Source organism: Ruditapes philippinarum, unplaced genomic scaffold (genome assembly GCF_026571515.1).
Source record: "Ruditapes philippinarum isolate M1 unplaced genomic scaffold, ASM2657151v2 ctg1620_1_1_1_1, whole genome shotgun sequence".
NCBI classification, from domain to species: Eukaryota; Metazoa; Mollusca; class Bivalvia; order Venerida; family Veneridae; genus Ruditapes; species Ruditapes philippinarum.
In genome coordinates, this window is record NW_026858094.1 from 269031 (window position 1) to 557388 (window position 288358).

At 32.8% G+C, this 288358-nt stretch overlaps 11 protein-coding genes and 1 long non-coding RNA gene across 20 annotated transcripts in view; 7 read left to right on the top strand and 5 right to left on the bottom strand.

Annotated features, from left to right (window-relative positions):
* The first annotated feature begins 12253 nt into the window (after positions 1 to 12253).
* On the top strand, positions 12254 to 13604 carry LOC132752081 (uncharacterized). Its single transcript, XR_009628763.1, has 3 exons — positions 12254 to 12438; positions 12755 to 12837; positions 13146 to 13604. It is a non-coding gene; the product is annotated as an uncharacterized LOC132752081 (long non-coding RNA).
* Positions 13605 to 19387: 5783 nt separating this feature from the next.
* LOC132752060 (melatonin receptor type 1B-A-like) lies at positions 19388 to 22339 on the bottom strand. The gene is made up of 2 exons (XM_060742328.1): positions 21847 to 22339; positions 19388 to 20265 (listed from the first exon to the last, which is right to left on the bottom strand). The coding sequence occupies exons 1-2, from the start codon at positions 22130 to 22132 to the stop codon at positions 19388 to 19390; spliced, it is 1164 nt and encodes a 387-aa protein (XP_060598311.1). The 5' UTR covers positions 22133 to 22339.
* Positions 22340 to 83028: 60689 nt separating this feature from the next.
* Positions 83029 to 119336, bottom strand: LOC132752069 (serine/threonine-protein kinase TBK1-like). Of its 6 annotated transcripts, none has more exons than XM_060742341.1 (20): positions 119314 to 119336; positions 112588 to 112734; positions 109384 to 109524; positions 107753 to 107882; positions 106254 to 106344; positions 104332 to 104422; positions 101986 to 102143; positions 99745 to 99855; positions 98781 to 98960; positions 97621 to 97826; positions 97039 to 97192; positions 96053 to 96314; positions 95192 to 95307; positions 94466 to 94582; positions 92538 to 92639; positions 89696 to 89792; positions 88622 to 88756; positions 87856 to 88001; positions 85409 to 85480; positions 83029 to 83951 (listed from the first exon to the last, which is right to left on the bottom strand). In XM_060742341.1, the coding sequence occupies exons 2-20, from the start codon at positions 112732 to 112734 to the stop codon at positions 83870 to 83872; spliced, it is 2538 nt and encodes an 845-aa protein (XP_060598324.1). In that variant the 5' UTR covers positions 119314 to 119336; the 3' UTR covers positions 83029 to 83869. The 6 variants fall into 6 exon arrangements, with proteins under 6 accessions (XP_060598324.1, XP_060598321.1, XP_060598323.1 ...); XM_060742338.1 differs by lacking the exon at positions 119314 to 119336 and adding an exon at positions 115816 to 115944; XM_060742340.1 differs by lacking the exon at positions 119314 to 119336 and adding an exon at positions 115395 to 115544.
* A 553-nt stretch (positions 119337 to 119889) lies between these two features.
* On the top strand, positions 119890 to 146583 carry LOC132752071 (putative Dol-P-Glc:Glc(2)Man(9)GlcNAc(2)-PP-Dol alpha-1,2-glucosyltransferase). The gene is made up of 3 exons (XM_060742345.1): positions 119890 to 120174; positions 138538 to 138735; positions 143671 to 146583. Exons 1-3 carry the CDS (start codon positions 120025 to 120027, stop codon positions 144733 to 144735), a joined length of 1413 nt encoding a protein of 470 aa, XP_060598328.1. The 5' UTR covers positions 119890 to 120024; the 3' UTR covers positions 144736 to 146583.
* Positions 146584 to 171388: 24805 nt separating this feature from the next.
* On the bottom strand, positions 171389 to 196721 carry LOC132752073 (copine-8-like). 2 transcript variants are annotated; one of them, XM_060742349.1, is made up of 20 exons: positions 196627 to 196721; positions 194544 to 194584; positions 192456 to 192502; positions 191610 to 191713; positions 190109 to 190148; positions 189308 to 189381; positions 188063 to 188094; positions 187329 to 187357; positions 186908 to 187011; positions 186288 to 186392; positions 185420 to 185461; positions 183391 to 183466; positions 182616 to 182734; positions 182066 to 182218; positions 176355 to 176430; positions 175599 to 175726; positions 174506 to 174608; positions 173964 to 174021; positions 173024 to 173097; positions 171389 to 172500 (listed from the first exon to the last, which is right to left on the bottom strand). In XM_060742349.1, the coding sequence occupies exons 1-20, from the start codon at positions 196701 to 196703 to the stop codon at positions 172300 to 172302; spliced, it is 1683 nt and encodes a 560-aa protein (XP_060598332.1). In that variant the 5' UTR covers positions 196704 to 196721; the 3' UTR covers positions 171389 to 172299. The 2 variants fall into 2 exon arrangements, with proteins under 2 accessions (XP_060598332.1, XP_060598331.1); XM_060742348.1 differs by lacking the exon at positions 196627 to 196721 and adding an exon at positions 195851 to 196200.
* LOC132752072 (constitutive coactivator of PPAR-gamma-like protein 1) lies at positions 196709 to 225225 on the top strand. Of its 2 annotated transcripts, XM_060742346.1 has the most exons (17): positions 196709 to 197638; positions 198711 to 198799; positions 206547 to 206641; positions 208095 to 208204; positions 208790 to 208836; positions 212608 to 212694; positions 213418 to 213543; positions 213733 to 213889; positions 214272 to 214548; positions 214998 to 215106; positions 215317 to 215523; positions 217599 to 217878; positions 218265 to 218279; positions 218677 to 218836; positions 219507 to 219672; positions 219902 to 220041; positions 220528 to 225225. In XM_060742346.1, the coding sequence occupies exons 1-17, from the start codon at positions 196921 to 196923 to the stop codon at positions 220727 to 220729; spliced, it is 2985 nt and encodes a 994-aa protein (XP_060598329.1). In that variant the 5' UTR covers positions 196709 to 196920; the 3' UTR covers positions 220730 to 225225. The 2 variants fall into 2 exon arrangements, with proteins under 2 accessions (XP_060598329.1, XP_060598330.1); XM_060742347.1 differs by lacking the exon at positions 218265 to 218279 and having other exon boundaries at positions 196725 to 197638.
* A 1857-nt stretch (positions 225226 to 227082) lies between these two features.
* LOC132752074 (EEF1A lysine methyltransferase 2-like) lies at positions 227083 to 235580 on the bottom strand. 2 transcript variants are annotated; one of them, XM_060742350.1, is made up of 6 exons: positions 235394 to 235580; positions 234069 to 234134; positions 233099 to 233216; positions 230981 to 231088; positions 230254 to 230488; positions 227083 to 227221 (listed from the first exon to the last, which is right to left on the bottom strand). In XM_060742350.1, the coding sequence occupies exons 1-6, from the start codon at positions 235459 to 235461 to the stop codon at positions 227124 to 227126; spliced, it is 693 nt and encodes a 230-aa protein (XP_060598333.1). In that variant the 5' UTR covers positions 235462 to 235580; the 3' UTR covers positions 227083 to 227123. The 2 variants fall into 2 exon arrangements, with proteins under 2 accessions (XP_060598333.1, XP_060598334.1); XM_060742351.1 differs by lacking the exons at positions 234069 to 234134; positions 235394 to 235580 and adding an exon at positions 233607 to 233854.
* LOC132752075 (ras-related protein Rab-7a) lies at positions 235570 to 243164 on the top strand. The gene is made up of 5 exons (XM_060742352.1): positions 235570 to 235705; positions 238148 to 238226; positions 238747 to 238873; positions 240972 to 241190; positions 242353 to 243164. The coding sequence occupies exons 2-5, from the start codon at positions 238174 to 238176 to the stop codon at positions 242572 to 242574; spliced, it is 621 nt and encodes a 206-aa protein (XP_060598335.1). The 5' UTR covers positions 235570 to 235705; positions 238148 to 238173; the 3' UTR covers positions 242575 to 243164.
* Positions 243165 to 249890: 6726 nt separating this feature from the next.
* On the top strand, positions 249891 to 252564 carry LOC132752077 (uncharacterized). The gene is made up of 2 exons (XM_060742353.1): positions 249891 to 250049; positions 250759 to 252564. The coding sequence occupies exons 1-2, from the start codon at positions 250011 to 250013 to the stop codon at positions 251413 to 251415; spliced, it is 696 nt and encodes a 231-aa protein (XP_060598336.1). The 5' UTR covers positions 249891 to 250010; the 3' UTR covers positions 251416 to 252564.
* Positions 252565 to 260643: 8079 nt separating this feature from the next.
* LOC132752079 (uncharacterized) lies at positions 260644 to 263239 on the top strand. The gene is made up of 2 exons (XM_060742355.1): positions 260644 to 260777; positions 261373 to 263239. The coding sequence occupies exons 1-2, from the start codon at positions 260739 to 260741 to the stop codon at positions 262027 to 262029; spliced, it is 696 nt and encodes a 231-aa protein (XP_060598338.1). The 5' UTR covers positions 260644 to 260738; the 3' UTR covers positions 262030 to 263239.
* Positions 263240 to 267495: 4256 nt separating this feature from the next.
* Positions 267496 to 270056, top strand: LOC132752078 (uncharacterized). The gene is made up of 2 exons (XM_060742354.1): positions 267496 to 267627; positions 268324 to 270056. Exons 1-2 carry the CDS (start codon positions 267589 to 267591, stop codon positions 268978 to 268980), a joined length of 696 nt encoding a protein of 231 aa, XP_060598337.1. The 5' UTR covers positions 267496 to 267588; the 3' UTR covers positions 268981 to 270056.
* Positions 270057 to 285942: 15886 nt separating this feature from the next.
* The window catches only part of LOC132752080 (D(2) dopamine receptor-like), a 2943-nt gene continuing 527 nt past the window's right edge, over positions 285943 to 288358 (bottom strand). Inside the window, exon 1 of the mRNA XM_060742357.1 lies at positions 285943 to 288358. This exon is cut by the window's right edge and continues 527 nt beyond it. Within this exon, the coding sequence (XP_060598340.1) occupies positions 286410 to 287645 (1236 nt within the window). The 5' untranslated portion in view covers positions 287646 to 288358 and the 3' untranslated portion in view covers positions 285943 to 286409.

The window sequence follows — 288358 nt, forward strand, 5'->3', positions numbered from 1 at the left end:
ATATCCTGATGCATTTGCATCTTAAAATTGCATAAAGTTAGTTTATTGCACAGTTTTCACTAATATTAAGAAGGTTGGTCAATATGAATACAATATGATGATATGATAATGAAGTGTATTTTCTAATTTACCTCGTGATTCTTGTCTTCGTGCATACTATGCTTTGCTTTAACGCGTCTGCTTCCGAATGATATTAACATCATGTGTGTGATCAATATTAAGAATTTTATTCACATTTACAAATATATCTACCTTACACAAGTATGGTTGGTAAACGCTCAGTTAAATACGGGCTCACGTAAAAGCTCGAGCAAAACTAGGGAAGAATCGCTTGAAAACTAGGCAAATAATGTCCAGATGTCCAATCTCAATTTGCTAAAATCTGACAAGAAGGAGAAAGTAGCTAAATAAGCTGAAATAATAATGAAAATGTTTTCCATAATATAACGGTCGCCGTATTTCTAATACTGTGACTGGTAATGAACGCTGTTTTCACTATTTTACGCCAGTTTTCAAGTGTAACAATATGATTTGGTCCACCAAAATGTTCATCGACAACGCATTGCCAAGCGATTGACAAGTGTCCAGGAAATTATTACGTTTTTTTTTATACTCGTGGAACTGATGTCCGAATTTTTATTTCGAGAGGTCATTTTGTCACATCCAAGTATTGCAGTGATGTTGTGTTCTGAAAAATTGAAAAACAACTCACTAAAGTTTGTCCTTCGACTGGTATGAAAGGCATGCATTGTCTGAATGATAACGCTCCTGCACACTGTTATTGATTCGATTTTTTTTCAAGAAAAAAATGACATTCCTAAAACATGCACTGTATTCTTCAGACTTTGCACCCTTTGACTTTTTCTTCCTTCCTTGACAGAAAAAAGGCTTGCAGGTCATCGCTGCAGGAGTACTTGAGTCAGCAATTTTCAGTTATAAAAAAGTATGCATAAGGAAGGCAATGTTGAAGAATATTAAGACTGGAATGAACGTCTGAAACTTTGTATAACTGTAGAGAAAGATTTTTTTTCAAAAAATTGTTAAATAGTTGATCTTTTTAAAATTTATTGACCAAATTGCATTTCACATAGACCCACCCTCATATTCTTAGTGGTGTCCACATTACAAACGAAACAAATCACTAATAAATAAGCCATCATTTTTGTATGTAACAGTAGGCAATATGGTCATACTAAAAGAAATATCAGCAATTAAAATTTTATGAAGAAAAAGTGTGCTTTCATTCTTACTGAGAAATGCCCAAAATGTATCGATTCAATCTGCGACTTTTATTTCATATTGAAATTTAATTTTGATATCTCCATTTATTCATTCTAAAAAAGTTGTTAAGGTAGACCATGGGTAATGCATTACCTCCACTTTGAAGAGTATTCAAATAGGCTAAAATGGCTTGCAAACGACATTGAAATTGAAGGGCGTGGGTTCAAACCCCAGAAGGGGCAACTTTTTTTCTTTCTTTTTCTCTTTTTAACATTATTTATGTATCTCTCAGATCAATTATGGAAGAAAAAAGGGTTTTATTTAAATCGTATAATTATTTTAGGTATTTATTTGCTTAATAATGCCAAAATTTATAGTAAATATGATACCAGATATATTCAAAGTTTAATAAAATAAAAACTACACGGTAAAAGTATTTTATATTTTGCGTGATCAACCAATATAAAAATTTTGGCAAACTTTGAAAACAGCCCCTCATCATAGAAAATTTTAGGAATATTTTGAATAAAGCATTTTAGAAAAGGAATTGGTAAATTTAGTGTGTAAAGTGGGTGGGGTAGGGTAACATTTTTATACATATTAAGAACACATTGTTTAGAAATAAACATTTTGCTTGTGAAATTTGTTACCTAATTGTTATTTTTTGTTTCTTAGCAATTTGCAATAAAAAAAACATTTTTTATAATGATAATATTACAGATTATTTAGAGTTTCCTTATTTATGAAAATAGGCCCTTGTAATGGCAAAGTCTTAGTTTAGTAATATATCCATAACTCATAAACCACACGGTAAATTTTATTTAAATTTTGCATACAGGTGACCTTGAAGACATATAACTGTCCTATGTTGTCAATTTTACAGTTCCTTTTGGTTCCCATTACCCATGGTCTACCTTAACTGACAATTTACCAGTTGGTCTGCGGATGTTTCTACATTCGGGCCATTATATATACTTAGAAGTTGAAGACTGCGTTAAACGATGCTCGAGATGTGGGCGGAATCTTGAATATGACATTTCCGCCAATGTAACATCTTCAATCTCACCGCTTTGGACGATCTTTTGGAAGTCCTTTTTTCTCTATATATGTTTGTGCCACTAAAGTCCGTTTTAATACCGTGTGTGGCTGTTCAAATTGATGTATGTACTTTCTCACTGTTAATATTTGATCGGCGGATGGTTGATTCCATCTGTCGTTCAGTTAATGAATGCTACGAGCATATTTGTTAATACTGTGTATCTAAGATATTATAACAGGCAAATGTACCATAATTGTGCACTGAATGTCAACTTTTGTCGGCAGGTAAACTTAACATTTTATATTGCACTTTTAAATTTTAATTTACGAATTACGAATTATTTTTTTTTGTTCAGGTAACATTGCTGGTAAAGTTTATGAAGTGACATTTCCTTATTATTAAACTAAATTAAACTTTTATAACAACGCTTAAAAAAACGTTTGCTTTTAAACGCTCTCTAATGAAGCCGTCAGCAGTCTTTGATCTACACAAAATCAAAACATTTCTTTGTTTCTTTTCGTTAGCCTAAATTGCAATATAATGTGTTAATAATTATATCAAGGGTTTGAAATGTCAACGTAAGGTCCACAAGCGAGCATCTTTTGTGCCTGTTAACTAAAAAATATATACATAGAATATTAATCTGAGAATGTGCTGCGAAAATATTTTCCATTGCTTCTTGTTGTTTCGTTTATCCAATTTACGCAATGAACAAAATAACCCAGATTAGTGGATACAATAAAATTTCACTACAACATATTTGTTTACGAAATAGCACATGTCAATGGTTGTGGTTAAATAAAATGTCAGAGTAGCGATCTATTTATTGTTCAGATTCTCACATTATTAATTCGGACAATGAAAATCATATAATTTAAAACATTAATTAATTACATATAGAAAATTGATGGATTTGATTATTCCTGTTCATGACAGATAATGAATAATGAATCATAGGCATGAGATATCCTCGTTCTTGAATGTTTTTTTTTACTTCCTTATAATATAATACATGTATATGTTAATATAAAGGGTAATATTTGAAACTTTGTAAACATTAGTTTCGTTTGTTGTGTGACAGGCTGAAAATTAAAAGTTTTTGAAAGTAATTTTATATATTGTATTGTTAGCGCTCATTTGGTCTTTTCAGTTGATTTCGATGGTAAGATACGAGTTTATTTATAGCCGGTCTAAAATCACAAGCAGGTAACAATAAGCCAATTTTTTTATATTAAATTTTCAAAAAATTGACTTATTGTTACCTGCTTGTGATTTTAGACCGGCTATAAATAAACTCTTATCATCTGAATGGAAAGCAAATTGGGACAATGACGTTTTTAATAAACTTCACGATATAAACCCATCCCTTGATGTGTCACCATCTCTATCTCTGACAAACCGCCGTGATCAAACAGTTCTTCTTCGATACCGAATTGGACACACTAAAATAACCCATTCTTATCACCTTACAAATGACAATGCCCCTTTCTGTGTAGGTTGTAATGAAAATTTTACTGTCAAGCATTTTCTTCTTGAAAGTCATGATTTTTCACAGGCCCGTAATAGATTTTATTCTGTAAATTCACTCAAAGAACTTTTTAATACAATTCCATCAAAAAACATAATTGATTATTTGAAAGAGATAAACTTGTATTCTAGGATATAATTGGTTCATTTCTATTGTCATTTACAGAGTTTTACATAACATTTTAAGCCTTTTATAGCATTCGGCATGATATGGCCAGTTATGTGTTGAAAAATCCAAACAAACAAACGATGGTTAGAAAATTTGTTGTCAGAATGAAAAGTCCATCTATTCGTAAAACTTTTAAAAATCACAAGTTACCCACTGTTTTTCTTCATGGTAGTGAAACGAATATATTTTGCAGCGTTATACAGAACATTTTATATCAGAACCCTTAAGATCACAATAAAGAAACATTTATAAGATTACAACTGAATTAACTATGTTTACTAAATCTTACAATAGAATGAAACACCTAAATTATTTTCATTTTTCTTTTTAACTTTCATTCAATCAACATTATTTGTCCGTTTTATACATACATGTAAAATTTGTAGACAAAAGATTCGCATGCAAACAAGTTAAAATATTTTTTACAAAGCAAAGCCTTATATATTAAATAGATGATATTGAATGGGTGTAGTTTAAGAACGAGTTGAATAAAATCATATTATGCGAGCATCTGTCGAGCATTATATTGTTTTATTCAACGAGTTCAATAAATTTAGTATTGTATCTAAACGAATATAATATTTTTTATCATATATATAAAATAAGAACAGTAAACTGTTAAAGTAACTTAATTTTTCAATGCCACGCCTATAGTGTACCGCTTACATTAGCGCGCTTTAATGCTATATATATATATTATATATATATATATATATATATATATATATATATATATATATATATATATATATATATATATATATATATATATATATATATAGCGCAAATGACGTTACGTCAAAGTGTTATAACACTTGTTTATATTATGCTTTTCAGTGAATAACTGTTTATCCGTGGAAATTATATTTGATAATTTCACAGTGAAAATTATCAAAATGTAATTACACACTTTTCAATGACGAAACTACTTTCTTAAGATTTTCCTTTCCTCATGTGGTACCTCAATTTTATTTTTGTCAGGCTGTTCAGAAAAAAGCAAAGCTGAAATTGATAAGTAACAAAAGTAATAAAAATGAATAAAACTAACTTCTATTTATTCAAATTACCAATCACCAAATATCGTCTTTTTCTCTCTCATTTTTACAGTCTGAAAAATACATTTCTTCCACATGCAAAACAGCTCTTGATGACATTTGGGCATATTTAAGTACACTGCGAGCAATAATTGCCATGTGCTTTATTAAAACTTGAAAAGCAATGAGAGCCATCAGCTCAAAGAATAAGAAAAAAAACCCAGCGTTCTTAGCAACTATTCCAAGTTTTTCAATTTCCAAGCCACTTTTTGAATGTTTACACTTCTGTCAACACTTATTTATTGTCTGTTACAATCCTCAAATACTTTTTTTGTAAAAAGGTGTGTGACGAACAAATCAAAATGATATCCCTCAGAATCAAACACCATTAGTTTTCTCCCGTGAAATACACAACATTTAAAAATGGCGGCCGCTTACATTTAACAAAGTCAGGCCTAATATAACAGAAATATGGATGGATGGTTGGACATTTTCTCCTACTAGAATTGTTTGTTTTAATTATAACAACAAGCGATCATTATATTATTATAATAAAATGAATAATTTCACTGCCATTTAACGGTTATTGTTAAACTTATTTTTCAGCCCAAGACTTGTATTTAATGAGAAATTCGACTAAATAAGGCTCTCAATGGGGAAAAAAGATTTTAATATCAACGTTGATATTCAGGAAATTTATTTTTTTATCGTAAAATAAAATGAAAATTTGTTTGTTTTGGTTAGATGTAATTTTATTTCATCTCGTGAATTAAAAAAAAACCAGTATTCTCAAAAGTGGCGTAGTGTTGTATTGCTTTGAAAATTGTTCATCTTATCTGTAATTAATGTTGTACAACTAAATCCTACCGTCTATTGTGATTCAATATTTTATCTCTTGAGTCCAAGTTTATATGCTAACGTAAGGACTATAAGAAACCAATAAGCGACGCATAATACATTATAAGAATCTTACACCGGCTGCCGGTTCAGAACGGAATATCTAACTCGATAGTAACTGTTTACAGCGGTAACGAGGCTCTGCCTAGTTGCCGCTAACAGTTACCCGGGAGCTACATATTCTCGTACTTATAGCCGGTGTTTGATTCTTTTTCTTACATATTGCGTGTCAAATATTTTCGGAACAGAAATTATGAAAATTGATATTCTCATTACGCACTTTTTTCTTACAGTAGCGTATGAAAACACAACTTGATTCATAACGGAAAAAATGACGTCATCCTAAGAACAAATATTATTCATAAAAGGCGCGCGTCAATGACGTCATTTAAAGCACGCGACTTGTCTTACATAGGGTGTATGATAGAGTTTTCTAGCACTAGTGTAAACGGTAGACAAGTAAAAAATTGCTGCGAAATGCAGCAATGTGATTGTCACGGCGAAAAAAAGAAAAAATCCAAAAAAAAAAATATAATGTTAAGGTATCTCCAAATAGCATTGAGTTTAATTGACATGAGGTTTTTAAGTATTGTAATGTAACTTGTTACAAGAGCCATGCATATGTAGTAGAGCAGAATAATTTATCATTCTTGTGTACTGCATACCTCTTGAGTGAGATCTATCCACATATGAAGTTTCATCTTGATATCTCAAAGGCTTTTGTAGTTATGCTCTGGACGAAATTAAGTATGAAAAGTAACGAAGGGCAATACCTGAAAAATAATGCACGGTAGGTGTGTGCCGCACTCCTCCTCAATGACATTTATCCACCTATGAAGTTTCACGTTAATACCTCTTACACTGTTTGAGATAAGCTCCGGACAAAAAGTTTGAAAAATAACAAAGGGCAATAACTCAAAAATTATAAAGGGTATCATTCTTGCGCACAACATTCCTCTTCAATAAGATCAATCAACCAATGAAGTTTCATGTTGACATCTCAAAGACCTTTTGAGTTATGCTCCACTCAGGTGAAAAATTAAGTATGAAAAAGTACAAAGGGCAATTACTCAAAAACTATGAAGGATAGAGTCATCACTCTTTTGCACTGCACACCTCTTGAGTGAGATCTATCTACCTATGAAGTTTCATGTTGATATTTCAATGGCTTTTGTAGTTATAAAGTTGTAACCTCTAACAATTTTTGAAATAAGCTCCGGACAAAAAGTATGAAAAATAACAGAGGGCTATCACTGAAAAATTATAATGGGTAAAGTTATCATTTTTGTGCACAACATTCCTCTTTAATAAGATCTATCCACCTATGAAGTTTCATGTTGACATTTCAAAAGCTTTTTAGAAATATGCTCCACTCAGGTGAAAAATTTAGTATGAAAAATAACAAAGGGCAATAACTCAAAAAAAATATGAAGGGTAGAGTTATCACCTCCTGAGTAAGATCTATCCACCTATGATGGTTCATGTTATATCTCAAAGGCCTTTGAAGTTATACTATGGGACAAAAATTAAGTATGAAAAATAACAAAGGGCAATAACTGAAAAATAATGCAAGGTAGGTTATCATTCTTGCGTGCTGCAATCCTCCTCAATGAGATCTATCCATCTATGAAGTTTCAAGTTATTCCCTCTAACACTTTTGAGATAAGCTCCGGACAAAAAGTCTGAAAAATAACAAATGTCAATAAGTCAAAAATTATAAAGGGTAGAGTTAACATTCTTGTACACAACATTCCTCCTTAATAAGATATATCCACCCATGAAGTTTCATATTGACATTTCAAAAGCCTTTTTAGAGATATGCTCCACTCAGGTGAAAAATTTAGTATGAAAAATAAAAAGGGCAATAACTCAAAAATTATGAAGGGTAGAGTTATCACCCTTATGCACTGAACACCTCCAGAGTGAGCTCTATCTATATATGAAGTTTCATGTTGATATCCCAAAGGCTTTAATTTGTAGTTATACTCTGGACAAAAATTTAGCATGAAAAATAACAAAGGGCAATAACTGAAAAATAATGCACGCTCGGTTATCACTCTTGTGTGCAGCACTCCTCCTCAATGAGGTCTATCCACTTATGAAGTTTCAAGGTGTTACCTCTAACACTTTTTGAGATATGCTCCACTCAGGTGAAAAATTTAGTACGAAAAATAACAAATGTCAATAACTAAAAAATTATAATGGGTACAGTAATCATTCTTTCGCACAACATTCCTCCTCAATAAGATCAATCCACCAATGAAGTTCATGTTGACATCTCAAAGATTTTTTTTAGTTATGCTCCACTTAGGTGAAAAATAAAGTATGCAAAATTACAAAGGGCAATTACTCAAAAACTATGAAGGGGTAGAGTTATCACTTTTTTGCACTGCACACATCCTGAGTGAGATTTATCCATCTTAAAGGCTTTTTGAGTTATGCTCTGGACAAAAATTTAGTTTGAAAAATAACAAAGGGCAATAACTGAAAAATTATGTAGGGTAGAATCATCATTGTTGTGCACTGCAGCAGTGACTTCCCCTAAATATGATTTATCCACCTATGAAGTTTCATGTTGATACCTCAAATACTTTTTAAGATATGGTCCGGACTAAAATGAGGACGGAAGGACAGACTGAAGGAAGGACAGGCGGACGGAGGGAGACTAATTTTATATCCCCAACCGCCTTTTCGGCGGGGGATAATTAATCATTTTCCAGCTTATAGCTAAAGGAAACTCAGAATTTTGCTCACAATAATGAGACATGAATTCTGAATGAAGTTCAGAAGACTTTGTGTAAAAGACTGATTTTCGGACCAAATTAAGTTATTGTACAACCTGGTATGGTAAATGCTTACTGTGAAACCCATATGGAAAAACCAAGTCTCATGTTAGGGAAAAATGTTTTATTGTGCAAGAAAATGAAATTATCCAAAAAAGACAACAAGAAAAGCATTGATGCAAAGCATCAAAGGGCGACGCCAAAAGAATTTGACCTAAATACTTCACAAAAGATTTGTACTTTATAGTTGTACCATTTCATGTGACCTGGAGGCTAGGCCTAGTTTAAGTTGAAACTTAAACCAAAAAGAATATACACTGTCTTGTCAAGATGCAAAGACAATTTATAGTCAATTAACCAATCTAAAGATTTATTTTACCAGATACAAGGATACCTGAGTCATCATCATATAATCACATGCACGAGTATCGAACCTGGGAAGAAAATCTAATCATATTTTTTCTTCCCAGGTCTGATACTTGTACCTGTGCATATAATAAAGCTTATTACTTAGGGTTGCAGACATGTCATTGACATATATTAGACATAAAAGAGGACCTAAAATGAACATCAGGGGGACACCATAGGTACTCAGAGCAGAAGTAGAAGGAGTACCAGCCACATCAACCAGCTGCTATCAGAGATAAAACTTAAACCATGTAAGAATGTCATTACATATGGCAGATGCTTGAAGTTCCATAAAGAAGAAGAAAAAGAACTTCCTTATGTGCAGTATAGTGTGATCAACTGTATCAAATGCTTTTGTAGCTCTAACAGTATCATGCAATACTGCCTTTGTCCATTTCAAATTAAATGCACTTTATTAAATGAATAAAACATGTGCCAGTCCCAAAACCACTTCTAAGCCCTGACTAAAACTGCCTGACCATGACTCGAACACATGACTTTCAGAAGACCAACTGAGCTATCCGGCCGGCTACACATTTTCTCTTAAATAATGAAACAGTTCTAAACCACAACATATTTCTTCACTATATTGATTAATGTCCTTGAATTTCTGATGTTTACAGAGCATAGTGAATTAAACTCATGTGCAGTCACAGGATGAGAAAAACTTTCAGCTTCACCATAACTCAAACCTGTGACCCACAGAATAATTTATGTACCGCGGCTGTAGCGATTGAGCTATCTGGCCACTTACACATTTTCTCCCCTAAATAGTGAACAGTTCTAAACCATGACAGATATTTAGATTTTTTAAATTAACAGATAAATAATTCTTAATTCAAAAATAAGAAAAAAAACTTACATTTTAACTCATATAGTCTAAATCAAGATAACAATTTAATATACCATTGTATAATTATTTTTACTAAAAAGGGCTTAGACAGTTATTGGTTGTGCCATTATTTATAACAGGTCAATTTGAAAGTGAACACAACTGTGCTAATTCATGTACAATATCTATTTTTTGTACAGATAAAAAAACTAATCTTTTTTCTATGATAAGAAATTTTATGAAGACTGATTTGTATTTTGCATTAAGGGCCCCGGGCGAAAACATGAAAATATTATGCAACCATCGAACCACTTCGTGGTAGATTGTATTTTCATGTTTTCATCTGGCGCCTGGTTACTTTTTGTACTTTGTTGGTTTTCATGTGGCACATTAAATCACCCACTATAAAATTTAGAGTACAAATTTATTCAAGGGCAAGTAACAATCTACTCTATGAAAAGTATGTTGTCGGGTTGACTCAGGAGACCTGGAGATTGAGACCGGTGCCCCTCCATTACAAATAGATAAGGCAGAAGCTGTCCATTTCAAACTATGCACATGTTAGAAAAAAAATAGAATGTAACTATTCAGAATATGATTTGTTTTGAGACTTTATCAATTATATTGCTGGATCCAAGATTCAGGACATTTTCAATCAATACATGTATTATCATTTATAACTTTAAATAAAAGTCTCATCCCTTTAATAATAATGACATAACTGTAACTATTAAATTCAGAAATATTATAAATCTCATCATATCAATATACTAAGATATACATGTATGCACTTAACATTAATAATTCCTAGTTTCTATTAAATAAATATGAAATCCTAACATTAACATTGGTACTAATGGATGGAATTCAAAATCTAGTAGAAAGAAAACTATAATATATAAACTCTGTTATAGATACTATTATTAGCCAGCTAACACTGAATTTAATAATCTTTAACCTGTAGACTGATCATGTATTATCATTTATAAATTTAAATGCATGTCTCATCCATCATAACTGTGAGTCTTTAAATACAGAAATACACACTATATCCATATACTATGATACACTTGTATGCACATTACATAAATAATTATCAGGTTCCATTAAAAATAAATATAACATTAAAAATAAATATAACATCCTATTAACATTGGTGTTTGGGTGGAATTCATAATCTTGTAGAAAGAAAACTATAATGTACATGATATTGTATAGTATAAAAGTAAAAAAAAATCTCAATAAAAATCATATAATAAAGATTAAGTTGTGTGAGTTTCTAAACATTAAATGCATATCTCTTACAGTAACAAATACAGTCCCTCATTAGACTTTACTATAAAACTAACTGTATATATAGCAAGTGTTTAAAATGAGCACCCATATGTATAGCTTAAATATTCTACCTTTTAATTTTAACAAAGGTTATTTTATGAGCAATTTACATACAAACACATAGAAAATAATAATTTCACATATTGGTAGAATATTCCTCTAGCAGAATACCTATAGTATATGTGCTAACTGAACAAACTTGAAAAATCTGGTCTAAGGTATATAAAGCCAGTAAAAAATATATATCAATATTCACTCACCATTAAAGCAATTAATTGTTAAATAATTTAAGAATGATATTTTAAATTTTAATTTATGTTTTAAATGCCATATAAAATAGTACATAATCTACTAGCAAGTTTGTTTGGAAATTTGTAGACATACATCTAGATTATTTACACTTTACTCTGCCACTTATTTTATTATGTCACAATAAACACATATACTAGTATATCAATAATTGCCATTAAGTTTATGATTTGTACAATAAACACATATATAATCATTATTGTCCATTATATACATGCACAATTAATGTGTTAAATATAATAACCACTGTGTGCTTGATAATTTCTTACAAGTCAGGATAAATAAATACTACAGACACTAAGGTTAAGATCAGATAAGACTAATGATAAACACTTGTGTTTCCCTCTATCTGATGCATGACTAATCTCCTGATGGGACATTCTGGTATACTGACCAGACTGTTCCATGTGATTATTAAGGTAGTCTGAGCGGTATACATTTCAAAACAATCAGTTAAGAAGGTAATTGACACTTTGATTCTCTTTCAAAAACTTATTATGATTTTCAAATTCTACATTTACTTATCATTTGATATGTTTTTACACTCAATAAATGTAAAAATAAGATGGTGGGACTGTTTTGATATTTTTGGATAACCCCTGTTTCACATAATGATGGACCTGTCCGTCCAGTTAAACTGTTGAACGATTTGAAATCTCAGAAATATGGGTCAGCTGCTAATTGAATGCCACCCACAAAGGATCTTGCAAAATTTTGGAGATTACATCTTGTTTTTGAATGTTGTGTACATATTTTGGAATTTTCAAAGAAAACATTTATCTAAATGTGACAAGATTGTGGAAATGTTTGGTTGTTGTAAATGAACTAAGAGTGAACTGAGGGAGGAAGATTTTATACAAAAGAATCATAGTAAAAAGTTTCAGGTAAACAACTTTTAGATACATTTATGCAAAAAAAGGTTATTATAAACAATCAAAATATATTGTGGCAGTAAGCAAAAATTGTTTCTATAAAATAAGGTTGATAATTGTAAAGTAATGTTGATAAAACTATTATTCATACTTCATTTACATGCTGTGAATAATTATCTCATTATTAAATCTAGATGTATTATCAAAATTATTTGTTTAAAGGTCATGGTCCATAGACTGGCCTCTGAGCTTATGTTTTACAGTGCTAAATTTCTATTAGATCTCACATGTTATAATATACATACAATTTAAATTATGGGAATTGCAGACTGGGCCATTGCAGACTGTGAAAATTTGCCAACTTAGTGTTTATAGTATCAGCAATATTTCACTACCTTGGAGTCTGAAAAGGTAATTACATGTATTTTTTAATATCTGAACAAACCATTCTTAGAGTACAATTGTTTCCCAGATAATGTAAAGATTATCAATTTTGACATCAAAAGTGTAATTACTAAAGTACTCATAATGGGCAATTTTTTTACATCATTTGCTTACTGTGAAATGATGTTGCTATAGTATTTTTGAAACTGCATTTGCTTGAGTACAGTGTTTTAACACCCCAGATGAAATATTATAATGGAACACAATTGTATTTTACCATAGAACAGAATTTGTTTCCATTCTTTTTAAATCAATTGTAATTTTTGTCCTTAAAGGTGAACGCAACCACAAGATGTGCCACTAGGAAACATTTGCACAGGACGTTAGCTGACATTATGAGGAAAAATTGTGGTTTTGATAATCAGTTTGAAAGAAAGTTTTGGTTTGTGACAGACAACATAATAGTTGAAATCAATGTGATCAAAGAAAGCAGCAGTACTTACAAAAGTCATGTACAGATACTATTGCACAATAAAAAAGCTGTTTGTGACACTTGAAGTTTATGTAGGATGTATTCTGTATCTAGACAAAAAGGATATCTTTTATTTGTGAAGAAAAACAAACTGTGATAATTTTTCATATCTTAACTTGGATTATTGAAATACAATTAGATCTGATTAAAATTGTGATTTTAAGAGAATAATCATATAAACATACATGTATTTTTACTCATAAGCTTATAGATAAGTTTACTACATGAATATTGAATTAATTATTACATATAAACTATATTTATATATATCTTTTATTAAGATAGTCTAAATACAATTGTTTAGCCAGTTATTTAATTATCAATGGTCCAAAGTACATGACAAAATGGTCATCATTAATTAAATTAAATATAATAAAAATACAACTGTTTATTGAATTTTGCTCTGATTATTCCATGCCAAAATTCCATGCCAAAATTCCGTGCTAAGATTCCGTGCCCAGATTCCGTGCCAGTTTTCCGCACGGACATTTTTCCTGCTCATTTACATATTTCGTGCCAAATTACGTGCCATTTCCACCCAGAATCCTTGCCAAGAGTTCCGTGCCTAAAATTCCGTTCAAAATTCCGCACGGAATTTTTTCCAGCTCATTTACATATTTCGTGCCAAATTCCGTGCGATTTCCGCCCAGAATCCGCCCGTAAAAGGGACCCTTATCATATACTAAAAATTTTAAAGGAATTTTAACTTTCTGGGCGTAACATTTCGTACAGGTGGCCTCTATGCTTTTGATAACCTTACTTCTGGTAAATTTTATTAAACAAAAATAGTAAGTAATACCTAACTTCAAACCTAAGATGGACAGAAAAGAACAAATAATTTAGTAAACATGAGTTACTTCCCCTTAAAATAGAGAAAACCTGAAACCCAAAAGAACACCCCAGACATCAAAATTAAGAAATGAGGCAGGCTCAGTTTTATTAAGCCATGCAAATTCATAGTTAAAGTATTCATTAAAAAATAGATGCTCATGTGACAGCAGTTTTTGCAGAAAATCGGATAGCTTTTAACATCCGGATACTGGTACACCTTGTAAAAACAACCATTCTGTGCAACAGATGAACGTAATATATGAAATTAATAGGATAATCGTTTATAACAGTCAATTACCTATCCTTATACTAATTGGCAGGTTAACTTTCTTCTTGTAGGGAAATTTTGAAAAAATATAAATGTACGGCATCAATGTAGACCACAACGATATTCGAAATCCGGGTTTTAGTTTTCGAATTTCTCAAGTGTGTCGAAAGGATGTGCGGAATTGTGTAAATGTATCACGCTGATATTTCGCGTGTTGATAAAAATACTGTTTAGATTCTACAAATGTATATGATTTGAAAGGAAAATGTTTCTATGTAACTTTTCACGGACATGGGCTGTACAATGATTGCGTAAAAAGCCAATAAAATGTCGGCTGTAGAAATTGAAAGGAATTTTGTCACGTGACTTTTGCCCATGCTACCGAAAACTACCCATCACAATATCACGGCGTTGAGACGCCATGAAATAATCCTGTCTGATATACAAGAAGTATATTTTCTAGTTCGCAGATCTCGTTCATAAATAATTCATATCTCTTTAAAAGTATCAGAATGTCCTAGATTTCTATCTGTTTTTAAGCAGACTTTATAATCTCAAAGACGTCAGAGCTTTTTACATGTATTTAACAGATTTGTCAGTTTCTTAAGTTTAATGGGAACAACGAATGTAACAAAGATTCGTTTAATTTAATACGGAATATTTTGCGTGAATGACTCGTGCTGTTGGAGTATGTAAATACTGAGAATTTCCTTCTCATGATACACATCAGTTTATTTTAAATTATATGAAAAAACAAAAGTATTGATTTTTAAAGGTCCATTATTCCCCTGAAAAGTTTTTTTTATTTCTAAAAGCTTTGGTGTCCTTTTTTAGTTTCCGACTCATGAATTATATTTTGGTTCTGTAGCTTTCTAGTAATATAACACTTAAAGTGATTTAGTATTCTGTATGAAAATTTGAATAGTACTTTTGTGTTAACAATTTATTTCATATTCGGTGCTTCTTTCATCAAGTAATAAACATCGAACATACTCGAAATTCGTTAATTAAATGTTATCAATCTCATTATTATAATTAAATATATATTCGTAAATGTATAGGCATAATAGACCTTTCTTTATCATATTCAAACTGCAAAATGGGATTGTTTAAGAGAAATACTTTTTTTCTTCTAAAAAGGCGTTAATCACCAAGAATGAACTGTGTTCAGGCATTTAGAAGCTTCTCTGAATTAATTAGACGACAATTTTGTAAACAATATTGTTACATGTCAGATATATTATTGATAACACTTGACATATCTCACAATATAACAATCGTTTATTTATTTCTTTTCGCAAATTATTTCATTTCGTTTTTTTTTCTACGCAAATTCAAATTTCACAAGAATGTGTTCACATTTCGGTAGTATTTCATGTAACGTATTTTAACTGTATTATTAACACAAGTTCAATAAACTTGCGACTAAAAGATCATAATCTCCTATGTCTTAGTTTGTCTCATATATATCTTTATCCTAATTGTCACGGAACGTTGTATGATCAAACAATCTTGTAGCATTAAGGTTTTACAATTTTATTACGTTGAGGCGGCTTACGTGTAACAAAAATCCAATTTGTTTTCATCATACATACATTAAAATGTGAAGTAAACCAATATGGTTCCCAACGTACTGAGACAATCATCATTAAAACTCGCATATCTCCTCGTTCTCTTAAGAACTTCACTTACTGGCAAAATAAAATAATTGACATGATATTTTATTGTTTACTTATTGAGATAATCGGTTCATCAGAGGTTGATTGCGTTGATTGTGTCAGGGAAATATAAAATCAATGAACTAGATGTCATTATGTTTCAATGTATACTGTGCCTTATACCACCTCTACTAAACAGTGTCTCTTTCACATTTTGGTGATCTGTTTAAATGATGCATTTAAATACGAAATACGAAACATCCCAAAATGTCATTGCTAGAACTTTTACAAAATATCAACTTGTGTGTTTTAGTTCACGAGAATACACGTATCGAGTGATATTTCTACCATAAGTTAATATGTATTCACTTAATCGCGCATATAACATTTTTCCAACCTCCTATTTGGCTCAACACAAAAAAAGATCAAATAGCTTTGTTAAAAATAAAATACTATCTTTTATTCAAATGTGATCGAGCCATAACAAGATGCTGGCCTGACACAAGTGATGGAGCCAACACGATCATTCGATAAGGGCCGATATTGTTTAGAATACGAACATGTAGTTTATTTTGATAAATAACCGATGCAATGTTGAATTTAAGTAAGACCCAGAATACTGCATTCGATTCTGACATAACAACTTTCGTATACAAGTATAAGAAATTTACCATCTCTTGTAATAAAATACTCGGTAAAGGTGTATGAAGTTATTAAACCACTAACTCCTAAATTATATCTCGTCAATGCGAATTTAGATTATTTTTTTATCTTTTTCCATATCATAAACGCGATTTCAAGTTATGTCATCCGGTAAACAGTAATTTTGGCATGACTTAGAGCGGTAAGTATGTCAAATGTGATTTGATATTTATAAAAATGTTGCGTGACTTAGTAATTTAATGATTCAAAAGTACATACAAAGGCCCTCTCTTCAGAGTATTAGTAGACGATTTTTTCATCAGTAATTTTAAAAGCAGGATGTTAAATATAAAATTATATTACCCGTGTATAACGTAATATAATGCAATTGGTACTGTTGACCTCCTCTGATTATGTGGATTGTCAAGGTGGTAAACGTGAAACAGATGGACACATTTTTTTAGTTAGTCAACCGGGACTGTTTAGTAGTATGACATTCTTTATCACGATCGTAATTTAGATATTTTTTTTACAAATTTTTACAAATACCTATTTTATCACTGTTTGGAATGAATTGTGTAAAGTGACAAAATAGTGTGGGATGCATTTACCTAGGTTAAAATAAACTGGATAAAAATGTGTGTTATTTAGCTTATCATCTGGGAAATGTTCTTAAGTTCTCAAGATTTTGTAAAGTTTCTTATACATATTGATTTGACTCTTTGGCATCACAGACAAATCAGATAAAAGATTAAATCAGGCAAGTGTCTATTAAATAAAACTAATTTAAAGACCCTGATAAGGCATTTTCACATTTTCTGACCTTTCTAGAATGATAATTAACTTCGGTTTCATATCTTTCATAAATCTCTTTTTTTATAAATGAATATTTCAAGAAAAATGACTTGATAATAGATGTATTTCCCCATTTAAAAAAACATAATGCTTTTCAGGTCTGACTTGGTCTTAAAGATCCCTTTTCCATATTTTTTCCGGCAATCTTGGCCACAAACCTTTTAAGGCATCGTTTGCTTTTTTTGTTAAAAACTATTTAATATATTTTTATAGTATCAACTAACTGAAAATTGACACTTCTGTTCAGGCCGATGATCTTTTGCCCTTTGCAGATTGTTCATGCTCGAGAAAATACTATATCCGGTCAATTTTTCATAGCAGCGGACCGCGTTGTAAAAAGGTCTCTTAAGGGAGGTAAATGATTTTAGATAATGTAGAATTAAGTTCCTTAATTGACAATTTCTTTTATATACATGGGAATATGCGCACTTAATTATTCTATGTGGACAGTATTCGTGAGTGCACGAAGATAAAGACCGTTTTATAATTGGTAATTTATAATATCATTGTCGGAATATAGGATCTGCCTGATGAGAGAAATACAATACGAGGATAATTATAGATAGATATTATAGAATCGATAGGTATACAAAATGAGTCTTGCATTAATGTAAACTGACATATATGACCTGACATAATGGCAGTTCTTAATACAGCTACATTATAAAATTATTGTGCTATTTTTTCACTATTTTTTTACATATTTATTTAATGTAACTTTAAAGTTTATAGATTAGGGTGATCTAGAGGTCATTTTTTGTATGTTTACATTTTGTAAACTGTTCTCAAATACTTTTTGTAAACTCTTTAATAAAACGCTGGATATAAAAAGTTGTATCGATCGATTATATTTAATAATATGTGTTTCGTTCGTACAGCCACCAACTTGTTAGACTTCTTGGACGTTTCAAACAAAAACAATTATGTTAGTTTATGTTACAAAGGACAACGAAACATTGCCAAAGGTAGATTTATTCAAATAACACAGCTTAGTCCATAGATTTGATGTCTCTTTAAAAATGACAAAATTTACAAAAAAAGAAGAAGAAAACAAGAATAAATTCTGACGGAATAGATATTTTTCTTTAAGGCACATTATGTCTCAGAAATACATATGTATTATTTTTTTTGAAATGTCAAACATGATTGTGTTCAATAATGTTTCAATAATTGATTTAGAGCATGCTAGATGTTTTTTAACAGATGAAGAAAGTAGCGTTGTATATGCAGTTATATGCCGTAAAGTTAGCAAAATGTAAACGAAGTCGTATTTCGACTTCCATACAAAATACTCATTCACTATATTAGTTCTAAAAAGAAACAAAGATAAATTATTTATATGGCAAATGAGTATTTTTAGAAACTGAAACAAGATAACAAAAATAAAAAGCTTTTGCGATATAAAAATTGAGAGCATTTCTGAGGGAAAATATTCCTTTAATTAATTTATGATAAATACAAAATGTATGTTTCTGGTAGTTTTTTACTATTTATCTTTTCTTTCACATAATTATTAATCCTTAGTTAAATCAATATTTATGTCTTGAATAAATGAGAATAAAGAAATGCTCTTTAATTGAAATTTCAGTAAAAGGATTGGAACTAAATAGAAAAAATATTTTGAAAAAAACTTTTTTTTATTCTTTTTAAGATTAAAAAAAAATAAACTTATATGGATTTAATTGCAAAGTTGTAGATAAATTGAATGTTATCAGGATTTTTTTAATAGTAAAACAATTAAGTTTTATTTAAAATTTAGCAATTGGATTCCGGTGTGATTTAGACCTATGTTTAAAATCTTCTATTACATCCTTGCTGACGAGCTGATTTGTAATCAAAAAGAAAGGATATTGGAGGATATTTTGAGCAAGTGTCATTTTCGGATGTTTTTCCCCTGAATTTTGCATGGTCACCTTGTTTCACTGTTGATGTTTGTGCAGCTGGAATTTGACTACCATTTTTTTCCACAATATTGAAATAACAAATTCCGCATTGGTTAAGTAAATTTTTGTAGGCATCGGCAAACTTTTTGTTTGAAATAAGGTAAATCAACCAATTTAATGATGGGTGTAGATGAGCAAACATTGTTATATACAAGTGAACTTCATGCGGAAATGTGTCTTTAGAATCAATTACTATCAAAAGAGCATACGGTGCCCAGCATGTTATAAATACAGCATAAATGATAAACAATGTCCTTGCCAGATGAAAATTTCTCTTGAATTGTCTTGTAGTAATAGCATGACTTTGTTCACGAACTCGTTTCTTGTGGCTCCTTACATAAAGAAATATTTTGACGTAGCAAAATCCAGTCACAACTGAAGGAATCCAAACTAAAGTTATTGAGAAAAATATCGTATAAGGGTAAGTTGCCATTCTATCCCAGATGCACTCTAAACTCTTCTTGTCAAATCCGTGATCGCCAATGTCAGCAAAGTTAAGCAACACAAGGATTCCGCCAATAAAATAGAACGATATACAGATACAAACTGTATTCCATTTCTTGAAGATTCGATCATATTTATCATGCAGACATATAAAAACGTAACGGTTAAAGCTCATTGCAGCGATCGTCATCAGTGACGTCACACATGAAATCGTGCAGATACTCGCAACTGTTTGACAAAGTCCAGGAATTCCGTCAAAAAATTCTTCACCTTCAAGTTTTGCTGAAATAAAAAGGATTGTATCCTCATGAATAAATGCTATGTAATTAGGTTAACAAAGATATGACCGATTAAAGAGTAATAACCTACAATAATGTGATAAACTATATGTTACCCGGTTCCAAGCTATATGATACCCGGTTTCAGTGACAACAAATTCAATTTCAAAGAATAAAACACTATTCATTATGATATGTTGATTGAATCAACGTTGTTTATGTTAATGATTAATTGTTATTAATGGTATTAATTTAGTGGATTCTCTTTTTGAAAAAAGTCCATAAAACATTATTATTTAAAAGTTTACACTTATTCTCAATAATCTGTTTTGCATTTTGAAGTTGTTTTACTTCCCTATGACCACTTTGACACACTTTATTTCGTTTACCAGATTTTTTTTATAATAAATTAAATGTAGCTCATGATATTTTCTAAAACATGTTTTTATAAATTTTGTAGTTATAATACGAGAAAGAGCATCGATATATACACGTGGCTATCTGATTTGTTCGAGGGCGACGTAGGACCCGATTACTAATCACATTGCCGAGTGTTTTGATGTTTCCTCTCTTTTGTATCATAGCAAAAGCAAAAAACAACTTTCCCTGTCGTCACAAATGTAACCAATGTATGAACATCTGAATATAATGTTCCCTTTCACTGTCGTTACAATAAGTTAACCCTAAAAACAATGTAGGCAACCATTAGTTGACAACTGACAGACAGTGCGGTTACTAGAGTGGAGTAACTAATACCTGCAATCCAGTTAACGCTATATGCATGTATTGGTGTAACATTTAATTCACACACGCCTTTAATAGACAGGTCTCCAAACTATGATACAAGTAATAGAAAGAGCATCGAAACACGAGGGTAACTGAGTTGTACGAGGGGGTATAGCCCCCCCCCCCCCCCCCCCGAGTATTGATCAGATTGCCGAGTGTTTTGATGTTCTTTCTCTTTTGTATCATAGTCAAACATAAAAACAAGTTCCCTGTTGTCACAATATGAAACCCCAGAAAAAGTAACCAATAAACGAGCATCTGAATACGATATTTTGACGCTTTCCTTTTTTTCTGTCGTCACAATAAGTAAACCCCAGCAAAAATAATCCAATCAGTGTGCATGCTCTGAAGTACGGATAACTAATACCTGCACTCCAGTTAACGCACTGTGCATGTATGTATACGAATTAACTCTGACACATTTTCAACAGAAAGGTCCCCAAACTATGATTCAACTATATTTAACACATGGCATTCACCGTTTTCATTTTAGATTTCAGCTTTTTAATTTGATAGGATATATAAATAAACATTAAGACCCCAATAAAAAATAAAGAAATAAAAATTAAATAAAAATAAAACAATATACTGGAAATAATTAATGACGTTTAGAACAAAAAACAGCTTCTTTATTTTTTATTTATTTATTTTTTTCTTCAAGAAATATAGATACAATTTTAAGAAATTCTCGCATTTCCAGGACGTCCTTTTAAAATTAAAATATAATTTTGAAATCTGTTCAAGCTATATTTTGAAATTCGTTTCGGAGAAATGAAAGCAATAAATATATTTTACATACCTATAATACTCATTGGATCTGCCACCGCCGTTACATATAGGTCTGACATAGCTAAATTAACTATAAATATTCCTTCAACTTTTCTTAAATTCTTACGTGTGAACACACTTAAAAGTATAAGAATGTTTCCGAAGGTCCCTACAAGAGTGGCAATGATAAGTATCACTAAACTGGGTACAGTAACATCCGTGCGTGCACTTGTGAGTTCATCATTCTTGAAATAAAACGAAGAATTCGTCCCATTTGATTTCAGGACGTCATTTGACGATTCATTGATAAAAGACATTGTGCCATGTAATAAAAGTATAATATTCTAAAAATATTTTTAAGATTTTTATTATATGTTTCCTAATTTATGACACCAACGAAATATTGTTGTTGCTTTTTAATCCACGTGTTTTGTACAAATGCATTCTTTTGAAACTAACAACATCATTTTGTACTTTTTAAAACACAATTATTATAGAAGTTAAATGTCACTGATTTAATTATTTCAACCAACATGTTAGATGTTATCCTTTAACGACATCCTATTTTTCGTATAATAATAAACAATATCCGTAGATTATTTAAATGATACCCTTTTCCTACAAAAAGTACACTTGTTTTATAAAACAGATCACATGTTAACTAATAAACAAATTATCCACTTCGTGTAAAATTAATATTAATATAATTATATATATATTTCATTATATATGCATACAATCCCTTTATTGTTATACATTTCAATTCCTAGTTCATGTGTTAATTCCTGACGGGAAACATGTGTTTTAATTATATGAATAACATAAACAATTACATAAATTTAATACATTGTGTAAACTGTTTATTTAACCATTTATTCTATGTGTTGATTTGTATGAAGGTGCTTCTTAAACATGAATACATTTTTCTCGTCGAGTGATGCCGCGCCTTCTGGGATTATTGTTATCAGCATTTTGCTAAATGACGACGTAGAGGAAAGAATCGATAAGTCGTGAACAAATTATAGTCTCCCATGAGATCACATCCCACAGATATATACTTAAAACCTTTGTAATGTATCATATATAAAATGCACGTGTTGTTGTTGGAAAAGTAGTATTATAATACTTAAAAAAGAACTTGAAATCATAACAAAAAAATAATAATGGTAACTGGTTTTGAAAGAATAAATGGAGATGCATTCAAACCTATTAGATTAATTAGAACCTTTCATAGAGGCCCTCCGAAGATTCGATGTTTTTAGAGATATTACCTAACTTTAATGAGCAAAAATTAACATTCTTTTCTTTATATTTAATGAGTTTAAATTGTAATACTATGTATTACTAAGCTCTTATTTTATGAGCAATGAGAAATATATTTAAAACATCTATATTAAGTTTCAAGTTTCGAGTCTATTGCCAAATCGAAATGAACATTGTATCCGGCCATTTACACATATATAATATATGGCAAATACATTTATCATCAATATAACTATAAACAGGTTTACATTTTTAAACGTATACAATGCAACAAATGTACAGAAAAAAAACATCAATTTCACACTTAAGAGATAAACATTTAATTATTCGTTAAGAATCTGTAAGAAAAAACAAATAATTGTTTCTACATTAAATGGACTCATCAATAAATTTCGCTATATTGAAAAGTTTAGTTTTCTTTTTGTTGATATAAGCTGATAAATTTATGTACAGTTGACCATAATATTTCATAAGTTTTTTTTCCAAAACAAAAATATTTACTGCAAAAATTTTCAAAAAAAGGTTTTTTAGATTAAGAAAATTTTTAAAAAATAATTTTCATTTAAAACACTCTTCATCTTCACATAAATCTTTTTTGTTTTTAATTCCCAAAATTATTCGAATAAAGTCTAAAGCGAGAAGAGATTTTCTTGTAGCCACATCGTTTATTACAATTAATAATCATCAAATTAAAAAAAATGTTTAAATTTACAGTAATAGTGTAATTTCGGCAAAGTATTGATTGTATTATTCCAATTTTGATTAAACTTATCTCGAATCCTGCTTTTATAATAATTTTGAATAATTAACACAATAGTCATAATTTAAGCGAATATTTGTAAGACCTACATGATCAATAATTGAACCCAACAATTTGTGTTAACCCTTCGCACTTGTTACACCTAACACACTTACTGTTCTTACCGTTTAATTCACCGCAGTTTCCTTCCAATTGTACATAGACTTTATTATTTCTGATATTTAACGTGTAGGCTCTCCGCTATGAAACAGGAAGCAGTGCTATAAAAAGCCAGGCAACATTGCTGAAATGGGAGTTAAGGCACGCACAAGAGTAATATTTATCTAAAATAAAATCATTTTTTCTCGTTTTTCTTTCATATCTAAGCTAAGCTAAACTTATTTTATTCTACTTCAAATTCGTGTCAAAAGATTCACAACATGAATACTGCATAGATATTTATTTGAAAGCACGTATTCAGTGCATTTAAATAGACAATAAGTTACTGAATTCATTGTATTAAAAGAATAAAAGGTTACGTTTAAATAAAAAAATGTTAATTTATATAAATTTACACGTAAACGATCGTATATGATTCGATTTTGTGTAATGGAATATTTATTGACTGGGTTCTTCTTTCAGTCATTGTTCTATTTTTTTTATCTTTGAAGTTTGTTAATGTTATCAGATTCTTCAATGATCTGCTATTGTCGTTAAATAAAATTAGGTTTACGATCATTATAATTTTATAACAACTACGAATTCATTGTTAACATAAATTTTATGGTAGCAAATTGAAAACCATTGCAATGCATCCACCCTATCCCCGGCTATAGCATGATCAACATTAAACATGCGAAAATGATGTTTGAAATAAGAAAGAAATAAGCGGTTAATGTGTTTATAAGGTTATTATTGAATTTTCACTTGCACACTGTCGTGTCATTCTATAAATACCATGGATTGTCCCGAATTATAATCCAGTGTGCGTCTGTAATGAGGCAACAAAGAGATGGGATTTAGACATGAACATTTTCATGAACCTGTTGTATAAAAATGACATTTATGTGAATAATACATACAAAACATCCAAATAGTGGTTAGTCGGAGCAACGAGAATATTTCATAAATTGACACCGATTAATTTTAACTCGGGGTGTATAACACTTTTTCTCTGTATTTGATGTTTTAATTATTCATAAAACACAGTTGTATAACATGTTTTAAGGTATTATTTCAAAGAGAAATAACATATTTTCTTAACTGTAACAACCCCCCCCCCCAAAAAAAAAAAAAATAAATAAACTACAGCATTTGATGTTTGCATTTTATTATCAATTATTTGTTTCTTGAATTTTCTATAATTTAAGTATTTTGATCTTTATCAAAAGCAGATGCATCTCTCGTAGTTGGTGTGAGGGATGTTCCACGGTTTCATTATCCTTCATGTACAGGCTCAATCAAACCGAGTCTGAAATTATCATGTTATCTGGTTCTGATTATTGCTTCTGAGGATCACTCTTTCTTCATTTTTTTTCAATTACACGCACAGAATCAAAATGTTAAATGAATACACTACAGGAAATAATCATTCATATATAGTTTACGTAGAACATACAAGGCAAAAATACCATTATATATGTACTTCTTCTGATTTACTTGTCGTTTATAAATACTTTGTTAAAAATGTAGCATGAATTGTACTGTGATGTTACTAGACACAAGAAGGTAACCAAAAATTTGGTCAGTAAGGTAACAGAGTAGTATTTTATTGCTTCGTAAATGAAAGTGCTTTTAATACACGAGGAAGCAATAATTATTGATATATCAGCAAACACAAGAGAGCATTATGTACCAATGATAATCTATATTTATGATGATGTCATCTTTTATAAGAAAGATAAAGAGAACTGAAGGCGAAGTTTTAGGATGGTTCTTATGAAAAAAGCCTATGTTTTGAACTTTAAAACAATACATTTTGAAACAAACATTAATTATTTTCATTCATTTTTTTCCAAATATTTCTAAATTATTAGGATACACAAATATACACCTATAAACTAAACAATTTATAATTTGATTCAAAATTCTTGAGATCATTAGCGTAAAAGATGTCTGTTGATTCCTCTTTTGACAGTTTAACAAAACATAATATAAATGAAATGTTTCTTAACAATTGCCCAGTTACAATTCATGCAACTATCGAATGAGTATAGTTTGAGATCCCTATCGTCTGAGCATAATTCCTGAATGAGGGAAAAATGTTATGTTGTTTTCTTAAAGGCGTGTACTACAGTTAATTTTACAACTGTGTTATTTGCATAGTACATCGTTTCTTGTCCGAAAATTGCTGTTAACCCATTAAACTCGGTACACTTCCATTGAGGATTTGAAAACTGTATTGATTTATAGCAGTAGAGTATTTTTCACTTGATTCAGATAGGAAAAAACTATATATTTATGACCCTATGTCCCCTTTGAACCTCCGTTCAATGGGGGCATAGGATCAAGGGGGGCATGGGGTACACATTAAAAATAAAAAAGCAGGTTGAACCAGGTGATGCTCCCCGAACAGAGAAACTACTTCTTGTTGATATCTCTTGTAGTTTCACAGTTTCAGAGCTATGTCCCGTACAAAGTTCACAGTGTGAAAATGAACAAATGTAAATAACTCCAAAATTAGGCAAGACAGAGTTACGTTTCATTGCAAAGCACATCCTATCAATGAGATATATCTACATACAGTTTCTTGTTGATACCTCTTGTTGTTTCAGAGTTATGTCCCGGACAAAGTTCGAAGTGTAAACATAAACAAAGGACAATAATTCCAAAATTAGAAAAGGCAAAGTTACGGCTCTTTTGCACTTCACATAAACCATATGAGATATATATACCTACAAAGTTTCTTGTTGATATCTCTTAAAGTATAAGAGACAAAGATCAGTGTTAAAATGAACAAAGGGCAATAACTCCAAAATAAGGTAAGGCAGAGTTATGGTTCTTTTGCACTGCACATCAACCCAAGGAGATCTATCTACCTATAAAATTTCTTGTTGATATATCTTAGTTTCAGAGTTATATACTGACACAGTTCAAAGTGTTACAATAAACAAAGAGCAATAACTCCAAAATTAGGCAAGGCAGTGTTACGGCTCTTTTGCATCGACTTCTACTCAATGAGATCTTGTTGATACCTCTGATGGTTTCAGAATTTTGTCCCGGACAAAGATCAGAGTGTAAAAATGAACAAAGGGCAATAACTCCAAAATTAGGCAAGGCAGATTTATGGTTATTTTGCACTGTTCATCAACTTAAGGAGATCTATCTACCTATAAAATTTCTTGTTGATATATATCTTTAAGTTGCAGAGTTATGTATCGGACAAAGTTCAAAGTGTTAAAATGAACAAGGGCAGTAACATCAAAATTAGGCAAGAAAGAGTTATGGTTCTTTTGCAACACACTTCTACTCGATGGGAACTTGTTGATACCTCTTATGGTTTCATAGTTATTTCCCGGACAAGAAAAGCGGACATCCGGATGGACAAAGTGGAAACTATATGCGCTCACTTCAGGGAGCATAAAAAGAAAACAGAGATTGATGAAATGAAATTTATTCCTAAATTGTCTATCTAAAATTGAAAGGTACAACCGCTATACGAGTTGTTGCCGCTAAAAAAAAGTCCTTAAATCTCGAGTCTTGACTTTCTGCACAAGTTTTTTTTACAATTCGACTCTTTATAATTTGATGTTTTCAAGTAGTCAATGGTCGTTGATGTTGGTCCTGTTTCATATTTAGGTTTTATACCCGGCACCTTTTGGGGTTAAGTTTAGTGGATACATTTTTCAGAATGGCAGCTAATGCTTTCTGATACTTCCTCAATGCGGCTGTACTTCTGTGACCAGTTAGATTTGATATTTCTTTCTCGGGTTTTTTTACCACTGTGATTTGTATAACGCCCTTCCAAATCTAGCAAACGAACATATGTCTTTCATACTTTTTTTAAAAGTTTGTATTCGCTATAACGTAGTATACTGCCAGACAATAACACCAAGTTACCAAAAGCGTTAATGTATTGTTGGTAATAGTCCATAATGCAGCTACTGACATCATAATGTTTGATGTGTTTTGGATCTATACGCCTATGTTTCAATCCTCCTTTGTATGTTTTGCAAGCAGTACATTTAAACTCTATTTACTTTCCATTCTCATCAGTCCCAATTGAAAGATATGATAAACAAGATCAACAAGGAATGGCGGCGTTCAATGAACGCAACACCCATATGACCCAGCAACAAGAACCAGTGGCAAGGAGCCCAGGCGGACCCCAAACAAAAACAGGACAGGGCACAAGACAGAGCACGGACAGGTTAATCACTAAAATGATAAATAATTTTTAACTGTTAAGGAATTCAAAGAAAACAAATAAATGATTGAATAATAGGAAATAATTTGTAACTGATAAGGAATACAAAGGAAACAGATAAATGATTGAATAATAGACCATAAAGTCAAAGGGCACAGGGGAAGGAGACAGGAGACCCGGGAAAACTGGTTACAATCAAAATCACAGTGCTCATCAACACCCCGTAAACCAAATAACTTACAATCATTAAAGAAATGGTATGTAATAGATCAACTGATGAACTATTTCCAAACACACTATTGGACTAGATTGTTTTTTCGTCTTCCTTACTTACTGACTTAGCTTCCCGACGAAGAATTCCCAACCCATCCCCGGTAAGTTTCTTCATTTGTGCGTCCATTACGTTACAAAACCCGGCAAAGGTAGATTGGTTCCATCCAGAAAGATACGACCATACATTCCAAAGTCTCTCAGTTTTCTCAACAGGCCGCAAGTAATGTTATAAAGTGATCCAAGTGGATAGTAAGAACCATTTCTTCCTCGTTTCAACAACAAATCTAGGTATTTAAGGAAAATTCCACATTATGATTTCAGTTGCATGATGACATAGGAAATATTTGTCTCAACACGGCATATAAAATTAGATCATATTATTTAGATATTGAATAATTAATGATTATCTCCCCTCAACACAAGGGCATGGATTTTACAGCTCGTGCAGAAATAGTGATTAAATGCAAATTTAAACCGATTTATAAATATTTTTTTGGATATATAGATTTATAAAGGTAGTTTCTCTATGCCGGCGAAGAAAAATAAACAAAACAAAGATTCCAAACGGAAAGAGAAGAGAAAAGAAATTTCTCCATTGTTTGAAGATACAATTACACACGAATCGAGCAGTATAAAACACAGTAAAACTGGTTTAACAGGTGTCTCATCACATGGCAATACGAGTACAAGCAACGATAACGGTAACGGTACAAAACGACAAAGAAACCTACAATCGGATTATTTTGTGTTTGATACACCAACTATTTCGGGCATCAGTAATATGAATAATATGAGTTTTTCACAACCATTTCAAGGACAGTACATTCAATCTCCACCGGGACAATTCCAGTTCCCGCAACAAAATCAACCACCGCAATGGGCATTGGACATTATTAGTGATATACAAGTTATTAAACGAAAAGTGGAAAAAATTGATAATACAGTTAATATAATAAATATGAAATTTGCTGACTTGGAAGTAAAAGTGAATGAAATAGACAACAGAGTTAATGAAGTTGAGTCCACTGTTTCGTTTCTCAGTAATGAATACGATATGCAAGCAAAGGATATAAAATGTAGCCAAGATAAGATTAACAACCTAGACCAGGCACGCAAATCGCTAGATAAAACTGTGAACATGATACAAAAACAACAAGCTAAAATACGGGCAAAAACATTAGATAATGAATTTCGTAGTATGCGAGAAAATCTTATCTTTTACGGAATACCTGAGACCCCCGAAACAACACAGCCAAAGCAACCAACTTCTACTTCCGGTTTGTCACAAGATGAACCATCTATACAAACAAAATCATCAGAAAATCAAACGTGTGAAGAACTAGTTAAAGGCTTCATCACTACAAAATTAGATATTGATTCCGAACACATGTTATTTGATCGGGCGCACCGGCTTGGAAATCCCAAAACAGCGAAACTCCCAAGACCTATCATTGTTAAGTTCCATTATTTCAAAGAAAGATAAATAGTTAGGGAAGCCTCGTTTCAGAAAAAGGAAAAGCTTAAAGAGATCAAATGTGGAGTATCAGCTCAGATTCCAAAAGAATGGAGGGAGGCTAGACAGAAATTGTCAACAGTTTATCAAGCAGAGAAATCAAAAGGAAATAAAGTGAAATTTGTCGGTGAAAATTTGTATGTTAACGGTGTTATCTATAAATCTTCCCATATTAGTGCATAGAGGAGTCGAGAGGAGCTAAGTATCTTAAGTTGGAACATTAATGGACTTTCAAGGAAAATTTCGGATTTAGACTTTTTGAATAATATTCAGTCATATGATATCATCATATTATCAGAAACTTGGATCTCAAAAAACACATGTTACAATTTAGACATAAACGGATATAGTGCATTTCATCTATATGGAAGCAAATCTACAAAGGGACGCTATTCAGGTAGCATATCATTGTATTATAAATCAAATTTAAAGGACAAAATTTCTGTCGTCGAAAGTCACCAATGTGGTATTATTTGGACTAAATTATGTAAAACATTATTTCACTTTAATAATGATGTTTTTATTTGTAGTACATATATTCCTCCATATACATCAAATGTTATTAGGCATAATGATGTAAATATTTTTGATTTAATAGAATCAGGTATTGAGAAATACAAATTATTAGGAAAAGTATTTATAAATAGAGATCTTAACTCTAGAACTGCTAACGAGCGCGATTTTATCATTTACGATAGGTTTTTAGATTCAAATTATGACTTAGAAAGTAATGTAAATATACCAGAAAGAAAAAACAAAGATAAAGTTCTTGATATTCATGGAAAACAACTTATAAACCTTTGTAAATCTACAAATATCGTTATAGCAAATGGCAGGTTAAAACATGACAACGGTATTGGGGAATTTACTTTTATTAATAATACTGCAGCAACGGTAATAGATTATGTTCTAGCGAACTACAATGATTTCGAGCATATCTCAAATTTTGAAATTCAGTCACCGAATGAATTTTCTGATCACTGCGCTATACACTTTTGCTTAAATTGTAAATATTCATTCGAAGCACGTGACCAAATATCGACGCAAGGCGAACCAGTCATTTCATGGGATTATTCGCGCGCAAATGAGTTCTATGACAATATGTTGAGTCATTCAACCGAATTAAATCGTATTACTTTGAATTTAAGCGACAATATTGAATCAGTTGAAGAGTCACTACAATTATTTACTTCACTATTATGGGACAATGCGTTTAGTATATTTGGTAAATATAAGTTACCTAAAAACAAACGGAAAGTTAATTCAAATAAAAATAAATGGTTTAATACCGAATGTCTTCAAGCGCGAAGAGAATTTAATAAATCAAGAAATAAATATTTACGAAACAGGAACTCTGAAAATAAATTAGAGTTTTTAGATAAAAAACGGTTATATATACAAATAAAACGTAAACAAAAAATAAATAATAAACGTTTAGAGGGCAATCGTATTGCAGAGCTCGCTAAAAGTAATCCAAAATCTTTTTGGAGAAACATTAATTTGCAGTAAATGTACAGTTTCAAGATTTATTTGAACATTTCAACAAACTATATGGTGAACGACCCGAATCGAATGAAAATAATTTTAATGAAAATGAAAATCAGGAAAACTATATCCAAGATGAAGATTTGGATATTGAATTCGCAGAATCGGAAGTAAGAAACGCAGTTTTTGCACAGAATAATTCTTAAAGTCCAGGAATGGACAACCTTATAGCAGAAATATTTAAAACATCATTCGAACTTATTTCACCTTTTTTATTAAAACTTTACAATAAAATATTCCAACACGGATATTTTCCAGAAAACTGGACTGAAGGGCTACTTATACCCATATTTAAAGGCGGAAGTCAAGAAGTCAAAAATTTTAGGGGCATCACACTTAATAACATTTTGTCGAAAATTTACTCAAAACTCTTAGTAAGTAGGTTAACTAAATGGGCCAAAAAGCATGAAAAATTAATAGACAATCAATACGGGTTTCAACAGAATAAATCCACTATCGATTGTATTTTTGTACTCTATTCACTTATTGTAAAAACTATATCAAATAAAGAAAAATTGTTCGTTGCTTTTCTCGACTGGGAAAAGATGTTTGATAGAATTGACCGTGTACTACTATGGCAAAAACTTTTGAATGCTTATGTAAGTTCTAAATTTATTGTTGCCTTAAGGTCTATGTATACCTCTGTTAAATCTTCCGTTCGTTATAATAATGTCAAGTCAACTCCAATAAATTCATACGTTGGAGTTAAACAGGGAGACCCGTCAAGCAGTTTATTGTGTCTATTTTTCCTTAATGATATTTTGGAAAGTACACGGAATAATTTAGACGGAATAATTAATCTTGGTGATATGCAAATATTTCTATTATTGTTCGCAGATGACGCTGCGATTTTTTCTAAAAACCCTAAAACATTACAATCATTATTAAAAGATATAGAATTATACTGTAATAATTACAATTTGAAACTTAATGTTAATAAAACAAAAATAATGATTTTTGAAAACGGTCGTCACACAAATTATGATTTTTACTTATATAACACAAAAATCGAAGTTGTCAAATCCTTTAAATATCTAGGTGTACATCTATTCAAAAACGGACAATGGATTAGAACGCAGGAACGTATAGCACAACATGCGTCTTTCGCTCTTCATAATTTGTTTGTTATCTTTAATCAAGTAGATTTACCCGTTTCACAGCAAATAAAATTGTTTGATTCTCTCGTATCATCAACTTTAAATTACGCGGCGGAGGTATGGGGATCACACATCGCACCCGCTGTCGAAAGTGTTCATTGTAAATTTTGTAGAAAAATTTTAGGAACTAAATTATCCACAAACCGAGAAGCGTTATATGGCGAACTTGTCGAACACCTATGTATATTCAACGGAAAATAATTATGATTAAATATTGGAAGTTATAATCGCTTCAAGAAAGTACTATCCTTTTTAAAACATATTCTATGTTAAGAATTGATGCTAACAATGAACAATCTTATAATGGTAAAAATTAGGCTTACACTATTAAACAAATATTAGATGAATCTGGATTAATATTTGTATGGGAAAACCAATATAACATACATGTAGATTTTAAAGCGATCAAATTCAGAATTCTTAGTTTGTATTAAGAAAAATGGTATACCTAGATAATTAAATAATTCACCACGTCTTGATACATACAGTTTATTTAAACATACTTTTGATTTAGAAAAATACTTAAGTGTAATTAAAGAACCAAAGTATAGAATAGCCTTATCTAGATTCAGAACATCGTCTCATAATTTAGCTATAGTATATGGAAGATATCGTAATATTCCAAGAAATGAACGTTTTTGTGAAAGTTGCCAATTTAATCAAATAGAGAATGAATGTCATTTTTACTTATTTGCCCTTAGTTCTCCGATTTGGGAAAAAAGTATCTTAAACGGTATTACTAAACATGGCCGACTAAGCAAAAGTTTATCAATTTAATATCTGAATCATCGTTACATGTAACTGTAATTAATGGTTTAAGCAAATTTATATATCATGCTAACACTTTAAGAAATGTGATCTGTATTTTATTCATATGATTGTAAGGCTCTTCTGAAAAAATCCATGTACTTGTGTTGTTTGTGTTTATATATTTTGTACTTGCTATAAACATGTATTTGTTTAATGCAATAAAATTTTGAAGTTGAAGAATAATAGAATAGTTTTCAAATTATCTTCTTTCGTACAAATTGTTTCTTATCTTTAAGTAACGGAAGGATTTACACGGAACTTTACATAGTTATTCTTTACAACGGAGTGCAGTATAAAAGAACTATAATCGTAAATGAATACTTTTCTTCAAATCATCTCCCTTTTTAGAGGATTGAAGTGATGCGAATGAAAATTAGATATTGAAAAATAACAACCACATGCTCGGAACGTCACTTTGTGACGTCATTTCAGTCATGTCCATGAATATCAATATTTGTTTTGTAAATTTCTTGGAAAATATAGGCAGTATAATTACAATAAATAACGGTTCTTTTTCCGAGTGTGCTTTACAGTAAGTAGACTTTTCGGACCACACCGGTAATAATTAAGCAACCAGCGGTTACCAGTACATTGATAAAATATGACTAATTTACCTTCAAGTTGATAAATGAATATTGACGTCTCATTGCTCCAGTGGAGGAATATCCTGTCCATTTTCTCGACAGACATTAATTTTCTCCACGACTCAAACGCAGAATTGGCCCATTTTGTACACCTTTCTGTATTTTTCGATTTTTGATTTTTTACCAGCTTGTCCCGACAAGCATTGTTTATAGCTTTTCCAAAACGATTTCGTTTTTCACAAGTAATATCGTCATGAGCAGCTAAAAGTACACATTTTACATCTGAAGGCATTGCCAGCGAAAATATTCCAAAAGAGTCATCTTCAACAGTGTCATTTAAAAGTCACTGAACTGTGAATCAGTTAACGTTGGAGCAGTTAATAAATCGTTACATTCTAACATATCCAGAGTCTGGAAAAATACTGTCCTCAAAAATTTCAATATCGTCTAAAACTTGTGATAATATCATATCGTCTCAATCATTTAACTTATTTATTAAAGAAGCCATAATTTTTTAATTCCTTTATTTCGCAAAAGCGAAACGGATGCGCTCACTGACTTATTATATATAGCTAGCTGTGAGGTCCCTGAGCCAGCATCAGCTGGTATTGGTTCATTCCCTGCGGTCTGGAGACCGCAGGGTATTGGTACGCGTTTAACTTTTGAGGCATGGAGGAGCACGTGACCTGTTTTCGGTACATGGAGGAGCATGTGATCTGTAAACCGTACATGATTGGTTAATTGACCTTTTTGAAAACCTAGCTAAATACCGTTTGCCGGTACGTTACGGATTTACCTGTAAACACTTTCAGGTCAGGGTATCGCATTGTAACACGGCCAGCGATTGGCTGAAAAAAAGTGCAGGGAAAACCGTATGATTCAGTTTATACATGAGGCGATTGGATGAAAGTGGGGTATTTTTAAGTGTAAAAACTAATTTAAAAAGTAACACTACAATGTTTTCTGAAGAAAATGAAATATTTCATGAGTCTCTGTGATAATTTTGACTTGGATATTTGCATTTATAAAAAGTGTATGTCAGTCCTGTGATCAGCAGAAAATTTCAGTGAAATGGGGGGTAATCCTCTTTGAAGTCATTTTGCAAAAAATTTGGTTGGCTACCCCTACATAACGGGAACATTTTTATGTGTCAGGCATTTCATTCTGCTAGAAAAAATACCTCTTTAGCATGAAAACTGAATTTTAAGTAGGACCGTTAAAGTTGGAAAAAAACTTGAATGATATGTTTGAAAATTATCAATGTTTCTTTAATATCTATCTCAAACTTTACAAACAATAAATTGTTTATACTGAAAATCTACAAAATTAAAATATTCGTAGTGGCATCAGCCATAATAAATAGAGATATTTTCTGCGTGAACTTGTTTATTTACTTTATTTATTTTTTGTTCGGAATTATTCATAAAATGAAGGCCTATACAATCATTTTCTTAAAAAGAAATAATTGTTTTATGCTCTACCTTCTCCGGTCTTCAACGGTCACCAGTTTCCAAAAACCTTCTTCCATAGTGATCGTTTATTCAAGTTTATCCCTGATACAAACGTTTATTTATCCCCCCCCCCCAAATAATGTTGAAATTAGTTAAAAGAAATATCTTTATATATATCATTAAAATGTTCACCGCAGGAAACCAATTTACTTGTTTTATCTGGGGTTTCCATTTAAAACAAAAGGTGAAAGACCACAAGAAAGGGAAAAAATAGAAAAAATAAGAATCCCCAAAGAAAGCCCAACACGGCAAAATTGAAAATGTTGTAGGCTCGGTTTGATTGAGCCTGTTCATGGACGGTACTGTCAAGTGCAAACTACCGTCAACGCCCCCTAGCACTGGCTTAAGCAGAATTCAACATTTAACATGAACTGGTACAATTTTGAGTTTTGAAACATCCGAAGATGACACATAGTTTTTTTTACTGATAACTGTTACAAAAAAAATAATGCAATTGCGATAAAACAGTTATAATATATGAAACTCGTAAGTTACGGTGCTAAAACAGTGTCTGGAGCGACATCTCTGGATGTTTCTGCAAAAACGTCGTCTCGGCCTAACGGGGCAAAATATCTGGAGATGTCGCCCCAGCCACTGTTATACCCCTGTAACTAACTCGTTTCATATACTTCCACTATTACGTTAAGTACGTACGTTAATTAAAAATGTTCCATAGCGGCTGTTTTCAGTTTCAAACACATGTTTAATGAGTAACATAATTATCGACATTTGACAGAATGAAAATGATAAATTTCAATTAGTCGGACGAAGTCCGTCTGAAATTGGTTTGTCTTTCTGTAAAATTTACAGGGAAGAACTGAATATTAGAAAGATTTTCATTGGTCATTTTATGATAAATAATCTAAAGGAGTATCGGAAACAAATTTTACAGTAAAATTTCTCGGATATTTGAAATCTCTGAACTTTCTCCAAATAAATACTTTCACTTTTTCAAAATTTTCGAGCTATAAATGGCATTCTAAAATGACGAGACTAACAGTAACGTTCATGATCCGGGAAAGATGTCGAAAGTAATGTTCTTAGTACTTAATTTCTATAATAATGTATATTTCATGATCAAAGCTTCAAAAATCATCGGATACTCAAATAATTGCTAAAGAGCCTGTACGTTGTTCTATTCCGTTGTGTCCCAATCTAGCCGTTTCTGTGAGTACACTTCGTTGGTATTCAATTAATATTCTTTACAAAATGGTGATGCGAAATTTAAATAAAATGTAAGAATGTGAGGTTAAAGCAATCATGTGTATACAGACAGGACATTACATTGATCTTTTCATTAGAATAATTGCACAGTAATTGACTCACGGATAAGAAGTTTTTACTTATAATTTAAATAAATTATATCAGTGACATGAAACGCCAGCGTTATTTACAATATAAATCTGCATCTTGATATTTTCGTTTATTTAAAAAAAATATCTCTATGAACTATTTATAATTTTATATTGTGAAATTGTTGCTCTGGTGATTATATTTGGTGCCGATTTTAACCTATCATGTTATCCTATTTTATGTGGTATGGATGTTTTCATTATGAACGTTTTATTTCGTTTTATTGTAATAGGTGATCAATATTGCCAAATCTCATGGAATGCGCATTTCCTCTAAAAAGAGCGTAAATAATAATAATAATAATGATAATGATGATGATGATGATGATGGTGGTGGTGGTGGTGGTGATGGTGGTGGTGGTTGTGATGATGATGATGATGTTGATTATCATGATGATGATGATGATGATGATGATGATGATGATGAAAAGAAGACAATTGTCTTCTTTTCAGCAGCTTAACTTTTATGTTTTGTGTTCTTCTGAAGAATGATTGATTGAATGTTTTGCCAATCATTTCTACTTTTTATTCATTTCTTTCCAATGTAACTCCTGTAATTTTTCCCGATATTCTTGTAGAAATTGTGACACGTATTTTCATAACAAAACTGCCGCCTAGAAACAATTTCTGGAAGTATAACGGGAAAGGTAAAAGAGCTACAATTGAAAGTTTTGAACCAATAGAATCGGCAAATATTTACATGAATCATTCCGATTTATTTCTAGTAGAATAACAATTTTTTAGATGACCGTTTTAGATGTTTATATCATTTTAGGCAGTTATTGCAATTGCTGTTTATTTCTATACCTGTCATCACTTTTTCCTTTGGCAGTGTGCTTATATAAATTATCATGTGCCCGCACATTGACGTACTGTTCGAGGATTGTCGACCATTGCAATTTACTGAGAATTGAAACTTTCTGTATGTCTGTTATATACATGTAAAGTGAAATAATAAAAGTGTAATAATCGTTTAAATCATTTTTTTATTGAGAGGAGTTCAATGATTTACCGATGGTTTTATATAAGATCACATGAAGTTTCCATAGAATGTCTTAACTATTTTTAAACAAACCTGCAGATGTAACATGTCTTAATTGTTCTTACTTCATGCTTTGTCCCCCTAGAAGTTCATTCAATAACACATTTTAGCAGATGTATCTGTCAAAGACCAAACTTTTCTAACGCCCAGAATGTATGTTGTCTGGCAGGAGTTTAATGATTTACCGATGGTTGTATGTAAGATCACATGTAGTTTCTATCTTATGCCTTAACTTTTATAAAACAACCCTGCTGATGTAGCATGTCTGTGTGTTTCCTACTTCGAGCTTTTCCCCCTAAAATTTCATTCAATAACACATTTTAGAAGACATATTTATCAAAGATCACACTTTTCTCACGCTCAGAATGTATGTCGTATGTCAATATTTTTTTTCAGTTTTCACGCACACATAGCAGTAGTTCTATTTATTCTTTGTAAATGTAGTCAAAAAATTATTTGTTTATCCATTATCTAATGTTGCAAACTGATGCAAATCATTTCAAAAATAGACAAAAAAGTGGAAATGTAGAGGTAGACAAAAACAAAGACAAACTGGATCAGAGAATTGGTGTGCCCTTGAACTTGAAATGTTAAAATTATTATGGTATAACAGGAACAATGTAGCTTTTCAAGACAGTGAAATGTTTTCACCAAATGTGGAACTACAATTTTTTTTATCAAGAACGAGAGAAGTTTTACGCAAGCGGCGTTAAATGGCTGCGAAGGAATGTTCCACAGCCTAGACAAGAATCGAGTAAAACCTAATTACATACAAAATACACTATTCTTACTTTCTTGCAAATGTTCAAATGACTTTGTACTACCGATGTTAGTGGAAATTTCTGGATGATGTACATAAACAAAAAATAAAAAAAGCAAAAAAAAAACCCATTTACTTTTGAAATGGAAACGGGTAGTCGTCAAATCGTATTCAAAACTTGTTAATTGATTTTACCATCGGATGGACACACTATCACAAGCTTGGAGGTAACAATATAATAACACATTTTATAATATAGTATTTTATTTCAACCATATATTTAAGATATGAAATGAAAATAACATTCAATAAAATAAATCTTACATCATTTTCTCTAACACTAAAGCAATTATATATATTATTAATCGCATGATATAAGATTTTTGCAAACTTTAACTTTTCCAACAACATCACAATCGTCCAAATATAAGAAACATTCTCCAACACATTTATTCTTTTTCAGAAAGAATTCAGGTTTTCTAAACACTTTAAACCTTAAACAATGTAAATGGACATTTTCTATATCAACATTACCAAAAAATATTTCTTGATTGAACATAATACATCTTTTACCTCCTCGTATAGGTTTTGTTTCCTTTCCTTTTCTGTTGTTTCCTTTTTGTTCAAAAGACACATTAACAAACACTTTACCTGCATACTGATCATCAATCATATTCAGAGATTCGATTGTTATTTTTAAACGTTTTGTAATTATTAAATACTGAATGGAAATATTTATCTGTCCGATATCATGGATATCCTCTACCTGCGTTGAAGCTGAAAATATATCTGTTTTTATTTTCATGTAATTGTTCTCAATGATTCCAATTTTTTCATCAGCAACTTGAAACTTTCTCTTCGGATGAGGAGATCCATTAAAGCTTTGTTCGCAGTCAGGTACAATATTGACAGTTTTCTGAGAATCATAATCAAAAGAGTCATTTCCCTGATTGACGTCGGCACATCCAGCACTCTGTAATAAGATATCGAGATTATCTTTACCTATATCCTCCAGTACTTTTAAGATGGCAGATTCAATTTCCTTTTCGTATGAAATTGGATTTGATTTCATGAGATTTGCACAATGGACGTCTTCTTCCAGCCTATCATTTGCATTCATTTGTCCATTGATACGGCTTCTTGTTAAATCCGACGTAGACTTCAAAAACCTCCTACCATTAATGAAGACGTTCGCACGTGCATCTGTATCAGTGTTCAAATTTTCCCTTTGGTAAAAACTCAATTCGAATTTTGACGAAGACTTTGTCATTGATTTTGGAACAGCGTCTTCAGGAATTCGTTGCAGCCAATCAACACATTTATCTTTGCTATTTAATTGCAGCTGGCGGCTGTTGAAATTCGATGTTTTGCATTCTCGTTGTACAGGTATATCAAAACAATCAGCCGAATTACTGATCTCGTGTTTATTCTGTTTAAAGTCTACATTTTCAATAGCCTGTCCGATTTCCTCTTTGCAAATTCCTGATTTGCTGATCTGTGATCGTTTTTGAAAAGATGAACGGTTGTATTTTTTTGACATTGTGATATCTATCAATCACGTTAGCTCAGTCGAAGAGATTTCCACGTTATAATGCAAAAGAACACCGATATATTATTATTATTATTCGGTTTCAAGAAGGAACCAAACTATAATCATCATCGTATGTTGTATTTAAATGAGAATGAATACATAAAATCATGACTTTATATACGAAAGGAAAACCAAACAACCCACTCCTCAATTATCATGTCGATAAAAGAAATTCTCACCTTAGGAAAGTCATTTCTTCCTTAATATCTCCATTTCATGATTTGGACAAATCATATTTCCTGTTGTATGAATACATTCTATGAGTGGCATGGAATACACAGGCCAGAAATATACTTTTTCGAAAATTATATCTGAAATACATTTATTAGCTATTTTTTTCAAATTCAGTTCTTCTTTGATTTATACGAACTAACATCCTTTTTCTTTTTGACAAACAATGAAATAGCACAAACACTTTTTACACAACTTATTGTTACATACACTTTATTCAGACCAAAGTTCTTGCAAACAGCCTGTTATAAATTGTATATTTAATTGTTCACAAGAAATAAAGCGTTGACAAGCCCGTTCAATGATTTCGGATTAATAACTTGAGGTCTGGGGTACAAAATAGTATTTTAATATCATACTGCACTTTACCAGAACTTAATTGGTGTAAGCTCAACTTGGATACAAAATCGACATTTCTTGTAAAATGTACAGAGAAAAAATGACAATCACCTTGAAAAGGATAAAACCTAAATTCTATTGTCCGATAAAAAAGATAAGTGCCAACTCAGTCGTTAACTCTACAATTTTGTTCGACCGCTGACTTCATAATGAATATTGTATTATTCAAAAGTCCAGCTAAAACATTAATATAGTAAAAACAGATAAATTCCGGGTATAATTTTTTTCAGTCCATATTTTTTTCGAATAATATTATAACACATGCCAAATATATCTGGGGAAAAACACCTTTGTAAAAATACACCTTATCTGTAAATGAATCTGAAACACTTAATTCAAACATACAATATTTTAGAAAATGTAACACTAAATTTCAACTGTCAAGATTGTAAATTAAATCGCAAATCATTTCTATCTTTAAACAGAATCTGTTCTTCTGATCTGTTTACATGAAGGAACATCATATTGTGACTTACATCAAAAATTGCAACTTTATTTATCTAGAGTGGTTAGACCAATGCACACCGCAAAATCCTGTTTTGAAAAATAAAACATTATGGATAATGTATATTATGCTTCTGTATATAAGAATGCTATGCACTTATTCCTGGAATAGGAGCCAATAAAACAAGCATGACGTCTACAGTTATTTGTGTTATAAATAGAACGAGTAACATCAATGCTATTAAAGTCTATTATAAACCAATGCCCGGCCAACCGTAGATCACCTGAAATGGACTGTTCTAAACTTGTTTTCTTTTAAGTATTTTAGGTTATCATAAATCATAAAGGTTTTAACTAAATATACAAACAAGAAAATTTATCAACATTTTTTTTAGAAATGGTCAATTAATAAACTAAATTAGCCTATGCCTATTATAAGCTGAAATGCGACTTTTTATCCGCCAAGTGTTATTACGACCACCTTAAAATGTGAATTCAAATTGCTTTAATTATATTGATTGTACTAAATAGACTTAAAACATTTTGTCCACTATTATATTTTTTAAACAGAATGTTATTGAAATATAAAATGTAATATATCCTTTCATGACAAATAAAAGAAGAGCTGTCGGAAGGACAGTACGCTCGACTATTCTTAGTGCTTGATAGTAAATGAATATTGATAATGTAAAATTAAATTAAATTGTTAAAAGTTAAAAAATGGGCCATTTTTTATATTTAAATCCATGTTACAGTTGAAGCGAGTCCTTTAATGTTCTCAAAGAAATATATACAATTTCAACAAAATCCAGATGTCAATGGAATATGAGAATAGCTGAGGTGGTATGCTAACTTTAATGTAAATTTTAAGTAAAAAAAGGGGCAATTATTCTGTCGAAATACTTGATAGAGTTTCCATTTCTTGTAAACAGATTATGGGCATTATGGTAAACAAGTGTGCAAAGTTTCAAAAGCCATATATCAATGAATTGTGATACTATTTAAGGTGTTATTAAACTTTAACGTTAATTATACGTCAAAATTCTGTCAAAATACTTCATAGAGTTACCTCCCCCAGTCTACAGGTTTGGGTCATGATGGTGAACAAGTGTGCAAAGTTTCAAAGCCATATGTCAATTGAATTTTGAAAATATTTGAGGTGTTACAAAAACTTTAACGTAAATTCTAGGTCGAAAAAGGGGCATAATTCTGTTCAAATGCTTGATATAGTTACCTTCTACTGTCTACAGGTTGTGGTCATAAAGGTGAACAGAGAGTGGATGAACAAGTGTGCAAAGTTTCAAAGTCATAATTATATCAATGGACTTTGAAAATATTTGAGGTGTGACAAAAACTTTAACATAAGTGGTTACGCCGATGCCGACGCTCGGGTGACTACAATAGATTCGAATAGTCGAGCTAAAATGATAAATGTTAGCTAAGATCATGGACAATTTTGAATAATTATGTTAATGCGTTAAAAGTGGTGTTTATATATTAACCATTCAATTTGTACAGTCATATTTGAAAGAGATAGATATCATTAAGACTGTGTACAGTGCTAACAATGACAAAAGAGTGATCAGAGGAGAGGTCATCCTCTCCATAGTGTTGAGAATTATTGCTGGCGGCATCCATTTTTGCGTATCAAATTGTAGCTTATGCACCGCATTTATGCCTTAAAACATTAGAGCAAGTCTACAAAAACTGTTATGCGCATGCTCCGCTTCAAAATACGACTTAACTTAAAAGAAAAATTTATATGGAAGTGCACAAATCGGTACAAGGAAAATTCGAAAAAATATCATTTATGTTACTTAACACTACAAGCAATGGTTCATTCCGTTTATAATACTAAATTCCTTTAAACTGTCTTAATCTGAAAAGCTTTTACTATTTCATGTTCCGAAATATAGTAACAGTGAACAACAGTGAACATTATAGCTACACTATCAACATGCACTATTATATGACCGAGTGAACCGTGTTCCGAAAAATTCGCTGCTCCTTAAACTTTTGAACCGGTATGACTAAATTACGCAACGGTGATTTTTTTGGCGCAAATGGCACACATTTTTCTCAAGTTGGATTTTCTTGAAATATTGTACTGGTATATACTGTTTGTTCCAATCAAATAATATATACATTTTTTATGTAAATCTGAGACTAATTGTTTGATTATCATACTTTATGCCCGTTTTGCAGAGGAAATGTTTGAATATACTTTCCAAAACATTAATAAAAAAAAGTTTCAATATGCATGTTTATAATAAATTTTATTTTATTAATTAATTCGAATTTGTAAACATTCATTGTGTCTTTTATGCAAAAATATCTTCAAATATTTCCGAATTAAACAAATCTTCAGCTGCAAAAAAGACCTCTCGTATGCTTCTTTTTAAAGAAGCAAACTTGCAAACGATACTTTAAGATCGTTCAGCACGACATTGTTGTTGTGCTTTTGATAATTTAGTTCTTTCTATTTGGTTAATTTTCTTGTTGGGGAGTTCCAGTATTCCTCACTTGTATACTGTTGAATCATCCTTAGGATATGTGGCATGCTTTTTAAATTTGTCTTTTGGAGTCTTATCTGTTATATACAGGCTTCATAACATCTGATCCCCTTTCAAAATTCCATTTTATTTATGTAGAGACCATCACGACCTCTGTGATTATAAATATGCTAATGATATTTAGACCACGTTTGGCTATTTCCAGTGTCATTTGTTTACTAACCATTGTTTCTTGTTTTCAAACATGAATCTGTTTATAATGCCCCGCCATAAAATGGCTGGGGCATATACTCGTAGTGTTACCCTGTTTCGTCATTCCGTCCTTCTGTCATTCCGTCATCATCAGTTTCCGTTCATTATCTTAGTAACGGTTGCATACATTCAACTCAAATTTGGCATATGGATATATCATGAGAAAATACAGGTCAAGTTCGAATTTGGTCATGGTTAGATGATTTTGGCAGAGTTATGTTCCTTTCACTTTGCAAATAATATGAAATTTTTAGTTTCCGTTCATTATCTCCTTACACATTCAACTCAAATTTGACATATAGATACGTCAAAGAAATGCGCAGGTCAAGTTCGAATTTTGTCATGGTTCGATGATTTTTGAAAAAAAGGAAATTTACAGTTCCCATTCATTATCTCCCCAACAGATGTACATATCCAACTCAAATTAAAAAAGATATATTAAATAATTCTTATTGTTAGGCACTAAAAGACTACTGCCAAGATGTGTTCTTGTATGTTTCATATCACTCCATTTGACGAATCAATGGTTAAGCGTTTCTCGTAGCTTATCAAAAGGCGTTTTTTGAACGTCGTGTCCTTGTTGATCTTGTTTTTTATGCAGGCTTCATCCTTAGGATATGTGGCATGCTTTTTAAACGTGTTTTTTGAGTCTTATCTGTGATATGCAGGCTTCATAACCTATTATCCCCTTTCAAAATTCCATTTAGGTCCGTCCATTGTTTCCTCGTTTAGGGCACATGCATTTGTTACTTGAGAACTTTACGCCGCTTTTCATGGAATGGCACTAACGTGACACATTGAAAGTTTCATGATAACCGTCGTATGAATACATCTGCGGATGTTTAAAATTCTTAGGACATCACAATTACTACAATCATTCTAGATGGTTCTGCCTCTTCTTTAATTGATACAATGTCCACATTTACTATTATTTCAGGTTTTAAAGTTAATTTTGACAAACAGAAGCCGTCTGGATTGGAACAAAACATAGTGCAAATAGTATAAAAATGAAATGAAAATTATCTTGGAATCAGCAAAATGTTGACATGCTTGGATTCAAGTTCCAAGATTTGTCAAAAATGCTAGAATTAAACTACAATACTAAAATATCAATTGCAGAACTTATTTTAAAAATGTGGAAGAGAAGAATTATCAAGCCGTTTGGAAGAATATTTGTCATTAAAACTCTGGAACTGTCAATCTTTAATCATTTGTTTGTCTCTTATCCTTCAAAAATCTTATATTCAACAAATACAAACTTTATTCTTAGATTTTAATTTATATGGCAAGGTTCATGCAAAGTCAAATAAGACGTCTTGATCAAAAAAAAAAAAAAAAAAAAAAAAAAAGATGGAGGACTTGACATGATAGGTTTAAATGTCTTTATATCTGTTAAAAACTACTTGGATTAGACGAATCATTACGAGCAACGTAAAATGGCTAGATATTGTTTCTAAAATAACAGATATAAATAAATTGTGGTTCTCATTACCGAGAAACCATAGCGAAATCCTGTATACACTTATTTTGGAAAGATACTTTAAATGCTTTTGTTCAATTATGTGACAAAAATGCTATAGGTTCTGATAAATGTTTGGAATATCCATTAGTTCATAACCGAAATATATTGATTAGTAAAAAGGTATATTTTTAAAGTCGTGGTTTTATGCTGGTGTTCGGTGTATAGGTGACTTGTTTATCATGAATGGGGATTTATATGAGATCCGTAAATTCAATAAAATTTATAATTTGAGTGCTATTTTTTGCATTTTCAAGGCTAATGTAACGCAATAGTTAAATATCTTAAAAGTGCTGGTTATTCTCTTAGTGGTTTGAAAAATGTTTCAAGACCACCAATAATATATCTTATATCTCAGATTTTAAAAAATGAAAAAGGTTCACAACCGATGCTATCTAAATCAAATTACTGTACAGCTGTTTGTAAACTTAAATGGGAACAAAAACTTAATACTATATTTGAAGATAAAGAATGGAACAAAATGTTTTGGCATATATTTGAAACGACTTTGAGAATTGAGTATACTACCTCTCAAGCCGGTGCTAGGGGGGCGTGAGGGATGTTGCACTTATTCATTATCCCTCATGTACAGACTCAATGAAACCGAGTCTGCAATTTTCACGTAATATTGTTGTGATTAATTTTTCCGAGGGATCACTTTGTTTTCAGATTTTTATAACACGAATTTACAATGGTTTCAATACAGAATATATCATATGATACCAATATTTAAAGGTCAAAATTAAAATCTAATACATTTTATTCCAACTGTAATTAGTGAAGTCAGCAGGAAACTGTGCAGATGCCTGCTACAATAACCTGGAGGCAAATTAATAAAGTTTTCTCCATCTACTTACACTGAAATAAAATTGTTTTAAATTGTGACAAACATTTTCTAGTGACTTAACATTGCTTCAATGCTAAAAGATGATCTGTGTAATTATTTGCACAACTAGCCAGAAATTATATATTTATGTAAGCGTTCCATAGTTTAACACAGAATAAACAAAATTCGATATCTTAAATAAATTTGCTATTAAAAGTTTTCTTTTCGTGGTTTAAAAGCACCAAACTGTATTTACTACTAACATTATATGAATTGATTTTCATATTTGATGCAAAGTTGATGCAAGTAAATGAGAAGCTGAATGGAACAGCCATAAGTGTCATGCACATATCAGTCACTGCAAAATCGTTTATGAAAAAGTTACATGACAATTATTACTACTGCCGTCTTTGCAGAAATTCCAAGTGCTAACAAAGAAATATACGCTAATATACGCTCTTATAATACGCTAATAAGGTGACCTCATTAAAGAGTCTTGCTTCCTAGCATTTCTACATCAGTTTATATTTTTCAATAAACAGTGTTACGAAATAGTTTTAATAACTTGTCGTTTATCGATGGAATATTACAATCACGTATATTTTTTTCCTTTTTTCTAACGTCTCTTACTGTGGAAAAAGGAAACAAAGATACTTTTAAAGAGGAATTTTTACAGCAAGATCGTTTGATTAGCTTTTGAGAAAAATAATTTAATTAGATTGTTTGCGGCGACCTGATTAGTTGTGACTTCTCAATTATAATCGTCACATGGGCAAATTAAACCTATCCCATAAAAATCCATGTTTTATTTATTATACTCTCGTTCCACTGTACTATTTTCTCTTTTTCATGATAGAGGATGTTTTACCAGAAATTTAGCTTCCCTTTCTTTGTCTGGAAGTTTATTTGAACTTTATTTTAATCGTACACTAATGTATTAAAATGTTTATTATGAAATTTAAATGTATTTCATTGTTAAATAATATGTTAACATATTTAAAATAATTAGCAATATAAAGTTAGGTAAATAATTTATAATAACTTATCGAGATTCTAAACTATCTATTGAAAAGTCTTATGTTTTTAAATCTCAAAAAGTCATAGAAATCACAAATTAACAGTAATAATAATCCAATGTTATCGTCTTGCAAGATATCTCCATGTCAATGTTTGTAGTTTAAAGGTAAAGGGCCCATGAGTTGTTGAGATCTTGATCGGAAAGTGTTTTTACCTATAAGGTCAATGTGATCTTGACCTCTGAGCCCTGACCGTAAAAACCATTGAGGTCACTTTCTGACCAAAAGCAATGCATACGTGAAGATTTTAAAGGTCAATGATAGGTTTTTAATAGGGTTATTAAAAAGAAACACTGAAAATTTTACAAAATGTATTTTACTACTCATGAAGATCATCATCAAATACATCTTGATCAAGTATTTTATCAGTATGATAACTATTGAGCAATATATTTTCTCCAAGAGATAAATTTAAACACAATGTATAATGATTTTATATTGGATATCTTTAACCAATGTTCTGAACAACCGGATCCTGATCAACTACGTATTGTTTTAGCTTTAAATAGAGATCCACCACTGGTAAATAAGTGCCAAATGCGTATATGGAAGGGAATTTTTTAAGAATTGCAGTTGACTACTTATTTTTAATATTTATTCAAGGAATAGACATTCGCATGTATTGCTTTTGTTGATAGACTTTTACCAACATCATCATGCAATCAATGTATTGTTGTACCATTCATATATAGAGATACACATACAAACAATTAATTTCATAAACTTTACTTTATACAGATGTACACCATTCTGTTAAATACAACTTAATGTCAATCAACAAAATGCATTTAATGGTATATTGATCTAAATCCTCGATTTTTGTATCAGAAGTAAAGAAACGGATGTTACAAGACATTTAACACATACAGAGGATGACGTTTTTCCGATCACAGTTTGTAATAAGTTGTGAAGTATGAACTTCTATAATAAACAGAAAAAGGCTTTGTGTGTTTTGCAATACACTAATGACTCATATACATTGAGGTATGGTTTTACTAAATATTTTATTATTTGATACGATGCATTTGGATATTATTAATGTTTATCATTCAATTATTATCATTATCTATAATTCAAGTATTATTTGAATGTATATTATGTATATGTGTATTGGCTGGTGGCCTTATATCGCAAAGTAAATAAGTATAACAAAAATTATATCATAATACAATTGTTATAACACATCTAAATACGCACAATTAAAATTGTTTATTGTGACATTACTATACAACATTTCTAATTTCCAACATGATTCTGATGCAGTGGTAATATCTTTATTTTTTCCGCCGGTACAACTACACATTATCATACTGGATGTATATGTGTAAATTATATTTGATAATCTATTATTGTATTTATGATAATGAAGTAGGGCTGCTTCGCCGGTCATTAGCTAGCTCATGCCCTTCGTTCAAATATTTGGTAGCTTCATGGATTCGAATTGGTATAAGAAACTGAAAACAATATAATATTATCATAGATAATTTATTATATATAATATATGAATGCGTCTACACAAAGTGAGTGAATGTGACGGAATGTCATGATGCATTCATGTTTTCCTAAACATAAAACATGTAAACAAATAACAAGAAAAGACATACATGTATATAGTACATTCTATCAATATTTAGGGTATTGTATTCTACTTATTTCCAAAGATGAATTACCATTTTATTAATAACAACATTTTACAAAACAATTACAATTTAACCATATAAAAAACTAGGAAGATATAACATCACTAACCTGAAAACAATATAATATTATCATAGATAATTTATTATATATGATATATGAATGCGTCTACACAATATGAGTGAATGTGACGGAATGCAATGATGCATTACCGTACCCGTAAATATCACTTTGTATAAACACTTATAAACGGTTAGTACATGTTACTATAGGAATATAATAATAGGGTAACGGAACTTTAAGTTATTGAATGACTGACGTAGAGAAAAGAAATATGTTTAACATAATACGAGACCAAATTTGTGTTTAGGGATTAAAGATTAAAAACAACAACCAGTATTTATTCATATTTTATTTATTAATGATTACTACCCTATGACAATAATATAAAAATCTTACACCGGCTGCCGGTACAGACCGGAATATCTAGCTCGAGGGTAACTGTTTACGGCGGTAACGAGGCTCTGTCGAGTTTCCGCTAAACAGTTACCCGAGAGCTAGATATTCCCGTCTGTAACGACAGCCAGTGTTTGATTCTTTTTCTTGCATATTAAATGTCATTTATTTTCGGAATAGAAATTACGAAAACTGATATTCTCATTACAAAGTAGCGTATGAACTTAGAATCTTCATTCATAACGGTAAAATGACGTCATCCTTAGAACGCAATTCATTCATAAAAGGCGCACAGCAATGACGTTTAAACATTTAAACATTTGACATTTAAAGCACGCGACTTGTCTTACATGGGGGTGTAAGACAGAGTTTTCTAGCACCGCCGAAACGGTAGATAATCCTGTCTGATATGCAAGAATAAATTGTCTTTACTGATATCATATCGGCTTAAAATTATTTTCTATCCTGTCAGTCGTCTTTCTGTTTTATTTCGTGTAAAATTCGCATGTCGTAACATTAGCTTATGTTTGGAAATTGCACGGTACATAATTGTAACCATGATATTATGCCTGTCAATTATGGTGGACTATCTTATGTTATATATGTTATTTGTGTATTCTAATTTCTTAATTAGTATGTTCATTTGTTAACTTAATATATTGAACAGTTCGGGATACATCATAATCATTAAGTTTATAAGATAAACCGTCTTAATAATAAAATATTTTTGTTAGATATATTCATATTACAGGATTATTTGTTGTGGAAAAAACTGTTCGTCATAAAGTTGTTACGTAAACTTTGTCGTCCCTTCGTGTTTTCGCATATTTAGGCAAAGAAGCGAAAATACGACATGACGTAAATAAGCCAACATACGTTAGGGTAGATTTTGTCGGCAAAAGCACACTGTTTTCGGGAAATTCTACACCCACTTGTTGCGTCATACGAAATTGTTTCTAAGTAACGGATGACACCAGCACTGTGCTAATGTGTGTATGTATTGCGTTATATAGACTGTTTCCTGAATAATATTGATCCTGTGGCTCTACTTTGGGTCGATATATTAGTATTCTTTGAGATGTGCCATCAATAGCCCGGAACAATAGTATTCTGGGCCTTTGGAATGTTGTATTCAAAGTATTAAGTAATCTTACAAATGTTCCAAGTGTCTCACCACACATCTCCAAGAATTGTATGTGTAGAATGCATTTGAAATACATTTTTGCCACTCTTGTTAATTTTGTCAATACCAACCAACCTGTAGTTGATTGTTTGCATGTGTTCCGGTAGAGGTCTTACCCACAGTATTTTTTTTATAATTAAGACTTAATTGTTTGACATAAGATGGGGTGGGTCAATAAGTACTGGTAATAGCATTGATATAAATACTTTTGAATCTCTGCCTATCTCGATGATAAGTATATGAATAACTGAAAGTAAGGAATGAATTAAAATAATTTCCTTTCTTTAGTACTACTAGTATTTTGTATATTGCAATATACTTCATATTCATATCTGTACAATTTTATCTACACAAAAATGACAAAAAACATATGTCTTATTTTATAACACTTATAACATATGCATTAGATTGTTTGTTTGTTTGTTTGTTTTAGTTTTGGTTGGTTTAACTCACTTGAATACTGTTTAATCACCCTTACCTGTAAAATGCAGGCTTCATAACCTTTCAATATTCCATTTAGTTCTGCCCATTGTTTCCGCGTTTAAGGCACATGCATTTTGTACTTGGGGACGTTACGCCGCTTTTCATGGAATGGCACTAACGTGATACATTGAAAGATCCATGATAACCGTCGTATGACCACATCTGCGGGTGTTTAAAATTCTAAATTTTATCATTTCATGTTAATGTTGAATACTGCTTAAGTCGGTGCTAGGGGCGTGGACGGTAACTTGCACTTTCCATAACCCTTCATGAACAGGCTCAATCAAACCGAACCTTTTCAATTTTGTCGTTTTGTGCGTTCTTGAGAGATTCTTTATTACTGCCTATTTTACAGCGCACCAACACATATTAGGTTATATGGCGCCGAAACAGGATATATGATTTTGGCTAACCTCATGTGTCACAAACTTATAGCAACCACCTGACGTGCTGGAGCTTAGTATGCATAGACGCCACTAGTTCAAACCCATTAAGTCGCCTCTTACAATCACGCACAGATAGACGGTGGCCCCAACCATTAAAAGCAACAGTTCAGCCACAAGGGGAAGTATTTACGGTAGTTTTAAGCAGAAAAGTTGTTTTCTAAGGCTGTTAACTGACTTCGTGTTTCTTCAGCGAATAGCTTATAAGTTTCAAGTAAAAATTCATAAATCATAACATAAAACATCTCTCCAGCATCCTCATACAGAGTATTATAAATGGTATATTATTCCCCAAGAAGCGTATGCATACTTCTCTTTTCTCTATCTTTCCCTCTATTATAGTGTGTCGATTGCTAACATATTTGAAAATATATCTTCTGCTTAATACAGAGTAATTAAGATAAGCCATGTATTGTGATTTTTTTTGTTAAAGGGATAACTACCATTTGCCATTGCAGCTCTTGGTCCAAATCATTATCTACATTGTTGTTTGTTTGGGTTTGACATAACTGGCCATACCGCGACGAACACTATCATTGTTAACATAAGATTATTAACGCTAAAAAGGGTTTGTAAAAAGTTATAAAAAGAGTCTGTGAAATCTTAGAATACAGGTTTATTTCTTTCAAGTAGCCGACTTATATTTTGGAAATATGTATTTTGAATAAAAATGTGTTTGAACCAAACACGTTGTGTTCGTCATGTTTTCAGATGTATATGATAGTGACAGAGTTTCTGAAATGTTTAAGAATTCACTTATTGCAATGACCAGGAAGTAGCTAAAGCTAGTATCAAGAATAAAAAAGCAAGATGTCAAGAATTCCCTCTCGGTGTGATACCACTTGATCGCTCTTTGACGCATTTACGGAACAAGTTTTTGAAAGCAATAGAAAATTTCTTGTTGGTCAAGAAGTAAATCAGCCAATTTAAAGATGGATGAAGGTGAGCGAACACTGTAACAAAAACATGAAGTTCGTGAGCATAATTGTCGTCTGCGTCGATAACTATCAGTAGTGCATACGGTGCCCAACATATTATGAACACAGCATATATCAAAAAGAGCGTTTTTGCTAAATGATAGCTACGTAATGGTGTATTTTGACGTGCACGCATTTGATCAGAAATACGCTTGGATTGAATTCTTACATACAAATATATCTTTAAATAGCATACACCAATAACAATGGATGGAATCCAAAATAGGGTAACCGAAAACACAATGGTATACATGTGTGATGCCATACGATCCCAAATACATTGTAAACTTTTTCTGTCAAATCCATGATCTCCGATATCTAGTGCGTTCAGAAAAATAAGTATTCCTCCAAGAAAGTAGACGGATATACACAGTGTTATGCTGTTCCATTTTGTAAATATCCGTTCATATTTTCCATGCATACAGATATAAACATACCTGTTGATACTCATTAATCCAATTGTCATTAGTGAAGCCACACAGGACACTGTACATATGCATGCTATCGTCTTACAAAGCCCTGGAAGCGAATTGAAAAAGTCTTCTCCTTCTACTTTCGCTGAAATGAAATTGTTTTAAATTGTTAAAAACATTTGTGAAGTTAAAATTGTTTTATAATTATGTAAAGTATTTTGCAGAAGAAACTACTCCTAACTTGCCATAAATTAAATATTTTTGTAAGCTTGACAGAAAGTTAAGGCAAACGTGTTTGATTTTATTTATTTAATAAATTGTCTGATAAAAGTCTTGCTTGTATATTTTTAAAGCACAGAACGATGATATATAAATACTGATCTAAAATAAGTTTTCATATTTGATACACATTTGAATGATAATTACCAATTATGCTGAATGGGACCGCAATAAGTGTCATGTACATATCTGACACTGCAAGATTTGCTATGAAAATCGTATCCGGACTATGAAGTGTTTTGTCAAACAGTATAACAAAAATAACAAGAAAATTTCCAGCACTGCCCATCGTTGCCGAAATCCCGAGTGCTAGTAAACAAGGGTACGCTATAAAAGGTGATTTCGTTAAAAGTCCATGTCTTTCGTGTATTTCTACAGCGAAAGACGAGTTTGAGTTTAACAATGATTCCATTTGTGTATTCCAACAATTACACTATATAGTTGTAACAATTTATCAATGTGAATATTACAAATGTTTCTTCCGATCTTTATAACATATATTTGTTACTGAGTGGGAAAACAGAAATAAGATACTATGAGAAGGATTTTAAAGCGGATTGAGAGATTAATTGATTGATTGATCATCTATGGAGAAAAATAATTTAATTAGATTGTATGCTGCGACCTGTTTAAGTATAACCTTCTTACAGTCTAATTAAAATATGAAGAGAAAAAAAACAAGATCAACAAGGAAGGGCGGCGTTCAATAGAGTCATAAATGGCGGATTTTTGTTATCGTACTTGCGTTCTGCAGAACTATACATGCATATGGGCAAAAAAGTTCTCCTTTTTTCCACAAAAGAGTGTTTTCTAAAAGAAATTCAGGTTCTTTAAATTTGAATTAATGTGTTTGTTTTGTTCTTTCACTTAATTTCAGCCATATTCTTACGTATTAAAATGTCATTGACATGTATTTTATTGTTAAATAATACATTAAACGTATTGTCTAAAGCCTTTTAAATCTCAGAGGTCATTAATAATATAGGTAGTAATGAATAGCATTTTATAGAAAACACAAATAACAGCAATTTTAGTTCTATGTAATCGTATAACAAAATGAATTCATGCCATAGTAAACACCTACATAGTAAAGAAAACATGAAAAATTAGGCGGCGTTCAAGTCAGTATTATTAAAGATTGACTGTAAAAACATCTCTATCTAGAACTAGTTATTTCATGCAAAGGTTGCAAATATTTCTTCATATCTGTACAAATTATCTTTAATGTTTCGGTTCATTGACGTTATCAGGTGTTGAACATTTCAGAAACTCTGTCACTATCATATCTAAAAACATGACGAACAGAACGTGTTTGGTTCAAACACATTTTTATTCAAGATACATATTTCCAAAATATTAGTCGGCTACTTGAAAGAAATAAACCTGTATTCTAAGATTTCACTGACTCATTTTATAACTTTTTACAAACCCTTTTTAGCGTTAATAATCTTATGTTAACAATGATAGTGTTCGGCGCGGTACGGCCAGTTATGTCAAACTCAAACAAACAAACAACAATGTAGATAATAATTTGGACCGAGAGCTGCAATGGAGTCCTCCCCTTTCACAAATATAAACACAATATATCGCTTATTTTAATAACTCTGTATTAAGCAGCTAATGTATATGAGACATATACAAATATATTTTCAAATATCGACACACTATAATAGAGAGAAAGATAGAGAAAAGAGAAGTACGCATACGCTTCTTGGGAAATAATATATCATTTATAATATTCTGTATTAGGAAGCTGGAGAGCTGTTTTATGTTATGCTTTATGAGTTTTTACTTGAAACTTATAAGCTATTAGCTGAAGGAACACGAAGTCAGTTAACAGCCTTAGAAAACAACTTTTCAGCTTAAAACTACCGTAAATACTTCCCCTTGTGGCTGAACGTTTTGCTTAAATGGTTGAGTCATCAAAATTGAAGCCACCGCCTATCTGTGCGTGATCGTAAGAGGCGACCTAATGGGTTCGCATTACTGGCGTATATGCATACTTAGCTCAAGCACGTCAGGTGGTTGCTATAAGTTTCTAACACTCGAAGTTAGCCATATTACCTAATATGTGTTGGTGCACCGTCAAATAGACAGAAATAAAGAATCCCTCAAGAACGCACAAAACGACAAAAGTGAAAAGGCTCGGTTTGAATTAGCCTGTTCATGAACGGTTATGGAAATGCAAGTTACCGTCCACGGTCGCTAGCACCGGCTTAAGCAGTATTCAACATCAACATGAAATGGTAGAATTTAGAATTTTAAACATCCACAGATGTGTTCATTTGACGGTTGTCATGGACCTTTCAATGTGTCACGTTAGTCCAATTCCATGAAAAGCGGCGTATTGTCAGTCCCCAAGTATAAAATGCATGAAATGGTAAAATTTAGAATTTTTAACATCCGCGGATGTGTTCATACGACGGTTATCATGGAACTTTAAATGTGCCAGTCAATGAAAAGTGGCGTTTAGTCCCCAAGTAAAAAATGCATGTGCCCTAAACGCGGAAACAATGGGCGGAACTAAATGGAATTTTGAAAGGGGATCATAGGTTATGAAGCCTGCATATCACAGATAAGGGTGATTAATTGAGTAAAACCAACCAAAACTAAAAGAAACAAACAAACTAATGCCAATGTTATTAGTGTTATAAAATAAGACATATGTTGTTTTTTTTTGTCATTTTTTGTGTAGATAAAACTGTACAGATACAAATATGAAGTATATTGCAATATACAAAATAGTACTAAAGAAAGGAAATAATTTTAATTCATTTCTTACTTTCAGTTATTCATATACTTATCCTCGAGTTGGACAAGGATTGAAAAGTATTTTATCTGTACTTATTGACCCAACCCATCGTGTGTCAAACTATTAAGTCTTAATTATTAAAATTTTGCTGTGGGTAAGACCTCCACCGGAATCAACTACAGGTTGTTTGATATTGACAAAATTAACTAGAGTGGCAAAAATGTATTTCAAATGCTTTCTAAACTTACGAGTAGATTCTTAGAGATGTTTGGTGAGACACCTGAAACATTTGTAAGATAACTTATTCTTTGAATACAACATTCCAAAGGCCCAGAACACTATAGCTCGAAACTGTTGATGGCACATCTCAAAGAATACTTGTATATCGACCTAAAGTAGAACCACAGGAACAATATTATTCACGACTGAGGCACTATCACTCAATACATACACACATTAGCAGTTTACAATGCTGGTGTTATCCGTTACTCAGAAACAATTTCGTATTATGCAACAAGTGGTGTTCTTTTGGCGGACTTAATCTGACCTAACGTATGTTGGCTTATTTACGTCATATCGGTTTTTTTTCTTCGCCCTAAATAGGCGAAAACACGGAGGGATGATTAAGTTTACCCCGTTTGTTGTATAAAAGGTTTCAAAGTTGTTCCTTTTAAAACCATGAGGTAAACAAATCATAAGGGTGCGTAACAACTTTATGACGAACAATTTATACCACAACAAATAAAATAGTCCTGTTATATGAATATATCTTATTAAGATATTTTATTATTAAGACGGTTTATCTTATAAACTTTCAATAATTATGATGTATCCCGAACTGTTCAATATATTAAGTTAGCAAATGCACATTATAATTAAGAAATTAGAATACACAAGTAACATATATAACATAAGATAGTCCACCATAAATGACAGGAATAATATCATGGTTACAATTATGTACCGTGCAATTTCCAAACATGGCTAAGGTTACGATTTGCAAATTTTTTTACTAAATAAAATAGAAAGACAAGTGACAGGATAGAAATAATTTTAAAGTAAGTAGCACTGTCGATATGATATCTGTAAAGACAATTTATTACCATAATTACAATAATAAATTATCAAACACAATTACGCATATTATACATCCAGCATTATTATGTGTAGTTACACCAGCGGAAAAAAAGTAATGATATTAATACTGTATCAGAATCATGTTGGAAATGATGTTAGAAATGTTGTATAGTCATGTGACCATAAACAATTTTATTTGTGCGGTATTTAGATGATTTTTATATACTTTTTTACTTTGCGATATAAGGCCACCAGCCAATACACATATACATAACATACATTCAAATAATAAATAATGTGAATGACAGATAATGTAATAAAAAACATATTATAATTTCCAAATGCATCGTATCAAATAATAAAATATTTAGTAAAACCGTATCTCAATGTACGAATATGAATCATTAGTGTATTGCAAAACACATAAAAATCTGGAAACAAAGTGATCCCTCGGAAGCATTAATCACAACAACATTACAAGAGAATTGCAGACTCGGTTTGATTGAGCATTTTTCTCTTTGTTGTAGAAGCTCATCTAAATTGAATCAATTCTTTCTCTGAAAACTTAACAACTGATGACAAACTGTGATCGGAAAGACGTCATTTATGTGTTCAATGTCATCTTGAAACATTCTTTTCTTTACTTCTGATACAAAAATCTAAGATTTAGAGCAATATACCATTAAATGCATTATTTTATTGACATTAAGTTGTATTTAACAGAATGGTGAACATCTGTATAAAGTAAAGTTTATGAAATTAAATGTGTGTACGTGTATCTCTTTATATGAATAGTACAACAATACATTGATTGCATGATGATGATGGTGAAAGTCTTAGATTAAGAGGAAAACATGCGAATGTCTATTCATTGAATAAATATTAAAAATAAGTAATAAACTGCAATCTTTAAAAACAATTCCCTTCCAAATACGCATTTGGCACTTATTGACCAGTAGTGGATCTCTATTTAAAGCTAAAACAATACATTGTTGACCAGGATTCGGTTGCTCAAAACATTGGTTAAAGATATCCAATGATTAAAATGTATTAATTTATCTCTTGCTCAATAGTTATCATACTGATAAAATACGTGATTTAGTTGTACAAGCTTATAACCATTAGATGATGCCCTTCATGAATAGTAAAATAAAATTCCTATCAACAACTCAAAAAGTCCATGGGCCCTTGACCTACAAACTTCACAAATACATTACTTTTGGTCAGAAGATGACCTCAATGGCTATTACGGTCAAAGTGTCAGAGGTCAAATTCACACTGAACTTATAAATAAAAACGGTTTCCGATCAATATATCCACAGTTTATGGGCCCTTTACCTTTAAACTTCAAACAATGACATGGACATATCTTGCAAGCCGATTACATTGGTTTATAATTACTGTTAATTTGTATATTTCTATATAAAAATTATTCCTTACTATGTTAAATATCAAAGAGTTTTGAGATGTAAAAACATTAGACTTTTCCATAAATAGTTTAGAATCTCGATAAGTTATTATAAATAATTTACGAAAATTTATATTGCTAATTATTTAAAATATGTAAACATATTATTTAACTATGAAATACATTTTAATTTCATAATTAATACATTAGTGTACGATTGAAAGGAGGTTCAAATAAACTTTCAGACAAAGAAAGAGAAGCTAATTTTCTGCTAAAACATACTCTTTCGTGAAAAAGAGAAAATAGTGTTGTGGAACGAGAGTATAATAAATAAAACAAGGCTATTTATGGGAAAGGTTTAATTTGCCCATGTGACGATTATAATTGAGAAGTCACAACTAATCAGGTCGCCGCAAACAATCTAATTAATTTCTCAAAAGCTAATCAAACGATATTGCTATAAAAATTCCTCTTTAAAAGTTCTATTCTATGTTTCCTTTTACCACAGTAAGAGACGTTAGAAAAAATTAAAAAAATATACGTGATTATAATATTTCATCGATAAACTATCAGTTATTAACCCTGTTTATTGGAAAACATAAACGGGTTGACTGCTTCCTGTAGAAATGCGTGGAAGCAAGGCTATTTAATGAGGTCAACTCATAGGCGTTTAATTAGAGCGTATATTAGCGTATCTTTCATTGTTAGCGCTTGGAATTTCTGCAAAGATGGCAGTAGTGGGAATTGTCTTGTAACCCTTGGTAAAGTGATTAACAAAACACTTCACAGTCCGTGTTATATTTTCCTAAACAATCTTGCCGTGACTGATATGTGCATGTTACCTATCGCTTTCCCATTCAGCATACATAATTTACTTGTTTCAAATATGAATAGATAAAACATCAAATATGAAAATCAATTCATTTAATGTTAGTAGGAAAATGTCGTTTGGTGCTTTTTACCTAGCAAATCTATTTAAGAAATCAAAGTTTGCTTATTCTGTGTTAAACTATGGAACGCTTACATAAATATGTGATTTCTTGCTAGTTATGTACCTAACTTACACAGAGCATCTTTTAGCGTTAAACTATTGTTTAAGTCACTAGAATGTTTGTCACAATTTAAAATAATTTCATTTCAGCGAAAGTATAGAGTGATGCTTCCAGGGTATTGTAAGATAATAGCAGGTATCTGCACAGTGTCCTGCGTGACTTCACAATTAACAATAGGAATAGGATGTACTAGATATTAATTTTGATCTATAGAACTTTTTGTCATAATTATGATATGAAAACAAAGATCAACCAGGAAGTGTGGCATTCAATGAACGCATTATTCGTTTTAAAAAGGTACATAAAATTGTATTAAATGCATTTTTAAAGGTACGGAAAGTTATGGTTTCTTTGACAAACTAGTTACAATCTTTTTTAAACAAATTGTGTAAAAACAATAGAGAAAACCGGAATCCCTAAAGAATGCTCAAAACGACAAAATTGAGAATGTTTCAGGCTCAATTTGATTGAGCAACTGAAAGTATACTTTGTCCCTTTTTATTATTCTAAGATACTTTTTGAGCCTCTCTTCATCTTATTGTTCAGCATTTACAATTTTATACACTCCCTTAGTTTAACGCTTAAACATTCCTCATTAAATTAACAACCTAACCTTATTGAATCCCTGTTCCTGTCGGAAACAGTATCAACATTACAAGGAAATCTGCAGTCACGTTGTGATAAATTCGTCACATGTCTTTTATCTTTCAGATCTATTATCTATCCCACCTTACATTTGTTTACTAGATATGAGATGAGCTCCAGGAAAAATATTATAAAAGTGATAAACTGAGAAGCTAGTTTAACCCTATATGTAATATTGTGCCTTTTCCTCCTCAATGGTAGAATCCTGTGTTTTTATGATTTTAATATAATTCATGTTTTCGTAACATGAAAATTACCTACATGTACTTAGTATTGTTTTTCTAGTTGTTCAAGTTAGAATACGCGTCGCGCTCTAAAAATTGTGAAAGCTCGCCGATGATTGAATCACGAGCTATTGGTGATCGTCAGATCTTGATGTGTAGCGTAATTTAGGATCTTATTTTAATCAGATTGCATTATTCCACACTCTAGATGTTAAAGCTGTATGTCCATGAAATATCTATGGAGAGGTATTTCCCACAGCGTTGTGGTTAATGTAGAGCCGTGGCATATAAACAGCCAGCTTCCTCACATTCTAGAGCTTCAACAACCGTACCATTTTCCTTTTCTTTGAAATTTTAAATACTTTGGCATTTATTCGAAATAATTCTGGTGCACAACATAATTATTTACTGATCTTTGTCATTTTACGATTTTACTAAGAAATTTGATATTTATTTTATTTCAAATGCTGATATAATTTATAAATTGATTTTTTAGCGATGGAACTTAAGAACGTTAAATTATAATTTTATTTTGATGTAACACAACTTTTTTTGTGACATACAATACAGTTTACTAAGATGTCAATTAAGTTAATAAAATTTAAAACTTCTTTTACTTTTAAACTTTGAAATTCTTTCTCCCTTATTTTATTTTGTACTTTTACATAAAAAGTTCAAACAAACAGGTAGGCCGATCAAAGTTCAGTGGAAGTTCAAGCAGACGACGTTTGATATAGTAACGAAGGACAATACTGAACACAGTCACGGGCAGCAATTAAAAAGAGAGTAAGAGAAGCAGTCTATGTTAGATTGACAAGCAAATATTGACACAGTATAAATAGAGACTAAGCATGGGAGCGTAACAATAAGCAGAAAGTCCCAGATATCGAAAACTGTGTTTTACGTAATTACTTTTATCCTGTTATTATTATTATTTATTATTATTATTATTATTATTATTGTTGTTGTTGTTGTTGTTGTTGCTGTTGTGTTTTATGATATATTGCATAGTTCATAAATCGATGATATTCCCTTAATAACATCACCTACGACTCTCTCTACACGGACTAAAATCAACAAAAACAAACAGTTTTTTGGTATTAGCCGTTGGTTGCATGGCGACCGACTGAAAATAAAAGAACGGGCTACTATAGATCAGGGATGCTATGAATACTTTTCATATAAGCATACATACTAAACACATGATTAGAGTATTAGAGTAGCCTAAAGAGCTAAACTCCTAAACACATGGAAACTTTTAATCTTTCTTCTACAGAGTCTTTAACATAACCATATTTTGCTGACTCACTGAGCATGTATGCCACCATTCACCGCAGCGGTGGCACCTCTAGATCACAAAAAAGCCTAATATCCCGAACATGAGGCTTGAAAGCTTCAGTGAATAATTTCCTTAAATAACTGTACGCTAAATGTTTCCCATCATCCCTAATTGTGTAGCCTGTTTTGGTTGCAGACAAATGAGAGGAAAAAAACATAGATATGTGAATCGGGCTTAATTTCAGCCCACAAAAGTATTGCTCTAAATTAGAAACAGAGCACAAAGAAGTCCCTGTTCTGGCAATAGGTATCCATGTACCATCACGATATTTATCCGTTTTACTAGACTCTATAAAGATATTCATATAAGTCCCATTGAAAAAAAATATCACATCTACATAAATTTAAAATTTATCACTACGCAGAAATCCTGCAAAAGCTAATAAGCATGCACATATTGTTCTTTGATTTTTAAGGTTTTTACTTTTATATAAACTGTTATACATTTTCAGCAATAAATCAATACATGTAGTCATCTTTCTTACGAACAGGTCTAGATAATTTTCTTTTAGAAGCTTCCATAATATTTTTAACTGAATTAGCATCTATAGGAGACTTAAAGTCAAACAAATCATGATACAATTTTAAACAATAAAATGCATTTATAAAAGGAGAAGGCGTATTGGTGCTTTAAATTAAAGAAGCCAAATAAAAGGATACATGTAAAGGCTTTCCAGGCAAGATATCGCCCGATGCGAGTCTGTAACATTAAGAAAACATTAAGAAAAATAATATCCGTGCATTGAAATAAGACGATCCCGGCCCAGCGACATACGTCTTTAATTAACATACGTTTATCAAAACAAGCATAGATACCCCAGTAATTTCAAAATAACACGACATACGTTATACGTCTTACGAAAAATCTTTTAAAAGAGCAAACATTCGGAACTTAAGGTCTTCATTACCAAAATTACCAGACTTATTTTTGCATGGGATATAAAAATTTTATCCCGGGGTAAAAATAAATAATCACGAACAAAAGACCTGAATTGCCTTTATTCATTAAAAAGCCAGTAATTAGCTTATTTCCATTCAGGAACTACTAAATATGATAAACAAGATCCACAAGGAAAGGCGGCGCTTAATGAACGCAACCAAAAATAGGACAGGGCACAAGGCAGAGCACCGACAGGCCAACTACTAAAATGATAAATAATTTGTAACTGATAAGGAATTCAAATAAAACAAATAATTGATTGAATAATAGGAAATAATTTGTAACTGATAAGGAATTCAAAGAAAACAAACAAATGATTGAAAAAACAGGCCCACAAAGTCAAAGGGCACAGGGGACAGGAGAAGGGAAAAGGGGGTGTGTTAAATCTAAAAAATAAGACTAGGGGCAAAGGGGAAGATACTTACAGTAGACGAGGAAACAACAAGGACACAAGCAAAAGTGTCACCAAAACAGTATGAAACAGCATAGACATAAATCTGAGGAACACAGAGGGGCGCGGCCTTGGAAGGGTCAGCTGCATAATGATGACTGCTGGGGAGTTTAAACCGGTTAATGGTGCACCAAACCTCACTCTTAGCCCACCATGTTCCTATTAACGAGACTGTGTAAATAAAATGAATCCCCGTCAAGTGAAATTCTAACAGTTGTTATGGTTACAAAAGGTTTGATAAGTAAAACACCAAAATGATCATGTAGAAACATATAAAAGTAAACCTAATGACCATAACAAAAGTACTCAATGTCCTAAAGGAAGACAGATTAACAAGAAAATCACCTACAAGGGCCCGACGAAGACAGGCAGAAGACAAACCTTAAGACAATTCAGTCCAAAAGGGCTTTAAGAACTGTCCATCATAGTCTCTCACTTGGTCCGTCAGATGTAATCAAGAGGAAAGCGTAGTGTCCAACTTAGAAAGGGTTGAACACCATGCATGCAGTATTTCTTAAAATAGTAGGGCCATATCCTCTTTTTAAAAAACGTTTAATGATTTTAGTAAATACAGCAGAAAAATTACCATAAGCCAAAATCTTACAAAATTTGTAAATCACGTCGCCATAAAAACCAGCCTGGCTTATCCCTTGTCGCAGAAGAGTTTTTAAATCACTATTGAATTTTGAAAGACACAATTAGCCCGACAAAAATGCAACTTTTTAACACTCTTGCAACAAGTATAACTTGGGGTACAAAAAGACCAAAATATTTACCCCAATCATAAGTAAATGCATCTACTCCTGAAGACGTAGGGCACCAAAATTTCGAGTAAAATACGGGTAATTCCTAGTAATGTTCTGATGCAACATAATCTACCTGTAAAGCGCCACATCTGGATACAATCTTATCATTTACCCCTTGCCCAATGTCCCAGTCATCAGGAAGTTGTTTTGATGTCGGAAAGATTACAAAAATCTTTATCTATTCTACGCTGAGGAATACAAACTGAAAATATTATAGTATTAAGGATAACACCCAGTCATTCTATTTCCTGTACAGGTTCCCACAGGGACTTGCCTGCTTTAGGAACCAACCCTGATCTAAGCAAATCTGACTTAATTTCTTCAGATATTTTCTTAGTAGCAGAATAAGTTGTGCCAGTTGCAAACCCATCATCAAGAAACATAATCACTTTCTTTCCCTCACCTCTCAATTTAGCAATTAAAGGTCAAGTACATTTCATATATAAGTATGGAACAACCCCGAGTCCGGATGATCAAAATGAGAATTTTAAATACAATATTGAGCGAGTATCATCTGTAAATGATATACTAAAAAATCCGTGTTCTTATAAAAAATATCTAAAAATGATAAGCTGAATAGATGTCAAATTTAATCATCCAGCCCCCATGTTCCAAGTACATAAGACCTAACCTCAAATCTTCGTTTTTGACAGATTGTTTCCAGACATGTACATTGATTGTTCTCAAATCTAGAATTACCGTTTTTTCCCATTATTTTGAACAGAAACTGACAACGGGTTAACAACTGTAGGAGCAAATCAAGCCCCGGTCTTAAAGTTATTTTAAATCCTCTCTAACAAAACAATGTTCTTTAAGAGCAGACGCATTATTTTTAGAAAAACATTTTGCAGGTAAAGAAAAGAATTTTATATCCATATAATGAACTCTCGCGAAACTCAATATGATTTCTTAATTTATCTTTAACAATTATGTCTTTTTTTACTCTGCTCATAAACGGAAAAATCATGCGTAAAGTCGTCATTATCAAAACAAAATGTTCCTATATTAGAATACATGTACTTTAGTGGGGCGGGAAATAAGGTCTCTGCTGTCAAAATAGTGCAAATTGTGATACAAGCATGAAACTTTCAGGAAATTATCTTTAGACCATGTAGATTTCAAAAGTGAAGTGGGCCCAAAAATATCTCTGCTCATTCAAGATGGCCGCCATTTTCAAGATGGCCGCCATATAAATTTGATGTACATAATAGACCATTCATTCCAATTTTGTGTACAGACCTGAAACTTACACCAAAGCATGCATATAGTTTCCCCTTTTCAAAAATTTAAATCTTTAAGCAATTTCTCTTGCATATTTCTTCAGAATCCAAGATGGCGTCCAATATGGCTGCCAATTTTAATGAAAACTGATATATCTCTTTTGTAGTATAATTTTTTGCACACGGTATGCGTATTTCCATATAAAATTGTGAAATATATAAGAAAAAAATCAAATTTTAGGTTAACCACATTGTTAGTCATGTTTTTAGATTTTTGTACAAAAAAAATCTTTAAAAAAATCAAAGAAAAAGTGCCATTTTTTTCATTTTTCTCTAACATGGTTTTCTAGGTCTATGTACAAAATTCCAAACGTTACATAGTTTCTTAAAGTGTATTTGATATTCAATCAACAATATGTTTTATTGTATAATTGTAACAAAAACAAACAAAAATGTGAAGGTTTTATACTTATTAAAAGTGGGTGGGGTAAATTTATCAGACAATTGTAGTACAAAATAACGTTTTTTAAGAATTCTTATGCAAATATTCACTGTAAAAGTATTTTATTGTATTAAGGTATTTTTGTTTTCCTTCAGGTCTAGAGGGTGTACTAAAATATCAATAAATGCAGATACAATCATATGTATACATTCAGTTATTAAATGTGTTTGCATGATATAAGTTGTTTCAATAGTCATAATATAACTTGATAATTGTACAGAAAGAAGACTGAATATTCATCATATGTTAGATAAAATCATGCCTGGACCTTAGTGAAATGTTGTCTATTTATGAATACAATTATTTCCTGCACAATTTAGTGTTGCTAAAAGCTTGTAACAGAATGATTCAAAGCTATATTTACTTGCACATCATTGTAACCAAGTATAATTGAATTAGTACCTTCCATTTCTAATAACTTATGTAGACATGATATTTTCAAAAGAAACAAAAATTTAGGCGACTGATACATCATATTATCTAATGACTAGGTGTGCTAAAATAGGTATCAATAAAACCGCTTAACCCACATAACAAACATAGCTTATACTTTGGAATATAAACTAAATGTATTCCTACTTTATTTTTCCCATAAAACAAGAGAGCATTGTTGACCCTAGATCACGTGCCTAAGACCCACTGCTGGAAAAGGTCTATAATTCTTTTATACTGAAGAATGCTAAAATCATATAAGGAGTATCTTTTTTTCACCAGTCATGATTTAAAGAATCATGTCCAATAACTAGGCTCTCAGAACTACAAGAAGACTCATATAACTATATTCCTATAAGAGTCCATGTAAACTAAGTGATTTTGACCCTATGCCAATAGTTTATAATCTTTATATAGCATCACAATGTTATGATATACGATATTTTCTCTTCTCTGTGCACATAGTTTCGGAGAAGAATTTTAATATATAAGTCAATGTAAACTAAGTGACAGAGAAAGCCATTTTGGACTGCAGGAACATGATTTAAAGGCCCTCACGAGGAACACAGTTTTTAAAGACTTGTGTAGGGAATTGCATTGAAGTTGTTTTGCTGTTGATGTTATTAAAAAAAATCAACAAACAAACAAACTGTAAATGCCTAGAGCTTAGATAGTCAAAATATAACCTTGCCAAGTAAAGAAGACCTCTTTAAAAGTTACATAAAACAGACTTGTATAGGAAAGCACATTAAAAACATCTAGTGTTAAACTTCATTGACTTGGAATAAGATATTTAGGATGTAGACTGATATAACATGCATAAATTTGTATGATGCTACTGCAGTCTAAAATGGTTTGCAATGGTATCACTTAATTTACAAAGACTACTGTAATAAATCTGTTTTCTCTTAACCTTCACTATCCGACGCATATACATTAATCATGTATCATCATAATTATGTTATAATAATGATATATCATAGACAACATGGTCCAAATTTACCAAACACAAAAGGTCACTAAGTTTATATGGACTCGTATATAGATATGGTTATTAAAGTTCTCTCGTGTGAAATAAAAAATTGAAAGCAGATATTGAGCATGTTTCTTTAAAAGCAACCGGATTCAATTATGACACAAATCATGTGTGTTATGACATAATTGACACCCCCAAAATAATCTTGTTACCTTTTTTCCAACAATGATCTTAGGTGAGTGATCCAGGGTCATCATTACCCTCTTATTGAAAGAAAAAAATAAGATATGATTACTTTAGGAAATACTAGTACACTTAGTTTGTATCTTAACTTTTCAAAAAGTTGCATGCAGGCCAGGCCATATCATTGATATATATGTTTCACATCACATACATTTTGTTGGCTTTTAAGCCATGTTTATATTATAAATATAAAATTGTGGAGGAGTCAAAAATATGCGTTTATGGACTACCTTTATACCTTACATTCAAGTACATGTTTGCTATTTTAAGCGCGTTTATTTGATTTATTGTCTTCTTATATGTCTTTACGATTAACAATTAATATATGATATCAAATATATTGAAACAAGAATTATCATGCAACCAAATTTAATAACTGAATGTATACACATGTTTGTATGTGCATTTCTTGCTCACCCACCAAATGGTCCGAAGGAAGACAAAAATACTTTCATCCAATAAAAAGTACTTTTTAAGTTGGAACATTTGCAAAAAAATTCATAGAAAAGTAAAAAAGCAAAGAAATAGAATGAACTTAGCTATGTGGATTTTCTGTTGTTTTTTCTTTCACAATTATCAGATAAAATTACCCCACCCACTTTCACAAAATATAAAACCTACAGATTTAATGCTTTTCTTACATTCTTTACAATAAACACATGATATTAATGGAATGTCAAATACAGTTTAAGATATAAAGTAACTTTTTTTAACTTTGTACATTACTTTAGAAAATCAAATTTGAAAAATATGAAAAAAATGGAATTTTTTCTTGATCTTTTTTAAAGATATTTTTAGACAAAAACTTTTAAAATGTTTACTTTCATTGAGATTAACATATAATTTGATTATCTCTGATATGTTTAAACACTTTTTTTATCATAATAAACATAATTTGTGCAACAAATTATACTATAAAAATGATATAACAGTTTTGCACAAAATCGCCGGCCATTTTGGACGCCATCTTGGATTTGGAAGAAGTATGAAAGAGAAATTTTGTGAGATTTAAATTTTTGAAAAGGAGAAATTATATGCATGCTTTTGGTGTGAGTAAAAGGTCTGTACAAAAAATTGGAATGAATGAGCTAGAATGTACTCAAATTTATATGGCGGCCATTTTGAAAATGGCGGCCATCTTGAATGAGCAGAGATATTTTTGGGCCCACTTCCCTTTTGAAATCTACATGGTCTAAAGATGATTTCCTGAAAGTTTCATGCTTGTATCACAATTTGCACTATTTTCTCAATTTCCCGCCCCACTACTTATCTTCAATGTCAAAGTAGATTTTTCCCGTGAATAACACGCGCTCATCAGACATCACATTTTTTGGCGAAGGTATCAGGTAGTTGAGTGCCTCGTGTGTAAGGACAGTTCCTTCGCACATGACTTCCCGGTCCGATTGGATACATGGAAGGTTTCTGGAAGTCGGAACCTGCGTAGCCTCGAAAAGAATTATTCCCAGCCCCGAGTTTTAAGGGCATATGTTGTACAACCCCGGGAAACGTACTTGTACCAGCCAAAACACACCCGGTAGCAATACTGTCTGAATAACCGTAAGCAACAGCTGGCTTAGACTTAGGTTTAGACTTCTAGGAAGACTTCTTTTTCCGGACAGCAAGTCTCACTGTCATCCACCCCCCTCCCCGCCCACTGACGTGTCAGCAATTCTAATGTGCTTGCTGCGCACGTGCAAGTTGTCACGAACAAATGGCTTTAGCGTATTTCAGTTTTTCGTTCTCAATAGCCCAAATGCCTTGTTTTAAGGAATCTTCTTAATTCGTATTAAAATCAAATTGATGTTTGTTTTCTTCAAAACGCCACCGAATGTCTGTGTCCGTTTTCAAGCGTTTGACTTCGGCCACTTAACTTTGCATTTCAGTCAAAACTTTAAAGGACTACTTAATTTCACAGGCTATCATTCTTATCAGTAACATTTTTATTGTTGTACATAAAAAGTTAAGCATGATATGACATTTTATACGTTACTAAGAATGGTGAAAAAAATTGTTCTTTATACACTCTTGTCTTTGCAAAAACTCTGTTTCTGTTCAGATGGTTTAACGTAACAAAATAAATTCCGAGAAAAGAAATTGATATTATATACAAATGTTAATGTATGAATGTAAAATAAACAGATTTAACTGACACACCTCTTTTCCGGTCCTTGAAAAGATTATGCTACCTCATCAAATTAACAGACCTGTCACGTTCTCTTGTTATTAATTAAAAAGGCCATCCTGTTTTGCATACAGGCCGGCATTTTTTGTTCTCAATATTTTATTAACACATCTCATCCCTTTTATTTTGTAAAAAAACAACAGAGGTCTTTCTTCTTATGAAACTGAAGTTCATGATTGTATAGTACATATTACACATCAGGAATAGTTGGTGTCCGTTTTCCGAAAAGCGTTATGGCCCTCTGCTTGTACATCTTTATGATTGAAACTGCACTTTGCTTATATCATACAAAGTACGAGGGATGATCAAAAATTAACCGGACTTTGTAGATTATTCCTGTTAAAAGCATTTACATTAAAATACACGGAACATAAATTGGAATATATCCCCTAAATGATACAAAAAATACCAACATGAAATATTAGCAAATAAAAAAGTTATGCTGTTATTGGCATGCATATGTAGAGCAATGCGGCGCACGGTATAACTTAAAAATTGACGTTAACGACGTCACAAGCCTATTGTCTGTAACGGAGCAGCTCTTTACTCATTTACGAAGTAGGCCAATACGTGTTCCACATGTTGTTGATGGCGGCGGATCGACTGCCTATATATATCTCTGTACAAGTAGGTATCATATTGTATTGTAATAGACTGAATGATGTTAAAGAGCTCCTGTAATGCCGCAAACTTCCGTTCTTTCCTTCTGTAACTTGATTGCTGAACAAATCGCACATGCAATAAACAATATTATGTCTTTCATTAATATAATAATGCTGAATGATAATGTATCATACATAAATACGAGAAAATAAAAGAATAATACAACTAAGAACAAAATTGCCATTATTTTAAAATAAATTAAACGCATAGCAGATTTTAAACCCTGACTTTTAAATTGTTGACACTCTTTCTCCATTAGACTCTTACGTAAAAAGATAAAATTATATTATACAATTGTAAACCAAAGATATAATATTTGTAATTAATACATAAGCAATTATCATTTCAAAATCCTTAGTGTTGACTGAACCGTCCCTTAGCTTCTGTCGAACATAGTTGACAATTTCTGCAGTCAATTGACTGTCATTTTTTAACGTCTCGGCGATTGACGTCACCAACGTCCTTGAATTATTTTTTTTGCCTCTCCCTTACTTGTTTTCCATTTCTCTATTACCATTTCTAAATCGTTTATGCTAATCAAAAACTATGTTATGGCTTTTTAGATATTTCCCCTTGGTAGCCATAATCTTTTAAATCTACGATTTAAACAGTTTCTCACCTTACTTTTGACAAACTTTTCTTATTGATCGATTTTCGAGATGTTCCGACGACATACTTTTAACGCGAGTTTTTCTTTAACAAGTGACGTTTGAATTGTGATTGCAAATATAAATATGGTTTAAATGAAGTCATGCTTTTTGACAACGTCAAAGATATGGCTCATGACGTTTTGGCGTATTTTGAAATCTAAAAACGCCATATTGTAAAATATAAGCATCATAAAGCGCCTGATGTCAGAGTAAATTTACGCACTGCGCCGGGTGTGTGTTACCATGGTTTTTAAGTTTGCTGCTACGGAAAAAGCTAGTTGTTTTATTAGATTAGATATAGCATCAGTTTACAGATATTGTTTTCAGAGTAAGTTTGATATATAACAATAAGTGATAGGATGAAAATCCTTCAATTGACAGTCCCAGTCCGGTTTAATTTTGATCATCCCTCGTATAACCTTGAAAAGCAACACCCTTTAGCAACACACTTTTAGGGGCAAAGATTTTAGTTTTTAAACTCACTCTTTAATGTGACTATGTGAAGAATCTGTTATTTAAAATGAATGAAATGCTATACATTATGTCGCAATGCAGAGGTGGCACTGTACTAATATGCCATTTAAGGAACGTTGAGTGTCCATCGTTCGTCCACATTTGTTCGTGAACACTCTAGCGGTCACATGTTTGCCTCAATCATCATAAAATTTTGTCAGGATGCTTATCTAGGTAATAGCTCGGATGAGTTCGAACATGTGTCAACACGGATGAAAAACTAGGTCACAGGAGCTAAAAATAGAAACAAGAGGCCCAAGATGACACTAGATCGCTCACCTAACCCATCGAATTCATCTGAGCAATTACTTAGAAAGCTTAACGCTCTTACCTGACCCACGTGTCTTTGTCTAAAGTTTCGGCCACATGATCAACATTATGTGATCAACATTATAGGATTTAAAAATTTTTATTTTTATTGTTTATTATTATTGTTATTTGTTGAAACAAATATTTTGATAGGTTTTCCACTATTGAAGAATATCCCAAGGCGATGCTACATGTCAAATATCTGTGCTCCAGGAGATACAAAGTAGTGGATACCAATACGTTTTTCTATATAACAAAAAACTTATAACATTTTATGGTTTCATTTATTTCAATATGGTTTATTTAAAAGGTTTCTTATCAAGATATATCATCTCGTCCGACTTAGAGTTAATGTGTCACGTATATTAATCACCGATAAAACATTTATATGACTTCATGGGAATGAACAGAAATAAACGTTTTAACTGCTACATGCACGTTTTATTGTCCCCCTTTAAACATTTCCAGAAAGGCCTTTGCGTTAAAAAAGAAAATGGTTTGATCATGCATTTTTGCAGAAAGTAAATGTTTTGAAATACTGGTAGCTTAGACCATTATTTTTAATATAAGAATGTATCTCAGAAATGAAATTTTTAATCTTCATTATTATTGTTGATATTATTTAGGTTCACATAACTCAATGACATGTGTTTTACTTTTTACAAGAAAGGTTACGAACACAGTCAAGATCATAAAGTCTAGATTTCATATTTTATGGAAAGAATATGCTGTTAACTTGTCTTTTTTTAATGTATTTGTCGTGATAGATTTTACCGAGTAAATTCACATTCACAACTTTTTTCTCATTTTCTTTTTAAAAAATGATCGACTATTTAAAGAAATAAACCTGTATTCTAAGATTTAGCTTATTCATTTTTCACCTTGTACTAACACTTATTCATGTTTATTAATCTTATGTAACTATTATAGTTTTCGGCGAGGTATAGCCAATTATGTGTCAATGTGCCGTTAACCCCAAAGAACAAAAGAAACAACGGGCAACGTATTTGTTACATATAAATATTGACCAAACTAAGTGAGAAAAAGCTTAAATTTAAACACAAGGAATTCTATATGTATCTCAAATGTCTAAGGTGACTTCGTTTCTATTAGAATGGCAAGCATCTGAAAAAAAGACTTTACTTAATATCGCCGACGTGAACAGTTACTTGCAATTATTATTACCATTGTCGGGCTTCAAATCGTTATAACACTGTTTCGGACAAAATCTACACATTTATCCGAATATTTATGTATCATGAAGTCGAACTACGTTCGATATATATTGTAGGCATGCTCACAAGGTTGTTATTTTCATTTTGAAGGCATCATTTGTTATGATATTTATACTCTGAAATGAAGAAGCAGTTTTCAAAGTCAATCCATCTCTCTTTGTGTGGAAACTCTTCCTAGTGTGTCACTGTACGTAATTGATCAAAACTTCATAGACTCACATCTTAGGTGTACTACCCTGATGACCATGATATACATATAATAGCTTTACTCTGTACTAAGAAAGGTTTACAAGATCAAAAGATACAACATGTAACATCCTAAAATCAAGACAAGGATGTTTATAACATTTAAGCTGCTGGAATCCTTTACAATAGGTATAGAGCCAGGCCAGTTTTTACACACGTACAATCTGAGGTTTTACACTGTTTGCTTACTTACTTCTTTTGTTGTTTTCTTTAGACCCCAAAATTATAATTGACAGTTCTAAATGTAACATGAAAGGAACATAGTTGATATTAAATTCTCTCAAAACACCTTTTTACTAATAAATATTTTGTTGAAAATAAAAACCTACAATCTACTTAACTGTGAAAAAAGACATTACACCTTTTTTTTCAGGTAAAAGAGTCAGTTTCTGATTTGGTTTAGTTTTGAACGGTTACATTATAGAGCCTCTTGTTTTATTGTGAAACACTGACAAAAAGTTTTGTTGAAAAGAGTTTCGCAATGTTTTTCTCGGCAAGATATACGATTATTGCTAACAACAACAACAATAACGTTATTTTACATGACCCGACTTCTAGCTATTTGAAACAATCATCATAGGAATTTCACTGTAATTTTCTCTCTTTAATATATGTAATTCAAATGAAACGATTACATGTATTTTCTTTTAAACAGTTGTAAGATCATCATTGCACATTAACATTTCAAGGATTTGTTTTGAAATCAGTCAGTCATATGGTTTTATCATTTCTAAGATATGTTATATGCATAGACTTCTTACAATTATTTTGGAGCATCCAATCTTGATTAATCTGGTTTAAAGTGTACGTATTGTTCATGAATAATGAAGCTTCTTCTCGCTAGTCAAGCTACGTGCGATATTTATTGTTGACAGTTTCACATTGTTAATTTCAGGTAATCGCTTAGTATCAGGGCAATAGGTTTTTTGACAAAGTTCGTCCGTCGATCCAACAGTCTTTGTAGGAAATATTCTCAGTCTCTGGCTGGAATCTATAGAACCTTCATATATGATAACATCTAAGATTCACTACGCATATTAGCAGCATGTGAATGAGCAAACTTGATGGCCATGATATACATTTTAATAGAGATCTTACTCTGATGTAAGAACATTTTTTATAGGCCTATGTGAAATCAAGAGACAAATGTGACATCTCAATAACAAGATAGAAAGAAATTTATACCAGACGTACTACACTACTTCCATATCTAATAATCAAGCCAGAAATCGTTGTCATATTTTCAGGTATTCAGCTTTAAAACTCACCGGTAGTCAATACTTCCTATTCGGATATTTTAAAATATATTTCCATTCAGAGTGTGAGTTCATATACGCATAAGTTATAAAATGATTAGTTAAAAATATTAATATCCAGGAGCGGAACTTCCATAACAATAACATCTGAAATTCGTGGGTTCAAACGTCAATAATAATTATGTTTATTATCATTATGATAATTGTTTTTTTTTTCTTTTATAATTATCGGATATATACCTATCTACATAACATATAGGATTGGTAATGAGTTGAATGGCATCCAGTAATTATCTCAAATGAATGTCTTTTCGTGTATTCACCTTTCATCAAGTTACTCGCACTATGATAGTCAATTATAAAAAGTATAGTGATGAGTGGCAGCTGAAAAACATTCTTCCGTACTTCTATCGCTATTGTTATATTTGTTTGGTCCTTCGGGATCATTGATTCCAATATAGTTAGTATTGGCAATTGAATACCCCTAAACACGACACTTAGGACAAGAGCTATGTAAAACATAACATTGTAATGAACAGACTCAATCAAGCAAAGTTATTCTCTTTTTTATCATTGCTCACTTGGAATATCCCCTTTCCAGATTGTATTAAACTTATTTTTGATTGTCATGTCAAATAACTGTGTGTTTTAACGACCTTGCAAGGTAATTGCATTAGCTAACACAGGTGTTTGCGTATGTGCGAGATGTGGTATCTTGAATGATCTCTCATGAACAGCCTCAATACAACCAAGCCTGCGATTTTTATCTATTTGTTTTGCTTTCAAGGATATTTAATTGGTTTGTGTAACAAGAACATCGCTCGTACCTCTAAAAATATGGTTAAATGTACATCAAAATTGGATATTTAGATTTATACTTTTGACAGTAACTGTATTCAGTGTCATTTTTAACATCAATTATTTAACATAAATATTTCAGATACAAAATACAATTGCAATTATTCAACATACCTTACTTTAAATCAGTTAATATAAAATTAGAGGGAAAAGAGTATTTTAGATTATCTGCATACTTTTCATAAATTTTGCAGAGGTCAACTAGGTGTGGCAAATATCTAAGCTTTCCGGTATGTAGTTTAACAAACAAAATATTTAAATAGGTTCCCAACACCCCTTTACTTTTATAGGCTTATTAATTCATTGTCTTCGATAATTTCCTTGTCGGTTTCTATTATTTTCTATTATGTATTATTAAAGTAATCACCCCGCCCTTGCTTTGCCTTATGTCTTGTCCTGTTTTTGTTTGGTGTCCTGCTGGACTCCTTGCCGGTGTACTGTGTTGCTGGGTCGAGTGGGTTTGCGTTCATTGAACGCCGCCCTTTTTGTTGATCTCATTCTTGTTTTAGAATTTTTTTCAAGTAATGAAGATCACAAAGCAATGCTATGTGTCAAATATGTGCTCAAGGAGATATAAAGTAGTAGATTCCAATAAGTTTTTTCTATATTACAAACAACTTATATCACTCTTGAGGTTTTCTTTATCTCCGTCTGGTCAATTTAAAAGGTTTCGTAGCAAAATACATCATCCTGTCCGACATAAAGTAAATTCTCTACGTATATTAATCACTGATAAAACGTTTATATGACTTCAAGGGATGAACAGAAATATACATTATACGTATACGTATACATTACTACGTGCACTAAATTTTGTCCCCTTTTAACATCACCTGAAAGGTCGTTGCGTTAAGAATGAGTTCGATCATGCATTTTGTCAGGTAAGCAAATGTTTTCACATGCTGGTACCACAGACCATTTCCTTCCATTTAGGAAATCCGACACTTGCGTGTCTCTCAGATATCTAAGACGACCGCCAACATAGTTGCATGCCGTTGCTAGACATTGTTATATCAAAATGGAGAAGAAAAAAAACTATGACATTTTCGTGTATTGACAATTTATTTTTATAAATGTTGATATTAATTAGGTTCACATAACTCATTGTCTTTGTGTTCTTTTTACATGTATTTGTTGTGATAGATTGTACCGAGTAGATTCACATTCAGAACTTTTTGACTCATTTTTTTTCTAAAACATTGTTCGGTTATTTTAAAGAAATAAACCTGTTTTCTAAGATTTAACTAATTCATTTTTTAACCTTGTACTTACCCTTATTTTTAATAAAATTACGTAAACAATTATAGTGTTCGGCGCTGTATGGCCAACTATGTGGCAATGTGCGTTGAACCGAAACAAACAAAAACAAGGGCTGGTTGAACCGGTTGATGCTTCAGAAAAGTATACCCCTTGTAGTTTCAGAGTTATGTCCTGGACCAATGATTCCAATTAGGCAAGGCAGAGTTACTTTTCTTTACACTGCATATCTACACAATGAGATATATCTACCTACAACGTTTCATGTGGATATCTCATATAGTATCAGAGTAATGTCCTTGACAAAGTTCAAAGTGAAATAATAAACAAAAGGTTATAACTCCAAAATTAGGTAAGTCACGGTTCTTTTGCACTGCTCATCTACCAATGAGATATATCTACCTACAAAGTTTCTTGTTCATATCTCTTATAGTGTCAGAGTTATGTCCCGGACAAAGTTCAAAGTGTAAAAATGAACAAAGGGTAATTACTCCAAAATTAGGAAAGGCAGAGTTATGGTTCTTTAGCACTGCACATCTACCCAATGAGATCTATCTGTCTACAGTGTTCTTGTTCTAAACTATTTTACTTTCAGAGCTATGTTCTGGACAATGTTTAAAGTGTAAAAAATGAACAAAGGGGAATAACTCCAAAATTAAGCAAGGCAGAGTTATGGTTCTTTTACACTGCTTTTCTATTTAATGAGATCTATCTACTACAAAGCTTTTTGTCGATACCTCTTATGGTTTAAGAGATTTGTCGCGGACAAAGTTCAAAGTGTAATAATTCCATAATTAGGCACGACAGGGCGATGGTTATTTTGCACTGCACTTCTACCCATTGAGGTCTGTTTACCTACACAGTTTAATGTTGATATCTTTTATAGTTTCAGAGTTATCTCCCGGACAAAGTTCAAAATGAAAAAAAGGACATAACTCTTAAATTAGGGAAGGCAGAGTTATGTTTTTTTTTTTGCACTGTACTTCTGTCTAATGAGATCTACCTACCTACAATATTTTTTGTTAATATCACTTATAGTATCAGACTTATGTCCTGGACAAAGTTTAAAGTGTAAAAATGAACGAAGGGCAATAGCTCGGAGATCAAGCAAAGCAGAATGCCGGTTCTTGCGCACTGCACATCTACTCAATGAGATTTATCTACCTTCAAAGTTTCATGTCGATACCTATTGTTGTTCCATAGTTATGTCAATGACAAGAAAAGCGGACAGACGGACGGACAAAGCGGCGACTATATGCTCTCTCTTCGGGGAGGATAAAAATGCATTTATATATTTAAATATTGATCAAAGTAAGCGAGAGAAAAAGCTAAAATTTAAACCCATAAATTCTACATGCCTCTTCATTTCAGCAATCATCTGGAAAAAAGATTCATTTTGTTTCAGACGAAATCTATACAATAATCCGATTATATTAAGTCAAGCTACGTTCGATATATATTGTTGACATTCGGTTTGGGGGCATCACATGATTTGTTATTTATACTTTTCAATGAAGAAGAAGTTTCCACCGTCAATTCAGTTTTATGGAAACTATTCCTCGTGTGTCACGTCACTGGCTGTAATGTATCAATTTAAACCTTCATAGTACTACCCTGATATACATAAAAAATCTTTACTCTGTACTAAGAAAGGTGCACAAGATCAAATACAACATGTTTCGTCTTAATTTCAAGACAAGGCGAAACGTGATAACAGTTGTAGTACTCTTTCGGTTCAAACCAGAACCTTGTGATATGTTCAAAACGTTCAACGGAAAGTCAGTATTTCCAGTTTGGATATTTAGATAGTATATTTCGAATTTTCTTTACGAAAATTATTTATTATCCACTCACATATAATTCTATTTGAGTTCATATACAAGTTATAAAACAATCAGTGGTAATGTCAATATCCAGAAGCGAAGGTTCAATAACAAAGCTTTATCAATAATCAACAATTGCGTTTCAGAGCGTTCAAAAACTTCAGTATGTATAATGTTTATTTTCTGTCGTTGCTTTTTATTCTTACATAAGTATCGGAGCAACTATGGCTATTGAAATAACAATCCCATTATATTTCAAAAACATAATTGTTTGTCTTAAAAACTCATCCCATCTCTAATTATAAAATATATCGAATGATTTCGAAAATTCCATTTCGTTCATAACAATATTTTGATCGTAAACTAAAGGTATTGTTACCAGTTGCTATCTATTGAGTGATTTTTATACTTATAAAATGTTTATAACATTGAAGCTGCTGGATTCTTTTACAATGGGTATATTGCACATACGTGCAGACTGACAAGGTTTAATACTGTTTGCTAGCTTACTTCTTTTATATGACATATCACCACAAGTTTCAGGTAAAAGAGACAGTTTCTCACAAACATTTTTAAGTCTCCAACTTCTCAGCCCGACTTTTTGTAGAAAGAGACATACATGCGTAGGCGTCATACTTTGGTTAAGTTCAGTTTTTGCGTGCATGTTTGTATATATCTCCAAAAGTACTGACGGAAATGAGTTGAAACTACACACTTTACTTATTTGAAAGCATAATAGGAGGTCAGTGTACATGACCCATTATTTTAACTCTTACATGGATTTGAATGGTTCTATCAATTCTAAGATATGTGTAGACTTCTTTCAATTTATTTGTCGGGCTTCCAATCTAGATTAATCAGGCTTCAGAGAAAATCTATACAGTACTGGGATTATTCATAAATCATGACAAGTCAAGCTACGTGCGATATTTTGTTGACATTTTTACATGATTATTTTCAGTTAATCGCTAATGTTTCTTGACATTTATACTCCAGTATAAATGACATTTATGCTTCAGTGGAGATGCCAATGCAGTCTTACCCGTCGATCTATCTTCCTCTTGAGTCACCAGCTGGGACGTATTTAACCTGGGATCATATACTCACATCTAATTCACTAGGTCTATGACCAGTAGTACTAAACAACTTATCATATCTTTTAATTAAGCAAGAATTTGTTGCCATATTTTCAGCTATTCAGTTTAAAAATTCACTGGTAGTCAATATTTCGAATTCGAATTTATTTTAGGTAGTATTTTCGTTCAGTGTTTGAGTTCATAAACAAGTTATAAAACGATCAGTTGAAAATATTAATATACAGGAGCGGTACTTCAATAAGATCTAAAGTACGTTCATAAACAAGTTATAAAACGATCAGTTGAAAATATTAATATACAGGAGCGGTACTTCAATAATAATAAGATCTAAAGTACATGTACTTGGGTTCAAACGGCAGTATTTATCATGTATATTATCATTATTATGATTGTTTCTTATTCTGTTATGTACTTACCTAACATATATAGGACTGGTAGTGAGTGTATGTCATCCAGTACTTCTCTCGCATGAATTATTTGAATATTCTTCATGTATTCCAATTTGAGCCGCGCCACGACAAAACCAACATAGTGCGTTTGCATCCGCGCAGTCTGATCAGGATCCATGCTGTTTGCTTACCAACTCCATTACAAGTAGAGAAACTGATAGCGAACAGCATGGATCCTGATCAAATTGCGCGGATGCGCAGGCTGGTCTGGATCCATGCAGGTCGCAAACGCACTATGTTGGTGTTGTCGTGGCGCAGCTCATTATATATTTTGCTACACAAGTAACTCGCATTATGATAGTCATAGTAAGTTGACATTTGGTCATACATGGCAGCTGTAAAATCTTTACCCTACTTCTATCATTGTTGTTACATCTTTTGGTCCTTCGGAACCAATGTTTCAAAAAATCTTTAGTGTTGGAGATTTAAAAAAATCCGCTTAAACCGGTGCTTAGGGAGATGTAACGCATAACATATAACATTGTCATGACAAGACTCAATCAAGCCAAGTCTGCAATTGTCAACTATTCACTTACTTTAAATATCCCCTTTCCAGATTGTTCTAACATATTTTGTTTGTCATGCCAAGTTATTGTTTTTTACGATCTCGGCAGGTAATCGCTTTAGCTACTAATATATTTTGTGTTAAACGCTCTCAAGGGTTCTCCCTTTACTTGTACTGCATTCTTCCAAGATACAATTAAGAAATGAGGTTATATTGATATGTTAATGATATGTTAAAAACCAATTATCCGTTTAAGAATGCCAAGTTTTTCCAAACTCTATTCTGTTATTTGTATATCTTCGTAGTATATGATTTCTAACCTATGCATTATTAATGTAAATCACTGGGGTAAAAACTAAACAGGATATTATGCAATGTCAAGGACAAAATTTATTCAGTGTCAGAAAACAAAGGGAAAGCAAAAAGATTAATATTTTAAAGTAGGCAATAGTTTATGAAATATATTAAATTGTTTTGTTTAGCAAGTACATATAAAGATAAGGTTAAATGCACATCAAAATAGGAATATATATTTATAACTTTGACAGAAATTGTATACAGTGTCATTTTTAATATCAATTATTTCACATCACATATATTTTTGAGATGCCAAATACAATAACAATCATACAACGTACCTTACTTTACATCAGTTAATATCAAATTAGCAAAAAATAGTAGAAAAGTATAAAGCAAGTCATCTATAACGTCCTTTTCGAAGTATAATTTCACTATAACTAAACTACAGCTTTGTTGTTTGAATGCAGATGAGCAACAGATAAAAATATCATCACGAAATATCGGGAATTTCAGAAAATTGCATAATTAATGCAGGCAAATAGAACATTTGCACAATTTCAAGTTAAAATAAAAATTGTAATGGTAATGGATAATGGACGTAGTTACATGACCTACATATTATTCGCTTTGTGTTCACGTTATCACAAATGGAGATTATAGGCACACACATTCATGTCCGGACCTTTGTCATGAATTGAAGAGTTTTAGTCACTTGTAACAAATGTCTACCACATCAAGATGACATGTTGTGTGTAAGACCCATGTTCCTTCCTCCAAGGTCAATGTCACTCTAATAGTTTGAAGGTACTTATGTTCATAAGAAGAGTTTGAAGGTACGCATTAGTTTTCAAACTGTAAAATTGTCATGATTGAAGGATTTAAAAATAATTTGGAATAAATGTCTACCACATCAAGGTGTTAAGTTTGCTATAAAGAGCACTTCATTTCACAAGAGCAAAATTAAGCAATTAATTACTTTCATTCTCTTTTCTTTTCATAATACTTGCATGCTTAAGAAACCTTTTTAGGACATTCGTCACTTGTGTGACATCTCTTGTTTAGAATTATTTATATATAGTTAAGGACTTTTTTAAGTAACACGTAAAAAGAAGTTACTGTGTGTTATTTTAATTCTTTCATACAAATGACGGTTTCAGTTTTATATCAAATGCATGTACATATGTATATGTATCTACAAGTTTACATACAATTTTATTTATACATATTCAATTACATACAAAGGTCACTATATTAGTGAATAAATGTACCTAGAAAAAAATATCTATACACTATGAAGAAGAAAAAAACACTATGAATATTCATTTTATTCAATAAGGTCAATGCCATTTCAATATATATACATATATTAAAAATGCTAGTTGGAAAATGTAGTAATAATTAAGATATATGGTTAACCTTTGACCCGTATCCTAATTAATTCATCCATCCAGATACGTCCTTTATGATATTGTGCATTTAATGATTTATACATAGCAGACAGTACGTAAAGATTACATTTTATGTACAAATATTTCAGACTTTCATAGTTAATATATTGTTTTGAAATAAAAAAATCAAACATGCAATAAATAAAACATATTCTCACTAACAGACATGCAGTATAACCATAAATGAAATGATGTTCATCATAGACAAAGAGTAACCAATATCAAAGTTAACACATTAACTTTTATGCATACTAACACTGACTATACAAACTGATAGTGCAATGAATATGCAACTACTTATACAATGTAATGTGAAAAGTAGCATTCGTTTTTATTGTGTTTTTTTAAATTTATTTATTTGCTTTGTTTTTTTTTTTTTTTTTTTTTTTTTTTTTACAAAAAAAGCTCTATTACTTTCATTATTACCCTTTACATTTATGTCTGTTTTTTTACATTGTCGTTTTAATTATTTTCCTTTTTTCTTTTATGCTATTATTCAAATGAAAGTAATAAACAAAACAGTGCCACACAAAATAATAAATGTGAAAAATATATGTGTGAAAAATATAAATATTTATGAAAAGGTGAAAACACCCTTCAAATTTTTTACACCGACTATTAAAGTCTTGTCAAGATCTCAAAACAATAACAATATTTCTAAAGATTAGCTTCTTTAAAATATATACATATGTACAAATAAGTCAATTTCTGTCACTTTCTGTCATGTATGTACACTTTCTGTCAATGTATGTACACTTTCTTTCTGTACAATGTCAATGTATGTACACTTTGTTTTACTATGTACACTATAGACATTCAATTGTCATTACATAGTCTACAATTATGTCATTCTATTGTAAAACTTAGAAGTCAAATGAGATATACCAGATAATAGCAAAGACAAGACAAACAGCCTTCTCAGTTAGTGGTTCCACTTTACTGTTACTACAGTAACGAAGTATTTACTTTATACACCTATAAACAACGCAGCTTATTTTCCAGGAGTCACATACTCGTGAACATCTTAATCCCTCCGCCTCAATTGTAATGGTCGCCAAAAATAATGCTACATATATTCGCTATAACTTCAACGCAAAGAACCCTTCGAGGAACAAATCCATAAAAAACATCTCTATTATCAGAACTATTTCGTAGTTTCAAACGGCACTAACATTTTATTACAGTATAAAAATATTTGGTTGCATAGAGAAAAAGGAATAAAACATTATCATAATGTTTGATATTTAAAAAGCACACCCTTACTAGACAGGCATATCAACTACTACTACTACTACTAAAGATGCTCCTGGAACATCTAAAAATAAAGGAATTGCAATTTCATCGCGTGTTGGGCTACGTATTTTTCTTAACTTTTTTATTAAAATCATCATAAATGGTACAACCAAAACTAACTCTTATATATCAAACAGTTAAAAAAAAGTATAGTACGGTAAATTCATTGTAGAGTTTTCTGACTTATTTCGTCAGTATGGAATTATTGGAAGGGTTTTGCTAGATTTGTAGTTTTAGCGAAATATTTGAGCATGTTCGGAGACCAATTACGTATCATCCGGATGTAGTCGCCTCTGATCACTGTCAAGTGATCCTTCTATACGGAGATTAGATGTTTCCGAAAGAAATCTGAAAATGTAAACAGAAGTGTATAAACTCAAAATAGTTGAAATTCAATGTTTTTATAATTTCTATAACAATAAAGTTCATTCTAGGAACAAAATGTGTTAACAAACATCTGTATTTTACATTTCAAAACTGACCGGCAAACACGCGTTGTTACTAGTCAAATTTTAATTTAAACTTAAATTTAAAAAAAACTATATGACACTTTCTACATAAAACTCAAGAACAATAAATTTAATGTTGCAGGCATTCTAATACAATGTAATAAACTAAAGCATAAATAAAATTAATATAACTAAACATCGAGACGAGGTTTTCATAATTAAGGCTAGTAAACTGAATGTGAATAAGGTAACGACCCTTGCCTTTCTGCATTTCTTTTCGCAAATATATCTACAATCTATAGTTTGATATATCTTAATACATTATGTTTTCTTGTGCGACGATTTTAGGTATGTATGTTACAAAAAAAATATATTTCACAGTCTTAACAATAAGTAAAATTTGAATTAACAAAATGTTTTCTCTGCGAAAATGTTGTAGTATAATGACCTCATTTTCCTCCTAATTATTGGACAGTACAATTCGCAATCAATCGGGATCATGGTTTTAGAGCAAAACACACATTTCTCATTAACAATCCTTAGTAATGTACCAGCAAAACCAGGAAATTTCTGTCGGCAAAGAATCCTTTAATTATTGAGATTATTTCCTAATGATATCTCAATAAAGAATATAATATCTATATAGCACGATATTTATCAACTTGCTATAAGCTACAATGTATATCTCGCGGTATTAATGGATACCGTTCATATTCTGTCAATTGTTGGATTATGTTCCTGTACTAATTGTGTTCACATGTCATATACAGGATTACAGCTTTGATATACTGTTTCCTTGTTAAATCGTTGATGTACTGGCTATTTACCTTGTTCAATCCCCTTAGAGTTTTCAATCAATTCAGAATTTACATTCAATATAAAATGATCGTCAAATACTTAAAGTATTAAACATCTTATCATCAATATGTACACAAGGACCGTTCAGATACTGTGAGTATTGACCCCGTTACAAGCCATTTTGATAATATAGTTTTATAAACAGTGTACTCATTCTCTCAAGAACGGATATTTTTCTGGTATCAGACTGTTTCGACAATTCTCAATTTTTTTATTAATTGAGCCGTGTCATGACAAAACCAACATAATGGGTTTGCGACCAGCATGGATCCAGACCAGCCTGCGCATCCGCGCAGTCTGATCAGGATCCATGCTGTTCGCTATCAGTTTCTCTTCTTATTATAGGGTTTGTTAGCGAACAGCATAGATCCTGATCAGACTGCGCGGATGCACAGGCTGGTCTGGATCCATGCTGGTCGCAAACGCATAACGTTGGTTTTGTCGTGACTCGGCTCATTTCTATACCAAATTTAGCAGCTAAACATTTAAAACACTCACTGCTGCATAACATCTCCACTTTCAACTACTAATTGTCTTAATTCATCGCTGTCAGTTTTCAGAGACATCAATCTGTAAATAATTTAAGAGCTAATATCAGCAGATTTCTTTCAAAGAAGTACTTAAATCTTAAATTCATGTGCATATAATTTTTCAAATAGTGCAAATCTAAAAACAAGAGGGCCATGATGGCCCAGAGGTCGCTCACCTGTATATAGCCCCCCCCCCCCCCCCCGGGCCAATTTTTACCCAAGGGCTTTTATTTGTTTATTTGAACAGACTTGGTAGACACCCATAAGAAGATGTTTCATGCAAAACATCTAAGTTCTAGCTCATTGGGTTTTTTAAAAGAAGATTTTTTAAGTTTTTACTATACACATATAGTTAAAAACAATGACACCCCTCGGGCAGGGCCAGTTTTGACCCCCAGGCTTTTATTTGAACAAACTTTGTAGATATTTACTTAAAGATGTTTCATGCTTAATATCTAAACTCTAGCTATTTGGGTTTTTTCAAAGAAGATTTTTAAGTTTTTGCTATACACATATAAGGAAAATCAATGACCCCCGGGGCGGGGCCAGTTTTGACCCCAGGGCTTTTATTTGAACATACTTGGTAGACACCCATTAGAACATGTCTCATGCTAAATATCTTAGCTCTAGCTCTTTGGGTTCTTTAAAAGAAGATTTTTTAAGTTTTTACTATATGCATATAGGGAAAATCAATGACCCCCTGGGGCGGGGCCAATTTTGACCCCAGGGCTTTTATTTGAACAAACTTGGTAGACATTCACTAGAAGATGTTTCATGCCAAATATCTAAGCTCTAGCTCTTACGGTTCTTTAAAAGAAGATTTTTTAAGTTTTTACTATATGCATATAGGGAAAATCAATGACCCCCCGGGGCGGGGCCAATTTTGACCCCAGGGCTTTTATTTGAACAAACTTGGTAGACATTCACTAGAAGATGTTTCATGCCAAATATCTTAGCTCTAGCTCTTTGGGTTCTTTAAAAGAAGATTTTTTAAGTTTTTACTTTATGCATATAGGGAAAATCAATGACCCCCTGGGGCGGGGCCAATTTTGACCCCAGGGCTTTTATTTGAACAAACTTGGTAGACATTCACTAGAAGATGTTTCATGCCAAATATCTAAGCTCTAGCTCTTACAGTTCTTTAAAAGAAGATTTTTTAAGTTTTTACTATATGCATATAGGGAAAATCAATGACCCCCGGGGCGGGGCCAATTTTGACCCCAGGGCTTTTATTTGAACAAACTTGGTAGACATTCACTAGAAGATGTTTCATGCCAAATATCTTAGCTCTAGCTCTTACGGTTCTTTAAAAGAAGATTTTTTAAGTTTTTACTATATGCATATAGGGAAAATCAATGACCCCCCGGGGCGGGGCCAATTTTGACCCCAGGGCTTTTATTTGAACAAACTTGGTAGACACTTACTAGAAGATGTTTCATGCCAAATATCTTAGCTCTAGCTCTTTGGGTTCTTTAAAAGAAGATTTTTTAAGTTTTTACTATATGCATATAGGGAAAATCAATGACCCCCCGGGGCGGAGCCAATTTTGACCCCAGGGCTTTTATTTGAACAAACTTGGTAGACACTCACTAGAAGATGTTTCATGCCAAATATCTTAGCTCTAGCTCTTACGGTTCTTTAAAAGAAGATTTTTTAAGTTTTTACTATATGCATATAGGGAAAATCAATGACCCCCGGGACGGACGACGGACGGACGCCGGACGAAAAGCGATCACAAAAGCTAAAAATAAAAGTGACATTATGCCCATCCAAATGTTTTAAGTGAGTGAACAGGAGAAAGATATAATAACATTTTCTCTTAATTCCTTTAAATTTTATAATTAATTCTGTAAATATCCATCGGAATTCGCCTGCTTTAAGTTCAACCGGACAGTCTTTTTATATTTTGATCAATATTTTATTCTAAACATTTTCCATTTTCAACTGTTGGTAAACAGTCTATGTTGGGAAATAAAAAGTCAATTCAGCACATCTTAACAATTAAAATGAGCATTATGTCAATTCAATAATTTAAGTCAATCATAGTTCATGGTTTATAGAGACAAATCTGAGAATGTGCGAGTCATATCAATAGTAAAATTTCAAAAAGAAAATGTGGGTATGTTAACAAAAAACAAACTGCAAATATATACACACATGTAAACAGCCCAACACTCATAAACACACACAAATGTAAAAATAGGCTTAAAATATATCCAGAAAAAATTCACGGAACCATATTAGAAATATGACAAATGACTTAATATGCAATTTCTTATTAATATAAATAACAAACACTTAATAACTGATGAACTGATATCTAGGTGACAAATGTTTGTTTTTAGTAATATTAAATGATTAATAGTGACAAATAATAATGATGCATTAAATCAGAGAAATACAACATCAGCTTACTCCTTTGTTAGTTTGTCCAGAAGCATTGTCCTCTGACGTTTTGGTTTTGTGCTACCCTCACGACCAGACGAATCACTTTCTGACGTCACAGATTCTTGCATGCTTAACTCACTTCGAATCGGTTCATATTTTGCCTGGGCTGTTGTCTTTGGAAAATATACACAGAGAATTAAGAATATATGAGGGAAAAGGAAAGAGAGTGTTTAAAGTAAAATGCTCTATTCATAACAACGGACGTTTAACTATATAATTACAATGAGAACATAACGAAAAGTAAATACATAAATATAAATACATGTATAATAGAATAACTTTCTTTCAAATAACGTTCCATGCTAATTAAACCTAGAGTCCTATCATATTAACTTCACCTAAACGTTACTGTTTAAGAAGAAAGGTTTCTAAAAGCATTTATTGCAACTTATTGTTTCACAATTTCAGTCAAAATGGTAAATTGGTATTCTGCCGCCTTAAAAATGTAACCATTTAACAATAACTAATGAAGCAGGACAAAATTGAACAAAGTTTTGAGCAAGTAAATATGACTTTGGTCCTAACAACAGACACGACTGGTTGTCATTAAAAAGTAAAATACAAAGCCTATTTCACAATTATTTACGTTTGAACGTTAAGAAAATGGAAGGACGACTTGTTCGCGTCAAATTTATAAAATATATTTTTTTAAATAAAGGTACATTTTCGGAAGTACTTTAAATAAAAATGACGTAACAAAGTAAACGATCCAAGGTGCGAGTTCTGGTATTACCTCAGCTCCGGGTGGTTGACTACGAACATCGCTAGCTGCTAGGGGCGACATTTTAAATCTTCCTTTACAATCAACAAGGGTCTTCTCCAGCAACTTTGTTATTTTTTCAACTATACTGCGGCATTTTTCTTCTTTCTGTTAAGACGTCAAAGATGAACAAAAGTTTTACAGTGGAAAACAAACTACGATATTCAAGGGCTCAATGCATAAATGGTTGCCCCTAAAACGGAAATAGGGTGAAATCGTTATAAAGTATGCAAATAAATATTACAAATGACACAAATGATGCTATCAACTCTTCTTTCTTTTTGCACAATTTATCTACTTGCCTTTTTTGCAGTTATATAATATTACAGGATAGCACAGGGAGTGCATTTTCCAATATTTTGTGTGAATATGTCGTCCAAGGTTTATGGCTTTAAATGTTCGTTAATGAGGAAAGGTTTGTGACTTTAAATGCTAATTGAGCCGAGACTATCCTTAAATCACTTATACGAAATAAAAAAAGACTTTCACTTCACTATAATCAGAATATAGATGATGTTTGATAACTATGTTGTTATTAGGTTTAAGACATTTTTAATCTCCATGACATCTATGTAATATTGCCATGATGAATTTCTTTACACTTGCATCACATCAAAAAGAAAAAGGCATTTTACATTGGGGGGGGGGGGGGGGGGTAAAAATTTCTAAAAAAAATGTCCAATTTCATATTCAAAATGCCGAGTTATCCTTCATCCGGTGCTAGAGGGTAGCTTTTACATAACACTTATTCCATAAATGTTATAAAGCTCGTGAATAGTTTAATACATGTTTGTAAGTCACTGATTCCCTTTATTACGCGGTCTTAACTTGCTTCATTTAAATTCATTTAGCAACCACAACTCATATGAAATAACATATTTACATTTTCGTAAAATTCAAATCAATGAAAGTTACAGTAAAGAAAACAGCATTAAACATTTGCATGAATTCACAAATCATTGGTCGGTGTACGTTTAGTTTTCAATTGCGTTGACTGTACAATTTTATCACAACTAGATATAAGGCTTTGATTTATTTGCATCTTACTTGTTTTAGCCGATCACTCAGCTGCAATAAACTGTCTTTCACTGACGATATGTTTTGTTCTACTTTCTTGGTGCGTGTTAAGTGTTTTGTAAGATTTCTGAAACAAGATATTTATTAAACATTAACACATCGTGCTGTTTCATTAACTAAATTAACTGTTTCATTAACTAAATTAACTGTTTCATTAACTAAATTAACAAGCAATAAGTAGCTATCGTTTTATATTGAACAAACAAACAAACAAACATGAATAAAAAAAGATATGTAACAAAGTATAAGTTATTAAATGAAAATAAATGTCATCCCCCAATCCTACCCGAGAATGTTATGAACAATTTGTCAACAGACCAACGGACACAGTTCTTAACAAACCAACGGAATCAATAAGAATCCTTGTATATCAAACAGCACTAGCTACGTGTCTTCTATCAGGTATATCACTAAAATATTTGTAGGACTAGTTCAAAAAACAAATAAATGCACTAGCTACGTGTCTACTATCAGGTATAGCACTTAAATACTTGTAGGACTAGTTCAAAAAACAAATAGAATAGCTCGAATCACTTACACATGTTAGCTGTTCAAATATTACCAGTCTAATTATAATTCAAATGACGCTCAAATGCAACTTGTTTACCGATTTTTCTATTTCTTCATTAACAATCGTAAACAAAACAGTTTTCATGATATCCCAATAAAATAGCGACCAATAAAATACACAAAAAATCAATCAATCACATATATAGAAAACATATCAAAATACATTTAGAACAACCAAATGAAACGGAGTGTTTCCTTCAAAACAAAAAATAGAAATGGGTGAAAGACAGAATACGCCGGATTTCATTTGTATACCAAATTTCATGGGGGAAATGATTTTGCCAAATATCAAGAGGCTGTGATAAGTAGTTGCTGAGAAAACTGTTACTAACATTTCCTACAATTGACCATAAATGTCGAAAATTAAACTAAGTCTGTAAACAGGAAGTGGATGAGCGACAGACCTGTAATCGAATCCCACAGTATGGGACCAGTGTTAATGTTGTATGCCAAATATAAAGAGGATGTGATAGGTAGTTGCTGAGAAAACTGTTACGAAAATTTCCTACCATTGACCATTAATGTTGAAAATTTAACTAAGTCTGTAAACAGGATAAGGATGAGCGACAGACCTGAAATAAAATCGCAAAGTACGGGAACATTTGTAAATGCCATATACCTAATATCAAAAGGCTGTGATAAGTAGTTGCTGAGAAAACTGTTGCGAATATTTCCTACCATTGACCATTTATGTCAAAAATTTAACTAGAAATGGATGAGCGACAGACCTGAAATTGAATTCCACAGTATGGGACCACGTGTTAATGATGTATGCCAAATATCAAAATATCAAGAGGCTGTGATAAGTAGTTGCTGAGAAAAGTGCTACAAAAAATTCCTACCACTGACCATTTATGTCGAAAATATAACTAAGTTGGTGAACAGGAAGTGGATAAGTCACAGACCTGAAATCGAATCCCACGGTATGGGACCATGTGTTAATGCTGTATGCCAAATATTAAGAGGCTGTGATAAGTTCTTGCTTAGAAAACAGTTACTAAAAATTTTCCCACGCCCGCCCGCCGCCGCCGGCATTTACCATACTATAACCCGGGTTTGCAGCTGTGCACTCAGGTAAAAAAATTCAAATCATTTATCTGATCGACACATGGACATAACTCAAATATCATTTATAACAGATATTTTAACAAAACTATTAAATATCTAAATCATATAACATGTAACAAAATCTGTCAGTTCAAAGCAATTCTATACAGTTTAAAATAAAAGCTCCCTATCACTATATATAATAGTCAGTCATTACACTAATTCATGAAAGGCAAATAGCCGGTGCTAGGGTGGGTGTGATTGTCATTTTATTGTTACACTGCTCAAATGCATAGACATAACCAAACCGAGTCTGCAATTTTCATATAATATTGTTGTTTTCTATGCTTCCAAGGGATCACATCTTGTCCAGATTTTTATTTTTTTACAAAATTATCAATGCTACGACCAATTAAGATATTCACCTTTGCTTCATAAAATACACAAAAATACACTATTCCTTTAACAAAGAGTCTAGGCATAACTTTGAGATTAACACAAAACAACAACGGATATTTTCAAACATCATCTAATTACTAAACTGTGTATATATAAACAAACTAATAGGTTCCGAGAGTATTATACATCACTTCCGGTTGAAAATTGTAACGTGGCTTAGTGCGTGACAGGCCTAACTTATAAACACACATTGTAATAACATGAAATGTCAATCCTTACTTCAAGCTAGCTCAGTATTACCTGCTAACTATATCACGACCTTCAAACCACCTTGAGGAGGATTTCAAACAAGTTCAATATAAATGCGTTTTCTTTAACCTTTTAGTTTGAATGTTTGTAGCATCTTTTACAAAACAGTGATTTAATCATGCACGTACTGACCGATACATAATGTTTATTTATAGAACCTCTAAAAGTTCCACACGGAACATCTCCGAAAAACGGCGTTAAATACATCTCCAGGTAAATCGTCACAATTTTTTTTATATTTGTGTAACAAAATATCAAAACCATAGCGGTCTGTTGTTAACAATAGACATATCGCTTTCAAGACTAAGACATTTGTGTGGGTTTTTTATCCAAACAAAATTCTACGTAAATGTTTCTTCGTGAATTTTTGCAAAGTATTGTGAAACGTACATAATGTATCATATCATAACTTTATTCAACCACAGACGATAGATTTTTCGTAGAAATTTTAGTGTTCGAAATAATTTTGTTTCTCATCTTGGCTTACCCCATTTCACGCTGCGTACTTCGGTAAACGTTTTGAACATTTTTCTTGCAATGTTCTACTGCTAGCGACCACATAAACATGTTGTATTCCTGAAGCTTCTGTCTGCAAATGATAAAAAACAGTAGAATTAGCTTTAGTTTAGGGTAATTTACACTGGTGGAAAGCAATCAAATTGGCTCATAGGAAAATAAATATGAACTGGTGACAAAATCAACAGGAATTAGTGCAAAACCAAAATTGCTTTTAATCATTCGTGATTGAGGTAGAAAATCAGCATTAAACTAGGAACCAGTAGTGTTGTCTCAAACGAAGGACCAACAATTTACTGTTGGGCAATAATCCATAATTTCGCTTAGGAGCAAAAGTCAATAAAATTGCTTCACAGAAAGGTGATTTAGAGCAATGATATACGACATTATACTTTGTTTATACACAAGCAATACTGTCACTGGTAGATACCATTTCTTCAAACAAAAGAAACAAATGATAATAACTATGATTATAGATTTTACCAATATTCTATTAACAGTATAAGGGTATATTATACGACATGTCAATAATATTCAATGGGAAAGAAATGCTATTTAAACAATTGTAAATACTAAAGAGTTGTCTGCAACTATTTCCACAATATAATCAATGTTAAGCCTTTCAGTATAGATTTTATAACAACTTGTACATTCTACATAGATGTTTATTTCATATCTTTAAAAGTATGTAATATATCCAGAACAAGTGGGACATTGGATCGTGTAAGCTTTTAGTGGCCAATGTGACTCTCGGTCACCTACTTGTCATGAATAACCTCCAAATCAAATCCAAGGTTTTTTTAGAGAAGACGATTTTTCAATTGTTTGCAATGTACATAAAGATAAAATCATGATCCCCAGGACAGGACCAATGTTGATCCACAAAACAATGTTTCGTGCCGAATATCTAAGTTCTAGCCCTTTAGGTTTCAAATAAGACGAAATTCAAGTTATTGCAAGTATATACAGGCATAACATAAAAAAATAACATGACGCATAATGAAAGGCAGGTATTGATCCAAGAGCCACAAAAAGTCCACTAGATGATGCTTCATGCCAAATAACTAAGCTTTAGCCCTTGATACTTCATAGAAGATTTCTTATGTTTTTACTATTAATTTGAGCATAAATATACATATTTAAAAAAAAACCTTGACACCCTTGGGATGGGCCAATTTTTAGCAATAATTTGTACAATCTTAGATAACTAGAAAATGTTTCATGCTCTAGCCCCTGAGGTTTCAAGGAAGAGACTTTGATGGTGTTACTATATACACATAAGGAAACCACGTGACCATCATGGGCAGGACTAATTTTTACAATATGTCATGCCAAATATCTACGCTCTGGCACTTGGGGTTTGACAAAAGATTTTAAAGGTTTTACTTTACTTTTTTTCAATTATAACAAAGAAGGGAAACTTATGATTCCCTTGGGCAGGGAAAATGTTGACCCAAGAGGCCATAACTAGCTATGTAAACGACTGAAACCATGTGAACAACTTTGATAGGGGAATACGGAAAGATCATTTAGTTTGTACAATATCCAGTCTTTGGTTTTCAGGTGATTTTTTTTTGAAGAAATTGTTGACGACATACGACGACGGACGGTCAGATGAGGGATCACAACAACCCACCATGAGCACGCAGTGCCCGGGTAAGCTAGTGGGTATAATGTCTATAAAGCTACATAAACTATTAATAAATATTAGATTAGAATTACAACAAAACCAGAAAAACCATTTATCATGACGATTTTAATAATTATTATCATTTAAAAAAAAAAGATTTTTGTTTCAAGTGAATTATGGTTTAACGATATGATATGTAAAACACCAACTTAAGTTGTTTCTTGCTTTTTATGAAAGAAAAAAAACCCATAAATAATGTTTGCACTTACTTTTCGCATTTATGAATGAATTTTTCATGACTATGTAGGTCGCCATATTTGCGATGTTTTACCATCGTAGCAGACACACTAGCTATTTTGTTCTTCAATGTTTCTGCTTTTGAAAGACTGAAAAAAAAATGTAAATATATATCATACATGTACGAGTATATGGTTCAATACAAAAAGATGGATTTCTACAAAGATGATTATCTTTAATTGTTATCTCATTATTCAAATATTATGGGGAAGAAAGTGTGTGCATCCAGATGCTTACGTCAAAAAAGGTGAAAGATGGATGATGACAGAACTTTTATTCAAATTAGACATATTCAGTTAGAATTTCATAGATTTCAATAAATTTCTGTGATTAAAATATTTTACTCAATGATGAGCATAGTATATCTTTAAATGCAAAAGCATCAGTTTGAACATATAGTACATGAGTGCCACACATTCCATTGGTTTGTCACTCTACGGACATCCTGGCAGCAGGACAGCGTCAATGAAGTACGGACGGAAAAATTTTCCCCTAAATGGTGGGGGCATACAAATATGTATTTGTAGATTCAAAACATTACCTCGGTTCAACATAGTTTAAAAGTTGCAACTTTGCATACTATTTTAGTTGTTATAAGAGACACATTTCAATGTTTATGTACAAAAAGGAAATCTCTTTCTTTCTTACCACTCCATGGATATGGACAAATTCAACAAAACACGGAAACATTGGCTTACCAATGGTCATCCTCCACACAACCATGATTATGCCTTAATCTTTCTATCTCTTGTTCTGATATACGTTTACTTAGAACGCTAACATATACCTCGATCTCATTAAGGCGCGTATATATCTGAAATAAATACAATGGTAAATTCATTTCTGCCTGCTACATATACTTTAGTATACATAATTGAGCCGCGCCATATCAAAACCAACATAGTGCGTTTGCGACCAGCATAGATCCAACGCATCTGCGCAATCTGATCAGGATCCATGCTGTTCGCTTACAAACCCTATTACATGTAGAGAAACTGATAGCGAACAGTATGGATCCTGATCAGGCTGGTCTGGATACATGCTGGTCGCAAACCCATTAGGTTGGTTTTGTCATGGCGCGGCTCATATGTTCTTAACCAAGAGTTAAGGCAGCCTATGTCGCTCTTTCACAGAATAAAATCGTCACGAAATTGTGTAATACAGGTCTATTTAAAGTAGATCTAGCAGCGTTCCAACTTCAGACCAGACGTAGCATTAAATTACGTTTGCTTATTTTACAATATTCTATATAATATAATTTCCCAGGTCTTAAAATAGAAATAAAACTACCTTTCATAGGAAGCGTACATCTACCAAAAAGGCTAGCAATTTTGAGAATAGATATACCAACTAGGAAAAGGGACTTTAGACACGCAACTTGTTCTCGATCATAAACAGAGTGATATCATAATCTATTGTCAAAGTGGTTTTAATTTTCAAATTATGATGTAAAAGTGTTGTTGCTTTTTTTTTCTTCATCTTTTTTTATATTTATGGTCAGAGCATTTAAAAGCAATACTCAAGTATATTTTCGGTCAGCAACAACTTATCTACATTACCTTCTCATAAAATACATCAAGTGACTCTTCACGAAGACATTGTAACAGTTGGTTGACTGGTTCCTGTAGAGTCACGGACATTCCTACTTTTGTAGACATCATTTCTTCAACAGGAGTTACTGAGTTCAATGTATTAAATAATTTTAATAATAAATTAAATGTTTTAGAAAAAGATTCTTGGTGCATTCTAGTTTCCTCAAGTCTTTGTTTTATTTCTGGAACTATCCATTCTGAATTTCCTACAGTATTCTTTATGAACCGTCTGAAAAGGACAAATTAAGTGTTTATTATTGCAAATAAAATTTAAATGTAATTAAAGTGACATTATGCTCATGTTTTCGCTGTCAAGTCGAGTTGCATTAGTAATATATTTCAAAAGTGTGACTATTATAACGTCGCTGTAATGAAAAATAAAATGTTATAATACAATATAATAAGAGCCACCGCAGGGCGGGGGCAACGCTCGACGTTTTTACTTTCTTTTCTAAAAGCAAATAATAAACGGTTTAAACAAATCTTTAAAAAAAATAAGGAAAAAAATATGTTTTCTTCATCATTTTAATAGGTCTGTCTAGAAATACTTCTTGTTTTGTTCAAGTATGAGTAATGTCCTCATTTATTTTTTAAGCATCAATGTTGTCCGTTTGAGAGTTCATCTAACAAATTTGTGAATGATTACCTTGATTTAATAATTTTACAGCAGTTCCGAATTGAACAATCGATTATACTCACACTGGACATTTAAATGCAAAATTAATGCATAGGATAAACAAAGCATGCCTCTTAAATAAAGGCAATCGCCCTAAGTAGCAAACTGAAAATTCTCCATGTCGAAAATAAACGGGGAACAAATCTTGTTTATTCATTTCATATAACACACTCAATATATTTTGCAAATTCCCAGATATGTACCGAATTTACTACTGTGTCTTTTAAAAAAAAAAGAGAAAAAAATTGTTAGCATTTCTACAAATACAAATTGTTACCTGAATAGCAATTCTCCCTTCGAGATATGTTTCTGCTGTTCCAAGAATGTTCCTACCGCCGTACATATAAGATAGGCAACGGCAGTGGATTTCTTCGATGATACGGCATCCACGTCGAGGCTTTCCATCGAAGGATTTATATGAGGAAATGGCGCTGTAAATTTACAAGATATCATCTTTCAAATTAAATTATAACGGTTATCATCTAAATTCATAATAATTTTATAGAGGTAATATCTAAATCTTTAGAAAATGTATGTGTGGATTTTTTAAGTGTTTTTTTGTGTTGTTATTGATGTTTTTGTTGTTTGTTTTTTTTTTGGTGTTTTTTTATGTTTTTGGGGTTTTTTTGGGGGGAGGGGTTGTTTGTTTTTTGTTTGGTATTCAACATGAAATCATAAAAAGATATACCTTAATAAAGTTTAAAGTATAATTTACGTCCTTTAAGGTCCTAAGCAATAATTGAAAATAAGACACTCTTCAGAAATGTATTCATGTATTCTTTCGAGTGTAATAATTGTAATTTATTCTAAATTAGAAAGAGAAGGAAATTTGAACAGAAGATTACAGCATACAGCTTACGTATTGTAAAAAGTTTTATTGAATAATTTTCCATCGATTGTCTGTTAACAAGATACCATCGAGTTTTTATCACAGATTTTGGATAATTTCTTATTTGCGCAGTTTGATCTATGACGTCACAAAGTTGTTGATCGTGCCATAGAATAAGCTGATGTATGGCAGGTAATTCCGTTTCCGCTGCAAGTCGGTCTTGGAGTTTTGTGTATCTAAGAAATATCAAAATATTGAACAGTATTTATGCTATATAATAATTTGTCTCACGACCTGGCTAAACAAAATATCTTTGTAGAACAAAACATGACTAATTCTAATACTTTTAAATGCGTTTTTCAAAATATATCTATAGATTGAACAATATGATTTAGAAATTGTCGTTCATTTACACAGTTAAAACTAGAACTGTGTTCAAAGGACACGGTTGCCCTCACTGACAACATAAATATGGTATATAGTGAAAAAATCAACAAAGGGCAATAATTCTGTTAAATTTGGTCGCAGCAAAAATTCCTTCCTTTACTACCATCTACACATTAAGGTTTTTCATCCCTGGAAGTTTGAGCAAAATCTACCATCCGGTTTAAGAGAATTGGTTTAAGTGAATTGTATTCACAAGATTTCGGGACGTACGGACAGACGTACGGAGTCCTACGGACGGACGGACAAGTGCAACGCTATATGCTCCCACTTTGTGGGGGCATAAAAAGTAGGCCAATACTTTCCAGGACATTCCCTACTCTGACCTTTCATTATGAATAACAATAAGATTTAACCACAAACATTGATTGTTAACAAATAGGATGGGTGAATTCTTATTGTATCCACTAATCTGATAATTTGAATTAGAGAGGTCACGGATCTATGCAGTGGTCAATGCTGAAATTGATCCGGAATGACCTTCCCATGTTTGTCTTAATCTACACCTTGTGTACTTGTAAAAATTGTGAAGATCATAGACAAAGTTAACTCTTAGCCTGCTGTAGGCAATTGATTTTACCCATGTAACCAGTGCAGACCAAGATTCGTAGGTACATCAGTCTCGCCTGATCATGGTTTGAACCGTCATCTATCCATTCACTTCATTTACTGAACATTTCTTTTAAAATGATAAATGGGTTTTAGTCCAGATTGAAAGATGGAAATTTCATCCAATTAAGGCTTACGTGTCGGAAGTATCAACGTAAAGACGAATGTGTTGAGCTGTACAACAAGAAAATACATGTAATATAAGTCTATTATCTAGCTTATGAGCCATTTGAAAAAACATGTCAAAATTCCACATCTTCCGTGAGTCCAGTTCCATCAAGCCTGTAAACATTTCTACCAGCGCCTGCTTCAGGTAACTGAAAATAAAAAAAATATAATTTAAAATCTGCTTCAAAGAATATCATTAATCATATCATTACATTTATATTATTGCTATTTCAATCCAGCAAAAATAAAAGAAATCATCTTTAAATCAGCACAGAGCTGTAAAAGTGATTTCAAAACAAAAACAGACAACGTTTGCTGGGTTCACTTAATGCATTACTTGAAAGCATGGTGTTTTCTTATCAAGTTCCATTGCAACCACTACAGTATACATCGGTGATAGAATATCTTAGAATGTGTTTGACGGAAAGTAATATTATTTTCGATGTTCTTTCTCTTTTGTATCATAGTCAAAACACATTCCCTGATACCACAATATGAAACCCCACAAAAAAGGAACTAATGAACGAGCATCTGAATATGATATTTCAATCGCTATCCCTTTCTCTGTCGTCACAATATGTAAACCCCGGACAAAATGAACCAATCAATGGGCATACTCTGGAGTGCGGGTAACTAATACCTGCATTCCAGTTAACGCACTGTGCATGTATACGAATTAACTCTGTCACATTTTCAACAGAAAGGTCCCCAAACTATGATACAAAGAACAGAAATATTGCTCTGCCTCTATCCGAATCTTAATTTCTATCTTGTATCATAGTTTGGGGACCTTTCTGTTAAAAAAGTGTCAGAGTTAAATCGTATACATATACATAAGGTCAAGCTAAAAATGAGTTTTCTATTACATAGACAAGAGCCATCATCTAAATTAAACCGCTGTAACTAAAATTCGAAGTACAAAAATCATCTTACTCAGACATCTGACACGTGTCAGGTAATGTATTACTCCATTCTATTGGTCCATCTAATGTTTTCTGTACTCCTGATATTGCACCGGTTGGTTTCTTTGATGTTATCAAATGCCTGTTAAAAAAGATAACTTAGTAATTGTTGACGCATTCAAGTTATCACAATCATGAAATAGAATATCCTACGTTACACTTAACAAAACAAGATTGCCAAGATGGTCCTATATCGCTCACCTGAGCATAAAGGCTCAAAATAGCGGAGGACTGATGATATTGATGACTATTGATGACAGACATGCATCATGTCTAAATCTAGGTCAACTGATATCAAAGTTCAAATCTGCATATGAAACTATGCATGTCGTATAAATTTCATCAACAAAACAACAAAAAGTAGGTCGCTGGGTCAAATTCGAGGTCAACTGAAAATTCAAATTCAAATCTGCACCTATATCTGTTTCAGTAGTTGTAGATCACAATACAAAAAGTAGGTCACTGAACAAAATCTAGATCGAATTTCAATACTGCATCTGAAACTATGCATATAATTCAAATTGCATAGCTTAAGCTTTGTTTACTAAAAGTAGATCACTCGGTCAAAATTAAAATTTAGGTCAAAGTCAAATTCTGCATCTGAAAATGTGCATCTTGTCCAAATTTCATACAGGCCTTTTAACTACATACAAATAAGGGGAATCCAATACCAACCTATGTGGGAACAATTTAGACTCGATGCCTATAATTTGAACAAACTTGGTAGAAGTCAACTGGACAAATGTTCATGCTAATACCAAAGCTTCAGTCCTTCACGTGTTGGGAGATTTTTTTAAGTTTTAACTTAATACAAATAGGGAAAACCATGATTACCGGGACTGGACCAAATTAGACCGCAGGGCTATAATTTGAACAAACTTTAAAGTGGTCCACAAGATAATAAATAATGTCAATATATATCAGATTTAGTTTTCATGGCTTTTTAGAAATAGAAATTTTAAGCCTTTACATTATACATTAAAAGTAAATTGATGATCTCCTGAGGCAGGGCCAATCTAGTCCCCAGGGCTATAGTTTGAACATACTTGGTTAAGGTTCACTTGACAATGTTAAAAGCCAAATATCGAAGCTTAAATCAGTCTTAATGTAGAGAAGAAGAATTTTCAAGTTGTTACTGAATACACCTACAACGAAAATCTATGAACCCAAACCCAGGGATGAAACCAATTTAGACCCCATGGCTATAATTTGAGTTGAGGTTCACTAAACAATGTTTCATTTACTATATAAGGAAACTCCATGAACCCCTGATGCAGCCAATTTAGACCACAAGCCTATACAGAGCTTTCATTAGATGATAATACACATAAAATATCTAAGCTCTTGCTCATGCACTTTCAGAGAAGATTTTTAAAGATTGGATTTTTAAAAATTATTTTAGCCCTTCTGATCAAGATGTTCAATGGAGCAGAACGATTTGAACATTTTAGTAGAGCTTCATTCTAGGAACATCCCAGGAAAATTTGATCAAATTTGACCCAGCGAGTTCAGAGGAGAAGTCGTTTGAAAAAAGCTCACCACGGACACACTGGCGCACGAACGATAGACGCCGGGCAAAGTGTGATCACAAAAGCTCACTAAGAGCTTAAAAAGTTATTTTCAAAGTTACAGTTTGCGGGCGGCAGTGGCAACGGCAATGCCAAAATGACTGTAACAATACCTCTCGAAAGAAAGGTCAAGCTAAAAATGAGTTTTCGTGGCTATGTGATTAAGGCTGCTATCCTCCAATCACTTGCCATTGATTTATCAATGCAGCAGACACTGCATTTTTTTATCTCACTACATGATATATACTGCGGACATATACATGATTTTGCCTGAAAATATTTCGTAGAAGGATATTAGCGCTAGTTGTCTTCACATTATTGGTGTAAAGGTAACTTGAAATTTAACCAATTAAGCCATTGAAATTTAAGGACATTTTTCATAACGGACTTATTACGTTCTTTTTTGCACTAGAGGTTAACAAACGTTTACACCCAAAAAGCCCACCCCGTTGCATTATCGTTATTACTGTTTTTAACTATAATATCAGCTAACATCTAATTTTATACTAATTTTATTTCATGTTTACAATATTATCAATAGCTGTTCCTGCTTAGTTTAACTTAAGGTATGATAACAAAACTAGGTAATAACTGCCAAAACAACGAGGTCAAGGACCACTTTTCTTACTGTAAACATGACCTACATTGTAGCTGAATTGCTCCGCCCACCGTACGGTTGAAACGGAAGTTGCCCAGTAGCCACGTGATAGAGTGTTACCCCGAGACTCCAGAGGTCAACTGAGGCATCGAACTCTTGAACGCCGGGCCGCCGCAGTACCGCTTGCTCATACATCTTTGGATACTGTAAGAGCGAAACATTTATTAAAGTTTATCACATACATCTATTATGATGACACACTTTTTACTAATAGGTCAAAATAAGAATGCAAATAATACTTTATCACAAATATAGGGCATGTTGACTCCAAAAACCATGAAATATATTTGCAATTATAGCAAAATCAGAAGCATGCACATAAAATGTTCATATATAAGATATATTTATCTTTTAATTTTGCATGTACAAAAACTTATTGCAAGATCTAACGATTTTGCAGATTTCACGAATGTCGACAACATAAAATTTCTTATCCTAACAGTCATATTTATAACCTACTACAAATTTTCATCGAATCAAGGTCATATGTGTGTTTAATTTTTAAAATAAGTTACGTATTTATTTAACCGATATTTTAAATTTCAAAAGCGTTTGTAAAGTATCTAGGTCATATCACCTATTCACGGAAAAGGAAGCATATTAAACACTTGAAGGTTCATGACGCAGTTACTTAACATTTGTTTATAGTGAACTCAGATTACCGTCACGTATGTAGAGATCTGTAAATCTAAATAAGTAGACTTGGCAGTCATGCAATTTTCCCTATGCTATAGCAATCTAATATAATCTTTAAAGTTTATTCATCTAATAAATACCGAGACGGTACTATTTTATGCAGACTTGTGATATAGCAAATCAGAATAAACTTATTCCGTAGCTCAAACAAATGTTTATTTTTGATACAGCCTGATAAACATTGCATGTATGATGTTTCGTTGATCTTTAAAAGTTGCAAAAATGTTCCGAATATGCACGATATATATATCTAGTTTGTCCACAAATCATGTGTCATGCATTGTACCCTTATCACACAAACCCCACCTCTTCAGAGTAAAAGTTACTTTGACTTTAAAACCTACATCGCTTAGGTCAAAGCCACGCCAATTCCACTCAGTCCGAGGTGCAAAAATAAAACTGCATTATGATGCGGGCAGCCACCTGGTTTCGCATGAGCCCCTCAAGAGGTGGGTGGAGTAAGGTTATAAATAAATGATTTGCAAAGGTTCGTGACATGTCCCATTACCTATGCTGACTGAACGAAGAGCTTGTTAAGCTAACGGAAACTGATTCATTGATAAATGAATAATTGTTCAAAGTGATCTTGATTTTTTTTTAAAAAAATACATATATATACACGATCATTTTAATAGTGATAAGATATTTAGACAACTAAATGTGCAAAAAATCGTATAATAATTAAGACTCTTTTTTTCAAAACAATGACGACAAAAGGTACTTAAAATCAAGCGTAATTGTAAACCTAAATGCAACAAAAGAGCCGCGTCACGACAAAACCAACATAGTGCCTTTGCGACCAGCATGGATACAGACCAGCCTGCGCATCCGCGCAGTCTGATCAGGATCCATGCTGTTCGCTTACCAACCCTATTACAAGTAGAGAAACTGATAGCGAACAGCGTGGATTCTGATCAGACTGCACGGATGCGCAGGCTGGTCTAGATCCACGCTGGTCGCAAACGCACTATGTTGGTTTTGTCGCGACGCGGCTCAAATATCTCAACAACGCCATATCGAAAGGCGGTCTCCGGCGTTCTTTTCCGCGTTCCTCCATAAACAAGGAAACGGCTATGGCGAACATCGTCAGATATTAAATTTTGTGTATGAAACATGAAACTTAAAATACACGTCACTTTATGAAATCATCGATGTTTTTTTTCCTTCCTAGTCTAAACAATGAAATTACTTTTAATGGCCATAATTAAGACGGAACACCTAAACAATATGAATTACTTTCGGTTCACTTTTTTCTAACGGTTATTTCCATGGCGGAAAATTGAAATGCAGGTCAACAGTCTAAAGTATTATTTATTTAAACGAAAATGTTGAAAAGTCGGCTAAGTAGTGTTACAGGCTCCGTTTGATTATACACCAGTTCATGGACAGCAGTGTTTAAGTAGTGCTATATTCTTGTTTCCTTTATTTCAATAAAAGCTTGAAAACTAATTTTTGCGAGCCTGAAAAAGTGATTCATTATGAATTGATTATTTTATAGGTAAATAGAATTAAAAAAGTAATTATTTCAATGGTGTCTGAAAAAAATGTGTCTATGTCTTTCTCAATTCTGCATTTATTTACAGCAAAATTGGTGCGTGTTAATTGCCATAGAGTAGTGAAAACTTATCATACTTACAAGATACTCCTCGGTGCCATATATAGACATGAACGTTTCGTCTTCTTGTAATTCTCTCGCAGCTCCAAAGTCTGTTATCTTGTATAACGATCTGTATAAACCAGATACAGGTAAATATTTCATGTTATCTTGTATAAGGATCTGTATAAACCAGATACAAGTCAATATTTCATGTTATCTTGTATAACGATCTGTATAAACCAGATACAAGTCAATATTTCATGTTATCTGGTATAACGATCTATATAAACCAAATACAGGGCAATATTTCATGTTATCTTGTATAACGATCTGTATAAACCAGATATGGGTCAATATTTCATGTTAACTTGTATAACGATCTGTATAAACCAGATACAGGTCAATATTTCGTGTCATCTTGTATAACGATCTGTATAAACCAGATATGGGTCAATATTTCATGTTAACTTGTATAACGATCTGTATAAACCAGATACAGGTCAATATTTCATGTTATCTTGTATAACGATCTGTATAAACCAGATATAGGTCAATATTCCATGTTATCTTGTATAACGATCTGTACAAACCAGATATAGGTCAATATTTCATGTTATCTTGTATAACGATCTGTACAAACCAGATATAGGTCAATTTCATGTTGTCTTGTATAAAGAACTGTATAAACCAGCTATAGGTCAATATGTCATGTTATCTTGTATACATATCTGAATTATCTGGTATAACGATCTGCATAAACAAGATATAGGTCAATATTTAATTTCATCTTGCATAACTATCTATATAAACCAGATACAGGTCAATATTTTATGTTATCTTGTATAACGATCTGTATAAACCAGATACAGGGCAATATTTCATGTTTTCTTGTATAACGATCCGTATAAATCAGATACAGGGCAATATTTAATAATATTTTGTATAACGATCTGTATAAATCAGAGACAAGGCAATATTTTTATGTTACCTTGCAAAACGATATGTATAAATCAGAGACACAGTACAATATTTCATGTTTGCTAGTATGAACCAGACACAGGGCAATAGTTCATGTTTGCTTGCTTAACGATCTATATAAACAAGATACCGGTACACGGAAATATTTTCTTGTTTTACGGTGCAATAATTTCGTGATATCTTGTATCAACATTTCTTCATGTTATCTTATATAACTATATGTATTTTGGATAACGATCTGTATAAATCAGATACATGGCAATATTTCAACCAGGAATGTGAAACTGGTGTCCCATGATAAAGGCTATATGATTTGTTTGCTTTTTTATTGCAGATTTAATTCAAGGAATGTCTTTTATCTTCATAAAACACTGTAACATGAGATAACGTTATGTCATTTCAGTATTATTATTATCAAAACTATAATCAATAAAAATAATGACAAAGCACTTAGTTAAAGTTAGGTGTTTTCCGAGTAATATTGTTATATTATTACACATTGTTTTGGGCTCGGCAAACACAACAAAAAATCACAGTGATCTTATACAAGCAAGAGGTTCTTGTTATTTGTATATCGACAGGCAATTTACAATTTATTTATAGAAAACTTAGACCGATAAAACATAGTGTGCCAAAACTTAAATCAAGTAGACATCTCAGGTTTCATTCTCTAAATTTCTGTATAAAGTTTCAGTGGAAATTAATCTTTACTTTGAGAGACTGCACGACCAAAACATTCCCATATTTGACATTTAGACAACATTTTTCAACAATTTCTTTTTTTTGAAGAAATATATTATAAATTCTTATTTTATTGATTCATCTGTTTGAAAAGTATGAAAACGTGTACATGACATGTAGCATATATCTGATCACTATTCATAACTTCATTTTACCACTTTTAAGTCATGGAAAGCGTGCACGTTTCATGTCTAGGCTATTTAAAGAAAAAAAATGTTGTTGTTTTATACATAGTTTTGTACCTGCCATCTTCTGCAATAAACCTCATTATGTTTCCTGGTTTTATATCTCTATGTATGTATCCTGCAGAGCGCAAATACCGCATGCCGTCGGCTGGAAAAAAAACAACAACGCAAACTCATTTACCAGTCGTGCAAAATGTCCAGAACGGATAAAAATAATAAAAATAGACGGACAAGGGGAAGTCCCAAATAAACCGATCAGGAAGTTTTCCTGCTGTTTAACATGTTGAATTTAGTTTTAATATTGATAACTTTATACAGCGAGATTAAATCTAATCAGAAAGTAACGATCCTAAAACATACACTTTCTACGGTGTCCAATTTAGGAAAACTTAAAGTATCGCAATGTTCTGACAGCATACACGATATAAGTAGAGAAACTGATAGCGAACAGCATGGATCCTGACCACCCTGCGCATCCGGATGCGCAGGCTGATCTGGATCCATATTGGTCGCAAATGCACTATGTTAGTTTTGTCATGACGCGGCTCAAATAAGAATAGCGGCCCTGCATCTCCGGAGACCTTGACATCACTGAAAGACGCTTCTTACACAACATTTTTTTTCAAATGTCGCCTATTTCTTAAATATGGTTTAAGATATTCTAAAATTTCATCAGAGCGAGTTTGGTCCATTTCTGTACATGATTTCACTGAAATCATTCATTCATAACGGATAATCAGTTTGATATGCGTTATTTGTTTAATATATACAGTAAAACTTCGGTATGTCGAAGTTGATGGGACTTGAAATAAAAACTTCGACAAATCAGGACTTCGACTCATGAATCCGTATCAATTTCGTTAATGACAAAATTTCGATCACACTCGTAGTATTGTTTAACGTTAGCAACACTGACAAAATACATTCTTCAAATCGAAAAATGGTTCTTATGTAAGTATTCGCGCCAACGATATGCATCGGTCAGGCCATTTAAGTGAGTCTGTAGTTTATGAACTGTTTGAATTACTCTAAAATGGAACAGTTCTGCTGAAAACCATACATATTTAAGATTCCAGCACTTAAATTCATTATAAGTAACACCTATGGATAAAATGGACGGAAAGCGCGCGGTGCAACTGTGGACAGTTCTGAAAGAGAACTGGCCTGATACAGGTATTGACGAACATTTCACATTTCAGATTTTTTATAATAAATGAATTTATCCGGTGATATTTGTTGGGATGAAATAATAGTATGATGCGGTTAATATCTTTTGTTATGAGTTTTAATATTTTATTTCTGATTTAGACAAATTTCATTTTCTCTTAAATTTTGTACTTTTTGTTTACTGACTACAATGAAATATTTTTAAGTGACGATTTATATATGCTGTAAATTTCTAGGATATATTTTGCTAATAGCCTATATATTAAAACGTAACTTTTGCCTAACAAGTGTCTTTCAGTGTAGAATATTGCTTCATGACTGGTATGATTATAGACCTTCCGAATATAATGTTATATTTTAAACTGTTTATGACTGTAAAAACTAAATACCAAGATGTCTTAGAAATAAGAGGAACTCTGTTTCCGGAAACCCGTATGCGTATTGGGGCTGTTCAAGCATGGTGTACAGGGAACCCCCAGAGCAGTATTCCATAACAAGGACTTCATTTCCGGTTACAGTCTGTAATAAAACAGAAAAAAATATGCGTAGACAATATCAAAATGAATTCTAGTTACATTAGCTACTGATTTTTTATATGATTAGATTAGATGATTTCGATTAATTGCCAAGTATTTGCTTTGTGTTTACTTTATGAATGCTTTAAAATGGGAGTATAAATCGCGGTATTACAGGGAAAAAACAACCTAGTCAATTTTAAGTAAATGTCTTGTCAAAACTTCATGTAATCCGTTACAAAATTATATCAGCCGGTGTATAAATTTTACTACTTGATATAATCGTACTGAAATGTTATGCATTTTATCAGTATTAATTCGGCAAAATCGTGAATAAAATATTCCGTGTAGTTTGCTTCAATGCTAACTTGGTCATATACGGCACGAAAAGAGGCGGGAAATGTTGATTATCCAAGTAATTGACGGAATGACGTATGCAAGGACCGATATATTACCATAGTCGAGTTAAAATATAAAAGTTGCAAAAAAAAAACCTTTCTCCCCAAACTACAGGCAATATTTATATAACACTCAAAATTAATGTACTCGATAGCTAACAATTCATCCGATGTTCAAAAAATGAAAGTATAAACGGGTACAGTTTTTACAAGGAAGCGTACTTATTTTACATGATATTATTACTATCAGAGATAGAAATATAATTAACTCATAATAACAGTTTTTATCGACAGAGATTTGGTATATATGTGGGTAGTGCAGTAGACTTGCGCACATTTATACCCTGATTCTGTTTTGATATACAAATGTACATGTTTTCCTGATAAGACATAACATATAATCTGCAAATCTAACCGGTTAAAATATATATCAATTTTATCTCATTTATAAGTGCTGAATACCAGTCACGGATAGCAACACTTTTATTACAAATCCTGTATAATTAATGACCTCCAAACCTAGCAACCTATAATACTGTAGTAGGGTCGCTGCATGGTGCTCATTCTTGTTTGAAATAAAGAATAAAGAGACTTTTATAAGGCTTTCCTTCTACAGTAAAGTTATATAACATTTATAAAATAAGCGTATTAATGTAACTAAATACCATCCCCCACTACCTGTAACAGTTTCAGTATAATTATAAATGATTTTTAACATAATCCTACGTGCCTGTAACCATTGAAAAATAAACAAGTTTTAGAATTTGATACGGCACAAAAAGTTTATTTTTTGTTGGATTTATAAAGTATTTATCACCGATTGTTACCAGGGCAGTGACCGCTTTATTGAATATGAAACAGTAGTTGTGTTAAAACTAGTGAAGCAATCATACAGACTTCCTGTCAGTTAAACAAATCACCATGCCTACAAGGAAGATTTTGTTATAAACATAGGATCTTGTTTTTGAACGTAAACATCCGCAATACTGAGCGATATCTCATACCCGTCGTTTAAAAGGTTTAACTAGTAGATTTATTCACTTAAATTTTCTCCAATATATTGTTTTCGTTTTCAAATACTTCAGCAAAAAGTGATTTATAACTAACCTCTGTTTCAAGAGCAATAAGCTTCACAATATTTTCGTGTCGCAAGCTACGTAACGTTTCTATTTCACGTTGCCGCGTGGAGAACATGTGACGAGCTATTCGCTCGTGGAACACCTTTACTGCGCATACATCACCGGAATCCTAAAAGTTAGAAAAAATCCGATGAAAGTTCATAAACTGATATAGATATTAAGTATATCAAATTCTTTATATATTTGTACATATCAAAACTTCTACAAATCACATATATGAGTTATCCTTGCATTACAATCAGAAAGCGTGATTTTCGTAACTTGATAATTTCATTTATCACAGAAATAAAAGTGATTGTATTTATTTAGTATATGGATCAAACTGTTTATATCAAACTGGTTTGGATATTTCTGCACATACATCTTCCCATTAGTGCACATGCCCTAAACACGTGCCATTTGAGACAATGTTTGGTAACCACCCACTCAATTCAAACCTACGTCGTAATTTGAAACTAATTTCAAACCTAACAGGATAAAACTGAATGAAAGCAACTTCAAGGTATCAAATTTGTCTGAAATCTGTTTTAACAAATTGAAGTTTATGTGTCCGCTTTCTATGATTAGATACAACAAGCGCTGAAGACGTGTGAGGAAAACTGGTCGCTATCCCATTAGGACTTGAACCAATACTGCCTGGTGCAAGAGACAGATACCATAATTATAAGCCACCAATCCCCTTAATATAATTTTAATATAGTTACAAATTAAGTAATATAGCTCCGTGACGAGATATAAAACATCCGGAAAATGGTTATTTATTTCCAATCACGGATGCGGTAAATGCTTCCCCATTTCTTAACACGGATGCGGTTGTCTATTCGGGTAAATAATAATGTTTGATAACATACTTGAAAACTACACTATAGAACTCATCTAAGCTGTGCATGCTCTTCGAATATAATAACAAACATTTTAAGCAAAAGAAAATGTAGCTCGCCACCGAGATATTGCTCCGTGCCCACAGGCGCGGAGCTATTTGTGTTTACTATTTTTTTGTCCATGGGCCCGGATTTTATCAATTAATCCCTTCGATTTACAGCTAAGAATAAATTCGGATACAAGAACTCCTTCCGATTTCTATTATATTGGTTTCCCCTTTGGTGATTTGCAGCATGTCATATTAATGAATGAGAACCGGAAAGCAGTACTGCTGTACATTAATTCGAAAGCTATAAATAGCTATGTAGTAGGGCAGGTTGTTTCCCTTTCTTTGTATATAAATAAATCACTTGGGTTATAAATTTGTTATTTCCTTTTTTTTAGTAGTACATGAAATTATAATTTGTTACATTTTGAATTACATTTACACACAGCATATCACGTATACTACATGTATTAGTGATATAAAAAAGATTTTAGGCATAAGACTTTAATAATTTCGCTCTTGATAATTATTCTTAATTTATATTTGTGAAACTAAATGTTTAATAATAACATGTTGATATATTGGTCGTTTTGAAATAATTATAACTTTAGTATATAAGGTTACAATTTTATTGTAATTGAGGTAAATTATCACCACTTTGTGCTTCAAAATTAACTCTTTAAGGGCATGACTGGTGACATGTCCGGGGTCCGTACTCACAGCGAAAGCTGCATTTTGTACCCTTACTGGCGGATGGACCCTCATTAAGTAAGCATAGACTAAAGATAGATAGAGAGCATCATTGGTAACAGAAACTTTGATCTGCAATTTAAACATGAGGTGTTATGTTTTTTATGAATGGTTTTAAAGCAATTCAACAAAAAAAGATATTGATCTCCCAATAAATCAATTAACAATAGTTTTTTATATATCACCAATGTCAAGTAGCTTTTATATCTTTGACTCGCACGAACATGATCATAGTGAATTTCCTCATACCTGCCTAAAATTCATGTAACAGTCTTCTATTATATTGTCTTATTGATAAATACTGTATCACCATGTAACACGTGTATAACAAACAAAAAAATCCTGAATTTGGTCTTTTTGAAATTCATCCAATTTTTTTCATTCCAGAGTGTGTTCTACTTTCAGCATTGAAAGAAACCATTTTTTTTTAATTTGACATGAAAAAATGCATGTAATATTACTATATTATAATATTAGTCCCTTTTGTTACTATTTGTAAATTTGTTACAATTATAATAATAAAAAAACAGACTTTGATATTTTTATCATCTTATGTTACTGACTACAGTAGTGACACAAACAGAACACAGTACAGTCATGTCACATAACATTTACAAGTCTTGTAAGTCTTGTTTGTATTTAATATATTACTTTCCTTACCAGGTAGGCATCAGTGACAGCATTTTTTGAAATAAAATATCTGGCCCCTCTTTTTAATTATGGACAGTGCATAAGATAAGTATAATTATGCAAAAAATGGTTTACAAAAGATTCGGAAAAATCTACAATAGTACTTAATCTGAATATAACATGACCTGTGCGTAGGAAAAATTTGGTAAGCTATCTGTAATGAGCGCGTTTTTTGCGCGGAGCTTCTCAATTGCTGCATTGCACCAACATTTGTACTTGTCTGTGACTCTGTGCTTGAATTTGATTTTTTGTTAGTTTATGTAGAGCCAATGGCAGATAATTTAAATATATGTCTTACAAAACTTTACTAACGACTGGTTTATATTTCATTTCACTCTTGGTCATACCACAAAGTTTCATTGTATTCTATAAAACAATTTATGTCCCTTCGTGTGAGTGGTTAAGGTAGTTGACTTCAATTCACTTGCCCCTCCTCACCGCTGTGGATTCGAATACCGACAGGAACATGTGAGGAAGCTATCCAGTTAGCTTACGGAACGTCGGTGTCCGTTTGTGCCTTAAATAATGCACAGAAGGGCACCTGAGGTCGTCCTCCACGACTAAAGCTGACTAAAGCTGGAATGTCGCCAAATGACTTAAACTGTGTTAGTGCGACGTAAAACCAATTTAAAGTAAAAAGGTACATTGGTACACTGAAAACCTTTTAAAAATGGACAATTTTTTAAGAACTAAGCCTTTGAACTAAGACATTACAATTGTGAGTGACAACGGCCTGTACTGTTCCTTTATTTCAATGCTAAAACAAAATTCCTATCTTCAGTGACTGAGCAGTTGAAACAACAGTTTTGTAAATTCGGATATTACTAAAGCAATTCAGTCCCTATCAAATTATCAAATATTTACCTTGTGTCGCCCGAAATAAACAACTGCTGTTGCCCCCTTTCCCAAAGCATCTGCGGTATTCCAGATATAGTTTTCTGTCTGCTGCAAGGAACCAGTTTTGAAGCTGGCCGGCGTAAATCCAGCCGCTGCTTGACCACCGTGATGCATCTATATTTTATAAATAAAAATTATGTTGTTATTTACTTTTTCTATACAAGCGATACTACAATATAATAGGAAGTCCATCGTGTAAGGTGACATGTCATCGACCACAGAGAAACTTAACGGTGACCGGTTATTATACCATAGCTGATTAGATATTTCGTATTTAATTCCTTTACGAGGAAAAAAGTTCAATTACCCGATGGGATTTAGACGGCATAGGAACATCTCGCCACCGCTCCTTCTAGTCATCTAATGTGATTGAATATAGACTTGACGTCATGCAATTTTTATACAAGGAAACTTAATATCTACCCAGTTCTCGTCTATGGTTGGTTAATTATCTGAATAATCTCGTATTTAAACATATAGTGTTTAAAGTGTTTAAAATATGAATGAACAAGCATGTACGTGTTTCAGTGGCATGTATGCCGACTTGAATAAATATCTGGAAAAAAGTGATCCCTCGGAAGCATTTAAAACAGCAAAACTACATGGAAATTGCAGAGTCGGTATGATTGAGTCTGTACATGAGAGGGATAATGAAAAAGTGCATCATCCCTCACGCCCCCTAGCATCAGCTTGAAGACAACTTCAGTTGTTCATGACAGAATATCTCAACGCGTAGGTTTGCTTCAAATAGTACGATTCAGCATAGGTTCATTTTGAAAACCCAACGCATATAAGTGTTTAAAGTTGTTTATTTGCGCACGCACAAGCTTAACTCCAGACATGAATACATGTTGAAAATGCGTTGATAAATTGCAGCCCTAGCAAGCCATAAATAATTTACTCTGTTTTATTTCATTTATTTATTTTTTATTTGCTATTTTTTTTGTCAGGTGTGTGTAAATACATAGGCATAAAAAGAATTAATTGCGAATTGCTCATCTCAAAATATGCACCATCAATATCTTAATTACATTATTATTTCATACAACGTTTCGGCCAGGTAATATCTATACAGTTTCTATATAATACCACCGGTGTCTAGACGTGAATACGATAGTTTTTGTTCAATATTGAATCCTTTTTTTTATTATTAAAAGTTACAATATCTCGTGAACAGGTTTTGTACAAATTTAAAATGTTTAATCCTATTATCAAAGTTTAAAGGTTCCTTGATTAGTTGTCTATATATTTAAATCAAGTCTTCCTCTTCCTGATTGAATATATCATGATCTGAACTCAAACTAAATCCAACACCTTTAACATGTATATAAATCATGAAATTCTAATGTGGAATAAGGAAGTCGCCAGTTGTAATAAGTTAAACTTGTGAATAAACTTCAGTCGAGCGAAGATCACCACCATATGTCTATAAATATCCTGACATACATCATATATACGATTCTTTATTAAGCTTGCAATGTTGGTCCACCTGCATTTCAGTTATCAATAACCGGCTATACAGCCAATGCACATATACATTATTGATTATAAAGATTTTTTGACAAATTATATGACCCAATATAAACGGTTGTTTATATATATATAACTCGAGCTGCTATACGAGGTTTATATTGCAAACACTCGTTCATTTATGGTAATATAACGTGTCAAAAAATATCTTTAACGAATTTATTATTCAGTTCCCAGAATAATATTTAAAAATAGTTGATCTTTTGAGTCGTTTCCTTATATTTATCAGTATAGATAAAATCTTTAGATAAACCTAAGTATTTGTTTGTCAATTAGACATTACTTTGACGTATTACGACAACATGTTTTCGAAAAATTGTGAAACATCTGGGACTTATGTACGTGTACGATATCATTTAAAGTCCTAGGAAGTACATGAAGAGAAGATCGAATGTTTAATATACATGTATTTCATGTAAATATTTTACAGAAAATACTCGACAAGTTACCCATTTACTTGTAATGTAAGGCTTCGACTGTACAGTGTACAGTCTATACACCATACTTATACTTTTTATAGAAGCTTTTCACATGGCAATTATTACCTCCCCTGTCCGCCATTTTCAAGGTCATTCCCAATAAAGCATATTGATTTCAACATATTTTATAAAGCATATGCTTAAGATAAGATAAAAATCTCTCAAAATTCTATCAGATAAAAATCTTTAACATAGACCTGTACTTCAATAATAGTTTGCTGCACGTGAAAAGAATAATCTATGAAATTTCAGGTCTTGAGAAACAAATAATTGCAATGTCGATTTAATAAAGATAAATGCTAGATCTACACGTAATTTTATTCTTATCTAATTAAATTTAAGTCTATTGATTTACTCAGTTCACCCAAAATATATTTACATGTTGAGTACATGTTTTATGAAGTTTACGGTAATGCGTAAAACCAAGTGGGGAATTCCCGACTTGTTACTAATTCTATTTTTAGTAACACAGAAAAATAAATTTTAAAATGAAAAGAATTTCAAATCTGCAAACGCAATAAAAATGCAACACCAATTAATTTTCAGCAAGGTAACATACAAAAAATATTTCATTCTTTCTAACTTAAAAAACCGTACAATACGTTTACAATCTGCATAAATGCATGTCGAAATGCGAAGGCGTATTTAAAAATTTGTCCTCTATTCGCTATTACAGGTGCATATGCTTTTATAGCAATGCAATTAAGAAAGTTTTGTATTTTACATCATAATTTTAATTGTAGGCAGTAAAAATTAATGATTTACCACTGTTCCTGACAATATTTATCCATTTTCCTGCAGAATGTTTCGGTTTCGCTATGACAATCAACGTCGCACATAAACATAACCTTTTGGCCGAATGCGGTTAGCGTATTTTTCCAAATACGTGCGCCTGCGCTAATTTACAGAGTGTTCGGCACATTTGTCTTGCCAATAATGATCAAATAATCGTTAAAAAAATCTCCTCCTGATCATCAAGAACAAAATTATTATCCAGCAACCGTTTGCTAAGTAATTATATAATTTGGCGTAACTGTCAACATTCTGCTCTCACATATTTTTTGTAATAAGACATATTTTCTTATATATATGTGCATGCATAGCAAAATATCTTTCAGTTACCGTTAAAATATTGAGCGATTTATCTTCATTTAGGATAAATGAAATATTAAACTTGAAAAATTACCTCATAATTGCGAGGTCGACATTGTTTGTGCCAACCCATCACAAGTAAGCTTGCATTTTGAAGCTTGCCATTCATAAAATATTATTCCAAGTTGGTTCAAACTTTGTATTCCAACTGACTTATGCTTTTTTGTTGACAATCTATGTCTTTAAAATATGCAATCATCACAATGTACATATTGCTACGATTACGTCAGCGTAATGAATCAGCCAATGAAAACTTCCCATTCATTTTTGACAGAACCATGGCGGACAAGTTTGAAAATTTGTAAAAATGCGCGTTCATGGGACATGTAGGACAATCGTTATAATATATCATAACTGGAATTCACACTCCTATACAATCTAATGAGCAGACAACCGTTCAACCGTCTGTCCATTGTGTTTTTACACCGACATGTATATCGACGGCTGAACGGTTGTATGACCATTTGTACAGTGTGATTCAATGATAATCGTGTTAAGGTCTACCTGAAATAACTTTCATATATAAAAGTTAAAAATATAAAACAGTCCATTATTTATGTACGTCTAACAAGTTTAGCCTACAGGGCAACACTAAATTAATTCATAATAATGGTTACAGGAGTACAAGTAGTGGAGCCGGAAGCAGGTTTATCTTTAAAATTATTTATTAATAGCGTGGTAAGTTCTTAGAGAATCATAATCGTAGGCATTAATGTTGCTAATTAATATCGAATTTCTAATTTCACTCAGAGTGAAACTGCACTCAAAACTATTCAAAAAATGCAAATCCTAGTCTCTCCCTGTCACTCGTTTTCTTTACTATAAATAGTCGGCTGAGTTCCTTCCCCTTCTGCTTAGTAAATAAAGTTCAACATCAAACAAAAATAGCTCATCCTTCTTGAGAAGGAAGAATTATTTTGTTGAAACCGAAAGTACAAAATGTATAGGTGTTGACACAAATTTCGTATTTGGTTATACAATGTAATTGTGTACAATGACCGTTTTAGAAACGAGTATAATTGAAAGTCATATTTTTCAACCATAATTTTTTTTGTCTACAGCTGAAAGAGAAAATCGGAATCCCTAAAACGACAAAAATGTTGCAGAACACGTAAACCACGTGGTAGAACAAATCATTCTATCCGTATTAATTAAGTCCGAGGATATTAAAAATAAAAGCCGAGGTGTTCTGATTGAGAATCACCCTTTGTTTAGCCATGTGGTATAGAACTACTTTTCAATTCGAGATTATAATAACAAAAGAAAAATATAAAAAATACCGTGGCACAAAGGTGACATGTGTGTTTTTAATTATCTCGTGCGCATGACTTAGTAACTCGTGGCCACGACATAGTATCTCGTGTCCACCACTTGATTATCTCGTGCAACTAGTGGCCACGACATAGTATCTCGTGCCCTCGACTAAAAAGAAAAATATATAAAATACGGTGGCACAAAGGTGACATATGTGTTTATAATAATCTCGTACGCAGGACTTAGTATCTCGCGGCCACGACATAGTATCTCGTGTGCACGAGACAAATAAAAACACATAAATGTCACCTCTCTACCGCCGTATAAAAGGGGGCATATCTAAGAAAAAATAATTCCCTTCAGAAATGCATTCCAATTTTCAATCTGAACAATTATTTCAAGTTTAAAGTGATTAATTATGGCAATCTTTGAGAAATTAACGACATAACATAAGATAGGTACATAAAAAATGAGTTTAAGTATTATTTGTCCATCTTTGCCGTTTTGAGTTTATATATATAACTTTAAACATGTAATAAAAAATCACGATTGCACGATAAGTTTTTAAAGTATGGAGTAATGATGTTTTGAAGTTTCTGAGAAAATATACCTGAACGGGAAGGTTAACCAAAGCCGACGCCGATGAAAGTGTCGATGACAATAGCTCCACTTTCTTTCTTTTAAAAGAGGAGTTAAAAAGAATGTCATATAATGCGTTATTGTACTCTACGAAAGGAGAAGGTTTAGTTAGCTTCTTTTTCTTGAAAAGCATACATTTTCCCAATGATCAAAGTACTTATTCGTATGCGCTAATTCATATAGGTCCGGTAACTTACATTGATGCTTATTTGAGCCGTACCATGACGAAACCAACATAATGGGTTTGCGACCAGCATGGATCCAGACCAGCCTGCGCATCCGCGCAGTCTGATCAAGATCCATGATGTTCGCTATCAGTTTCTCTACTTTTTATAGGGTTTGTAAGCGGACAGCATGAATCCTGATCAGACTGCGCGGATGCGCAGGCTGGTCTGGATCCATGCTGGTCGCAAACTCATATGTTGGTTTGGGCATGACGCGGCTCATTTCGGCCTACGCTCATTTCGCAGCTCACTGATTACACTCATGTGTGAACACTCACGTGTGAGCGATAGTGAAACATTCGACCGATGCGCAGGAGAGCTATTTCGGCCATAGATTTTCAAATACTTGGTGTTACCTTTGTACAATTCCTGCACTATTTTTTCATTCCTCAAATACAAAAAAAACGTGACTTACATTTAGATTTTGAAACGTTACCTGTGCAGTTCTGTATTTGTTAATTTACCTTGACATCATCCAGTGACCATGTGAATTCGTAAATATTTACCTTCATTCTTCAAGTTTGACCACCATTTTTAAGGATTTTAAATTGCTCATGAAATAAAAATTTGATTTAACTCTGCATTGCAGAAAGCATGGCACTGGCTAACAACAACTGTTCTCTCGAGAGTGATTCAGTGACCATGACATTTCTGTTATAAATAAAAAAGATGTATTTACAAAGATTCATGTTTGTGTTGACATGAAAATTCACTTTATTGTTTTTTGTTACATTAACAAAGAAGATACTGCATTATAGTCAAAAAAATAAATCTTCAGAATATATATATACATTGGCTAATCAAATGACGCCCACTTCGATTTGATTAGCCAATGTTTTTAAACCAACCCAATAGACCTTTATTTCAAGTTGTGTGTCTGTACAATTTATAATTATTTCGCATATTAATATCACTGGTATATGGTAAGCAGCCTAGGTTACCTAGGATGGATATAGCAATATCACAGCAATATGTAATGTTATACCATTTCAGAGATGAACATATGAGCCGCGTCATGACAAAACCAACATAATGGGTTTGCGACCAGCATGGATCCAGACCAGCCTACGCATCCGGGCAGTCTGATCAGGGCTTACAAACGCTATAGCAAGTAGAGAAACTGATACAAACAGCATGGATCCTGATCAGACTGCGCAGATGCGCAGGCTGGTCTGGATCCATGCTGGTCGCAAACCCATTATGTTGGTTTTGTCGTGACGCGGCTGATATGTCTCTGATCATTTCAATATAGTATAGATTCCCGTCGGAAACTAATTATATAAATATATAATGGTAAAACAATTATTAATGATACACATACAACGCTAAGAGATATCCGAAAATGTGTATATATAGTATATTTTAGACCATGAAGATAACCAAACCCCAATTAAGTCATCTCATAATCTACTTACTTTGTTATCGCACTAAGGATATGTGATGTACTTCTTGTAATCTGGGATGATAGATGTTATAATTAAGAGGTCCATGCAGTCTCAAACAAAAGCATATTTAATTATTAATACAGTCCCTGTTAGATTTACTTAATATTCTAAACTTTAATATATCCACGAAAGTAGTTATCTTTACATCATTCTTTTCCTAGACTAGAAGGGGATTTTGGTTATTTTCATTCTACGTATTATGACATCATGACTATCTTTGCAATATAACATGTAAATGTTTTAAAAGCTGACAATCTAAGATGGAGGTGCAATTCTACCATTTGTTGTAAAAAAATAATTATGAAATGCACTGTGCATATTTTGTAATGTATGCTAAAATGTACTATATTTTACATTAAAATTCAAAATTTGGATTTTCAAAACGTCATTTATTAAAATAGAACTTGGTGATATATGGGTCATGATCTTTAATTCTATGGAAGCTAAGCCACGTGAGAATAAATGATACATCATAGACATATTTAAATATTAATACTCGCTTAAAATAAACCCAAAAGTTTTCTTTAAAAAATTCAAAATGGCCTTTTCTCGTATGTACATTTTTTTTGTAAGAGTATTAGTGGCCTGCTACTCAATAATATTGTGATATTCACAATTCGCCAAATAAAACGGTGCTATTTATTGATTTATTGGGCTTACTCAAACGAACAAAATAGAGAAATGATTTTGCTTGCTATTTTTGCAGTTGTCTTCTGCATTGGGTCGTTAATGACATTTAGTTATATATCCTTTGCTCAAAACAAACCTTACATGGATGAAATTTTTCATGTTCCCCAAGCTCAACACTTTTGTGACTCTAATTTTACAAAGGTAAATAAAGGTCTGGTGATTTGTACTCTATAATTTTCATACCCATGAATATATAATTTTCTGCTTAAGTAAAGAGACTCTGAGAGTTACATTTTCATAACTGGTAATATTTAAATCAATGGGTTTCTGTGAAACAACTCATTCGTATGTATAAAAACAAAAGTTTAAACAGAAACTACTTATAACACTTATGGTAGGCCTGAGCTGGCACTATTGGGAATGACAGACTATTCTCTCCCTTACATACATGTGACATCCCGACGGGAATTAAAAAAATCCCAATATTTCGACACTGATCCCGATATTACAGCTTGAATTCCCGATATTTAAAAAGAAAATCAACATAAAAAAATCAAACACAGCACCTGTATCTAAAATGTAATCCGTGCCTCCGGGCATTGATTGTTATCTGTCCATATCCTAAATTATAGCGGATTAAATGTTGAGTCACTAATTGACAGCAAGGTGACGTAATAAACAGTTCCAATACCCAAAGTTATTCTCACATGTTAAACTTAACACGTGTCGTGTGTAAGTCAATTGACCTCTTTTGTAATTTGGCAGTAGGTATTACACGCTACGTCATCAAAACTACCCTGTAAATTTACATGTATGAATTCGGCTCAACCTTTGATTTTCTTTGATTAGTGCCGCACTGATAAATATAAAAGGTGAGCAGAATCATTTAAAGTGGATCATTCAAAAACCTGTTTGAGATGTCTAATTAACCTATTTTTAGTGAGTGGGTAATTTTTTTGTTTTGTTTAGGAATTACACAATCATCCAGGCAAAAATGTGGATTTAATTAACGGAACGATTCTTGCATTTATTTTGAGTCTTCTACTTATGTTACGTTATTTAACTGTCAGAGTCTTATGTTCATGAATAGTTGTTGCACATTTTCAAATAGCTTGTGTTTTAAATTATTAGCCAATTATTGAATGACTGAAAAGACAGATATAATAAATATTCTTCAAACTGAAAATAATGAAATGTGAAAATGTGACTGTTTTAGAAATAGCCTGTATGACAACACTTATTTATTTATCTATTTATTTATTTATTTTTTGGTGAAATAAATTGATATTGATCAACAAAAAAATCATAAAAAGTATAATCATTTAATGATTTTGAGGGTAATATAGATTCTTTGAACCAAATGTGCCAAACAAGCATTGAAATTTGAGTCGATAAAAAAATCCAGTTTTGAGCCTCAAAATCCAGCTGAAAATCCAGATTTGGCCCATTTCATTTGTCACATGTATGCCCTTACCAGTTCCTCTCCCTGACGGTTCTCTCCAAAATTTGCAAATATGCAGACAGTTCTCCCCCATTTTGTCTATAATTTATCACTATGCCCCCACAATGTGGGAGCATATAGCGTTGCACTTGTCCGTCCGTCCGTCAGTCAGTCCGTCCGTACGTACGTCCCGAAATCTTGTGAACGCAACTCCTCTTAAACCGGATGACAGATTTTGCTTAAACTTACAGGGATGAACAACCTTAATGTGTAGATGGAAGTAAAGGAAGGAATTTTCACTGCGACCAAATTTAACAGAATTATGGCCCTTTGTTGATTTTTTCACTAGATACTATGTAAAAATTTTGTGAACGCAACTCCTCTTAAACCGGTTGGCAGATTTTGCTTAAACTTACAGGGATGAACAACCTTAATGTGTAGATGGTCGTAAAGGAAGGAATTTTTGCTGCGACCAAATTTAACAGAATTATGGCCCTTTGTTGATTTTTTCACTATATACTATGTAGAAATTTTGTGAACGCAACTCCTCTTAAACCGGATGGCAGATTTTGCTTAAACTTCCAGGGATGAACAACCTTAAGTTGAAGATGGTAGTAAAGCAAGGAATTTTTGCTGTGACCAAATTTAACAGAATTATGGCCCTTTGATGATTTTTTCATTATATACTATGTAGAAATTTTGTGAATGCAACTCTTCTTAAACAGGATGGCAGATTTTGCTTAAACTTATAGGGATGAACAACCTTTATGTGTAGATGGCAGTAAAGGAAGGAATTTTTGCTGCAACCAAATTTAACAGAATTATGGCCCTTGTTGATTTTTTCATTATATACTTTGTAGAAATTTTGTGAACGTAACTCCTCTTAAACCAGATGGCAGATTTTGCTTAAACTTCCAGGGATTTACAACCTTAATGTGTAGATGTTAGTAAAGGAAAGAATTTTTGCTGCGACCAAATTTAACAGAATTATGGCCCTTTGTTGATTTTTTGTCCAAAAAATATTTGACCTAGAGTCATAAGATTGACAGAACAGTGGCGTGTGGGGGCATCCGTGTCCTATGGACACATTTCTAGTTTTAGTTTTGACTTAATCTAATAATATTTCTTAATGAAGATTATTAAAAGAATGTGTTTGATATAAACTGCATTTTATGTTTTATGTTTATCAGCTGAAAAATGTTTAACACCTTTTTTTGGGTATTTTAATCCTATGAACACCTTCATTGTAGAGATACAGATTATTGGACAGTGATTGGACACCTGTAATTATGTTAAGGTCTAGCTTGTAAATACTTATTCATCAACACCTTTTCACAGCTGTTTTAATCTAATCAGTACCTTGATTCTTGAGTAATAAATTAATAAATTAAATAAACACCCCAATTATCACTAACAGCAAACTTAACACATGTGTGTATTGAACTCCTTTTTAGCTCACCTGTCACAAAGTGACAGGGTGAGCTTTTGTGATCGCTTTTCGTCCGGCGTCCGTCCGTCCGTAAACTTTTACTTTAAATGACATCTCCTCATAAACCACTAAGCCAATTTCATTCAAACTTCACAGGAATGTTCCTTTGGTGGTCACCTTTAAAAATTGTTCAAAGAATTTAATTCCATGCAGAACTCTGGTTGCCATGGCAACCGAAAGAAAAAACTTTAAATATCTTCTTTAAAAAAACCATAAGAGCTAGAGCTTAGATATTTGGCATGAAACATCTTCTAGTGAGTGTCTACCAAGTTTGTTCAAATAAAAGCCCTGGGGTCAAAATTGGCCCTGCCCCGGGGGGTCATTGATTTTCCCTATATGCATATAGTAAAAAATTAAAAAATCTTCTTTTAAAGAACCAAAAGAGCTAGAGCTAAGATATTTAGCATGAAACATGTTCTAATGAGTGTCTACCAAGTTTGTCCAAATAAAAGCCCTGGGGTCAAAATTGGCCCCGCCCCGGGGGGTCATTGATTTTCCCTATATGCGTATAGTAAAAACTTAAAAAATCTTCTTTTAAAGAACTCAAAGAGCTATGGCTAACATATTGAGCATCAAACATGTTCTAATAGTTGTCTACCAAGTTTGTTCAAATAAAAGCCCTGGGGTCAAAATTGGCCCCGCCCCAGGGGGTCATTGATTTTCCCTATGTGCATATAGTAAAAACTTAAAAAATCTTCTTTTAAAGAACCAAAAGAGTTAAAGCTAAGATATTTAGCATGAAACATGTTCTAATGGGTGTCTACCAAGTTTGTTCAAATAAAAGCCCTGGGGTCAAAATTGGCCCCTCCGGGGGGTCATTGATTTTCCCTATATGCATATAGTAAAAACTTAAAAAATCTTCTTTTAAAGAACCAAAAGAGTTAGAGCTAAGATATTAAGCATGAAACATGTTCTAATAAGTGTCTACCAAGTTTGTTCAAATAAAAGCCCTGGGGTCAAAATTGGCCCCGCCCCGGGGGGTCATTGATTTTCCCTATATGCATATAGTAAAAACTTAAAAAATCTTCTTTTAAAGAACTGAAAGAGCTATGGCTAAGATATTTAGCATCAAACATGTTCTAATAGGTGTCTACCAAGTTTGTTCAAATAAAAGCCCTGGGGTCAAAATTGGCACCGCCCTGGGGGTCATTGATTTTCCTTATATGTGAATAGCAAAAACTTAAAAAATCTTCTTTGAAAAAAACCAAATAGCTAGAGTTAAGATATTAAGCATGAAACATCTTTTAGTGAGTGTCTAAAAGTTTGTTCAAATAAAAGACCTGGGGTCAAAATTGGCCCCGCCCCGAGGGTCATTGATTTTCTGTATATGTGTAATTAGCAAAAACTTAAAATCTTCTTTGAAAAAACACAAATAGCTAGAGTTTAGATATTAAGCATGAAACATCTTCTAGTAAGTGTCTACAAAGTTTGTTCAAATAAAAGCCCTGGGGTCAAAACTGGCTCGGCCCCAGGGGTGTCATTGTTTTTAACTATATGTGTATAGTAAAAACTTTAAAAAAATTTTCTTTTAAAAATCCCAATGAGCTAGAGCTTAGATGTTTAGCATGAAACATCTTCTTATGGGTGTCTACCAAGTTTGTGCAAATAAAAGCCCTTGGGTTAAATTGGCCCTGCAACGTTTGGGGGGGGTTTGGGGGGGCCTATATACAGGTGAGCGACCTCAGGGCCATCATGGCCCTCTTGTTTCATTATACAAAAGTATGAAATTTAGCAATTAAAATTTATTAATCATTTTTTACTTACAAATTTCACATTTATTTATTAAATAAAATAATAATAATAATATCTTATGATTATCCTAATGTCGCAGTCCACTCTAACGATATGGGAAAGGTGCTGCTAAGAGGTTCTGGGCTTGAGGGTTGCTATAAAAATACAGAAATACGCTCTCAGAAAATATTTATTATGAATGAATACGAAGTCTGGCTTGCGCCATGAAAATCTTCAGTAGGAGTGCAAAGACAAAATAATGACAAATGACACAAAATCATGAATGACAAAATGTAGAATAACAAGTATGGGATCAATACAGACATTCATATTTACCTATAAAAATACAGAAATACGCTCTCAGAAAATATTTATTATGAATGAATACGAAGTCTGGCTCGCGCCATGAAAATCTTCAGTAGGAGTGCGCATGCTTGAAGGTTCTTAGTGCGGAAATAGAATATTTAAGATTGAGGCCTGTACCAATGGTTAGTACATACTTGTTAATAAATGAAGAAATGAGTAAATGAATAAAAGGATGAATGGATGGAATATAGGAAAAGGACACAAATATAGGACTTCACATAATCTACGGTGTACAATACGGAACATACATTTACAAATAACATCTATTCTAACATTAATACATCAAAATGACCCTGCTGTCGCAAATAGCGAGTGTATATAATTATATACAATTAAGTTATCGGAGTCCGTTGATGACCGGTTGAGTCAAGACTCCGTCGGAACCTGAAAGAACTCCGTCAGAATCCGTCGGAGTCGATACTTAGATATTTCATGTATCACGAGTTTCATGCTATTTTCAGGTTAATTGTTACCTATATAAAGGGAATGAAATTGGAAACCGGGGTTATTAGTTTGAGATTAGTTTAGTTGAGTTTAGTTGTGTTAAGAGAAAATTACATGTGAGGATTATTAAGGAATATCATCTGTAAAATAAAATAAAATAATTGGATTTATAAAATAAAGAAAGTTAACAAGAAATTATTGTGTTTTACTTAAAATAGAATAAATTCCAGTGTGGCAAAGAAATAGAAATCTACAGTCCTAAAACTGAAAGTAATAAAACTTCGCCACATTGTTTGGTCCCGCGAACCGGATAACAGTCAGTGGATAACAGTCAGTGGATAACATTCAGTGGATACAATAAGTGAAGGAGAGTGCTTTTAATAAGAATTGTGATTTGGATATTGTTCAGTGAAGACTTGTTTGTTATCTTAGATAAATTTATTTGGTGAGTGTGACTTCAACTAAAACTAAAAATGACTTAAGTTAAACATTTAAAAGGTGTTAGGACAAAATTTAGAAATATTCTGCAGAAAAATATTGATTTTTGAAATGATCTGATTAGTATTGATATCGAAAGCTGTAATATTGAGAAAAATGTGCTGGAAACAAATAAATGTATTCAAACTTTAAAAGTGTATTGTGAAAAGTTAGAAGTTCAAAGTGAAAAATTGGCAGCAGCAATCGAAGAAGGTGATTCAAAAGTAATTGAAACAATTACTGAAGAAGATTGTGAACTGTGTTCTGAAGCTGTAGAATGCTCTATAAATCTACAACAATTTAAAGAAATGCTTCTCAACGAAAAAGAGAAGAGCGAAATGAAACATGTTAAAAGTGAATCAAGTGTAGAAACACATTCAGATGAGTTTATGGCATTACACAAGGACATGCAAAAACTCCTGCAGCTACAAATTCAACAACAAGAAAGACTACTGGACATTGAAGTAAAACATTCTTCTACAAATTACCTAAACTAGATTTAATATCATTTGGAGGAGATAAGACAAAATGGAGTGAATTCTGGGATTCATTTAAATGTTCAGTGCATGAAAATCAATCACTTGCAAATAGTGAAAAATTCAATTATTTACGAAATAAAGTATTCGGAGAGGCTCAACGTGCTATCTCAGGTCTAACATTATCGGACGCTAATTATAAAATTGCAATCGATATCTTAAGGGAAAGATTTGGAAAAGTGCAAGAAGTAGTTGACTTACATTACAATAAATTAATCAATTTGGAGGCAGCATCGAATAAAACTGGAAGTTTAAGAAGCTTGCTCGATACAGTTGAAAGGCATTTACGCAGTCTAGAAGTGTTACATCAAGATATTGATCAAGCTGTGTTTGTGTCAATGATACGAGCTAAACTACCTGAGGAAGTTCTTGTTCAGTTAGAAATATTAAATGGGTCGAACAATGAGTGGAGTATAGACAAGCTCCGAAAACGATTGAATGAATATATTCTTGCCAGGGAAAGAGCAGAAAAGAAAGATAATGTGTTGGAAAAGAGAATACATGCATCGTCTATTCAATCAGGATACAAGCAAAATTCAGCTCAACTAAGGAGCTATACCTATTCAGCTCAGTCAAGAAATAATACAAATTCACCCCAACCGAGGAGTTATTCGAAATCAGCACAATCAAGAAGTTATTCAAGTTCTGCTCATGTGCTTACAGTGAATAACCCTAAGCAACTTACACAAAGACAACAGACTGAAAATTATGCAGATAAATGTCGTTATTGTCAGCAGAAACATTGGAGCGATGAGTGCACACAATGCCAAACTATAAATGTAAGAAAACAGCAATTGAAAGACAGCTGCTTCAAGTGTTTAAAGACAGGTCACAAATCAAGTGAATGTAAGAAAAACAAAATTTGTGCACACTGTGGTGAAGTGAACAAGCATCACAGAAGTTTGTGTCCTCAAAAATTCAAGGTGAAGGAATCAATGACGCATTTAGCAAACGAAGAAACAGAATATAAAGAGACTGAAAATTCTGAGGAAAATGTTCTCGTGTCGTCAAATGAAATGGTTCTAATGCAGACGGCGATTACAGATATTAAAAATCCAGATACCTCTGCAACACAGTCTGTTAGACTTTTGTTGGACTCTGGATCTCATCGGACATATATAACTGAAAACTTAGCAAGAAAGTTACATCTCAAAGTAACGGGAGAACAGGAAATAAAACTTGTAACGTTTGGTAATAATAGTACACAATGCATCAAAACAAAATGTGCTAACATTGATGTTAAACTGAAAAATGGTGAATACCATTCAATCAGTGTTAACATAGTTCCGACAATAAGTGACAATTTGCATCGAAGTCCAGCAGGTGTTTTGGATAAGGAGCACGTTAAACATATTATTGGAAGTGTTGATTTAGCTGATACATTACCAACTAGAAACGAAACATCATCAATAGAAATGTTAGTTGGTAACGACTATTATTTGGATTTTATTCTGTGTCAAAAGATCGAACTAAATCCTGGTTTGTTCCTTCTTGGGTCCAAGTTAGGATAGATCCTTACCGGAAGAACCTCTGATCAAGATAGCGATGGCCCATGTATGCTTATTCTAACGCATGGTAAATTAATAATGCAACAAATACAAGTTTATTTGCCGATGTGGATAGTGTTGTACCTGTGAAACCAAATTTAGAAGACTTTTGGAATGTGGAGTCAATAGGTATTATAGAAAAACAAAATATTTCAGATGATGAACATGCAATGAAAATGTTTCAGGATACAATCCAGTTTGAAAATGGCTGATACCAAGTCACGTGGCCTTGGACTGAAGAATTTCCTGATTTACCTGTGAACAGGGACTTGGCAATAGGTCGCTTAAAAAGCTGTGTTAATAAACTAAAAACAAAACCTGAGTTAATGATGAAATATGATGAAGTTATGGGAGATCAGCTAAGTAAAGGTGTTATAGAGAAAGTTGAAAAATCACCAGTAGATGGTTTGGTACATTATTTGCCACACCATGCTATTATCACACCGCAGAAAACAACAACTAAGATACGCGTAATATACGATGCTTCGCGAGAACAAGAAAAGAAAATAAAAGTCTAAATGAGTGCATGTATAGGGGACCAGTAATGCTACAGGACCTCTGTGGTATGTTACTACGATTCAGGATGCATCCAATAGCAATCGTTGCCGATATAGAAAAAGCATTTTTGCAAATTGGATTAAAACCTAGTCAGCGTGATGTCACAAGATTTCTTTGGTTGAAAGACTGTAAAAATCCTACTGTAGTTACTGACAATATACAAGAATTCAGATTTTGTAGGATTCCTTTTGGAGTAATCAGTAGTCCGTTCTTATTAGGAGCAACGGTAGACTTCCATTTAAAATGTTATGAAAATCCAGTTGCAGAAAATCTAAGAAACAACATTTATGTAGACAATGTTATCACCGGAGCTGAAAACACAAGTGAAGCGATACAGCTATATATACAAATTCAAAGGCAATGTTTGCAGATGCCTCGATGAATTTACGGGAATGGATTACCAATAGTGATTTTGTAAATAAATTCATTCCAAAGGAAGACAGAGCCGATACAAAAAGTGTTAAAGTACTTGGACATCATTGGAATGTCAATGAAGATACAGTTACAATAGCAGGTCCAAAAACAAATCAAATGAACCGGAGTGGACAAAACGTACTGTGTTGATAACAATTTCGTCGGTTTTTGATCCACTTGGCTTGCTATCACCAGTACTCTTACGAGGAAAAGTGTTTATTCAATCATTATGGCAGAAAAATATCGACTGGGATGACAATTTGACTAAAGAAGATCAAGAAAAATGGTTGTCTATTTTAATAGATATTCGCAAAATAGACACGTTTGCAAATTCAAAGATGCGTTTGTGCGTTCACAGGACATTCTAAGAAATACTTATTGTTATGTTTCTGTGATGCATCGGAAAAGGCATTCTCAACAGTGATATATTTGCATGTTTCAGAGAAAAATACAACCGATGTAAATGTAATATTTGCAAAGACAAGACTTGCGCCTATTAAGAAACTAACAATTCCTAGGTTGGAGCTTCTAGCAGTTCTGATCGGACTGAGGTGCTTAAAATTTGTTAAAGAGCAATTAAGAGTGCCTATTGAAAGGCAATTTTTATGGACAGATTCGAAATGTGTTTTACAATGGGTTACGTCGGATAAGAAATTACCGTTATTTGTAAAGAACAAGGTCAGTGAAATCAAAGAGCACATTGATGTTAAGGTAGCACACCTCTAATGGACATCATTTCAAAATTTTATTTGCATATCATTTTTTTATAATCAGTAACACTTAACTGACTTATCTTCAAAATTTAAGACCATCTTTCCATGTAAATAAAAAAAATATTCATAATTTTTTATCAACCCCCGTATTTTGAAAATCTTCTAGTCTTGTTTTACCTGTATTGCAGGTAAAGTGTCATTTCTTACTCAAAAATGTTGTTATTATCACCGCAATTAGTATATACGAATCAGAAAGGGTCTTTTTATAAAACACCAGGCTTAAAAATAAATCTTGATAGGGGAAAATAGGAAAAAATGTTGATTTTCTGTAATAACTTGAAAAAAAATGGCCGCCATCTGACTGAAGACAAAAAAGTACCACCTCCAATTATTGATATTTTTTTAAAGTACATGAATATTCATTGAAACCTTAGCGTTTATTTTTCATCAACACCCCTTTACTAAGGGAAAAAAGGCCAATCAAACAATTCGCCCGCATCATTTTAACAAAAAAGTGAAAAAAGCATAACATGCGGAAAATAAAATATACATTTTATTTCCAGATTTCAAGTATTGAAAATATACCGAGATCATATATATTATAAATAATGAAAATATCAGTCATATAATCACAATATATATGATTTATGTCATTAAAAAGACATAGTAGAACAATTTTTAAGCAGATATTCATAATTGTTTTGAAATTTTTCCTGCCACAAAACTGTTTGTTACCACTCTATGAAAATTTAGCGAATGATAAAAATATAAGTGAATAATTGCAAATATTTTCATATCTAACTAAGACATAGTTGAACTTCCTGAGGTGATATACAACAAATCATAAATATAATAGCTATAAGTCAAGTTCCATAACACCACTTCATTAAAGTATATTATAAAATGTCTTTATTAGTGTCAATGTTGACTCAGTTGAGCTTGATGTTTGAATAAATAACACACATGTATCAAAAATATTTTTTTCCAAGTACTTTTCAAACAAGTTACCTAATCACTTTTTTTATTCAAAAAACTTTGACATTTTAGGAATAATTTCATCCAATAATTTCTTTACATTTGTGACTCGAGGCAAGCCTTCAGAATTCTTAGCTGTGAAAACATCCCGTAAAGCGTCCTCCCCACCGCGACTATACAACAGCTTTAAATGTGACAAATTTAATCCAGATCCTGCAATGTTTTCAGCAGTAGGTCTTTTCATTACTCCTGTATAAAGCAAAGGATTCAATGATGGTAAATTTGAGGCTTTAGCCTTATTGAACATGATGTTGTTGGCTACTGCTGATGGACTGAAACTATGTTCCATCAAGTCTTTCGTTGGGAGATACACATGCTGAATTAACTTTCCGAGTGCCTTCAATGGCATTATGTGCATCATACACTTCACCAAGAATAGTGGATACAAGGTCAACTTGTTTTAAAGATTGCTTAGGATAAAGTTTTCTAAACACAGACAAAGAATCCATAAATGCACACTTTGAAAACTTATCAAGAACTCCGAGATTTGTTAGCGTTGTAACCAAAATTGGGAAATCGAACCTACGTCCATTATGTGCAACTAAACAAACATTTTGAAATTTAGAAATCCAGGCGATCATGTCATCAACTGCTGATACATACCAAGTAAAGAAAATCCAGCAGATGTTGCATCCCGAGGGACAACACTGGAAACATTAGCAACTGACTCTAATTGGTGGCACGGTCCTAAATGGTTGTTGAAGCCTACCTCTGATTGGCCAACCGATTATCAAAAAAACGATGATAGCTCACAAATAGTTGAAAAGGAAGAACAAACAAACAAACAAACAAGACAATAAAGAGACAATGTTAATGCAAACTAAAATTAATGCGGAAGAACATAGTAATAATCCTCCATTTGACATTGACAGTAAAAGATTTTCTTCTCTTACAAAACTGCTAAGAGTAACAGCTTTTGTGTTGCGATTCATACAGAAACTTAAAGAAAGTTGAAAGAAAATATGGTTATTTAGAATGTGAAGAATTGTTAGAAGCTGAGAACATGTGGATTAAGCATATTCAAGAAACTCATTTTCAAAGTGACATCAATTCTATTCGAGCTAAAAAAGGTACAAATAGACAACAACAATTAGGGCTATTTCTTGACGAACAAGGGTTATTAAGATGCACTGGAAGGCTTGAAAATGCGAATTTAAGTGAAGGTGCCAGACAACCAATACTTCTTCCAAGGAACGATCATTTTACTGAAAAAACGCATAAAGAACTACTACATAGCGGTGTTTCGCAGACGCTTGCAACAACGAGACAAAGATTCTGGATTTTACATGGTCGTGCAACAGTTAAATAAGTGTGTTGTCTGCAGACGCCACGAAGGTGGTTGCTATAAAATGCCACCATTGTGTTGTCTACCGAGGTCAAGAGTGACAGAATCAGTACCATTTTCAAGAACAGGACTAGACTATTTTGGTCCAGTGTACTTGAAAACAACAACAGGTGACGAGAAAAAGGCATGGGTATGCTTATTTACGTGCTTAGTAACTCGTGCTGTGCACCTTGAAATAGTTTGTGACATGACCACAGAAGAATTTCTCTTAGGTTATCGTCGTTTCATAGCTCAAAGAGGTACTCCATCGCATATAATTAGTGATAATGCAAAGCAGTTTAAAGCCGCTAGTTTAGTGATAGATAAGATATGGCATTGTATATTACATAGTCATGAAGTTCATAGCTACACTGCAAATGCAAACATCCAATGGAAGTTTATAATAGAGCTCGCGCCCTGGATGGGAGGATTTTACGAGAGGCTAGTCGGTCTTGTAAAAAGATCATTCAGAAAAGCTGTGGGGCGAAAACTCTTAACTATCATTCAAGCTCAAACACTTATCAAAGAAAATTGAAGCCGTAGTGAACTCAAGACCTTTAGTCTATATTGGTGATGATGTAAACTCTACAATTGCATTAACACCGAGTCATTTTCTTACGTTGAATCCAAAGATCGGTATTCCACAAGTTTCGGACGAAAATGACAGTGAATATTTGCCAACAGAAAGCTCTTCGGGAAAGTTGTTGAAAAATTTGGAAGAAAGGTCAAAAACTTTTTAAATAAATTTTGGCAAATATGGAAGAATGATTACTTACTAAGCTTACGAGAAAGAATGCAAACACGTCTGAAAGCAAGTCGTATTCAGTCGCCTGTAAATCCAACAATTGGAGATATTGTTATTATAAAAGAAAACTTTTCTCGAGGCAACTGGAAACTGGCAAAAATTGAGAAGTTAAATGTCAGTCGAGATGGTGCTATAAGATCATGTCAAATTAAATTGGCTTCAGGAAATGTTCTGAATCGTCCAATGAATTTACTTTTTCCCATTGAAAAGACTCAAAATGATATAGTTACAAAAGAAAAAAGTGATGAAAATGTGCTTGAAGAGCAATTGATACGTTCAAACAGAAACAAAAACAAGATGCAAAGTTATCAGATGTCCGAACGTAATGTACGTTCTGCAGCATCAAAAGCGTTAAAAGCAATTAAACAACAGTTATCCGAATAAAAAGTGAATAGTTAAGGCGGAGTTTAATTAAAAACTATGTTCACTTTAACGTTAACGATTGTACACTGTGAATGCTCCGCCGGATATTTGTTTGTTTACGCAAGACTCACATGTACAAATAACCTCAACGGAGCATAGTTACTGTGTAAAATTACCCAAAGTTTTTCTCGCAAAAATCGTGCAAATCATGGAAATAGCATATAAAATAAGAAGAAACTTTGTATTGTGTCATCATTTCACAGTAGACACCTACAGATAAATATTAGAAAAATCGCAAAAATATTAAAATGTATCAATGCGATACTTGTCAAAAGATGTATAAGTATAAGAGAAATCTACTATGACATGTTAAAGAACGACACAGAGAGGTTGAACATTGGAATTGTCCTGTTGAGGAATGCACATCCAAATTCATTCGTCGGGGATATTTGTGCAAACATTTGATACTAAAACATGGCTACACATCATTGAAGTCGCGTGAATCTGCTATATCAGCCACCAGAGGAAACGCGTATTCACAGAACTCATACTACGATGACGTCAGCGACGATGATTCTATATTAGATTTATTGTCATACAACGACACACACAACGACTTTGGGCCAGTTTTAGACAGTTTTGATTTGAACATGCTTGATGAAACAAACAACAGTCAGTATGATTTCTACTGACGTCAGAGACGTAGACGTAAATGATTGTCAGGCAAGTGTTAAGTGCAAGGATGTTGAAGTTCCAATTGAAATAAACAATAGTGGTAGTGAACGTCAGAATGATATTTGTGGCTCAATAAGTGACGTTAACTTCAACGTTAACATCAACGGAATAAATGGCAACCAAAAGGATTCTGGACAAAATACAGAAATTAAAAACAGTGAAACTGAAAGTGATAGTGAGAAGGAGGACGGTTATAGTGTCGTAACAAGTTTCTCCGAAGGAGATAATATTGACGTCGACGTTGACAGTCATTATGATCAAAACACAGAAAATTCGACGTCTGAAAGTATTGTTGATGAAAATAACAACTGTTGTTTGTATAGTAAAGACACAGATCTTTCCGACGACGGCAGTAACAACGACGCTATCAATAATAACGTTATTGATGAAGATATGGTTATTATTTCAAGTGACGAAGAATCTAGTGGAGGAGACAGTGACCCAGAATATCAACAACCCGAACTAGCCACGTCTCAATACAAAACCAAAGTGTGGAACTTTACATTTAGACAAAGGTTATGTATACGTCAAGGACAAGAATACGATTTAGGAGAGAATATTGAATGTGACTATTTTGAGTTTGACAAATAGACTAAAAAAATGTGTTCGTGTGTTTAATTATGTCAAAAAGACTGGTGTTGCTTTTCAATATGAGCACAAGAATTTGAGACTGCCATGAAAATATTGATCTTATTTTGTATATTTTACAATTTCTGTATATATTGACTTGGAAATGATATTGTTAGAAAACATTTTGATTGAAATGATTTTGTAATAAGTTATTACTAGTATAATATCAAATTTACATATGATAGATGAATATTAACGGTTGTATAATATCTGAATACTTGAAAATGTTCTTATTACATAATAAGATTATACAGGATAAATATTGTTTAAATTTCAACACTTTAATTTGAACTTAAAACTTTGAAGTTATTGCAATGCTTTGTTTATTTCGCTTTGGTGGGGAGTGTCGCAAATAGCGAGTGTATATATACAATTAAGTTATCGGAGTCCGTTGATGACCGGTTGAGTCAAGACTCCGTCGGAACCTGAAAGAACTCCATCAGAATCCGTCGGAGTAGATACTTAAATATTTCATGTATCACGAGTTTCATGCTATTTTCAAGTTAATTGTTACCTATATAAAGGGAATGAAATTGGAAACCGGGTTTATTAGTTTGAGATTAGTTTAGTTGAGTTTAGTTGTGTTAAGAGAAAATTACATGTGAGGATTATTAAGGAATATCATCTGTAAAATAAAATAAAATAATTGGATTTATAAAATAAAGAAAGTTAACAAGAAATTATTGTGTTTTACTTAAAATAAAATAAATTCCAGTGTGGCAAAGAAATAGAAATCTACAGTCCTAAAACTGAAAGTAATAAAACTTCGCCACTAATCAAGAAAATTATTCATTAATTATTTTCATGACTAAACGCATTAAAAAGTATACATAAAAAAAATCAGAATAATTAACTAATATGCTTAAAAAAAATCTAATTTAATTTATATCAATTGATAATAAAGTTACCAATTTGTTTAACATCTAAATACTTCAATAAAATATTTTTTTCTCTAATTTATATCAATTTACAATAAACTTACCCATTTATTGTTGCTGATGATGCTAACAAAATTGAAACTTGAATTAAACATCTTAATACTTCATTAAAGTATTTTTCTATCTAATTTATATCAATTTGTAATAATCTTACCAATTTATCTAACATCTAAACACTTCAATAAAATCTTTTTTTTTCTAATTTATATCAATTTATAATAAACATACCCATTTATTTATCATCTAAATACTTTAATAATAATGTAATAATAAAAATAAGAATAGGGAGGAACTGTCTGCTTATTTGCAAATATGCAGACGGTTCTCCCCCAAAATAGGGAGAGAACCGTCAGGGAGGAAACGTCGGGGGAGGAACTGGTAAGGGAGAGAATAGTCTGACTACCCACTATTGGCAGTTAGAACTGTTAGAATACTGTTCCACAGTTTGGCATCAATGGCAGAAATATTTTTTAAAAAACCCATAAAATTGAGCAAGTCTGGAGAACAATTTTACCAGTCGTATTTCTAATATGATAAAATATCAAAACTGGCAAACACTAGAGAAGAGACATAACATCAGCTCTGTCACTCTCCTAATACTCATATTCAAATACAATACAATGTTGTGAGGGTTGACCAGCACCATTGGCTCCCAACAGAACTACCTGATATCATATTAATGGACACACTACAGTACATGTATCACTCCTACTCATTTTCCCTAGAAGTATCAGTGGAATGGTTAGTCAAAATATTTTGACGTACCAAAGCTAGATTCTGAGATATTTTTGTTTTGGGTCAGGATCTTGCTGATACATGTATTGCCCATACACAAAATTGCGCAATATTTAATTATCTCAATATGTAGTACAAGTTGGACTAAGGAACAGTCTATCAGCAAGTCAGTCCAACTAAATGTACTGCGCCACAAGATATTGTGCTATTTTGTGTCTTGGCAATATGTCACCTCTAAAAGCTAGATTCTGACCCAGGATGAAAATAATCTGACTTTGGCACATAGTGTCAGTTATAGGTGCCCTTGCAAGTTAGCCAAAGTTAGATATCTTTTCTGAGCAGCTGCATCTCTTCTACCAGTTTCTAAGTCAAACTGTTTTTATCTTATTCTTGAAGTTTCTTTTAAATTGTTTATATCTACTATTTTGTATATTATCATTAAATTTTCTTGTTTTAATAGCTATTCCCAGACAAACCACCTGCTTAGTGTAATCATTCAACAATTTTGTAGCAGTATGATGTAGATGTATAATATTATGTAGTTTTTGAATAAAATAATGTCTGTCCATCCAGATAACCATCCAATGGTTCAGGGGCACATTCATATAATTGGGTCACATGACTAACCGAAATACTACCGGAATACCCCCGGAATACACGATAACAGATATAAGAAAGCCGAAATACCTGATAGTTATGGTGTAATAACTCAATAATCACTCAATTAAATAAGTCGTGTCATAATTCACGTATTAGCCTAACTGTCAGTGTGTACTGTATGGTACGAATAATTTGCTGTGTTTTTTTTAAGTTATTAACAAAGACAAGTTACTTGCAGATTGTCGTTTGTACATGTATCTGCAATTTTAAATTGCAAATTATAACAGTTTTGTCTTTCCAAGTTGTCTGTGAGTCTCTACAAGTCTATAGTGGGTTTGTAATAAACCACTTCTCAGTCATTTGAACTGTCGTTTTTTCTAGGTCATGTACAAGTTGTACAAGAACTTGGAGTGATTAAGTGTGTTTTCCAGTCAACAGTCTGTTTTAAAACACAATTTCAAAGCAATAATTACTCTAAGATATGTAATTTTGGTTAAAACCTGCGGTATTCCTGCTCCATAAACATATCGGGAGTATTACAGCTTCCTAAATCTATCATTAATGGGTATTTTGCCTGTCTTATATCTATTATCGGGTATTCCGGTAGTGTTTCGGTATTTTGGTTAGTCGTATGACCGATATATTTGGGTGAAAAGAGAGGGCAGCAATATAAACAGTCAGTTAAAATAGTAATTTCCCTAAAAGATCAAAGAACAAATCCATAATCCCAAAGTAATGGCAGTCTGTTCTGCACACTTGTATGTCCAGACTCATATTATTATTGTGAATGCATAGTCTTCATAAATGTCTAATATTTCGAACTGATATGTCTCGCATAAGACCAAGGCATGTAGCTCAAAGGTCAGGGTCTTACTTTTCATGAAAGGAAATATTTCATTGAAGTTCCTGTTCAATCAACAATCCTTGTATTTATGGATGAATTTAAAAAATAATGCATGTTAAGACAATGTATCAGCACAAGATTGTCACTTTGTATGTCAAAAGTCAATGTGCTTGTGACTAGATGGTTGTAATTTGTTAATGGATGGATTGTGAACTAGTTATCCATTAATATCTGATTTTTTAAGACCAGTCTGTGTAGGCTGCAAATTGTTGACTCGGCTCAAATTTTGTATTTTGATGTTTTGAATGGATTGTTCCAAATTCAAAAGTCGGCAAAATACAGTTTGGTAGAAGTAAAATAAACCTGCAGATGTCTCTTATTTATTATATACTTTTAAATGAAATATTGAGAAATATTGATGAAATAAAATGCGTATTTTCATTTTCCGTATTAATTTTTCACTGTAAAAATTTATTTTTCACTGCAGTGAAACATATTTTCCGTATTTTCACTGGTGTCTTGCCGGACTACTTTCTTTTAAATTCTGCCAGTACTCAAAATTTAAGTGAAAGTCTTTTAAAATTTAATGTCCAGAAAGAGAAAAATGTATATAATAAACAGAAAATTCAAGTTTTTTCTATACATACATGATTTATTTTCATCTTGTGGCATGAAAATTACCATATTTCACTTGTGGCTACCGCCACTCATGAAATATTTATTTTCATACCACTCAATGAAAATAAATCATGTATTTATAGAAAAAACTTGAATATCCTCTATTTATTTATTTATTTAGGTTATAAGCTGATTGAAATTCTGTTTTTATTTTACTTCAGTGGGACCCAATGATCACCACTCTACCAGGATTATACATGATGTCAGTGGGTGTACTGAAGCCAGTGTCTGCCATCTTGAATATACCAGTTCTTGAAGTGTGTACAACGTTCTGGTTGAGAGCCACCAATATTTTTTTCAGCTTTGGGAACTTCTATCTGATTTACACAATTCTGAAAAAACTTCATAATCCAGTATTTGTATGTGTTTTTAGTAATTTTTCCTTTTTGTGCCCCTACTTTAGTGGCGGGCATTTAGATTTACCCTTGTCCGTCCGTCTGTACGTCCGTCCGTCCGTCCGTTCACTTTTGTGTCGCACGTAACTCAAAAAGTATTTGACCTAGATTCATGAAACTTTACAGGAATGTCGATCAGCATGTGTAGTTGTGCACCTGGGTATTTTCGTCTGGATATTTTTAGTATTTTCAGAGTTATTGCCCTTGACTTAGTAAAATTTTGCAATTTTCAACTTGTGTCGCATGTAACTCAAAAAGTATTTGACCTAGAGTGATGAAACTTTACAGGAATGTTGATCAGCATGTGTAGTTGTGCACCTGGGTATTTTCATCTGGATAATTTTAGTGTTTTCAGAGTTATTGCCCTTGACTTAGTAAAATTTTGCAATTTTCAACTTGTGTCGCATGTAACTCAAAAAGTATTTGACCTAGAGTCATGAAACTTTACAGGAATGTTGATCAGCATGTGTTGTTGTGCACCTGGGTATTTTCGTCTGGATATTTTTAGTATTTTCAGAGTTATTGCCCTTGACTTAGTAAAGTTTTGCAATTTTCAACTTGTGTCGCATGTAACTCAAAAAGTATTTGACCTAGAGTCATGAAACTTCACAGGAATATTGATCAGCATGTGCAGTTGAGCACCAGGTATTTTCGTCTGGATTTATTTAGTATTTTTAGAGTTATTGCCCTTGACTTAGAATTTTTTTGCAATTTTCAACTTGTGTCGCAAGTTACTCAAAAAGGATTTGACATAGAGTCATTAAACCTTTTTGGCAGGTTGCTCAGCATATTTAGATTTGCACCTGGGGTTTCGCTTGTGGATTTATCCAGTATTTGTTATGAGTTATTTCCCTTGACTTAGTAAAAAGATTGACAGAACAGTGGCGCGGTGGGGGCACCCGTGTCCTATGGACACATTTCTAGTTTTTATTAGCTCACCTGTCACAAAGTGACAGGGTGAGCTTTTGTGATCGCTTTTCGTCCGGCGTCCGTCTGTCCGGCATCCGTCCGTAAACTTTTACTTTAAATGACATCTCCTCATAAACCACTAAGCCAATTTCATCCAAACTTCACAGGAATGTTCCTTTGGTGGTCACCTTTAAAAACTGTTCAAAGAATTTAATTCCATGCAGAACTCTGGTTTCCATGGCAACCAAAAGAAATTTTTTTAAATATCTTCTTCTAAAAAACCCAAAGAGCTAGAGCTTACATATTTGGCATGAAACATCTTCTAGTGAGTGTCTACCAAGTTTGTTCAAATAAAAGCCCTGGGGTCAAAATTGGCCCCGCCCTAGGGGGTCATTGATTTTCCCTATATGCATATAGTAAAAACTTAAAAATTCTTCTTTTAAAGAACCCAAAGAGCTAGAGCTAAGAAATTTAGCATGAAACATCTTCTAATGGGTGTCTACCAAGTTTGTTCAAATAAAAGCCCTGGGGTCAAAATTGGCCCCGCCCCAGGGGGTCATTGATTTTCCCTATATGCATATAGTAAAAACTTAAAAAATCTTCTTTTAAAGAACCCAAAGAGCTAGAGCTAAGATATTTAACATGAAACATATTCTAATGGATGTTTACCAAATTTGTTCAAATAAGAGCCCTGGGGTCAAAATTGTTCCCGCCCCGGGGGTCATTCATTTTCCTTATATGTGTATAGCAAAAACTTAAAAAATCTTCTTTGAAAAAAACCAAATAGCTAGAGTTTAGATACTAAGCATGAAACATCTTCTAGTGAGTGTCTAACAAGTTTGTTCAAATAAAAGCCCTGGGGACAAAATTGGCCCCGCCCCGGGGTCATTCATTTTCCTTAAATGTGTATAACAAAAACTTAAAAAATCTTCTTTGAAAAAACTCATATAGCTAGAGTTTAGATATTAAGCATGAAGTATCTTCTAGTGAGTGTCTACAAAGTTTGTTCAAATAAAAGCCCTGGGGTCAAAATTGGCCCCTCCCCAGGGGACATTGATTTTTCTTATATGTGTATAGCAAAAACTTAAAAACCTTCTTTGAAAAAACCCAAATAGCTAGAGTTTAGATATTAAGCATGATACATCTTCTAGTAAGTGTCTACAAAGATTGTTTAAATAAAAGCCCTGGGGTCAAAATTTGCCCCACCCCGGGGGTCATTGATTTTCCTTATATGTGTATAGCAAAAACTTAAAAATCTTCTTCGAAAAGTCTGAATAGCTAGAGTTCAGATATTAAGCATGATACATTTTCTAGTAAGTGTCTACAAAGATTGTTCAAATAAAAGCCCTTGGGTCCAAACTGGCCCTGCCCCAGGTGTGTCATTGTTTTTAACTATATGTGTAAAGAAAAAACTTGACCAGCTAGACCTTAGATGTTTAGCATGAAACATGTTCTAATGGGTGTCTACCAAGTTTGTTCAAATAAAAGCCCTGAGGTTAAAACTGGCCCCGCTACGGGAGCCTATATACAGGTGAGCGACTTCAGGGCCATCATGCCCTCTTGTTTATAGTAACCAATATTCTTAACTGTCGTTCAAGTGAGGGAGTAAATGACAAGTTGAACATATTTGAATTATTATGTTTAATTTTTAGATATTTATTTAATCATTGTTTTCGATTTTATTTGCATTACCATGCTAATAAGTTTCTTTAATTCTTTTATTCAAATTTGTCAACAGCAGTTCTTTGAGAATTAAACAACCTTTTTAGCTCACCTGTCACAAAGTGACAGGGTGAGCTTTTGTGATCGCTTTTCGTCCGGCGTCCGTCCGTCGTCCGTCCGTCCGTCCGTCCGTCGTCCGTCCGTAAACTTTTACTTTAAATGACATCTCCTCATAAACCACTAAGCCAATTTCATCCAAACTTCACAGGAATGTTCCTTTGGTGGTCACCTTTAAAAATTGTTCAAAGAATTTAATTCCATGCAGAACTCTGGTTGCCATGGCAACCAAAAGAAAAAACTTTAAATATCTTCTTTTAAAAAACCGAAAGAGCTAGAGCTTAGATATTTGGCATGAAACATCTTCTAGTGAGTGTCTACCAAGTTTGTTCAAATAAAAGCCCTGGGGTCAAAATTGGCCCCGCCCCAGGGGGTCATCGATTTTCCCTAAATGTATATAGTAAAAACTTAAAAAATCTTCTTTTAAAGAACTCAAAGAGCTAGAGCTAAGATATTTAGCAAGAAACCTGTTCTATTGGGTGTCTACCAAGTTTGTTCAAATAAAAGCCCTTGGGTCAAAATTGGCCCCGCCCCAGGGGGTTATTGATTTCCCTATATGCATATAGTAAAAACTTAAAAAATCTCCTTTTAAAGAACCCGAAGAGCTAGAGCTTAGATATTTGGCATGAAACATCTTCTAGTGAGTGTCTACCAAGATTGTTCAAATAAAAGCCCTGGGGTCAAAATTGGCCCCGCCCCAGTGTGTCATTGATTTTCCCTATATGCATATAGTAAAAACTTAAAAAATCTTTTTTTAAGAACCCAAAGAGCTAGAGCTAAGATGTTTAGCATGAAACATCTTCTAATGAGTGTCTACCAAGTTTGTTCAAATAAAAGCCCTGGGGTCAAAATTGGCCTCGCCCCAGGGGGTCATTGATTTTCCCTGTATGCATATAGTAAAAATTTAAAAATCTTCTTTTAAAGAACTCATCGAGCTAGAGCTAAGATATTTAGCATGAAACATGTTCTAATGAGTGTCTACAAAGTTTGTTCAAATAAAAGCCCTGGGGTCAAAATTGTCCCGCCCCAGGGGGTCATTGATTTTCCCTATATGTATATAGTAAAAACTTAAAAAATCTTCTTTTAAAGAACCAAAAGAGCTAGAACTAAGATATTTAGCATGAAACATGTTCTAATGGGTGTCTACCAAGTTTGTTCAAATACAAGCCCTGGGGTCAAAATTGGCCCTGCCCCAGGGGTTCATTGATTTTCCCTATATGTATATAGTAAAAACTTAAAAAATCTTCTTTTAAAGAACTCAAAGAGCTAGAGCTAAGATATTTAGCATGAAACATGTTCTAATGGGTGTCTACCAAGTTTGTTCAAATAAAAGCCCTGGGGTCAAAATTGGCCCCACCCCAGGGGGTCATTGATTTTCCCTATATGTATATAGTAAAAACTTAAAAAATCTTCTTTTAAAGAACTCAAAGAGCTAGAGCTAAGATATTTAGCATGAAACATGTTCTAATAGGTGTCTACCAAGTTTGTTCAAATAAAAGCCTTGGGGTCAAAATTGGCCCCGCCCCAGGGGGTTATTGATTTTCCCTATATGTACATGTATATAGTAAAAACTTAAAAAATCTTCTTTTAAAGAACTCAAAGAGCTAGAGTTAAGATATTAAGCATGAAACATCTTCTAGTGAGTGTCTACAAAGTTTGTTCAAATAAAAGCCCCGGGGTCAAAATTGGCCCTGCCCTGGGGGTCATTGATTTTCCTTATATGTGTATAGGAAAAACTTAAAAAACATCTTTGAAAAAACCCAAATAGCTAGAGTTTAGATATTAAGCATGAAACATGTTCTAGTAAGTGTCTACAAAGTTTGTTCAAATAAAAGCCCTGGGGTCAAAACTGGCCCCGCCCCAGGGTTGTCATTGTTTTTAACTTTAGTGTATAGTAAAAACTTAAAAAATCTTTTTTAAAAAAACACAATGAGCTACAGCTTAGATGTTTAGCATGAAACATCTTCTTATGGGTGTCTACCAAGTTTGTTCAAATAAAAGCCCTTGGTTAAAATTGGCCCTGCCGGGGGTAGGGGAGGGCAGATCATTGTTTTTCATTATAAGTGTGTACATCATGAAAGGTCTTCTTATAGGTGTCTTTCAAGTTTGTTCAAATAAAAGCCCTGGGGTTTAAACTGGCCCCGCTCCGGGGGCCTACATACAGGTGAGCGACCTTAGGGCCATCATGGCCCTCTTGTTGTATATTTCTAGGATCCAGATGGCATCAAAATTGCTATGACAACAGTAGCGCTCAGCTTACTCCCAGTATTGTATTTTTTCACCTTTCTGTACTACACTGACCAAGGATCGACATTTTTTGTTCTCATGATGTACCTCTTCTGTCTCCATGGCAACCATAAAATGGCCGCCATTTTCGGCGCAGCATCTATACTGTTTCGACAAACCAACATTATCTGGGTAATTTTTATGGCGGGATTAGCTGTGCGAAAGGAATTAAGTTTATGGTTGAAACAAATTTGTGAGAAAAAAGACATAAAGTTGGAAAATTTGAATGACTTAGAACTTTTAAAGGTGACTTTTACAGTAGTATCTGATTGTGCAAAGGCAAAAAGAAATTTATTGTCCTCACTGTTTTCTGATATCGTAAAAAATGTATGGGCATATGTATTAGTTGGGATAGGGTTTGGAATATTTATCATTCTTAACAAAGGTATTGTTGTTGGTGATAGAACACAACATGTGGCAGTATTGCATTTTCCACAGTTGCTTTATTTCTTAACAATGACAAACTTTTTTTCTCTATTCCATTTGTGTTCACCGTACAAAGTTTGGGAATTTCTCAAATTCTGTATACGACATCCATTATTTATGTTGTCATTCTTTGGTGTAGCTTTCCTCATGATACATTATTTTACCTACGAGCATAAATACCTCTTGGCTGATAACAGACACTTTACATTTTACATATGGCGGAAAATATACCGTAGACATGAATATGTTAAGTATATCTTAATTCCTGCATACTTCTATTTTTTCTGGAGTGTTTTAGATGAGATTAAGTTTAGAGATATATACTGGAAACTTGTATATAGTATTTGCCTTGTAGCGGCATTAGTTCCGCAGAAGTTACTGGAATATCGTTATTTTATACTGCCGTACCTTATATTTAGAATGAACATGCGTCATGGTACAGCCCTTGGACTTTTTCATGAAATTTTACTGGCCATAGTAGTCAATGTGTTGACAGTGTATCTATTTGTAAATATGTCATTTAGATGGAAACATGAAGACGAAGTTCAGCGTTTTATGTGGTAGAGTAGACGTTATGTATTTACATGATGACACTTTTTTGTTCTCGGAAACTAGTCAATATCATTAAAGTGACATTATACTCATTTCGTTGTCTAGTTGATTAGTTAATTAAATATTTCAAAAGATTGACTATTATAACAGTTAAATACAAAAACTGTCTAAAATATGAAAATACTGCCCCACTCTATTTATCAACTGATTCTAAAATATTATGAGGTTATTGTACTTTGTTGAATTATATTTGACAAGTACAGAGCTGTCTAAATTATATTTAGTGAGGCAATAGCTAAATATTTATAGGTCAAAAAGAATCAGTATTGTTCTCATCCATGTTTAATGACCTCATTATGTCACAGCACAATTTTTTGACATCTTGACAGAACTTTGTTTTTCGATTGATATGAATTTTAGACTCTCAAAAAGTAAAACAAGGCTAGATGGGGACAAAATATGTGATTTTGTAGGAATACGTATTATCCTTGGCCGGGTGATAACCCTTTTAATTAAGTTAAAGGTTGAGGTCACAGTGACAAACTCCTAGTCTGATAAAAAAAATTGAGGAAGAATAAAATAGAGAAAAGCAGAATCCCTAAAACAAGCCCAACATGGTTTATGCAACTTGGTAGGAACATTGCCCGTGCCAGTTGTCAAAGTATTAAGTCGGTTACAGTGATATTTTATGTAAAATCCTTGTCCAAGTTATAATTTGAGAAAAGATAAGCATAAGTTTGTTAAAATTTGGTCAAGGTCACAGTGACATCTGATGTAAATTGTCAAACATTCATGTCAGTCATATATTTGTGGTAATTGTTAGTTAAAATACTTCTTTTATTTATATTACTTATTAATATAACACTTAACCTATATGAAATATATGTTTATAAGTATTTAAACATACCTCTGTGAAAGTCAAATGATGTGGGGGGGATCTATGGTTATCCTGTAGACAGGAGTAGGTAACTCTATTAAGCATTTTGACAGAATTATGCCCCTTTTTCGACTTTAATTACGTTAAAGTTTTTGTAATACCTCAAATATTTTCAAAGTCCATTGACATATGGCTTTGAAACTTTGCACACTTGTTCACCATCATGACCCCAACCTGTAAACAGGAGGAGGTAACTCTATCAAGCATTTTGACAGAATTATGCCCCTTTTTTGACTTGGAATTTACGTTAAAGTTTTTGTAATACCTCAAATATTTTCAAAGTTCATAAGGCTTTGAAACATGTTGAAATTTTATACTCTTCTTTGGCAGCATAATAGGACTCTCTCCAATGCCTATAACTGTAATATGGATTTAAAGAAAAATTTGCCTTTTTCTTTACAGAGAAAATTTTACCTTTTAATCAAGGCTTTTTTTACTATCAAGCACTAAGAATAGTCGAACGTTGCTGTCCTACCGACAGCTCTTGTTTATTTGGTAACTACTGCATTTATATGATTTGATAACAGCATAAGTTTTGTCTGTGATAGATGTATATTTCTCTTATGAGTATAAAAGGCAGCAATATATTCATTAATATCAGCTTCAAAAAAATTATTCTTATAAAAAAATACATAATTTAATACGTTTAACCTATTTATCATGAATGAATAAGTGTGATTAAAAAAAAACAAATCATGAATTAAGTTGGAGCTTCTTGTCTCCTAGAATCTTGAATTGTTTTCCAATATCATTTTCAGATGTTCTTTTTTCATTTGTTTCCTTCTTGTCATATTTTTTTAATTTACAGTTATGGTAGAATCATGTTATTTTATGTTCATTTGTACAATTTTTGCTTAAATTATAAAATATAGTTGTGTGAGTCAATAAGAATAAAAGGCAGTCACTTAAGAATGATGAATTATTTGTTTTTTATCAACATAATGATCTGTTGTTATCAGTGTAACATTCTCACAACCCCAATTTTTTGTGTTGCTTTGATGTCTACGGCGTTGGCGTCCCCTAAGGCTTGTTCAGAGCATAACTCAGTCAATATAAGTTGGATTGACTCCAAACTTGGTTTGCATGCTTCTTTCAATAACCCGAAGTGCATTGCATAAGACTCATTACTCTGCACTGTCAAGTTCGAAGATGGGTCATCTCTGGACAAAAACTAGGTCACAGGAGCTAAAAATAGAAAAAGCTTGTTAACACTCTACTGGCTGCAGTTTTGATCCAAATATTCTGGAAATTTGTCAGGAAGGTTGTTTTAATGATTTCTAGGTCAAGTTTGAAGATGGGTCATCTCCGGTCAAAAACTAGGTCACAGGAGATAAAAATAGAAAAAGCTTGCTAACACAGTTTTGATCCAAATATTCTGGAAATTTGTCAGGAAGGTGATATTTTCATCTTTACAGCCGCTTATTTAAGAAATCCTGAAATATATTTTTTGAGTTTTTCTATAAACGTATTTTAAAATGTATTTTCAGTGTAAAGTTGATATACGCACAACATTCATCTGGTGATTTTGTTCTAGTATATATTACTATAAAGAAAAAAACTAAACTTTTATTGAAGAATATAAGTCAAAGTTTATATCATATTACTTTCAAATGATTACTATTGTATGTTAAAAAGAAAATAAACAATAGCACAATAGACATTAATATTTTAACATTGATAATTGGTAATCTGTCTACTACTAGACTCATAGACTCAAGTGGTGGTGGATTTTTAAACCATTTTTACACCAATGCATCATTTCAACCTGGTAATGTAATAAAGTCCGTAAATAATGCTTAATAGTCTCTTACAATTCTATTTTAGAATGGCTTTGTGCAATGTATATGTATAAAAATATTGATGTTAGGCATTGTACAATGGTGAGACTTAAATAAAAGATTAAATTTGATAGGCTAAATATTCCTTAAAGATAACCATTAAATGTACAGTAATACAGAAATACATGAGTTTGATTAGTCTCAGATCGTCGCTTGAAAACTGTAATGTTCTATCTCCAAATTTTCCAAAAACAAGTTAAATACACAATTTTGTCCGTAATGGACTGTTCTATCTCCTTGGCATGTTATATTAGTGCTTCAGAGCTTCATTAATAAATTACAACGAAAGCATCCTGTTCTATCTCCACAAATTTACTATGTCTTGATAAATAGACTGTTCTAACTTACTGGACTAATCATATTATCGATAAATGTCACGTGACCTGTGGGATATGTGCAACATACTGTTCTAAATCCAAAATTATCGTATCAAAACATAGCATCAAATCACGTGATAGCAGGACATCCGCCATGTTGTACGAAACATTTTGAGTTAGATGGTTTGTTGTTTATTTAATATATTAATACTAAATATAAGTATTGAATGATATTATGTATTCATTTATTTCTTCCAATCATTGACATTTTAGTATTAAGTCCTGTAAATTTACTGCATGTGATTAAACAACAAGCAAAACTGATCATGATTTGAAAGTAATTTCGGATGTGTATTTTCGGATAGAAACAACTGTGATCATACAATTTCATCAAACAAATTCGTAAAAAATAAAATTTGTTATATGTTCTTTAACGTAAGTATTTTCTGTCTCAGAAACCAATTATTTATCTTTATAACAGACACATATGAGTTTAAAAAATTGACTGTACTCATTGTCAATATGAAACAGAAGCATAAGATGGTTGAGGTTACTGACCAATGTGGAATATTTTGGAAACTATAACAGAACTCAGGCTTTTGAGAGATTAAGATAAAAGCAAAAAAGTCCTTTAAGAAAATTTATAGATATTATACGTTTACATATAATATATGTTTTCGAATGCGTTAATGTTTAAGAAATAACATCGGCCTGAGAGGTGTATATCGGCTATTTAACACCGGTTTGGAGTTTTGATGCGTAGGAATTGACCACGAAGGCCGTAGTCTATAGTGACAAAATCACGTGAGTGTTAGAATATATAACTAAAAGATTGTTTTAAAGTAAACACATTTTATACCAAAGACAGAAGGAAGAAAAAATATTCTTATACGTATATTTTGTTTGTCTTGTAATTTGACTTTGAATTTCTAAATGAATATTATATATCGCATTATGTTTGTAATGTTTTAGTACACGAACAATCTTTAAATATGACATTTTTCAAATATTTGTCATGCCTGCTCCACCTTTGAGGTCTTTTCTAGCAGATATGTTTTCATTGCCTATTTAAGTTATAGAAACATTTTTTTACATACCTTCAATTATAAGAACTTCTTATCAACACACAGAACATGTAAAGCGCATAACAAAATAATTACTACTTTTTCATACTTTTGGAAGGAATTTGAATTTGACCATCTTTTGAATTTTCATAAAAAAAAGTCTTGAAAGATTTTCTAAGCATTCTAGAAAATTTGAAAGTTTTCTTTTCCGGTTTGCGGCTATAACTTTCTTTTTCCAGACATTGAACCACTTTAAATGTGGCCAAAGTTATAAAAATATATAAAATGTTTACAAAATTTATGTGGGTAATTTATCTTTATTTACTTAAATTATTTGCATAAATGTCATTTAATAATGTAATGGATTAAAGGATTTTAATAAGATTTCGAATGTCATAGTTCATGTAGTAAGATACATATGGTCTAAGAAATAGTGTAGACTAGTGTCAAAGTCAACTTATCAAAGGATAATTAGCCGAGAGCATTTTTGTCAGCCTTTTAAAGATAAAACGTACTGTTTTATATGATATAAATCAATTCAACTTAAAAGATATAATGTTCTAAGTCACATTGAACACTCTGATTTTAACAATTTTTGCGAAAAAGTTACAAGGACTGTTCTATCTCCAAATGTTTTTTTAGGTTTTTAAGCAAGGAAATATCAAAATCCACATATCTTTAACGATATTGAGTTGTTCTCCTGACACCACGTTTAGTAGTTTTTAAATTTTCAAAATCCGACAATAAATATAAAAGTTATGCAATACTAAATCTTTAAATGCTTTTTTCTCAAAAACAACAAATTGGCACTTAGAACAAAACGTTTTTCAAGCGACGAGATACATAAGACAAATGAGCCGCGTCATGACAAAACCAACATAATGGGTTTGCGACCAGCATGGATCCAGACCAGCCTGCGCATCCGCGCAGTCTGATCAGAATCCATGCTGTTCGCTTACAAACCCTATTACAAATAGAGAAACTGATAGCGAACAGCATGGATCCTGATCAGACTGCGCGGATGCGCAGGCTGGTCTGGATCCATGCTGGTCGCCAGCCCATTATGTTGGTTTTGTCATGACACGGCTCAAATATATAATCTGCAAGCTATATAAAGAGTTCGAGTAGGAAACATGCTAGTGTCCTTAACAAAATTAGATACATCTACATGATACTGCTTAACAATCAATTCTGATTATGACTAACAGGCAAATAAAAAAATAATGTAAAATAAAAATATAAATAAAGTGTGTTTTTACGTAGGAAAAAATTATGAGATAATTAAATATTTATTCGTTTTATACTAAACATTTATCAAAAAGCTTAAATAATGCGTCTTGTAATCTCAAGTCGATAGCCAAAGCACATATACAATTCGCAACGTGAAATAGTTCGTTACACATCAACAATAATGGTATAATCAATTGTATTTTACTATCAACGAGTTCTTTGCGCAAATATATGTTTTATTATAAACTATTAGGATCAACTAAGTGACTTCTACAAAGATTATTTAGTTTCTTTTGGTAGGGAGAGTTGGTGGGTCCATGCACGTGAAAATCGTGGATTTCATACATGTAATTTTACAACGGAAAAGAATGGTGTGATATTTACATGCTGGAGAAAGGATTAATTACATAGTTAAAGGTGACTAGTATAAATGTTTGCATGATAAGTATTGTCATAAGATAACACGTTCATTGAACCTTGTAGTAAAGTTTTGCTATTTTCCTCTATGACATTACTTGTGTTACTAAAATAGAGAAAATAAGAATCCCTACCTAACAAGGCAAAATTGAAAATGTTGAAGGCTCGGTTTGATTGAGCCTGTTCATAGACGGTACTGTCAAGTGCAAACTACCGTCCACGCCCCCTAGCACCGGCTTTAGCAGAATTCAACATTTAAACATAAAAATGGTGAATTTTTAATTTAGATACATCAGCAGATGTGTTTATACGGTGAGTATCATGGAACCTTCAATGTGACATGTTAGTGCCATTCCATAAAAAGCGGCGTATGGTCCCCATTAAAAAAAATGTGTGTGCCCTAAACGAGAAAACAATGGGCGGAACTAAAAAATAAAATGGAATTTTGAAAGGGGGTCTGAGGTTGTGAAGCCTGCATATCACAGATAAGACGTCAAAAGAAAAATTTAAAAAGCAGGCAACATATCCTTAGGGTGATTTAGGAATATTGGAACCACCCATGTAGAAAAATGCTGAAAAGTAAAAACTAAAAAATACCACAAACACAACAATAATGTCGTGCTGAAAACACAACAATAATGTCGTGCTGAACGATCTTCAATGATCGGAAATATAACAAGTTAAATATAATAAGTACAATAAGTTAAATTAAGACATAATCACACTGGCCATAGCTTTCGCAGAAGCGATGGGTCCATCGCAGCGGCGGTGGAGTATTAGTTGCAGAAGCCGTGAGTAAAATATGACCGTTCTCGGTAATTTTACGATTGAATTTTACTTTTAATGTTTTACTGGCAAAACCTAATCACATATGTCTTACTTTGACATCAAAGAAACGTGTTTATTTGGTACTTGAAATAATACAAAAAGATGTTGGCGTTCTGCTTCTATTTACATTCCATTGAAAATTTCATTGGTAGGATATTCTACGTAAAAAAAAACCTTAGTTCCAGGTTCAACAACAAACATATAAAAGAGATACACGTGAATATTAACAAAACATACTTATTGAATATGAAGAGCAATCTCGGTTTTAAATGTCACTGTGTTATAATATTCTGAGGAACACCAATTTTTAAGTGTATTCTAGTTGGGGGACCTTTCTGGCAGAGTTAAATCGTATACATGCACAGTGCGTGTTTAGTTACCCGCACTCCAGAGCATGCCCGTAGATTGGCTCCTTTTTTCTGGGGTTTACTTAATGTGACGACAGAGAAATGGGCAACGATAGAAATGTCATATTCAGATGCTCAAAGATTTACTTTTTTCTTGGGTTTTATATTGCGACAACAGGGGACGTGTTTTTATTTTGCATATATAAAATCTTACATTTTGTTAAAATGAAGCTTAGTGACAGAATTAAGTTAACAACAGTCTTTTAAGTGTCCGGGTTTTTCCTCAAGATCGCTGTGGGTTCAGTACTGATTTATTGAACACGTTTCATAAAATATTACTACTTTATTCAACCAACGACTTCAATGAATTAAGTAATAGAAAATATGAGAACAAAATATTCTGTTTATCACATTTCCAAAATAAGTATAGTTTACAGTCAAAAAATATACTGTAACGATAACATTCCATGACGTATTAACGTAGTCAGAATTAAAAATGCTCTAAACTTTGCATGAGAGAAAACCATTCACCAAACTCGTTTTCAAGTTCACTTTTCTTTTTCAGATAAGTATATAAGATCTATGTTTCACCAGCTAACTTCCTCTTTAGTATTTGTAGCCAGTACAGAACAGATTTTTTTTATTTTCTTCTTCTGCTTAAATTGTGACACTCGTCAAAAAAAGGGGTTTGAAAATATGTTTGACAACCATTTTTAATTTAAATATGCCCACTGATGTACAATTATAAACAAATCCGACTCAATGTCAACGGGTTACCATTTTGTATTTTCTGTTTCTACAACTATAATAATAAATATATAAATAATGTATTGTTGCTTTTGTATCTTTTAGGTGGACTTTTTCTTAATATATTGGACAACATTAAATTACTATTCGTTTAGTTTCTTAGCGTAGGTTTGACCGAAATACCGTATCCGTACTATTGTGTCCGAAGACTGACGGAAAGGTCCGAAAAGTTGTGACCCCAACATATTTATTTTAACAAAAGAACACTTAGATAAATCTATTGTTGTTTTCAATAATGAAAAGGTCAGAGTTGACCGAAGTACGGCGAAAAAACCCGGACAATTTTTCCCGCTTCACACATTACAGGTCACGTGATCATTGGAGCACAGACAAGACCAGTCTAGGAGGGAACGTCGCACGGCGAAGATGGAAAATGGCGTTCTCTGTTGAATTTGCAGGTGTGTTAATATTTTACAACTTTATTGTGTCATTGGATTTTTCAGGTATGTGCAGTACTGGAAGAAGAAGAAAAAGAATAAGAAGAGCCTGTTTAGAAGCGAAGATGGAAGAAATGGCGTGCAGGTGTGTTGATATTTTACAACTTTATTGTGTCATTTTATTTTTTTATTAGCCTATCTTATGCCATTGATGATTTGTATACATAATTGCTCCTGATAATTTAGACACCTGGCCGTTTTATTACCCTGCGCCAACATTACTTGCTAGTGATCGTGTTGTTGACTTCGCGCGAGATAACTTACTTCGGCGCTTTTTGTTAATTTTTTTATGTTATTTGACAAACTCTCCCTGCGCATTCTCATTATTAATACATTAGGTATTAAAAGGTTTAACAAAAAAGCTGGTCTCTCAGCCGCAGGGTTGGCTGTGGGTCCGTACTCTCAAGGTTAAAACGTGTAAAAAGGTATGAAAAAATCTGGTCTCTCAGTCGCAGGTTGGCTGTGGGTCCGTACTCTCAAGGTTAATGCAAGGTAATTGCGTGTAAAAAGGTATGAACAAATCTGGTCTTTCAGCCGCAGGTTGGCTGGGGGTCGCAGGTTGGCTGGGGGTCCATACTCTCAACATAAAATTATGTGTAAAAAGGTATAAAAAAAAATCTGGTCTCTCAGCCGCACGTGGGCTGGGTCTGTACTCTCAACACAAAAAAATGTATAAAAAGGTATAAAAAAATCTGGTCTCCTAGCCGCAGGTTGGCTGGGGGTCTGTACAACATGTTTAAAAAGGTATAAAAAATTTGGTCTCTCAGCCGCAGGCTGGGGGTCCGTACTCTCTACATAAAATCATGTGTAAAAAGGTATAAAAAATCTGGTCTCTTAGCCGCAGGTTGGCTGGGGGCCGTACTCTCAGCATAAAAACATCTGTAAAAAGGTATAAAAAATCTGGTCTCTTAGCCGCAGGTTGGCTGGGGGTCTGTACAACATGTTTAAAAAGGTATAAAAAATTTGGTCTCTCAGCCGCAGGCTGGGGGTCCGTACTCTATACATAAAATCATGTGTAAAAAGGTATAAAAAATCTAGTCTCTTAGCCGGAGGCTGGGGGCCGTACTCTCAACATAAAAACATCTGTAAAAAGGTATAAAAAATCTGGTCTCTCAGCCGCACGCACGTTGGCTGGGGTCTGTACTCTCAACTTGAAACATGTATAGAAAGGTATAAAAAAAGTCTGGTCTTTCAGCCGCACGTTGGCTGGGGGTCCGTACTCTCAACATAAAAACATGTGTAAAAAGGTATAAAAAATCTGGTCTCTCAGCCGCACGTTGGCTGGGGTCCGTACTCTCAACTTAAAACATGTATAGAAAGGTATAAAAAAAGTCTGGTCTTTCAGCCGCAGTTTGGCTGGGGGTCCGTACTACATGTATAAAAGGTATAAAAAAATCTGGTCTCTTAGCCCAGGTTGGCTGGGGGTCTGTACTACATGTTTAAAAAGGTATAAAAAAAATTTGTCTCTCAGCCGCAGGCTGGGGGTCCGTACTCTCTACATAAAATCATGTGTAAAAAGGTATAAAAATCTGGTCTCTTAGCCGCAGGTTGGCTGGGGCCGTACTCTCAACATAAAAACATGTATAAAAAGGTATAAAAAAAATCTGGTCTCTCAGCCGCACGTTGGCTGGGGTCGGTACTATATGTATAAAAAGGTATACATGTAAAAAAATCTGGTCTCTTAGCCGCAGGTTGGCTGGGGGCCGTACTCTCAACATAAAAACATGTATAAAAAGGTATAAAAAAATCTGGTCTCTTAGCCGCAGGTTGGCTGGGGGTCTGTACTACATGTTTAAAAAGGTATAAAAAAATTTGGTCTCTCAGCCGCAGACTGGGGGTCCGTACTCTACATAAAATCATGTGTAAAAAGGTATAAAAAATCTAGTCTCTTAGCTGCATGTTGGCTGGGGGACGTACTCTCAACATAAAAACATGTGTAAAAAGGTATAAAAAAATCTGGTCTCTCAGCCGCACGTTGGCTGGGGTCCGTACTCTCAACTTAAACATGTATAGAAAGGTATAAAAAAAGTCTGGTCTTTCAGCTGCACGTTGGCTGGGGGTCCGTACTCTCAACATAAAAACATGTGTAAAAAGGTATAAAAAAATCAGGTCTCTCAGCAGCACGTTGGCTGGGGTCCGTACTCTCAACTTAAAACACATAAAAGGTATAGAAAGGTATAAAAAAAGTCTGGTCTTTAAGCTGCACGTTGGCTGGGGTCCGTACTCTCAACATAAAAACATGTGTTAAAAAGGTATAAAAAATCTGGTCTCTCAGCCGCACGTTGGCTGGGGTCCGTACTCTCAACTTAAAACATGTATAGAAAGGTATAAAAAAAAGTCTGGTCTTTCAGCCGCACGTTGGCTGGGGGTCCGTACTCTCAACATAAAACATGTGTAAAAAGGTATAAAAAATCTGGTCTCTCAGCCGCACGTTGGCTGGGGTCCGTACTCTCAACTTAAAAACATGTATAGAAAGGTATAAAAAAAGTCTGGTCTTTCAGCTGTATACATGTTAAAACGTTAAAAATCTGGCTGGGTGGTCCGTACTCTCAACATAAAAACATGTGTAAAAAGGTATAAAAATCTGGTCTCTCAGCCGCACGTTGGCTGGGGTCCGTACTCTCAACTTAAAACATGTATAGAAAGGTATAAAAAAAGTCTGGTCTTTCAGCCGCACGTTGGCTGGGGGTCTGTACTCTCAACATAAAAACATGTGTAAAAAGGTATAAAAAATCTGGTCTCTCAGCCGCACGTTGGCTGGGGTCCGTACTCTCAACTTAAAACATGTATAGAAAGGTATAAAAAAAGTCTGGTCTTTCAGCCGCAGTTTGGCTGGGGTTTCGTACTACATATATAAAAAGGTATTAAAAAAATCTGGTCTCTTAGCCGCAGGCTGGCTGGGGGTCGTACTCTCAACATAAAAACATCTGTAAAAAGGTATAAAAGATCTGGTCTCTCAGCCACACGTTGGCTGGGGTCCGTACTCTCAACTTAAATCATGTATAGAAAGGTATAAAAAAAAGTCTGGTCTTTCAGCCGCATGTTGGCTTGGGATCCGTACTCTCAACATAAAAACATGTGTAAAAAGGTATAAAAAATCTTGTCTCTCAGCCGCACGTTGGCTGGGGTCCGTACTCTCAACTTAAAACATGTATAGAAAGGTATAAAAAAAGTCTGGTCTTTCAGCCGCAGTTTGGCTGGGGGTCCTTACTACATGTTTAAAAAGGTAAAAAAATCTGGTCTCTTAGCCGCAGGCTGGGGGTCCGTACTCTCTACATAAAATCATGTATAAAAAGGTATAAAAAATCTGGTCTCTTAGCCGCAGGTTGGCTGGGGGCCGTACTCTCAACATAAAAACATGTATAAAAAGGTATAAAAAAAATCTGGTCTCTCAGCCGCATTTTGGCTGGGGGTCGGTACTATATGTATAAAAAGGTATAAAAAAATCTGGTCTCTTAGCCGCAGGTTGGCTGGGGGCCGTACTCTCAACTTAAAACATGTATAGAAAGGTATAAAAAAGTCTGGTCTTTCAGCTGCACATCGGCTGGGGGTCCGTACTCTCAACATAAAAACATGTGTAAAAAGGTATAAAAAATCTGGTCTCTCAGCCGCACGTTGGCTGGGGTCCGTACTCTCAACTTAAAACATGTATAGAAAGGTATAAAAAAAAGTCTGGTCTTTCAGCCGCACGTTGGCTGGGGGTCCGTACTTTCTACGTAAAAACATGTATAAAAAGGTATAAAAAAATATTTAATCTCTCAGTCACAGGTTTTACTGGAAGAAGAAGAAAAAGAAGAAGAGCCTCAGTTTAGGAGGGTGATTCGCACGGCGAAGATGGAAGAAATGGCGTGCAGGTGTGTTGATATTTTACAACTTTATTGTGTCATTTGAATTTTTCATTAGCCTATTGTATTGAATGCCTTTGTTATATGCCTGTTTATTTTTATTTAAATTGATGATTTGTATACATAATTGCTCCTGATAATTTAGACACCTGGCCATTTTATTACCCTGCGCCCACATGACTTGCTAGTAATCGTGTTGATGAAATATGGTTGATGTTGAATTTTACGGACTAGGTTGACCAGCTGCTCGACGTAACATACTTCGCGGGACATAGCATACTTCGGCGTTTTTTGTTTATTTTTCATTGTTTACTGAACACTTTCGCCACATTCTGATTATTAATACATGTATTTGGCGCATGCCAAACAGGTTTTATTTATAAATATGTAAAAGGATGTATCATTGAAAAAAATGTGTATAAAAATTTGTATGAAAATTGGTAACATAAATGGATATAAATCTGTTACTGGTCGGCTCGGTGATATCTTTGTTTCACTATCAGTATTAAATGCATAATGGGTATTAAATGCAAAAAAAGGAGTGGAAAATATCACAAACAATAGTTTAACTGTAAACATGTCAAAGTAGGTTTTTTAAATATGTAAAATAGTGAGTTTCAAAAAATGTGTATAAGACTGTGTATAAAAATGTGTATAAAGAATTGGTATAAAAATTGTGTGTATAAAAAGTGTGTATAAAAAATGGGTATAAAATTGGGTTAAAGAAAGATAATGTTTCTAATCGACAGTTTCTAGTACAAGTGGAAAAAAGTGGTAATTCTATAGGAGAAATCCTATTAAACTTAATTAATTGTCAAAGTTTTTTTTATAGATATGCAAAAAAATGTGAAAATAATTTGTATGAATAATTTGTATGAAATGGGTATCATAAAAGGTATCATTAAAGGGTATTAAAATGTATCTCAGGTCTCTCAGCCTGGCGGGTTGACTGCTTCAAAAAGCGTAAACAGGAGAAATCCTGTTAAACATATCAAAGAATGTTTTTTAAATATGTAAAATAAAGAGTTTCTGTAAATGAGTAATAAGTAGGTAGAAATGTGTTTTCAACCGCGTGTTTAAAATTTGTATGAAAAACAAAAAAAATGAGTATAGAAATGTTTGAAACTGGTTGACTCTGGAAGCGATATTTATGTTTAACTTAATGTATTTGGTTTCAAATGCAAAAAAGAGCAAACAGGAAAAATCCTGTACGTAACTTGTCAAAGGATCTTTTTATAAATACGTGAAATAATGTGGTTAAAAAAGTTTGAACATAGATATCGTAACTTGATCTTTTTATAAATACGTGAAATAATGTGGTTAAAAAAGTTTGTATAAAAATGTGTAAAAAAATGGGTATAAAAATTGTTTCTGATTAGCCGTTTCTGGTAGGAAAAGTCCTGTTAAATGTGTCCAACAGTTTTTTTTTATAAATATGTAAGAGAAAAAATGTGTATAAAAAATGTATGAAAATTGGTATAAAAATATGTATAGAAATGTTTCTGGTGACGGCTCTAATGAAGCGATATCTATGTTTCACTATGTTCGACATAATGGGTATTAAATGCAAAAACAGGAGTGGAAAAAATCGCTAACAATAAAAATCCTGTTTAAAGTGTTGAAGAATTTTTTTAATTTGTAAAATAATGTGTTTAAAATAAAAAATGTGTATAAACTGTTTATGAAAGTGTGTATAAAAAAATGGGAATGAAAATTGTTTCTATAATGGACTGGTTCTTAAGAAGGAGTCGAAAAAGTGGAAGTCCTATTGAACTTTATTGTAAAAGGTTTTTAATAGATATGTAAAACATGTGTTTAAAAAATTTGTATAAATAATTTGTATGAATAATTTGTATGAAATGGGTATAATAAAAGGGTATTTAAATGTAACTAGTCTCTCAGCCTCAAGTTGGCTGCTTCAAAAAGCGTTACAGGAGAAATCCTGTTTAAACATATCAAACGGTTATTTATAAATATAAAAAAAAATGATGTGTTAAAAGAAAACTGTGTATAAAATTATTTGATATAGAATATGTATAAAATTTGTTTCTGCATGTCAGTTGTTTCTGGTAAGAGTTGAATAAGGGCAAACAATATAAACAATAAAAAGAAAACAAAAAGTGTAGCGTGTTATGAAAGTAATAACATAAAAATAATAAATAAATAACAAGAGTTATAATAATAAAAATAGTAATAAAAAAAAATTTTTATAAAAGAAATAGTAATAAAAAAAAAATTAAAAATAATAATAAAAACATAAAAATACTAATTATAAAAAAAAACAAATAAGAAAAACAAACAAATCACATACCAACAACATAATTAAGCTTCGTTAACTGAATGGTGGGAGAAGTGTAGCGCGTTATAATAATAATAATATAAAATAAAAATAAAACGTCCATTCAGTCGCGCGTATAAACCGTTCGACGTATACTATGACTACACTTCTTCCAATGCTGCCTAGTTTTAATAACTAGCATGTCCCAAGCCATGATAAAAGCAGAGGGGAAGAAATGAAGTTAATAGATTTTATAGTGAAATCAACAAAAATTATCTGATCATGGTCTGCACTGTTCACTATTCAGACAGAACATATTTTGAAATTTTCCGAAAAATAAAGTAATTAAATTGAAAGATGGATTTAAGTCCATTTAACACACTAAACATGGTAAGGTTTGATTCTTCCAATGCTGCCTAGTTTAATAACTAGCATGTCCCAAGCCATGATAAAAGCAGAGGGGAAGAAATGAAGTTAATAGATTTTATAGTGAAATCAACAAAAATTATCTGATCGTTGTTCACAATTCATTTAGTATATATTTTGAAATTTTCCCTTAAATGATAAGATTGAAAGATAGGAAAAACAGGAGGAAATTAATCAGTTATTTACCCATTGGTCAAGACGTATTAATAATACCAAATACTTTAATTTTGTTAATAATATATACCCATTTCTATCAAATATTAGTAAATATGGAGACCAATTTTTGATAAACAAATTTCAGACAGTGCAAAATAATTTTTGGAAAGATGTTTTTACTGGGCTCAAACAGTTACATAAGCGGTACCCCAGGAATTTGAGTGAATTTTGCTCACTTCCTGTTTGGCATAATTCTATGTTTAAAATAGGTGGTTCTACTGTTTGTTTCTCAAGATATGTAAATTGTGGTATTATATTGGTTAATGACCTCCTAGACAATAGAGGAAATTTGCTATCATTTGATGAATTTTTAACTAAGTTTGATATAAATACCAATTTTTTAGAGTATCAAAACATTATAGAGTCTATTAGGAGTTTTTTAATCAGCTGTCTTTAAGACACCTACATCAGAAAGAGGAAATGCCTATTCAGCCTTTAATGATCAAGCTAATCAATAGTCAAAAGAAGGGATGTAGACAAATCTATGATTATATTCTTAGAGCAAATATAAGACCTTTGGTCTTTTTTAATCTTTCTCATGATATAAATGCATAAAGTATTCATGACAAGAGGTGCAACTCTAAAATGGATATCAATTTTAAGATAGTAGGAGTTGTTTCCCTTGAATTAATGACATTTTTTCTTTATGTCAAATAAGTTCTATAATATTGTAAAGTAATAAGTTCTGAAAATGAATCTTTTGCTTATATTATACTAAAATAAGTCCGGTATTAAAAATTTGTCAACTGTTAAAATACTATTGAATTATTACCTTTATTATATTTATAAACTTTGTAGATTCTAAAAAGTAATCTCTTATTCCTCCTTATACGTTTATCTCATATATTGTATGTATGTGCATCAATGTTTTGTATTGTGTAAAAAATTTGAAAATAAAAAAAAAAACAAAAAAAAGAAAGATTGAAAGATTAGGCAAGTCCATTTAATACAGCTCAAATTCAGTATCCTTTCATTATCTGTTTACATCAATTACTCATTATTAATCCTTTTTTCATAGTGGTAGAGTGTTGGCTCTGTGATTATAGTTAGAAATTGAATTGACCCTGAATTGAATCCTTTAAAAGGCATTTTTAGCTTGACTAGATATTTAACAAGAATAAATAGAGCTAATTGCAATTTTTAACTCACTCGAGCATTGGCGTAATCACTTTTGTTAAAGTTTGCGTACCCCCTCAAATATTTTCAATGTCCATTGAAATATGGCTTTGAAACTTTGAGCACTTGTTCACCATCATGCCTCCAACCTGTACACAGGAGGAGGTAACTCTACTCTAATGCCCCTTTTAGACTCATATTTACATTTATTACATACCAACTATATTTGCCTTTTGGTGTACCACCTCAAATATTTTCATTTTCCATTGACATCTGAGATCTGGCTTTGAAGCGAGTTGAAATTTTATACACTTTTTTGAGAGCATAATAGGTCAATCTCAAAGACCTATAACTGTCACATGGATCTGAAAAATTTGTTTGCCCCAATTGAACATAGTAAAAGAGCCTTGATAATGTAAAATTTTCTATCAAGCACTAAAAAAATCAAGCGTTCTTTATTTCTTTTTAACTTTTTGTTTTTAGATATTTTTCAACTAAGCAGATTTCAGTGTGTTCTTCACACAAGGCTTTTTGAGATCATTAAGTTTAACAAAAGACTGAGTTTAAGTCAAAACAGTCAAGCTCATAACCAAATAAATAGCAATGGAAGAAAAAAAAAGAAATATACAAGAGAGCAAGGTGAGGACTTTGTAATGCAGATTGTAACAACAAGCAACACTTTGCATCCAGATAGTTTAATGGTAGAACTGCTGTTACTTTGTAACAGAAGGCCTGGGTTCAAATCCCAGTTTGGATTTAATTGTTTTGTTGTTTACAATGTGTAATTATTTTATCCAATGCAATGTTTTAAAAATAATTTTTATAAGTTTGATTTTTTGAGAAAAAAAACTAATTGATGGATGATTACCAAACTTTGTCTGTAGCATTATTGGGTAGTCTTTTATTAAGTTTGCTCATATTAATTTGATTAGCCCCTTTTTAGGGGCCGCTAAAATTAAAAATAGAAATACGTTTAAACATCTTCTCATACAGAACTAATTAATGGATGATCACCAAACTTTGTCTGTAGCATTTTTGGGTAATCTTTTATCAAGTTTGCTCATATTAATTTGATTGGCCGCTTTTAGGGGCCGCTAAAGCTAAAAATAGAAAAACCTTTAAACATCTTCTACTTCTGAACCAATTTGATGGATGATCACCAAACTTTGTCTGTAGCATTCTTGGGTACTCTTTTATCAAGTTTGCTTATATTAATTTGATTAGCCCCTTTTAGGGGCCACTAAAGCTAAAAATAGAAAAAGCCTTCGAACATCATTTCCTACTGAAATAATTGATAGATGATCACCAAACTTTGTAGCATTCTTAGGTAGTCTTTTATCAAGTTTGCTCATATTAATTTGATAAGCCCCGTTTAAGCTAAAGCTTAAATGCCCCAGGTCATGGCATTTCTTCAAATCATTGTTTAAACATATTCTATGCTCAAATTAAATATTAGAATATATTGACATTCCAACACTGATAAGCAGTTGTTTCTGGTGAGCGACTCTTGTTTAGTTATTGCCCTTTGTAAATTTTCATACTTTAAAGGGACTCAACTGAGGTATTTTGACATGATGGGACTGAAAATATTTTTCCAGATAAATGTACCATTTGATGTAGGTTTACATCACTAATCTTTGTGCAAAATTTCAGATCATTTGCGCACTTCGTTTTTTTCCAGATTAAATATTCAAATTGTAAGAAAATGACCAAAAATGAAAAGCGTTTAAACGCTTTTCACTCAAATCGGGCTATTTAGAAAATCATTAAAATACAATTTTTAATTTATTTCATAGTATATTTCTTAACTATCTTTGCATATATTTCTGTTTAAAGTGCCCAAGCTCATTTATGTAAGAAATTCAAATGTTATGTTTTTAGGCTTTTAAACCTCAGTGGAGTGCCTTTAATTTTGTCTGGGTTATATCTCCTAAGAATTCAGTCCTTGGCAAAATAAATGACAAAAAGGAACAATTAACCACTCTAAAATTTATTGTCTCACCTTGCATTTTTGTTTTACAATATTTTGATGAATGTTCAAATTGAATGGTTTCCAAGTATGTGTCATCAAGCAAACTAGTACTGCATAAGTCATCTTAAATGGCATTGATTGGACTATCAGTGGCTTTATTAGCCGGGTGTATTTAGAATTGGGACTGGAAATTGTGCTTAATTGTAGATCATAATGATTTTTGTGTTGCCTGCTACAGAATGGCCCTTTAATGATTTTTATTTTTAAAGTTTTGAGTCCAGACTATTTCTCTTATAGTACATGTACTATTAATGCAATGTTGTCCAAGTACTTGCGTAAATTTAAAGGGTTTTTTGGTTGAACGATTTTTGGCTTGTTAAGGCTATTGTCATAAAAAAAAGCTTTTTTGGCTCGTTTATAACTTTTGTGTCTCCAGCTACACAGTACTGTCCTAGGATGATAATTTGGTCTTAACGGTACATGGGAAAGTCCAAAAACGGGGTTATCTAGATTATTATCCGATATCGTAAAAGTAAACACTTACATATACTATATAGCATTATTCTTACAGTATCGTTGGTGTATGACCGTTATGGCTCTGTCGGTAGATCGAAATTATTGTAACTTTTAGTGTTTTATACTCATAGGTTCGACCCCCACGTAGTGCCATTTTATATTTTCTTCTTGCTCTGTTTTTTATCATTATTATTTATTTATATTTCGTTTTCCTTTTTGTTTTCTTCTTATGATGTATATTTTAAAGCATATATATTTTTTTTTTATTTCTATTCTTTTTTCTTTTTGTATTTTTTGAAAGCAGTGTAATTAAATATTCGATCTCATATTCATGTATGTATATATAAAAAACCGGTCAAACTTGTTTTCTGAACAATTGACTGTTCTGAGGTAAAAAAAACAACAACAGTGTCTTACCAGTAGTCGAACTTCTGCCTGTACGGGTAAAACACATTACTGACACGGTTGCTCTACCTACTGTGCAAACAAGACATATGATAACATGTAGTTTTATTTTCATTTTTATAGCTTGTGGCATTGATCTGCCCAACCTATTTTTCGCATTGTTAATGGTCTTTGTTATGTAAACAAAGGCTCAAGTCATCATCCTAGGACAGTAGTTGCAGTGTGCTACAAAGTACATGTAGCCACGATATAAAGCGTACAAATACTTAATAGGCTATCGTCAAGACAACAAAAAAGTTGTTAATACATAGATGAAAATAGGCTACTATACTAAGATTATCAAATTTATTGGTTGTGGTTAATTGTCTTCTGCCTTTTTGAAGAAAAAAGGGGAATATAGAAAAAGGCTCCATCCGTCTGTCCGTCCTTCCGTACGAACCCAGAGATACTTGTGTAACTTTGAGAACAATGGGTAACAGTAAATTCTCTTTGATCCTATTCATTCTGTTTTTACTTGTGTGTCTTTTTTTAAGCCTTGTGTGACTAAAAATGGCCAAAAAGATCAAAGGAAAAGTCATTTAAGTACCATTTTGTGAGTACGTTCGTCTGTCCGTCAGTCTGTCACACTTTCGTGTCCGGCCCATAACTTTGTCAGTTATCAAAGAAATTTGAAATAACTTGGCACAAATGTTTGTTATGATAAGACGATGTGTCATGAGCAACAACCAGACACCTACCTCCAGGTTCAAGGTCCCACTTGCTCATTCAAGGTCAACATTGTCTATTTGATGGTATATGTCGTGTCCGGTCTATAACTTTCTTATCTTTGAAGGGATTTTGTAAATACTTGCCACAATTTTTCACAACAATAAGACAATGTGTCATGCGCAACAATCGGTCACCTACCTCCAAGGTCAAGGTCACACTTGGAGGTCAAAGATTAACATAGTCTGTTATAGGGTATATTTGTGTCCGGTCTTTAACTTTTTCATATATCGAAGGATTTTTAAAATACTTGTCACAAATAGTCACTATAATAAGGCGATGTGTCATGTGCAACACCTGCATCCCTACCTCCAAGGTCAAGGTCACACTTAGCGGTCAAAAATTAACATAGTCTGTTATAGGGTATATATTGTGTCGATCTAGAGCTTCTTCATAGTTCAAAGGATTTTAAAATAATTTGGCACAAATAGTCACAATAATAAGACAATGTGTCCAGTACAACACCTGCACCCCTACCTCCAAGGTAAAGGTCACACTTAAAGGTCAAAGATTAACATAGTCTGTTATAGGGTATATTTTGTGTCCGATCTATAACTTCTTCATAGTTTAAAGGATTTTGAAAATACTTGGCACAAATAGTTACAATAATAAGACGATATGTCATGCACAACACCTGCACCCCTACCTCCATGGTCAAGGTCAGACTTAGAGGTCAAAGTTTAACATTATAGATTTTTAAATTCCGTGTTTCATTTAATTTCTTTAGTAAATTTATTGTTGCATTTGCAGATGTAGCATTGATCATAATTTTGGACTAAAAGTCCTGAGATCCATACCTCAATCTTTTGAAATAGCACATTTTTATGCTTCATATAAAACTTCCCCGAGGCGGGAGACGTTGGGTACTCTATTACAAATTCTTGTATGGATTGAAAGGGATGAGGCTGGATGAATTTTATACCAAAAGATAGTAGCATGCAATTCTATTCCTCAAGTTGATACTCATGAAAAAAAGTAAAAATACGAATTTCAATGTAGATGAAAATACAAAAAAGGGCATTAAATTTTCAAAGAAATTGTTCTGGAAACAGTGTCTATTTACATCAAAGTATGTACCTGTAAACCATATAGAAATGTCAGAAATATGAATGCTTTTAATTATATAAAACATTTACAGCTTTGCTTCCTACTGCCCCTTATATAAACCACCTAGCTGTATCTTCGTAGCTATATAAGAAGGTACCCACTAAGCTATGAAATATGTTGTTCTGATACAGTGCTGGTTTCCAGTACTTTCAGTGCTTTGATTTTTGCAGCTAATCAAACTATGAAGTTCAAGTAAAACTACAGTAAATTATTCATAATTTTCCAGATCATGAATATTGCATGTACATGTAGCATAAATTCATGAATCATTGGTATCAACAAGTACACAAAATTACGACAAAAATTTTGTGCAGTCAACAGCAGGATTTATAAAATACAATAAAATTACACAACAAAACAAGTTATTTAAATATTTTATTTGGTATATTTTTGGGTATTTTTTACACATAGGCAACATGCTCAACAAATAGTAAGTATAAAATAATACAAAGTACTTTAGAATTAAAAACAAAATATATAAAGTATATATACATATATATATATATACATACATAAACAGCAGCAACCATAAGGAGCCTTGAATATATTATATATATATGATAAAACAAGATTGCATTTGAGAAAAATGCTATGCCACCGCATGGTTCAAATTTCATAGCTGTAAATCAAAGGACAAGAAAGTAGGTCACATCATCAAAATCTAGGTCAAAGTTCAATTTTACAACTAAAACTGTGCACATGGTCAAAATGTCATTGCTGTACATCAAAGGACAAGAAAGTAGGTCACTGTCTCCTTGGACAAGGCATAATTTTGACCCAAGGGTTTAATAACAATCTTGATACAGGTCCATCAAACAACATTTCAAGTCAAATATCTAAGCTATAGCTTTCTCTCATTCAGAAAACGTTTGTTTTATTTTCTGTTTTTAATACGTGTACATAATGAGAATCACTGCCCCCCGGGCAGGGCCAATTTTTGACATTTGAACAACTTTGGTAGAGGACCTATAGATGATATTATATATCAAACATCAAAGCTCTATGCCTTGAACCTTCAGACAAAAATATACTTTTTTTTTCAATGAAAATCAATGACCCCCGGGGCGGAACCAATTTTGACCCAAGGGCTATAATTTGAACAATCTTGCTAGAGGTTCACTACACAATGTTTCATGCAAAATATCTTAACTCTATCCTTTGTAAATTTAGAGAAGATGATTTTTTAAGTTTTAACTATATACATATAAGATAAACCTATGGCTCCCAGGGGCGGGGCTAATTTTGACACAAGAGGCAAAATTTGAACAACTTTGGTAGAGTACCTTGAGATGATATTATTTAAAAAATATTAAAGCTCTAAGCCTTGTACCTTCAGACAATAAGATTTTTTTATTTTTTACTATATGTATATATTGAAATCAATGACCCCCAGGGCGGGGGCAATTTTGACCCCAGGGCTATAATTTGAACAATCTTGCTAGAGGTTTACAACACAATGTTTCATGCAAAATATCTAACCTCTAGCATTTGTCAATTGCTAGAAGAATTTTTTTAAGTTTTTACTATAAACATATAAGGAAAACCAATGACCCCTGGGGCGGGGCCGATTGTGACCCAAGGGCTATAATTTGAACAATCTGGGTAGAGGTCTACCAGACAATGCCTTATGCAAAATATCTAAGCTCTAGGCCTTTTGGGTCTTTACAAGAAGGTGTTTTAAGTTTTTACTATATGTACATATAGCGAAAATCAATGACCCCGGGGCGGGGCCGATTTTGACCCAAGGGCTATAATTTGAACAATCTTGGTAAGGGTCTACCAGATGATGCCTTATGCAAAATATCTAAGCTCTAGGTCTTTTGGGTTTTTACAAGAAGGTATTTAAAGTTTTTACTATATGTACATAGTGAAAATCAATGACCCCCGGGGCGGGGCCAATTTTGACCCCAGGGCTATAATTTGAACAATCTTGTAAGAGGTCTACCAGACAATGCCTTATGCAAAATATCTAAGCTCTAGGCCTTTTGGGTCTTTACAAGAAGATTTTTTTAATTTATTCTTAAAATTCCTTTTGGTTGCCATGGCAACCAGATTTCTGCATGGAATGAAATTCTTTGAACAACTTTGGAAGCCCTTCACCCAAGGAACAATCCTGCCAAGTTTGGTTGAAATTGGACTAGTAGTTTTTCACAAGAAGATTTTTTAAGTTCACTATATAATCTATATAACACACACACACACACACACACACAAACAAACACACACACACACAGGTGAATCGCTATATGCCACCGCATCGCAGATTGCGGTGGCATAAAAATATAATGTTATCCCAAGAGTAATGTATTCAAAAATTATATATAAATACGATGATTACAATTTTTGCTGATTGAAAAAGTTGATTAATTTTTAATCAAGGGTTCATTTGAACTCTCGGGAAAGGAGGGGGAAATGAAAAAAAACCAAAAGGATGGGGCAAAGAAAAAAGCCCCCTTATAAGGGGGAATGAAAGACACGGGGACATTGAAATGTTCCAAAAAAAAATGATTTTCCTTCTTTTTTAAAACGCAAAATAAAACAAAATGGGAAAAGGGGCCTCCGGGTGTCAAACTGCATCATGATTTGAAAAACACACATGTAAATTTTGCAATTAAAAAAATTAAAGAAAGTTTAAAAGGGGAACGCAAACCTTCTAAAATTTTAAATACATGTGATTTACGGGTTAAAAATCCCTGAATAAAAGGAGAATGTATCTTTAAATAAAAATTTATTGATAACTTTTGTGTTGCCTGCAAGAACATATATACCCATTCCACTTTCTAGTAGTAGAAAGGATTAAGTTAAGAATGAACATTTAGTTAGATAATGGTATTTTTTTTAAATAAGCTAGTATGAGGAAAGGCACAAACATATCTTAAATTATGCTTCCTATTACAAGTATATATTTCAGTTCTAGTTTTATAAAAAAAATTTCAATACAGAATAAATGACAAATTTCAAGACAGTGAAAAACAAGTGCTACTCCTCACTAAAATATATTTTTTATATAGAAAAAACAGAATAGTTTATCAAAACGTTTCACCCTTTTTGGACTTTTAGAATCAATTCCAGATTAAGACCGATTTCACTAAAGACTGTGATTGAATTTGTCTTAAAATGCAGCATTTATTTAAGTCATTTTATATCCATTATTATTATGTTTATTAAATACTAAATACTAAATACATTATCTGTGAACTTAAAAAAATGAGAATCTAAGATACAAAATTTTGATCATGATTCTTGACCATTCCAGAGCTTGATCATATTCTGGCACCTATATAAGAATGGAAAATGTTAAGTGTAAATCTGGTTGATAAAAAAGTAAGTTATATATAAACAATTTTAAAATGTGATAATTTTTACATACAAAAATATGATGTGCTATTGGTCAGTCTGACAATGAAATGCAACAGTTTGGGAATATAGAAAAATATTTTCATTGATAACTTTCCCCGTATTTTTATTAAAAAATTTTAAAAAAATATTCATGTTTTAAACACAATATATGATTACAAAACAAAATATTCCAAAGAAAATTCTTCATTTTTTTTAAATTTACTCAGCCCAATTTAATACCAAAGAAATTGTAAGTTTAATTAAATTGGGGTTAAAATCAGTGCAGTAAAAGGTAAATCCATTTTAAAATTTTAATTTAAAACTTTAAACCCGGGTTTCTGCCCCTAAGGTGAAGTTTTTTCTTTTTAAATGTCCTAGGGGAAACAAAAAAACAAAAACTGGGGTTTAAAAAATAACAAAATAAAACCCAAAATTTAAAAATTATTCTATCAATATAAATAATTATAAAATAAATAAAACAACTTCTATACACAACACATTTGTTATCAAATCACAACTACATGTACATGTATGTTATGTCTGGTTTATGTTTTAGTTATATAAAACACCAGACTACTCTTATAAGATATATGTGAGCCACGTCACGACAAAACTAACATAATGGGTTTGCGACAAGCATGGATCCAGACCAGCCTGCACATCCGCGCAGTCTGATCAGAGTCCATGCTGTTCGCTATCAGTTTCACTACTTGTTATAGGGTTTGTAAGCGAACAGCATGGATCCTGATCAGACTGTGCGGAGGCGCAGGCTGGTCTGGATCCATGCTGGTCGCAAACGCACTATGTTGGTTTTGTCTTGACGCGGCTCATGTAACATAATCAAATTAACATTCATAAAGTTAACAATAAATAATTTAACAAAATCAGGAAAAAGAAAGTTTACCTAATTTGAGATATTTTCCAATTACTAAAAATACTGTGATCGCAACACACTAATTACACAATTATGTTGTTTGGAATTGATTTAAATGCACAAATGCTAAAAATGTTACATGAAAATGTAAAGAGTGAGATTTCCATTACCCCCTGAATTATTAATGCAGCAAAAAGCCTTTTTTTCTGTTACTGTGTTACTCATATCCTTCCATAAAGTATGTACAATTTGCCATATTCTTTTTTAAAGCAGCAAGTCTCCAGATTTCTCTTATTTTTTTTATCTTTTTTTTTTTAATAAAATGTTCAAATGAGTCAAAGTTTATGTTGTTCAAATTAAATTATTTAACTTAGCCTAACAGTCTATACACAGAAATTACCAGTAACTTGTCAAAATATGTAGAAATTTCTCTTACCCTGAGTAGTAACAGGGGGTAAAATTTTGTTGATAAAAAAGTAAATTCCATACATCCTTTTAAAGTTTTTCCTGGAATATAAATACTTATACATTTCTTAAAATATGAATATTTTCATCAAGTTAGAGGTTTTTAAAAATCAATCTTACTTATCTGGATGCGTGCCCCTTTAATATAGGGCAATTTGATGTCATTCTATAGAGAGTATGTTAATGAAACATGTCAGCAGTTTGACGGACCAAGAGGGCTGATAGAAACAAAACAAAGCTGACCACTCTGTGTATTATCAAATACTTAAAAGAAACAACAAAGTAACTTATATACATGTAGGAATCACAATTCAATTTGTACTATGTAAACAGTCCTCTTTATATATAAATGATATATAAAAAAAGAAGTTAAACCCGTATTGTACAAAAGTCAATTTATGGAAAGTGTCATTGAAACAAACATAAGAATATATACAAAATGGTTAAATTGAGCAAGATTTTTATGAAATACTATGTTAAAGCACTTAGGCAAAAGTTAAATTTCTAAAGGATGCTCGATTGTATCTGCCATTTTTCTGCACAAATTTCAATTTTCATGAAAAAAAAAATTTTATGAGATAAAAATCAAAATGCTGTTTGTTAATATGACTTATTTTATTACTCTGTTGTGATTTTCTTAGAATATGTAGTATTCTTATGAAATAAGTGGTATAGAAAGAGTTGACTTTTATTTTGATCAAGATCTATAGACAATTATGTATAAATGTATTAACATTGTCATGGGTTTATTATAACATAATCTCTATATAAACTATACATATACACTGTCTATGTACATAAAAAAAATTTTAGGTAACAAATTGAACAATGATAATGATGCCATTCTTTATGAAATCCATCAAATCTTTATGAAGAATTTTAGGCTATGAATGATGTATGTACAACAAAATCAAATTCAAATTAAACACAGTAATTTGCAATTTTTTTTATACCTTTAAAAAATTTTTTAGTGTTAACAATAGAAAAAAAATCATTCAAGATGTTTCAATGAAATTACTTAAAGTTTGAATTATAAAAAAAAAATTAAAAAAAAAAAGATGTATAAATAATTTTAATTTTACATGTTTTATACATAAAATATATACATGTTTTGTCTTATAAAGAATCTAATACACACAAAGCCAAGAATGCAACAAATCATGTCATGTTTTTGAAATTGCTAATAATGGACCTTTTCAGTGTTTACAGTTTTATGTAAATTGGCTAGCTTGTTATCCAATTGCTACCCTGAGATATTACAGAGTCACTGGTTGACCTGGTTTACACAAAAGAACACATGGTTATGTTTGTGATACTGTTTGTCAGCAGTTGACCTAGCAATGAATGGCAAAGGTGTGGCTAAATGTTCCGCTACGGAAAACCGGAAAGGTCCATAAACTGGCAAAATTGCACAGAACAAAAACATAAAATTGCATTAGTAAATGTCTACTAATTCTGTATAGTTACATACAAATCTTTACTTCTTCAACATAAAGATAAAGTAATGATGCAAACAATGATTATTCTTAACAACTTTTCTTAACTCTTCATTGACACACAAAAATGTAATAATACAGTGAATCAAAAATGGTCCTTTACAAAAATTAAATTGGAAGAACTTGACTGAACTCAACATATATGGTATTTGTAAAAAAATTAGTTCTAATCTAAGGCCCTTGTCAGCCATCTTTCGATAGATATACAGATTACAGCCATCTGTATTTTGTTCTGAAGGTGGGAGCGAATGTTCCAGTTATAGCCATCTGTCTTTTATTGTGAGGGCTAGAATGAAACTTCCAATGAAACCCATCTGTCTTTTGTTCTGAGGGTGGGAGAGAATGTTCCAATTATAGCCATCTGTCTTTCATTGTGAAGGCTAGAATGAAACTTCCAATGAAAACCATCTGTCTTTTATTTTGAGGGCTAGAATTAAGGTTTCTATAACCATCTGTCTATTATTCTGAGGGCCAGAGTGAATAATCCAATGATAACTACCTGTGGCAGAGAATTGGCAGATGATAACTACCTATCTACTGTTCCGAGGGTGGGAGAGAATGTACAGATGATATTGTTAGAGATCTCTGTAATGGAGGTTTAGGTTTGATCCCTCGAGATTTCATATATGACAAGAACTGGTCTGGTATTTCCTCTAACACCTCCTTTGCAAGACGTGCCTGAACAGAGGCTGGGTTCTCTCCTTGTCTACCCTGAAACTCCTTGAATGGGACAAACTGAAACAGTAAACAACACATTATAAAATAGTCTTCTTTGACCACTTGATTCTTTAAATTGCTTATCAATATATCTACCTTTTATTATGTAAGTAGTTCTATAACATGTGCTTTCGTGCCTGAACCATGTAAAGTAAATGGTGTACAGCCAATAATGTGCAGTTCATAATGTACAGTAAATGATGTACAGTAAATAATGTACAGTAATCAATGATGTACAGTTAATAATGTACAGTAATCAATGATGTACAGTAATCAATGTACAGTAGAAAAATGTACAGTAAATAATGTACAGAAAACAATGTACAGTAAATAATGTACAGTAAACTATGATGTACAGTAAATGATATAAATTAAAACAAATTCATGACTTCCTTTATCGCTTTCATCTAAACATAGTTTTTTCTGACTTATTCAATTATCTGAATATTACATAAAATGAAAAGCAGCTACCAGTACTTGTGTTGAGTGTAAATAATACACACAATAAATTTATATAACAAATTCTCTTAAATTAACTTACCTGAACAATATCTCGCTCGGCATATTTTCCTCTTGATGACAATCTCACATCATCCCCATCTAATACTTCCATTGCTGAAACAAATATATATATTACAATGTCATTATACCTAGCTTATATATCAGTCACTGTTTTCTCAAATACAATCTATTTTGTAAGTTAATCATTATGAAAAATATGCTGTGACAATGAGGCATGAATTATTTTACTTACATGTTAATGATTCTTAGTTTCACAACTAGTTGATAATATAAGGTATACTTTGTGCATTACCTTAAGACAAAGTGTTGGTATCACAAATAGAATTATTGATCGAACATACATTATTTTTGATATCTCATGTTAGATTCAGACCATCGGCATGAAGGAGAAAAAGACATTAGTTTAATTAAGTACATAAAATAAAAAGTGTATATATGAAAATATATCAATCTTACACCGGCTGCCGGTACAAACCGGAATATCTAGCTGGAGAGTGACTGTTTACGGCGGTAACAAGGCTCTGCCGAGAGCTAGATATTCCTGTCTGCACCGACAGCCGGTGTTTGATCCTTTTTCTTGCATATTACATATCAGTTATTTTCAGAGCAGAAACTACCAACTGATATTCTCATTATGCACTTTTTTCTTAAAGTAGCATATGAACATACAACTTCATTTATAACGGTTAAGTGACGTCATCCTAAGAACGCTATTCATTCATAAAATGCGCGCGTCAATGATGTCATTTAAAGCACGCGACTTGTCTTACATGGGGGGTGTAAGACAGGGTTTTCTAGTACCAGTGTGAACGGTAGATAATCCTGTCTGATATGCAAGAAATCATCATATTTCATGTCTCATTCAAGATATACCTATTTCTTTTTTGTTAATATGCACACTGAATGATCATTAAAATGGTTCATGTAATATTGTTATGCCCTTGTAAATCTAGTTTTACCTTCAAAATCAGCATCCCCTACCCCAATAATGATGATAGAGACTGGAAGAGATGCTGCCTGCAATGAACAAAAAAGAAAAACTTCTTCAGTAATCTAACATAATTCATACATTATTCATAAACTATTTTAGAATCTGCTTTTCCTTTAGTTTTAAGAAAACTTGTAAAATAAGCAAATCATAAGCTTGGAATAAAGTCAGCAATATTTGTACTTACACAAGTTCCACCTAATGATCATAGGACTTCAAGTGATTTTACTTTAGATGTATCCATTTCAAACAATAAACAAAAACACCACACCAATTCAGCATCCAACATAATTATATAGTTTGGTCAAACTGTATAGACAAACAAATTGGTCTGGCCCAATGATGGTGACATAGAAATTAAATTTCATTGAATTTGAAAGAAAGAATTTAGAATTAGAAATTTGTAAAAATAGAATTTACATATTAGAATTTGAAGAGATAGAATTAATAGTTTAAAGTTGGAAAAGATAGAATTTAGAGTTTAAAACTTGAAAAGATCCTCACTGTACTTACATTGACAATAGCTTCACATGTTTGAGGCATGTCTGTTATAATACCATCTGTGATTATCAGTAGAATGAAATATTCATCACCATTTTTCTTAGCTTCTGCAAATCTAAAAATAAACATCAGACTGTATTTAAAAAAGCTCATAGAAAATCCTTAAAAAAACACAGCTGGAATGAAAATTTATATTATTGTCACTTTCAGTTTCTAGTTTTAGTTCATAAAATTAACCCTAGAAAATGGGTCAAAGACAGAAAAGGCCAGGTTGCATTTGTATAACAAATATCATGATGCTGTGATGTTACGAAAAAAAAGTTTCCAATGACTATTTAAGTCGATAAACAGGAAGTGGATGAGCAACAGATCTGCAACTAAAATCCCACTGTATGGGACCACATGTCAATGCTGTATGCCAATTATCAAAAGGCTGTGATAAGTAGTTGCTGAGAAAACTGTTACGAAAATTTCCTACCATTGACCATTATGTCGAAAATTTAACTAAGTCAGTAAACATGAAGTAGATGAGAGACAGACACACGGTATGGGAGCATGTGTCAATGCTGTATGCCAAATATCAAAAGGCTGTGATAGGTAGTTGCTGAGAAGACTGTTACCATAAAAATATTTCCCCGACCGCCCACCACCCGACATTCACCATAATATAACCTGGGTTTGTACCAGTGCAACCCGGCCAAAAAACGATACATTTATTGCTGAATTTCAAAATTAACAAAAAAATATATAAAATAAGTTTAAATAACAATCCACTTTTCACTTTATTATCTTAAAATGCATTGTGTATATCACTTTTAGCACTACATGTATTAATTTTCATAATTTCCAAATGGAAACAAATTGTGTTCATAATGCAAAAATGACCAAAGGAATTTTAAGAACTTAACCTTGAATGTGAAGGTGGAACATAGTATTTACAGAAAAAAATATTTGTATTGTCTTCCAAAACAGATTTGATAACTCATATAAAAATATGTTTACATTTCATAATAAAATAGAGACATTTAAGCTGGTGTAAATGATATGATATGTACTGAAAAAGTTAAACAAGGAAATATTTGTATACTGTCAATCTGCCGCTTACCTTGCAACATGATTTATACATGGAGCGAAGTTTGTTGGTCCGTATAGTTGAACAGACTGTATAGCTTTATGGTAAGACTCTACTACACCTTCTATACCTTCACAATAGGGATTCTGGGGATTACCATTCTATAAATATATAATTAAATATTGTTACTTTTACTGGAATGTTAAAAAGTACAAATTTTTAAAACCAAACACATGTCAAACTAGCCTATATATGGGTAAGCAATGCTAATTTTGAAGGTAACAGATTTAAAGAGAATACAATGTTCCATGAAACAATGGTTATAATTATGTGTAGGCCTCTTTAAAGTGACAGTATGCCCATCCAAGAGTTAAGAGTCAGTGTGTAAGGTAAAGTAAAAATAACTTTTTACTATAAATGTTGAATATTTCATATTATACTTCATAAAAATAAACAATAACCTAATTAATACTAATACTAAATAGGGATAAAGGGCCATTTCTATTGTTATTTTCTTTTGTTTAATAGAGGGCCATGGCACCTTATTCTATTGTTCCCTTTTGTTTCCAGTATACCCCTCTTACTACTTTGTTGTGCAGGGGCATAAAAATGCAAACTGGACATTTTTTACTGCTTGATTATTTCAGATGACTTCATTTCAATATAAAATTAAAACACTATGAAACAAGTATTTAAAGGTAAGTCTAAGACTTTTCTCTTCATAGTGATATATTGGTGTCATAGGCAAGAAATTAACACTGTCATTGGCTAAAATGAGGATGTACTTACTAGGGCAAATTCATGTGACACAACGCCATTTGGAGGTAATCTAGCACCAAAACCTAGGGCTGGGAATAACTGATCCCTATAATATAATCAATCAGAATGTTAATACTTTCATAAACTGTACTATCAAAATATTTCATTTATATTGTCAAAGTTTGCATTTTGGTACAAAATCGATTAATTTCAGTCAAAAACTATCAGTTAGTATCTGATAATAACTGTTAAGCAATGAAACATAATTAATTTGAAATATATATCTGGTGTACGTCTATTTAAGTATATTTTATTGATGAATGCATCTTAAAGGAGGGTGTATCTAATAGGTTAGTGCATCTTATAGATGAGTGGTGCTTGTAAGTAAATATATCTTATATGTGAGTTATTCTTGTAGGTGAATATATCTTATAGGTGAGTTCATCTCTTAGATAAATGACTCTTAAAGGCTGATACATTTTATAGGTCAGTGCCTCTTATAGGTAAATATATCTTGTATGTGAATGCATTTTGAAAAATTAAGTGTACGCTTAAGTCTGTAGTCTGGTATATATTTCATCTATTAGATGGTCTTGTTTCGACAGAATATCCTTCTATAAGCTGGAATTACTAGATTACATCAATTTCAAAAGTCGAATTTTTTATATGAGTCCTGGGTTTTGCTCAAAGCTTGCGCTATGCTCGGTATTTCCCAGGTGTCTCTTTGGCATTTTTAAGTAACTGAGTATTTGCTTGAAAGTTGCTCCCATTTATTACCGCATTTGCGCATTTGGCACCCTCGCATATTCAATTATGCAGTCTTGGCACGCATATGCCAGAAGTTATCGCATTTACGCATCTTGGCACCCTTGCATAGGGTAATTACGCAATCTTGGCACGCATATGCCGGAAGCAGGCACATCTGTCCTTAAATGCTCAGTAACTTTCGCATGTAAAATTTTGCATTTAACTGGTTTATTCGGTTGCTGGAATTTTCTTTGTTATGCTAGGGACATTTAGTTGTCATATCCTAGCATGACATACTTAGATGCGGCCAAACATTCCAATACATTTTATTTCTAGTCATAAAATTGTTTCTAGTCTCAACTTTGTTCCTTATAATGTTATTTTATGTTTATTATTATTATTGATTACATTAAATAAGTGGTACATGCTATGCTGGCATCAAGATCTGAAATAAGCTTGAAATAATTAAATTGATATGTAAAGTTATGAATTGTTTATATTGATTATTCCAATCCATAAATAATACCGATTATTTCTGCATAGAAATAACTCGAGTTTATTTTGGTAAGAATAATTGGGTTTTTCTTCGTGCTATTTATAGCACATAATCGGACTGGTTCTGTTAATACTACCGGTGTCGAGTATAAATACCAGTCACCGGATGTACAATTCCTTTCCGCTTTTACAACCAAAAAGAAACACAACGTATTCCCACCCGCCACACCCATTTATCATTCAAACTCCTGTGTATTATTGTCTGCATTATGGCATAATTTCAATAAATATGTAGGAAATGTTTTTCATATATGTACATTACTGTGTTTATTGTTATAAATGACATGTTGTTTCCGATGGATACTGCTGCTGGTTGTGCTTATATTTCAGTTGTACATGAGGAATTTAGCGATTATTGCTGGCATACCCGTACCGCAAGTCACGACTAACTCCTAAGAAACACACTGACGGCGACAAAGTTCCAACATCATCGTTTAAGCGGAAGGCAGTTTGGGAAAATATCGAAAAGATGTTCAAAACAAAACTTTAACAGTGTTTCGTTTATATTGTCTGATTTTATTGACATGTCAATTATGAATACATTATAGCACTCATTTAAATATTCGACCCCTCTTCGGTTTGGTCCGTGTAGTTTACGAGAATTAATGTGGAGTATATAAGTCATATTTTGAAAGTCAGGCCAGCTTAATGTGAAGGTTTTCGTTAATTCGCAATAGCGCAGTCGTTTAAGAGAATGCCTGATAATTGAGAGGTCTGTGGTTCGATCCTTACTGATGACATTCTTTTAGGCTTTACTCTCTCTTTATTTTTGCAGTATATTTTAATGGAACGGATTTGTAGTGTGTGTTACGGCATTGAAAAGACATTTACTGATTTTAATCCGTTTTAATTTTAAACATGAATTCTTAAAACATGTTATTTAAAAAGAGTATAGACTTTACGAAATTAAGTAAAACATAATAAAACAAAACGAACAACATAAAAAATAATCATGTGTAGCTTTAATAATGTTGAAAGTATTAATAATAAAACAAGAGGGCCATGATGGCCCTGAGGTCGCTCACCTGTATATAGGCCCCCCCAACCCCCACCCAACGTTGCAGGGACAATTTAACCCAAGGGCTTTTATTTGTACAAACTTGGTAGACCAATAAGAAGATGTTTCATGCTAAACATCTAAGCTCTAGCTCATTGGGCTTTTTAAAAGAATATTTTTTTAAAGTTTTTACTATACACATACATGTATAGTTAAAAACAATGACACCCCTGGGGCCGGGCCAGGGCTTTTATTTGAACAAACTTTGTAGACACTTACTAGAAGATGTTTCATGCTTAATATCTAAACTCTAGCTATTTGGGTTTTTTCAAAGAAGATTTTAAGTTTTTGCTATATACACATATACATGTAAAGAAAATCAATGACCCCCGGGGCGGGGCCAATTTTGACCCCAGGTCTTTTATTTGAACAAACTTGCTAGACACTCACTAAAAGATGTTTCATGCTTAATATCTTAACTCTAGCTATTTGGGTTTTTTCAAAGAAGATTTTTTAAGTTTTTGCTATACACATATAAGGAAAACCAATGACCCCCGGGGCGGTGCCAATTTTGACCCCAGGGCTTTTATTTGAAAAAACTTGGTAGACACCTATTAGAACATGTTTGATGCAAAATATCTTAGCCATAGCTCTTTGAGTTCTTTAAAAGAAGATTTTTTAAGTTTTTACTATATGCATATAGGGAAAATCAATGACCCCCCGGGGCGGGCCAATTTTGACCCCAGGGCTTTTATTTAGACAAACTCGGTAGACACTTATTAGAATATGTTTCATGCTACATATCTTAGCTCTAACTCTTTTGGTTCTTTAAAAGAAGATTTTTTAAGTTTTTACTATATGCATATAGGGAAAATCAATGACCCCCCCCCCCCGGGCGGGGCCAATTTTGACCCCAGGGCTTTTATTTGAACAAACTTGGTAGACACTTATTAGAACATGTTTCATGCTAAATATCTTAGCTCTAACTCTTTTGGTTCTTTAAAAGAAGATTTTTTAAGTTTTTACTATATGCATATAGGGAAAATCAATGACCCCCTGGGGCGGGCCAATTTTGACCCCAGGGCTTTTATTTAAACAAACTTGGTAGACACCTATTAGAACATGTTTGATGCTCAATATCTTAGCCATAGCTCTTTGAGTTCTTTAAAAGAAGATTTTTTAAGTTTTTACTATATGCATATAGGGAAAATCAATGACCCCCCGGGGCGGGGCCAATTTTGACCCCAGGGCTTTTATTTGAACAAACTTGCTAGACACTCACTAAAAGATGTTTCATGCCAAATATCTAAGCTCTAGCTCTTATGGTTTTTTAAAAGAAGATATTTAAAGTTTTTTCTTTCGGTTGCCATGGCAACCAGAGTTCTGCATGGAATTAAATTCTTTGAACAATTTTTAAAGGTGACCACCAAAGGAACATTCCTGTGAAGTTTGGATGAAATTGGCTCAGTGGTTTATGAGGAGATGTCATTTAAAGTAAAAGTTTACGGACGGACGGACGACGGACGGACGCCGGACGGACGGACGAAAAGCGATCACAAAAGCTCACCCTGTCACTTTGTGACAGATGAGCTAAAAAGAACATGGACCAACGCGGACTCGAACTTAAAACATCTATGGCACTTAGATTATAAACTCGTGCTTTACCTTATTGCGCTATAACGATCAGTTCACTTAATTCATAGATGCAAATCAAATTAAATTCCATCGTACAGCGTACATCTCACGGAACTTTTCGAAAATCTACCGATGATTAATATATTGTGTGCATCGACCGTGTAATCAGTATGTAATTGACAGGTTAATAAAACCAAACAATAACCAACTGGTGTTATGTTGACATTTATAAATATGTGAAAGGATAACATTTTAACAAACTTGTATGAAATTGTGCAACAATGTTCATGTAAATTTTTTCTTGTCGCATCTTGACGGAAAATTCTGGCAGCCGAGAACCAGTCATGTTTTATGTATAAATTTTTCAAAACCGTTTCTCTCGATGGCCTCTATGGTACATCCTTCGGGAAAATAGGTTCGTAAACTATTTACGCTTAAGTCTCTAGTCTGGTATATATTTCATCTATTAGATGGTCTTGTTTCGACAGAATATCCTTCTATAAGCTGGAATTACTAGATTGCATTAATTTCAAAATTGGAATTTTTTATATGAGTCCTGGGTTTTGCTCAAAGCTTGCGCTATGCTTGGTATTTCCCAGGTGTCTCTTTGGCATTTTTAAGTAACTGAGTATTTGCTTGAAAGTTGCTCCCATTTATTACCGCATTTACGCATTTGGCACCCTCGCATATTCTATTATGCAATCTTGGCACGCATATGCCAGAAGTTATCACATTTACGCATCTTGGCACCCTTGCATAGGGTAATTACGCAATCTTGGCACGCATATGCCGGAAGCAGGCACATCTGTCCTTAAATGCTCAGTAACATTCGCATGTAAAATTTTGCATTTAACTGGTTTATTCGGTTGCTGGAATTTTCTTTGTTATGCTAGGGACATTTAGTTGTCATATCCTAGCATGACATACTTAGATGCGGCCAAACATTCCAATACATTTTATTTCTAGTCATAAAATTGTTTCTAGTCTCGACTTTGTTCCTTATAATGTTATTTTATGTTTATTATTATTATTGATTACATTAAATAAGCGGTACATGCTATGCTGGCATCAAGATCTGAAATAAGCTTGAAATAATTAAATTGATATGTAAAGTTATGAATTGTTTATATTGATTATTCCAATCCATAAATAAGTGATTCTTATAGGTGAGTATATGAGAGTGACTCTTATAAGTGAATATATCTTATATGAGAGTGACTCTTATAAGTGAATATATCTTATAGGTGAGTGACTCTTATAGGTGAGTATATGAGAGTGGCTCTTATAGTTGAGTGGCTCTTATAGGTGAAAATATCTTGTAGGTGAGTGACTCTTGTAGGTGAGCATATGAGAGTGACTCTTATAAGTGAATATATCTTATAGGTGAGTGACTCTTGTAGGTGAGTATATATGAGTGGCTCTTATAGTTGAGTGGCTCTTATAGGTGAAAATATCTTATAGGTGAGTGACTCTTGTAGGTGAGTATATATGAGTGGCTCTTATAGTTGAGTGGCTCTTATAGGTGAAAATATCTTGTAGGTGAGTGACTCTTGTAGGTGAGCATATGTGAGTGACTCTTATAAGTGAATATATCTTGTAGGTGAGTGACTCTTGTAGGTGAGTGGCTCTTATAGGTGAGTGGCTCTTATAGGTGAGTGGCTCTTATAGGTGAGTCAATTTTATAGGTGAGTGGATTGTACACTTGAGTATAATTATGTTAGTATTAGTGTGATACACAAAAATTAACTAATCATCATGCAACACATTAGATGAGCGGATATCATAATCATTATCATAATAAACTTACGAATCATAATCTTTGATAATTTCACCAACAGATCTCAATGCTGTGGCATATGGACTTGGTCTATATGGACTGATGTAATGTAAAGATGATGGGGATTTTGGGTCACCATTTGATGCTGTGAAATCTATTGCAAATGTACAGTTCAACTGTGTGCTGAAAACAACAGATAAAATGATTCATTTTCCCATGCAAGAAACAGTTACTTTTACGTGCTTGTAAAGATTTAGAGACAATTACAAAAAAAATCATGCAGAACAAGTGATCTTTGAATAATTTAAATAAACCGAATGTTTTGTTTTACTCTCTATGATTCAAGTGCATATAAACTGGCTAAAATAAGCGAAAGTAAAGTTAAAAGACTGAATGCTGTCTTGAAACATCATTTAAGAGATGAGAATAATTAATTATTCTTCAGTATTCGAAAAAAAACAACAACACTTTGTGCATTTCATGTGAAATATTAAGGGTATATTTAAACTGCAACATTCTCTTTACAAAATTTGTCTCAACATTAAAGAGTATTGATACTGTAAAAGGATAGATAACATACCCTCCTCTGACATAATCAAGGAAAGTGTAGACCTTCTCTATCCTTATATTCATTAATTCAACAGTTCCAGAGTTTGTATACTTTGCACCTTTCTTTTTCTTCTTTTTCAAACTTATACACTGAAAAATAAAAATATTTAGTTACAGTCATGTTCCTAATTTTTACTGATCTTACTTTTTTTTATTACATTGTAAATTCAAACAAGAGCTGTCAGTAGCACAGCCTGCTCACTTTTAAGTGCTTGATAGTAAAACAAGAACCTAGATAATATAAAATTTTAGTCCAACACTGCTGACAAAGGTTTTGCACTTTCACTTCAGACTTTTAACTGACAGTGAAAAGTCCAAAGATCACCAAGAATATGTAGGCATAAGTTGGCTAATGTCTTCAATAGGATAAGAAAATAATAGCTTTCTCTCATTTAAAAATCTGACCTATTAAGTATTTATAAATGAACTACCAGTAGATAAATAAGTTAAGTTTTCACATTATTTATTAAATCTTGATTGTAAAGAAAGCTTTCAGATTATTTGAACCACTGTTGAGTCCTTTCCTTTGAACCAGTACTGGTGTCAAATAAGGAAATATGGTCATGAACACAGTAGGTCTTGAACTCACAGTACCTATTTTCAGAAGGACACTTTACCACAAAGTCAATTCCACTCACTACTATGGGATTTTTACCACTCGCTCGGAGAAAAACAAAATTATCAATAGTTACTTTATGGAAAAGCTATTTTCTTAAAGTGGAACCATATAGTGTAAACTATTTTACCTCATAAACATTTGTATTACTAGGCCCTCTTGTCAATTCTCTCAATGTAGTTGTGAAATCTCCAATAAAATCATGACTGAAATTATACCAAAGTTTTTTATCAACATATACCGGGTATATACAATGTACAAACATATAAATATTTGTCAAGTATTTCATATAGTTATTCCATATTGCTTCTTTTATTTGAATTTGTGATCATATAGATTAAAAAAAAATATATGCCATCAGCAGACTAACAGTAAAGGATCTTGTGTAAAATCTAAAGAAACTAGAACTGCCACTATCATGGCTTGAATACCCCCGCATACCACTTTGTCAGAATCAACAGTGGCCATTTAGAGCTCAAGGATAACCTCCCTGCCAAATCTGAGGTTACTAAGCCAGTGCATTGCTAAGTTATGTATTCTACATGCTTCAAATGTGAAAATGTCAAAATCAATACATTGCGGACAGGACATTCTTTAGCAATTGAGAAGAAAAGCTTTTTTTTTGTCAAGGTCCCTGTGACCTTTGACCCAGTGACCTCAAAATCAATAGGGGTCACCTTATAGTCATGATCAACATCCATGCCAAATATGAAGACTGTGGGTCAAAGGAATCTAAAGTTATTGGGCAGACAAACTTTTTGAAGTCAAAGTCCCTGTGACCTTGACCTTTGACCTGGTGACCTCAAAATCAATAGGGGTCATCTACTAATCATGACTAACCTCCATTACAAATATGAAGACAGTGGGTCAAAGGAATCTTAAGTTATTGGGCGGACAAGCTTTTTGAAGTCAAGGCCCCTGTGACCTTGACCTTTGACCTGGTGACCTCAAAATCAATAGGGGTCATCTACTAATCATGACTAACCTCCATTACAAATATGAAGACTGTGGGTCAAAGGAATCTTAAGTTATTGGGCGGACAAGCTTTTTGAAGTCAAGGCCCCTGTGACCTTGACCTTTGACCTGGTGACCTCAAAATCAATAGGGGTCATCTACTAATCATGATTAACCTCAATGCCAAATATGAGGACTGTGGGTCAAAGGAATCTTAAATTATTGGGCGGACAAGCTTTTTGAAGTCAAGGCCCCTGTGACCTTGACCTTTGACCTGGTGACCTCAAAATCAATAGGGGTCATCTACTAATCATGACTTACCTCCATGCCAAATATGAAGACTGTAGGTCAAAGGAATCTTAAGTTATTGGGCGGATAAGCTTTTTGAAGTCAAGGCCCCTGTGACCTTGACCTTTGACCTAGTGACCTCAAAATCAATAGGGGTCATCTACTAATCATGACTAACCTCCATGCCAAATATGAAGACTGTGGGTCAAAGGAATCTTAAGTTATTGGGCGGACAAGCTTTTTGAAGTCAAGGCCCCTGTGACCTTGACCTTTGACCTGGTGACCTCAAAATCAAAAGGGGTCATCTACTAATCATGACTTACCTCCATGCCAAATATGAAGACTGTAGGTCAAAGGAATCTTAAGTTATTGGGCGGACAAGCTTTTTGAAGTCAAGGCCCCTGTGACCTTGACCTTTGACCTAGTGACCTCAAAATCAATAGGGGTCATCTACTAATCATGACTAACCTCCATGCCAAATATGAAGACTAAGGGTCAAAGGAATCTTAAGTTATTGGGCGGACAAGCTTTTTGAAGTCAAGGCCCCTGTGACCTTGACCTTTGACCTCAAAATCAATAGGGGTCATCTACTAATCATGACTTACCTCCATGCCAAATATGAAGACTGTAGGTCAAAGGAATCTTAAGTTATTGGGCGGACAAGCTTTTTGAAGTCAAGGCCCCTGTGACCTTGACCTTTGACCTGACCTCAAAATCAATAGGGGTCATCTACTAATCATGACTAACCTCCATGCCAAATATGAAGACTAAGGGTCAAAGGAATCTTAAGTTATTGGGCGGACAAGAAAAAACCGACGGACGGCCGGCCGGACGGACGGACAAGCTGATTCCAGTATACCCCCCTTACAACTTTGTTGTGCGGGGTATAAAGAAGAAGATGAAAACAAAATCCATACCCTCCATCAGCATCCCAGTCATGGCATTCTATCTTAATTGACCTGAAAAGTAAATGTCAAACACTACTTTCATTAACTTCCAACCTAATTTTATAAGCAATTCTACAACTATTAAATACTTATTGTTCAGTTACATCAAAACAAAATGCTGAATAAGACTTTCCTATATAAATATAAAAACATCAAAAATATCCACTAAATCATTTCAGCAGATCTTGTAAATGCTATACAGTATATGTATATTTATATTGATATTTCTGTTATAAAATTTACAATAAAAAATTATGAAGATCTTAAGCACAGAAGTAAATTAATAAAATTCTTCATAAGTCCAATTTTAGCAATATGCACTTATGATTTCTATGTCCGGTATAACAAAATAAGTATCAATTAAACAAAAGTTTTTATTATTCAAATTGACTGGTTAACTCAACATACCTGTCACATCATATAGACTGGTTAACTGTTATATATATATATCAAATAGACTGGTTTACTATACCAATACTATACCAATAATATCATATGGGCTGGTTAACTAAATATATCTATCATTTTAAATGAACTGGTTAACAATACATATCTATTATATCAAATAAAACTGGTTAACAAAACATACTATTATATCAAATAAAACTGGTTAACAATACATACCTATTCTATCAAATAAAATTAGCTAACTTTACATACCTATTATATCAAATGAAACTGGTTAACAATACATACTATTATATCAAATAAAACTGGTTAACTTTACATACCTATTTTATCAAATGAAACTGGTTAACAATACATACCTATTATATCAAATGAAACTGGTTAACAATACATACCTATTATATCAAATGAACTGGTTAACTTTACATACCTATCATAATCCCCATTACAGAGTGATCTAACAGAAACTGTCATAGGTTTCCACGTGGGATTTAATGTCTTTTTGATCACTTCTGTTCTATGTACAACAGTGTAACTGGAAAAGAATATTACCCTATTTAACTCGGTAATCATTGTTGTACTGTTAACAATTCATTATTACCTGTTGGGTATATAATATTCACCATCAAAAAAGGTAAGAAGCTATGAGCTACACTGTACCAAGTTAAGAGCTATGGCTACTTTTGAGTTTCACTGACAGTGGAAGCGGCCTTGTGTTTCTGTTTGCATTATTTCAGGTACATTCAACCTTTTTTATGCTCAATCTAACATTCTTACCTTGTATATATGAAACATAAACAGTTTATGAATTGTTCGGTAAAAACAGCAAATGATGTTGTATATGAAATTCATATTTGAGCCGCGTCACGACAAAACCAACATAATGGGTTTGCGACCAGCATGGATCCGCACAGTCTGATCAGGATCCATGCTGTTCGCTATCAGTTTCTTTACTTGTTATAGGGTCTGTAAGCGAAAAGCATGGATCCTGATCAGACTGCGCAGGCTGGTCTGGATCCATGCTGGTCCCAAGAAAATTGATGATAATACCTGCCGTCCTCATTGGCTCTATAAAATGTAAGGAATGGATCTGACTTTCCAAAGAAATCTTTCTTGTCCAGTTTGTGTGCACAAAACTGCATGATTACTTGTTCCTGTTTATATAATTAGGTTTTATTATTACATAATTTTATGTTACTGAAATATTACATGTATTACATAGTTTATACTTCAGACAAAGTTCCTTTTCAAACCCAAATTTTTGCTTATTACTTTCTGTAAAAGGTATTAAAGTAAAAGTCAATAGCAAAATTGTTTTCATTTTCTTTCCACTAGGGTCAAGTTTGTATTTACATGTCAAAGAATTTTGTCAATGGAGACATTGTTATTCAGTACATTTCTTAATTGTGTAAAGTATACTCTTCAAAGATTTCTTTTAAAAATGTATCATATCTTCATTCAAAGAACTCACCTTACAGCTACTTAACTCCTCAGCACTTACTGTAAACAAAATAAACAGTTGTACAAATTACATTAAAATTTCATCATTATATAAACATAATGTTATTGAGTGAATAACATACAATATCTTCTATGGGCAAATGAATTTTTTTCAAATATAATTTTTGAACATTTTAAATAAAATTCTGCTGCACTTTTAATAACAATTTACATGTATTTCAAGAGAACATCAATACACCCATAAACACTTTCTATATGAACTACGTAAATAACCAAGGTATATCGAGTGAAAACATATGAGTTGTTTCCCTTATCTTTGAGTGAATTCGATATCTCTTATGCTAAAACAATACAAATTAAGCCATTTTTAAACTGCTAGTTTGTTGTGATTTAATGTCAGATTCCAAAAATTATTATACCAATGGAAAGCTTTGGATCTTAGCTTCGTCACAGTATGTACTTCAACACAACTTTTATGATCAAAGTATTTGAATAAACTGTTAAACCTACCACATGTTAGACCATTTTACATACAATTTATACAGTGAGACACGCAACGGGTTATCTTTACTCGAAAAACTACTGATAAAAATAGCCTATTGACTGCTAGTTCGGAAAGTGTTTATTGGTGTTTTTTACATATTAAATGCCTGAAAAATGATTAAAATTTTCAATTTAACTATATTCTGTGTAATATTCTCATTCTATACTTTAAAATGTAAACAAAAGTAATGCAATACTTACTTATAATTGAACCCCTGTTTATGTTTGGTCCCCTGAAATTCCAAGAACAATCATAAATTATAACCTCCCACTTAGTTATTTTCTAATTGGTAAGCAAGCAACAATATTAGCATCAATAGAATAGGCCAGGGTTTTGGGCGTTTATTTTCAATTAAGGCCCATTATATGCTAAATGCTTTATATCCAGTATTAAAACATATATTAACACAAGCTTGCCCCTTGTTAAAGCTGCACGCCTCCAGATGAGCCAAAATATTTCAAGAAAATGAAAATTGACAAAAATGTACTAATATTTCAAGAAAGGTAAAAACAATCAAGATCAATGTCAAAATTTACATGTTATTTGCGATTTAAGACTGATTTTGCAGTATTTTATCACCATATTTCTACTGCGTTACCAACGCAGTAAGGGCTTTTTTTGCACATTTTTACCTCTTTTGGTTATTTGCATGGATTGTAATGCCAATTGCAATATGTAAATAACTTTATTTGTTCACCTCACAATATTTTACTGTCAAATACATTATCAAAATTTTCATGAAATTTAACATGAATCTGGAGGCGTGCTGCTTTAAGATGGGAAAAAATATCCATTTCTGAGAGGCAATATGTGCCTTTAATCTGTTAAAATTGTTTAATGGATTAGAACAGTCCATTAAAAAGTTAAAGGATTTCAGCATTAAATAACAAGTATTAAGCTACCAACAGCATAGAGCCTAGCTAGACTGGATGGCAAAGACTGATCATTTTTGGTTCCAGTTGGTTAAGGAACAGGAACAAGTTTTTAACTTACTTAACAAATGGATATTCCACTTTAGCAATATGAAATTGAAATACCTTCAACTAAAAATGTATTGTTCCAAACACAAATTGAGGCATGTCCATTATAAATTAAGGCATGTATATTACACAGTGTAAAGATTTCAATTAAATTAATTAAAATGATTGAATGGCTGAGTGGTTAACACATCCGAATAGTTATCTAAGGATTGCTAGCTGTACAGGTTCAAACCCTGTAAGGGGTGAGCTGTTGTTTCCTGGGGCAAGAAAACTTTACACTTTTTACTCAGCACTGGTTGTTTCCAGAAATGGATTGAAGAATGTATTTAAAAACCTATAGCTTCCTACACTATCAAACTAAAGTAAATTCTGTATAAACTAAAGATTAATTTGATAAAAATTCATAACAATTAATTTGCCAAAAGACAACTTCTTGGGGAGGTTAATAAAATGTTTTTAACTCACGTTAATCTACGTGTAAATCTAGTTCCTGACGCAACAACTTCTCCAAGAGTACACTCCATCCTTCCAAGGAAATCCTTAAACACAAAGCAAATCAAGTTATTGTATATATTTCACAAAATTAGATAAATTACATAATTATATAAATTATATAAATATAATATTTCACAATAATTAGGGAATCAACATATAAAAACAATCAGAGTTAAAGGTATGTCTTGTAACTTTATCAACAATATAAATTTAGAATTTGAAAGAAATCAAAATGCTTGATAATAACAAAAAGGTAGTTACACATACCATTCAAACAGTATTTACATGCAAATTCATGTTCTTTTATTTAAACATAGTTACATGTATTTTTATCTACATGTATGTTAAAGTAAGAAACTGTACAGTTATTGGAAAGAAAATGTTTATGCAGCTCAGTAGCACTGCTGATTTGTTAAGTCAGTATTCTGAGGAACCCAGATTCCAGTTCCTATCAGACTGCACATTTTTCTCACCCTGTTCTAGATACTACTATAAAGTGAGTGCAATTGGCAATAGAATTGCCATGCAACCACCAGAGAGCTAAGGAAATCTGAATTTTTTAAAGTTTTACTAAACTCTACAATGCTAGTGATTCGAAACTATAATCCCTTCAATTAATAATGAACAGATGCAAATGCTAAGTAATACAAGTCCATAATGTGAATTCAGCATGATGAATATTAGGAAATGTATGTTAAATATCTTGAAATGATGCCAAAATTACAATTACAACCAATTAAGAGTGTTGAAAGTAAAGATGTGAGAACTTACATGTTTACTTAAGTCTGCAGAAGGAGAATCAATATCATATCTGTAAAAAATAATACAATTGTGTTAACACCTGTTTATAGAGAATCAAAATATTTATCAAGAAAATAATTTGAAAGTAAACAAATAAAATCCTTAAAAACAAATTTATGAAGTCAAAGACACTATTTCCTTTTATTTTTACAAAGAGAAGAAACCATATCAAACTTTTGTAGACCTGGTGATTTACCAACAGAAACAACAGTGTATATACGAGGGATGTCCGGAAGGTTCATATACTTCTTAATTTTTATTCTATAACAATACATACATTTTACAAATTTTGTCAGGGAAATTATACATATCTAGCGAACACATTTATAAAAGATTACTGAACTGTGAGTTACGTTTGAATTTTAACAGTAGTTACATATATACACCGTCATGGAGCACTTTGACAATGTCAACGGCGTCAAATTAACTACACGTTTACAGATGATTCAATTTCTTTTCAACAGCCATGGTACCAGTCTGGTGTATATTTAATATATGTTTTGTTCCTTTGCAATTACTTTATGACTTTCATATACTACAATTTATTTAAAAAACAAAGATGTCACTGGTTTCCATACAGTGTGTGAGATGTCTGTCTTTTTCAAAGAATTTCATAACGCAATCTACGATATTTCGGCCATCTGGAGCGCTCTTATACCTTATTCTGTCATCACCGCTTCTTAATCTTGTTTGACATTTAAACACAAATTGCCTTGAACAATTTATGGCTGAATTTGTTTTTAATGTAACAACTTAAATCTCAGTTGGTGCCATATTATAGTTGCTATGAAGTTAGATAACATTACGTTGCCCCGTTCTTGAATTTGACATCATTTTTGCAACAAATAATTCTTTCACCTTCATTGCCTATAACCGTCATATACAAGCTGTTTATTTATGTATGACGTCATAATTTTCACTAAATATCATGCAATAGTATCCTTTGATGTCACAAAACTAAAATTAGAGTTTGCGTTAAAATTACCTCTTTTATCAAGTATCTATCGTCATGAAATCAAAGTGCTCCGTGATTTGTTGATCATGTTGCCATGGTGATTAGCGCTTTGCGAATATTGGTTTTATCATGTTTTTAAATTAAAAAATATGTAGCATATAAATACTTTAGCAAAATGTTCAATCATTATATTGATATAACTGCTTATAATAATTTTATAGCCTTGTCTAAGAACTTTCCGGACAGCCCTCGTATATCATCATCATCTGCAGTAATCGCCTTACTCTTCATAGAGCATAATCGCGATGAAACTAAAACTATGAAACTAAAACTATTTATTTAATACAAGGCATGAGCAATAACTTTGCATTATAGCATTTTGTGAAATTTTATATGATTTTTTAAAGAAAAAGTCATATCTTTCGACAGTAAAACAAAAATTATATCAAGCTAGAGCAATCATGATTATGAACCACCAAATAGCTGTACATCTGATATAAAACACAAGTAACTTACACTTCTAGTTTTAGCTTCTGACTCTGCTCAAAGAAATAGTGCATCACAAACTTCTTAACAAAGTCTGGATTCAAGTTATTCCAAATAACTTCTGTGCGACCAAACTGTAAAAACAAGTCCATATTAAATAAGAATACAATGCAAACATAAATGAGCCGCGTCATGACAAAACTAACATAGTATGTTTGCGACCAGCATGGATCCAGACCAGCCTGCACATCCGCGCAGTCTGATCACTGTGATCAGGATCCACGCTGTTCGTTATCAGTTTCTCTACTTGTAAAAGGATTGGTAAGCGAACAGCATGGATCCTGATCAGACTGCACGGATGCGCAGGCTGGTCTGGATCCATGCTGGTCGCAAACGCACTATGTTGGTTTTACAAGTTTTACTTTGTAAATATATAAATACCATATTTAATGAATATCTATGTATGTCTCCTATAATATATTTTTGAGTGGTTTTATTCATTTTCATTGCATAATATATCATACAACATTTATTTATGTAGTCACAAATCAATTTTCACAACAAAGGCAATGCAAATCTAATACATTTTCATATTTTAAAGAGGAGATGACTCAATTTCAGAAACGAAGAGCAATCTGCGTATTAAAGCGTTATAATCCTTTCCAGTCTACCAATAGGTATGGTGCAATTTTTCCAGCAGTTATTACATTGATTCATACTATTGTTAAGGTGACCACAAAATGATAAGCATTTCTGGGCATTAAAATATTTTAATATTTTACTGTATTAACTTATTTGTCACTGTCATTTTGTACCTCAACTAGAAAGCATCATTCTGATTTTTAACAAAATAAATTTAACAATTTAAGATTTTACTTCTCTCCACTGCCTTGTTCCCTGGTCCATGGTGAATAGAACAACCACTGAAATAAATTAAGAATTTCATTTCATTGTCATTTCATGAATAACAATATATAAAATGTATTAAGATAGTCAAAATTGACTTCTAAACTCTAAAAGCCCTGACTTTGCATGAAACTGAGACCTTAACCTGTGAGCACTGGACCCAATAATTATAAGCAATAGAAGTCTTCCAAGCAATAAGGGGTATCGTCCAATTTTTATTTTATTTTAGTCTCATCTCTGTACAATTACATATATTTCAACATAAAAGATAAACATTACATTGTACATAGCCATTCTTTAAGTAGAATCACAAGAGACTTAAGATATTTTACATATTTTACAACTAAAACCATATTCAATGTTATGTTATGGGCATATGTATGTGTATATATAAAATATATACACATATATATGCAAAATATATACACATATATATGCAAATACAGTACACATTAAAAAAGTGCATATTAAAACATCACATTATATCAACTGTAAAATCTGCCAATAGTAACAGCTTTAATAAAAGCTCACTATTAAAAGATAAAAACTATAGGTTTTCAAAAAAAAAAAAAAGTGTGCATCTTTATAAAGTGTGCATCTTTATAATATTAATTGTCTAGAGGCTATCTTCGATTATGGAGTGGACTAATTTAGCAGAATACAGAATGCAACTCAATATAGGTTAAAACATGACAGGTCATATTTAAACTGATATAAAATACAGTCCAATTTTGTTAAGAGATAAAATATGTCATAACAAGTCAGTTGTAAAGACAATTATTACAATACATGTAGTTATATATACAAACATCTGACTTTATCCAACGATATTTGAAAGCTGCAGGTCATATGATGCTCTATTTATTGAGCCTAAACTTTTTTTCATATTCAAGGTCACTGTTGTCTTGATCTTTGAGCATCCCAGCCAAAAATCAATTCAAGTCTTTTTCTTCACAGACTTAATCATACTATGATATTTGGAGACATGGTCATAAAGTTATTGACCAGAAAACAATTTCATATTCACATTTTCATATTCAATGTCACTATGATCATACTGATATATTTAAATAAACCTAAGCTCAAACACAATATGTGTCTTCCACTCTTTGAGGTTATCATTCTACAATGTTTGAAGGCTATGGATTAAACTGTCCTCTAGTAATTAAGCTAAAACTATTTTCATGACCAATCCAATGTGTAACCTAGCCAACAAGAGCCATGTTAACATGGTCATTCCCCGCCGAATGTGTTTGCTCATTGGAAGAATGTATATGTAGTTTGATACCTCTAGCAGTTTTTTGAGATAAGCTCAAGACAAAAATTATGAAAAATAACAAAGGCCAATAACTCAAAAATTATACAAGGCAGAGTTATCATTTTTGCACACAGCATTCCTCCTCAATACGATAAATCCACCTATGAAGTTTCATGTTGACATCTTAAAGACTTTTTGAAAACTTTATGCTCCACTCTGGTGAAAAATTAAGTATGAAAAATAACAAAGGGCAATAACTCAAAAATTATGAAGGGTAGAGTTATCATTCCTGTGCACTGCACACCTCCTGAGTGAGATCTATCTACCTATGAAGTTTCATGTTGATATCTTAAAGGCTTTTTTGAGTTATGCTCTGGACAAAAATTAAGTTTGACAAAATAACAAAGGGCAATAACTGAACAATTATGCAGAGTACAGTTATTATTATTGTGCACTGCACTCCTCTTCAATATGATCTATCCACCTATGAAGTTTCAAGTTGATACCTCAAATACTTTTGAGATATGCTCCGGACAAAAATGTGTCAGACAGAAGGTCGGAAGGAGACTTTTTCTATATCCCCTGCCGCCTTTCGGAGGGGGATAATAAAAAAACAAAAGGTGTACTTTTTTTATTGAAAGCTATCATTTAATGAATTCTGAAGGCTGTTCATAAATCCTCTAGTTATTGCAAAGACACAGAATGGTCTATCAACCAACATTTACAAAACATAACAATATTCCCCAGCTTCTTCAAAGGAGTCAATGCATAACAATTAAAGTAAAATGTTTAAAACTTACTAGGATCTGACTTTGAGAAGACATCTGCATCTATCAGGTTTCTGAAAAAAGAAGAAGATATTTTTAAATCATTCAAGTCATCCTTAAAGAATTACTCAACCAGTCCTTTTAAAGGCAGAATCAAATATACTCCAATCTCAGTTCTAACAATTCATATAAGCAAACACAGGGTCTTTCAAATAGAATCTATTTGAAAGACCCTGGAAAATACTTTCAGATATGCACTATTTCAACTAAGAAAATGTAAGAAGCTACACTAAAATATTAGATACAAAAAATGGATAATCCTTCTAAGTCTTAAAACAAACTCATATATTTATCATTATAGTTGTAAATTATGAAATTAGGTATAAGGGTTCTGACTATATCTTAACAATATTATTAACTGCATAACAAAAAAATACTAAATTATGTAGGCGAATGCATGAAAACCTACTTAATCTTACTTCTTGATTTTTTTGTTTATTTAACTTTAATTAATCAAATTGTAACAGTAATCTTAATAATCTTTTCTAATGAATAAAATTTCAACACATGACATGTGCATTTATAATTAAGTTTACTGTATTATTCACAAAACAGCTGTGATATATAAACTCTAATGAAGTTCAACCAATGATAACATCTCAATATTATATTGATTTTATATTCAAAAGACTGAATTTCAATACAGAATTGCATAAAGGCCATTTAAGTGACTTTAAAAGAGTGTCTGATGAATATAAACTGCAAATACATTCTACCATAAACTTAAAAATGTTTGCATATATTGTGTGTGCTTGGTAAAATTTTATCTTATAATTATTAATTTACAACAGTACTTTACAGTTATCTTTACAAGCTTAAAAAGTTCACATATTTCATTTCTGTGTAAACAATATCAAGTGTCTTTCTACTTAAGTATAAAATATCATGAAGTTATTTCTAAAGTTTATCAACCGTAAAAATAATGAAAATAGTTTAACTGTTTGTTGACCTACTTTGTCATAACTATTGTACTTTGTAATTATCATAAAATAGCGAGGTCTTTGTTCCAATATATGAATTGTCACTAAAAAAACAACCACATTTTTCCCTTTTAGGATAATAAAATAAATGGTTTAACTTAATAATATTTATCTTATTGATAAAAGATACTAATATAAATAAATGAGAAAAAAACATACAAAATTTTAAAGATAATTTATAATATTTATTCTTTTTGCCATATTTACAAATTTTCATTATAGGATCAAACAAAAAATTTGCAAATATTAAAGTGAATTAACATTGTGAAATAACTATAGTACATATATATACAGATATACCTGCAGGACAAGGAAAGTTCAATAACACTACTTGGTTGAACCCCAGATCCTGGGGAAAACCCAGCAATTCCTTCTGTTGCCATATTATTTTCCAAATGAATTACAATTTTTCTAACAATTAGTAACAAAAAGAATATCCACAATATCAATATCTTCTACAATTCAATTTCTAAATGAAAACTGTTCACAATATCTCCAATTTAACAGTAAAAACTAAATTCATTATCATATTCTTAAGCCATTTCAAAATTTACTATTTTCTTTTATCAGCAAACATTTCAAAATTGTTGTGCAAATTGTCAACATCTATGTGATGTAAACCGAACATAAAACATGTAAAGACACATTTATTATGAAATATACTAGTGTACTTCTGTATATTGATTATTTTGCAAGGTGGTGGATTCATGCCAAAAAAATATATAAGCCTGATGTAGCCTACAGTATACATTTTATCTACTCTTTCATCTTTTTTACTGCAAATAATGATGAATGGAAATTATGTGAAATTGACTTTAAATTCTTTTTTCTTAAATAATTTTTCATTGGGTGGGATTGCTATTTTGTTAATTAGTAATATGTAAACAAGCAATTTGATAAAGCAGTAGCCTCCCTTGTTTACTGTTTTCTTTATGTAATTACCTCCCTTCATTTAACACAGATTTCATTGTCGGGATTAGTCCTGTGGAAATAAATAAATATAAAAAAGAATAATTATGTCTGATTGATGAATTTTGAGAGGAGAATATAAGGCTCTAAAAAACAGGTTGCACAACCTGCATCCGACTGTCAGTTCTACTAAAGTTGCTGGCGCAGCGCCAGTTCCGGGTTGAAAAATTGTTTCCTCCGCCATGTTATTATTTTTTGGAATGCTGGGATGAAATTCCACATCACGCATGCGTAGTAACGTTTAATGTAGCTGAAGGCCGTTGAGAGCACATGGTGAAAGACGACCGCTAATTTCGGCGTTAAAATAAAGTGACAAGAACTAAAGTATTTCTAAAGACATAAAGCCAAGTATTTAATAAAGATATGTATTAATGTTCTGCTAAATATCTTCGTCTGTTACAATGGGGATCAAGGATTTGCAGGCGTATTTGGAAACTCACTGTTCAAGTGCCTGTCTCTCGGTTGACTTGCTAAAAATATCCAAAAGTTTTATACCAAAGAGGCGTGGCAGGGTGCCTGGTTCAAGCAGATTTTGTTTGATTGTTGATGCAGAAAGCTGTCTTGATAGATTATATGGAGGCTATTTCTCTGACTGGGTGTGTGGTGGGCAATGGAATAGGATGCTGACCTTCCTGTCAAATTTGCTGCAAGCTTGTCAAATGGCCAACATGGAATTGGTTGTATTTTTCAATGGTGCATTGGAAAGTCAAAAAATGGATACATGGTATTCTGGACAGCTCAATCAAAAGAAAAAAGTCAACATGGTTTTGCGACATATTTACAACAGAGGCACACCCCCTCCAAAAGTATGGTGGAATCCGCCAATATTTCTTGGTGGAGCATTACGCCTTGCATTAAGACACCTTGGTATTGGTGTAGCTATGTCAATGGATGATCATGAGCAAGAAGTTATCGCATTTTGTCGTGAACATGGACTACAGGGTATTTTAGGACAAAATGCAGTATATGCAATATTCGATCCACCACGTTATTTCTCCAACCAAAATTTGAAGTTGACATACAAAGGTTCCCTTGAAACAAAGGAATATGTGATGGATGAAATTGCCAAGTCTTTGGATCTGAATCCAAATAGATTCTGCTTGTTTGCAGCATTGTTAGGTGGGCACATTTATTCAACAAAACAGTGTTTTATATAAATCTTAGAGGATGTGTATACAGTATATCACGGTTATCACCTAAATTATGTATAATCCACCAATTACAAAATTTTCAGGTCCATAGACAAAAAAAGTCATTTACATCTTTTCAAAATTTTAAAAGATTAAGATTGTTATCTTCAGACCAAAGCCAAAAAATAACATTTAAGGTTGCCTGTAAAAAAAGTTTTCGGTTTTGCGTCGATATATTTTAATTAAGGTTAGTGCAGGTGAAAGAATGCATAAAGAATTGATATAAAGGACAATGATTTGACTTGAAAAATGATTTTGCTATTGAATTGTGCAAAATAATGTTCATGTATGTATATATATTTGAAAAAAAGATAACATAAATAATTTGAAAACAACATCTTTTGGGTCCCATCAAATGCAATTGCAACTTTTTTAATGTTATATTGCATAGACCAGGGTGTTCACTAGCCATGAAATCCTGAGGGTCATTTTATCAAGTTTTAAACTACAAGGCCAAATCCCCATGATTTAAACAAAATTTGACCCTCCAGTTAAAATCCTGAGGGTCAAATTTTATTAATATTGTACTATAAATCCTGTAATGGTTTTGATAATTGGTTTTGGGGTGGCTTTATGTGTTACAAATCAACAAAAACACATACTGATTAATATGCATAAATATTGTAGGCAGGTGTGACTAATTTATTTTTCCAAGTAACTAGGATGCAATTTCATTGAAAGGTTGTGCTATTTACAGAATAACTGAATCTAGTGTTTCCTCTTTCGAAGTATTTGGTTCAAGTTTCACAAACAATGTGTAAGTTTTAAAACATATGCCCATTTATATTGACAGAAACTTAAGGATTACAAATGTTTGGAAGACTTAGTCTTCTTACATTTTGTACAAATATTGTGATGCAACAGTAAAACTAATGATAAAGATATTTTTGGTCCTGGCAACAACAGCAACTTTAATGATCTTTTAAAACAAGAATTTTATTTTTCGTATAATTTTTACTTGATGAATTTTCAGTACAAATGTACATAATTTTATATTAAAGGAAATCACATCTTGACTGAAGAAGATCTATATGATTTCTACAAAGATCTTTTGGCTCGTGCTTCACAAGATGCTGGTAAAACCATTAAGGTAATTAACTAATTTGTCTGATTTCATATGTTTTTTTAACACAATCGGGAGATAATTATGCACCAGTCCCTTAGTGATTTTCCTACTTACATAACAGACTTCGAAAAAAAGGCCTCTTCGCAATTGAAATTTTCTTTAAAATAAAATCATGCAGTTTTCCCAAAAATCAGTTTTTAGCTCACCTGACCACGAAGTGGTCAAGGTGAGGTATAGTGATGGGGCTCTGTCCGGCGTCCGTCTTCGTGCCTCGTTCATTGTCAACATTTGGTTGTTAACAGTCTAGCAGTCACAGTTTTGATTGGATCATTGTCAAACTTTGTCAGAATGTTTGTCTCAATGAAATACAGATCGACTCATCGAGTTCGAAGATGGGTCATCTCCGGTTAAAAACTAGGTCAAAGGAGCTAAAAATAGAAAAAGCTTGTTAACACTCCTCTGGCTGCAGTTTTGATCCAAATATTCTGGAAATTTGTCAGGAAGGTTGTTTTAATGATTTCTAGGTCAAGTTCGAAGATGGGTTATCTCCGGTCAAAAACTAGGTCACAGGAGCTAAAAATAGAAAAAGCTTGTTAACACTCTAGTGGCTGCAGTTTTGATCCAAATATTCTGGAAATTTGTCAGGAAGGTTGTTTTGATGATTTCTAGGTCAAGTTCGAAGATGGGTCATCTCCGGTCAAAAACTAGGTCACAGGAGTTAAAAATAGAAAAAGCTTGTTAACACTCTAGTGGCTGCAGTTTTGATCCAAATATTCTAGAAATTTGTCAGGAAGGTTGTTTTAATGATTTCTAGGTCAAGTTCGAAGATGGGTCATCTCCGGTCAAAAACTAGGTCACAGGAGCTAAAAATAGAAAAAGCTTGTTAACACTCTAGTGGCTGCAGTTTTGATCCAAATATTCTGGAAATTTGTCAGGAAGGTTGTTTTGATGATTTCTAGGTCAAGTTCGAAGATGGGTCATCTCCGGTCAAAAACTAGGTCACAGAAGCTAAAAATAGAAAAATCTTTATAACACTGTAGTGGCTCCAGTTTTGATCCAAATATTCAGGAAATTTGTCAGAAAGGTTGTTTTGATGATTTCTAGGTCAAGTTTGAATATGGGTCATCTCCAGTCAAAAATTAGGTCGCATTGCCCAACAGGGGTTTATTTAAGCGGACGCCCGCTTGCCCGCATCGGGGAGAAATCGCTGCGGGCAAGTGAAATTTGAAAGCAAATTGCCCGGCGGGCAAGTGAATTTTCGTTATGCCTTCTATTAGCTTTGATATCCTTTGCCGATAATACTTTTCTTTCCGTTCATATTACAGTCAAAAAAGTGTATTTTTAACTGTTTCTGATTGTAGTTGGACTCCAACCAATCAACTTACGTAAAAAAACTTTTTCCATTTTGCTTTCCTTTCAAAATGGCGGGCGGCGCCGAAAGTTTTCCCATTTTTAAAAGAAAAAAATCTACAGCAATTAAAGAAAAAGCCACGGCAAAGAAAACATCTGATTTTCTGAATAAAAAGCATAAAATCACAAAAATTCAAGATGAGTTATGTCGATAAAGACTGACACAACTGCAAGGTTAAAGAAAGAACAGAAAAATCGGGCCGTAAAAATCTACTCCTTTGAATCCTGTACCGTACGCTATTGTTTTCTTCATACAGTCAAAATTTAACTAACTGGCGTCAACTCATTTGCAATAGGCCGATAGAATTTTTTTTTAATTCGTCACCAGTAATCTTTTTTACACAAATCTTGACGAAAAATCATAATAGTCTTGAACTGTTGTTAATTTATTTTCCTTTCTCCCCTACGGCAATGTTTAAAAGTATTCTTACCTATTAATAAACAGAATAAAATAATCCATAAAATGTTTAAAATCCTTTTTGGTAAATCACAGCATATTGTGTAACTATAAGTTATCTGAGGTCATTCTAGGTCATGCCTAATTTACGACCAAAACAGAAAAAACCTCCTTAGGTGAAACATACAGCAAATGACGTATATTTCGTCTGACAGTTCTTTGAAGCAGTCAGTGCTCTGAACTGTATGATTCCTGCGTGGGGTGAGTCCCTTTGATGTGATATAGGTTAAAACTTCAAATAAATTTTATTACAAACAGAGAGGATAGGAATCAGACAGATCAATTTAAATTGAATATAACACATCCTGTCATGGACTTGGAGCAACTTGTTGTTTTTAAAAATGAAATAAATTTGAAAGGTACATTACTAGTTTGGTAATGCAAACAAAGCAAACATATTTTTGATATTTTACATTGTTTGAAATCAACAAACCTAGCACAATTTTAGCAATCAATGTACTGTTTCCTTTTTAAAGTTGTAATAGGGAATAAATATTTTTAAGGTGATAGCATCTGAATGTTAATATATTTTAAAAGTCATCTGGAAAATGGCCTAATTATTACCTGTAATTTTTATAAGCCTTAACAGATCATGTCGGACATGACTATTGTTAATCTTCACTTTCATTTTACTATTTTGATGTGAGGAATCCCCGACATTTAGGAGTTTTTCTAAATTAAATCTCAGGGATTTCTATTGGATCCCTGGCAAAGAAAATTGTGTTGACCCCTAGACTATTGTGAATTAGCAAAAAACATATACAGTAGGGAATTTAGGACTATTTTACTATCTGAGGCATAAGTTGATAGGATCTGCAATAAATCTTATTTTGCCCCCACTTTAGTGGCGGGCATTTAGATTTACCCTTGTCCGTCTGTCCGTCCGTTCACTTTTGTGTCGCACGTAACTCAAAAAGTATTTCACTTAGAGTCATGAAATTGTACAGGAATGTTGATCAGCATGTGTAGTTGTGCACCTGGGTATTTTCGTCTGGATATTTCTAGTATTTTTAGAGTTATTGCCCTTGACTTAGTAAAATTTTGCAATTTTCAACTTGTGTCGCATGTAACTCAAAAAGTATTTCACCTAGAGTAATGAAACTTTACAGGAATGTTGATCAGCATGTGCAGTTGTGCACCTGGCCCCGTGTTCACAAAGATTTAAGGATCAGGATCAAGATCAGGATCAAATTGAAAAACTCTAATATTCTTCATTTTTTATCCTCATAGATTAAATATCTAATATTAATTTGATAAAACTGGACTTGAAATAGCAAATCGATGAAATTTTAGAATAAATTTATTGTAATTTTTACAAGATACGGGATTTTTACAGTTGATCCAAATATTGATCCCGATCCTAAAATTGATACTTATTTTGATCCAAATATTTTTGTATTTGTTAATTTTATCCCAAAATAGTTTCATTTCTTTTCAAATCAACAAAGTTTTACATTTTGAATATTTACTTTTTAATTCTAGCAAAACACAATAAATTTTAGTAACATAAAACAATGAAAATAAAATCAGGATCACTTGATCCTGATCCTGATCTTTTCTTTGTGAACACGGGGCCTGGGTATTTTCGTCTGGAAATTTTTAGTATTTTCAGAGTTATTGCCCTTGACTTTGTAAAATTTTGCAATTTTTAACTTGTGTCGCACGTAACTCGAAAAGTATTTCACCTAGAGTCATGAAACTTCACAGGAATATTGATCAGCATGTGCAGTTGTGAACTAGGTATTTTCGTCTGGACTTATTCAGTATTTTTAGAGTTATTGCCCTTGACTTAGAAAATTTTTGCAGTTTTCAACTTGTGTCGCAAGTTACTCAAAAAGGATTTGACATAGTCATTAAACCTTATGGGCAGGTTGCTCAGCATATTTAGATTTGCACCTGGGGTTTTGCTTGTGGATTTATCCAGTATTTGTAGAGTTATTTCCCTTCACTTAGTAAAAAGATTGACAGAACAGTGGCAAGGTGGGGGCACCCGTGTCCTATGGACACATTTCTAGTTTTTACCCAAAATTTTTGCTTTGATTATTAACAAACTTCACATTTAAGATCGGGCAACCTGTTTTTCCTGGGGGCAAGTAGATTTTCAAAGTTAAAGTTACTTGCCCTTTGGGCAAGTGAAAGTCAAAACCTTAAGTAAACCCCTGCCCAAATATGGAAAACCTTTTTAACACACTAGAGGTCACAATTTTGACTCAATTGTCATCAAACTTGGCCAGGATGCTTGTCTAAGACATTGCTTGGATGCGGTTGATGGGTCAGGGGAGCGATCCAGGGCCATCATGGCCCTCTTGTTTCAAGCAGATTTTGTTTGATTGTTGATGCAGAAAGCTGTCTTGATAGATTACAGTCTTCGACTTAACCCACTCGACCGACGACCAAGTCAAGTAAATTTGCGGGTGGTCGAGTGAAATTCCAAGCTGGTAGCCCGTCTGGTCGAGGGCTTTTTTCATATCCAAATTAAGAAAATGTTGGAAATATGCAGAGCTTCAGATAGCAATGTTTTGGCTTTATGAAAATCCAATAGATTTCTGCTGAATTGGATGGAAAATTAAAAGTACTATTGTCAACACTGCTGTAAGTTGAAAACGAAAGTAGCAGGAAGTGACATTGAGTAAAAAGGGAAGGTAACTCTTGGGAGTTTCTGAAATGAAATTATTGATAAAGTTAAATTTGGTGTAATCATCATAGGACTTAACCTAATATTCAATTTGTTTAGACATATATTATAATTTTTTTGCTACAAAATAAAGGAAAATGTTGTACTTGCCACTTTATTTATTGGAAAACATATTTCTCCCTTGCCATCTGCAGTTTTATACTCAATATTTTCGTACCAAGTTTACAGTTACAGACAATTTCCTCAAAGACTAATTCTTTGTGTATAAAAGTTTTAATTCTATTATATTTATTTTTCATTAATTCTAATTTCAATTATAAATAATCAAAACCAAAGAACGGTACTAAAATGTAGTCTGTAGAAATAGAGTATGAATATAGCCTCATGCTGACCATGTAGCTTATTGTAAAAGAATGTGACACATTCAAACAACAACATGTCAGCAATAAAAAAACGAGTCTTGTCATTAACTTGCTGTGTAACCTAAACAAACCCTAGTCTAGGGAAGCCTGCCTTAACAGAGCAAGTTTTGTATTATTTCACATTGAATCAATATTTTATTATTTATGTAAGTCAGACTGATTTATGTAAAGAAAGGAACTTTTTAGAAGGCAATGAAATTTGATAACAAAACAATGCAAATTCTTTTTATAAATTTTACCCCAGAATTTTCATTTTACTCTAGATTATGATGGGTAAACCACATTGGCCCTAAAAATTATTTGCAGCTTTATTGAACTTAAAACGCTTATGAAATATTATTGATTGTTAGACATTTATTAGGCGTCATCTCATGCTTCACAATATGTCTTTTCTCTTGTATTTTGAAGGCACTTAGCCAAAAAGGAACACACCAAAAAAAAAAAAGTAATACGAAAAGGAATATAAATTTGTTGTCAATGCATGTATCAGCCGACATGGTTACAGTAAACGAGGAGAAGAGTATTTTCAGTTTTTAAACAATTTTTTTTTCAGTGTCTATGGACAATGCCACAGAAATATCAAAATATCCTCTTTTCATATATAGTTTAAACTCTTCTTATTTAAATAATGAAAGGAAGAAAAGGTTGATTAGTTGATATTTTGATAATGTTAAATGGTATATAAAACATATAGAAAGTGTTATTTTTGAACAAAATGTATGCAAAAAAATACCATTTTGGTTCGGGCTAGTTAAAATGTGTTCGGGCTAGTGAACTTTGTAAGCTGCTAGCCCGACTGGGCTAGTGCTGATAAAAAATTAAGGCAAAGACTGAGATTATATGGCGGCTATTTCTCTGACTGGGTATGTGGTGGGCAATGGAATAGGATGCTGACCTTCCTGTCAAATTTGCTGCAAGCTTGTCAAAAACCAGCCTTTTTTATTTTCCAAATTAGCAATTTTAGGGTTAATTTTTCCCAAAATCAATTAAGTGAGAAAAATCACTGTCCCCTGGTTAGGGTGGAGAACTAAGCCAAGTTTTCACTCTGTTCTCACTTTTCCATCTTTTAAGCCGAAATGATAGTGGGTTGTTTGTTCAAATTTGCAGTGTGGGTCCTAATCTATTTTATACAGTAGCTACTCGAAAAAAAATAAAACTGGTATTTTCTTCGTCAATGCACACAAACTTTACCTGGAATACTCTGATTTTATTGTAAGGTCTTTAAAAATACAATTCTCACAAGCATTATCCGCTGTAATGTCTGAAGCAGTCCTATTGGACAACCAGCAATTTAAAATTTTAGTGCTTTATGAATGATGATGTCTATTATGCAGACCACTTGAGTTTACATTTAGTAAACTAAAGGGGTGTTTGTTTAACATAATGAATTTTCAGGGTGTATTTTTATTTTTAGCTCACCTGTCACAAAGTGACAGGGTGAGCTTTTGTGATCGCTTTTCGTCCGGCGTCCGGCCGTCCGTCCGTCGTCCGTCCGTAAACTTTTACTTTAAATGACATCTCCTCATAAACCACTAAGCCAATTTCATCCAAACTTCACAGGAATGTTCCTTTGGTGGTCACCTTTAAAAATTGTTCAAAGAATTTAATTCCATGCAGAACTCTGGTTGCCATGGCAACCGAAAGAAAAAACTTTAAATATCTTCTTTTAAAAAAACCATAAGAGCTAGAGCTTAGATATTTGGCATGAAACATCTTCAAGTGAGTGTCTACCAAGTTTGTTCATATAAAAGCCCTGGGGGTCAAAATTGGCCCCGCCCCGGGGGGTCATTGATTTTCCCTATATGCATATAGTAAAAACTTAAAAAATCTTCTTTTAAAGAACCCAAAGAGCTAGAGCTAAGATATTTAGCATGAAACATGTTCTAATGGGTGTCTACCAAGTTTGTTCAAATAAAAGCCCTGGGGTCAAAATTGGCCCCGCCCCAGGGGGTCATTGATTTTCCCTATATGCATATAGTAAAAACTTAAAAAATCTTCTTTTAAAGAACTCAAAGAGCTATGGCTAAGATATTGAGCATCAAACATGTTCTAATAGGTGTCTACCAAGTTTGTTCAAATAAAAGCCCTGGGGTTAAAATTGGCCCCGCCCCAGGGGGTCATTGATTTTCCCTATATGCATATAGTAAAAACTTAAAAAATCTTCTTTTAAAGAACCAAAAGAGTTAGAGCTAAGATATTTAGCATGAAACATGTTCTAATATGTGTCTACCAATTTTGTTCAAATAAAAGCCCTGGGACCGCCCCGGGGGTCATTGATTTTCCTTATATATGTATAGCAAAAACTTAAAAAATCTTCTTTGAAAAAACCCAAATAGCTAGAGTTAAGATATTAAGCATGAAACATCTTTTAGTGAGTGTCTACAAAGTTTGTTCAAATAAAAGACCTGGGGTCAAAATTGGCCCCGCCCCGGGGGTCATTGATTTTCTTTATATGTGTATCGATAGCAAAAACTTTAAATCTTCTTTGAAAAAACCCAAATAGCTAGAGGTTAGATATTAAGCATGTAACATCTTCTAGTAAGTGTCTACAAAGTTTGTTCAAATAAAAGCCCTGGGGTCAAAACTGGCCCCGCCCCAGGGGTGTCATTGTTTTTAACTATATGTGTATAGTAAAAACTTTAAAAAAATCTTCTTTTAAAAAGCCCAATGAGCTAGAGCTTAGATGTTTAGCATTAAACATCTTCTTATGGGTGTCAACCAAGTTTGTGCAAATAAAAGCCCTTGGGTAAAATTGGCCCTGCAACGTTGGGGGGGGGGGCCTATATACAGGTGAGCGACCTCAGGGCCATCATGGCCCTCTTGTCTGATTGTGTTGTTATTTTACAGCCCAATCCAGACAATGTTATCCGTGCTGTTGTGGACTATGTACGAAGTATCCCAGATATTTCCAACATGGATTATGTTGGAGATGCCATTTTCAGGTATAAATATCAAAGAATAACAAATCTTTATCTGAGAATAAGAAAAAATGATATTACTATGATGTTTGGAAAGTTCATCTAAAAATCTACAGTAAAGTTTAAGATACTTATTCTTGGAACTGATTCAAAAGGAAGTTATATTTAACTGAAGCATATAACCAAGTAAATTAATAGAAACTAATTTTAGCTGTCTAAGGTATAGCAATAGATTTGTGCATGTCACGATGATGTGTAAAAAAATAAGTTAAACACAATACTTAACACTCCTTGTTAGTCCCCTACCGGTTTAACCGGAGGGGACTTTAGGTTTACCCTCCGTCCGTCTGTCTGTCAGTCTGTCAGTCCGTCCGTCCGTCCACAAAACTGGATCCCGCGATAACGCAAAAAGTACTGAAAATATTTTTATGAAACTTGATATATGGATAGATGGCAGTATGGAGATTATGCACGTCTTTTTTTTTCTTCTTATGTTGAAAATTCTGGTTGCTATGGCAACAAATAGTCTGAAAATATGGCAAATTTAACACATAAACTGGATCCAGTGATAACTCAAAAAGTACTGAAAATATTTTTATGAAACTTGAAATATGGGTAGATGGCAGTCTGGAGATTATGCACATCTTTTTCTTTTCTTCTTATGTTGAAAATTCTGGTTGCTATGGCAACAAATAGCCTGAATTTCAAGATTTCTGATTTAAATTTTTCAGCTTTTTCACTATATGTTCTTTATTTCTTAAGGTGTTTACTTCAAACTTTAAATATAAGTTTCTGGTCATCAACCACGTCATATGTGACAAGGTTTATAACTCTAGCACAAAAAATATCAGTATTACCTCCCTTGAACTTAGATTTTTAGGGGAAAAAAATGTTGTCTTTTTTTAAATAACTTCTTTATTTCCTAATGTATCTACTTCAAACTTCATATATATGTTTTCTTATTAACACTCGACATTTTTGAGAAGGTTAAATACTCTAGCAAGACTATTTCCAGAATTATGTCCCCCTTGAACTTAGATTTTTTTCGAGAAACTGGTATTTTCACTCCAACTTCTTCATTCCTTATAGGATTTACTTTAAAATCCCACATCGTAATAATATGACAAGGTTGTATAAACATAATTTCCTTACTAAGCATGGAAACTTACTGTGATATAGACAAACTTATTTTATTATGTTTTGTGGTCGATATTTTCAAATACAGACTTCATCCTCAAATTCATTATAAATGGCAATACACAGGAGTGTATGACAATTAAAGAACTTTTTGAGGGACCGGTAGGGGACTACTGTATTGCCCGCAATACTATCAAATGCTTGTTTACAATATCTTGATAATTTTTTTAGTTGTACAAGATTTTCACTTGCTAACTCGAGCTTTTTCCGTTTGATATTGCTGACATTAGTTTTAATCGTTTTGTAAGAGGTAATTTGGTAAATGTTTTTGTTTTTGCAGGGATTCAGCAAAGGGAAATAAATTAGATCTTATCTCTAAACTAAAACAGAGCGTGCAGTACTACTTTAATGGTACAGAGGAGGGCTTCCTTAGATATAATCCAAGACCCAGTAAGTGTGTTATATTGTATGTTCATTAGAAAATATTTTATTTCTCCATATCATTTATGATAGCTGTTTTCTACCATTTCAACTCCCATTGACCACAATTGAATTCTAGTTTCCTTGCTTAAGAATGATATTTGCCATGTGTTGTAGTTTGGATAGGAATATCGGTACTGTACCCACAAACATTCAGATATATTTGATAGGGGATAAAATGCTTTATCAACCGTCCAATATTCTGTTTAAATACAGATTGGAGTTTTTTCAGGGCATGCAATTGTCTAAGGAAAGAAACAAATTGAACCATCTACAGTCTACGATATTTAGAGAGTTTTGATTTTCTTGATGTCTGTTGTTCTTTCTTTTCAGATTTCACTGTATATGTATAAAACTAATTCTGACCTACCTACCCTCTTGGTTTGAAGACAGAAATAAAAATTTATATTTTTTGACCTGTGCTTCTACTTGGCTGTATATAATGATGCACATGGGGTCATCTGCCACCAGAATATGCTTACAGTGTCAATGTGACAACCCAACCAAATCAATTACCATGCCCATGTTTGTAATTCTGTGTTTAATATTTTGCAGCAATGGGTAACTTCCCTCCACAGATGGCTTCTAACAAACAACAACAGGTAGGCATGAGCTTAATGTTGGCTGTATATGCACATTTAGTTTTGAAAAACCTTAGTTCTCATACTGTCCTTAATTGTATTTATAAGGACTAAATATTTCAAGAAATGAAGTTGGTAAGTTTGTTTTTTGGTGTTTTTTTTTTGCAAATTTGCAAAACTTCACATCAAATTTATTTATGTTATTAGCTCACCTGAGCATATGCTCAGGGTGAGCTATTAGGATCACTCTTCGTCCGTCGTCTGTCGTCCGTCGTACGTCGTCCGTTGTCCGTTCACACTTTTCAAATGACATCTCCTCTGAAACCATAAGGCAGATCATAATGAAACTTCACAGGGATGTTCCTTGTGTGAAGCCTTAACAAAGTTGTTCAAAGAATTCCATTCCATGCAGAACTCTGGTTGCCATGGCAACCAAAAGAAAAAACTTTAAACATCTTCTTCTAGATAACCCAAAGAGCTAGAGCTTAGATATTTGGCATGAAACATCTTCTAGTGAGTGTCTACCAAGATTGTTCAAATAAAAGCCCTGGGGTCAAAATTGGCCCCGCCCCAGGGGGTCATTGATTTTCCCTATAGGCATATAGTAAAAACTTAAAAAAAATCTTCTTTTAAAGAACCCAAAGAGCTAGACCTAAGATATTAAGCATGAAACATTTTCTAATGAGTGTCTACCAAGATTGTTCAAATAAAAGCCCTGGGGTCAAAATTGGCCCCGCCCCAGGGGGTCATTGATTTTTCTTATATGCATATAGTAAAAACTTAAAAAAATCTTCTTCTAAAAAACCCAAAGAGCTAGAGCTTAGATATTTGGCATAAGACATGTTCTAATGGATGTCTACCAAGTTTGTTCAAATAAAAGCCCTGGGGTCAAAATTGGCCCCGCCCCAGGGGGTCATTGATTTTCCCTATATGCATATACAGTCAACTATCGTTATCTCGACATCTCTTTTCTCGATATTTCGTTATCTCGATGAAATTTTGAAAGTCCCGATTTTCTTCCTTCTTTATCTATATTGGAAATATTTGTTTATCTCGATATTTCTATTTCGATATTTTCAGTATCTCGATGTAAAATTTCAGCCCCAACAGTTATTTTCACACTATTATCCTTTGTTTATCTGGACTTATAGTTTTCTTTCGTCTGTTCCCTTCAGACGTGTGAAAAACACGATCTAGACGATAATTGCTCAATTAATAGCACGTGTCATAATGACAATTATGTTTGTTACAAGTTTAGCTGTTTTAATAAAAGTTAATCTTTTTAGCGTGTTGATTGACTTATGTCCAAAATGACTGAATTTTACATTCTTTTTAAATATTCGAACACTGTATCAATTCATTATGACTTTAAATGTAGATGAAATAGTGAAAGTATAGAAACGCTATCGTTGCAATATTGTTTCACAACGTCACCACCAAATCAATCAGCGGTCGAACAATCTCGAGAAAGACCCGATAAATAATCCGGGAGGATATCCGAATCAACTATATCCGATATCCGATTCACTATATTGGTGTATTACTGAGTAAACCTCACTATGTGTTTTTATCACAGACACCCGTATTTCCGCTGGTAAACATCCGCTAATGTTACTTTGTCAAATATTGACTAGGCCTACGAAAACAACAGATAGGGATATTATAGTTTATTTGACATAAAGTATGCACATGTCTTTTGTAAAAATCAGTTTCGTTTTGTTCTAACCTTAATATGTTTATCTCGACATTTCGTTATCTCGATATTTTTTGGACGGTCCCAATGACTTCGAGATAACGAGAGTCGACTGTAGTAAAAACTTAAAAAAAATCTTCTTTTAAAGAACCCAAAGAGCTAGACCTAAGATATTAAGCATGAAACATCTTCTAATAAGTGTCTACCAAGATTGTTCAAAGAAAAGCCCTGGGGTCAAAATTGGCCCTGCCCCAGGGGGTCATTGATTTTCCTTATATGCATATAGTAAAAACTTTAAAAAATCTTCTTCTACAAAACCCAAAGAGCTAGAGCTTAGATATTTGGCATTAAACATGTTCTAATGGATGTCTACCAAGTTTGTTCAAATAAAAGCCCTGGGGTCAAAATTGGCCCCGCCCCAGGGGGTCATTGATTTTCCCTATATGCAATGCATATAGTAAAAACTTTAAAAAAATCTTCTATTAAAGAACCCAAAGAGCTAGACCTAAGATATTAAGCATGAAACATCTTTTAATAAGTGTCTACCAAGATTGTTCAAATAAAAGCCCTGGGGTCAAAATTGGCCCCGCCCCAGGGGGTCATTGATTTTCCCTATATGCATATAGTAAAAACTTTAAAAAAATTCTTCTAAAAAACCCAAAGAGCTAGAGCTTAGATATTTGATGTAAAACATGTTCTAATGGATGTCTACCAAGTTTGTTCAAATAAAAGCCCTGGGGTCAAAATTGGCCCCGCCCCAGGGTTCATTGATTTTCCCTATATGCATATAATAAAAACTTAAAAAAAATCTTCTCTTAAAGAACCCAAAGAAGCTAGAGCTAAGATATTAAGCATGAAACATCTTCTTATCAGTGTCTACCAAGTTTGTTCAAATAAAAGCCCTGGGGTCAAAATTGGCCCCGCCCCAGGGGGTCATTGATTTTCCCTATATGTATATAGTAAAAACTTAAAAAAAATTCTTTTAAAGAACCAAAAGAGCTAGAGATAAGATATTTAGCATAAAACATGTTCTAATGGGTGTCTACAAAATTTGTTCAAATAAAAGCCCTGGGGTCAAAATTGGCCCCGTCCCAGGGGTCATTGATTTTCCCTATATACATAGAGTAAAAAGTTAAAAATCTTCTATTAAAGAACCCAAAGAGCTAGAGCTGAGATATTAAGCATGAAACATGTTCTAATGGATGTCTACCAAGTTTGTTCAAATAAAAGCCCTGGGGTCAAAATTGGCCCTGCCCCAGTGTTCATTGATTTTCCCTATATGCATATAGTAAAAACTTAAAAAAATCTTCTCTTAAAGAACCCAAAGAGCTAGAGCTAAGATATTAAGCATGAAACATCTTCTTATCAGTGTCTACCAAGTGTGTTCAAATAAAAGCCCTGGGGTCAAAATTGGCCCCGCCCCAGGGGGTCATTGATTTTCCCTATATGCATATAGTAAAAACTTAAAATTAAAGAACCCAAAGAGCTAGAGCTAAGATATTTAGCATAAAACATGTTCTAATGGGTGTCTACAAAATTTGTTCAAATAAAAGCCCTGGGGTCAAAATTGGCCCCGTCCCAGGGTCATTGATTTCCCTATATACATAGAGTAAAAAGTTAAAAATCTTCTATTAAAGAACCCAAAGAGCTAGAGCTGAGATATTTAGCATGAAACATGTTCTAATGGATGTCTACCAAGTTTGTTCAAATAAAAGCCCTGGGGTTAAAATTGGCCCTGCCAGGGTGAGGGGGGGGGGGCGCAAAAGTCATTGTTATTCATAATTTGTGTATAGTAAAATCTTAACATCATGAAAAATTTTAATGGGTGTCTTCCAAGTTTGTTCAAATAAAAGCCCTTTGGTTTAAACTGGCCCGGCCCTGAGGGCCTATGTTCAGGTGAGCGACCCCAGGGCCATCATGGCCCTCTTGTTTTTGTTAAAGGCATGTTACAGTTTAGTCATTTGCTTTTAAATTAAATCATAATATGAATGGGATTTTTAGGCTTTTCTGTCTGCAAAATGGATTTATGTTATACTTTTTTACCTATGATTATTATTATATTAAATTATTAATCTATTTACCAAAATTTATGTTTGAAGGATTTCACTGGATATGGAGCACATTTGATGAATGGGGCAGGAGCTGCTAGAATCAGTCCAGAGGCAAATATTCCTATCCCTAAACAGGTGAGATTATATACTGTTTAGTGATTTAAATATTAGTTTTATGGATATGTTGGTTGGAAGATTTAGTGCCATTTTTGGTGCAGGAGATTTCACGACATTGTGATTGATGGCAATACATTCAAAGCTATTTGTCCTCCAGTCCTTCTCTGGTTACTTGTATGGAGAAGTTGGTAATGTTTGCAATAACCTGACAAATAATTGTACAATTACTCCAGAACACTCCATAGGTAATTGCTGATCGGTACATATGAATGAAGTCTTAGCAAAAACAGATCTACTGGCCCTTTACTTTAAGACATGTTGATCTATCATATTATTTTGCTGATAAATTATCTGTTCTCATTCAGCATATTTTTCCCTATTTTGAGAATGGCGCCAGTACTAGAAAAATTATATTCCTGGAGAAATTGTAATTGTGAATGATAAATACTTTAAAATCATGTTCCATTTATATAAACTTAAATGATTTAAAAATTATATTCCTGGAGAAATTGTAATTGTGAATGATAAATACTTTAAAATCATGTTCCATTTATATAAACTTAAATGATTTGTTTCAATTTGAGACAATTGAGTATGTAATGTTCAGGTGAGAAATGATAAAAGTACAAAATGAATTGGGAACGTGGGAATTATAGAAAATTGTCAGAAATTTAGAAAACTGCAATTAGTTTTCTGGTGTATGTTTTATAAGGGGAAAAACATATCTTGATTTTTTGGCAGGTAAAAACTCGAATTGGAAGCCGTGAGGTTGAACTGCCACAAGTGAGCCCAGAAATAATGAGAATAGCTAGTGAGAGACACCAGAAGGGTATGATGTCACCTTGGGTGTACCAAGTTCTGTCACAGGTATACACCCTTGTTTTCTTGTTAATTAACTTGCTGGAAATGCATCTTGTCATCAAGTTTTACATAATGTACAAAACAAAAGAGGTGGCTAGTATTTTATATTGTAATGTTAAAATTTGTATATTAATTGTAGTTTTATTCAAAATTTGTATATTAATTGTAGTTTTATTCAGGTTAAATGAATTGTAGGGGGAGATAAAGATGGTGGTGACACTTGAAGATGAAAGTGTAAGGGAGGTACCTACAAGCATGGATTTGTTCCGCTCCATTAGGAAGACTGTCTACAGTGTGCTTCTCAACCTGAACAAACTGAAAATTGTACATGAGAATCAGGGTAATAAAAGAGGTAAGGCTGCCTTGGAAAAATAAGAATATACAAATTAAAATGTTTGAATAATGGGCTGCATTAAAGTTTTTGCACAACAACCATGCAGCGATCACAAGACCTCAATTTTTTCTTTTAAACAAGCAAAAATAATCCCAAGTATTTGAAATAAAAGCTGTAGTACAAGGAATAATCTGTATACGTTGGAAATTTCAGATATTTGCAAAGAAAGCTGCAAGTGATTTATTTCTTAAAATGTTTAGTCTGATAGATTAGCTTATTTTCATGTCTTTAATAGGCATCATATTGGTGATCACTGGAGAGCTTAAATTGACAAAATATCTCCAGTAAATCTGACTTAAATAACATATTTAATGTATGATTTTTTGTTCGTCACTTTCAGTTGATGGAGCAGGTGCTGCACCAAAAACATTTGAAGTGCCTATCAAAGAATGGGTAGTACGCAGGGTTGGCAGTCAGAAACCTAGTTTTGACCTTGTGATGGCCAAGCCAGTGGAGTGGAAGACACCAAGTATTGAAAGAATGTGGCTGGGACAGCAGCCTGAAGATAAGACGAGGCGACTACGAGCTTTCCTTACCACTATGCATAGTGATACTCCTCTTATGTTAAACACAAATTATGTTCCACAACATTTGTTGATACTCAGTTGTGTTCTTAGGTGAGTTATTAAGCTTTCAGCTGAGATTTCCAATGTCTGTCAGAATTGATTTCAATATTGAAAAAGAATATAACATCAAACAAGTTTACGATGACCGTCTTTTGCAAATTCTTTCATTAGACAAGACAAAGTATAAAAACTGTGCTTTGCTCAGTTTCTCAGCTGTCACAAAAGATTTATCCTAATTATGCAGTAGATATTTACATAAGCTGTTACTTTTCAAATAAATGGTAAATACAGTGATTCTTTCATCTGATGTTACAATATTGACTTGTGTGAGATACTATTTAATCTGATTTTTTTAGGTAAAATGCAGTTAAAGCAATGCATCAAACAGTTTTTATGAATAGCCAATGATTTGAAATTTCTGTAGTAGATATCAGGAATTAACAGAAATTAACTAAGGCTTGCATTATTTTGGGTGATTGGGTATTTCATTTATTTTATAGATACATGTTGGAATTTGGGAGAATTTTACAGAGACAAGAATTAGATGCTTTCCTTGCCATGAGTGTTTCACCTTTACTTCATGATGTTCAAACCATGCAAGATTTGAAGGTATTCTCAATAATTCTGTGCATTCAACCTTCAAGGCATAAAAGTTAAAAATATGATGTTCAAAGTTAGATTAAGTCCAATTGAAATTTGTTATGAAAGTTATGGATGATAAGGTATTTTGAATAGTATTTCGCAGAAAACTGATAAGAAATTATTGATTTCTGAGATATAACAATTAAGTTTAACTATTTTCCTCAACCCTTCCAATAGTTACCATCAGTTCAACCTCGTGGAGTTGCTCTTGCTGCATTGTTCATGGCTGGTGTAGAAGTTGCTCAGTTTGCCAATGATGTTTGTGGAGCTCCAGTGCCATGGAATATGGTGTGCCCATGGCAGTTCTTTGATGGGAAATTATTTCACTTTAAACTATTGAAAGCCAACAATAATACACCTCTGATTGACATGTGTGATGGTCAGGTAATGTTACTTTTATATACATGTCAAAAGTTTTCATCTTTTTAGCTCACCTGTCACAAAGTGACAGGGTGAGCTTTTGTGATCGCTTTTCGTCCGGCGTCCATCCGTCCGGCGTCCGTCTGTAAACTTTTACTTTAAATGACATCTCCTCATAAACCACTGAGCCAATTTCATCCAAACTTCACAGGAATGTTCATTTGGTGGTCACCTTTAAAAATTGTTCAAAGAATTTAATTCCATGCAGAACTCTGGTTGCCATGGCAACCGAAAGAAAAAACTTTAAATATCTTCTTTTAAAAAACCATAAGAGCTAGAGCTTAGATATTTGGCATGAAACATCTTCTAGTGAGTGTCTACCAAGTTTGTTCAAATAAAAGCCCTGGGGTCAAAATTGGCCCCGCCCCGGGGGGGTCATTGATTTTCCCTATATGCATATAGTAAAAACTTAAAAAATCTTCTTTTAAAGAACCCAAAGAGCTAGAGCTAAGATATTTAGCATGAAACATGTTCTTATGGATGTCTACCAAGTTTGTTCAAATAAAAGCCCTGGGGTCAAAATTGGCCCCGCCCCGGGGGGTCATTGATTTTCCCTATATGCATATAGTAAAAACTTAAAAAATCTTCTTTTAAAGAACTCAAAGAGCTATGGCTAAGATATTTAGCATGAAACATGTTCTAATAAGTGTCTACCAAGTTTGTTCAAATAAAAGCCCTGGGGTCAAAAATGGGCCCGCCCCAGGGGGTCATTGATTTTCCCTATATGCATATAGTAAAAACTTAAAAAATCTTCTTTTAAAGAACCAAAAGAGTTAGAGCTGAGATATTTAGCATGAAACATGTTCTACTAAGTGTCTACCAAGTTTGTTCAAATAAAAGCCCTGGGGTCAAAATTGGTCCCGCCCCGGGGGGTCATTGATTTTCCCTATATGCATATAGTAAAAACTTAAAAAATCTTCTTTTAAAGAACCCAAAGAGCTAGAGCTAAGATATTTAGCATGAAACATGTTCTAATGGTTGTCTACCAAGTTTGTTCAAATAAAAGCCCTGGGGTCAAAATTGGCCCCGCCCCGGGGTGTCATTGATTTTCCCTATATGCATATAGTAAAAACTTAAAAAATCTTCTTTTAAATAACTCAAAGAGCTATGGCTAAGATATTTAGCATGAAACATGTTCTAATAAGTGTCTACCAAGTTTGTTCAAATAAAAGCCCTGGGGTCAAAATTGGCCCTGCCCGGGGGGGGTCATTGATTTTCCCTATATGCATATAGTAAAAACTTAAAAAATCTTCTTTTAAAGAACTCAAAGAGCTATGGCTAAGATATTTAGCATCAAACATGTTCTAATAGGTGTCTACCAAGTTTGTTCAAATAAAAGACCTGGGGTCAAAATTGGCCCCGCCCCGGGGGGTCATTGATTTTCCCTATATGCATATAGTAAAAGCTTGTTGGGGGGGGGCCTATATACAGGTGAGCGACCTCAGGGCCATCATGGCCCTCTTGTTTCATAGTGTTAAGTTTCTGTCATGGTAAATTTCTTTTAACAGAAGTTTAGTGTTTGTGATATGATTTGTTTATTTTAAATCTGCATTCCCATATTTGAAATTTTCTAATTGGTATTTTGAACAATTTTGAGTTTCTTCTTGAAAAAATGAAATTTATTTGAGACACCATTACTTAAATCATTAAGATTAATTTTGAATATGTGACATAAATGAATAAGGACATTTCTTATTCAAATATTTCTGACGTGAGAAGTTTGAACTGTTACAGAATTTATAAATCAACTATCTACAGGTTAAAATTTAAGAGTGGTCATGGTATAATTTAGAACAACGACAAAACAGGAGAAATATTAACCATTAACTTGCAAGGTCAAAGGTGATCAGCCTTGGCCACCAGTATAGCCCAACATCTTTTCAGTCTGACCAGGCTCTATATTGTTGGTATTGAGCTAAAACATTTATTTTGATATTGAAATCCCTTATTTGAATTCATAGCAGTACAAGTCCATTTGAAAAATTCAGCAAGCTAAAGTTTAAAAAAAAATAAAGAAAACTTTTTGCAATATTTTACAGGTAGAGCAGGTGTTAAGAGTGGAGAGATTAAGACAAGCTATCATGGAAAACCTTCAGTTTGAATTTGCAAAACCATTTCTTCCATCTGCTGCTATGTACGCAGGCTATCCTATGCCGTATGGACAGGGTCCAGGTGGACCGTTCCCATATAGACCAGCTGGTATGGGTAGGATGCCAGGTGGACCACCTCCACCACAAGGAGGCCGTGGGATGGGCATGGGCTTCATGGGTCCTCCAGAGATGGGTCCCCCAAATCAAGGCAGAGGTAGAGGCATACTTGGTAAGTACTGATAAACTATTCATGCTGATTGTTTTTGTAAATTAATTCATTAATTTGTCAAATTAACTATGTTTAGCAAAGTCGCACATATATAGGATTTCCTTGTCATTAGACCTTAAAGTGATCATAATATATATAATGCTAATTGGGTAAAGGTAGTATAATTGAATTGTATTTTGATATTCACATGACTGTGGGGATTTTTTAGTTGTTGAAGGAACATGTTTTTAATTAGGCTTTATTGATAATAAGGTTAAGAAATTTCAGTGTCAACCAATCAGAGTCTTGTAACAATGTATGTAAGTGCCTGGTTTTATTACTACTTGCAAAAAAGCCAGTCTTGTCACCCCAATATTTAAAGGAGTTAACCCATTATTTAATTTTAGGTTATGATAGACGAAGTAAAGTATTACCTGTTAATTCCAGTTGAATTTTGACACATTTTGTTTCTGCACTTAATTATTTATTTGAACATTGTTATTGTTTGCATTGATTTGTTATGTTTTACTTTTGACCAGTTGTTGTTTTGAAATTGTTCATAGGCAGCAACTTTTGTTGTCAAATTACTGGTTAACTAAACATCTATTTATATTTGCTTTAATATCCATCTCTTTTATTTCATGGACTCTTCAACTGCAAATTATCTTTGATTCATTTACACTTTTAATTTTGACCTCGTAGATGATATAAAGGGTTTCTTGCAGCATCAAAATTAGAGCAGCCACCAATATAACATAGACTGAAATGCAGGTTTGTCTTACTATATAATAATAATAAATATTTTCCTGTATTTATTAGGACGTTCTCCTGTTGATGGAAGAGGAGGTCAGCTGGAGATTGCAGGTGTTGTTGTAGGAAGTTGGGGACCGAACCTATCTGCTTCATCCAGGGGTAGAGGTGGTGGTGGTGGCGGCAACCAGATGCAACCTCGAGTCATGTCAGTAGGTGGACCGAGAAGGTAAATTATATATAAAACAGCCTTTTATAATGAGACTGTCATTAAACAGAAAGTAAATAGTGTCAGTACTTCAAATTGCAAATCAATATTGAAACAAATGTTGATAATCAATGATATATTGATACCAGCTTTCAGTGACAGTCGTGCCTTTTCATTATTTTGTGATACTTCTATAATACTAACTTAAAAAAAATCCCTCATTTGGTTCAGTATGATAACTGATTTTTCTGCTTGTTTGACTGATAAATCTTTGAATTTTTCATTACCTCTTTTCACTTTTCAGTCAACCACAAATTACTTATTAGTGAAACTCATCAAGATAGAAAAATAAGATATATGTTGTATGGCACAATATTTGAACTGGAAATTCCATCATGTATCCAAAGATAACTTTACTTATAAAAACATACTTTAGTTGATCAGCATTTTTGATGTCATTATAAGAAAAGTTGCTTGTTTTAGAGTTTTCTTTTCAGTTTTATGCTGTCTGAAGTACATTTTGTTTACGTTAATTGTATGTTTTTTCATTAAATTCAAAATAATATCTTTAACAAAATGAAGAATGTAATTATGTACTAGTGAATGGTAAGATAAACTAATTGTCATTTTGTAAAAAAAAAAAAAAGTTTGTCTAAAGTATGTTTTAACTATAATTAAGCTTGTATTTTAGGGGAGGCGGAGCCCGAGGCATGTTTTACAGAGGTGGTATGGCACCTAGAGGTATGAGAGGAGGGCGAGGAATGATGGGAGGGCGTGGCATGATGGGAGGGCGTGGCATGATGGGAGGTCGAGGCATGCCTGGAAGAGGAATGTTAATGCCCATGTATAGAATGCCTGTAAGTACTTTAATATTATGTTGTTATCTCTAATTAAAGGCAGACACCCGCCTATATGACTGGAATACTGTTGAGAAAAGGCGTAAAATGAAACAAACAAACACATGCTTGTTAGCCTCCTATAATTGTGGAAAGGTCTTTGGTCTGGAACAAGTTAGGTATATTTTGAAACTTTCCTGTTTTTTTATGAAAACTTGAAGACGTTGAATATGGATGTTTGTTTTTTCAGGAGAGACCGTTCTATAATCGTATGGGTCGTGGTTCTGTCAGAGGTATCAGGAGGCCAGCAGTAAAAGCTAGACCTAAACCAGGTGGAAAGAAAAAGACACCCAAAGGTCGTGGTATGACAGTAGATCCTGGAAATTCTGGGTAAGTCCATTCTATTAATAAAATTAATTTGAGAGTTAACAATAAAATGCTCAAAATTTTAGCAAATGCTGATGGAATATTGAAAATTATGTTAAAATTAATAAAGATACACAAGCCAATATTTGGTTTAACTTAAGCCCATACATAACTGTCAGGAAGGTTATATATTAACTGCACTGGCTTGTAATACAAGTGTCAACATAATCAAAAATGAACAAAGTAGCTCTTCTGTTGGGAGAAGAACCTCACAATACTGTGTCAATAGCTTTAAAATTGTAAATTCTGTATTGAAAATGTTCAGGAAATGCCCAGTTGATGGTCCCTGACAGGTATAGATTTCATTTCACTTATATAACGGAGTAAGTAATTCATTGGTTAGTATAAAACAAATAGAAGAAGTTTATTGGAAATTTTTAAGATTTTGTTTTGTTTCCTTATCCAATTTTAGATAAAATTTCTGTAGAAGAAGGTGTTTAATATTTTCAGTGATAGTTCAGAGGCTGTTAAAGCAGAGAAGAGTGGTGATGATGAGGAGGAGGAGGATGAGAATTATGAAGATGCTGAAGATGAAGATGATGAGGCTAATACCGGTGCAATAGGTAAACAACTGATGCAGAATGGCCTTCAGAGTCCTGATAGCGGTATCCACGGCGACAAATCTGCAACAGATATTACACTCAGTACTTAATTTGTAGTACACCATCCGGCCAGTTTTTAGGCCCTAGTCCAATACCAGAGCAGTTTTGATTAACATGTTCAAAATGGGCATTTTTGTGTGGGGTAGGGGGGTATTTTTGGGGTACATTTGGTGCATTGGGAAATGGGAGGGTTACATTCTTGCTTCTATATATCATGACCTTGGTTTTGATTTAATTAATTGATTAAAATTTTGGTGATAAGGTGTTAAATCATTAACGAAAATTGTCCCTGATGTTTGAGATACGATGGGGATATAATTTAATAATGAAAGATAGTAAAATGTTTTAAATTTGATTACACTTTGATAACCATCTTTTATCTAGTTTTGGTAATGAACGTGAAAAGATTTGTGTGATTAATATATATTAATCAGATCAAAGTCCTTTCTACTTTTAACCTTGTCATGATACAGTGGAGCAAGTATCATTTATGATTTTATATACATTTCAAAGGTGATGAAAAAACCATGTTATAATAAGTTCCAAGGCATAGAAGATCAGTGACTTTAATAATAAAAAAAAGGACACCTTTGAAATTTATATATTTTACTCATGTTGATCATCACTGCACTGGATATGTGTTCAAAACGGGGAAACAAACAGCTGTATGTGATGCCAGTGTTACCATAGCAACCAAATCATGTTTTTCTTTGGTATCTATGGTAATGGGTACAGGCCAGAACTGCAGAAATTGTAAGAAATACACACAAATAAATATAAAATAAAGTTATACTGTATTTCTGTAGTCCTGGGTTGTAATTATGCACGGCTGACGTTGATTTATTTTTGATCATATTTTATACAAATCTATTATTTTTATACATTGATATTTGTTCATTATTTTCTATGAAGTGGTTTGTTGTTATCATGAGAATTGTGACTTTACACACGAAAGATGTTTAAGGATTGTTCACCGTTGGGAGTAGTTTTTGTCCTAGGATTTCTGATATTTTCAGTCAACAATTTACACACGACTACTATCTAAACTGAGAAATTGTGTTAATTTGCAAGTTAGAAAAGGATTTCTGCTAAATACAATTACACTGGGAAGATAAGTATGATAAAAACATGCTTTATCCTGGAAAAAAGAATAAAAAATAAAATCTTATTTTCAATTAGGAATATTTTATTTGGGAGATACATTGATATCTGTACTATTGTAATAGGTAATTTGACTTTATTATCAGAATCCTAGGAGGTTAGAGGGGCAAGTTTTATGTTAAAGTTTGTGTTAGAAAGTTTATGTGAAGACGATAGAATGGTTTCATATATTTTGGGGTGGGTGGGGTATTATTTTTGAACAAAATACATTTATAAGGGGGGGATGGAGTGAGAAATGTACAGCAGGCTTTGTTTACCTGTCAAGATTTGACTTGAATATTTGATGTCACATGGCACTTGAACCATGTTAATTGCAAGGCACTTGAATGCCAATAGATAAATTTGACTAAAGTTGTACCACAAGGTACACCAGTTGGACCTGGCTTTTATGTTAAACCTATACAAAACTGGTATTGGAGATCTGTCAGTTAGTTGAGTTTCCTCATATAATGGTTATACACAGAAAACACCAATGAGAAGCTATACCTAAGTGACCGTGTCTCCAGTGTTCAGTTTTAAAATTGGTTGATGTTCATTGAGAACACTGAAGCCAAATGAGGTATTGTGTTTTACTGTTGAGTTATATTTCGCCATGAAGGCTGGCAGAATTTCATCCATTTAATTGGATTAATAACTTAGTGAAGGACTTTATTGATTATACCTGGAGACTATATTGCACTATGTATTGTGTAAATTTTTATTCATATACCTTATAAGAATGGAAAAATTGTCTATATCCATGCTAGATGGATAATTTCACACACAAGTGTAGGAACATCTAACATTATATAAGAATGATTGAAAAGTAAACTCAATAAAAAATGGAATTTTCTCTAGATTTATTGTTTAATATACATGTTTACTACAGTTTTATATTAGCTTGATTGTTCCAAGTATTGATTTACCAATTGTAGTTCCTTCTAAAAGGAACATTTATCTACTACATATGTATACATAGAATGTGCAACCACACTTTTGCTGTTTATTATTGAGAGCACGCTAGTGTGCTGTATCAGTGGACAAGTATGAATTAAGGTAAAGGTGAAATTTTTAAATATTTATCGACTGATCTAAGTTAGATGGCATGAAAAATGTAGTTTTGACTGAAAGTGCATATCTGAAACGATTGACATGTTGTGAAACATTTTGCCTTTATAATCGGTAATTTTATGCTGGAAAAGGTTGAATACCTTGTATTTTGGTAATTTTATGCCATATTATCTTGGCTCAGTCAGTAACTATTTATTGTCCATTGATTTAGATTGACAAAAAAAATAGAGGAAAGACATATTTCGCACCTTTACCAAAAGTTTATGTTGTATAAACTGTGTAAAATAGAATTGTTTCGTATAAATATGTTTAAATTTGTTTTTATTTTTCCCAGTGTTAGGACCCTGTTCTTTTTTTTTATTATATAAAAATTTATTGATCATTTCAAATTGAATACTACATGTGTATTTATTTGTGGGAATTATTTGTAAAAAGTAAAATTATACAATAAAGTGAATTGGAAAAAAAGATATTTTTTGGCAAAAAAATCAAGTTTTTGAAGAGTAGTTATATATATATACATAGTGGAGGTCTTATACGTATAAATTTTATTCTTATATTGATTGTATAAAGTTATTATAAACATTGTTTCCTTTAAAAAAAAAAACATAGCATTGCTTGAAGTGTCTGATTTTAAGAATAATGAAAATCCTTTTTTTTTCTTTTCCTGTTCTTGTAGTGTTTAAATAATAACAATAATAATTGAATAACTATGACTGCACATTTTTGCATGTTTTTTTTTCTATTAAAGGCACGCAATGCTATGTTTAAATCATTGGTAATAATTTGTATTTTAATCGTACATATATTTGAAAAAAAAATACAAAAAAAAATGTTGTTTCATGTCATTTATTTAACAAATTGACATGTTTTAGTTTGGTTTATGAATTTAATTAAGGACTGTTAAGGTATGAAATAAATGCCATATTAACTGGTCAGCTGATGCAATCACAAAGGCTCACAGACTTAAATAAATTTTAATTGATGTTGAAAGTTAATTTTTTTAATTTCAAGTGATTTGTGTATGTAGAATTATGCTGTCAAATTTGCAATGAGTAAAACAAAAAGATAATCATACAACATTTATGATTTTATCTTAATTGGACCAGTGGTGTTTTATTACATCAAGTATGGTATTTATTTTGTTTTTTTACTTTGGCACAGATTTTATATTTCCAAATTTTTCTTAGGAGAGATGATATAGTTTCATGTTTTCTGTCATTATTTGTTATTAGTGTATCCAAGTAAAACCTTGAAAAAAAAAAATGTAAAAATTCTGACTAAAGTTTCTTTAAAGTAAATTTGTAATTTACAAACTATGGTATCATAAGCTGCTTATTTGTCTAGTTATTTTTGTGGTTGCACTGTACCTTTTGCTTCTCTTAGTATTCAGTAAAGTATAAACCCTGTCATTTATCATTGTTACGGAGTGGTGTTAAATAATAAACAATTAGGTCACTTGTTGCTTATGCTGTACTTGAATAAATAACAAAGGTCATTTATATATAGATAGTTAATGGTGTGCAAAGTGAGAAGTAAATTTAAGTGTTTCTTTGGCAGTACGCTTTGGTTTAGCGTACGAGTCTTCAACCTTGGAGGTTTTTTGAAACAGTATATATAAGGATCATATGATGACTTTTGTTATTTGATGTAGGTTTTTTATACCAGGACATGAAGGTGTTTACTATGTTCTATACATTGATAAGTAAAAGATGATTTTAATATATCTTTGAATAAGAGAATTTCTCGTAAAGGATTACTTATTAATTAAAAAATACTTATATGTAACACACAGTGTGTAAAAAAGTTGATGATTTTCTGATCTACTATTTCAAGTACAGTGAAGCAAACATTTAATTTTGAGTATATAATAATGTAATCTTTCTCCTTTTTAATCTTTCCCTTTGCTTTGTTTAGTTAGTATTAAGGTACATTTTGTATTTTTCTTCAGCCTTTCATACACTTATTAAAGTGGTATGTATAAAGAAAGTAGGTATTTTCCCTGAGAAAAAAAAATGGGTAGGAATGAACACTGCATCTTGTTAATGTGTGATATATAAATTTCTATTAACTTGTATATTATATTAAGAAAAAAAGAAATTATAAGTATTTACATATTGAAATAAATTGATCAGTATTTCTGATCTTGAATTAATCATTATCTTTAAAGAAAATGGTGATAAAGAAATTTGTTCATATAAGAAGGAAATAAATAAAAAAGGACTTATATTGAGATGAGGAAAATAAAGTGGCAAGAGCATGATTTTGATGGCCCTATGGATAGAGGTTTTGTATGGAACGGCTGTTATTTTTGATTAAATGTTGTTTTTGTCAATACATTGTTTTGTTGTCTTTATTACCACTTAACTGTTAGCAAGCTTGTAGCCACTGAATTTACCCATCAGTTGGATTATCCATGCTTGCTAAGGGAATGGTGTCCAATAATGGCACTTAAAAAAGATTGAAAGTCCCGATATTACAAATCTGAAATGATGCATTTTGTCTATACATGTACATGTATCTTGATTCAAGCTTGTGTACTGAAACATTTTCATATCATGTAGGCATGGTCATTTTGACCATTTAAAATAATTTGTCTATTTGGTTTTGCATTTGAATCAAATTTCATCCTCAGTGGGATGTGATGAACAACATAAAATCTGAAAGATAACAAAAGGATGCCGACTTTGATCTTCAAATTAACCAATGTTGGTTTCATTGCGTTTGTTTAATTCATTTCATTTGATAAAGTTTACTTTGCTGCCAGATCATGCACAGGAAGGTACACTTGGTCTTTCTCCAAAATTGAAACTGGAATGAAACTTTTTTTCTAAAGAGTGCTAATCTGGGGGAAGATACCTCTAATTATACATTGTAGAACAATGGTATGTTTCCCCTACTTAACCAGGTTTTAAATTTGAAAATCTTGGTCATTAGATTGGTGTTAAGCAGGTGGGCGTCAAAACCAGATGGTTTTCAGTCAGTAACTTCAGTTCAGTTTGACTTATCTTAATCTTACTTGGTATATAGCAAGCTTATATCAAGACCTCGCCTGAAATTGCTTTTAGGCCCCCTAGGGTCATCATTTCAATGAAACCTTGAAAAGAGCAAGTTGATGTTCAGACCTCGCTTTGGGTTACTTTTGCCTCCCACCTGAGCCATGGTCACTATTACTAAAAATAGAAAATGTGTTTCAGGTTCATAAGTAAGTAAAGTTAGGATAGAGATAATTTATAAGAAAACCTTGGTCTATAGCATGTTTATGTAAAAACCTGGCTATTAAGTTGCTTGTGGCCCCCACTGTTGCTGCTGAGCGCTGAGTCATCAGAATCCAATTCGCCGTTACCTGCATGATTGTAAGAGGCCACTAAATAGGTTCAAATTACTGGAGTCTATGCATCTTATTAGCTCCAGCAGGTGAGGTGGTTTTGACCCCTCAAAAAAGCTAAAAATTAAGTATTTCCATCCAATAAAGTTTGGAATGAGATATTAAAATGAAACTTGTTTTCTCAACGAAACTTTCTTCGTGTTTCCTCATTATCATAAAAGACTTTATCTACTAAGTGACCTTAGGAGCGGGGCAGATTTGTAGATGCCAAGACAAGGCTATGCTATGCTATGCTAAACTCTAGGCATTGTAGTTTCACATGTGTTTTCCTATACAAAACTATATGAACTAATTGACCATTATTAACCCAAGGGGCATGACTATACCAGTTGTCTTGTGGTCCACAAAGAGGAGGAAGCCAAAAATGGTGTTTTTCACATTGTCTCATTATAAGTAATATTTCTGCTTAATGTTTAAATTTCTTTCTGTACTTCAATAGGTTTAAAAGATCAAAGCGAACACAAAATTTTGAAATACAAAATGTCAAACCTGCACTCCGCTCATGGTTAACATTTCTCCCCAAGTACATGTAGTTTCAATTTCCTTCCACTGGTTCAAAAGATACAGACATGTAAATGAAATCAAGACAGACAACCAGGTGCATAACAATATAAACCAGGATTTTTTGGGGCCTGTAACAAAAGATTGCACTTTCAAATTTAATTTTTAGCTTCTCTGACCCAGATATGCAATGGCCCAGAACCATTTTAACAAAGTTAGTAGAGGGTTAAAACGGGTATCTCCTGGGCAAGTTTTATTAAAAATGGCCAGATAGTATGGAAATAAAGACCAAAAAAATGTTCACATTTCAATTGACTTTAATTTTTCAAAATCCTGTTCAAATATTAAGTTTTTAGTTTAAACACTAAGCTGGTAACAGTACTTCCTGTTTGTCCACCAAACTGGAAGGTTCGAAAAGGTATCTGTTTCACAAGTTGGAAATCTGAAATAGAAATTATGCGTAATAAATCATTCAGATTTGCATGGCCATAATTTTTTGATTCTTATTACTGTGCAATTATCTTCTCTCCCAAACCTTGAACTATACCCCTCAAAATACTTCACTGCTCAATCGCATGTGTTAAGTATACAAAAAGCTTTAAAAAAAATCTGTACTTTTAACAACAGGTAAATACTTTTTTCCTCACTAACTTATAGCAATACATGTTGTAACTATAAAACAATAATTTCTTCAAAGTGATATTATATTGTTAACTGTATAAATGATGAAATTTGCCAAATAGACCCCCATTTCATTTTCTGTTACTAGGCTAAAAATCTATAAAAAAAAATAGTTTGTACATCACAAGAAATATTTCTTTAAATATTTATAATGTATCCATCAGAATGTGTCAGTAGCAGATACAAATGTAAAAGACAACAATTTGAAATCTGATGCTAATCGCTTCAGTTACAAAAATGATAATAGTAGACGTGTATAATGTTTTTTCAAAGTAAAATTCTAAGTTCAAAGAGTTCAACTGTCTTAAATCTAATATTGATACCATTTAAAGAAAGTTAAAAACCAACTGGGAGACACCAATTAAAAGATGTTTCATGATAAATATCTAAGCTCTAGCTCTTTGGGGTTTTAAAAAGAAGATTTTTTAAGTTTTTACTATAGACATATAAAGAAAATCAGACCCCGAGGTGGGGCCAATTTAACCCTGGGGCTTTTATTTGAACAAATTTGGTAGACACTCACTAGAAGATGATTCATGCTTAATATCTTAGCTCTAGCTCTATGGGCTATTTAAAAGAAGATTTTTAAGTTTTTACTATAGATATATAAAGAAAATCGGTACCCCCGGGGCGGGATCAATTTTAATCCCAGGGCTTTTATTTGAACAAACTTGGTAGACACTCACCAGAAGATGTTTCATGCTTAATATCTAAGCTCCAACTCTTTGGGTTTTTTTAAAAGAAGATTTTTTAAGTTTTTACTGTATACATATAAGGAAAATCAATGACCCCCGGGTCAGGGCTAAATTTGACCACAGGGCTTTTATTTTAACATACTTGATAGACACTCTCTAGAAGATGTTTCATGCCAAATATTTAAGCCCTAACTCTTTCAGTTTCTTAAAAGATTTTTTAAGTTTTTACTATACTATACATATAAGGAAAATCAATGACCCCCGGGGTGGGGCCAATTTTGACCCCAGGGCTTTTATTTGAACAAAATTGAAAGACACTCACAAGAAGATGTTTCATGCCAAATATCTACCTCTTTGGGTCGTTTAAAAGAAGATATTTTAAGTTTTTACTTTATACATATAAGGAAAAGCAATGACCCCCCTGGGGCGGGGCCAAATTTGACCCCAGGGCTTTTATTTGAACAAAATTGATAGACACTCACAAGAAGATGTTTCATGCCAAATATCTACCTCTTTGGGTTTTTTAAAAGAAGATATTTTAAGTTTTTTTCTTTTGGTTGCCATGGCAATCAGAGTTCTGCATGGAATTAAATTCTTTGAACAATTTTTAAGGGTGACCACCAAAGGACCATTCCTGTGAAGTTTGGATAAAATTGGCTTAGCGGTTTTTGAGGAGATGTCGTTTAAAGTAAAAGTTTACGGACGCCGGAAAAAGCTCACCATGTCAATTTGTGACAGGTGAGCTTAAAACATGCTGCACATCAAAGATGCCGCCAAATGATGTGAACAGTCAATCAGCATTGAAAATCGTTCTCTATTACAGTTGAATATTCGAAGCGCAAATCAGTTTTTTTTCTCCATGTTCTTGGTATGTGCTCGTTGTTTAATAATTAAGTTGCATATTTTTGTGAAAAAGTAGAACCTAATGCATAAATTCACAAAGTAATGCCATGTCTGAAATTCTGAAATGTTTGTCTGTTGCAACAAAGATTGAAACGGTCGAAGCAAAATAAATTGGATAACAAGTAAAATTGAAATGATTGGTATACTAAAAATAAATTCAGGACAATATTTGCCGAGAATATGTCCATTTAAATATTGGTACGAATTGCATAATGTTCGAATGATTTTGAGGACGAACTATTTTGCAGTGATCAACTCTTACTGGCCGTAGCGTTAACCTGGCGGTTGAGGAGAGTAACCGCCTCTCTGATAGTGGGTGTGGTTTAGGCTTTGTATTTTGTAATTTAATGATTCGACAAGTGATATTGATCAAAGTTTTCCTGGTTCCTTCCGCCCTGACAACAAAGACTAAATGCTAGCATACGGAGCATCATATTAAATTTGGCGACAATTTAAGGCGGAGCCAAACTTCAACAGAGGCGAAGCAAATGAAGTGAGTGACACTGCCTCAGTCATTACCTCTCTCAACGGTTAAGTTTTAGAACGATCGACTATAGACTGGCTCATTGGCACGTTATTTATTATGTAGATAAAATTAGATAATGATAAAAAAAGAATATGAAATTCAAACATGGCACTATCACTTCAGTTAAACGTTTATTCTAATCCCTCTTGAAGCTCTGTGACATGTTGTGCATCAGAAAAGCTTTTTTTATTAGAAAATTTGAAAACAGTATGATTTTGTTAAAACAAAAAAAAAATACACAAAATCAAGTCTAAAATTTTCCCCATTGCTGTATGGACAAATGCATATATAATGTGTCTAAGAACATTTTTATGGAAAAGGGAGAAAATTCTGGAAATATTGCTTCTATAGTTATAAACTTTGCTCACATGATGTAATTCATGATAGGGAACATAATTATATTAAAAGTAGATGACTTAAAGATAAATGCACATTACAGTAAAAAAAACATTTTACCCCACCAAAACTTTAATCAGAAATCTGGATGTGGACACCTACGTCAGGATGAGTAAGAAAGCCAAATTTTAAGCCCTTCATATACTCTGCATAGTCAAACTTAAAATGGAATAATAGCATTGAAGATGATAAAATCAAACCTGAAATAATACACATTTTGTAAATATGAAATATAAAAGATATTTATTACTAGTACATATAAATACATTATACCTTCTTTGAAGAAATCTAAGAGTTGATCTTTTGTCCAGTTACAAGATGTTATAGAAAACCAGCTCTCCGGTCTCATGATATCTTTCACTGTTTTCAAGTATTGTTTCCTAGCAACTAAAGAATCTCCTGGCATTAAGCTTATAGCATCATATGTTCCTTTATCTAGAACAAGTTTATATTGTCTTGTTAAACATGTACATGGGTTTAGCCTCTCCTCTGTAATTAAATCACCAGCCTGAAATAAAAGTGATGACGCAATTTTAGCCACTATAGTATCTCAAATACATGCTCTGTACGAAAGAAAAAACTAAAATAAAAATATCTTAAATGAGGTAAAAAAAAATAATAATTGGGTCAATGTCGAGAATTTCATTGAAACATTCATCTCATTAAAGAATGCATTAAGATAAACAATTTGCTATGAAGTTAAGAAGTAAAAATGTTACCAAGAAAATCATAGCTGTAGTCATGGTTTGTGGTCCTTGAGCTACAATTACTCGGATAGATTCAAATGAAAACCTTTATTGGTTTTGGAGATAAAACAGATGCATGCAAAAAAAAAATAATTTTTTGTTAACAAAGGGGAACAATTTAGTAAAATTCAGTGATACAAATGATATAGTTATAGGTCTTGGTTAGGGACTTACAATTATGATATATAGTTTTAAATGAATACCTTTAGTGATTGTTAAATCATGCTAAAACCTTATTTTTCTTTAATAATTACCACAAATTCAATATCCTCAAATCCTTCTGACTTTGCCACAGATTTGGAAAGTGTTATTGCAAGTTCAGAGTAGTCAACTCCAGTCAGGTGTAGGAACCCCCGCTTTCTCTGAAATATTAATGAATTAATTCTAGTTCAATGCCATCTTAAATATAAGTCAACATTTTAAGAACAAAACTCAACACATTATGTTAACAATTTTTTACAAATTTAACTAATTGAAAAATATTTAGTGTTAGATAAATTTTGCAGATTTGAATGTTTCTACAAAATATCATTTTTTCCCCATTCCCGTAATTCTATCCATTTACTAATATTTTTTGATACATTTAATTTATGTGGGTATTATTAAGTTAATGACCATAAACAAAAATGTTAACTAATGCAAATAAGTGGGACATGAGTCACATGACAATAGATCCACTTTTTCTTTGAAAAGAAGCAATAATTTGCTAGTACTTATTTCAAAACAGCTCTCTACTTGAATGTGTGGTGAAAGAATGGCCATAAGAGTGCATTCACAATGTAAAATATATTAATAAATTTATACAAATCTCTACGATTCTTTGTTTGTAAAACATGTATGCCTCCTATCGGCAGCCAATTATTCATGTGGCAAGGTTATTGTAACTGACTTTTGACCTAGGCGCCAAAAAATCAATAGGGGTTATCTACTGGTCATGACTAGTCACCAGGTCATTTTGACCATAAAGGTTATGTGCAGCATTTTACGAAATAATATATGCATAAATTTTATGAATCATGCAGGCCTCTTAATGACAGCCAATTTGTTATATTACATTAGACATTGAAATGTGTATACCAAAAGCATTTTTAGTTTAATAAAAAGATATCAACCAAGCCAACTTGAGTTGTTAAACCGTTTTTTCGTACAAGGTCAATGTGACTTTAACCATTTAATCAAAAGGGGTTACCTACTGGCCAAGACCAATGCACCTGTGAAGTTTTGAAGCTAAAGAGTCCATGAGTTGTTGAGATATTGATCAGAAACCGTTTTTATTTTTAAGGCCAAGGTGATCTTGACCTCTATTGCCTTGACCCCAAAAATCCATTGAGGTCATATTCTGACCAAAAGCAATGCATTTGTGAAGTTGAAGGTCAGGGAATCATGGGTTGTTGAGTTATTGATAGGAAACTGTTTTGACAAAAAATGTCAATGTGACCTTCACCTTTGACCACCAAATCAATTGGGGTCATCTACTAGCGAAGACCAATGCAACTACGCAGTTTTTGGGCCAAGGGCCCATGGGTTGTCAAGATGTTGTTAAGAAAACTGTTTTGACATACTTCATGCCAAGACCAGTTCACCTCAAAGTTGAGGGCCAACAGCCCATGTGTTGTCAAGTTATTGATCGGAAACCGTATTTAGCTACAAGGTCAATGTGACTTTGACCTTTGACACCAAAATCAAAAGGGGTCATCTACTGGCTGAGACCAATGCACCTATGCAGTTTGAAGGCCAAGGGCCCATTTGTTTTTAAGTTATTGATCGGAAACTGTTTTTACCTACAAGGTCAATCTAACCTTTGACCGATTGACTCCCAAAATCAAAAGGTGTCATCTACAGGCCAAGACCAATGCACCTGTGAAGTTTGAAGGTCAAAGTCTCATGAGTTGTTGAGTTATTAATTGGAAACTATTTTGATATTCAAGGTCAATTTGTCCTTGACCTTTGACATAAAGACCCCAAAAACTACAGGAGTCATCTTCTGGTAATGAATAATCCCCATACCAAGTTCCTAGGCCTAAGCGTTCGGAAAACCATTTGGTTTACGGACCGACAGACAAATGCAAAGCAAAATACCCCCACTTCTTTGAAAAGGGGAGGCATAACTTCTAAAGCTAATGCCATTTACTTCTATCAATTAAAAATCCATCCTATTGGACTTTTGAGTTTGTCCAGTAAGGAACACAATAAGCTTAATTACCACCATGAAGAGAAGTTGGCACAAACTTAAAGTAAACAAATTAGTACAAGTACACTTGATAGGATGTCTTGCAGCATGTGACTAAAGATACTATAACTGACCCTAAACTTAATAATGACAAAAAATAGGTTGGATAATTAAGGCAATAGAGACAGTTACAATAACATACAAGTTCTATACACATCATCCCATTCCCTGAACCAAGGTCAATAATGGTATCTTCTTTACATATATCCTCATTATCTTCAAACCAATCAACAACTTTTTCCATTGTCTCCTCGCCAAACCTAAAATTAACAAAAGCTCTGATGAAATGTCAATGGTTGCTATGGAAGTCACTGGTTGCTATGGGAAGCCAATGATTACTGAAGTCACTGGTTCATATATAAAGTCAATGGTATCTAATCACACACCCAACCTATTCTCAAACCTTTCATTCATGGGCTGTTTATCTCCAACTAGAAGTGAATATGATGTCATCAACTTATGTGCATGAAAGCTAAGTTTCTGACAGGCATGTCTGCTGCTATCAAATGAAAACAGTGCATAAGAAAGGATATTTACATTACATATTTTATTACTTAACGTAAATTTCATACAAATTACTATTACCTTTGTACACCCTTAACTAATTGTGAAAATGAATATTGGAAGCAAAATTATCTTAAAGCAGGTACCTGCAATCTGTTGGGTACTTCAATGTCATTTGATATTCATATGACAATCACTTCAATGGCTACACTAAACTAAACTTTTCCCCACAATTTGGCCTTGTATTTGAATGAGCACATTGGCATGCTAAATTCAAAATGTTCTTGAAATTGTAATGATGATAACTAAAATAGACTACTTTGGCTTTTATTTGCTAGTCGCCCATCATTTGTTTTCAGAAAAATGACAACAAGCTTGATGTGATGTCACGTCATAGTATCACGTCTTTTTGGTTTTTTCCAGAAAATCTATTTTTAGAGGGAAAAAAAACAAACAGTATATATACTCTGAAAATCTATTTTTACAAGAAAAAACAGTGAATATACTCTGATATTGACCTGTTATTTTTTACAAAATGTTACTTCGAAACCAATCAAAGAAACTCATTTCAAAGCCATTTATAGATTATATAATAATATTATATATACCAAATTTCACCAACATCTCCAATATCTTCAAAGTTTTCTACCTCTTTCTCATACGCAGAATCCCAACTGAAGCATAAAAAATACAAAGTAACATTCAAATTGCTTAATTATAATTATTAAAAGAGGTTTGTAAATATTTTTTTATAGTACTTCTTCAAAATTATATCATTCAAATAGCTTTTCCCTAAAATTGCATGTTTGCCAATTTTAACACATTTTTGGTCTTTGTAACTGAGTCCACCTGAGTCCACCTAACTGGCTTTCTTGGGTAACTAACCAGTAATTCCCAATTTCCCCGTAAAGTGCCCGACTAGTTATCCAACATGATTTCTGAATCAACAGTGACAGGCAAATGACAAGTAAACTCAATGTTTGAGATACACTAGTGCTGCCTGACAGAGAAATTACGCCTCACTTGAGGATCAAACTAACAACCCCTGAATAACATATCTGATACTGTCATTATGGTGTCAGCCATCCCAAATACAACATAGTATTAAAAAGAAAGAATATAATTATGTTTTTGTTATTACATTTCCCTGGCTTCTAAAGTTTTCTAGCTGAGAAAGGTATTCTACCAAACATACTCAAATCACACTATGTGTATAATTAGCAGTGTAGTGAGTGTACCTCATTAGTTTTAGTATTTTGTGTTGTCTACCCCAGAACTTTCTGACATACTGTGTAATCTGTCAATTATTTGAAGGTACACATGGACAAGAACCTGGGTTCCCGCCAGAATGTACCCTATTTATGGGTACCATGGCCTTGTACAACATAAAGCATTTGTTTTTACATAATAATAGCCTGGGTTTCTGTGATATCAAGGTACTAAACATTTATTTATAAAAATCATTCATAAATGAGATTTTTCTTCTGTTTAGTAAGTGATCCTTTTCTAAAACTGTGTGTCAAAAAATTATCTCAAAAGATCTAATTAAAATGTCATTTCTAAACTATTTACATGCATGTCTGTCATTTAGGCTGATTCAATGGTATTACAGAAATCCCTGAAAATGCAAGTATGAATGGTCAAAATCTTCAAATTGAGTTGTGAAAACTCTGAACTGTTAACTTGCTATAATGAACACAAGTCTGCCAAAGTTGAATAGATCTACTATCAATAGCAAACTGATCCATTATTTAGAATGTAGTATTTCACAAGATCTGTTGATGGTATTCAACTTTGGCAGACTTGATAAAAGTGATTCTGTTTTTCTTGACATGATTCTTATTGACATTCCGTTAACATTTGTGCACGTGCAAATTATCTGTTGATTAAAATACACGTGTTTTTGTGATTGGAATATTATACTATAGATTACTATTCTTTTGTTCCTAGCTCCGATGAATCGAAATCTCTATCAGTGTCAGTTTCCTTTTCAGACGCCATTTCAAAAAAATTAAGCACTTGATAATAGTTTAAATTAACACTCAAAACATTTAGAAATATTTGTTTACAAATTGTGTGTATTGCGATGGCGCTGGTCTGGTTCAAGTAAATCGAGCGTAAATTTAATGATTCATGTTATCAGTTGGAAAACCAGTCACAGTCGTCATTTGATCACATGATCTAGCGCCATTTTGTTCTGAGGGTGGACCTTTTGGTTGAAACTTTGATCTCTCTTGGAAATATTGTAAGTATAGCGCTAACAGTTTGCGAATCTGTATCTATTTTTGTTTGAAAGAATTGATCCTTACATTCTCTATGTTTCCACAATTTTGAAAAATACCATTAATTGATTGTTTTAAAGACATTTTTGTTTTAAAAACGGAAAGGTATAAACGCAAAAACAGTCAGCTGATGTCATATAAGATTATTTTTTGTCGTTTTTTCCTTTCTTTTTCAAATCTGTGAACTATCTGTGTTTGATATCAGTATGAAATAGGATAAATTGGCGTGAATGATGTTTTTGTTACACACTGATTTTTTTCAGCTGTCAAAGTAATTAAAATTTCAGTCAGGCTCACATGATGATCGTTATGTTGAGATTGGGTAAACAAAGCATGTCCTCCTACACAGGTCTCTACTTAATGTCATATCATAATGACTTACAACACTCTAAACTTCTTAAGTTAATGCAAGGAGGGGATACCATAGTTGTGTTATAAATTGTATGATTGATCATTTTTTATTACTTTTTACTATTTTGTGATTTATGTATTATGATGTTATGATGTGATTTGTGGCCATGTGATACAAGTACAGAGGAGATACATTTTGAATCCTGTGTGATGAGATTTTATCCAAGTGTAACTGTAAACAAAATATGCAAAATTAAAGTCACCATGATAGATATCAACAATACTTTATGTTTATTTTTTAAGGATATCCTCAAGGTACTTTATACCTAGTCAAAATATATTGACGTGCCAAAGCTTGATTCTGAGATATTTTCGTTCTGGGGCAGAATCTCGCTTTAACGTCTAAACCAAAAGGAGACCTTTCTGTGGTGAACGTTGATTAGAGGCGAGATATTGCCCAGACACGAAAATAGCACAATATCTCGTCGCGGAGTACAATTAGTTGGACTACTTTGTACCGGGAATGTCCAGATATTACAAACAATACTTACATAAAAAAATTCTTTTGTATGAAAGTGTTTTTCACATTAATTTCATACAAAATATAGCATTTTTGAAGAAAATTCAAAGTTTTATAATAACCCTATTCACATAAATGTGTTTTACATATAAAAACCAGTAATATTGCGAACAATTGGGACCCATCATGATATTTTGAATGTGTGTGCAAATGCTTATCAAATTATTACCATTTTACTGTGTGATAACTGATAAATATTGAATAGAACTTTCGTATCATTAACAGTAATGGACCATTTTCATATGTTTTTAACTTTTTATTGATTGCTTAAAAGTCATTCCTGGTATTAAGTACTTAAAAACAAAAATGGCTGCCACTCATATGAGGTTATTAACAGAACTATCTTTTTGATGTATAGTTAAAATTTCTTTTGGATGATTGTTATTTTCATCAAATAATGGTACCTCCTACAGAAAATAACTATTTTATATAAGATTTTTTTTGTATTATATTATGGTGGGCGTAATAAGGCTTACACTCCCGGTAGATAGTACAACCAGGATACTATCAAAAGAAAATTATTTCAACATTTGGAATTTTTCATTGTAACTTGTAAGTATCAAGTTCTTTGACAAGAAGTAAACCTTATTATTATGGAAGTGTCACAAACTGTACCGAGACTCGAACCTGGGACTCTTGAACTAACAAATCTAGCTTCACTTTTTTAAACAATGACTAAGAACTAGTGAGTACTTTGACATGTAAATTGTTTATCACTTTACATTGTAGACAACATGTAACTTTACAATTTTAAGAAATGAGTGTGTTAGGTAGGTAAGGGATCGTATGGCTTATTCTGATTAACTTTATCTCCTTTATCACTGTTTTCATTTAATAAGCTGTTATTTATTTATTTTTAGGAAGCCTTTAAGTTAATTTTGTTAGCTGATCATAATCAAGTGTTAGTTACAAAAATGTAGGTTTTTTTTCTTCTTTAGTTACAATATTGTCAAATAAAAAATAGCTCACAGCACTTGCCACTGAGGGCCTCATAGAAATATACAGTCCAAGCGAAGCATTGTCGGTAATTAAAGCTCCTTGTCCCGAAAAGCTTCTCCCTAATAATTATTATAAATGGGGAAAATTCACAAAATTTTTAGAACCTGTAAAAGTCACCAAGGTCCTGTAAAATACCAGATTTCTCAGGACCTAGTGTATTGTAATATCATTTCAAGTTTCACTAGGACTGACTATATTGACCAATCAGTAAGCCTGCAAAGATTTAATTGACTGAGGTCAATGGTAGAGGTCCGTTCTATGTTTGGGGCTGACTGGGAGGTTACTATAATGCTATAAGGTCCGAAGTGCTGTGTGCTATTTCATATATTATATCACACTTAATTAGAAGTTCATCGAGTAAGAAATTCATATTTTTTAAGTTACAAAATTTCTAGAAGCAATATACTGAAAACTGTTAATAGTGCATGTAGATTGTTTAATGACTTGCCTGAAATTTGTCATTGTTCTTTTGCAGATTACAAAGATCTGTGACAAAGAAGCATGGCTTCAAGGAAAAAGGTTTTGTTGAAAGTGATTATACTAGGAGACAGTGGGTTAGTAAATCAAACTATCTGTGTTTTAGGTCATACAATAATTACTTTATTAAACTTTTAATGTTTGCAGTAAGTTCATGCTGGGAATTTTTACATTGAAACATCCATTTTAATGAACAGATTTGTGAGCGCATCACTTACAAACATTCAAATTGTCAGTTTACATTTTAGCATTATGTTCAATACATGCAATTGTGTAGAATTAAGATATGATGGATTATAACTATATTATTTCTATATACTAGGTGTATGTGTGTTGATATGAAGGCCGGGGTGGTTGTTTTAATTTTTTTCTTTAAAAATGTGTTGGTTTTTTTTTTAATGAAGAAGGCGTTTGCCAAAGTTACTGTTTCTGAATCCAAAAGTTCAACCGTTGTAATATATGTAGATCAACATAATAAAAACATGACAATACACCAAAAAATATACAAAACTTTTGTGTCCTGTTACCATTATACATTGTATGTATTAAATTGCAACTTACAATGTCCTTTCCTATAGTAACATTTGCATATTTCAGTGTTGGAAAGACATCACTTATGAACCAGTATGTGAATAAGAAGTTCAGTAACCAGTACAAAGCTACGATAGGTGCAGACTTCCTCACCAAGGAGGTGATGGTAGATGATAGACTTGTAACAATGCAGGTATGCCTTTCTAACTTTACATTACTTAACCTTTTACTTCCATGGTTTTCATCGGACTAATGATATATTAAACAGGAGGCTATTCGGATGTTTTGAGGTATGTTAGTAACTTTGCCGAGATCAGATGCTTGCTGTTGTCTGAAATAATGCATTTATTGACACCTGTTGTCCTTTTCTAACCGTCAGTAGTGCTGGAAAGTGTGTAGCTGTGTCAGTGTAATTTAAATCATCACAATTGTGCTATAAATTTTGTACATTTCTTTCATGTAGTACTACATAATAATTAATAAGTTGAAAATAAACTATCTTTAAGGATATGACTACATGTCAGATGAGTAGGTCCTTAATTGCAACATGATTAAGGTCACATGTTGAAGCTTAATCTATATATAATAGATATCATTTTTACAGATAGCTGATCACACATTCAAGTAGATTAGCTCTAAATCCCCATTAATTTGTCAAACCTGTAATTGGAGTAATCCTTGAAAATAACTAATTTCAACATGAATTTTAGGCAAAATATGACAATATGTCATGTGCTAGACCAAGGTCCACCCAGTATCTCTGACTCAGAAATCAGTCAAAGGATGGACAAAAAATATCATCAAACTTTATTACCAACCTTCCCACTTATAAAGATTTGATCACTGAGAGCTACTCACTTGCATTGTTTTAAAACAAAATAAATGAACATTATGGGTTTTTTTTCAATGGGGTTTTAAAGATAATGCGTAGACTATGCAGGAAGTTAATTTTTTAATTGAATGAGCTCCTTCCTGGTTTAAAATACTTGTCCATGCCGTCACTGCAGAAACAAATTTGTATAATAGTTCAAAATTTGTATAATGACAGATATGTTTTTTCTCTCTGTTTTACTGTTTTTTTTACTGTTTTATAAATGAATACTTCAAAATTAGATGCACTTCAATAAAATCCACTACATGTGCGAGGATTTATAAAGAAAGTTGATCTGCTAAAATATTATTTGAAAAAAGTTAAATCTTTAATGGTTGCTTTTGTTGAAGCAGTTTTAGTTATAGATCTCAATGCACAAATTTTAAAGTGTATAAGCAAGCATGCCTGTATTTTCTGTACAAAAGCAGTACATGCATTTTTCATATGAACTACAAATGTTTGATTTTTCAAATGATCGATAGTATCTGATCATGTAGATGCTTTAACTGGCAGGGCTTTTTTTCACAGGTTGGTGAAGCAGCCCTGCCCTTAATTTTGGGGGAAAAATTCATGGTATATTTTGCAAAAGGGGAAGAAAAAACTTGATGTAAATCCAATTTTTGGGGAAAACTGCATGATTTTAAAGAATTTTTCTTTGGGGAAGCAGCCCTATACCGGCCCCTGCCATAGAAGGAAAAAAGCCCTGACTGGACACATTTTAAGTACCAGAAGTCTAGAGAGTTTTTGTTTTGAATCACTTTCACCTACGTGTTGTCAAAACGGTTCTTTAAAAACATTGGGCTTCATACCCTTGCACACATGCAGAAAAATACTCCAATATGAGGCCCATATAAGGGTTCTCCAATAATACCACCTATATACCAGTAAGTGGATGGTATGATGGATACTTACTTTATATATTCATGAGCAAGCTTTTTAAAAAACTGTTTTTGAATAACTGATTGATTTTTGTGTAGGAACTGCTTTCATGCCACATTTACATGGTCTTATTGTTGAAAGTATTTTGTAAGAAAATCAGGTTATGATTAATGTTTGTTTTTTAATTAGTGAGAGTTTTGATGGTCTTTGCATACTTAATAATTAAGTTTCAACAGGTGATCTATAATTTTAGTGCCAGAAATAGCCATGGTTGTAGGTATTGGTCTATCATATTTCTTTTTATTTTGTCTTCACATTTTGTTCTTTTTGATATTTACTAAAATAGCAAATGTTATATATGTGCATATTGAAATAATGTTTTTAATAATGACACATTCACTATTTTCCAGTGTACATTATATCATGAAAAGACATAAAAACAGAATAGTCCTGTGTCATTCATTCAAGTGTTGATTAATTATTAATTAACTGTCTTTCATAGAGGCATACTTTCAATGATACAATAATTTTGTTATTTCAGATATGGGATACTGCAGGACAAGAAAGATTTCAGAGTTTAGGAGTGGCATTTTACCGTGGAGCAGATTGTTGTGTACTTGTGTTTGATGTGACAATGCCAAACACATTCAAGTCCCTTGACAGCTGGAGAGATGAGTTTTTGATACAGGCCAGTCCCAGGGATCCTGAAAACTTCCCGTTTGTTGTCATAGGAAACAAAATTGATTTGGAAAATAGGGCGGTATGTTGATTCTATAATTTGTCACCATTTGGATTATTTTTTGCTCAACTATTTAAAGGAAAGCTCTTGTACTCACCTTGGCATTTGTTTCCCACTTTGATTAAGTTTTTGTGTGCTAGTTGGTATCTTCAAAAATACTGAAGGAGAAAGATTTACAAATGTCTTTTAGTAACTTTCTCAAATTTGTTTTTATGCTAAGAAAGCTAAAAAAAATAATTTATACCAGAATGAAAACTGGATGTAAAATATGTCTTTTACAGCTAACTTGTCTTGGTTTTATACAAACTGACAATATCTTTACAATAATGTTGTTAAAGCTACATTAAATAAATTTCTTAAAAACAGAAATAGCGACATTTCATTAGTTAATTTGGTTTCATATCGACTCCAGATCTTATAATTGTGTCAAGGCAACCAAAATGAGTTTTATAAGCATAAACATCTGCGACCTCATTGTGGCAAAATCGAAATTTACATGAGAAACTCCGCCTTCGGGTCATCCGTACACAAATATTAAATCAACAAACATGTTTATAAGTAGCAGTCCTAATATAACGGTATATTTACACTTCGTAATGGTTGTTTTCATACAAATTTAATATTTTTATGAGATGATTACCCTTTCCTAAACGCCATGCCAAGTGCACCATGAAGCTAAAACAGTTAAAGTGTGTATGCACATGAAAATCTCGTAGTTGCTGTGTTCTGTATAGCAACTATAACACTGTGACGTAGCACTTACATGAACTGATTATAGTCTTCATTTGCATGTTAAAATTCGTATACGAACTTTAGTGTTACCGTGGGGTTTTCCGTTTAAAATCGTAATTTATGAACAAAATTTGATGAGATTTACAACAATACTGTTAAAAAGGTTAATAAAACAGTAAAATGCTTGGTTATTAGGACGACCGCAAAATATTTTTACATATTTATTTAATGTAACTTTAATAGTAGGGCAATTTTAGGCAAAAATAGAAAAGAGATGAATTGATTCCAGCAAAGGAAAAGAAAATAATAAAACATTCAATGTTACAGTAACAGCTTTATAAACGTATTAGTAATGTTAGGGGTTTCATAGTGAGTTCTTCCATTCTGTGAGACCCGATTTATTTCTTACATGTTGCTTAATTAATGTTAGTACTAATTGAATATATAACAGGTATCAGCAAAGAGAGCACAAGGTTGGTGTCATTCAAAGGGAGATATACCATACTTTGAGACCAGTGCAAAAGAAGCTATCAACGTGGAACAAGCTTTCCAAACTGTTGCCAAGAATGCGCTTTCCCAAGAAACCGAAGTAGAGCTGTACAACGAGTTTCCTGACCAGATAAAATTGAACAATGATCAGGGAAAACAAAATCAAGGAGGCTGTGGGTGTTGATAGGAATACCAAGGACTGTGTTATATCTTCTTTTTTTTCAAACCAGTATGCTCTATAAGACTTTATTTTAACAAAAAGTAGTTCAGATGGCACTGGAAAAATGCCAAATATTTCTTTTAAACATTCACTAAGGATTGAAGTATGAAGCCGTAACTGTTAATTGATAGTGTTGTTGTTGAAATTAAAGTTTGTAGCCATCTTAGAATGTACGATATTTGGTTGTTTATAATATTAAGAACTGAATTTGTGCAGAAAATCATTTATTATAAGAATAAAACAGATGTGCTGTCTCGGTAAAAGGTAAATAGATTTAAGCATTACTTATACATATTTCTTTTAAAGGATTAGACTTATTTACAGACATATAAGAGAGAGCGTTATATTGGAGATATTTTATAGCGAAAAACAAGTCGATTTTTTTTTTCTTGACATATTTTGTAATATTCATCTAGAGTCATTGGCAGATTTATCTGTATATTTGTGTGAAGTCCTATATGTTTATAGAAATAAAAGTCAAAGATATTTATTGTCCATAATTAACCATTCAAATACTAATATGTGAAATTCATTTTTGTATTCCTTTTTTTTTCCAGAAAAGTGGTAATGTTGTGTAATTAATTTTTTAACTTTTTTTTTCAAAATTCAAAGAACAGGGTGAGTTTGCTGGAAAAAAGTAATGGATGCTTTATGAAGACCAATTTGTAGGTCAAGGTCTTAGTTGTCAACAAAAAAGAAAGATTAATTTTTACCCTTTTACTCATTTTATATTGTCCTCAGTAAAGATTGGGGCACTTCATATTATGTTTGCATTATGTATAGTGAGAGACAGAGAGAGTATGTGGAAATCAGCATGGTGCAATATGTATATACTTGTAATATCTAAGATTTATTTTTTCCAGACTATTGCTATTCATACTTGTTTAAGCACCAAACAGCACATTTGAAAAATGTTGTTTTATAATGAAAATGAACTGTATAATTGATAATAGTAAATCTAGGGCCTTTTACAACACAGGGCAATTTAGTCCTAATTGACATAGCCATTTGTTAAATTGGTAAGCAATTTGTGCTGAACTTAAAATAAATTGATCGTTTAATTTGTGAGCATGTATTATGTAATATATTTGTATAGGCTGGCGGCCTGATTATACGATAAACTTTTGAATTTGAGCATATAAATACTGGCATGTAAGAGAGTTTTACATTCAGTAATTGGCTTGATGAACAGTTTATTCTGTAAATTTTTGAATTTATGAGCATTCTGTAAAGAACTGATGATCAAAGTACAACAATTTTTACTGCAGTGGACAATTTTATACTGAATCAGTAATAAATTGTATTCAACAGGTTGGTGTTCAATTATTATTTTTTCATGAGTTATTACCGAAAAAAAAAGGAACAAAGAAACAATTAGTTTAGAGCAAACAGTTTTTTCAACATAAATTATGTACCCTGCTCATGCTCTATGTAAGATGAAATGTATATCTGTGAAGACAATACAAAATGACCAAAATCATGCAATACTCGTAGTGTATGACTGTGAATGATAGAATACATGAAAATATTGGTTTTCTTATTTAATAAATATTGTTGTTATTGCACGTTTTTTGTATGAATGACATTTTTTTGTGTAGGCTTTTTAATGTATGTAATAAAAATCATGTTTTTCTTTAATATATGATTAGATCATGTTTCTTTAGAATACAGCTAAATCATGTTTATTGGCTCAGAATGGTACTGATGAATTTTAAGGCTTTGTGGAGTGAAGAAAAAACACACAGGATAATTTACAATTAAAGTTCAGAAGAAGGCAGAGTCTTAGCTCCAATACTGAAATGTTAAATTGTTGGAATGCTATTATAAATGTAAAGAATCGTATTTTAACATGTCAATACATACAAATATTTTCCGTATAGAGTAGAGGCTTGCAATATCATAGTATCGATAATGCTGTAATGCTGAGCATCAAGTTGCTGAAATGTAAGTTGTATCAAAACAATTTTTATTCTGTGTATACTTGTTGATAATTTTTGATATTGTAACTTATGAATGGTTATTGAATGAGAAATAACAGATTTGAGCCGCATCACGACAAAACCAACATAATGGGTTTGCGACCAGCATGGATCCAGACCAGCCTGTGCATTCGCGCAGTCTGATCAGGATCCATGCTGTTCGCTATCAGTTTCTCTACTTGTAATAGGGTTTGTAAGCGAACAGCATGGATCCTGATCAGACTGCACGGATGCGCAGGCTGGACTGGATCCATGCTGGTTGCAAACACACTTTGTTGGTTTTGTCATGACGCGGCTCATTTACACTTTGGTTTAATTTTTTTTTTTCCAAACTAAAAGTTTATTGTTTTAGCTATTTTAGGTTAATATCAGAGTGTATGTTATTTTGATTTTGAAATGTGACTTGTATAAATTATTTTATTTTCATACACCTATGTTTTGATTTTGATGTTTCTATTTAAGATTTAGGTCTGGATTTTTTTGGATTGTTTGGTTTTTTTTTTCAGAAATGTTACCCAATACAGATGAACTAATATGTTTTATTAATTGTCTTCTTTAACTTGAGTCAATTATTTTTTGTTGCTTTAAAAAAATTTGTCTTTTGTTTGGTTGGTTGTTAAGAACTTTTAATGAAAAACAGACCCCTTGAAAACATTAAAATTGTTTTTTGTGTTAAAATTATCAAAAAACCAAATAAAGGCAAAAAGAAAGATCAAAAGTGTTGATAAATAAAAGTTTTACATGGATTATAAAAGATAATATGCTTGTTTTGAAAATTTTACCCCGTTATTTAATGTGCTGTGAAAAATTTGTACTTTATATCAGACACCCCTTTTCACTTTCTAGAACACACAGATTTGCTCATTAAAACATGCTTCAGTAAAGTAATAGACTAACAAACCTTCATCATGCTGTGATTGTTTTCTGTTCTTGTAGATTTCTTCACATTTTTATGTTCCAACAATGTACCAGTGACACTTAATATAAAGATATTTTAAAAGTATGAAAATGTTTAGAAGAAAGCCTGTGACAAGCTGAAAATTTGATTTATGTACATTTTTTTGTTGAAAATGTTCATCATAATTTGATATACATGTAAAAAATGTAAAATAAAGATTATAACTTACTTTCTGGTGTACTAGTTCCCTTATTTGATTATCAACAATTTTGATAGTTAATTAATAAAAAAGAAATACACACAGATTCGGAACAAGAGCTGTTACTGTAAAATGACATTCTCTCCGAAATGCAATGTTCGTTTTCATCCATATTGGCGTTACACGCTCCAGCAAGAGGCAAATAGGTAAAGCAGCAAGTATAGAAGGAAAACAGTACGGTAAATGATTCCCTCCACGAGATTTCTCTGTTTATAAATGTTGAAGACGTTGCCACATAGATGAGGATAAATGCTACAAACAAACAATATGTAAGAATCTTCAAAAATTACAAAATCGTAAGCACAAATGAAACGTGTATGATGACAATCATTTCAGAATAACATCTAAATAATTATGATGGCTCACAGTTTTTCATTTGGCATGTTGGTCCTTTAATAACATTATTTAAGTTATATGTGTCACATATTTGAGTGAGGGGTTTACATTTGTCAGGTTTAAGTCATAGTTCAAGTCACCTATTGTTAAAATATGGTCATAGTTTAAGAATAATTTGTCTAAAGAAACAGTAATATTTTCAATAAAAACATTATCTTTTGTATTTGGGGGTTTGTAAATAGCTAAAATACCCCATTTTCGTTTTGCCATACAAAGCTCAAAACACATTGATTCTAAAGACTCACATTCAAATTCTTTCCTCCTTCTAAAAGGTAGGTTATCTCTTACATATATCAAAATCCCACCACCATGTTTGTTTCTATCTTTTCTCTCCATCTTATAACCTGGAAAATTATAAATATTATTATTGTACGAGTTATCAAGTTTAGTAGTATTAACATATCAACAAGCTTTTCTGATAAAATATCATTTATTTCTGTAAATTTGTTCTTCTCACTATTAATATTTAGATGTGAAATAAGAGGTCTTTTTGAATTCGCTTTTCTGAGGTTTTTGAGTTCATTCAAGTGATCTACATCTGTGTTTGTTGAGGTATTCATGTCATCTTGGAACGAGTGGTTATTATGTTCTTCATCGGGGTTTTGTTCAGAGACACAAGAAAAAGTTGAGTTAAAGCTGAGATCTCCTTGCTGGAATATAAGACTGTCATTAATGTTATTCATATTAAAACAGGTAGAAGTTTCATGATTTATAGGTTGTTCAAGGTTCAATGTAGGTTCGATGTTTGTGTTCTGCTCACTTATATTTGGTTCAGTAAATCCATTTATACAATTTGTATCTTGTTTGTAAGCTGAATGTGTACATTTCTGGTTTATTGATACATCATTACATGTTTTACATAGCCATGCGTCGTCTAGGTTGCCAAGTAGTATGTACTTTGCTGGTGTCACATTCCCACATTTTATATGAATCCAGAATTCACATGATTCACATTGCAAGGCTCGATGGTTTTTAGCCACTGGTTTTGCACAGACACCGCATGGAAATTTTGTAGGTCCTGGGTTGGTTGCGATATCACCGGCTAGAATTATTAGTAAAAGTCTATGGCATTTTTGTGGTTGTAAAGCTTGAGCCAGACGGCTCCTACGGTCTCTAGTGTGGTAGAAAATTGACTCCAGAGGACTGATCTGTATTTCTTTTGCAAAAGTAAATTGGTTCGATTTGCATTTGTGAGGATATCTGTCTTCAGAGAATATATCACGGTTATAGGTTGTGTGGTTTACCTGATTACTTGATTGGATTGATTGTTCATTCGCTATGAGGCCACCCAGGTCTGGAATAGCCTCCCGAATGAACTAAGAACAGAAACTGATTACGGTGAATTTCGGAGGCTTATCCAAACCTGGAGTGGCTTCAAATGCAAATGTTCTATGTGTGCCTAAGTGTTATGTTTTTTGTTGAGTTTTGAAATGTGAATCAAGTGAATCTGCATGCTTCTTTTGTTTCTTCTTTTGTTTTTTCTGTATTCTTGTCTGCCATAAAGAAATGCTGTATAAGGCCTGTTTTTCATGTAATTATCATGTAATGCTTTTCATGTGCTTCTTGTGTGTATATTTGTATAGTCATTTGTCAGTGCATGTTAGTGTTTGTATGTGTGGCAGCTGCTGATCAGCTTTTCATATATCCCATTAAGGGGACAATAGCTTCTTAAAGTCTATTTTTTACCTTTTTATTTCTACTTTTATTTTATTTTGGTTCTAATTAATTAATTAATTAACTTAGACCATGAATTTATCTAGGCCAGCTCAGATCAGCAACTGTTACACAAACATTTCAAGTTTTATTATGATACTTGTACATGTTTTAGTTACACCCATATTTTCATGATTGAGTATATATCACATGCTGCTACTGATATATGCTCAAGCATCATACTGGAAAATTGGGTCAACTATATTAAAATAAAATAAAATTGAATCATTTACTTTAATTTATTTTAAAAATTCTAATTCTATTTCTGATTTTAGGGTTGTGTACATAAATAGAATTCTTGTATGATGTAATTTTATGTGATGTTTGATTGTAGTGTTATATTTGCTTTTAATCATTTAATGCTTTCTTACCCATATTTATATGTGCTGATAAATCTTAACTGTTTACAGAGTTTTTCATAAATGTACATTGATCTTCTTAATACTTTTATATATTTTCTTTTATACAGATTGTTTGTTTGAATTGTTAAAGGATAGTCAGTTATGTCGGAAAATAGCTTATATAGCTAATGTTTATATGTTTTTATGAAACCGACAATAAATAAAGATTATCTTATCTTATCTTATCTAGTAAAGTTTCTTACAAATGGTCAAGTGGTTGTTGAGTTAAGATTGTATTGGACAGTGCTAATGCAATTACTATATGCCTTCCTTCCGGAGAGGAAGTGGTTAGGGTTGTTAGTTTGGAATCACTTTCCATGCTAAACATTCTTCTAAATGAATTGGCCACCAAACTTGCTAAATGAAATGCGAGTCCCATAAACAGTAAATAGAGGTACAAAGGTGGACTCTCTTCATGTAAAGCTAGAAAGCATGAACTTAGCAGTGTCCCTACCATTGTTTATAAATATGGTGATAGAGAAGGTATTTTCACATAAGGATTCAAAGTGATGATCAGACTTGTCTGAGACATCGGGATAATTTTTGGGCAAAAAATAACGATTTTCTTGCTTTTACATATATAATGATGTTTATATCAGAAGGATGTTGGTTTGAAGACAAAACAAAGGAAGTTAAGTCATATGAAAGTAGTCGACAATCTCAGTGCATGTATTTTCTGGGCACAATAATAATTTAATACGTATAGATATTTAGTGCCTTTGCAATTGTAAAATTTCCGCAATCTGATTAAAATCAGCTCCCAAATAACGCTATAACAGCGAGCTTTTACAATTTTGAAAGCGATACGGTTTCTTATTTTAACTGCCGGAAAACCAATGCTGAGCAGGTAATTTTCACGACATAACGTTGTTCATATAGCCGACAGGTAAACTGGCAAAATAATCTTGCTCATTAAAAATTGAGTCTATTATTTCCAGTTAAATTATGTCAAATTACTTCAAACATTTTTTTTCTAACAAAATCAACTTTTTTTACTACCGCGGACAGCGAAATTTTGATAATGCGTCTAATGCCTATCTGTAAAAACAGGCTTGATTGCATCGCTAAAAAAAGCTTTCTCGGAAAATCCGAATGATAATGAAGACAAAACATATACGGTGGTTATCAGATATACATGTTCTGAAATTTAGTCAGTTTTAGAATTTCCACATTTTAACCGCGAATGACCATGACAACCACCATAAACTACATAACATTTATTTCCATTATTTCTTTACCTTTTAATAGTTGAAGTTAAATCGCATCATATGATTCATATCAATTGTGAATATGGAAATGTAAAAATATAACGATCACATTTGCATAATATTTCTAATGTGTTTTTGCCTTTTTTTTGATCTATTCAGTTTTGTCACAAGTTAGTTTGTTACGTTTTAATCAAACATTCTATTTGCTTATTAAATACATGTACATGTACTATCATGCCCTTGCATCAATGTACGCTTAAGTATCATTGATATAAAAAAAAACTTTTTATTTTTTTATTTGACCTTTTAAAATCTTTCAAATAGCTGTTAAATAAAACAATATATTCACATAGGGTATCTATCAATATTTTTTAACATCTATTTAAAAAAGATGCGCCTATGAGCATAAATTACTGCGTTCTTATGGAAGATATCACTCGTTCACCGAGTTCATGGCCTTTACACCAGTCAACTAGAACATACGAGTTATTATCTATCTGTAGATGTTATAGTGTTATAGTACTATACACAATTTGGCATAGAAAGATGATTTCGGAAACCTTAACACTGGAGAAAGTTATACAGGTAATTGTTTTTTTTTCTTAACTCTTGAATTCTTGTATTTTCTGTTGCAAATCTGGAGAAATTCCTATATAAACATCAATTGTCTTATTAACAAGAAAATGTAAGTTGCTGCTTCATCCTCAACGGAATTTATTTATTTATTATTTATGTGGAAAAATGTATTTTTTGTTTTAACTGTAATTGATCACTTGACAAGTATATGTGTGTTGGTACATGTAATATGTATGACAAAAAGTGTACTATTTACGGCACTACATGTCTGTCTGTCTGTCTTAATTAGATCTATATATGCAAGGCTTTCCCAAGAATGACAAGGAATTCATTAAAATTATGAGCAAATGTAGATATTACGTTATGAGTCTTTAAGAAAATTAAGGCCGGTAATGTGAAAGTAAACGGAATAAAGAAGGCCTTAATAATGTATGTGCTAATTATTATTTTATATATTGATCTTTACTTCATTGTCTTTTTGGTGCAGTTTCAGCAGATTTATGTATATCATTTTTCAATTTTCGATATTACAAGTAGAATTTCGAATTATATGCGCAAGATTTTTTTATTTAAACAAGTCGAGTCCTGCAAATGCACTTAAATTAGTTTACACTTGTTGATAACGTTGAACTCTTACTAAAATATAGAGTACCATTATTTAATCCAAATATAACCCTTACACTGGGATTTATGACTTAAATGTGTACATATATTACAGGCTTTCGACAAGGTAAAGGCTGAATTCGAATTCGATAAAGGGAGATTAGCTGTTATAACCACAGATAGGTATGAAGCTACGTACAATATCATGGGTTATCATTTTACCCCTGACGAACCTCTCAGTAAAGCATTTGGTGTGACATGGGTAAAAGACTTTGAAGATATGGTGAATGGTATACTGAAACAGAACATATCGATTTGCATGATATCTAGGGACACAGATGAAGTGATGGGGGTACGTGTAATGTCGACCATGAGGAGGACGGACCCGCCTCTTGACTTGTCCTCAATGAAATATGAATCATTACGAGATCTGTTCGAGTTTTTGCACCAAAAAGACAATGAAGTAAAGTTTTTTGATAGGTACAGTGTTGATGAGTGTGTACATTTTAATACTTTAGGTGTTCATAAAAACTTCCGTCGGATGGGACTTGGAGGTCGACTGATTGGAGCGGCTGTGGCTTTGAGCAGGGAGTTAGGTTTCAAAGCAATCACTGGTGAAGGAACCTCTAACTTCTCACAGAGGATATATGAGAAAGAAGGATTTGAAACTCTTGCTATATTACCATATGACACTTACATGTATAAAGGTCAACCAATCATAAACGCAACTGGTGAACATAAGATGACAAAAATTTATGGTTTAAAGTTATAAAACATGCAATTGATTCAATGCATTAAGATTTGTATACGAGAATAAAACATATTATAAGAACAAGCACAGACTTTCGGAACGAAGTCTCCTCAGAAACACCAAAACTGTACAGGGATGATCAGCACAATGTATTGTTGTGCATCTCATCAATATTTTTCGATTTAATGATTTTTCAGAGTTATAGCCCTTTAATGATTTTAATTTTTAAAATTTGTCCGTACTTATATCACTGATACAATTTCAATGAATCTTTACACGATTGATCGATAGCTCAAGTACTCGAGCATATTGCATTGGTTTTCCGGTTGAAGGATTTTTAGCCAAGTTATGGCCCTTGACTAAAAAAACATGTTTTGTCCTAGCTGTTGATGACTATTTGTGTCTCCTGCTACACAGTAGCTATAACATGCAATTGGCTATCATAAGGCGACTATGTGATCACTGATCGTCCTTGTTTCTTAACAGCAAGTTATTTACAAAAATGAATTGCAAGAGATATTTAGTTATTGTTTCCAGAGTGATTTCATAATCATATTAATTAACATGAAAACTAGTCACGAATTTAAATTATTGTTGGGTTTTATTTTATTCAAAAAACGAAAATATATGATTGTATGCTGATTTTTTTAAATTAAATCTATAAATAAAATGATAACATATATGTTTATGTGTACTTAAAGAGACAAGTGATTTCAATTTGTCAAATATATAGAGGATATTCATGTTTTTTCCTTAAATACACGATTTATTTTCATCGAGTGGTATGGAAATATATAAAAAGTTCATTAGTGACTCATACCACAAGATAAAAATAAATCCTGTATTTATTTAAAGAACTTTAATTTTCTGTTTTGGCATAACAATTTGAAAGAAATTCTTTAAAATTGTGTGTATGGAATGTAGTCCGGCAAGAGATAAGTGAAAATACGTTTCACTACAGTGAAAAATAAAGTTTTACAGTGAAAAAAAAAAAAAAAACAAAAAAAAAAAAAAAAAAAAACGGGAAAAATAATACGCATTTTGTTTCACCAATATTTCATTTAAATTTCTAGAATACGTATTTGATATTTTCTGTATAGCAAAGATTAAAAAAAACAAAACAAGAGAGGAGACTCATGAGTTTTATAGCTTTCTACCCAATCCCAAAATGTACTTTGTAAATATTGTTCATTTGTTAAATGTTTTGTTGAATATGTTGAATAAATATGTTTAAACCAAAACAAAACAACAACAACAAAAATAAAAAAAAACAAAAAAAAAAAAACAAAAAAAAAACAAAAAAAACAATTACTCGTACATTGATAAAATATTTCAATATGGACAGTCTAAAACTATTTTTGATATAATACGTTTATAAATGCGCGTGTTATCCGATCGAAAATTTTAGGTTCTTACTATTTCGTATAAAAACATACCCCAATAACCAGAAATATCATATGTCAGCCATTTCTATGTTATTGGAATTGTCACATGAAATTCACATTGAGAATCCACCTCAGAAGTTCAAAGGACATTAACCGAGATCTCAAACGCCGTTGTCAGAAATATCAACTGATACAGGAACTACAGAATTCACAAAGAGAGCGATTATTTTTACTTATTTAAAAGTAATGACAATATATTCAAGATTTTATTCCAAATACATGTGGGTATTATACCCATGAGCACACAGCATATATACAAACATACATAAAGAAACATAATATCAAGGTCATTAAACATATATAACATATATTAAACTTATTATATTTACTGTATATTTGAGTCATAAGTTTGCTTTAATATGAACAGAATAACATATTACAGTAAGGTTTAAATGAAGCACAGGTTTTGCATAATGATATCAATAAAGTAACATTACATTTACCTTCCTAGGTACTATAATTTACAAAAATTCAACATTTGTTCTTAATTCAAACATTTTAAAGATAAACATAGATAATTTTCTTATAACATTTTCATTTTGAGATGTTAACAATTCAATAAATTTTGGTATATTTGGGTTTTTTTTCAATAATATTTATCTATGAGCTGTTTTCTCAAAACATTGTATTGTGGACATTCTAATAATACATGAAATTCATCTTCTACAGTCTTGTAGTTTTAAGCAAATATTACATTTTCTTTCATTATAAGGAATTGCTTCAGGTTTATGCCATCTACCAGTTTCTACTTTTAATCTATACTAAGAAGTCCTGAAACGTGATAAAGATTTCCTAAATTTTTCAATATTAATCATTGACAGATATGACTTAAAACCAAAATCACAAAATAATACATAACTTCTTGCTCTTGATGAATCTCTTAAAGTTGCATACCAATTTTGTATAAATGTATCTGTTAATCTTTGTTTTACTACTGCTAAAAATAAATTTATATCACCAACGCCCTGATTAATCCATACTTCATTGAAACCTAAAGATTGTAACAAAATCATAACAAACTTAGCCCAGGACTTTGAATTCGGGTTAAGTTCTAAATCTCTACACATAAGATCATATACAACTTTGACATATTTTGTACTACTTCACTGAACAACTTTTAACCAGTATTTTATAACATTAATAGCTTTCATTGTTTTTAAAGATGTCCTTCCAAGTTCACCATAGATAAAATTGTTTTGTGTTTTTCTTTTAAGTCCTAACAACTTCTTACAATACTTTAAATGAATATTTTCTAATACATGACTATCAAGTAAACCCCATATTTGTGATCCATAGTTAAGAATTGGTAAAATAAGTTTATCAAATAAATCCAGTTTATGTTTAACTGACATACAAGGGAATCTTATCAGCTCTTTTTCAAGTTTATACAACGCCTTCAATGCTTGTCCAGAGAGTATTTCAAAAGTCATATTAAAAGATCCACCAACAGAAAAATCAATGCCTACATATGTAAACTTTTTAACTATTTCAATTGACTGACCTTTATAATAAATATTCAAATTCTGTCTAAGTCTACCCCCTTTTTTAAAAATCAAAACCTTTGTCTTTGTACAGTTAACACTTAATTTCCACCTATCACAATATATTTCTAATAATCTTATTCCTTTTTGTAAGCCCTCCTCTGTTTCAGACATAATCACTATATCATCTGCATATAATAATAAAAATATCTTTAAAATACCTAAGTCAATACCTTCAAAACCATTTAACATAAAATATTCTTCTATATCATTTAAATACATAGAAAATAAAAAACGGCGAAAGGGATTCGCCTTGTCTTACTCCACAGTAACATACAAACTCTTCACTAATAGTATTATTGTATTTTACTCTTGATCTAACATTCTCATACATGGACCTAATAATATTTAACATTTTACCTCTCACTCCAAATTGAATTAATTTATACCAAATAACATCTCTTACCAAATAATCAAAAGCTTTAGTGAAATCTACAAAAACAGCATACAGCTTTTTTATTATTATCTAATAAATGTGTTATAACACCATGTAATATAAAAACATTATCAATAGTGCTCATGTTTTTTTCTGAAACCAGCCTGGGATTCTATATACCCATTGTATTTTTCAGCCCATATATTTAAACGTTCATTTATTACTTTTGTAAAAAGTTTCCCACAGATGCTAAGAAGGGTAATACCCCTATAATTATTAGGGTTATCTATATCCCCTTTTTTATGAATAGGTACAATAAAACCTTCTGTACAACTTGATGGAAAGTAACCTATATCAAACATTTTATTAAACAAAGAAACTATAACCTGTAAAAACTTATCAAAATCAGATCCAAACTTAAAAAACTCATTTAGTAAATAATCAGGCCCAGCTGATTTACCAGCATTATATATTTCTCTTTACAAATGTTTGATTAAAGCCTGTTTTCGTGAAGGCACTGGTTACAGTATGCTCAGTATTGGATCGTCCTATTCAAACTGACCATATGTATATACTCCTTTACCCCTCAATTTAATGTTTCACGTGATTTTTTATGTTTCCCTACTTGATTTGTTGTTTTCTTTTTAGCTAACTTAGCTTGTAACGGCATATGTAACAAATCATTCACCCCTAAATTTAATGTTCCATGTGATCTTTTGGTATTTTAGCACTTGGTTGGTTGTTTTCTCCTGCTCAATTTGCTTGTAAAAGCATAATTGGAGAAGTGTTTGCGTAAATAGGACTTATAAGTAGTTCTTAGTAAAGCTACACATAGGCGTTTTACACATTCAACAAAAAAGATTTATTGCAGTTCCATCATGTAGTGATAGAACATGAGAAAATTTTATAAATGGATAATCTTATATCAATTAATTGAAAATTACTTGTAAAGTTTTTAGAATCTGGAATGTCAAGAAGTATCAATTAAGCTGCACGGTAGGAAAATTTTATAGCTGCATACATATACTACATAAGCTCATATATATTATTAGTATAAGTTACACATGTTGCTGAAGACCAATGTCTTATTTATGTCAGGAAGACTATACTCTACCGGATATCCCGTCAGCTTCTTATATAACGGATTCATAATAATGCAAATAGTTACTGATGACAAGTTCATAAGAATACAGAAGCTCGGTAAAAGCGGCTACGCTAAACATATGTGCAATAACAAATTATTTCCGATATAAACTAATCATTGCAGTGAAAAGTTTAATTATTCTTTCAAGTAATTACATTTGAATAGAAAACTATACCATTAAGAACAAAATGAAATACAAATGTTATGCTCACAAAAAGTTAACCGTTTACGATGTAGAAATGCATTGTTATTTGTGCATCGGTTCTTCACGGTAAAAACGGCACTGTAAGACAACAATCATTTGAAAACTTTTGAATATATTCAACATTAAGTAGAGAGTGAGACTTGCATGTTCTAAAGATAAAAGTAGAAACGGTAATAATTTTTTTTCGGCATCCTTGTCAGAGTGGTTAAGTTCACTGATTTGAACTACTTAATTGTCCCTAACGGAGTGCAAGGTTCTTTATCTGATGATCGATGGTTCTATGTAAGTGCTTATCCCTAAATGGAATCATGCATGAAGGGGCACATTTCTCCACCAATAAAGTTGGAAAATAACCATAAGACCTGAATTTCAACCTCCAGAATAAAAACTACTAGTAATATTTAATAAGTATGACGTAAAGCAAAGGTATATATTATTAGTTATCAAAACCGTCTCATTAAAAATTTTACTTACTACTAGTATCTAACTTAAATTTTACTTACTTTTTATATGCATTTAGCTGTAACTGCCTATAAGCAATCTGATAAAAATATCAAATACGCATTTTTTCCCCAACTGCTACCTTTTAAGACTAAAACAACGAACGACTGCTGGTGGTTTACATTTATTCTTAACCGACACCTGCCAAACTGCATATTTTGTATAATATAATTTGTAAATATCTTTGTGCTATCGCCAATCAATCCTATTAACCACATGATAAGACATAAACAAAAAAAACAAAAAAAAAACAACAACAACAAAAAAAACCAACAACAAAAACGAAGAGAATTATATAATTGCCACTAAATTTCTAAACTATTTTTTGATCCCAAACTCAGAATCTCTCCATTAGAAAATACTTCACGTGAAATATCTAAGCTTATAATGCCTTGCACCTTCAAAGATTTTTAAAGATCGCACTTTTTATATTCTATTGTTCAGCTTCTATGACAAGAAAAGAACCACTAGCTCCAAGAAGATCCTGCTGTTCGTTAGTTGAAAGAAGCATGAAACTTTTACACTTTTAAACCATGAATACATCTACATTGTTACTTTGAAGGAAGCATTATTATAACCAGTTTTAGTCATGGACTTAAATGCCCTTACAGCTGTTTTTCTACTAGTTACTGTCCAAATATTAAAAAGGGTATAAAATCACTTTAACCTTTTTGGTTCGCGCCAAAGTTTCAAATTGGCCAGTATACAGACGACCCAAAGGTGTTGAAGAACAACATTTAAGACATATTGTTGCAGAAAATCCAACATAAACACGGAAATCAAAACTTTCATGACCTCATGTACTATCTACTGAGTTAATTAGTGATGAATACTTTACTGGTCTCAACCCTTACCTGGGACACAGATTTTTGTGACATCATGCTCTGCCTACTGAGCTAAACAGAGATTGAGACTTTACTTGCCTTATGCTCTGCCTACTGCTATCCCTGGATGGAAACTCTACTGTACTCATGCTCTGCCTACTACTATCCCGGGATGAAGACTTTACTGGTCTCATGCTCTGCCTACTGCTATCCCGGGATGGACACTTTATTGGTTTCATGCTCTGCCTACTGGTATCCCGGGATGGAGACTTTACTGGCCTAATGCTCTGCGTACTGCTATCCCGGGATGGAGACTTTACTGCCCCAATGCTCTGCATACTGTTTTCCCGAGATGGAGACTTTACCTGGGACACAGATTTTTGTGACATCATGCTCTGCCTACTGAGCTAAACAGAGATTGAGACTTTACTTGCCTTATGCTCTGCCTACTGCTATCCCTGGATGGAAACTCTACTGTACTCATGCTCTGCCTACTGCTATGCCGGGATGGAGACTTTACTGGTCTCATGCTCTGCATACTGCTATCCCAGGATGGAGACTTTACTGGCCTCATGCTCTGCATACTGCTACCCCGGGATGGAGACTTTACTGGCCTCATGCTCTGCATACTGCTATCCTGGAATGGTAACTTTACTGGTCTCATGCTCTGCCTACTACTCTCCCGGGATGGAGACTTTACTGGTCTCATGCTCTGCCTACTGCTATCTCGGGATGGAGACTTAACTTGCCTCATGCTCTGCCTACTGCTATCCCGGGATGGAGACTTTACTGGTCTCATGCTCTGCATACTTCTATCCCGGAATGGAGAATTTACTGGTCTCATGCTCTGCCTACTACTATCCCGGGATGAAGACTTTACTGGTCTCATGCTCTGCCTACTGCTTTCCCGGGATGGAGACTTTACTGGTCTCATGCTATGCCTACTGCTATCCCGGGATGGAGACTTTCCTGGTCTCATGCTCTGCCTACTGCTATCCCGGGATGGAAACGTAACTTGCCTCATGCTCTGCCTACTGCTATCCCGGGATGGAGACTTTACTGGTCTCATGCTCTGCCAACTGCTATCCCGGGATGGAGACTTTACTGACCTCATGCTTTGCATACTGCTATCCCGGAATGGAGACTTTACTGTTCTCATGCTCTGCCTACTACTATCCCGGGATGGAGACTATACTCGATTCATTCTCTGCCTACTGCTATCCCGGATGGAGACTTAACTGGTCTCATGCTCTGCCTACTGCTACCCCGAGATGGAGACTTTACTGGCTTCATGCTCTGCCTACTGCTTTCCCGGGATGGAGACTTTACTGGCCTCATGCTCTGCCTACTGCTATCCCCGGATGGAAACTTGACTTGCCTCATGCTATGCCTACTGCTATCCTGGGATGGAGACTTTGCAGGTCTCATGCTCTACATACTGCTATCCCGGGATGGAGACTTTACTGGCTTCATGCTCTGCCTACTGCTATCCCGGGATGAAGACTTTACTGGTCTCATGCACTGCCTACTACTATCCCGGGATGGAGACTTTACTGGTCTCATGCTCTGCCTACTGCTATCCCTGGATGGAGACTTTACTGGTCTCATTCTCTGATTACTACTATCCCGGGATGGAAAATGTACTGGTCTCATGCTCTGCCTACTGCTATCCCGGGAAGGAGACTTTACTGGTCTCTTGCTCTGCCTACTGCTATCCAGGGATGGAGACTTTACTGGCCTCATGATCTGCATACTGCTATCCCGGAATGGAGACTTTACTTTACTGGTCTCATCATCTGCATACTGCTATCTGGGATGGAGACTTTACTGGCCTCATGATCTGCATACTGCTATCCCGGAATGGAAACTTTACTGGTCTCATGCTCTGCCTACTGCTATCCCGGGATGGAGACTTTACTGGTCTCATGCTATGCCTACTGCTATCCCGGGATGGAGACTTTACTGGTCTCATGCTCTGCCTACTGCTATCCCGGGATGGAGACTTTAGTTGTCTCATGCTCTGCCTACTGCTATCCCGGGATGGAAACTGCTTAACTGCCTACTTGCCTCATGCTCTGCCTACTGCTATCCCGGTATGGAGACTTTACTGGTCTCATGCTCTGCCAACTGGTATCCCGGGATGGAGACTTTTCTGACCTCATGCTCTGCATACTGCTATCCCGGAATGGAGACTTTACTGGTCTCATGCTCTGCCTACTACTATCCCGGGATGGAGACTATACTGGATTCATTCTCTGCCTACTGCTATCCCGGGATGGAGACTTTACAGGTCTCATGCTCTGCATACTGCTATCCCGGGATGGAGACTTTACTAGCTTCATGCTCTGCCTACTGCTATCCCGGGATGAAGACTTTACTGGTCTCATGCACTGCCTACTACTATCCCGGGATGGAGACTTTACTGGTCCATGCTCTGCCTACTGCTATCCCGGGATGGAGACTTTACTGGTCTCATGCTCTGCCTACTACTATCCCGGGATGGAGACTTTACTGGTCTCATGCTCTGCCTACTGCTATCCCGGGATGGAGACTTTACTGGTCTCATGCTCTGCCTACTGCTATCCAGGGATGGAGACTTTACTGGCTTCATGCTCTGCCTACTGCTATCCGGAATGGAGACTTTACTGGTCTCATGCTCTGCCTACTGCTATCCCGGGATGGAGACTTTACTGGTCGCATGCTCTGCCTACTGCTATCCTGGGATGGAGACTTTACTGGCCTCATGATCTGCATACTGCTATCCCGGAATGGAGACTTTACTGGTCTCATGTTTTGCCCACTGCTATCCCGGGATGGAGACTTTACTGGTCTCATGCTCTGCCTACTGCTATCCCGGGATGGAGACTTTACTGGCTTCATGCTCTGCCTACTGCTATCCCGGGATGGAGGCTTTACTTGGCTTATGCTATGCCTACTGCTATCCTTTGATGGAGTCTTTACTGGTCTCATGCTCTGCCTACTGCTATCCCGGGGTGGATCATTGATATAAAAACTTTTTATTTTCTAATTTGACCTCTTAAAATCTTTAATAGTGGTTAGATAAAACATTACATTGATTTTTCACATAGAGTATCTATCAATATTTATAACATCTTTTTTGATAAAGATGCGCCTATGACCATAAATTACTGTGTTCTTATGGAAGATATCAGTTCACTCGTTCACTAAGTTTGTGGCCTTTACACCAATCAACACATGTTTTCATAGAACATACGAGTTTTTATCTATTTGTAGATATAAAATTTGGTTTAATAGTGTTAGTCCTATACACAACCTGGCATACTAAGATGATTTCGGAAATTTTAACACTGGAGAAAGTTATACAGGTAATTGTGTCTTTTTAAAATTTTCTTGAAATGTGATATTTGTGTTATTGTTGCAAATCTGGTGAAGTTCCTATATAACGCATTTTTGAAAATCTTTACTGTAAATTACATATATGTTTATGATCAAGAAAATGTAAGCTGATGCATCCTCATGTGGAAAAATGTATTTTTGTTTGAAATGTATTTGATCATATAAATTTGGCCGTCTGTCTGTCTTAATAATTTATGGAAGACTTTTCTAAGAATAACAATGAATTATTTCAAATTATGTAATTAACAAATGTAGATATTATGTTTTATGTCATTGGGCAATTTTAATTTAAGAGAAATTTAACCTAGAGAAACATATATTTGTAAACGGATTAAAGAAATCCCAAATAAAAAGAATATCGACATGTCTTTTGTATTAAGTTTCAATAGCTTCTGTATATCGGTTTTTCGATATACCAAGTAGAATTTGAATTTATATAACGGCAATTTTGCACAATAAGATATTATCAATTCTATTGGTTTATATGTGTTGATAACGCTGAACTCTTACTAAAATGTAGTTCACCAGTATTAAATCCAGATGTAACCCTTACGTATATTACAGGCTTTCGACAAGGTGAAGGCTGAATTCGAATTCGATAAAGGAAGATTAGCTGTCATAACCACAGATAGATATGAAGCTACGTACAATATCATGGGTTATCATTTTACCCCTGACGAACCTCTCAGTAAAGCATTTGGTGTGACATGGGTAGAAGACTTAGAAGATTTGGTGAATGGTAAACTGAAACAGAACGTATCGATTTGCATGGTATCTAGGGACACAGATGAAGTGATTGGGGTACGTGTAATGTCTACCATGAGGAGGACGGACCCGCCTCTTGACTTGTCATCAATGAAATATGAATCATTACGAGATCTGTTCGAGTTTGTGCACCAAAAAGACAATGAAGTACAGTTTTTTGATAGGTACAGTGTTGATGAGGCTGTACATTTTAATACTTTAGGTGTTCATAAAAACTTCCGTCGGATGGGACTTGGAGGTCGACTGATTGGAGCAGCTGTTGCTTTAAGCAGGGAGTTAGGTTTCAAAGCAATCACTGGTGAAGGAACCTCTAACTTCTCACAGAGGATATATGAGAAAGAAGGATTTGAAACTCTTGCTATATTACCATACGACACTTACATGTATAAAGGACAACCAATCATAAACGCAACTGGCGAGCATAAGATGACAAAAATATATGGTTTAAGGTTATAAAACATGCAATTGATTCAAAGCATTAAGATTTGTATACGAGAATAAAAAAAATTATAAGAACAAGCACACACTTTCGGAACGAAGTCTCCTCAGAAAGAACTGGTGCAATTTCACCAAAACTTTACAGAAATGATCAGTACAATGTCTTGCTGTGCATCTCATCAATATTTTTCGATTTAATGATTTTTCAGAGTTATAGCCCTTTAATGACTTTAATTTTTAAAATTATTTCTTATACCACTGATGCAATTTCAATGAAACTTAACACGATTAATCGTTAGCTCAAGTACTCGAGCATATTGCATTGGTTTTCCAGTTGAAGGATTTTAAGTCGAGTTATGGCCCTTGAATAAAAAATCATGTTTTTTGTCTGTTAATGACAATTTGTGTCTCCTAGCTGCAACACGGTAGCTGCCACGTGCAATTGACTATCATGAGTCGACTATGTGATCACTGAGTGCCCTTGTTTCTTACAGCAAGTTATTTACAAAATAATTTGTAAGGAGTATTTAGTTATTTAGTTATTGTAGCCAGTGTGGTTTCATTATAACATGAAAACAAGTAACGAATTTAAATTATTGTTGGGTTTATTGTAATAAAAAAACGAAATATATGGTTGTATGCTGAAATTTTTAATTAAGTTTGTAAATAAAATGATAACATATATATTAATGTGTACTAAACGAGACAAGTGATATCAATTTGTCAAATATATAGAGGATATTCATGTTTTCTCTTTAAATACAGTATTTATTTTCATCGAGTGGTATGGAATATATCAATACTGCATGAGTGACTCATACCACAAGATGAAAATAAATCTACTTAGGCCGTGTCTACACCTATTCAAGTTTCTTACATGTCACATTTAGATAAGCTAAATAAATGGCCCTTTCAACATTTTTTCAGGCACAGTTTTTACTGAAATGTCTCATTAAAAATAAAAATAGCCCAGAATTTATACCTTTGTCTTTGCAAGACTATCATAATTCTGTAAAATATGTGAAAAAAGCGGGAAAATGATGCAATTAGCTAAAATAGAATGGAGTAAATGAAATGCGTTCATTCTTTTTTTAAATTGAAAAATGTGACAAAAAATTATTTTGATGCAAATTTTTTATTCGATGAAAGTTATTCACTAAATGAACAAGATCATTTTAAATCCAATTTGACTCTACTTGAAAAAGAGCTTCTTTTTCATTTTTAGTATTTTTTTTTTTTGCTCTTCTTTGTGTCAGCGTATTGATTTGTTCATTTTACCAAGACATTGTAATCAGTTACTGAAATTCAAAGGGCATGTACACTGAATCAACAACAAAAAGTCAGAAAATAATAAAAATCAAAAGCACTATCAAACCTTCGGGCACATGTTTTGTGTCAAACTGGTGTTATCAGTGTCTTGACAGCCAAAAACTTGTAGAAAAATAGAACATGTTCTAACTTTCTTGCAAGGAATTATCTTCTTGGATGTCACATAATTTCTCTTTAAAACTCATTCAAGTAGGGTGTCTACACTATCCAATACAGGAGAATATGATACTTGCATTCAAGACTTGGATAGGTGTAGACGGACCCTTATTTAAAGAAAAAACACTTTCATTTTCTGTTTCGGCATAACAATTTATTTCGTATTAAATTTAAATGTAGTCCGGCAAGAGATCAGTGAAAATACGTTTCACCACAGTGGAAAATTAGGTTTTGCAGTAAAAGAAACACGGAAAATAGAAATACTCATTTGATTTCAACAATATTTCATTTATATGTCTATAATACGTATTTGACATTTTCTGTGTAGCAAAGATTAAAAAACAAAACAAGAGAGGACACTCATGAGCTTTATAGTTTTCTACCCAATCCCAAAATGTACTATGTAAATATTGTTCACTTCTTTTTTTTGTTGAATATGATGAATAAATATGTTTAAAACCAAAACAAACAAAAAACAAAAACAACAACAACAACAAAAACAACAACAACAAAAAAAAACAACAACAATTATTCGTACATTGATATAATATTTCAATATGGACAGTCTGAAACTATTTTTAATATAAAACGTTTATGCGCGTGTAATTCGATCTAAAATTATTTTAGGTTCTTACTATTTTGTATAAAAACATACCCTAATACCTAGATTTATCATAATATCAGCCGTTTCTATGTTATTGGTATTGTTATCTGAAATTCACAATGAGAATCCTCTTTAGAAGCATATTGGGCGGGAGAAAACAACAACCCAAGAGTTAAAATGCCAAAAGATCACATGGAACATTAAATTGAGGGGGTGAATAATTTGTTACATATGCCGTTACAAGCTATTTTAGCAAAAGAAAACAACAATATCAAAAGATCACTTGAAACATTAAATTTAGGGGTAAAGGTGTATATACATATGGTCAGTTTAAATAGGACGATTCCAGTACTGAGCATACTGGAAACAGTGTCTTCACGCAAACAGGCATTAATCAAACATTGGTAAACAGAAATGAGCCGTGTCATGACAAAACCAACATAATGGGTTTGCGACCAGCATAGATCAAGACAAGCCTGCGCATCCGCGCAGTCTGATCAGGATCCATCCTGTTCACTATCAGTTTCTCTACTTGTAATAGACTTGGTAAGCGAACAGCATGGATCCTGATCAGACTGCGCGGAAGAAAAGTTAAAAACAAATAACAAATATAAGTATGACGAAAAGCAAAGGTTCATGTTTAATTAGTTATCGAAACCGTCTCATCAAAAGTTTTACTTACTACTAGTATCTTACTTTCTAAATTTTACTTACTTTCTAAATGCATTAAGCTGTAACTGCCTATAAGCAGTCAGTCTGATAAAAATATCAAATACGCATTTTTCCCAACTGCCACCTTTTAAGACTAAAACAACGAACGAGTGCTGGTGGTTTACCGAAACCTGCCAAACTGCATATTTTGTATAATATAATTTGTAAATATGTTTGTGCTATCGCCAATCAATGCAATTAAACACAGGATAAGGCATAAACAAAACAAAACAAAAAACGAAGAAAAACCATAATTATGTAATTGACACTAAATTTCTAAACTATCTTTTATCTCAGACTCAGAATCTCTCCACTAGAAAATACTTCAGTCAAATATCTTAGCTTATAATGCCTTGCACCTTAAAAGATTTTTAAAGATCCCACTTTTTAGATTCTATTTTTCAGCTTCTATGACAAGAAAAGACCCACTATGTAGAAACGGAATCATGCATCAGTTATAGTAACACTACTCAATATGAATGAGTTTCCGATCACTTTTAAAATGATAAAATTCATCATGGGTGTATTATTTTATTAGTGATCACATAAAGTCGATGTGTCTACACCGTGATACCGATTTGAACAATTTTTCTGCAAGGAACGTTTCTGTAATTTCATCAAATATTACCTTGTAGTTTCAGAAATGTCATTTAAATGAGTTGAGGACAATGAACGAACAGCCATTATGATCAAAGACGATCCTGCTCTAAGAAGATCCTGCTGTTCTTTAGTTGAAAGAAGCATGGAACTTATACATTTTTGAATAATAAATACATCTACATTGTTACTTTGAAGGAAATAAAATTATGACCAGTTTAAGTCATGAACTTAAATGCCCTAACAGCTGTTTTTCTGCAAGTTACTGTCCAAATTTTAAATAAGGTATAACATCACTTTAACCGTTTTGGTTCGCGCCAAAGTTTCAAAATGACCAGTATAAAGTGTTGAAGAACAACATTTAAGACATATTGTTGCAAAAAATCCAACAAAAACACGGAAATCAAAACTTTCATGACGTGTACTATGTACTGAGCTAATTAGTGATGAATACTTAACTGGTCTCAACCCTTACCAAGGAGAAAGATTTTTGGGGCCTAATGCTCTGCCTACTCCTATCCCGGGATGGAAACTTAACTGGTCTCATGCTATGCATACTGCTATCCCAGGATGGAGACTTTACTGGTCTCATGCTCTGCCTACTGCTTTCACGGGATGGAAACTTTACTGGTCTCATGCTCTGTCTACTGCTATCCCGGGATGGAGACTTTATTGGTCTCATGCTCTGCCTACTGCTATCCCGGGATGGAGACTTTACTGTTCTAATGCTTTGCATACTGCTATTTCGGGGATGGAGACTACCCTGGTCTCATGCTCTGTATACTGCTATCCGGGGTGAAGACTTTACTGGTCTTATGCTCTGCCTATTGTGCTAACCAGGGATGAAGACTTTCCTGATATCATGCTCTGTCTACTTGGCTAACACTGGATGGAGACTTTACTGGTCTCATGCTCTGCCTACTGCTATCCCGGGATGGAGACTTTACTGGTTTCATGCTCTATTGCTATCCCGGGATGGAGACTTTATTGGTCTCATGCTCTGCCTACTGCTATTCCGGAATGGAGACTTTACTGGTATCATGCTCTGCATACTGCTTTCCTGGGATGAAGACTTTACTGGTCTCACGCTCTGCATACTGCTATCCCGGGATGGAGACTTTACTGGTTTCATGCTCTATTGCTATCCCGGGATGGAGACTTTACTGGCTCATGCTCTGCATACTGCTATCCTGGGATGGAGACTTTTCTGGTCTCGCGCTCTGCATTCTGCTATCCCGGGATGGAGACTTAAATGGTCTCATGCTCTGCCTATTGTGCTAAAAGTGTGAAATTATAGTTTCACAATTTTTACTGTGAAATTATAATATATAATTTTCACGGTTTATTCTTTATGATTGATAACAAACAAAAGTCAGATACATTTACAAAAATAAAAAAAAAAACAAAAAAAAACTATGCTTGAGTTTTGAGTCTCATAAACACAAATATGAAGGTGTCAGTTTTTTACGTGATATAACTTGTATCAAAAGCCTTAACGAGATATTTTTTACTTCTCAAGTGTGTGTATTTTGGCCCATCTTTTGCATGCAGCTTTAAGTTTGATGCTTAATCTGACAAAATAATTTAATACAATTTGACCGCGAATGACCGTGACAAGCCGCATCAATTACATAACATTTATTTCCATTATTTCTTTACCTTTTATTAACTGAAATTGAATGATATCATATCACTTGTGAATATGGAAATGTAAAGATATAACAATCAAATATATGTTACATTTCTATTTGTTGTTGCCTTTTATATCTATTCAGTTTTGTCACATGTTAGTTTGTTCGTTTTGATAAAACATTGCTTATTAATACATGTAGTTAGGCCTATTATATTTTAATACCTGATGCCCTTGCATCGATGTAAACATAGGTATCATTGATACCGGTATAAAAACTTTTTATCATTTAATTTGACCTCTTAAAATCTTTAATAGTGGTTAAATAAAAAATTACATTGATGATTCACATAGAGTATCTCTCAATATTTTATAACATCTATTTGATAAAGATGCACCCATGAGTATAAATTACTGTGTTCTTATGGAAGATATCATATCACTCGTTCGCCAAGTTCATGGCCTTTACACGTACGAGTTTTTATCTATCTGTAGATATAATATTTGGTTTTATAGTGTTACAGTACTGTACACAACATGTCATACTAAGATGATTTCGGAAATTTTAACACTGGAGAAAGTTATTCAGGTAATTGTGTCTTTTTTCAATTTTCTTGAAATGTGATAATTGTGTCACTGTTGCAAATCTGGTGAAAATCCTATATAACGCATTTTTGTTAAGAAAATATTTCCTGTAAATTGCATTTATGTTTATTATCAAGAAAATGTAAGCTGATTCATCCTCAACGAAATTTATATATGTGGAAAATGTTTTTTTGTTTAAAATGTAGATCTATTTGATCATTTGACAAGAATATGTGTGTTGGTAATATGTATGACAAAAAGATGTACTGTTTACGGCACTGTCTGTCTGACTTAATTATTTATGCAAGGCTTTTCCAAGAATAGCAATGAATTATTTCAAATTATGTAATTAACAAATGCAGATATTATAATATATGTCATTGGGCAATTTTAAGGAAAATTTAACTTTGAGAAACATTATTATATTTGTAAACGGATTAAAGAAATAGCAAAAAAATGATATGTCATGCCTTTGCTCATTATTATTTTATGTATTAAGTTTCAATAGCTTTTAAAAGATCAGTTTTCAATTTTCGATATACCAAGTAGAATTTGAATTTTTATAGCGGCAATTCTGTACAATAAGTTTTCATCAATTCCATTCATTTATATGTGTTGATAACGTTGAACCCTTACTAAAATATAGCTCAACAGTATTAAATCCAGATGTAACCCTTATATATAATTACGTGTATTATAGGCTTTCGACAAGGTGAAGGCCGAATTCGAATTCAATAAAGGAAGATTAGCTGTTATAACAACAGATAGGTATGAAGCTACGTACAATATCATGGGTTATCATTTTACCCCTGACGAACCTCTCAGTAAGGCGTTTGGTGTGACATGGGTAGAAGACTTTGAAGATTTGGTGTACGGTATACTGAAACAGAACATATCTATTTGCATGATATCTAGGGACACAGATGAAGTGATGGGGGTACGTGTAATGTCGACCATGAGGAGGTCAGACCCGCCGCTTGACTTATCGTCAATGAAATATGAATCATTACGAGATCTTTCAAAGTTTTTGCACCAAAAAGACAATGAAGTAAAATTTTTTGACAGGTACAGTGTTGATGAAGCTGTACATTTTAATACTTTAGGTGTTCATAAAAACTTCCGTCGGATCGGACTTGGAGGTCGACTGATTGGAGCGGCTGTGGCTTTAAGCAGGGAGTTAGGTTTCAAAGCAATCACTGGTGAAGGAACCTCTAACTTCTCTCAGAGGATATATGAGAAAGAAGGATTTGAAACTCTTGCTATCTTATCATATGACACTTACATGTATAAAGGACAACCCATCATAAACGCAACTGGTGAACACAAGATGACAAAAATTTATGGTTTAAAGTTATAAAACATGCAATCGATTCAATGCATTAAGACTTGTATATATACGAAAATAAAACATAAGAACAAGCACAAAGTTTCGGAACAAAGTCTCCTCAGAAACAGTTGGTGCAATTTCACCAAAACTTTACAGTGATGATCAGTACAATGTCTTGTTGTGCATCTCATCAATATTTTTCGATTTAATGTTTTTTCAGAGTTATGGCCCTTGAATGATTTTAATTTTTAAAATTTGTCCGTATTACTCCTCTTATGCCACTGATGCAATTTCAATGAATCTTTACACGGTTGATCGGTAGCTCAAGTACTCGAGCATATTGCATTGGTTTTCCGGTTGAAGGATTTTTAGCCGAGTTATGGCATTTGAATAAAAACATGTTTTGTCTGTTAATGACTATTTGTGTCTCCTGCTACACAGTAGCTGTCACATGCAATTGGCTATCATGAGGCGACTATGTGATCACTGAGTGCCCTTGTTTCTTAACAGTAGGTTATTTACAAAATATTTTGTAAGGGGTATTTAGTTATTGTATCCTGAGTGGTTTCATAATAACATGAAAACAAGTAACGAATTTAAATTATTGTTGAGTTTTGTTGTAATAAAAAAAAAACGAAAATCTATGGTTGTATGCTGAAATTTTTAAATAAGTTTATAAATAAAATGACTGCATATATATTATTGTGTACTTAAAGAGACAAGTGATTTCAATTTGTCAAATATATAGAGGATATTCATGTTTTCTCTTTAAATACAGGATTTATTTTTATCGAGTGGTATGGAAATATATAAATATTTCATGAGTGACCAATACCTCAAGATGAAAATAAATCCTTTACTTATTTAAAAAACTTTAATTTTCTGTTTTGGCATAACAATTAATTTCTTTAAAATTGTGTGTACCAAATGTAGTCCTGCAAGAGATCAGTGAAAATACGTTTCACTACAGTGGAAAATAAAGTTTTACAGTGAAAAAAAAAACGGAAAATAGAAATACGCATTTTATTTCACCAAAATTTCATTTATATGTCTATAATACGTATTTGATATTTTCTGCATAGCAAAGATTAAAAAACAAAACAAGAGAGGACACTCATGAGCTTTATAGCTTTCTACCCAATCCCAAAATGTACTTTGTAAATATTGTTCACTTGTTAAATGTTTTGTTGAATATGTTGAATAAATATGTTTAAACCAAAACAAAAGTACAACATCAAAAAAAAAAAAAAAAAAAAAAAAAAAAAAAAACAACAAACAACAACAACAGCAAATAAACAATTACTCGCACAGTATAAAATATTTCAATATGGTCAGTATGAAACTATTTTTGATATAAAACGTTTATGCGCGTGTAATTCGATCTAAAATTTTAGGTCCTTACTATTTCTTATAAAAACATACTCTAATAACCAGATATATCATATACAGTATCAGCCATTTCCATGTTATTGGAATTGTTACCTGAAATTCACATTGAGAATCAACCTTAGAAGTTCAAAGGACATTAACCGGGATCTCAAACGCCATTGTCAGAAATATCAACTGATACAGGAACTATAGAGAGCGATTATTTACACTCACTAATATATTTCTGTTTACAAATGTTTGATTAATGCCTGTTTGCATGAAGGCACTGGTTCCAGTATGTTCAGTATTGGAATCGTCCTATTCAAACTGACCATATGTATATACACCTTTACCCCTAATGTTTCACGTGATTTTTTGATATTTCCCTACTTGATTTGTTATTTTCTCTTGCTAAATTAGCTTGTAACGGCATATGTCACAAATCATTCACCCCCAAATTTACTGTTCCATGTGATCTTTTGGTATTTTAGCACTTGGTTTGTTGTTTTCTCCTGCTCAATTTGCTTGTAAAAGCACAAAGGGAGAAGTGTTTGCGTAAATAGGACTTATAAGTAGTTCTTAGTAAAGCTACACATAGATGTTTTACACATACAATTCGTAGATTCAACAAAAAAGTTTTATTATGTACAGTTCCATCATGTAGTGATAGAACATGAGCAAATTTTATAAATGGATTTTCTTCTATTAATTAATTAAAAATTACTTGTAAAGTTTTTAGACTATAGAATATCAAAAAGTATCAATTAAGCTACACGGTAAGAAAATTGAAAAACAAATAACAAATATAAGTATGACGAAAAGCAAAGGTTCATGTTTAATTAGTTATCGAAACCGTCTCATTAAAAATTTTACTTACTGTCTAACTTTCTAAATTTTACTTACTTTTTATATGCATTAAGCTGTAACTGCCTATAAGCAGTCAGTCTGATAAAAAATATCCAATAAGTATTTTTCCCAACTGCTACCTTTTTATACTTAAAACAACGAACGACTGCTGAAAAAAGAGGTCGTGTGTTTAAATTTATTCTTAACTGAAACCTGCCCAACTGCATATTTTGTATAATATAATTTGTTAATATGTTTGTGCTATCGCCAATAAATCCTATTAATCACAGGATAAGGCATAAACAAAAAAAAAAAAAAAAAACGAAAAAAACAAAAAAAAAAAGCCAAAAAAAAAAAAAAAGACGAAGGGAACCATATAATATTTTGAGGTCTCTTTGACATGATTGACACTAAATTTCTAATCCCAGACTCAGAATCTGTCCACTAGAAAATACTTCACGTCAAATGTCTAAGCTTAATTCAAAGATTTTTAAAGATCGCACGTTTTATATTCTATTTTTTTCAGCTTCTATGACAAGAAAAGACCCACTATCACTGCAGTTAAAGTTAAAGTTAAAGTAACACTATTCAATATGAATGAGTTATATACTTCCGATCACTGTTAAAATTATACAATTCATCATGGGTGTATTATTTTATCAGCGATCACATGAAATAGATGTGTCTACACCGTGATACCGATTTTTCTGTTATTTTATTAAATTTTACCTTGTTGTTTCAGAAATGTTATTTAAATGAACGAACAGCCATTATGATCCAAGAAGATCCTGCTTCAAGAAGATCCTTCTGTTCGTTAGTTGAAAGAAGTATGGAACTTTTACACTTTTAAATCATAAATACATCTAAAATGTTACTTTGAAGGAAGTGTAATTATAACCAGTTAAAATTATTAATTGACTTAAATGCACTTACAACTGTTTTTCTGCCAGTTACTGTCCAAATTTTAAAACAATTGTAACATCACTTTTACCTTTTTGGTTCGCGCCAAAGTTTCAAAATACAGTATACAGACGACCCCCAAGTGTTGAAGAACAACATTTAAGAAATATTGTTGCAGAAAATCCAACATAACTCTGAAATCAAAACTCTCATGACCTCATGTACTATCTTCTGAGCTAATCAGTGATGAATACTTTATTTGTCTCAATCAATGATCCTCATGCTGTGCCTACTGAACTAACCTGGGATGGAGACTTTACTGGCCTCATGCTCTGCATACTGAGATAACATGGGATGGAGACTTTACTGGCCTCATGCTCTGCATACTGAGCTAACCTGGGATGGAGACTTTACTGGTCCCATGCTGTGCCTACTGAGCTAACCAGGGATGGAGACTTTACTGGCCTCATGCTCTGCCTACTGAGCTAACCAGGGATGGAGACTTTGCTGGCCTCATGCTGTGCCAATAGAGCAAACCAGGGATGGAGACTTTACTGGCCTCATGCTCTGCATACTGAGCTAACCAGGGATGTAGACTTTACTGGCCTTATGCTGTGCGTACTGAGCTAACCAGAGATGGAGACTTTACAATCCTCATTTTGTGCCTACTGTGCTAACCAGGGATGGAGACCTTACTGGCCTCATGCTCTGCCTACTGAGCTACCCAGGGATGAAGACTTCCCTGGCCACATGCTGTGCATACTGAGATAATCAGAGATGGAGACTTTACTGGCCTCATGCTGTGCCTACTGTGCTCACCAGGGATGAGGACTTTACTGGCCTCATGCCCTGCCTAATGTGCTTACCAGGGATGGAGACTTTACTGGCCTCATGCTCTGCCTACTGAGCTTACCAGGGAAGGAGACTTAACTGGCTTCATGCTCTGCCTACTGTTCTTACCAGGGATGAAGACTTTACTGGGATCATGCTCTGCCTACTGAGCTAACCAGGGATGGAGACTTAACTGGGATCATGCCCTGCCTACTGTTCTTACCAGGGATGGAGTCTTTACTGGCTTCATTTTATGCTTACTGAGCTAACCAGGGATTGAGACATTACTGGTCCCATGCTCGGCCTACTGTGCTAACCAGAGATGGAGCCTTTACGGACCTCATGCTCTGCCTACTGTGCTAACCAAGGATGGAGACTTTACAGGTCCCATGCTCTGTCTACTGTGCTAACCAAGGATGGAAACTTTACTGGTCACATGCTCTGCCTACTGTGCCATCCAAGGATGGTAACTTTACTGGTCACATGCTCTGCCTACTGTGCTAACCAAGGATGGAAACTTTACTGGTCCCATGCTCTGCCTACTAATCAGGGATTGAGACAAATTACTGGCCTCATGCTCTGCTTATTGTGCTAACCAGGGATGGAGACTCTACTGGTCTCGTGCTCTGCCTATTGTGCTAACCAGGGATGAAGACTTTACTGGTCCCATGGTCTGTCTATTGTGCTAACCAGGGATGGAGACTTTACTGGTCTCGTGCTCTGCCTACTTGGCCAACCAGGGACGGAGACTTTACTGGTCTCATGCTTTGCCTACATACTGAGATAACCAGGGATAGAGACTTTATTTATCTCACTTTACCTAATGAGCTAACCTGGTATGGAGACTTAACTGGCTAACCATACCTACTGAAGTTACCTGGGATGGAAACTTTACTGGCCTCGCTCCAATACAGAGCCATCCAAGGATAGGGACTTTACTGGCCTCGCTATATATAAATACTGAGCTAAACTGGGATTGTGACTTTACTGGCCACGCTCCACCTACTGAGCTAACCAGGAATAGAGATTTGCTTTAGCCTACTTTAAACAGCCCTGACAATGTCAGAATTGTAAGCAAATATAAAATTGAGGTATTACGTGGGGAAAATCTTTAAAAAGCAGTCTCGTCACTGAAAAGTGTGAAATTATAGTTTCGCAATTTTTACTGTGAAATTATCATAATTTATATAATTTTCACGGATTATTCTTTATGATTGATAACTCTGACTAGTTTTGCTTAATTCTCTCCCTTTAAATTTAAAATAGTTTCTTTATATTTAAAAACAAAAAGCATCACACATTTGCTATAAACTTGAAATTCTTGACTGCTATCAAGGACAAGTAATTCTGTCAGGCACTTTGTTGAATTATGCCACCTTTTCTACTTTCTTTTTATTTCTGAGTAAAAAGGGGCAAGCTGTCTGTGGACAGGTCTTATTATTTTGATAATTTGGTGGCTGGTAGTTTTCACTCCAGATCACGGCAATAAGCCACATTGAACTTACCAGAGCTCAATGTGGCCACTGCATTGTTCCTGGGCAGGCTGTCATGCATGTTTACCAGTACTGATTGCCTTCACCTACACAAGGAACTGATAACTTCTGAACATGGCAGAGTAGAAGTACAGTGCGAATGAACATAGAGAGGATTTCATATCAATCACAAGGAAAGTGACCTGCACCATCCGAATCAAAATTGGGTCACCCGATTCATAGTCCAACTATTGAGTCCACCATAGCCTTTTGAGCTAACGGACGGCTTTTTTTATCATTTGTCAAATTAATGCCATTTGTACTCTTTGTTGAATCACTAATTGGTCATCATTCATGTCAACCAATTATTCTGTATTTTTCCTGTAGGAGAGCTGATGGTTCATCGAAAAATGGTGTAATGTGTGTGTTGATCTGAAGGGACAGTGATAGCATTAAATAGTAAGACAGTTTCAATCATTTACAAATGTATTAACATTTATTCCGTGTAGAGGTTGTAACTAAATTATACTTTTTTTCTATTTCCTTGTCAACTGAGTAGAACCACCGACCTTTCATAGATATATTATCTTTAAACTTTGAGTACAATGTATATAATTTTGCAAAATATCTAATAGTAAATTATTTATCAGTTAAAATAATTTATTTGAATATATTAGTTGTAAAGAATGTATAATGTACTATTACTAGCATTTCTCTTTTTAAAAAATAGTTGTTAAAATGGTGAGTACTAGATGATATTTTACGTCAAGTTATCAAGACAAGACGGTAAGAATTACTGTGTTTTTAGTCATTTAGCAGTGTGAAAGACAGAGAGGTAAAATATTGAAAAGGTGTAATATTGTATTTATTGTGGCGGGAGGGACATAAATAAATGCCATCATGAATTATATGTTGCGGTTAGTGTTAAATAAATGAAATGAATAGAACAGGATTTAGTGAATTGCCTGGAAAGAAATGAGAATGAAAACATTGTGAAGTTTTGAGAATGGAAATAGGACATGAAAAGTTGGTGCTGTGAAAAATGGAAAGCGTTGTTTGAAATAGGAAAGACATGAACTGCAAGAGGTTTTGAAAAATGGAGATGTGAACGTGAAAAATAAATGAAAATAAATGGAAAGGGAGAGAATACATGGAAATCGGAATGGAAACAAGTGAATAATAGTCAAGGAAATAGAAAGAACTAGAGGAGAGTTGAATGAAATGAAATTTGAAAGCGAAAATAGTTCTTCATTTGTGAAAAGAGACTGAATAAAAAAGAAGATAATTGGGTTGAGAAATTGTAGATGAAAAAAGATAATGAAAGTAATTGGCTTTCTAGACAGATCAACTTTCTGTAGAAAGTTAATTTCAGGTCTCCTGGCATCCATCATCGTTGATTGTTTGCACCTCCCCATCATAGTTCTGCCATGAAGGGGACGTGCAGATATGACAGATTTTCTACTTTATTCTTATCTAACTTTATCTCGATCTTTACAAAACTTTCTTTTCTATACAAAGTTTTCCTCACTTATTTTGACCAGACAAGATTATGTAGGTACTGACCATTGGTCATTGACATATACCAGTTGTGACAAACCTCTCCATCAAAATATTTGATCTGACTAGCTTTTGTAATGACATTGACCATGGCATTGACCAATTTACAAGACTACCAACTAGCCATGGCTTTCTCTATAGTTATTGATTGGGGAATCTTTTTGACTAATTTACCTTAACTACTAGGCCCATGCAACCTTAGACCAAAACTTTTTCCGATAATTGGTCAGACAGAGACATTTGGCATTTATTGAAGCTCTTTGGCGGCCGTTGAATGGTGGGAGATGTGTACTTGTGACTTAAACCTCAGTGTCTATTCTAGAACTTGTTACTGCGGGATTCACACTATTTTTTCAAAGATCGCGCACATTTTGGAAAGGCGTGTGAAATCCTGCATCTGAATTGATCAGTTTTCTCAAAAAGCATACAGGTCTAGACGACTTATTTTGTTTACATGAACACGGGAAGCCAAAGGGCGGTAATTGTGTACTCTAAATAAACAATCTCCTACACAGTGATCTCCCCTTGTTAGTCTGCCAAGGGATCACTGTGAGGCGTTTGCTTAATAAAATCAATATTTTTCTTTGACAACTCGTTTTTCTATAAAGTTGATAATGGCTTTTTTAGAATCTGTTCGCAGCAAAATTCTTGTTCAGTAATCCTAACTCTTACCCTAACACATCCCATAACACTAACCCTTACTCATAACGCTATATTGATAATAATGTGTAATATGAAACATATTCTAGTTGAGCCGTCCCTGATTTGTTTTTATGAATATGTAATAGGACCGTATTTTGATAAAATATTTAGTTGTCAAATTTATACCATTCATTTGTCGTCCATTTTGGCTTCTTTCCCTATCGTTAATCTGTTTAAGTCCTCTTGATTGGCTCTTTCGGTTTAGATTTACATTTTTATTGGTCCACTTGATTAATATAATTCGATTAGTTCAGAACTTGTTATGAGTAATTTTGACCAATCAATCTTATAGTTAAGCATTGTCATGACTACCAAAAGTGTATAAATACCGGGTGAATTTCTATATATCTTGTCTTGGGAGCTGGCCGACAGGTCAGTTCACTTCAAAGCTTTAGAGCTTTGGCACTCTTCAAAACTTAATAGTTTTGACTCTCTTTGAAATCTATATGATTTGAGAATTTAGGCTAAACTTATTAATAAGTACTTAGAAATTCTTTTTAAATAAATAACTATTTGTTGGTAGATTCTGCTTAAATATATAGTCTTATTCATACTTTTGGTAAATAAATTATACGATTGTCGTTTAAATAAGTATATGATTATCTTTTGAATAAATCTCGTAATGTTAAATTTATAAAATCTTGTGTCTTACTTTCTTAATAAGAGTAAATTAAAGGTAGCGTCCGACACCACCATTCTAGCCACTGGTTGGCAATTAAGAGTTCAGAGAACCTGGGTAAAGTGCCGTTTAAAGATATATTTGTGATCACGTGTCGTCCGCATAGTAATTAGGCCATTTATATTTTAAGTCTGTCCAGAGCGCCACTGAGTGTTGGGCTCAAATCAGCTTGAACCACTGATAATAAACCGGCACTATTACAAATAAAAACCTAATCTAGCTACCTTTTTGTTTTTAGAAAATAAAAAGATTAGCTCTGGCTTGATATAAACAACATTGAATTCTTTTACACCATTACTCTTTTTACTGGCACCCCTTGTTTTTGAAAAACTTATTTTTTTAAAGGGCGGGAAATTCACCAATTCTTTTGAATTTCTAGAAAAGACACTGAACCCTACAACTTACTGTGACCAACCCTACATTGTACAGTGACTGACTTAAACCCATTCAACATTTCAGAGCTTCAAGGTTTTGACAATCTCAACACTTCTCCCAATGCTGCCTAGTTTTAAAACAGCACACTCCCAAATTCATATTGTTTATATGGGGGAATATTTTATTATTAGTGGGTTTGCGACCAGCATGGATCCAGACCAGCCTGGGCATCCGCGCAGTCTGATCAGGAGCCATGCTGTTTGCTATTAGTTTCTCTACTTATAATAGGAATGGTAAGCGAACAGCATGGATCCTGATCAGACTGCGCGGATAAGCAGGCTGGTCTGGATCCATGCTGGTCGCAAACCCACTATGTTGGTTTTGTCGTGACGCGGCTCAAATGATGATTAACCATTGAGGTCCAATAGCCTAAAATAATAAATTATGAAATTCTTTCCTTAAATCAACTGGTACACTTAAATTTGAAACCAAGCAATAGATGATATAAAATACAGATTTAAATACACATGGTAATATATTGATAATCGATTTTTTATGCGATTTTTGGCCGATTTGAGTGAAAAGTGTTGCAACGATTTTCATTTTTTTGGGCTACAATTGATTATTTCGAGGCTAAAATTTGTAGTGTCAAATAAATTTTGTGTAATCTTTTTCATGAACATCTTGGAATCCGAATTAATTATGAAACATGATATTCTTAAAAAGGATATTGAAAATATGCATACTCTGAATTAATATTTAAAGCTACATGCCTCCAAATGAGTCAAAATAATTCAGGATAATCAAGCTTGAGAAACATGTACTATAATTTTTAGAAAAGTAAAAAGCATCGAGATTCAAGTAATAATTTACAGGTGTGAAATTTAAAAGACTGATTTTATTATAATTATCACCATTTTTCGTGTGTGTTACTTACATTGCTGCATATTTTGACCTTGTTTTTGTTTCTTTACATGAATTGTAGCTGTTGGACAGAAATTTGAAAATTCCTTTCTTCGTCTTCTTAACAATATTAAATAATAGTAAAATATCGATCAAGCAGGAGTCTGTATTAGAGCCTTAAAGAAAAAGTTTATAATTATTTCTTTTTCGTGTATTCTGTTATAAGGAACTTCGGAATTGGACCGCAGATTGCGGCTTACATTTCCTATCCTGTAGCGGATTTTAAAAATGCTTCTCGCAATTATCTCAGTATCATTTCATATTATTCGAGTGTATGACCTCTATGTACGAAAGCCTAATAGTGTCAAATGAAATAAAAAATAAAAATACAAAGGCGTTATAACGCGAATAAAGGCGTTATTACGCGAATCAAAAGGCGTAATAACGCGAATAAAGGCGTTATAACGCGAATCAAAAGGCGTAATTACGCAAATCAAAAGGCGTAATAACGCAATTAAAGGCGTAGCAACGCGAATAAAGGCGTTATAACGCGAATCAAAAGGCGTAATAACGCGAATCAAAAGGCGTAATAACGCGAATAAAGGCGTAATAACGCGAATCAAAAGGCGTAATAACGCGAATAAAGGCGTTATAACGCGAAATGAAAGGCGTAATAACGCAAATCAAAAGGCGTAGTAACGCGAATAAAGGCGTTGTAACGCGAACCAAAAGGCCGTACTAACGCCAATTAAAACAAATTATAATGCCAATTTAATACCATATTTATACTAATCAAATGGCCTGGTAACGTAAGAAAAGCAAGACCAATATTGATCTGAATTTATTCCTCAAGATATAAACTCGTATAGAATAATTTAATATATATTTACAATACTAACATTCCATTTGCGCAGTAATAATGCAAACTATTTGTCATAAACTAATGAAGACTCTTTAATATTTGCCAATTTAAGGTGTCTGGGTGACTTATAGGTCCATTGGACTGGACGTAAAATACAGTTAATCTGAATTCACATGTATCATATATTGCTTTTACACATGTCACAATAGTAAATGAATTTCTTTTCTTTCTTATCTTATCTTATCTTATCTTATCTTATCCTTATCTTATCTATATTATATGTGCGTCATATGTTCAATTATCTTCGGATATATCCTTTTGATACTTATATAACAATCTAGTTTTTCTAATTATGTGAATGCCAATTCTTATTAAAGCTATAGGTAAAATGCTATAGGTAACAAAGATTTGGGAAAACGTAAAGGTATAAGTTAGTCACATTAAGGGTGATTATTTTATAAGTATGTTTAAAAAGGGAATAGTGTTTCAGTTTAAGTCACAATTATAGGAGACATTCCCTTCTTTGTCTATGTAGAAAAGTATCTATAGTTGGGTGAAAGTTAACCTTTAATCTGACGAAAGCATTTCCTAATAAAAGATTTAAAAAATCAGACTGTAGCCTTAGGACGTATCCGTACAGAATTGAAAATAAAACGTACGTCTTGATCGATTTATTTATATCAAATTGTTCTTCCTATCTTACATTACTAGGCCACGGTTTGGAATTTATATGGTATTAAATTAGCGTTATAACGCCTTTTGTTTTGCGTTATTATGCCCTTTGGTTCGCGTTATTACGCCTTTTGATTCGCGTTATAACGCCTTTATTCACGTTATTACGCCTTTTGATTCGCGTTATAACGCCTTTATTCGCGTAATTACGCCTTTTGATTCGCGTTATAACGCCTTTATTCGCGTAATTACGCCTTTTGATTCGCGTTAAAACGCGAATAAAGGCGTTACTACGCCTTTTGATTCGCGTTATAACGCCTTTATTCGCGTTAGTTCGCCTTTTGATTCGCGTTAAAACGCGAATAAAGGCGTTACTACGCCTTTTGATTCGCGTTATAACGCCTTTATTCGCGTTATTACGCCTTTTGTTTCGCGTTATAACGCGAATAAAGGCGTTACTACGCCTTTTGATTCGCGTTGCTACGCCTTTTTTCGCGTTATTACGCCTTTTGATTCGCGTTATAACGCCTTTATTCGCGTTATTACGCCTTTTGATTCGCGTTATAACGCGAATAAAGGCGTTACTACGCCTTTTGTTTCGCGTTATAACGCCTTTATTCGCGTTATTACGCCTTTTGATTCGCGTTATAACGCCTTTATTCGCGTTAGTACGCCTTTTGATTAGCGTAATTACGCCTTTGGATTTGCGTTAAAACGCGAAACAATAGGCGTAATTACGCGAATCAAAAAGGCGTACTAACGCGAATAAAATGCGTTATAACGCGAATCAAAAAGGCGTAATAACGCGAACCAAAAAGGCGTAATAACGCAAAACAAAAGGCGTTATAACGCTAATTTAATACCATATATAAATTCCAAACAGTGGCCTATTAATGTATGGAAGGAAGAACAATGTTGATTTAAATGAATTGATCTAGATGTACGTTTTATTATATGCCCGAAAGAATTTCGGGCATATTATGTTATACCCCCTGGCGTCCGTACGTGCGTCCGTCCGTCTGTATGTCTGTCTGTCCGTCCGTCCGTAAGCAATTTGGTTTCGGGAGCATAACTTAAGTTCCATTTGGCCCACAATATTCAAACTTCATAGGAGGATTGTTATTTGAAGGAGGTAATACTTTATAACCTATAAGTCACCAAGTCATCTTATATTGGCACATATTAAAGAGTCTTTATTAGTTTATGACAAATTGTTTGCATAATTACTGTGCAAATGGAATGAAAGTTATTGTAAATGTATATTGTATTATTGTATACGAGTTTATATCTTGAGCAATAAATTCAGATCAATATTGGTCTTCCTTTCTCGCGAATTTGATTAGTATAAATATGGTATTAAATTGGCATTATAATGTGTTTTAATTTGCGTTATTACGCCTTTTAGTTCGCGTTACTACGCCTTTATTCGCATTACTACGCCTTTTGATTTGCGTTATTACGCCTTTATTCGCGTTATTACGCCTTTTGATTCGCGTTATTACGCCTTTATTCGCGTTATTACGCCTTTTGATTCGCGTTATTACGCCTTTTGATTCGCGTTATAACGCCTATATTCGCGTTGCTACGCCTTTAATTGCGTTATTACGCCTTTTGATTTGCGTAATTACGCCTTTTGATTCGCGTTATAACGCCTTTATTCGCGTTATTACGCCTTTTGATTCGCGTAATAACGCCTTTATTCGCGTTATAACGCCTTTGTATTTTTATTTTTTATTTCATTTGACACTATTAGGCTTTCGTATCTATGAATATAATTATCAATGTAACATTTAGACTTGCTACTTAAAGACCCATTATGCCCCAGAAATGCTTTCATTTTTATTTCTGAATTTTTTTTCATTTTTGGTATTCTTGTATTATAGTTTTTAACAACTTACTCATTGGCCATTTACCTGAACTGTCTCCTTCTGCTGTTGCTTTTTTGTTGTAAATTAATCTTTAGTCTTTCTAAAGAAGTAAATATTTATTCATTTCTGAGGCAAAATGTGCCTTTAAAAAGTGGCCTAATTTGATGGTTCTTTTTCTATATGCCCTTGGTTTGACCTATTTTGTAAACTAGCAGATTATATTATATTGAGATTACTTGTTTAAAGACCACCCACTAGGATGATATGAAAAGATATTCAAATGTAGGACAAACAAAAAGTTAAGTCTGTACAGGTTAGGAAGTACGCGCTGCAATATGCTGTCCTATATTCCTGAGTTCCTGTAGTATTTTGAAAGTCTAAAAACTTAACCATAACTCTGTATCCTATAGATTGCTAGGCCACAAAGGAATGTTTGACAGTTGTTGCTTTACATATATTAGCCAAGATCAAACCATGGTTAGTTCTTAAGACAATTATTCAAGAGAATTGTTGATCACTTGAAATGGAAGGAAGAGGCTTTGCTGGCCAAGTGAATTTGTGTTTGTATGCAGAACATAGATTATCTCTTAACATGTATAAATTTTTCTATGATGCCTTTGGTATTTATTCATAAAAACCGTGTCAATTTTTTACACATGAATTTTGTATATCGTTTGGAATTACAATTCATTTTAAATGTTAATAATAAAGTCTTCAGTTCATTTCGTTATCGAGATAAAGGATTATATTATATATGAGCCGTGTCACGACAAATCAAACATAATGGGTTTGCGACCAGCATGGATCCAGACCAGCCTGCACATCCGCGCAGTCTGATCAGGATCCATGCTGTTCGCTATCAGTTTCTCTACTTGCTATAGGGCTTGTAAGCGAACAGCATAGATCCTGATCAGACGGCGCGGATGCGCAGGCTGGTCTGGATCCATGCTGGTCGCAAACCCATTATGTTGGTTTTGTCGTGACGCGGCTCATATATAGATTGAATATTGTGGAATATTGTTGTCCTTGCAATAATTTCATGGGACAAGAACAGATTTTTAAGAAAACAACTTCTGCTAATTTAACCATTTACTTTTATTTTCACAAGAATTTTCTGCCTTAAACAAAGATGTTTATTTATTAAGAAGATGTGCACATATGTTTACGGTCATATTTTAGATTCTTTTGACTACATGCCTTCTCGTGAAGCACATTCAACGTTCAAGGAAAATATACCATATATGATTCAATATTATTTCCGCCTACAAGATCCTTTGTTTTTATGTGCCTGTTTTTATGATGATAGCAAGATGTCATTAAAGACTTAATAAGAGGCAACTGTCGTAATTCAATTCTTTTTAAAATGAGGTTTCACTTTGTTTCCAGATTTTTTTACAACAACCAACTGCATAAGGATGCTTTTCAAATGGTTTTTGAAGAACATTTCGGTATAATAGATACGAATCACAAATCTGTAATTTTGTACTTAGTGTAATATATGAGATATAATGATTTACAGTCATCCACATACATGTATATGTTAAATAAAAATAAAAGCCTATGATAATAAAATAGAGAGATATAAAATCCCTAAATAAAGTCCGAAACGGAAAAATTGATAATATTGCAGGCTTGGTTTGATTGAGCCTGTTCCTGGACAGTACTGGAAAGTGCAAGCTACTTTCCACACCCCCTAACACCGGCTAAAGCAGTATTCAAATTTAAAATGCAATGGTAAAATTTTGAATTTAGAAACATCCGCAGATGTGTTCATACGACGGTGATCATGGAACCTTCAATGTGACACGTAAGTGCCATTCCACGAAAAGCGGCGTGTGCGGTCCCGAAGTAAACAAATTGCTTGTGCCCTAAACGAGAAAACAATGGGCGGAACTCAACAATGTGGAATTTCGAAAGGGGATCAAACAGGTCTGGAGCGTACCTTAGCTTATTTTGAGTATACGCCAATTACAGTCCCTTGGGCCAAAGTGTCCTATTTGTATGAAGTCTGACGTGAAAATTGCTTTTACTAAATGATTTAAGAAAAGTTATTTACCATTAGGGAAACGAAATTTAGCCAGATAATCCTATTGTGGTTAACATGGTTAACTTGTTCTTCTTCTTCTTTTTTCTTTTTCAATATACCTAGACATGAGATCATCGTCGGAAACCAAGGTACACATTCCGAAAATACTACATTTAATACATGTATGGGTCACCGAGGATGACATGAGATATAATCAAGGAAAATATTGCTATAAAACGTAAACACCATTAGAAAAACAAAAGATAGCCATATATCTTTTTTCTAATCAAGATGTTTAAAACAACATTTTTTTTTTCATTTTTTCTTTATTTCAACATACCTAAACATGAGATATAATAAAGGAACAAGGAAAATATTATTTTTAAAACGATCTGTATGACCGTAAAAAGAACACAACAGATTAAATGTTTAAGTGTAACAACAATCTATAGCATCAATACCACACCTTAAATTTATTGATACGCGATCACTTAGGTCCATAAAAAATCAATAATTTTAGAACTGCATTATGTTAATATAAGAGAATGATTGTTTTTGACAATTTTTCCTTAATTTTACTCTTTAATAAAAATTCATATATATTTTAGTTATATTATTAATCAGTTAAAATTAATGCCTTACTTGTCTGGCAGAAATTCAAGTCAAAACCGTACAAAAAAGAAAAATAACAAAGGATTTTGTATCCCATACAAATATTTACAAATGAACAGGAAAACTACGGTTTATTTAAAGCAAGAGTGGAAACATATTTAAGTTTTGTTAAAAGTTCAAAATGAGAAAAAAGAAGAAAGAACATTCTCTCATATGGCTTTACTTTGATTTTATTGTAATTTTATCTCTGTTCTGTATGTATATATAGATGAGACTATTATAAAATAAATAAAAGATGTCATTGTTTGCAGAAATATTCAATTCATTTCTATAGTCAATGAAATATGTTTAAATAGCTTTGTATAGTGATATATCTTGTAAATCTACTATTTTAAGGGACTTAAATTTGATTAAAAATTTATTTACAATAAAGTTGAGTTCGGTTTGTGATGATAGTTGTGGGCTATTGTTTGCTGATAAGATCAGATTTGTAGGACCCAAAATATTCTATACAATTTCAAATGAAGATGAAATGAATGTGACAGACTTATTCATTGACAAACAACTACAGGATTGAATATGAAAAGGCTGACACGTATTCCTTTGTATTACAAAAGTTCCAGACAAACATAAAATAAGCATTATAACATTTTGTTTTTTAAGTTTTAAAAATGATTATCCTTAATAAAATCCGCATAGGGTGGTATAAATTGAATTTTTATGGTATTTCAAACATAACCTACTTAAAAAATTGATTACTGGTATTAGAAATAAAAAACACAAAAAGGAAACTTCTCGCTAAAATTTCTTCCCATGTTCTTTTCTCTTACATGTATGTGCTTTACTCGTCTTTGTTTGTATGAACATATATTTGACAAAGGTTACATCGTAAGCAAACCTATGGAACCAATAAGCAGTTACGCAACTATAGATCGATCTGCATCATTTTTTTCACGTCATTTTTTAAATTTTAATTTCTCGAAACTCTAATTATTAAATACGCCCGTGCGTATTGGCGTATCGACAGATACGCCACTGTCAGAGGTTATCAAGCCTGCATATTACAGACAAGCTGTCAAAGGGCCAATTAAAAAAGCAGGACACATATACTTAGGGCGATTATACAGTATTCAAGTAAGGAATATTGGAACCACCAAACTAGAAAAAGCCAAATTGAAGGAACTAAAATACCACAGACACAACAATGATGTCGCGTTAAACGATCTTTAAGGATCAGAAATACAAGTATAACATCCTTATTGTATTAGCAGTTCAAACGTTGCACATTAGCACATAAACATTGTTACACATACCACATACAAAGGCTGCCCTTTGTGTAAAAACATACATCAATGTAATATCAATTTACCATAAGGTAATACAAGTTCTTGAGATCCAACCTATAAACATTCATTACATGATTGATAGAGGATATTGAATTAGTGTCAGTTTCATACTTTTATTACATTTATTGAACACGCATGCTACAAGAGCCTGCCCTGGCTGATTTTATTCAACTCGTTCATTAAGTAGATTAAAGTTTATTACTCGTATTTATTACAAAATTAAATTGGTAAGACGTAAATTGTTAATACGTACTAATAAACTTGAACCAGCTTAGTGTTTTAATTTTTTTTATTAACAGTCGATTATTAGAAATACTGCAATCCTATTGTACAAAAATTAATTTCAAACACTAAATTCAGTATTGAACCTACACATATGCAACATCCTTTCTGTAAAGTCCCATTTATAATGCACATTATAAAGATTATGTCAATTATAATTATGCACGATCACAAGAAAACAGTCTTTTACACGAGCTTCTAAATCTTACATCCAATATTCCATAAATAAGCGGGTTTACGGCACTGTTGATAAAATATGACCTCAGAAAAAAATTATAAACTGTTCTCTGAGTGTTGTCCAATGATTCTAGAAATGTTTTGTTCAATGAACGGGTCAAAAGCAATGAAATTACTGGTGCAAATGAGACAATAGCTGCTAATGACACCATAAACATGATTTTAGAAGTTTTGTATTTGTTTGACCTGTTCATAGTGTGACATCGATTATTTTTACTTGCTTTGAACTTTCTTTTTTTCACATCTGTTTCTTTATCTCTCTTTCCCGGGGTGTCATTCAAATTTGAATCTTGCTCAGATTCAAGCGTTTCGCCAGTTTGCTCTTCGGTCATTTCATAAGACATTTCAGTTGTTATTTTTATTCGGTTGCGATTGTCTTTGGTACCAATTCTGTCCTTACTGTCTTCGGTGTCAATTCTGTCCTTACTCTCTTCGGTGGCAATTCTGTCCTTACTGCATTCGGTGCCAATTTTGTCCTTACCTTTGTGTTTCCATTTCATCTGTCGCCTTATACGTACTGCTATACAGCTGTAGAAACTGAATATGACGACAAAAACTCCAACGAAACAGATGGCAAACGTTAAATTGTTAATAAAAGGAAATAGTGTTTCTTTCATATCATCTGTAACTGCACATTGAAAAATTGTAACATTATAAACTTTATGTTTTTCTTTTTTTATGTCATAAATAATTGCAGAAATCCAAGAACAAGCCAGTCCAACACCTACTGATGCCAGGCACATATATTTTGCTGCTTTAAGTGAAACTTGCCAATTCAAAGGGTAGCAAACTTTTCTGAATCTGTCAAATGCAATACACAGTAGGACGAAGCAAGATGTCATCGTTGTCCATGTATTCATTGAAATCGAAATCTTACATATCCATTTATTATCGTAAGTGTATCTATAAAACTGCATGACGAAATGTAGCGAAAGACATATACAGCATGTAAACAAATCAACCGAAGATACAAATGTTACAAAGATGCGGTATGTAGACCTGCTTACATTCTTTGCAAACACATAGCATACCAACGAATTTCCCACAATTCCGATCATACTTATAACAATAAGATAAATCATCAGTGGAATCTGTCGTTTTACTTCCTCGTTGTTTAACTCATTCAGAGTAACCGAATCATTTTGAAAGACCATCATTGCCTTACACGGTTGTTTCGATGTTTGGAAGCTCGATGCTTACAACTGCTGCATGTTGCCAACGTTTTTGCTTATCACACAGAATTATCAATGGTTCTTCATCTTACAATTAATTGTTAGTAACTAAAACGTACTATAATTGTATTTCTCATCCATTAAAAACTCCATTCAATGAGTAAACATTTCTTTTATTGTTTCGATCGTGAGTCTTCAAATAAAAATATACAGCTCTTTGTAATATGTGATACATACAGATACCAACGTGCTAAATACGAAACTCGGTCGGTCGTAGAAGGCGGACGGAAAGACGATACATTAATTATTCATAGCTCGAAACAGGATGAACAAAATAAAACAATACCTTTTTTTCCTTGTGTATTTTGCTTTGCCAAAAATCCTTCTTTGATACATCTATACCAATACCACTATTTGTCATTATATTACGAAATAGTTATCATCAACCATTTTAAATGCTACACAAAACTATACCAGGTGTTAATGACCTTAAACAATTGGTTAATTTTATCTAACAACTGTCAATGGCGTTCATATGTATAATATATCAAGGATAAAACATGAAAACTTGTAAATATTATGAGAAAAGTGAAATTTGTTCTAGATCATAAATATCTTTATATAATTCATACATTGTTTATTCGACCACTTGTTGAATATTCAAATGTAGTATGATGAAACGCATTTCAATATGAATT

Bases quoted from the DNA above. Each gene is read 5' to 3' on its own strand.
- LOC132752078 (XM_060742354.1), top strand. From the start codon at position 267,589: ATGATTTCGGAAATTTTAACACTGGAGAAAGTTATTCAG. The intron at 267,628-268,323 runs GTAATTGTGTCT...CGTGTATTATAG, and splicing joins CACTGGAGAAAGTTATTCAG to GCTTTCGACAAGGTGAAGGC.
- LOC132752060 (XM_060742328.1), bottom strand. From the start codon at position 22,132: ATGTCTTTTATCAATGAATCGTCAAATGACGTCCTGAAATCAAATGGG. The intron at 20,266-21,846 runs GTATGTAAAATA...TTTTTATTTCAG, and splicing joins AGATCCAATGAGTATTATAG to CAAAACTTGAAGGTGAAGAA.
- LOC132752071 (XM_060742345.1), top strand. From the start codon at position 120,025: ATGATTTTGCTTGCTATTTTTGCAGTTGTCTTCTGCATTGGGTCGTTA. The intron at 120,175-138,537 runs GTAAATAAAGGT...ATTTTACTTCAG, and splicing joins GTGACTCTAATTTTACAAAG to TGGGACCCAATGATCACCAC. The intron at 138,736-143,670 runs GTATGTGTTTTT...GTATATTTCTAG, and splicing joins AACTTCATAATCCAGTATTT to GATCCAGATGGCATCAAAAT.
- LOC132752077 (XM_060742353.1), top strand. From the start codon at position 250,011: ATGATTTCGGAAACCTTAACACTGGAGAAAGTTATACAG. The intron at 250,050-250,758 runs GTAATTGTTTTT...CATATATTACAG, and splicing joins CACTGGAGAAAGTTATACAG to GCTTTCGACAAGGTAAAGGC.
- LOC132752074 (XM_060742350.1), bottom strand. From the start codon at position 235,461: ATGGCGTCTGAAAAGGAAACTGACACTGATAGAGATTTCGATTCATCG. The intron at 233,217-234,068 runs GTATATATAATA...TGTTAATTTTAG, and splicing joins GGAGATGTTGGTGAAATTTG to GTTTGGCGAGGAGACAATGG. The intron at 227,222-230,253 runs GTATAATGTATT...TTTCTATTTCAG, and splicing joins CTTAGATTTCTTCAAAGAAG to ATTTCCAACTTGTGAAACAG.
- LOC132752072 (XM_060742346.1), top strand. From the start codon at position 196,921: ATGGGGATCAAGGATTTGCAGGCGTATTTGGAAACTCACTGTTCAAGT. The intron at 208,205-208,789 runs GTAAGTGTGTTA...AATATTTTGCAG, and splicing joins TAGATATAATCCAAGACCCA to CAATGGGTAACTTCCCTCCA. The intron at 214,549-214,997 runs GTGAGTTATTAA...TTTATTTTATAG, and splicing joins ATACTCAGTTGTGTTCTTAG to ATACATGTTGGAATTTGGGA.
- LOC132752073 (XM_060742348.1), bottom strand. From the start codon at position 195,933: ATGGCAACAGAAGGAATTGCTGGGTTTTCCCCAGGATCTGGGGTTCAA. The intron at 182,219-182,615 runs GTATGTTATCTA...TGTTGTTTTCAG, and splicing joins CTTGATTATGTCAGAGGAGG to CACACAGTTGAACTGTACAT. The intron at 175,727-176,354 runs GTAAGTACATCC...ATATATTTATAG, and splicing joins TGTCACATGAATTTGCCCTA to AATGGTAATCCCCAGAATCC.
- LOC132752075 (XM_060742352.1), top strand. From the start codon at position 238,174: ATGGCTTCAAGGAAAAAGGTTTTGTTGAAAGTGATTATACTAGGAGAC. The intron at 238,227-238,746 runs GTTAGTAAATCA...TGCATATTTCAG, and splicing joins ATTATACTAGGAGACAGTGG to TGTTGGAAAGACATCACTTA. The intron at 241,191-242,352 runs GTATGTTGATTC...AATATATAACAG, and splicing joins TTGATTTGGAAAATAGGGCG to GTATCAGCAAAGAGAGCACA.
- LOC132752069 (XM_060742338.1), bottom strand. From the start codon at position 115,890: ATGAATGGCAAGCTTCAAAATGCAAGCTTACTTGTGATGGGTTGGCAC. The intron at 99,856-101,985 runs GTAGGTCATGTT...CTTTTTTAACAG, and splicing joins CGGAGCAATTCAGCTACAAT to GCATTTGATAACATCAAAGA. The intron at 88,002-88,621 runs GTAATACCAGAA...TATTTTCCAAAG, and splicing joins GTCAACCACCCGGAGCTGAG to ACAACAGCCCAGGCAAAATA.
- LOC132752079 (XM_060742355.1), top strand. From the start codon at position 260,739: ATGATTTCGGAAATTTTAACACTGGAGAAAGTTATACAG. The intron at 260,778-261,372 runs GTAATTGTGTCT...CGTATATTACAG, and splicing joins CACTGGAGAAAGTTATACAG to GCTTTCGACAAGGTGAAGGC.